We start from the raw sequence: 288,087 nt of genomic DNA on the forward strand, positions 1-288,087 counted from the left end.
TAACTACATTAAACACAAAAATAACAAACTCCAGCGGTTGTTTTTACTCTTTGGAACAGTAAATTTTAATTTATTTTGCAAATAGCAAGAAATGGATATTTCTACTGCAGAAATTCCGAAAATAACTATTTTTAACAGTACTTTTAACTACTGCACTATTGTTGAGTTATTCACAATCATAACGTGTAGTAGTAATTTTAACTACATAAAACCTACTATTCAAATTTAGTTCCACTAACTATGGAAGTTTAGTTAAAATGCTGCTGAATATGGTAGTTTTAACTATATTTTTTTAACTGCACATATGTGGATGCTTTTACCACTCACGTTTTTTCTCTGTAGAAAAAAATGATCTTTTCAACTGCATAAATAGTAAAAATAACTATTTTCAACAATTGATTTTACTATATGAAAACAGTAAATTTCTTTCTTTCTCTGCAACTAGTAAGAAATAGTTGTTTTAACTACATAAATCATAAAAGTAACAACTTTCAGAGGTTGTATTTACTGTATAAAAACAGTAAGTCTCATTTTGTTTGCAACTAATACAAAATAGTTATTTTTGCTACCACAATAGTAAAATTAACTATTTTTAACAATAGTTTTTACTACTACACTATAGTTGAGCCATTTACAAGCATCTGTTAGTTATTTCAACTACGTAAAGTAGTTATTTTAACTACATAAAACCAACTACTTCATTTTGGTTCCACTAACTGAGGAAGTGTAGTTAAAATGCTGCTGAATATGGTAGTTTTAACTACTTTTTTTCTAACTACACAAATGTGGTTGTTTTTACCATTCGCATTTTTTTCTGTGTAGCTTCTTTTTTTGTCTTAAAGCTACTTTTTTAAAATTATTTATGACAAGTACGAAGCCTGTTATTGTAATATAAGCTAATAGTGAATTTATCTAATAATTAGTCATTGTTAACTATTTGATATGTAAAAATTTTACTAACTGAATCAGTGGCTGGTGTTTTTTACTACCAACTGAGTCATTTTCAACAAATTCAAATTAAAACAGTAGTTGTATATTTTACATTAAGAAAAAAATTTTTTAATCCAAAAATAAGTAGCCAACCAAAACAATATGTTTGAATTAAACATATTTTATAATTGAATTAAATGTAGATTTTTATTGAATCAAAGTTGAATTGAAATCATTATGTTTAATTCAAAAATAATTTTTGGTTGACTGTAATTTTATGTTTGATTAAAATATATTGTTTTCTCAGTGTAGTATTTTTCTTTATATCTAAAAATTTGTAAACAATTTTAAAAAAAAAATAAAATTAAAAATAAAATTAAAAAATTGTTGTCTTAATGAAAATAATGAAGCTAAAAAGCGTAAAGACACGGATGATACATGCGTTAAACATGACGATGCGATGACGATTCAACCAATGTTCAAACGATTGACCTTGTATCGAGACACAAGAAGTTGGCGAGTAAACGTTAAACGTTATCAATCGTGTATATATATGTGTATAAAAGAATATATATATATGTATATGGCAGGCAAAATGTGTTCTATCTTTGCAGTGAACGCGGTGGGAGCGGGAGGCTTTCCCGATACAGAAGTCAAGTTCAAGGGCAAAATAAACCCACGTGACTCTGACACGTACGTTCATGCAAAATAGAAAATAGTCGTCACCGCACACCACACACTAATACCATATATTCCGCCACACGCTTCTCTATTTAACTATTCTGATGGCAATCTCATGATACGTGTATTTCCGGAAAAATTCGAAAAACACATTTTCCACAAAATATTTCCTTTTATATACATTTATAATATTTATATATACGAAAATATTCAAAATATACGTAATACACCATTTAATCTCTCTCTCACGTCAATTTTAATTATATGTAACTGAAAAGCGTAATTCCTTCACGGTCAAGTGATTGTACCATTGATCGAAAATACCATTCATTAATAAATAAGAGTATTATGTCAATTAAAATTGTACAATAATATTCACAAATTTATTCTCAATTCATTATATAAATGCGTTGATTAATTTTGTTGTTGTATTAATTAAGATTGATGTTAAATTAATAAAATAATAGTAATATAAGAATATGTATTGTAATTTTAAGTCTTTACTTGCAACGGGATTCGAACTTATGACAAATTTACGCTTTTTAATGCCTCAACGATTACGACCAACATGCGTACCATGCATTTTAATTAATAAACTTAATTATGTAAACAATTATTAATTTTATTTGTTTACTAAACAAATAAATTGATAATTTCAATAGAATTTACTTCATTGAGTAAAAACTAAAAAATTATTAAAGTATTTAATTAATAAACTCAATTTAAAAAATTAACTTGATTTATAAAAAATTTGACTTTATTATTAAATTAATTGACTGAAAAAGAAATATTTTTCTTTTTAAATATTTAAAGAAAAACTATGGGTACTAAAATAAAAAATAAAGTTGATTTACTTTGTTCAGAATTAATGTTTCTAATATCAAAATTTTTGTTAAAATATCATTTAAACGTTCGAAACTTTATAGAAACATAACCGCAGCGTTGCAACACGTCAGAGAAGTTAGGGAAAAGTCCGGGAAAGTAGAATTGGCTAGGGAAATCAGGGAAAAGTCAGGGATTTTCATTAAAAGTACTGGCAAAAATTAAATTTCTAGAATTCATAACAAAATTTTTAAAAAATTCTCGTCATAATTTAAATTATCTTTATAAATAAAAAATTTTCCGAAATTCAATTATTTTTAAAAATAATAAAATTCTTCGCAGAAATTCAATTATGTTAAAAAATTTTTAAAAATTCTCTTCAAAATTTCAATTATCTTTATAAATAATAAAATTTTTAGCAAAATTTCAATTATTTTTCAAAAATGTCCTCAATTCAATTATTTTCAATTTCCCTATACTTTAAAAAAAATGTTGATAAAATTTTTCTCAAATATTTAATTATTTTCATAAATAGTAATATTTTTATAAGAATTCAATTATTTTTAAAAATTTTTAATAAAATTCATGTCAAAATTTCAATTATTTTCAAAAATAATAAAATTCTTCGCAAAAATCCAATGATATTCAACAATTTAAAAAAAAAATTATCTTCAAAATTGCAATTATCTTTATAAATGATAGGCATAAACTTTTCCGAAATTAATTATTTAAACATTTGTTTTAACATTCTTGGCAAAATTTCAATTATTAGGTATTATTCAAAAATTATCCTCAATTCAATTAATTTCACTACCTACTACTTTAATAAACTTTTCCAAAAGAATTAAATTATTTTTAAAAAAATGTTTAAAAAGTGCTTCTCAAATATTTTATTATTTTCATAAATAATATCATAAGAATTCAATTATTTAAAAAAATTTTTAATAACATTCATGGAAAGATTTCAATTATTGTTAAAAATAATAAAAATCTACGCAAAAATTCAATTAGGTTCAAAAATTTTTAAAAATTCTCGTTAAAGTTTCAATTATCTTTTTTAAATAAAATTCTCCAAAAATCAATTATTTTTTAAAATTTTAATAAAATTTTTAACAAAATTTTAATTATTATTAAAAAATTTTCCTCAATTCAATTATTTTCACTATCTACTACTTTAATAAAATTTTCCACAAGAATTCAATTATTTTAAAAAAATGTTGATAAAATTATTTTCATAAATAATAAAATTCTTTTTAGGAATTTCAATTATTTTCATAAATAATAAAATTCTCTTTAGGAATTCAATTATTTTCATTACTTATAAAATTCATCGCAGAATGTCAATTATTTTTAATACAATTTTAATTGACTTCCTCGCAAACTGTAATTATTCTTAAAATTTTTATTAAAATTCATCAAAAGAATTCAATTTTAAAAAACATTGAATATTATTCAATAATTTATTTATTTTTATACTTAAATAACTGAATTATCGTAGAATTTACTAATGAAAATTGATTTAAAAATGAATTTTATAGTTAAAATTTTACATAAAATTTGAATATTACCCAAGTAGAAATGTAATACTGGCATAGTACTGATCTTGTACTGACTGCCAGTATTGCAGTACTGACTCCAGTACTAAGTCAGTACTGGGAAAACCCTGGCTGGTAACGCTGTCCAGTACTGATTTTTACCGGCGGTCAGTATAAGCTCCTTATTTAATTATTAAAGCATGGGGAGTAATTTATTGAATACTAATAATTATTATTAGTATTAATTATTATTAATTAATTATTAGAATTCCTTTTATTAAAATAAGTTTTAAAAAAATATTTTTCTTATTTTTTCATTATTTATTTAATTCTTATTTATTTAAATTAATGACTAAATTATTATCATTACTGGTTATTAATTATTTAAACTTATACTTTATGTAACACTGTTAAGAATTATACACAAAACACTTAAAACTAAGACGGAAAAATATCGCACGCACGGGGGACCGAACCCTAGACCTCGAGGACGCAAGTCGAATACACATACCGCATAGCCACGCAAGCTCGGGAGTTATCTCGCATAAACTTCCTTTTGAATTGTGGGACCGATATATACAGTGCTTTAATAATAAATCCACTGCATATTATATTTATTTCAAGAAAAATTATTATACATATATCTTTATATACATTTTATCAAGTCATTATGTAGTAATTAATAGATACATCATAATAATATGGTAAAAATTATTAATATAATTATTTATTTATTATTTATAATCTAATTATTTATTAAAATAATAATAAAAAAAAATTTATTTAAGAAAAATTTTTGTTAAATAAATAAATAAAAATATATATACAGCTTTAAAAAATAAAAATTTTTTTATTATTAATAATACGTAATAATTCTAAAAATAATTAATTAATAATAATTTATTATTATATTATTAAAATATATCTATTAGTTAATAATAAATTAATAAAATGTTTGATATTATTGTTGATGAATAATGTTTTTACAAATCTTTGCAAATATTTTAATTGTTAATAAATCAAACGATGTTTAATGTTTAATTACATTATAACAAATTTTGATTGTTTTTTTAACTCCTTCGCAGTACTGATTTAGTGTTAAGCCAGTTTTCTGCCAGTACTGATTTTAGAACTTTTCTAACTCCGACATAGTACTGATTCGGTTTTGGAGTCAGTATACTCCCAGTACTGATCGGGTTCCGAAAGTCTGTACCGACGGTCAGTACTGAGTCAGTACCATGTCGGTGTTTAACTCCGTCCTAACTCCGGACATTTCTACTTGGGTAAAAGCATTATAGCATGAATTTTAAGAAGTGATTGAATTTTGAAAAGGTTTTAAATTTAAATCTTTGAAAATCTGAACTTTTCATACTTATTTAACTAACAATTCTGCACTGAAAAAAAAATTTAATTGATTCAATTAACCGATTAATTGACTATTATCCATTAAATATTTAATTGAATCGAACAATATTTATTGGAGTCAATTAAATGGTATTTGAACCAATAATTTCAGTATTTGAATCAAATACCATTTAATTGACACCAATACATATTGTTTGATTCAATTAAATATTTAATGGATAATAGTCAATTAATCGGTTAATTGAATCAATTAAATTTTTTTTTCAGTGTGTAGAATTAATTTTGTTGGAAAAGTTTAATTGCATTTTTTTTATATTATTTGAATTTTTTATTTTCTAATATGCATTTAATAATGATTTTATCACTCCGTCATCTTTAATCATTATAAAACATGAAGAAATCGATCATTTCGAGTGAATCAGAATATTCTTTAGGATCAGGGAAAAAAGTAAAAATTTTGTCTGGAAATCAGGGAAAAGACAGTGAAAAACAAAACTAAATTTTTGTAGCAACTGTATAACTTCTTTTAGAAATGAATTTTCAAGTGTAATTAAAATTATTGTTACACGCGTTCCCTTTTTTATTATTGATTTTTTAAAGTGATGTGATTGTAAAATGTTACACAATATTTGGTAATTATTTGATTAATATACGTGTATATTATTATCATGAGATACACGGAGTATTATTTACAATAATTATATTTACACTGAAAGAGATTGCGAGACGGAAAATATTTTTTGCGTCTTGTTTCTGCGAAAGAGACTCTCTTCCAGTACTGATTTGTCAGCATACACGTGTAACTCGATAAAGCCGTTTATCGACCTTGAATTTTTCTTGCATATGAACATATTAGGTAAATAAGAATAATATCATTTCCCTAAAGAAAAATCATGACTTCTTCTTTTATTTTGAGCGAGTTATCAGTTTTTCTTCTTCTTCGTCTTCTTTTTTTCGTCGTATACTGAGATCTTGGAAAACTCGTATACTTTGCGCATATGTAGCATAGCGTTACGTATACATTAATTCTTGGTACACGTGAACGATTATCAATGTCACATTATTCTATTACTGTGAATCCCTATTTGTTAATTATTCTCTGAAAGATTAGTTTATTCACAAAACATCATTATAGAATCGTTAATCATTTTTTTTCTAGTTTAATGAGTTTTTTCTTCTTTTTAATTCGTATATATATTATTCCCTTTTATTAAATAAATTATTTTTAAAAATATTATATTGATTATTATTTATTAACATATATTTAGACCGAAAAAACGAATAAAGTAAATTTTACTATTTGCGAAATAAAACTTATATATACAATGACTGAAACTTCTGCGCTTTTTTCTCAATTTTTATTATTTTTGGAGTGAAAGTTGCTACGATCGAAGTAAATTTTTGTAAAATTTACTTCGAACGTAACAAGATTCACATTAAAGATAATAAAAGTTGATAGAAATGCGCAGAAATTAGAAAACAAATAGAAAAAAATTAAAATGATATGAAATTTGCAAAAATTTATTTTTTAATTCTGCGTAGAATAAGACTATTTTTTATATTTTATAATATTAAATTAAATTATGATTTTTAATTGAAAATAATTCGTTTTATTTAATTTTCGTTATTTAGGTAGTAATTGCGACTAATTTAAAATCAGTCAAAAAAATGACCTTTCGCTGAAATAATAATTATTATTCACTAAAAATTTATTTATAATTTACTAAATTTTAATAAATATTTAAAATAATTTGATAATAATGAATAAAAAGTATTTCCTTCTATTCACTCGTCGTAAGTTAAAATTATTATTGGAGAATCTATAATTGATTTTAATTTTATACAAGAGCAGTGACAATAATTTTGAATCACCTTGAGACTGAAATGAAAGAATAGTGAGTATGAAAGCAAAAAATTGAAAGAAGAAGAAAATATTTGAGGTTTAGGAAGATTTTTGTTTTTTTGACATTAACTACGATTTATAATGGCGCAAGTTTTTTTTCTTTTTTTTGAGATGGTGTCCCTGAAAATTATCAAGGGTAATGGCACTACAGCGTGTCGATCGTGCTCGAGATAATAAATGACGCCATTGTCTCGTGTCCATGCACTTGACACTAAGGAAGCGACTTAATTCAAATATGCTATTGAATTTATTAATCATTAACGACGGAAACTTACCTTTTAATAATCATCATTCAATGATACATGACAACTACAATTATTATTTATACAATTGTACAAATGTTTCAATTTAACTTTAAAAGTTTTTTTCTTTTTACTTTCATTTTCACTTTCACTGTCATCACTTTTTTCAGTCTTTTTTCACTTTCACTTTCACTTTAACAAATTTTTATTTTCACTTTCATTTTTACTTTGATAGATTTTTATTTTTTCACTCATTTTCACTTTCATAGATTTTCGTTTGCACTTTGGTAAATTTGATAAAGAAATTTGTCACTTTTTTTGTCAATTTGTCACTATTTTCATAAATGAGAAAATGAAAATCTAACAGAGTAAAAATGAAAGTGGAAATAAAAGATTTATTGAAGTGAATGTAAAAATAAGAGGTGAAAATAAATATCGGTCACAGTTCAAGTGAAAATGAAAGTGAAAATGAAAGTCAAAGCAGAAGTGAAATTACAGAATAACTTCTATTCTGTAATAGGTATCCGGACAAGTATAATCCGAAACAAAAAGTCCAAACCAAAAAATCCAAAGTAAATGAAATACAAAAAAGTAAAAAAAAAAATAGTTTCACTTTGGACTTATTTTTTTTGGATTTTTTGTCCTGGTCAAAAAGTCCAAAGAAATTAAAAATCCAATAAAAAAATTGAGATATAAAATTTTATTAAAAAATTCTTTCAAATAATTAAATTTCGGCGAAGATTTTTGTTATTTAGGCAAATGATTTATTTTCCATGGAGAATTTTATTAAAACTTTTTTAAACAATTCTGAATATTAAAAATCATTGAATTAAGAAAAAATTTTGAATTTAATTGAAATTTTGCCATGAATTTTATTAAAATTTTTGAAAATATGTATAATTGAATTTTGCCGAAGAATTTTGTTATTCATTTATAAAGATAATAATTGAAATGTTGACTGCAAATGTTTTTAGATTTTTTTTGAAAATAATTGAATTTTTTCAAAGAATTTTATGAATTTTGAAAATAATTGAATTCTTGTGATGAATATTGTTATTTATGAAAATAATTAAATTTTGCAATGAATTTTATCAAAATTTGTTGAAAATAATTGTATTTCTTGGAATAATTGTTTTAAAAATTTTATAGGACAATTGGAATTTTTCTTAAACTTTTTTTATTTATGAAAATAATTGAATTTTTGTGTAAAAACGTGGCTTTTTCACATGTTTAATTATTTATTTTGGACGCTTTTATTTATTTTGGATTTTTTGACTTTAGACATTTTTATTTTGGATTTTTTGTACTTTGAACTTTTTTTCTTGGATTTTTCGGTCTGGTTAGTTTTTGTATAATAATTTTTAAAATTCTCTTCAAATGTAGTGCAATTTATTATTGAAAATTATTATTTCCAGAGTTCCACTTTGAAAGAAAATTTTTCGTTTTTTTCTATTTTCTACTGATATTCTTTTCTACGAAAAGAGTAGAAGTTATTCTGTAATTTCACTTCTGCTTTGACTTTCATTTTCACCTTCATTTTTACTTTAACTGTAAAGTAAATTTCAGTAAAATTTACTCTCGAAACAACGATTTTTAATAACAAATTTTATTATTAAACAAATCTTTATTTTCAGTTTCATTTTCAATAATATAAATTTTTAATTTCACTTTCATTTTTACTTTAATATTTTTTTATTTTCCTATTAATTTTCACTTTGATAAATTTTCACTTCCACTTTGATATATTATATTATAACTTATAAAAGTGAAAATTAAAATCTATCAAAGTGAAAATGAATGGGATGATAATAATCTTTCAAAAAGTAAAAATGAAATTGAAAATTAAAATTTTTTAAAGTGGAAATGGAAGTGAAAGTAAAAATCTAGTAAAATGAAAGTCAAAGTAGAATTTATTGAAATTGTATAATGGATCACCTGAAAATAAAAATTTTCCTTTTTTTGGACAAATTTTACCAACTCCGAAGGAAATTTGATTAATATTTACTGAAATTTACTTCATGTATAGTAAAATTCTTGGGAATTTTGAACGAAATCCCCTTTTTTTACCTATAATAATATTGCATGAAAACGTCGCTGTGATTCCTTAGTTTTTCATACAGTGAAACTTGTCAAATTGCAACTCGATTTTTTAATTTTTATTAAAGTAAACAAAATCCTTAAAAAATTGTTTTATAATTTAATTTGGTAATAATTTTATTATATTCTGGAACTAAATGAAAATAATTCTTATTGGACATTTTTGGATACAAAAAAAAAAAAATTAAAAATAGAGTTGCATTCCGACAGGTTCGACTGTAATACAAAAATTTCTTAGAAATATAACAATATAACTGAATAACTCGTTTCTGAAATTGATTACAAAAATCCATTAGTATTTAATAGTTAGGTTTGAAATAATTCAATGAATTGCATTCCCGGAATGGAATAAGCAATTGTTTAACCCTGAGACAGTCTCGCGTCGAAACATAAGCGAACAAATTAATATTCGTATTGTTCCGTCTGGTATATGGATTCAAACTCTTCATGATGCATCGCGTATTTTTTATCATCAATTTAACCTTGACTTGAACTTGCTGCCGCATTGTCTGCTTTGAATTAAAATTCATTTTTTCAAAAAGTTATTAATATCAGGCAAGAAAGACGAAAACAAGAAATAAATAACAACCAAAACAGAAAAGAAACGAAAAATATTTTTCCTCTTCTATAATTGCGCCTTTTTTGGTCAGTTTCTGGCGAATTGTTATACACGCACTTGCATTGTGAGAAATAGTCGAGAGTTTGTTTTTATAATCATCGAAAGTAAAATTTTAGAATGAAAAGGAATTTTTTTTTTCAGTACAGTGAACTTTTTACTCGAACGAGTGTATCAATTTAATACAGCTCGATGGGCAGTCAAGGACGAAAACCTCGTTTGAATATGAATTGCGCCAATTAGGCCCACCTTTATTCGAGGCGCGTCTGTTTGTTCGCTGATTGACCAGGATTATAGCAAGCCTGTGAGTTTAAGTCTAGCACGAGGTCAACGCAAATCTCAAAAGCTTCCACTTGGAAGCTTCTTCTACTCTACTTACTTTATTCAAATGCCAAATTAAATTCCCGCACACTGCCGTTCATCAAACTATCAATATAATAATTATCATCATCCTTCATCGATTTACTCAATTTCTCTTTCGTCTTTTTCCACTTTCACTAATTGAGTCGCAGAGGAAAATTATTCGGCCCTTGGAGACATTTAGTCTAATTAGTTAGAAATATATTTAATGAAAAAAAACTAAAGAGAATTTTAATTTCCATATCTTGTAGTTTAATTACTTTACCAATTAGTTACTAGTTATATACAATAACAAATTAAAATTTAACAAATATAGAAGAAAATTCAAAAATATATTATAAGGAAAATAATTATATTATAAAAACTAGTAATAAAACTAACTATTAATAACTAAAAGTAACTATAGTGATGACAAAAATTAACAAGAAATAACTAAAACAAAAGTAGTAAGGAATAAAACCTAATAAATATTAAAAGTAATATTTGGTATAACTAGTATTTTAATGTCTAGTTGTTAATGACTATTATTAATGATTTTTAAATTATTTTTTTAGAATTATTGTTAACATTTTTTGCTTTAAAGACAAAACTAATTTCAAAATGGTAATAATTTCTTTAAAATAAAAATTTATTTTAATAAAATTTAACAAAACATTCAAGTGTTTGGAAATTTTAATTAATTATTTTATTATTAATTTAAAATATTTTTCGTAATTAAATTATCTTGGAAAAATGTTAATCAAAATTTTTAAAAAACCTGATTTTTCGAGAATTTTTGAATTAAATTATTCAATGCTTCAGTAATTTTTAAAAATTATTTAAAATACTTATTATTTATTTTTTTACAAGAACTAAATTTTTAAAAAATTACAATTTCAAATTTTCTGAAATTTAATTATTTCTAAAAATTACTACAGTAATTCTTCCAAAATTCAATTATTTTTTTAGAATTTTTAGCTAAAATTCTTCTTTACAAAGCATTGCTATTTTCGGTAATTTTGAGAAAATTTTTAGAGAATTCGAATATTAGAAAATGGAATTTTCATTTAAAATACGTCTAAAATTAAATTGTTTTCAATTGAATTCTACGATATTTAAATAATTCGAAAATTTTTTAATTAAACATTTTCATTTAAAAATTGAATTAATTTTTAAAATATTCGAATCAAAATTTTTGAAAAAACTAGGTTCTTCAGAATTTTTAATTTAAATTATTAAAAATTAAAATTTTCAAAAATATCAATTTGAAACTTTTGAAATTTAAGTAAAAAAAAAAATTATCTCGGAAATAAATCAAACAAGTTTGACGCACAAATCAGGGAAATTTGAGAAAATTCAGGAAATTTTACCAAAGTACCGGAAAATATTAAAATTTATAAAATTCATAAAAATTCTAAATTTTAGTTTACAACAACGTTTATTTTATATTTTAATTTTAATATAAAACCTTAAAAGTTAAAAGCTTCTTTTATTTCTTAAAAAAAATTGAACGTTACAAAATATAAAATTGAATTTATTTTAAATGATTTAATTCAATTTGAAAATTCAGAAAATAAATATTTTGAATAATTTCAATTAAAAATTCTGAAGAAGTTAGGTTTTTGAAAAAAATTTTATTCAATTTGTTTGAGTTTCTGAATTTAATTAAAAAATGTTCTCGCATAATTAAAATTTAGTAAAATTGAATTTTAGTTAAAAACACTTAGAAAAATTGAATTTTGGAAAAGTTACAAATTGAATAATAGCAGAAATTCAATTATTTCCAAAAATAAAGTTCTCCTCTAAAATTCAAATATTTTCAAAAAATTTTTAAAAATTCTCGTCAAAATTTTAATTATTTTTAAAAATAATAAAATTATTCTCCGAGATTCAATTATTTTCAAAAATTTTAATAAAATTCTTGTCAATTTCAATTATTTTCAAAAAATTTTCCTCAATTCAATTATTTACAAATTTTTTTTAGAAATTTCTTCGCAATAATTCAATTATATTTTCATAAATAGTAAAATTTTCTACAGGGTATCAATTATTTTCATAAATAATAAAATTCCTTTTTGGATTATTATTATAAACAAATGGATTTAAAAATACTCAAATAACTTTTTCAAAAATTATTTAAAATAATTGATTTTAAGAAGAATTGTAGTTAAAAATTGTACAAAATAGTAATTAAAATGATGAAAAGAATTTTGAAGAAGTTACAGTAACAATATCATCTTTAATTTATTATAAGTTGTTGAATTTCAAAAAGATTTGAATTTGAAATTTTTGAAAATCTTAATTTCTAAGGAAAAATAATAATGATTAAATATTTATTTTAAATAAAACTATTGATGATTTCGAATAGTTTTTCATTTATAGAAATTCGTAACTAATGTAATAGAATTATTTTTTGAGTATCTAATCATTTTTTATCTAATCGTTTTTAAAGTGAATCAGATAGAATATTCTTTAGGGTCAGCGAAAAAGATAAAATTTTTGACTGAAAATCAGGGAAAAGTTAGGGAAAAACAAAATTAAACTTTTGGGTTAACAAAAATTTTTGTTTTGTGTATTTGTATCCAAATATTTTTGTTTTAGTGACAAAATATTAAATGTACTTTCCGAAAATTATAGGTGTCTAAAAAATTGTGTTTCATTCTTTTATTTTCTTTTTGAGGTCAAATTAAATGGACTTTTATTGGTCTGGTTAAGCAGAGAAAAAGGCAAAAGCAGAACATTGTAAATGAAACGAAGGATGTTGCGGTTATTTGAGAGCATCAGATCCGTGCGACAGAAACAATTCTCAAGTCATGTGCAGGACGTTGTGGCTGAAAATTGTAATTCTCCTTGGCGATACTTCCTTTTTAAAATAGAATGATGAAAAGAAAAAACAAAAGAGCAGCGAAAGAGAAATGATAACTGACCGATATTCTTTTTTTCTCTTTTATTTCATGAAATATACTAATTTCTGAATGAAAAAAACAATTATATACATATAATATTACTTTTTTTGCAGACAAAAGTTTTTATGTCTTTATATTTTCTTTCTTGCGACGTGTAAGTTTCTTATAATTTGTAATTATGTAAACAGATGTCAGACTAAAAATACTTGCAACAATGTTGAGAACATATGGTGTTATTTTATTGTTAAGTGAGTCTTTCTTCTTTAATTACATATCTCGGTTGTCATTATTTTTTTTAATGATAATTATTTCGTCGAGTAAGAAATTCTTATGGATCTTGACTTTTATTGTTTGTTAGAATTTTTAAATTGGTTGAAATATTTGACTTCCTATATTTCTGCTCTTAGTGCTCTTTAAAACTGAATCAGTGAAATTCGACTCGGAATTAGTTAAGAAATGCAATTATTTGGTTAAAATTTTTTATCTTTTTTAATTTTATTTAGTAAAAATGTTCACTATTAGTAGAATATTACTATTTCTAATATCACTATTTACTCAGTGAAAATTATTTTTCTTGAATTAAGGAGGAAAATTACTACAAATTAGTAAAGATTCTTACTATTCTGAATTATAGTTAAAACGTTAGAAGTTATTAGTGAAATCTTTTTTGATTTTTGCTTCTGCAATTTAGTGAAAAATAACTAAATTTTAACCAGAAAACGAATTAAGATTTTTAATTTTCTGAATTCGAATTAGCAGCTCAAGAAAATTAAACTACATAATATACAAATTAAAATTATAAATTTTCACTAAAACAGTAAAATATTCTAGTACAACATTTTATTTAGTACCAATTTTTTTGGATACTGAATTTTTAGTGAAAAATTCCTACAGATTAGATTGATTAGAAATAAAATCCTTACTAATGTGAATTAGTGGTTCAATTCGATAATCTTGTTTATGCTTGTAAATCAAAATTGTTGATGATTTAGTGTCGGATACTCAGCATTAAAATAAGGATATAAAACAATTTGTCCAAATAAATCTATCTTCCTTTTATAGTCCCTGTAATATAAACAATTTAATGATCAGATTTGAAGGCCAGAGGAGGACATTCAGTGAAAGGATATAGCGGTATTAACAATACGTCATATAAGCGTCACATCGTTTCCTATTTTTCAGTTGAATACAAATTTATTTTCTTGCTTCTTCTTCTTCGCTCAAGTTCTCAATGTCATTCTCGGGTATTTGTTTCCATTCTATTCTCATTAATTAACGCAAAAATAACAAAAACAATACTACTACTTTTTTCTCTATAAATAAAACATCTTTTAATTCAAATATCATGAATTACAACTGTTTACTTAATCTTCTCAGGGTTGCCACAAAAATTTAATTTTGTTTTTCCCTGACTTTTCCCTGATTTCCAGACTTTTTCCCTGACCCTAAAGAATATTCTGATTCACTCTAAAAATTATTAGATACTCAAAAAAAAACTGTTCTATTACATTTATTTACGAATTTCCTTAATTGTAAAATTATTATTATTTAATCATTATTATTTTTCCATTTTCAAAAATTTCAAATTCAAAAATCTCTTTGAAATTCAACAAACTTAAAATAATATAATTATAAAACATAAAGAAAGGGATCACTCCGAGTCTTCGACTCGGAGTGATCGCTTTCTTCATGTTTTATGATAATTAAAGACAACCGAGAGATAAAATCATTATTTTATATGATAATATAAGAATATTGTTACTGTAACTTCTTAAAAAATATTTTCATCATTTCAATTCAATTATTATTTTTTTAGAATTTTTAAATAATTTCAATTTCAATTATTCGAAAATTCTTAAAATAAATATACATTAGAAAATGTATAAAAAAATTTTCGAGGAATTTAATTAAATTAAAAATAATTGAAATTCGGCGATAAGTTTTATTATTTATGAAAATAATTGAATTAATGTGAAGGATTTTATAAAATGTTTCAAAAAATTGATTTTTTCAAAAAAAAAGTATTCAAATTCAGTTTTTAATAATTGAATTCCTGTGAAATTTTCATTATTTTAGAAAATAATTGAATATTCGTGTAGAACTTTGTCAAAATTGTTTTTCAATAATTGAATTCTTTTGGGAAATTTTATTAAAATAATAGATACGAATTATTGAATTCAGAAAAAGTTTTGAAAATAATTGAATTCTTGTGATGAATATTGTTATTTATGTAAATAATTGAATTTTGCAATGAATTTTATTAAAATTCATCAAAATAATTGAATTTTGTCGAAGAATTTTGTTATTCATTTATAAAGATAATTGAAATGTTGACAATATTTTTTACAGATTTTTTAAAAATAATTGACTTCCTCGGAATGGTTTTATTATTTATAAAAATAATGAAATCCCTGAAAAGAATTTTAAAATTTATGAATTTAATTGAATTAGATACTGCTAAGAATTTAATGCCAAATTTTAAAACATTTGATTTTTTAGAAAAAATTTATATTTTCTCCAGCACTTTTAATAAAAATCCCTGACTTTTCCCTGACTACAATTTTTACTTTGATAGACTTACTTACACTTTGATGGTTTTGTAATAACTTATAAAAGTAAAAATACAAATCTGTCAAAGTGAAAATGAATGAGAAAATAAAAATCTAACAGAGTAAAAATGAAAGTGAAAATATCTATTAATTTTTTTTTGTAAATAGTTTTCGTTTTGCTGGCGGTTTCTATAAATACACGTGGAATTGATAAACAAACGTAAAAGTGCATTTAAAAAGGTGCAAGTTTACACATGTAATATTGAATTATAGCGGAACCCGGGAATATTTATGTAAATGAATAATCACAATTACGTAACAAATAAAACTGGAATAGCGGGAACTGGTCTTCGGACAAATAATTACTACTGTAACTTTAATCGGTCGTCGTCTTTCGACCTTGAGGCAAAAGTGACAGTCGATGTTTATCATTACAACTTTGACAAATGAGGAAAGAGAAAAAACGTGCATTACTTTCAATTCTCAAATGATTTATTTGCTTGTCAATAAAGAATTAAAAAAAACATGTTTATTGGCTTAAAAACTATAGGTCAGAAATTACAATTTTCTACTATTTTTTTGAATTTTTTTTTTTTATCCCAAAAAAATACAAAATACAGAAGAAAATCTAAAAGTCAAAAAGAATAAGATGTATGTCTTTTTAAAGAGTGAAGAACAAACGTGTGAAGGATAAGATTCTCATAAAATATTCTGAAGGTCATCCACGAGTTTGATAGGCAAAATAAGCAGATTTCTTTACAGCTACTGTGAACCGGACGTGACCGAGTCCAAAAGGCAAATATCGGCAGAAATATGAGTAACAGAAATATATATATATATAAATATAGTCTCGAGCGATCTTCTTCAAGGTAATTCACAAAGGAGTACGCGTCCTTTGGCCTTGAATATCTTGGAGACAACTCTTCGTCTTTTCTCTAATGAATACAAGATTGCATAATTTTAATGTAATACGAGACAAGATTTGAAAATCGCTACTTTTGATTTTGCGCAGTGTCTATATATGTTATTATAGTGCGCAACAATGTGAGAAAACGATGACAAGTTGATTTTTTCAATTCCCACGAGAAGTGTGAGGGGAAAAAATAAATATAAATAAAAACAAACCTCGGGGGAAAAACTGCGAGAAAAAATTACTATTTCTAATTTTATTTTCGAACATATCAGATGAATACCAATGTGGTTGGAAATGGAATTCTTTTCTTTATCAAAATTTAACTGCGTATTTCAACACTTTTGTTATGGTTAAAATTAAAAATCAGCGAAATTCGACTATATTTTTTAGTAATTCACTCATCACTAAATTTTTAACTATTAGACTAGAGATTGTGATTTTTGATACTATATTTTTATTACAAGAAAAATTTAGAAATTATTTTATTTTACATAATTTTGCGAAAAAAAGTGCAATTTTTCGTAATTTTGAAAAATAAAATTTTTGTTTTAAAAATATTATAATTTTTTAACACTTATAATTTTAAATCTAAAATAATTTAATTCTTGCATAGAAATTATTAAAATTTTATAGAAAATAATTAAATATTGTATCGAAGAATTTCTATTAAAATTTTTCATAATAATTAAATTATTAATAAACAAATTTTATCAAAATCATTCAAAATTGAATACAAATTCTTGAATTTTTTTTGAAAAATGCTATTAAAATTTTTAAAAATAATTGGATTTTTGCGAAGAATTTTAGTAAAATTATTAAGAATAATTCAATTATTACTTAAAAAGTTATGAAAATTTTAGAGTTGAGTGGAGTAAAAAAGATACTTTTTTTTATTTTTACGCTATATAATCGGAATTAACTTTTTTTTAAATTTATCTATTTACAAATTTTTTATAAATTTCTTCGCAAAACTTCAATTATTTTTATAAATAAATAAAATTCATTTAAGGAATTCAATTATTTTTGTAAATACTAAAGCAAATTGGAGACTTTCAATTATTTTTAATGCAATTTTAATCAAATTTCTCGAAAAATGTTATTATTGTAAACAATTTTATTCAATTTTCGTCAAAAGAATTCAATTATTTAAAAATTGTTCATAAAATTCTTTATGAGAATTCAATCTTAAGAAACATTAATAAATTATTTAATAAAATATTTATTTTTGCATTTAATAATAAAATCCTTAGCAGGAATTTTATTCTTATCAAAAAATTTAATCAGATTCTTGACAAGAATTCAATTATCATCATAAATAACAAAATTCTTTGCAAAAAGTTAATTACTTAAAATAGTTTTAATAAAATTCTTCATAACAATTCAATTATTTTCATAAATTGTAAAAATTTTTCCTAAAAAATCAATTATTTTCATAAGAAAAAAAACACAAATTTTATCAAAATTTTTCAAAATAATTGAATTTTTTCTAAAAATGCTATTAAAACTTATAAAAATAATTGAATTTTTCTGAAGAATTTCATTAAAATTGTTAACAATAATGCAATTCTTTCGTAAAATTTTATTAAAATTGTAGAATAGAGTGGGGTAAAAAAGTCACCTTTTTACTTTTTACTCTATAAAATCGGAATTAATTTTTTTTTTCAAATTTCCAATTGCTACTGAAAGTTTAGTTATTATTAAGCTTCAAAATTCTTGGCGGAAATTTTGCGTAATCTATGAAAAGACCACGTTGTAAAAGTTTGACGAAAGCACAAGTGGCTTTTTTGCCCCGCACCTGATGGGGAAAAAAGCCACTTTGCGATTTTGGCAAAATATTATGTTATAAATTTTTGTTTTTTATATTTTACTTTTATTTAAATAAATAAGTAATTTTTAGCATTTGAAATTTTATTTTATGTCAAGTGTACCTGCTTTCGATTCACAGTCATCGAAATGTTTTAACTCTTTACGAAAAAAATATTTTATCTGAAACAGCTACAAATTTTACTATATATATTAGCGAAATTTTTGTTATTTCAGTTAAAACTTTCGCTATTTTAAAGAAAGTTATCGCTGGTCCAGATGAACCTTTATAATTAAATTAACAATTTTTTCTAAGGATATCAAATTGAGACAAAAAACGAATCAAAAATGTTGCGAAGTAATGTTTTGATTCGTTTTTTGTCTCAATTTGATATCCTTAGAAAAAATTGTTACCTTAAGGATTTCAAATTTAATTTAAAAATATCAAATTGAGACAAAAAACGATTCAAAAATGTTGCAATGTTTTTTGTCTCAATTTGACATCCTTAGAAAAAATTGTGCGTATATTCCAAATGGCTTGTAAAACAGTTCGATAGTTTTAATATAGAACTCAAATTGCTTTTTCCCCCTGGTTTTTTCACCCCACTCCACTCTATTGAAAATAATTTATAATAATCAAATCAAATAAATAAATTTTAGCAATTTCCAATAAAATTTGACGTGAGAAGAGCAGGTATAATTTTAAAAAAAATATTTGTATATATTTTGGTATTTATATTTTTAACAAAAAAAAAAAAAAGAAAAAATGTCAGATTGCGAGTGGATGATGATTCAGTTTAACGGATTTTGTTTTGTGCGCGTGTCTCAATCGTGAGCGCAGGAAGTTTTCATGGTGGAAGTTCGACACTGTTAAAACGACGTAGAAGAGCAAGGTCACGTGGTCACGGGCGTCAGACACAGACATTAAATTTCCCCCGCTATCATTTCACGTTCTTCTCGTATATATTGGGTAAAAAAAAGAAATTCGAAAATAGCCTATAAATTGTTGTATTTATAGAATTAAACGATACAAATTTTCCAATCACGATCATATATTTAGTTATTGTTTCTGATTCTTCACTTTGGATTTTTGAATAGAAATTTTTTAAATATTTTTATAAATATGTATTAATTTTTCTAATTATTTATTTTGTAATTTGTTTTAATTTACACGGTTTTACAAAAAAAGGAAAAGATTTTAAATCACTTTTATTTTGTTGTATTTTAATAGTAATATTAATTATAAGTAATTATAATAATAAAAAATAATAATAAGCACCTAGTATTCCCTAAAATAAAAATCTAAAAAAGTAAATATCTGAAAATTTACCTGCCGACTAAAACAGTATCAATATTCGTCTATTTTCGAATAATTACTGACAATCCAGGAGAAAGCGAATTTTAAAGAAATATATAAATATATAATTGTAATTTCTTTCTGAGAAATTAGAAGGTGAAATTTTTACCCGCAGTTACATTATTATAAGTCACTGAACCAATTGTGATTTGAAATTATTGGAAATAGAGAAATATTATGTGATTCATGAAAAATTGAAAGGTCCTCGAACATTTCCTTGAAATACTGTTGGAACTAAAAGCGTATGAACATAATCATTATTTCAGGGACAAGTTTTCTATGCATGTATGGCATATGGGTTTCTATTCTGAGTATCGAACAATGGAATTATGCTTCTGACTCGTATATAGGTGTGACAAGTGTGTATACCAATAATATCATTTCAACGCACAGTTAGTTGCTAAAATATCTGCGTAAACTTTCAACAAGATTTTCCACCTTTTTTCTTTTGTTTTTTCAAGGAAAATAATAATCATTTCCGCTAATAAACCTTGATGCATACATTTGGAAAATATTTTTGAGAAATTAAAAATTATTTCCGAATTTGAAAACATAATATAAAGAAGATGGTTTTTTTTCTGTGAAAATTCTAAATCTTTCTGCAAAGACAAACATTTTTCTTATTATTGTAATTTCAATTATTCAAAGTTCAACACTATATAAATCTTTCATCTGTAAAGGAGGTTAAAGTTTTGAACGTTCAAATGAACGAAATTTATTTATTTCTTCTTCAAATTAAATTTTTATTACTATAATTTTGCGTCACTATTAAGCAAATTAATTATAATGTTTCTAAATGTAAAATTTGAGTTTTTAATTTGAATTGTAATCAATAATCTATGAAAATATTTTTAACAAAAAATATTTCGTTCATTTGAACGTTTAAAACTTTTTGTTCATATCTGTAAGAAAAAATTTTGTCTCGAACTAGGTTCTTAAATTCTGTAAAGATACGTAAATTTGCTTGATGTCTGTAAAAATCAGTTTTAAAAAAATACTATAAAGTCCGTAATTTGTTTGAATTTTCAATAAAACAATAAAAAAATTGAACTTTGGAGAATTTACAAATGGGTCCAGAAATTCAATTATTTTCAAACATAATAAAATTCTCGTCAATTTTTTTAAATTCTCGTCAAAATTTCAATTATTTTTATGAATAATAAAATTCTTCTATAAAATTCAATTATTTTCAAAAAATTTAATAAAATTCTTGGAAAATTTCAATTATTTTTAAAAATTCTCCTCAATTCACTGATTTTCAATATCTACTATTTAAATAAAATTTTCCAAAAGAATTCAATTATATATAAAAAAAATTTTATACGCAAACATCTCATTATTTTCATAAATAATAAAAATTTCACAGGTATTCAATTATTATTATTTACAAGTTTTTTTTATAAATTTCTTTGCAATAATTCAATTATTTTCATAAGTAATAAAATTCTTTTTAGGAATTCAATTATTTCCATATATACTAAAATACATTGCAGAATTTAAATTATTTTTAATACAATTTTAATCGAATACCTCAAAAAATGTAAGTATTCTTAAAAATTTTATTTAAATTCTTTGAAAGAATTCAATTATTGGATTACAATTTAATCAGATTCTTGACAAGAATTCAATTATCCTTATAAATAACAAAATGCCTAAAAAAATCAATTATTTAAAAAAATTTTAATAAAAGTTTTTCATAAAAATTCAATTTTTTCCATAAATAATAAAATTCTTCCCAAGAATTCAATTATTTTCATAAAAAATAAATTTCTTCGCAAAAAGTCAATTATTAATTATTGAAAAAGTTTAATAAATTTCTTTACAAAAAATAATTTCTTTGCATAAATAACAAAAATCTTCGTAAAATAAATAATAAAATTATTTTTTTAGGCATTTAATTAGTTTCATAAATAATAAAACTCATCGCACAATTTCAATTATTTTTAGAAAAATTTGAATCGAATTCCTCGAAAAATGTAATTATTATAAAAATTTTTATTAAAATTCGTCGAAAGAATTCAATTATTTAAAAATTTGTTGATAAAATTCTTTATGAGAATTAAATTTTAAGAAACATTCAATTCTTTAATAAAATATTTTTTTTTTTATTTAATAACAAAATTCTTATCAGGAATTTAATTTTTTTTTAAAAATTCAGTCAGATTTTTTATCAAAATTGAATTATCATCCTCATAAATAATAAAATGCTTCAAAAAAGTAAATTATTTAAAAAAATTTTAATAAATTTCTTTGTAAAAATTCAATTATTTCCATAAATAATGAAATTCTTCACAAGAATTCAAGTATTTTCATAAAAAATAAAATTCTTCGCAAAAAGTCAATTATCATTGAAAAAGTTTAATTTTCTTCACAAAAAATAAATTATTTGCATAAATAACAAAAATTTAATTTTTTTTAATTATTGATAAAATTCTTTATGAGAATTAAATTTTAAGAAACATTCAATTCTTTAATAAAATATTTTTTTTTTTATTTAATAACAAAATTCTTATCAGGAATTTAATTTTTTTTTAAAAATTCAGTCAGATTTTTTATCAAAATTGAATTATCATCCTCATAAATAATAAAATGCTTCAAAAAAGTAAATTATTTAAAAAAATTTTAATAAATTTCTTTGTAAAAATTCAATTATTTCCATAAATAATGAAATTCTTCACAAGAATTCAAGTATTTTCATAAAAAATAAAATTCTTCGCAAAAAGTCAATTATCATTGAAAAAGTTTAATTTTCTTCACAAAAAATAAATTATTTGCATAAATAACAAAAATTTAATTTTTTTTAATTATTGTTAAAATTCTTTATGAGAATTCAATTTTAAGAAACATTCAAGTATTCAATAAATTATTTATTTTGGTATTTAAATAATTGAATCCTCGTAGAATTTTCAAATGAAAATTGATTTAAAAATGAATTTTAGTTAAAATTTTAGATAATTAGATAAATAATAAAAAAAAGTCAATTATTTAAAAAAATATTAATAACATATTTTATAAAAATTCAATTCTATTCAAAAAATCTAATTAGATTCTTGACAAGAATTCAATTATCCTCGTAAATAACAAAATTCTTTACAAGAAGTTAATTGCTTAAAATAGTTTTAATAAAATTCTTCATAACAATTCAATTATTGTCATAAATAATAAAATTCTTCCTAAGAATTTAATTAATTTCAAAAACAAAAGTTCTTCACAAAAATTTAATTCTTTTTATAAATAATAAAATTTTTTACAAAAATTAAATTATTTTCATAAATATAATAAAATTTTTCACAAAAATCCAATGATTTTCATAAATAATAAAATCATTTTTAGGAATTCATTTAATTTTGTAAACAATAAAACTCATTGCACAATTTCAATTATTTCTAATTCAATTATTTAAAAATTTGTTGATAAATTCTTTATAGGAATAATTGAATTTTAATTCAATAAATTATTAATTTTTGTATTTAAATAATTGAATTCTCGTAGTTTTTTCTAATAAAAATTTATTTAAAAATGAATTTTAGTTAATAATTGAATTTTAATAGCATTATAAGCGTGAATTTTTAGAAACAATCGAATTTTGAAAAGGTTTTAAATTAAAACCTTTGAAAATTTGAATTTTTCATACTTTTAACTTTAATTACTTCTGTAGAATTAATTATTTTTAAAAAGTTTAATTGAATTTTTTATTTTCTATTATATATTTAATTGAAGAATTTCCGATTAATCGAAATTCCGTAAAATTGAATTGTAAACTAATGGATTTAAAAATTCTCAAATAATTTTTTAAAAAATTATTAAAAATAATTAGTTTAAAAGGAATAATTTTAGTTAAAAATTCTAGAAAATAGTAATTGAATTGAAATGATGAAAATAATTTTTAAGAAGTTACAGTAACAATATTCTTATAATTTAAAAATAATAATGATTTTAACACTCGGTTTTTAAGTTTTTATCAAACAGAAGACTTGAATGAATTAACTCAAAATTTGAAATTTACTCAAAATTTGAAGAATATTTTTTATCAAAATCGATTTTTTCCAAGTACAAAAGTGAGAAAAATACCACAAAGAAACAAGAAGTTTTGATTCTATGTTTACATACAATTGTGCTTTTCTTTACATGAAAAAATTAAATCTAGTTTTAAGTAAAATGTTCTCTCATTTGAATTAGAGTTTTGAAAAAGAAAAAAAAACACTGATTATGTAATTATTTCATTGAACGAAAACGAGATAATTTAATCTTTATAAGGATTAGGGAGAAAGTGTTATGATAAGGAATAAATGAAAAGAAATTTCAAGTTCATAATTTATTAAAGACGTACAATCTGTTAAAAATAACTAATTGTTATATAGTAAAATCCTGGCTGTTTTTTTGCTTCAGTAATTACATGGTCATGATTAACTATTTGATTATAGTAAAAATATTACTAGATATTTAAATCATTGGCTGACTTTTTTCCTTTTGAATTAGTTTAAATTTACTGATTCATCCATTAAAAATCTTTTCTGCTGCTAAACCAGTAAACGAATTGAAAGAAAAATGTCAATTACATATTTCAATTTTACACTTTCATATTTTATTTTACTTCTTAATATTCTTGCATCTTCTTTCAAATAATCTCTGATTTTTTCGACTTTGCAATTCTTTTTTTTTCATGTAATCTATACAAATAAACCGAAAATTCCCGCTAGCAACCAAGAGGGTCGGGATTGTATCAATTTGCAAGTTTCAAAAATAGCAAAAAAATCAAGGATACCCGAAGTATTAACGACTTGAGAATTTACGAATTAACTGTTACATCTTCCGTTTCGTTTATTTACATTATCATGTTTATGTGAATAGATTGTCAGAAGGAGAGGGACGATTTCAAAAAAAAAAAAAAAAAAAATTTCGAAGTTTTGAACTTTAGTCTTCTCTTTTTTTCTTTGATTCTTTATACAGTTTCTTTAAAGTACCGTCTAGAATCCTCATTTTTTTTCTTCCTCTATGATATTATTACATCAGTTGTAAACATTTTCAACGAGTGACGTATTTCATCTAATATAGTCACAAGGAAGAAACGATATTCAACGCGAACGTGACCCTCGTTTCATATCGATACAGTTTCTCAATTTCGACACGCAGGGTAATAATGTTGGAAAATTTATTGACGGTTACAACGAGGCAACAAAAGTTTATTGTCAACGATACCTTGAATTCATATCTTCTTGAATAATAAAATTTTCAATGCCTTGAAATTTATGCGTAATTTTAGAATTTGTTTCTCATTAGAAAAATAAAAGAAAGAACGTAGTTTGAAATTATTTCAAATAGTATTCGTTAGACTACAAATAAATCTTACTTTCAGTCCACTTGCGACTGAAGTTTAGCAATGAGAAAATGATTTTGATTGGTTTCAACCCTAAGTCATAAAGTTACCCATAGTTTAAAAAAATAACCCATTAGTTTTAAACCTAAAAATAGGCTACTTTTCAAAAATTTTGGTTTTAAGATGTAAAAGGTAAACCGTTTACATCTTAGAACCAAAATTTTTTAAAACACTTTGTTCCTTCTTTCTGCGTAGAATACAGTAATTCACTATATTAGTAAAAAGCGCTTCTCGATATAAAATTTATAATCTCTTTGACGAAAAATGATCTTCTTGGAATAAATGTTTTTGAAACTTAATGAAAAATGCGAATTTAGAAAGAAAGAGAACTATGTAGTGGAATTTGCTGAGAATAGTAAAGAGCGAGTTGTCTAAGAAATCCTAAAGATATTTAAGCTGCTGATTAGGCGAGAATGAAGATGACACCTGACACTCTGTGCATTTCTGCAAATAAAGATGAAAGAGTATCTATTCGCCAAATACTTGTAGTATTATGTTTCAAGTAAAAATTATCGAGACATAACAATTGTAATTTCTATTCTAAATTACAGGCTTCGCACTCAATAAATAATTTTAAAAAGTTAGCAAAAAGTAGCTTTGAGACTGAAAAAGGTAGTAAAAAAGTGGCTGTCGAAAAAATCACAAAAAATTGATTCTGTATTTCCGTGACATTTTCCTGATTTCGAAAAAAATATTCACTTTTTTTCTTACCCTGATAATAACTTCAATTCTAAATTTTTACCAAATTCAATAATTTTCCAAATTTTTAGTTAGAATTCTTCAAAAATTCGATTATTTTTAAAAATAATTTTTGAAAGTAAAAAAATAAATTTCTTTAAAATAAAAAATGTATTTCAATAAAATTTGTCAAAATTTCCAATTAATTCGAAATTTAAATAAACATTTTTAATTTTTAAGAGAATTTCCTGATATTTAAATTTAATTGAATACCTTATTTAAGTACTTTTGTACGAAAGGGCACTGCCCGTAAATTTGTAAAATAAATAAATAAATATTCAATACAATTTAATTAACATTTTTCAAAAGATTAATTTTTTTATAATTTCTAATTAATTAAATTATTTTTACTGAAATATTTTTTGGTCAATAAATATACAAATACTTATTTATTTTCCTCTGGAATTAAGATTTTAAATAATTTTAATTTAAAAACTTTTTAAAAATATAATCTATTTCTAAAAATTCATATTATAACGCATTTATAATATTCAATTTCAATCTAAAATTGTAACTGAAATTAATTTTCAAATCAATTTTTATTAGAAAGTTCCACAAGAATTCACTTATTTAAATACGAAAATAAATAATTAATAGAATAATTGATTATTTCTTAAAATTGATTAAGACTTTTATCAACATTTTTAAAAATAATTAAATTTTCAAACATTTCCTTAAAACTTTTCAAAATATTTGAATTGATTTGAAGAATTTTTTCATTTTTTTTAAATAATCGATTTGTTAAAAATTTTAAATTAATAATTTTATTATTAAAGTTTATTAAAATATTGTTAAAAAGTTGAATTCTTTTGAAGAGTTTTATCAGATTTTTCGAAAATAATTAAATTTGTTTAACTAAATTTTTAATATATTCAAAACGAACTAATTTTTTAAAAATTTTAATTGAAAATTTAATTTTTATTTAAATTTTGAAAATTAATTAAATATTTTCAAAAAATTTCTCTCAAGTTTTTTTTAAATAATAATCGTTTTTGTTAATAATTGTAAATAAATTATATTAAAATTTTTAAAAAATAATTAAATTCTTGATAAGAATTTTTTATTAATAAAAATAATAAAATTCTTGTGAAAAATTGTATTCAAATTTTTTAAAATAATTACATTAGAAAGAAATAAATATTTGTTTTCATTATTTTTTTTTATTTTTTTTTGTGTCTAAACTATACTTTCTCCAAATTGACTAAATTTTTTAAATCTTTTAAAAATAATGTAGTTTTTTAAATAATTTTAAATAAAAATTTTAAACGTACTTACATTTTACGAAGAATTTCTTTCAATTTTTTAAAATAATAGTGTTTGTTAGTTATTGTAACTAAAAATTTTATTATTGAATTTTATTAAATTTTTTATATAATTGATTTCATGTGAAAAATTTTATTAGTTTTAAAAATAATTGAAATCTTGCGAAAGATTTTCAAAATTTTTTTGAAATTTTTAATTGTTTCAAAGAATTTTATTAGAATTTTTGAGAATAATTATTTTATTTCATCTATTAGCAGATTTAAATTGTGCAAATTTTCAAACAAAAAAAAAGAATAAAGTAGCTTTCAGTGTCACAAATTTAAAAAAAGTATCCAAATTTAGTAGCTAATCGTAAAAAAGTAGTAAATAGTAGGTTTTAGTAGATGAGTGCGAAGCCTGCAAATTATGTCATTGTTTGAGATTATTTTCAAAAAATTTATGACAATTTCATTCTTCTTGCTCAAAAAAAAATGATAAATATCACTTGACATTTAACTCATTTCATAAAATAATTTCCATTTGACGTAAAAATCTCTGGACATAAATTTTAATTGACATAAGTTGCATTTGACATGTGTAAATATATGTTAAATAAAATAAAACAAAACATAAAAATTACTTGACATAAATTTTATTTGACATAAGTTTCATTTTAGAAAATTGATTTGACATAAATTGCACTTAATATAAAATTCATTTGACATAAAAATATCGGCGCAAATTTTAAATGTAACTATTCAGATATTATGAAGATAATTTAAACTAGATAATTTTAAAATTCATATATTTATAATATTTTATGTATTTTAATATTTTACATTTTATGTTTTCAATATTTTATGTCAAGTGAAATATATGTCAAGTGGATGTTTTTGTCATACGAATTTCCGTCCTGTTAATGAAATTTGTGTCAACTAAAATTTGCGCCAAGTATTTATTATGTCTGGTAAAATTTATGTCAAGTGATTTTTATATCAAATCAAAATCATGTTAAATGAATTTTATATATCGTGAAATTTATGTTTAATTTTAATGAATTTTATGTCGATTGATATTTATGTCAAATGAATTTTATATGTAATGCAGAAGCATTGTACATAAAATTAATTTCATAAAAAAAATAAAATGAAAAATGAAAAAAAAACATGAAATAGTTTTTTTTTCATTTCACAGTAATACTCGAATGTTAATTAATTCTGAAATAGGCAAAGGCGCGAGCAAAAAGTTTCCTCATTTCTTGAATGTCACGATAAAGTACAAGTGTATCTGGATTAATTATAATACTCATTTATTCGCGGGGTTAGTTATTTTCATAACAAATACAATGTTTACTTGAGCATAGATATTGACATTCAGAATATTTCCCCATATTTATTTGTCAGACGGTAATTTATTATTGTAAGGCGAGAAATGACACTTTACTTGAAAACAACCGCAACCCACCAGATATTCGCCGTAATTTTTTAACTTCTTTAGTTAAGTGAGAAGAAAAGGAGAGGAGAGGGGGTGAGAGAGTCAAGTTTAACCTTGTCCTTGAATGTAATCTTTCCTTGTTATCGGACGCCGACGAGGCTGCTGGAGAGTCAGTGTTCAATTTTTACCGATTAGTACATAACTACTTCAATATGCGTCATCTTTTCTTTTACTTTAGAGCAGAAAAAAATTTTGAAAGCAAAATTAGAAAGAGCAGTTTTTAATATAGAAGATCTAATTTTAGATTCAATTCACCCCTTTCTTTCATAATATATTTCACTTTCAGTAATTTTAATTTATTATTTTAATTTATTATTTCAATTTATAATTTTTATTTATTAATTTAATAATGGAAAGTTTCATTTTTTACGAAAAGCATAATTTTTCAAGATTTAGAAATTTTTAAAAATCCAAAATCTTTTCGGCATATATTCTTAAAATAGTGTGGGGTGAAAGAGACATGGGGGAAAAAGACATTTTGGTTTTATATATTTTTATATATTTTTTATTCTAATTAAAAAAAACTATTGAACTGTTTCACCAGCCAATTAGAATTTAAGTTTAATTAGGCAACACCTAATTTTTGATTCTAGTTTGCATTCTGTAACTATAATATCATAGCTTTTATTGCAATTTTTATTAAAGAGTTAAAACATTTCGATAACTGTGAATCGAAAACCGGAAAAGTCAACATAAAATACAATTTAAAATGCTAAAAACTCTTTCAAATTATTTATTTGTCATATAAATAAAAGAAAAATATAAAAACACAAAAATTTATAACATATTTTGCTGAAATCGCAAAGTGTCTTTTTTCCCCCACCAGGTGGGGCAAAAGCGCCACTTACAGTACTTTCGTAAAACTCTTACAACTTATTCCATTCAAGAGAAACAAAAAAATGTCCGACAAAGATTTTGAAGCTTAATAACTAAAGCTTCAGTACCAATTGGAAATTTGAAAAAGAATTATATTTCGATTTTACAATTTACAACTTAAAAAGAAAAAAAGTGTCTATTTTACCCCACTCTACTTTATACAGGGTCGACACAGGTCAAGCAAATAAGGGAAAAGTCAGGGATTTTTTATTAAAGTACTGAAAAAAATTAAATTTGCAGGAATCATAATTAGCTTTATTTAATTTTTTAAGATATATTTAATTAATTATTAAACATTATGGATTTAAAGAAAAATTTCTTATTAAAAACACTAAAAAATTTAATTTTAGAGAAGTTACAAATGTTTGCAGAAATTTAATTATGTTCAAAATTTTTTTTAAATTCTCGTCAAAATTTAAATTATCTTTAAAAATAATAAAATTCTTCTCAAAAATTCAGATATTTGCATTAAAATTATAAAAATTTCACAGGAATTCGACTAATTACAAATTTTTTATAAATTTCTTCGCAATAATTCAATTATTTTCTAAAATAATAAATTTTTTTACAGATTCAATTAAACGAATTTCAGTAAAAAATTTAAATAATAATTGAATCATAAAAGTATTATAGCATGAATTTTTAAAAATAATTGTATGTACCTATTTTGAAAATGTTCATTTGCATTTTTTTTTATTTTATTAAAATTTTTATTTTCTAAATATTTAATTGAAGAATTTTCGAATAATAAAAATGTCGTAAAATTGCATTGCAAACAAATGGATTTTAAAAATTCTCTAGGAATTTTTGCAAAAATTATTTAAAATAATTGTTAATTGTTCATTTCTTTCTTTCGAAAAATTTTAATAAAATTTTTGAAATTAATTACATTTTTTGTAAAATTATAGAAATTTTCTAGGAATTTTTGCAAAAATTATTAAAAATTAATTGATAATTGTTCATTTATTTCTTTCGATGAATTTTAATAAAATTGTATTAAAAATAATTGAAATCCTGTAAAGAATTTTATTCTTTATGAAAATAATTGAATTCTTGCAACGAGTTTTTGTTACATTTCTTTTAAATAATTGAAATCCTGCGAAGAATATTAATATTTATGAAAATAATTGAATTCTTGCAATGAATTTTATTAAATTTTTTTTTGAAAAATTAAATTCTATTGAGAAATTTTAATTTTTTAAATTAAATTCTTTCAAACAAATTTTGAAAATAATAACATTTTTCGAGAAATTCATTCAAAATTGTATTAAATCCTAGGAAAAATTTTATTATTTATGATAATAATTGAATTCTTGCAAAGAGTTTTTGTTACATTTCTTTTAAATAGTAATTGAAATCCTGTGAAGAATATTATTATTTATGAAAATAATTGAATTCTTGCAATGAATTTTATTTATTTTTATTAGGTACATTTTTTTGTAAAATAGAATTCTTTTGAAAAATTTAAATTTTTTTAATTGAATTCTTGCAAAAAATTTTTGAAAATAATTACATTTTTTGAGGAATTTATTTAATAAATATTAAAAATAATTAAAATCCTAAGAAAAATTTTATTATTTATGATAATAATTGAATTTTTACAACGAATTTTATAACATTTTTTTAAATAATTGAATTCTTGCGAAAAATTGCATTTATTAAAATTTTTGTAAATAATTTAATTTAAACAAAAAATGTTATGGAAATTTAAATTGTTATAAAACATGAAGATATTAATCACTTAGAATCGAAGACTCGGAGTTATCGCTTTCTTCATGTTTTTTAATAATATTGTTAAAAGTTATTGAATTTTAAAAGGTGAAACTATAATTTTTTGAAAATCTTAGTTCCTATGGAAAAATAATAATGGTTAAATATTTATTCAAAAATGAAGTTATTGATGTTTTTGAATAATTTTACAATTAAAGAAATTCGTAAATAAATGTAATAAAACATTTTTTTTCAGTATATCTAATAATTTTGAGAGTGAATCAGAATATTTTTTAGGGTCAGGGAAAAAGTCAAAATTTTGTCTGGAAATCGGGGAAAAACAAAATTAATTTTTTGTGACAACCCTATTATAGAAATGATTTGGTTTTTATTTAGATTTAGACACATTTTTGTCATAGAAAAAAATTACCATTGAGGATTGGCATTTTAAGACCACTGGATAAAAATGTTTTTATACATTTATTATATTTTATATTCAGTATTGCCACGGGGAATAATTTAAAGTAGTAATATTAATTTCGTCATTCAATTGAAAAAAAGTTATTTTTAAATTTCCAAAAAGAAGATTAATCTTTACAGATGTTGAATAGTGGATTTTTCTTTAAAAATATTTTTTAGTTGCTATTTGAAAAAAAATCTAATTCGAAACTGGCATTGTTCAGTTGGGAGGTATTTGAATTATCAGGGTCATTCGAATTAATAATAGGCGCTTGAGTGTCCTTCAAAGATAAGTTATTCCTGAGTCATCGTTCGATACACATTATATTATATATTGGAAATATTCACAAAAATATATCTTTTATCAAAAAATTTATATAGTTTCTTCTTTCTAAACAATTTCAATTATTTATCGTCCTTCATACAGATGAAGGGAGAAATTTACTTTCCATCATCCATCTTTAAGTTTTGTTACGATATTTGTTAAAATAAAAAAAAAGGAAATTGTAATTTTAGGTTTTTACCACAATTTTTCCGTATTTATATAGCATTGAATTATATGATTCTGTAAATATTGTCTCGTGTAATATTGATTATAATACATAATAGTTAATTCCTGTTATCAAAAGTTGTATTTATTTTAATATTTAAATTGAAATTAAGTGTTTAAAAAATAATTGTTTAAAGAATTAGCACCAAAGTGTTAATTTAATTTTTTCACTTGGCAGTGAAAGATGTTTGTCTTAGGAATAATATTTTTTTTCGTTATTAATAGTTATTTCACATTTTTTTATTGTAAAAAGTAATCAAAAGTGTAATTCACTTTTAGGGGATAAATTTAGCTAATATGAACTAATATTTTTGTGACTAATTCCCGCGTGAGAAAAAACATCCCAAGACAACTAAAAATACTTTAAATATCGTTTCGAGAAATATTCCATCGCTGGAAATAAAATAAAATAAAATAAGAATCTAGGGAACGAGATTCAGGTGTGTTGACTCAGATTTTTGCGAACAAGGTCCTTAAGGTCAGTCAACGTTTGCCCACTAAAACGCGATTAGATGACCCGACAAAATATGTGGTTCTCCTGAATAAGAAATGAGCGACGGAAGTTGCCGCATAAATATATGTACCCAAAGTTGGGTACGTCAAGGTCCCAAAAAAAAAGAAGAAACAAAAAAATATTCCTTCTATTCAGCCCTAACTGGCGCCAATTATGATCCCGGTGTTTTCTATTCGCCGACAATATTACTGACAGCCAATTAGGCAACCATGCGTTTGACCGTGAGACTTAATTCTGGAAATTACAATATATTTGGTGTATTTATGATATATGTTATACATATTATACATTTATAATACGAAAATTTCTCTTTAAATTAAAAAATAAACCAAATTTGAACTTTACTTAATAATTTAAAAAATTAAAAAGTTTAATTAAATTAATTAAAAGTTTCTCAATTGTATAAATCTTGAAAGTACAAGTGAAATCGGGCTAAAATGAATTATTACATAAATAATAATTATTGTTAATTGCACAGTATATGTTATTAATAATTAATATTAAATGATAACAAATATGATTGAAGTAGTTAATTTTTATTAAATACAATCCTACTAAATTATTTAACTTTATTAATTAAATGTTATTTAATGATATTATTTACACATAAATCACATTTCTGCCATTGGGGAAAATTGGTTTAAAAAAATTTTGTCATGTAATTCCGCTTTATTTGGAATTTAGACGAATTATAAAATTTCAAGTGGATCAGCTGTTTTATTTGACAACCGCCATTTTGTTTTTCGTGATTCTAAAGGAGCATTCAGACCTCTGCAGGCTGTCTGCCTGCGCAGGCAGAAGATCGTTCACACCTCACTTTTCTCGTTGGAAAATGAGGGAAGATTTAAATATCTGTTAAAATTCAAATCTTCCCTCATTTTTCAACGAGAAAAGTGAGGTGTGAACGATGTTCTGCCTGCGCAGGCAGGCAGTCTGCAGAGGTCTGAATGCTCCTTTAGAAGTGACGGAATTTAGCACGAAAACTTTTTTAAATTTGAAGTTTAAATTTGAAAAAAATGTTGGATCTTCTGGTATTTGCGGAAATAAGAATTATTGAACCTTTTAGTTTTTAGAACAAAGAATTATTATTGAAACTTTTGGCTTTTGGAACAAAGAATTATTGAAACTTTTTTTTTAAACTTTCGTCCTTGCAACCCTTTTTAAGCTTTTTTTGCTCTTTCAAATACAGAAAATAATATTTGAAAAAAATTGAAAGACGCTTTTTTGGAAAATATTTTTGACTTTTTCAAGAATATTTTTGCCTTTTTTCCTGCGAAAAAGGACCAAGTTTCTTTAATTTCTTAATTTCGAAATAATATATAGACTGAGAATTTATTTATTCTCACTTGTCAAATATGGCTGACGGAAGAGGGCATTCGATCAAAGGAAACTGTATTTATAGTTTTCATAGTCAATGGTTTATGCTTTGAAATCACAGTATCGTTCAGGAAATGCACTTAATTTTGACAGTAGTGGCCTTTAATGTCAAAATTGCGTTCATTTCAAAGATTTTGCTTCTTTGAATTAGCGCGAAATTTGCTTTGTGATTGCTTACCTTCCTTTTTGTATTTTTCGATGATTCTAATTTTATGCGCGGAAATATCGAAATTTCATGGTTGAATTTTAATATACTTTTAGGGAGAAAAATTTTTTTTTCATTTTTGGAAATTATAAATTAAATTAATTAATTTTAATGGTATTTCAGAGTTGCCACAAGAAATAAATTTTGTTTTCCCTGACTTTTTCCTGATTTCCAGAAAATTTTTTGAATTTTTCCCTGACCCTAAAGAATATTTTAATTCACTCTAAAAATACTTAGATACTCAAAAAAATGTTCTATTACATTTATTTACGAATTTCTATAATTGTATAATTATTCGAAAACATCAATAAAAAAATTTTTTTTAATAAATATTAGGTAAATCATTATTATTATTATTTTATAGGAATTAAAATTTTTCTCAAAAAAATGTCAAATTCAAACCTTTCCGAAATATGAATTTGCAAAAAATTTTTTGAAAAAATATTAAATTATTTACAAAAATTTTAATAAAATCCTTCACAAGAATTCAATTATTTTACAAGTAATAAAATTTTTCACATGAATTCAATTATTTTAAAAAGTTTAATAAAATTCGTTATAAGAATTCAATTATTTTCATAAATAATAAAATTTTTCATAGGATTTCAATTATTTTTAATAAAATTTTATTAATTAATTTATTTATTTACATACGGGTCAAACCCTATAGTTAAAATCTAAATTACAATCCAGAACTAAATTATACAAATTTGGCATTGTTTTAAATAAATTCCTCGAAAAATTTAATTATTTTACAAAAATTTTTTGCAAGAATTCAATTACATTGCACAAATAACGAAATTCTTCTCTGAAATTCAAATATTTTCAAAATCTACTATTTTAATAAAATTTCTCAAAAGAATTCAATTTAAAAAAAATGTAATAAAATTCGTCGCACGAATTCAATTATTTTCATAATTCATAAATAATAATATTCTTCACAGGATTTTAATTATTTGAACAAAATGTAAGAAAAATTTGTTATGCAAGAATTCAATTATTCTCCTAAATAATAAAATTCTTCACACGAATTCAATAATTTACGAATTTTTTTATAAATTTCAAAGATTTTAATTTAAAACTTTTTCAAAATTTAATTATTTTTGAAAATTCATGCTATAATGCTTTTAATATTCAATTATTATCTAAAATTTTAACTGAAATTCATTTTTAAATCAATTTTTACTAGAAAATTCTACAAGAATTCAATTATTTAAATACAAAAATAAATAATTTATAGAATAATTGAATGCTTTTCAAAATTGAATTCTCATATAAAGAATTTTATCAACAAGTTTTTAGATAATTTAATTTTTTCGACGAATTTTAATAAAATTTTCAGGAATAATTAAATTTTTCGAGTAATTCGATTACAATTGTTTAAAAAATAATTGAAATTCTATGATGAGTTTTATTATTCATGCGAAAATAATTGAATCTGTGTAAAAAATTTTATTATTTATGCAAATAATTGAATTATTGAGAAGAAATTTATAAACAATTTGTAGATAGTTGAATTCCTGTCAAATTTTTATTATTTATAAAAATAATTTAATGTTTGCTTAGAATTTTATCAACGCTTTTTTTAAATAATTGAATTGTTCTGAAAATGTTATTTTAAAATTCATTAAATTGAGGAAAATTTTGAAAAATAATTGAAATTTTTGCCGAGAATTTTATTAATAATTTTAAAAATAATTGAATTTTGGAGAAGAATTTTATTATTCTTAAAGATAATTAAAATTTTGACGTGGCATTTTTTAATATTTTTTAATTTAATTGAATTTCTTCGAAGAATTTTATTACTTTTGAAAATAATTGAATGTCTGCAATCAGTTGTAATTTTTCCAAAATTCAATTTTGTCCAGTAGTTTAATAAAAATCCCTGACTTTTCCCTGGCATGTGGCAACCCTTTATTTGCATTAAATACTAAAAATTAGTCTTTCAACAGCGAAAAAGGTACTGAAAAAATATTACATTTTTACGATTACTACAAAAATTCTAGTTTTTAGTACTTAATAAAATTTAAAAATCATGAAAACCACAAATTCTTCTTGATTTTTTTTTCACCTTAAGAACTTTTAAATCAAAATAAATTTTCATAACAATAATTGGATTTTTCCATTTTTTGGTCAATAATTAAATTTGTTTTTAATAATTATATTTCCTATTAAAGTTTGAAAAAAGCTAGCTTTTGAATTAGTTAAAATTTTTTACAAAATGTCAGCCACTGATTGTCAGTTAAAACTATGATTTTTAACGGATTCAAATTTAGAGCTATAGTAAATCAGTTAAAAATCATAGTTTTAACTGACAATCAATGACTGACTTTTTGCTTCTGAATCAGTTAAAAATAACTGATTGTCAGTGAAAAAATGACTGATTTTCAGTAAATTTTATATCAGTAAATATCAGTGAGAAATCAGTTAAACTTGACTAATTGAAGCAGTTAATAAAATCCACTGAAACATCAGTTATTTTTAACTGACAATCAGTTATTTTGAATTAAACAATCAGTAGAAATATCACTACTTGAATTAAAGACTTGAATTTCAATTTGAAATTATAGTTGAATTTTTGCTTCTAAATCAGTTATTTTTAACTGATTAAAATTTAGAGAGTATCCAAATAGTAGGGAATGGTAAAAAAAATTAGTAAATAGTAGGTTTTAGTAGATTAGTAATAGTACTGAGTATACGAAGACCCAAAAATAATGAAATTCGAATTTTTGTTTCTGTAATAAATTCGACAGTGATTTTTCATTATCGGTTAATGTTCACTATATATATGTTCTAGGAAGCGTTGAAATCATTTGTCCTTGAACATTTAACACTATGCCACGTGCTTAACAACAGCCAATATATACGATCGTGTTATCCCAGCGATAGACGATGTAGGTGTGTAAGTAAACGACCGCACATATTATTATTAGCACGATCGTCAGAATCGCGCACAATTCACAAGGTCATCATCGGGGTCTGCGTCCTGCTACTTATTCGTATTTTTATTATATCTTATACTTCTTTTTTTTCCTTCTCTTATTCTTTTTCTGCTTCTTCGCCTCTTCTTTTTTTATCTCATCTCTCGCAAAAATTCTCCATATTTGCGTTACATTGTCGACATTTTAAGCACTCTCTGCTTTCTAACGCCCTTGAATTTTATTGGTCAACACGTGAAAGGGTAATAAAACTCGCTAACATTTCATTTATCATCATGTATAATCAGTCGCACAAGGAAATTAAATATTAAAATAATTATCTCCTCGAAAAAAGAAGAGAGAGGTCAGACAAAAAAAACTGAAAATTTGTAACACGACACGACAATAAATTGCTATGTGCGAAAATTTTTCCGATTTTGACGAAAAGAAATATTTCTTTGAGTTTATACGATATCGACGAGAATTTTTGTACGAACATTTTCTTTTTATTTTGACAAATAATAGTGAGAAAAAATTTCTTTGATTCATATGATCGAGATTGTATAATTATTATACCAAATAAATATTTACTTGTGTTAAATGATTTCAAGCTTTGATATACATGGTTGCCACAGGTCAGGGATTTTTATTAAAAATACTGGAAAAATTAAATTTTTAGAATTTATAAGAAAATATTGAATTTTGGTGTCTTTTTCGTTTGTCTCATAAACAACGATTTTAAATACAAAACCTTCCATTTTTTTCTGATTTAATTTCTGACATTAATTTCTTTTTAAATAACTTAATTCTTGAAGAATTATCATAAAATTATTACTTACAAATTATTTAACGAATAATTTTACTTAAATATTTCAAATGCAATTGAGTTTTAAAAGAAGTGAGTTTACAATTTTCATATGGAGAAGAACTTCAAACGGTTTTATTTTGTAATTTTATAAAATTTCATTTTTAAATGAATTTAATTAGAAATATTAGAAAACTTAGATTTTTGAAAAATTTTAATAAATTTTCAAATTCTTCTGAAATTATTTAGATTTTTTAATATATATTTAAATATTAAATTAATAAATTCAATTAATAAATAAATCAAATTCATCGCAAAAATTCAATTATGTTCTAAAATTAAAAAAAAAAATTTTTCGTCAAAATGTCAATTATCTTTATAAATAATAAAATTCTTCTGAGAAATTCAATATTATTTTTAAAAATTTTGATGAAATTCTTGGCAAAAGTTCAATTATTTTCAAAAATTTTCCTCAATTCAATGATTTTTAAAAATCTATACTAACTTAATCAAATTTTCCAAAAGAATTCAATTATTTAAAAAAAATTTTGATAAAATTCCACACAAACATTTAATTATTTTCATAAATAATAAAAATTTCACACGAATTCAATTATTTACAAATTATTTATAAATTTCTTCGTAATATCTCAATTAATTTTATAAATAATACAATTTTTTACAGGGATTATAAAATTATAAAAATTATAAATTTTTTTTTTAAAATTCAATTATTTTCATAAATAATGAAACTCATCTCAGAATTTCAATTATTTTTAATGTAATTTTCATCAAATTTCTCGAAACAAAACTCGAAACAAAACTCTTCGCAGGAATTCAATTCTTTAAAAAAAATTTAATCAGATTCTTGACAAAAATTCAACTATTCTCATAAACAAAATTAATCAAAAAAAGTTAATTATTTAAAAAAATATTAATAACATATTTTATAAAAATTCAATTCTTTTAAAAAAATTTAATCAGATTCTTGCCAAGAATTCAATTATTCTCATAAATAACTAAATTAATCAAAAAAGTAAAATGTCAATTATCATTTAAAAATTTTAATAAAAATCAATTCTTTAAACAAAAATTCAATTCTTTTTATGCGTAATAAAATCTTTCACAAAATTCCAATTATTTTCATAATGAATAAAATTCATTTTAGGAATTCATTTTGTTATAAATAATAAAACTCACCGCACAATTTCAATTATTTAAAAATTTGTTGATAAAATTCTTTATGAGAATTGAATTTTAATTCAATAAATTATTAATTTTTGTATTTAAATAATTGAATTCTCGTAGAATCTTCTGATAAAAATTTATTTAAAAATGAATTTCAGTTAAAATTTTAGATAATAATTGAATATTAAAATGATTATAGCATAAATTTTCAAAAATAATTGAATTTTGAAAAAATTTTAAATTAAAATCTTTGTAAACATGCATTTTTAATACTTTTGACTAACAGTTATGTGTAAACTTTTTCAAAAATTATTAAAAATAATTTATTTAAAGAAGAATTTTGGTTAAAAAATCTAAATAATAATAATAATAATTTGAATTGAAATGATGAAAATAATTTTGAAGAAATTACAGTAACAATAGTTTTATAATATAAAATAATGATTTTATCACTCGATCATATTTATTTATCATAAAACATGAAGATATCTTAAAGGGTCTTCGATACAGAATGATCGATATCTTTATGATTTATAAAAATAATAGTCTTATAATTTGTTAAATTTGAAAAAGGTATGAATTTGAAATTTTTAAAAATCTTAATTCCTATGGAAAAATAATAATGATGAAATATTTATTTAAAAGTGAAATTATTTGTTTTTGAATAATTTTACAATTGAAGAAAATCGTTAATAAATGTAATAGAACATTTTTTGAGTATTTAATCATTTTTAGCGTGAATCGGAATTTTCTTTAGAGTCAGGGAAAAAGTCAAAATTTTGTCTGAAAATTGGGGAAAAGTCAGGGAAAAACAAAATTAAATTTTTATGGCAACCCTGCAATAATAAATTTAGAAAAGAATTTAAAAAGAATCTTTAAGACTAAAAAAAGTATTTAAAAGTACGTAGATGACAATAATTAATTTTTAAATTAAAATTCTATATTTTTTTCTACTTTTTGCATTAGAAATTCGAATGTACAATTTCCACATATATATACACACATAATATACGAAGCACGAGTCTCAAAATAGTAATAGAATTAGGGCATAACTATAAAGAAGAAAAATAAAATTTATTACAGAATATGTTACTGTATATACTGTTCCCCCCCAATATATTATTCGAGGGAAAGAATTAATAAAGAAAAAAAATCGAGTATAAATTAAAATTTATTATAATAGTGTCACGATATGTTTATTAAAAGTCTACAGTGAAATGTTACAAAATTCAAACCCACCCACATGTGTCTATATAATGCGAAATATAAACCAAGTTAAAAAAAATTGTAAGGTCAAACACATAATGCTAATCTTTTTCTTTTCAAAGAAAAAAAAGAACAAGGCGACTCCGACATCAAAAAGTTCGAACGATAACTTCCGTCATATTCTTCAAGTAAAATTAATAAATTATTAATATTCCCCTTACTTGGTCAAACTACTTTAATACAAAAAAATATCCTTTGAAAAAATTATCAATGAAAAAAAATTGCAATCTGTCATATTAATTTTTATAAAACTATAGTTTTATCAAAATTAATATGAAAGATTGCAATTTTTTTAATTATGACATTAATTATATTTTCGAAAATAAAAAACATTCCAAAACATTGCAATTTATCTTTGATTTTAAATAAATATTGGTATATTGATAAAATATCAAAATGGTTAAAATCACATTAAATAAAGAACAAAATGTATAAAAATAAACAAACTTTGATTACAATTGAAAAATTTAATAAAAATTAAAGGACTACAAAGCAAAAGGAAAATTTTATTATTAAGGAGATGATTATAAATTATGAAGATAATCTTAAGTTCAATATGAATTAATTTAAGGGTTTATAGACCACATAAAATGAAAGTATGATATTACGAGTATTAAAAATTTTATTAGGCTGACCTTCATTAAAATGAATTTTTAACTTAAAAAACATCTGCTTAAAAAGATTTTTTATTATGCAATAAAAATAGATTATTGCCTACATGTATGACAAGAAAAATTGAGGAAATTGGTTATAATTTAATTGAATATGAAAATTAAATATTACGATACGACATATATATAAATATGAAATATTATTTCCTATTATATCCCACCGCAACTGTTGTATTAAAATTCTCAAAAATTTTTAACTAATATATTTTTTTGATCCATGAATATTTTTCTTGATACGTAAATATTTTTTTTTCATATTTTTAATTACTGGCTATTAAAAAACCGAAAACGTAAATTACAATTTTTTTTAAAAATTATTGTATTTTTATTTATTAAAATTCATTTTTGTACGGGACGCAATTATTATTTTTTTTAAGTATATTTTAAGTTAAAGAAATAATTTTTTAACAACAGACGCAATGATTTATTTATTTTTCAGACTTATTTTTATTTATTACTATTATTTCACAATACTAGACACAAATTTTTATTCATTTTTTTGTTCATATTTTTATTTGAATTAAAATTAACTTTTAATTCGAGAATTAATTTTATATTTATTTAATTATTTTTATTTTAATTACACACTTCCCACTCGATAATTAATTTTAAAATGTAGCAAAAACCAACTTTTAAACTTAAAAAAGTAGTAAAAAAAGTAGCAATCGAAAAATTAAACTTATAACGACCAAAAAAACTCGTTTTAGACCCTTCAAAAAATTAACAAAAATTCCATTCTATATTTTATTTTCCTGACTTTTTCCTAATTTTTATCTAAATTTTTACTTCTTATTTTTATCCTGCTAATAAATTGAATTATTGCAACGAATTTTATTATTCATAAAAGAATTTAAATATTTATAAAAATAATTTAAATCTTGCGAAGAATTTTGTAAAATTTATAATATTTTTAAATAGTTGATTTCTTTCGACTTTTTTATGCAAATTTTAATTTAATTAATTGAATTCCAGAGACATTTTAAATATTCATAAAAATAATTGAATTCTTACGAAGATATTTTACAAAATTTTTTTTAAATAATTGAATTCTGTTTGGAAATTTTATAATAATAGTAGATATTGAAAATCATTGAATTGCGAAAAGTTTTTAAAAATAATTAAATTTTACAAAGAATTCTATTCAAAATTTTTGACAATAATTGAATGTCTGTGTGGTATTTTATTAAATTTGTTTGAATAATTGAATATTCTTAAAAAGCATTTTATTATTTACAAAAATAATTGGATCCTTGCAGACTGATTTTATTAGAGTTTTTTAAAATAATTAAATTTCCAAAAAAAAATTTATCACTTTTAAAAATAATTGAATTCGTTTGATGAATATTGTTATTTATGAAAATAATTGAATTTTGCAAAACATTTTTATTAAAATGCTTCAAAATTTTGAATTTTTGGGAATAATTTTGTTATTTATCGACATAATTGAATTCTTTCGAAGAATTATTTACGTAGGTAAATAATTAAATTCTTGGGAAGAATTTTATTACAATCTAAAAGAATAATTGAGTTATTTCAAAAAAATTTATTTAAAATTGTATTTAAAATAGTTTATTTCTTTCGAACAATTTTATTGAAATATTTGAAAATAATTGAATTCCTGTAAAAAATTCTAATATTTTTGTAAATAACTGAATTCTTCCAAAGAATTTTAAAACACATTTTATTAAATAATTAATGTTCTCGAGGAATTGAAATTAAATTTTTAAGAATAATTTTATTTTTCGAACAATTCTTTTAAAATTGTATTAAAAATAATTGAAATTCTGCGATAAATTTTATTATTTATGAAAATAATTGAATTTTTGCGAAAAATTTTGTTATTTTTGAAAATAATTGAATTCTTTATAAGAATTTTATAAACATTGTTTTAAATAATAATTGAATTCTAGTGGAAAATTTTATTTGTGAAAATAATTGAATTTTTTGATTATCTAATTATAAATTTGAAACCCGTTTATGTTCAAATAAATAAATAAATTTAAAATAGTAATAAAATTAATTGAAATTCTTCGATGAGTTTTATTATTTATGAAACTAATTGAATTCTTGCTTAGAATTTTATCCAAAATTTTTTTTAAACAATTGAATTATTGTGACGAAGTGTATAAAAAGTTTGTTGAATAATTGATTTTTTCGAAATTTCTTTGAAAATGCTATTCTAAATTAATTGAATTCAGGAGGAAATTTTATTATTGATGAAAATAATTGAATTTTGGATGAATTTTATAAATTTTTTTTTTTTGAATAATTGAATTCTTTTGCGATATTTTATGAAAATACTAGACATTGAAAATAATTTAATTTGGAATATTTTTTGAAAATAATTGCACTGTTTTAAAGAATTTGATTATAATTTTTGAGAATAGTTTTTTGATTTCTAGTATTAGCGAATTTAAAATAGTGTAATTTCTAAAAAAAAAAAAACAGAAATAGTATCTTTTAGTGGCTGAAATCTAAGAAAAAGTAGTAAATAGTAGATTTTAGTAGAGGAGTGCGAAGCCTGTAAATTATTTATTTCGTTTTATTTTAAGTGATAATATTTTTTTGTCAAATTTTGATTGTAAATTTCAATCGACAAGATTAAATGAGTAAAAAATTGTATCACAATCGAATGAATTGGAGAAAATTGAATTCAAGAGTGATAAATTAGATTTTCAAAGAATTTTGAAGTAAAGGGACTTGTGCGGTGCTCGCGACAAGTCAGTGAGGTGGATGATGACCTTGAACTTGGCCGAGCGACAAGCCGCCAAGTAAACGGGTAAAGAACTTGCGCCGAAGTTGTACCTTTATATTGCATTTTATATATGTGCACGAACAAGATAAATGTCTTTGTAAGTTTATATACATAGTTGAACTGTTATTTTAATAAAAGCAAAACAAGAAATAAATAAAGTAAAAATAAAAAGTGAAACTATATGTACAAAATATTATTCCACATTGTGTGACACGTGCGTTAATTGCTTGATAATTTGTTTTCGTTCTCTTTTTTTTCTTTAAAGCAAATTAAAGTTGGCATTAAGCGTGTGCCTGATGGTAGTATAGTGATAATGCTCGAAGGAATACCGCATGCGCGTCTGACAAGCGGGAGAATAATTAATGGAATCACGGATGACCGAGCCACCCCGTAAGGCCATGACCGGTCGAATTGCTCTTGAACCGAACCGAACACTGCCTATAAAGTATTTTATTTATTAGAAAAGTTTACTTCATTTTTCCACTTGACTATTTTTCGCAATTAAATATTTAGTTTTGATAAATATTTACTATTCACTGCAATATTGTTAACTGCTTATAAATTATCTTTTATTATTAGAGTAGAGTGGGGTAATAAAGACACTATTTTAGTTTTTACCCTATAAAATCAAAATTAAAATTTTTTTCCAACTGTTACTGAAAGTTTAGTATTTAACAGCATGTCAGTGTTAGAAATTCAATGGTAAATTTTTCGACCAATTTTCTCTTTATAAATATTTAATAAATTGAGCTGAAATTTTGTACGAAAGTCTAAAATACAATAAAGAAGGGCAGTGATGTGCAAAAGTTTTAATAATTCAAAAATTAATTATTACAAATTACTTTAAAATTATCAGTTGTCACGATCACTTCTAACCAATTTCTCTTCTTTACCGATGTCAAATTGTTTCATTATAATTTATTTTTTAATTATGAGAACATAAAAAGAAATGTTTCCACCAAATATTACGCGTCAAAATACTCAGTAGGTTTTGAGATGTCAAAATTTTGGAAAAATTAAAATTTTGAAATCGCTATCTCCTTTCGATCTTAACCAAAACACTTAATTATTTTTCTAAAAAAATCCAGCTTAAAAAAACGAAAAAATTGTTTTTATTATGTTTATACCAAATTTTTATAAACAAAAAAGATATTCATTGCAATTGATTTACTTACTCCGAAAAAACTAAATTCCCCCTTGGAGTCGCACATTTAAATATTCTTTTTGAGTGAAAAATAAATAAATAATTCTGATTTTTCATAGATTTGAAAAAAAAAAAATTTCAGGTTTAAAGACCTTCGGGAAAATTGTATATTCGGGAATTTGGCTTTCGGGTTTTTGGAATCGGGAATTCAAATGATTTCATAAATAATAGTAATAATCACAAGAATTCAATGATTTCCAAAATTTTTTCTTAATTCAATGATTTTCAATATTCTACTATTTTAATAAAATTTCCCCAAAAGAATTCAATTAGTAAACAAAAATTTTGATAAAATTATACACGAACATTCAATTAATTTTCAAACAAAATTATAAAAATTTCACAGAAATTCAATTATTTAAAATAGAGTTTCTGTAAATTTTTTTGAGAAAATCAAATGTTTTAAAATAAGGCATTAAATTCTTTGCAGTAATTTAATTATTTTCATAAATTTTTAAATTCTTTTCAGGAATTTAATTATTTTCATAAATAATAAAATCATTCGAAGGAAGTCAATTACAAAATTTCAATTAATTTCAAAAAATTTGCTTCATTCAATAATTTGTAATATATTATTTTAATAAAATTTCACAAAAGAATTAAATTATTTAAAAACAATTTTTAAAAATTTTATTATAATAAAATTCTTAGTAACTATTCAATTATTTTCATAAATAATAAAATTCGTCGCATGATTTCAATTATTTTTAATACAATTTTACAGGAATTGTTCGAAAAATGTTCAATTTTTAAGAATAATTATTCTCAGCATTTAATTTCAATTCCTCTAAAAAATCAATTATTTAAAAAAAAGTGTTTCTAAAATTCTTTAGAAGAATTCAATTATTTACAAAAATATTAGAATTTTTTTATAGGATTTCAATTTCTTTCAAATGTTTTAATAAAATTGTTCGAAAGAAATAAACTATTTTAAATACAATTTTAAATAAATTTTTTTGAAATAATTCAATTATTATTCTTTTAGATTTTTATAAAATTCTTCCCAAAAATCCAATAATTTACATAAATAATTCTTTGAAAGAATTCCATTAAATAACAAAATTATTCCCGAAAATTCAATTATTTTCATAAATAACAATATTCATCATACGAATTCAATTATTTTTAAAAGTTGTAAATTTTTTCTTGGAAATTCAATTATTTTAAAAAATTCTAATAAAATAGTTCGCAAGAATTCAATTATTTTCATAAATAATAAAATGCTATTTAGGAATTCAAATATTTTCATAAATAATAAAATACTTTTTAAAAATTCAATTATTTAAAAAAAATTAATAAAATACCACACAGACATTCAATTATTGTCAAAAATTTTAATAGAATTCTTTGTAAAATTTAATTATTTTTGAAAAACAAATTTAAAGCTATGAAAAAATGAGGATGAAAAATGATTTTTAAAAACTTTTCGCAAATCAATGATTTCCAATATCTACTATTTTCATAAAATTTCCAAACAGAATTCAATTATCTGAAGCATTTATTGTAAAAATCTTCGTAAGAATTCGAATATTTTCATGAATAATAAAAGTTTCTCAGGAATTCAATTATTTAAATTCAAATTTGCATAAAATAAATCGAAAGATATCAATTATTCTTTCATGAATAATAAAATTTTTTTCAGGAATTCAATTATTTAATAATTTGTTGATAACATTATTATGCATAAGAATTCAATTTTAAGAAACATTCAATTATTCAATAAATTATCTTTGTTTGTATTTAAATAATTGAATTCTCGTAGAATTTTCTAATAAAAATTGGTTTAAAAATTAAATTCATTCTCAATAATTTTTGTAGTGAATCATAATATATTCTTTAGGGTTAGGGAAAAAGTAAAACTTTTGTCTGGAAATTAGGGAAAAACAAAATTGAATGTTTGTGGCAACCCTGTAAATGACTAAACTTTCGGCACCAGTTGCAAATTTGAAAAAAGTTTAATTTTGATTTTATAACATAAAAAGTAAGAAAGAAGCTGTTACAAAAAAAATTTTAGAACAGAGATTATTGCATAAAAATTGTGTTGATCTTCTTTTCAAATAACTTAAATTCTCAAGTTAAAAAACAGCCATTCAAATATCATTTGTTTCGTTTTTATACAATTATACATCCTTTGTTTAAAGAATGAGAAATACAAAACATGGATGGTAAATATCGTACACAGAGTTAAAGAATCTCCTACATTTTCCTTTATTTATTATTTTTTTTCTATAGAAAACACTTTTTTTGACTTATTTAATATTAGTGGTCGTAAGACGATGACTTATCCTTCTTATTGCGTAATCATGACTGTCCGTAAAATAGTTGCCAATAAATTATGGAACTTTGCATTTCAAGCATTTGCCTTACATCATTCGTTTGGTCTTTAAAACGTAATATATTTTTCACGCTCGTGACAAATAATTATAAATGATATTTGTTTCATTCTACATATCATGTTAAAAAGATGAATTTTTTATATACTCTTCTTCACTTTTAATACCGTATTTATATAGTTCTTGTCTCCATTCAATTTTTATTCTTAATGAGAATAAAATAAAAATCAAATGAAAATAAAAATGATGAAAACTTTGAGAAGAACGATAAAATTGATCCTGTAATTTGGTTTATGTAGGAGCAGTGACCTTTCGTACTTTTTTGGTTTTCTTTTCTTCCCTATAGAAAATTGTCTAAAGAAAAAAAAATTGTCACTTTTTTAATTCTAACAGTATCCTTGAAATTTCAATTATCATGTTAATTCCGCTTGTGGCTTTACTAGGGAGCAAATTGAACGTATACACGGTTTACGTAAACATGTCAAAAGCTCTTTTAAACCACAGAAGATAATTTCATTACAAAGGGAATCGTATAAAACAACGTAATATATTTTTAGATTTTAATAATAAATTATTTTCGAGGACAAATATTCCTTTCTTCGATGAAAAATTCTAGTGTCTCGCTCTCTGAATTTAAATTAGTAAAAAGTCGTTCACTATTTCAAATTTGTTGAAAATTTCACTTATTCTTGGTATAATTAGGAATAAATCACTAATTTTAGTAATACAATTAGTAATAAGTTCAGTGTAAAAAATAGTTCCAAATTAAAGCTGATTTCGGTGTTAAAATAAAACCAAATTATGATTAAGTACCAAAATTGGTACCTAATCGTAAGGTACTAGTAACTGAAAATTTTTTTTACTAATATAATTTAGTAAATTCGTTAATTCAAATTTACAGGGTTGTCACAAAAATTAAATTTTGTTGTTCCCTGACTTTTTCTCATTTCCAGACAAAATTTTGACTTTTTTCCTGACTCTATTCTGATTCCCTCTAAAAATAATTAGATACCTACTCAAAAAAATATTCTATTACATTTATCTATGAATTTCTTTAATTGTAAAATTGATTCGAAAACATCAATAACTTCTTTTTCAATTAAACATTTAATTTTTATTATTTTTCTATAGGTCATTAAAAATGAACAATAAGTAATAAAATCATTATTTTATATTATAAGAATATTGTTACTGTAGCTTTTTCAAAATTATTTTCCTCATTTCAATGCAATTATTATTCTCTAGAATTTTTAACTTCGGAAATTCTTTAATTAAATATATATGAAAAAAAACTTAAAATAATTTTTAAAAAAATTAATTCTACAGAATTGTTCGTTTAAAGTATAAAAAATTCAAATTTTCAAAAATTTTAGTATAAAACTTTTTCAAAATTAAATTATTTCTAAAAATTAGTGCTATAATCCTTATAATATTCAACTATTATCTAAAATTCTAACTAAAATTCATTTTTAATTTAATTTTTTTTAGAAAATTCTACGAGAATTCAATTATTTAAATACAAAAATAAATCATTTTTGAACAATTAAATGTTTCTCAAAATTGAATTCTCAATAAAGAATTTTATCAATAAATTTTTTAATAATTGAATTCATTCGACGAATTTGAATAAAATTTTAAAAAATAATTATAATTTTCGAGGAATTCGAATAAAATTGTATAAAAAATAATTGAAATTCTGACATGAGTTTTATTATTTATGAAAATAATTGAATTCCTATAAAGAATTTTATTATTTATGAAAAGAATTGAATTTTTGCGAAAAATTTTGTTAAATTTTTTTATAATGATTGAATTTTTGCTAAGAGTTTTGAAATTTATAAAAATAATTGAATTTTTGTGAAAAATTTTATTAAAATTTTTCAATGATAATTGATTTTTTGCGAATAATTTTTGTGTTTGAAAATAATTGAATTTTCGTGAAAAATTTTATTAAAATTTTTCAATGATAATTGACTTTTTACGAATAATTTTTATTTATGAAAATAATTGAATTCTTGGGAAGAATTTTATTATTTATGCAAATAATTGAATTTTTATAAAGAATTTTATTACATTTTTTAAAAATAATTTACTTTTTGTGAAGAATTTTGTTACGTATGAGGATAATTGAATTTTTGTCAAGAATTTTATTAAATTTGTTGAAAAGAATTGAATTTCTGAGAAGAGTTTTGTTAGTAATTACAAAAATAAATATTTTATTGAATAGTTGAATGTTTCTTAAAATTGAATTCTCATAAAAAATGTTATCAACAGTTTTTAAATAATTGAATTCTTTTGGAAAATTTTATTAAAATAGTAGATATTAAAAATCATTAAATAAAGGAAAATTTTGGAAAATAATTGAAATTTTGTTTAAAATTTAAATTTTGGAAAATAATTGAATTTTGGAGAAGAATTTCATTATTTTTAAAAAAATTGAAATTTTGACGATAATTTAAAAAAAAATTGTAAATAATTGAATTTTTGCGAAGAAGTTTATTACTTTTGAAAATAAATGAATTCCTGCAATCATTTACAACTTTTCCAAAATACAATTTTTTTAGTATTTTTAACTAAAATTATATTAAAAAATTTAACTAATTTCAGAAGAATTTGAATTATTAAAATTTTTTTAAAAATCTAAGTTCTTTAAAATTTGTTATTTAATTAATTCAAGTTTAAAATTTTATAAAATTTTGAATTGAAATTTTTTAATGTTCATCTATTTACATATGAAAATTGTAAACGCAACTTTTTTAAAATTCAATTAATTTTGAAATAATTAAGTTAAATTTTTTCATTTAATAATTTTTATTAAAATACCTAAAAATAATTAAATTTCTGTGAAGAATTTTGTTATTTATCAAGATTATTGCATTATAAAACTTTTGCAATAACTAAATAATATTAAAAAATTCTTTCTTGTCAAAAATAGAAAAATTTTGTATTAAAATTCGTGGTAAATTCATAGTTTTTGAGGAAAATGATGATTTCCTTGACCTGTGGCAACCCTGAATTTAGAAATTATGATAAAATTTCCACAGTTGTTGGAGCAAATGAAACAATTTTTCAAAAATAATTATTCATCACTTTTTAATTTCACATACACACACATTATATCTAGAACAGAAAATTGTGAATTATGATTTAAAAATAAAAGAAGAAAGGAAACGAATGAATAATAAAAAAAAAAGCAAGGCGCATCACTGAAATTAAACAGAGCGCATCGATTTAATGTAAAATTTTAGAAACGATAAAATTATAAATTATAAATGAAAGACAGGCAAATATTATAATACAATGTTGAAGAAAAATAATTTGCCGAATGCTATTTCCGTCGTTCGGGAAGTGTTGAGTGTAATTTAGAATTAGAGTGAGCCATAACGAGGTGAGTTTAAGCGAGGAGCAAATGTGACCTAATACGGGGGCAGTCACCTCTCCCGTCAGAGAGCACTAGCTGAGTTCACGATATATATTGCAGTCGCAGAGTTCTATTTGTATCTCGTTACTTCCGAACAACCATTTAGACGATGCGAATTTAGAACTGCCAACTTAACCCCTTCTCATTTCCCACCCCCTTTCCTCCCCTTTTCTCGCATCCATTTCTCAAAAGTTATTCCTGAGTCTCGCCAGTGTTCATTGATCCCAAACTGCTTTGACCTCATCTCCATAGCGCTGTACATATAGAGTAGAGGTGCGGGGTGAAAAAAGCCTCTTTTTTTACTCTCCACGCTATAAAATTCGAATTTTACATTTTTTTTCAAATTTTACTAAAAATTTTCAGTGTTTTTCTGCAGATATCAAATTGAGACAATTCGCAACAATTTTGATACGTTTTTTGTCTCAATTTGATATCTGCAGAAAAACTGTTGTTATTAAGCTTCAAAATCCCTGTCGGATATTTTTTGTATTCCATAAAAAGAATAATGTTATAAGAGTTTTACGAAAGCAGTGCAAGTGGCTCTTTTGCCCCACCTGATGGGGGGAAAAAGCCTCTTTGCGATTTTGGCAAAATATTATGTTACAAATAACTGATTTAGAAGCAAAAAGTCAGTCACTAATTAAAATAGTATATTTCTCCTGATCATTTAGTTAAAAATAACTGATTGTCAGTTAGAAAAAACTGATGCTTTAGTAAATTTTTAAACTGATTTAATTAGTCAATTAGACAATCAGTTATTTTTAACTGATTCAGAAGCAAAATGTCAGTCACTAATAATTGTTGCAGTTAAGACTATGATTTTTAACTGATTCGAATTTAGAGACTACTAATTCAGATTTAGAAAGATCAGTAACTCGATTGTGGCTAGAATTCTACTGGTAATTAGCAAAATTTGACTAATTTCGATTTTAGAGAGTAAAAAATAAAAGATAACCTTTTCAAATATGCACAAAAAAAAAACAAGTCCTGAATCCGTTAACATCTTAAGACCACAGAATGATTAAAAATCTATTTTTAAATTGAAAACTATGGGTTAAGATATAACTTTAAGATTTAAAATCATACTCTCAATGCTAATTCAGTCAAAAATGATTCGAGTCAAAAGTTTTTGAGCAGAAAATTTTCCGATTTAGTCAAAAATGGACGAAAAGTTTAAGATTTATTTTTTACCATGTGACGAAGAGAAGAGTTGATATAAACAAACAAAAAGTTCTCAGGGGCGAAAGAGAGCGAGAGAAGCAGAGAGAAAGAATGAAAGAGAGTAGAAGCGTAACAAAGTGAGAGAAAAAGAGAGGAGAGAGTGAGAATTGCACTCGCAGGGCAATGACCGACAGATTCCGAGCAGGGAACTTTGCGTTCCACACTTGCGGTTATGGTACATTACTGCCACTTCAATTTACCACGTGCACCAGTGATTCTTGTGTTTGAAAAAAATTTCCATTTGACAGAAATATTTCTAAGCAATCATCATTCTCAATACCAATTCTTCTGGAATTTCTTCTTTTTCATCGAAAATATTTCACAACGAAAAATTTTTCTTGAAAAATATGAAGAAAATATCTTTTACAGCATCTAAACTTGCAACAACGTTGACAATATTGCTGCAAGTTTTGACAATTTTTAGGTAATGTTGTCAATGTTGCTACTGGTTTAAATTTTGTGGGGGATTATAAGATATAAGCATGGGAAAATTTCTATCCTCGTGAAGATTTAAACTCATTATCGATGCGCATCATAATGAGCAAGATTTTGTGCCAAGAAATCTTTGCAGCTTCAAAAATAAGCTCTAGAAAATCCAAGTAATTTAAAATTATATTAGTGAAACTCTTCTATTAATGCTTTGTCGCAAAAAAGAAAATTCGAAAATGAAACTAAATTTCAAAGTATAAATAAATAACTCATTTGTGAAAGTTAAATAAAAGAATGTTCTATTAAATAATTGTTCTACTATTACAGAACAATTAATAAAATATTAATAAAATTAGAAGAAAAAAATGAAAAGCGATATAAAAGTAAATATAAAAATATGAGAAAATTATAAATACACGATGTTGCATTAGATATGTAAACGGTAGTAATTTGTTAATCAAGAATCCTTTTCCTTGATGCAATATAACGACTCTGTTCTTCACAATGTTATACCTCTACAAAACCAGACATTAAAAACCTCTTCCGTATTTGCCTTTCGCAACATTCTAGTTTTTCTTGATACTAGTAAGATATAAGTTTGTAATAGAACTACGCTAATGATGGTAAAAGTTAGGAATCGACATCAATTCAGTAGCAAAGTACAAATAATTAAATTTCCTCGTTTGTTTGTTGCTGTAACAATCTTAAGCAAAAGTAGGAAGTTACTTTAGACATATATACTTTTTCTTTTCAACATTATTTTCCGTATGTATTCCTTTTCCTTCAATTTATCTCCAATATTTTTTCTTACCCAGCTATTTTCTCCTTAATACCAAATAAATAAAATAATTTTAACAATGGTTTATACTCCCATATTTTAGATTTGAAATATTTTTTAAAAATTTAATGTTTAAGGAAGAATCCGACAAACAATACAATTCGTATTTTTAAAGCAAATAGCAAATTAAATATTAAATTCCTTTTGGTAGAGGGCGTAAGGAATTTAATTTTCTAAATTTTTAACTTAAAGTTATGTTTCAAATTTTTATTCAACTTTCAATAGTTATGTTCAAAAATAAATTTTTCACCTTTCCAGCAAAACTATAATTTAAAATTTAATTTGCCTTTTCTTTCAAATTACGAAATTATGACATTGGACTAACTTTTGTTTCGACTTTCCGTCAGATTTTTCCTTAAATTGTTAAATATATTTATTAATAATTTAATATTTTTAGTATCTCTGGAACATGTATTAAAAGTTATATCCTAGAAAACTTATTGGTACCTGGAGGTGAAAAGTCAATATGAAAGGTGATATACTTGATCGGAAATAAAATGCGAGCAACTCTTTCGTCCCTGGTTAGTCAATTTGTTCCTTTGATACCGAGGTCATGAGTCCTTGCTGACCTTTTTGCTTCCACGAAAATCAGTTACATTTATCCGTATGACGTCTCGATGTAAATTTTTAACTTATGAATTTAAGAATGTTTTTCTCCAAAATATTAATATTATTAAATATTAATAAATATAATAAATATTATTAAATATAATATATAAATATTAATAATACTTATTTCGTTAAAAAAAACTTACTAATGATTCTATTATGACCGAGATTTTAAATATTAATTTATTTAGTAAAAATTTAATTCTAAGACTAAAAAAATTGAGGACTATAAAAATATCGAAATGGAAAGTAAATTAAAAATTGAAATCCGTTTATATTAATTGTCAAACTCTCTAATTATAAATAGTTGTAGAATTACGAATATTGACGAACATCTTGAGATTGAATATGGAGACGCTATTCTCCACCTGAGAACGCCAAGGTCGCTGGTAGATGGCAGTTCAGTTCCTTCTTGGAATTTTTACTGACATCTGGTGGTGACCTTGGCGTTCTCAAGTGGAGAAATTAATCCACCATTTTTCCACTCAAAAACTTTTTTATAAAAGGTGTTTTTGTAAGAATTAATTGTGTTCTTATTTCTAAATTCAAATCGAGGCAGGAAAGTATTTTACTGTAATACGTCGAAGTAATAAAAATTAATAATAATTACCTCTTCTTGTAATAATTGTGTAATAAGACGTAAAGCCTTATTACAAAATTATTACAAGAAGAGGGTAATATTTTTCTCTGTATTTCAAATTTAGAGAGAATAATTTGAAAAATATTTCATGCCGACAAATATTAGTAGAAAATAAAGAAAAAAATGAAAATGAGTAAAAAATAATAAAAGTAACATAAAAAAATGAAATGAATAAAAAGTAATAAAAACATTATTAAAAAAGTAAAGTAAGTAAAAACTAATAAAAGTAATATTAAAAAATAAAGAAAATAAAAGATAATTAAAGTAGTATTAAAAAATAAAGTAAATAAAAAATAAAATAAATATAAAATAATATAAAAAATTGTGTAATATAAAAACCACTTGTCCGAATGCACCTATTCGTTTTCTTATTTTTTTACAAGAAATATAAAAAGAATAAAATAAAGAAATAATAATAAAAATGATTAAAAGAAAATAATAATATGTAAAAATAGTACAAATATTTATATTTTTTATTTATTATTTATTTTCTTTCTTTTTTTCTTTTTTTGTTTTTTTATTCCCTTTATATTTTGTTTATTTTTTTCCTATTTTCTTATTTTCCTTTTAGTTTCTTTTTATTGCTTCCTCATAGAGGAAGTATTATATTTTTTTATTCTTTAAGAACTGAATAAAAATAATTTTCTCAAAATATAAAAATTAGATTCATTTCTTTCTTTTTCGAAAAAATAAAAATTGTAAAAATTGTCAGAAATGAGGTTTATGTCCTTGTATCATCGAAGATAGTAAAGTAATATTTCATTCATTCAAATATAAATTAAACTACTCTCATTAATTTATTACATCAAAGCTTTTTTAAAAATAGACCCGACACAAAAATTTGATAAAGTGAGAGGAAAAAAAAAATTAATCAAACATTAAACTTGGCATATTCTGTACGCAGTAACTGTATACATATATATATACGTCAAATATAGTTTGTCAAACTTTTTAGGAAATTTAATGTCACTGATAAAATTACAGATATCAAAAAGATTAACTATATATCAATGGATAAAGAAATACACGTGTCATTTGCGAAGAAGAAAAACATATTTATTTCCGTAAAAATAATTTCCATTATAATGGAAGTAAGTTAATTTTTCAAATTATTTAGGAAAATCAACGTCTACATTTTGAAAAAAAATGATGAAAATGATGGATTTATCTATTTTTTATTTTAGTTTCAAAAACATGGGAATATAAGGAAAATTATAATTTTCGTCCTTTGTGGTATATTATTTATTATCCTATTGTAATATTATTAATCTTGTTAATACCCAATGGGAAATTTACAACTGGCGTAGTACTGCGCCAGCACTGGCAGCACTGGCGGCAAGGCTGAGAGCCAGCACTGGCATGGCACTGGGATGATAACGCCGTCTAGCGCTGCCGAAGTACTGTCTGTCAGTGCTGCCAGACAGCGCTGGCGCAGCACTGGACCAGTGCTGGCTGAGAATATTGCCGCAATAAATGCCGTATTGTTATTAATTAGTCGTAAATTCATAATTATGAATAATTCAACAACAAAATGATAAATAATAGTAATAAATAGTTATTATTCATAAAATATTTCTCTTCTTGAAGAAATTGTAAGAAAGATGGAGACTAACAATTGATATAGTAAATGAAGTAAAAAAAATTGTTTATAACATTTAAAAATTAAATAATAAACAATTACAGTAAGTGTGCATTAGATTTTCATATTTTAGTACCTAACGATTGGAATCTAGAAATATCGCAAACCTATGAAAATAAACAAAATTGCTGACGAGGGGAATCGAACCTACGACCTACGGACTAACAGACTAACGCTCTAACCACTATGCTAACGACACATGTGTACTGTAAAGTATTAACATCTCAGTATCATTCAGACATACAATTATTGAGTCAAAGATGAGAAAAAAATAGGGATATACGTTAGAAATAATAAATTGAAGTAAAATAAATTAAAATAAATTTTTAAAAATTAAATTACTTTACTTGTTGCATTTAACATTTTACGTAATTCTTAAATTACGTGGTAATTTTTTAATAATTTTTTATTCATAGTAAAAGAAGTATAATAGTATTTTAATAGGAACCAAATTATTATTAAGATTAAAGTTTAAATTTTGTTTATAATTTTAATTTGTTTAAATAATTTATTATTTACAAAATTAGACAATTGTGTTAAATTATTATTATTAAATTTAATGAAAATAAACAATAAACAACTGAAAAGTAAAATATTAATTTTTTTCAATAAATTTATATTTATAAACATTGATAAACTTTTTTTATAATTTTTTCAAGTTTATGTCAAAAAAGCAATGTTGGCAAAGAGCGTTGTGAACAATTTTTCTATACTCAGCCAGCACTTGCCGCCGTGGCTTGTCCAAGCTTTGGCGAAACAAAAATTCTGTACTGCGCCAGCACTAGTTGTCGAGGCTCGGCTAGACTACGCCGAACAATCGTCTGAGTACTAAGCCAGTGGTGAACATCGGCACTACACTGGCATTTCCCATTGGGTAGAAGAAAGAAGTCTAAGAATAATTGATTTAAGCATTTTTCTTTTGGTTAACTTTTTATAAAGGGGAAAAATTTCTGATTTTATTTTTCTTATTTGATAATTTAATCTTAATACGTGTGCTTATTTTGTAATCTTCTTTATTCATTTTATTATTTAAAGAAGAAAGAAAAATTAGAATATAATTTTGATTGAATTGTTATATTTTCTGTTTCACAGTGTGAAGCTATTTTAATTCATTGTACAATCGAGGTCGTTGTCATGGAATTCTCATATATTTTTTCTAGACAAAAGGGCAACGAACTCTTAACATTGACGCTTTAAACTTGTCAAATCCAGATCAATATTTACATTTGTTTTTTTCAATATTAAATATAAAAATTGTAGAAACTTTTTTTTTCATTTCAAAAATAGTTTCTTTTTATACTTAAAATTATTTCGTTATAAATTTAATTTTTTAACTCGACATTTTTTTTAATAACATTTTCTGTCGGAAAAATGATTTCTGTGAATAAATGTATTATTTAATTTAGTACTTTACCTACTATTATTTAATTTATTCCTTTGTTATCATTTAATTTTCATTAATTATTATTTAGTTCATAATTTTACTTTTATTTAATTTACTATTTCGTCATTATTTAATTTATTATTTTACTATTTTATTATTTGTTTAGTTTAATTTAAATTATATTAATTTGATTTAATTTAATTTGAAAAAATTGATAAAATTAAAGTTAAAAATAGGCGCACTGTTTATAATAATAGGCTTTTGTTTATAAATATCCTGAAATAATATCTTTTACTATTATTGAAAAATTCGCGTTTTAAATAGTTAACGGCAAATACACTTTTAGAATACATAATAATTAAGGAAATGTTTTCGAAAAAAAAAATGGTTTCCGAGAAATGTGAATTTAATCGAGACCTTGCCTTGAAAATGATTATTGATACGATACACACTCAAATGACGTAGATATAACAGTTTGCCCTGAACCTTGAACTGTCCTACAAAAATCATTTATCAGATATGCCATTAACAGTTGCCGAATTTTCGAAAATTTTATTACATTATTTTATTTTATAATACACAAATTTACAATTTTACTATAGAGTACGTATTATTCAAATTATTATTGTCAATATTTGACAAATTTTCAAATATTATAAGCATAAAGCAGAAGAAATAATTTTTAATCAATTCTATATACCTACAAAGTTTTGAAAATTGATTTAAAATGGGTACAAAAAAATGGAATTTTGAATTTTAAGCGCAAATAAAAAAATTTTGAGTAGAGTGAATTTCCTTGCGTTTATTTATTATTTATTTTTTTTTTTTGCAAAATTGAAAAGTAATTTTAATCTTTTCGAAAAACGATTTAAAAATTAGGAACCGAATGATTGCGGAAAAAATGGAACTGAATACGATTGAGTGAAATATTTTTTTATAAATAACTTTCGAAAATTATCAACAGCAATAAAAATTAAAAATGTCAAAACAAATTTTAAACTTTGTAAATAATTTTTTTTAAATGTGACGCAATATATGTATAATGATGGAAAGATTTTGAATTTGAAAATGAAATAATTATTCTTCAAAACTTTGGGAATATTCGAAAAATTATTCAATTTTAGAGACCTATTCGAATTATAATGAAGTGATTATGTCAATTTATTATGTTAAAAAATTTCTCCATTGAGCTATTAATTTGAAGATATTGTAGAATTATATTTTTCTTTAAAAACAGTTGACAAGGCTCGGATCAAAATCTATACTTGATGAGTCACTAGAGTATTATATGTATTCATTCTCTCATATTCAGCATATCAATTGTAGTGGTGTACGTTCGTTTTGCAAAACAATTCATTGGTCAATGAACTTAATACGCCGGCTGTGGTTTACTTCTTTAAAAAAAAAAAAAAAAATACATATATAATTTATCGTAAATAAATATTCAATATGTAATAAATATATTAATTATACTCTCTAAATTTGAATCAGCTAAAAATCATAGTTTTAACTGAAAAGCAGTGACTGACTGACTGAATCAGTTAAAAATAACTGATTGTCAATGAAGAAATGATTGATTTTTAGAAAAAAAAAATAACTAAAAAATACTGAAACATTAGTTATTTTTAAGCTGACAACCAGTTAATTTTAACTAAAAGATATTACTATTTGAATTAGTGACTGATTTTTTGCTTGTAAATCAGTTATTTTTAAGAGATTTAAATTTAGAGTGTAAATAGAGTAGAGTGGGGTGAAAAAGCCATTTTGGTTTTATATTAAAACTATTGAACTGTTTTACCAAACATTTAGAATCTTGTATCTATAATATTATAGTTTTTATTGCAAAAAATATCCGACAGGGATTTTGAAGCTAAACAACTAAACTTTTGGTGTTGGAAATTTAAAAAAGAAATCGAAAATCCTGATTTTATAGTTTAAAATATAAAAAAGTGTCTTTTTTACCCGATTCTAGTCTATATTTGAAAAAATTAATAACAAAATTGGTAAGTCGTTGAAAATTGTTTTTTTTTAATTGACTACTCCAGTCATAAGTGCGGACATTACCAATCTGTCGCGGGTAAAGTGAACATTTTTGACTTTTTAAAATACGACCACATACTTTTTATAACGAAGTTCTTTGTCATGAACAGCTGAACAGGTGTGCTTCCACGTCACGGTCAAAGTTGATGTCAACCCTTTCAAGGTTAAATTACATTGTTCTCAATTTTCTAGTTCATATCATATTTCATCTATTGTTACCGAACCTCTGAGAGTGTCAACGAATTTTTTTTTTATTTGTGTATTTTAAGGTACTTTAAAATTATTATTATCACGAAAGAAAAAATTTCACTTCGAATAACGATAATTTTTCTCTATAATAGCAAAAGATTAAAAAATTCGCTAATATTGTTTAATTTATTGTTGTTTGAAATGGAAATATTTTTGTCTAAATAAAATTAAATGAAAACTTACTTAACTTATAAGTTCACCCAGAGAAATTGTATATTTGTCTCAGAACCAACTAGACTTTTTATTTTTTTCAAATAAATTTTATTTGGTCTAAATAAAATTTTATTTGGCTCAAATATATGTTTTATTTATGCCGAATAAAATTTTTATTTAAAACAAATAAAAAGTCTAGTTGGTTCTGAGACAAATATACATTTATTTAACTCAAATAAAATATATTTGGTTTAAATAATATTTTTCTCTGGGTGTAGTAATATTAAAAAACTTACTAGTTTTTTAATATAATACAGAGTTGATATGTAGATTAAAAAAATCCGGGAAAAGTTGGGAGATTTTATCCAAAGTTCTGAAGAATAGCAAATTTTAACAATTGCTATGAACATTTTGGTTTTTGCTATTCAGTAAGATTTAAAAATTTTGCAACTAAATTTTGTTTTTTTCATCTTAATAAATTTTATAAATTACTAGGATTTTTAAAACGAAATTTTAATTTTCTTTCTTACTTCTCTAACTGATTCAATTTTATACAATACACGGAGAAAAAATTTCGTAAAATAATATTGAGAATTGTGAGTAATTCAGTTTTTAAAGATTTTCATTAAAATTTTTCAAATATAAGCCAGTTTTTGAAGAATTTTGATTGAAGATTTGAAAAATTATAAAGTTTAATTAAAAGTTCAATAAATTTTCCTATCTTTACAATAATTGTAGTTATTCAGAAATAAATATGTCTCAAGTATGTTTTTCTAATTATTAGAGATTTTCTAAGGCTACAGAAGTAATATTTTTGAAAAATCATTTTTCAATATTTTATAGATAATAACTTACAAATAAAGTTATAAATTAATAACTTATAATTATAACTTAATTAATATCTGGTTAATAATAGTTGGTACCAATAATTAGCATCAAATTATGATTTGATCCAAACTTTCATTTATTAAAAAATAATTATAATTTTCGAATTTTTTCTACTAATAAAATAATAAAGATTTTACTACTTTTTAGTAAAAAAAACTACTAATTTTTTTACTAAAATATCTATTAATTGAATTAGTCTATTTATCAATAGTATATTTCCCTATATTTAAATAAAAATTATTTGATGCAAGTAAATATTTATTTGATAATACTGATCGGTTATTTGAAAGAAATAATTTGTTTTTCAGTGTAAGAGTTGATAAAAGTGAGTATTAAGAGTGAAAGGAAGTTAATATTAAATTTCGAGGAAATGAAATTTGAACTTTTATATAGCGATTTCGAATGGAGAGACAGAAAAGCAATGAATGCAATTTTAATATGTAGAGTAAATTCGGCTTTCAACGAAGCCATATTCATTGAATGATTTCTTAGCTTTGATGCACTGATCGTAATTCGAAAACGAAATTAAACGCGCTTAAGGATTGCATTTAAGTAAGGGGATTCACTTAAGTAGCGGGCATTCACCCGATGCTCTTGAACCTTCAGGGTCAGCTGCACGCTCGCGGAGCACCCCGCATTAGACGCGCGCGAGCTTATCGTTCAAATGAAACGCTCGATGGAATTACGTGTTACGTATATAGAGACAATCCTTATCCACATTGATGGAATGTTACTTTTTCATTAACAAAAACCTTATAAACTCCACAATTTTATTTTTCTTTAAATTTTCGACAAAAAAATTTTTCCGTGTAAAAACTTGCAATTTATAATAGTTTTCTAATGTTGCATCAATTTTATTGTTAATTTATGTTTTTTGTAATTTGTTAATTTGTTATTCTATATGTTAATTTTGTCATTTGTTATTTTTTGTTTATTGTAATTTGTTTTGTTCTCTTCTTGTTAATTTTTTTATTTGTTATTTGTTAATCTATTTTAACTTCTTTTGTTATATTTTTTCTTCGTTCATTATTTTGAAATTTTTGTTAAGTTATATTTTGATTATTTTTGATTGGTTATTTCTGTTTTTATTATTTTTTGATATTTTGTTTCTTTCAGTTATTTTACCTACTTATTTTTTTTGTTTAACTTTTTTGATATTTTTGTTTACTTTTTTTTGTTATTTTCTTTTCATTTTTGTACAGTTCATTTTGGTTACTTTTTATTTTATTTTCGGTTATTATATTTATTTTTCATTAGTATTTATTTAGCTATTTTTTTGGCTATTTATGTTTCTGTTCTTTTGTATATTTTTATTACTTTTTTCTGTTATTTTATTTATTCTCTTCTGTCTGTATTTTGTTATTTTTTTACTTTTTTTATTTTTTTCGATTATTATATTTATTTTTTTGGGTATTATTAGTTCGCTATCTTTGTTCGGCTATTTTTAAGTAGTTATTTCTGTCTTTGTTTTTTTTGTATTTTTTACGGTTATTTTATTTATTTTCCCTTCGTTGTATTTTTGTTATTTTTATCTGGTTCCTTTCGATACTTTTTTTATTTTTCTTCGGTTATTATATTTATTTTTTTAATGGTACCTATTTTTTTTTCTAGGCTACTTTTTATTGCTTATTTTTATTTAGTTCTTTTTCGGTTATTTTATATATTTTTTTTACTTTTTGGCTATATTTATTTTTTTTTATTTTTGCTTCCTTAGTTTGTATTTTTTTATTCTGTTTGTTTAATTCTTTTTAGTCCTTTTTATTTTTTTAGCGTTTGCTTATTTTTGTTTTTAAAAATTCGTTTGATTTTTTTTATTATTTTTTTGTATTTTTTGTTGTTGTTATTTCTAGCTTGCTATTTTTTTCTTCACCTTTGATTGGTTTTTATTTACTTTTTTTAGTTTCTTCTGTTATTTTATCGATTTTTTCGAATATTTATTTTGTTATTTTCGTTTGGTTAGTTTTGTTTCATTTGTTATTTTTGTTTTTGATTTATTTTGTTACTTTTGTTTGGTTTTTATTGGCTTTTTTAAGTTTTTTCTAATATTTTTGTTTATTTCTTTGGTTATTTTTGTTTGGTTTGTTTTGTTTGATTGTTTTTTTTTTGTTTTTTTCATTTTTATTTGGTTGTTTGATTATTTTTTTATAGTTCTTTTCTGATATTCTATTTATTTTTTTGTAATTTTTTTGTTTATTTATTTTTACCTAGTTAGTTTTGTTTCATTGGTTATTTATTTTTTTTTTGTTATTTTCTTACTTTTTTCTGCTGTTCTATTTTTTTTCCTGTTTATTTTTTTAATACTTTTCGGTTATTTTATTTACTTTTTTGGTATTTTTTTCCTTGGTTTTTTTACTAGTTATTTTTGTTTTGTTATTTTTTATTTTATTCTGATTTGTTAGTTTTAATTGTTTACAGTTAATTGAATATTTTTGTTTAGTTTCTTCTGTTTTTTTGTTTATTTTTTTCGGTTATCTTATGTATTTTTTGGTTACTTTATTAATATTTTTTTTGGTTAATTTTGACTAGTTATTTTTGTTTTGTTATTTTTCTGCTTAATTCTAATTTGTTATTTTTGTTCGTTTACAGTTGATTGGTTATTTTTGTTTGGTTTTTATTGACTTTTTGAGTGTCTTCTAATATTTTTATTTATTTCTTTAGTTATTTATTTTGTTATTTTTGTTTGGTTTTTTTTGTTTTTGTCATTTTTATTTGGTGTTTTGGTTACTTTTTTTCTATTTATTTTTTCTTATATTTGTTTGTTACTTTTTTGTTAATTTTTTATTAGTTATTTTTGTTTTGTTATCTTTTTTCTTAAATTCTACGACTATTTCTCATTATTTCTATTTGTTTACTTTTGACTGGATATTAATTATATTTGTTTAGTTTTCTAACTTATTTTTTCGATTATGTTCATTTTTATTTTTCCTTTCTGCGCTTATTTTTATTCAATCTGGAGTAACGACCTTCAATTTTAGTTCAACTGACGTTACAATGGGGTTCATGAACTCAGAAAAAGGTGCACGTCAGGGAACGTATAGAAGTGTATAGATATAGAATGGATAGATGGTACAGTTATGTCCTGCTCCTTTTCCTCCTTCACCACTTCATCCTCGCTCTTTTCTTCCAACAACATAGTTGTAGGTAATAACTCACAAGCCTTGAGAGTTGCTGAGTTCATCCTCTAACTCAAATTAACAAATGTAACAACCGAATGAAATATGCAAGTAACCTTAAAGTGGGCCAATGCACAAAAAAGCGTCAGCTTCAAATTAGTTTGCAAAAAGAAAGAAGAGACACTTCCTTATGTATTTTCTTCTATTTTAAAGTCTTCGCTCTTCAATATCATTGCCATTAGTGCATACAATTAACCTTCATTTTACATAATTAGTTCGAGGGCGAATTTTCTGGTTAAAAGAGTGTACAACTATTTAGCTACTATTTTTATCAATAAGTTACTATAATCACACTTATTTCGTTAAAAAACCCACTAATTGTACGATTAACCGAGATTTTAAACATCAATTTTTTCAGTGGAAAAATTAATTCTAAGACTAAAAAAATTGAGGACTATAAAAATATCGAAATGGAAAGTAAATTAAAAATTGAAATCCGTTTATATTAATATTGTCAAACTCTCTAATTATAAATATTTGTAGAATTACGAATATTGACGAACTTCTTGAGATTCAATATGGAGGTGCTACTCTCCACCTGCGAACGCCAAGGTCGCCGCTAGATGCCAGTTCAATTCCTTCTTGGAATTTTTACTGACATCTGGTGGCGACCTTGGCCTTCTCAAGTGGAGAAATTAATCCACCATTATTCCCCTCAAAAACTTTTTTATAAAATATGTTTTTGTGAGAATTAATTGTGTTTTTATTTCTAAATTCAGTTCGAGGCCGAAAAGTATTTTACTGTAATATGTCGAAGTAATAACAATTAATAATAATTACCTCTTCTTGTAATAATTGTGTAATAAGTTAAATGCACCAAGTTAAATCCCCCTCGAATTAATTCTTTTGAAAACAAATTAAAAAATTAATTTAAAAATCGAGGCTTAATCCTACTGTGATACTGAAAAAATTCGTTCTTTGCATGAGAGGGAATATTTGAAAAAAAACAATTGGCAGTTGATTTCTGGAAGAGTAAGAGGGGTGACAAGAAAAAAGAGAATATTTTGGCAAAGTTCGGGAGCAGAGAGACGAAAATTTAATACAATGTATAACTACATTTCCTGGCGATAATTCTGGAAGAGAAGTTTGCAATTGAGACGTGTATATACGGAAGGGAGTTCGTTGAACTTTTGCAAGATTACAGTTTGTTTCTAAATGGTAGAAGAATTGACGTCACAGTGCAAATCGCAGGAGACGAACCTGAAAACGATCTTCGATTACTCACGATCCCGTTAAGTGACTGGCGTGGAAACGCCTGAACTCGTGCACCGAGACTGAATATCAGCGACCCAGATTCATCAATTATTCCTTTATGGGACCTTTGGACACACTGAGGTGTCCCGAGAGTCAGTAAATTCCAATTTTTCACTGTGACACGTTTAGCAATTTTGTCGCCGCCAATTAGAATCGAATCGAAAAAGAAAAAAATCACTTCGTATCGTATTCTCAAAATAGGAGAAAAAAATTATTTGTCGTTTACATTTTTTACTTATTATTAACTCTCGGAAAACAATTTTTTACAAGTAGTTAATAAAATAGGAGATATTAAAATCACTTTTTTGGGGGGTTTTTCTTTTTTTTTTCTTGTGTGAAACATTTTTTATGTGAATTTTAAGTTAATTTCCGCATATACTTATTCATAAATTTAGAGAGTTCTTTTTGTAATTTTCTTCAAATTTCGCAGAATTTATCTAATTTCCGTTTGATAAAATTTATGTAATTTTTATTTTTAAATTTCATTTCTGTGAATTCTATTAATTATTATCTTTGAACAGAACAGTAATTTCACAAAATAATGCCTAAAGAAAAATAAACAAAAATAATGGAAATAAAATAATTATTCGTTGTAATGTTATTATTTTCTACTTTTCAATAATTATTAAATTAATCATCATTTATTATTAATGAAATAAAATTAGAAAAATAAATAATGAAATTAATAAAATTATAGATAGAAATTTGTATATAAAATTGTTTAGTTTAGTTCTAGTTTGTTTAAGAATTTCAATTCTTCACTTTCTTTACCATAATTAAATGTTTTAAAATAACTTATTTAAAAAGTATTTCAATAATAGAAATTTCGTGAAATAATATTGAGACATTATGTGAGTAATTGTGCTTTTAAAAAATTTTATTAAAATTTTTCAAAAATAATCGAGTTTGTAAAGAATTTTAATTGAAAATTGAAAAAATTGAAAAGTTTAATTAACTGTTCAATAAATTTTGCTATCTACTTTTTACAATTATAGTTATTCGGAAATAAAATGTCACGGGTATGTTTTACATTCCAGAAAGAATTAATATTTCATTGAAATCTATTATTTTTTTTTTATTCCTCATTTTATTTGTTTTTCTTTCTTTTTATTTTATCAATAGCATAAATAATTAACTCTTATAATAATTATCATTATAATATTAGTATTATTATCATAATTATACAATAATCTTAATGAAAGTTGACAGTTATTTTAGTTCGTTTTCTTGTTTCAATGAATTTGAATTTCGCGCCATTATAACTCTATAAATTCCCGTCCAGATGGCATGAAAACTCTCTCGCAAACGAGATGAAGTAAACTAGATTTAAATAACAGTCACCCTTTGTAATTTTTATATTTATCAGTTTTAGTCTCGTGATAAATAATAACTATAGATACAAGTAAAAATCACCCTTCGAGTTTTTATCTTAATTATTTTTAGTAGGGTGATAAATAATTGTATTATTATTAATAATAGGTAAGTGTAGGGGAGTATCGTCGAGGTTGGACCACTGTCTAGGTAGGCCACTCGCGTTTTTTTGTTAAGTTCACTAGCGCCACCTACGCGCATACTTGTCGAAGCTTGTCTTAGTGAAACCTAACTTTTTGTTTAATTACATTTTCGGAGAATCGAAAATTGTGTTTTCTGTGACGTCGGTACAAAAAAAGCTCAAAAAAAGTTTTGTGCATCATGTGAAAAACCATTAATAAAAGATAAAAAACAAATTGAATCGTCAAGGCAAGTATGCAGAAAATTTGTGGGACTCATGGTTGAAAGAAAATCAAAGTGAAAAATCGAATCCCGAAACGTATTTCCTTATGGTTACAACAATTCGGTAATGTTACTTTCTGCCAAGGTTGGCCACTTTGTGTTTAAAATGCGCAAAGATGAGGACGAGCTACTTCATTTGCAAAAACTGCAATTCTGTATAACTCATAATATAATTGATCATCTTATTAATATTTTTATTTAATTTTATTAATATTTCAGTGCAAAATTTTTTTTTTATTTATATTTATTTTTTATATTGTTTATTTTTATTATTTTGTTATTTCATTTAATTACAAGCTGTAAACAATAAAGAATCAATTTTCCGTAACTCCAAACATGTTATTTTATTTTTTAACGATTAATGCCCTTTGAATTTTAAACATAGCCGACCTTGACTGTAAGGACCAACCTGGACTACAAATTTCTTTTTTAAATCTTTATAACTTTTTCATTTTAAAACCAATCAATTTACTTTGTACAGAAAAGATGTTCCTATTAAACAGGACTTTCCAACCATATACTTCAATTGTCCAAATTCATTTTTTAAAAAAAGTTATAAACAAAAGTCAAAAAGTGGGCCGACCTCGACTATGTTCCCCTAATAATAATAATAATAATAACAAAAATTAAAATATTCGATCAATATTAGTCCCAAAGTTGTTATTATTAAATATTATTATTAGTTATTATTAATTATTATTATTATTAATTATTATTGTTAATAATAATTCGAGTAATATTAATAACAAAAACTTTACATGTTGGATCAATATTAGTCCCGAAGTTGTTTAAGTTCGTTTTCTTCTTTTATTAAATTTGAATTTCGCGCCTAATAACTCGCAAAGTTTCCGTCCAGATGGCATGAAAACTCTCTCGCAAACGAGATGGTGACAACTATATTTAAATATCAGTCACCCTTCGGAATTCTATTTTAAATTTTAATAATTTTTAGTCGGGTGATAAATAATTGTATTGTTAATAATAAATATTAGTTCTAATAATACTAAAAATAATAAATAATTTTTTAAATTTATTTAGGTATCTATCTATATATATATATATTTTTAAATTTTTTTCATGTATTTAAATTCATTATAAATCTTATTTAATATAAACAAGATGTAAAAGAGAAGGGAAAAAAAATGTTTTTGCCACTGCAATGATGTTTCAAGATAATTTTCCCTGCATTTATAATTGGGAAAAATATTAATTAATCATTTTGATCGGAAAAAAATGCTTGACATTCGTGGAATGATTATTATTTTCTTTTTTCTTGTAATCGTGATTTTTCATTTGAAAAGTGAAACGATCGTTTGCAATGCCTGATTGCACCTACTTATCAGTGTATGTTTATATATATATATATGCACGCGACGACTGATGCTGTTAGCTACCCACATAAAAGCCCACGATCGTTTTAAAGCATCGACGACGAGAGTGGGCGAGTAGCCAATGCAAAATTCCCATAAGACGAATTTTTTTCCATCAAATCTGTACGAAGGCCGCCGACAGTGCATATGTAAATATATGAGATCGTAAAACGGAAGTGGCTTTTGTTCTTCCGAGAAACTATCTCCATTCTCAACTCCCACTTTATCTATTCCTTTATTTTTGGATTACTCGCTATGAAGGACTAAGTCCAGTCATAGAAATTGCGCGAGTGTATCTATAACAATTATTGTGAAAAAATGTAAAAAAATTTGCGTATTTTTGCAATTTTTTTTCCATTTGAATTTTGTTTCGAATAATAATAATAATAATTTTGTTTGGAATAAAAAAAATTATTGTAAATTACAAAATGATAAAATTAAATTTAAATTAATTTAGAAAACAATTAAACTTTCATTTTTTTGATGAATTAAAAATGAAAATTGTGTAATTTTTATTTTGATAATTAGAAAAGAGAAATTTTATACTAGAGACATAAAATGTGTATGTGTATTTATATTGGACATGAAAATTGTCAAAGAAATGGAGAGAAAAATTAGTGTATGCGCGTATAAAAGAAAAAGCGTGAGAGTACTTGCACTTTCAAAGAAAGCAAGTTGTATTAACAACAACTATAATCAGAAAGCAGGTACGCGCAGAGCATATAAGAGTGCGATGAACTCTCGAGACCAAGTTTTAAAACTTTCGTCTTAAATTCTCAGTTTTGCATACAAATGCAATTCTCTCTCGAATAAATTTCATTCACTATTATGTTCAACAACAAAAAATAGAGGGAAATTTTTCCAAATTTTTTTGAAAATAAATTTCAATTCTAATTGAGAATTTGGCTATATGAAAAATTTGTTAGAGAAAAAAGCTTATCGAAATTATGTAATTGTAATAATATAAAATTTAGTAATAAGAAAGAAAAACGAAGAAATTAAATTAAATTAAAATTTAGTTTAATTTAAATGTCTTTTACAATATTTAGGGTTATATACTCTAAAATCTAAATTTTTGACTAATGAAACATGACTGATTCGCTCATTAAATAAATTATTAGACGTTTTTATTCAATGGTCATAAAATAAAAATAATCAAAGAATTTTGTGACTGTAAAAAAATTGTTTTTCTTAAAAAATATTTTAAAGCCTAATTCGTATAAGTTTTTGCAAAATGTGTTTTTATGTTTATAAGAATTGGCGACTCAAAATTTTTATTTTTACTATTTTTGAAGCATTTTTCTAAGAATAGAAATTGTTTTTCGCTTAAAAATATCGTTATAATTAACTATATTTATATTAATCTTCATATTCATTCATTCATTCTGTCCGCAGTTTGAAGTTAGTTTTTGTGTAGGCTTTTGTTTTTTATTCTTTAAAAAATATTGTTAGACAAATCGAAAATATGCAGATATTTTTTTATGATTCATAATAAAATAATATTAGAAATTAGAAAATTTAAAAAAAAATTATGATTAACAAATAAAAAATTTACCCATTTTGTTTATTATACCCTTTTTTTTAATAACAAATTTCGTTTGACTGATCTAAATTATGCAAATTTTTTTGTTGTTAATTTATAAAAAATTGAAAATTTCTTAAAAAATTATGATCAAGAAATAGTAAATAAATACCCATTTTATGCATAATGTTTATTTCTCAATAATAATATTGTTCACAAACTCATTCTTTTATTTTGGTAAAAAAAACATTACATATTCCCGTTTCTTAATATTTTTGTAGAAAATTTTCAATTTTTCTAAAGAAATAATTCTATTTTTTAATTACAACTGTTTTAATGAAATTCAAAGTTAAAAAGTTAAAAATAAACGAAACAAATGTTTATAAGTTACAAATTTTCATTGAAAATGAAAATAAAGAAAAAAATTTTGCTCAGAAAAAATGTTTCGTTACATTTTTACGAATTTCTTTAATTTTAAAATTATTCAAAAACATCAATAATTTCTTTTTTATATAAATATTTAATTATTATTATTTTTCCACAGGAATTAAGACATTCAAAAATTCCAAATTCAAACCTTTTTGAAATTAAACAACTTATAAAGGTATTTTGTTATAAATCATGAAGACATCGATTGCTCCGAGTCGAAGACTCGGAGTGATTGATTTCTTCATGTTTTATAATAATTTATAATAATTAGAAATTTATGAAAATAATTGAATTATTGCAAAGAAATTTATAAAAAATTCTAAATAATTGAATTTCTGTGGAATTTTTATTATTTTTGACAATAATTAAATGTTTGTGTACAATTTTATAAAATTTTTTTTAAATAGTTGAATTTTTTTCGAAAAATTTAGTTAAAATAGTAGATATTGAAAATAATTGAAATTAGGACAAGAATTTTATTGTCATTTTTGAAAATAATTGAACTTTGGGAAAAAATTTTGTTATTTACAAAGATAATAGGGATTTTGACGAATTTTTTTTTTAAATTTTAAACATAATTAAATTTTATGAGAAGAATTTTATTACTTTTGAAAATAATTGAATTTCTGCAATTATTTGTAATTTCTCAAAAATTCAATTTTTTTAGTGTTTTCAACAAAAATTGGACATAAAAATATTTAAATTCTATTATTTTTAATATTGCTAAATTTATTTAAAAAATGAAGTAAAAAGTTAGCTGCGCGCGAATTGTTGCTAGTTACTATTAATATTAGAAATTTTACATAAAATATTTTCGCTCAGTTTTTTGTAAACATTTATTCTAAAGGAAATTATTAAAAATTTGTTAATTTCAGAAATTTTTGGTTCAAATACAGTATTTACGGTCTTTAAATAAAATTCCTTTAAAAAATACTTTTTCAGAAGAAATGTTTTTTTTCCAAAATTAAAAAGTTTTCAATAATTTTCTATAGAACAAATTTTTCAAAACTCGGCATAAATATTTTATGTCTAATTTTCAACAGTAAAGTTGTTTTTGTAAATAATTAAGTAATAAATTACATATTACGATGAAATACAATTAATTAGTGTAAATAATTGAAAATAACTAAATTTTTAAGCGACAAAATGATTTTTTTCTATACAAAAAATTCTTTAAAAGTAGTAAAAAATAAACATTTTAAGTCGACAAATTTTTTAAGATGAAAATAAATTTTTTTTTTAAAATTTCGGACGGGTTTAAAAAAATACCATTTTTTTTTTAAAAAGAAGAATATTTTCGTTGTCAAAAAATTTTTTTTGACCAAATTTATTTTATGACTATTGAATTAGGGAGCACTATAAATTTGATTTAGTTAAAAATAACTAATTTGGTACAGAGAAAAGTCGAATACTAAGATTTTTACTTATTAAATAGATGAATTTTTGTGGCAACTCTGGTTATGCTTAACTAAACGATCAATGTTGGTATATTATTAAACTCCCTTTTCTTCCTTTCAAATCTGTTATTTTTAACTGATTTGGAGAGAAAATAATAGTGATCTAACTGTAACAGTGAAATTAGTATTTGAAAAAAGAATTTAAAAAAAAATCCTTCATTTCTCCGTAAAATTAGCATTCTATTTTTCGCTCAACCTCGATTTCATTGCCATTTTCAAAAAAATAGAATTTTTTCTTTTACTGAAACTATTTTGTATTCAGAATATTTCTGTATAGCAATAGTTTGAAAATAGTTCAAAATAAAAATAGTAGGTATTATAACAATTATTTCAATTAATAAAAATTATTTTTTGTCTATTCTCAAAATTTTGCAAGTTTTGGAGGATGGCGAAAAAATTCTATTACAGTGTTTTCTTATTTATTTTTTTTTCTATTCTCCAAATAAATTATATTTGGTTTATATAAAATTTTTCTCAGAGTATCAAGATTTTGTGAGTACAGAAATCTAAAATTCAATATGTACCAATTATAATTAGTAAATTTCGTGACGAAATGCATATATCATTTTTCTGAATGATTATGGAAATCGATATAATCCAAACTGTAAATTTATCCGATCAAATGTGCGGCCTTGTTGGTATTGAACCGTAAAAAATAATCTTTAGATTTTCTCTAGACTTACATTGTGATTAAATATTGAATCTCTTTACTTGTCAGATAAAACTGTTATAAATAAGATGAGATTTTGAAAATAAATATATAATAATAATAATAATAATAATAATATACAAGAGAAAAAGTCGGATTTTAAATTACTCATGAAAAATACAATTTTGTAATAAAGATGCAATTTAAAAATTTAAATACATTTGGGAAAATAATCTTCATCCGCAAACCATTTCGTATTGTCCATTTATATTTCATTTGTCAAGTGCTTCAAGCATTTAACATTTCACATTTACAAAATTGATTTTTTTTAATCATTTTAAAAGCAAATTAAGAAAATTTATTATTTATTTATTTAATTACAAATTAATTAATTTAGTAGTAGAATTTATCACTCGGTAAAAATAATATTGCAAGAAAACAGCAGGGCTGTCGAAACGTTAAATTTTGCGTTTTATTTTTACAATTTGACTTTTAGAGGATTGATAATTTTCTTGATATTTTATAATTTATCTACTATTATTTATTTAACTTAATTAATTAATTTATTTTTAATATTTTTAAATGTAGTTGAAACAGAGACGTGACAAGTTCTGAAAGTAAAAATAAATGTCACTGAAAAATTTTCGTTAAAAAATATCATTTATATTTATCGGATTATAAAGGAGATTGAGGAACAATATTTGTTTAGAGAGTGACCGCAGTTCGACTTGGAAAATGTACCTTGAGCTGGCAATGAGAAAACGACTATTATCGGTGACGACCAATGTCGAGCGATTTTCTCTTGTTCATCACCTTGTCACTAATAATTGATATCTATGAAGAAAATGTCACTTTTTTCTTTCTAAGAAAAACTTGAACTTGGTGCGGTAGAAATCAGTTTACTAAAAACCTTCAATATGAGATTATTTTTAATTAACTAATAAAGTGTTTAATAAACTGTATTAATAATTATTATTATTATATAATTTAATTTCTTATGAACCTTTCTTCAGAGCGTGCCACATATTGATAACAATAAAATAATTTAATTATAGTAATTTATTTAAATAATTTAATTTAAACAAGTCCAAAAAGTTTCAAAGTAAAGTACGACTGGAAAAAATTGAATTTTGGAGAAGTTACAAATGATTGTAGAAATTCAATTATTTTCAAAAGTAATAAAATTCTTCTCAGTAATTCAATGTTCAAAAAAATTTTTTAAAATGCCACTTATCTTTAAAAATAATGAAATTCTTCTCCAAAATTCAATTATTTTCAAAAATTTTAATAAAATTCTTGGCAAAATTTCAATTATTTTCAAAAGTTTTCCTCAATTCAATGATTTTTAAAAATCTATACTAACTTAATAAAATTTTTCAAAAGAATTCAATTATTAAAAAAAGGGTTAATAAAATTCTAAGCAAACATTAAATTATTTTCATAAATAATAAAAACTTCACAGGAATTCAACTATTTACAAAATTTTTCGCAATATTTAAATTGTTTGCATAAATAATAAAATTTTTTACAGAGATTCAATTATTTTCAGAAATAATAAAACTTATCATATAGAATTTCAATTATTTTTAATACATATGAAGTAGAATTTATCACTCGGTTGAAAATTTTCATACTTTTAACTGACAATTCTGTAGAATTAATTTTTTTGAAAAAGTAAAGTTGAATTTTTTTAAAAAATTATTTCAAGTTTTTACTTTCTAAATATTTAATTAATGAATTCCTGATTATTCGAAATTTCGTAAAATTGAATTATAAACAAATGGATTTGAAAATTCTTAAGGAACTTTTGCAAAAAGTATTAAAAATAATTGATAATTGAAGTCTTTCCAAGAATTTTAATAATATTTTTGAAAATAATTACATTTTTTGAAGAATTTACTTAAAATTGTATTAAAAATAATTGAAATCCTGTAAAGAATTGTATTATTTATGAAAATAATTCAATTCCTGCAACGAATTTTATTCCATTTTTTTTAAATAATTGAATTCGCTTTTTAAAAATTATATTAATGTAGTAGATATTGAAAATAATAAATTGAATTGTGAAAAGTTTTTAAAAATAATTAAATTTTACAAAGAATTCTATTAAAATTTTTGACAATAATTGAATTTCTGTGTAAAATTTTATTAACTTTTTTTTAAATAATTGAATTCTTAAAAAGCATTTTATTATTTATGAAAATAATTGAATTCTTGCGAACGATTTTATTATAATTTTTTAAAATAATTGAATTTCCAAGAAAAAATTTATTACTTTTAAAAATAGTTGAATTCGTGTGATGAATATTGTTATTTATGAAAATAATTGAATTTTGCAAACAATTTTATTGAAATGCCTCAAAATAATAGAATTTTCGGGAATATTTTTGTTATTTATCAAAATAATAAATTGAATTCCTTCGAAGAATTAATTATGTAAATAATTTAATTCTTGGGAAGAATTTTATTAAAATCTAAAAGAATAATTGAATTATTTAAAAAACATTTATTTAAAATTGTATTTAAAATAATTGATTTCTTTTGAACAATTTTATTAAAATATTTGAATATAATTGAATTTCTGTAAAAAATTCTAATATTTTTGTAAATAATTGAATTCTTCCGAAGAATTAAAAAAAGAACATATTTTTTAATAATAATTGATTTTTACGAGGAATTGAAATTAAATTTTTAAGAATAATTACATTTTTTGAGCAATTCCTGTAAAATTGTATTAAAAATAATTAAAATCCTGTGAAGAATGTTATTATTATGAGAGAATAATTGAATTCTTGCAACGAATTTTTATTACATTTTTTTAAATAATTGAAATCTTGTGAAAAATGTTATTATTTATGAAGATAAAAGAATTCTTTCAACTAAATTTTACTAAATTCTTTAAAATAATTTAAATCCTGTAAAGAATTGTATTATTTATAAAAATAATTGAATTCCTGCAACGAATTTTATTACATTTTTTAAATAATTGAATTCTTTTTAGAAATCTTATTAAAATAGTAGATTTTGAAAATATTTGAATTTCAGGGAAGAATTTCATTATTTGTGAAATGTACCTAATTGAATTCTTGCAAAAAATTTATGAAAATAATTACATTTTTCGAGGAATTTATTTTAAATTGTATTAAAAATAATTGAAATCTTATGAAAAATTTTATGATTTATGATAATAATTGAATTATTCTTACAAAGAATTTTATTATATTTTTTTAAATAATTCAATTCTTGTGAAAAATTTTATTACTTGTAAAAATAATCGAATTCTTGCGAAGGATTTTATTAAAATTTTTGTAAATAATTTAATTTTTTTTTGAAAATTTTTATGGAAATTTAATTTATTATAAAACATGGAAGACATCAATCACTCCGAGTCTTCGTCTCGGAGTGATCGATATCCACATGTTTTATAATAACATTCTTATAAGTTGTTAAATTTCATAAAGGTTTGAATTAAAAAAAAAATTTTTTAAATCTTAAATTCCTATGGAATAATAATAATGATTTAACATTTATTTACAAAAGAATTTCTTGATGTTTTCGAATTAAAATAATTTTACAATTAAAGAAATTTGTAAATAAATTTAATAGAACATTTGGATAAACCGAACATTTTTTTGGGTATCTAATCATTTTTAGAAACTAATTTTTTGTGGCAACCCTGTTTCTAAAAATAAAGAACACACAAATAAGGAAAATTATGAATAACTTTAAGTGTACATTTAGAGCATAATATACTAAGGCCGTTTTCGGCACTCGCCCCGGGTTAACTCCCGGTTAACGGTGATTGGTTAGATCCAACAGAATGTTGTTGATGATTGGATAATTGTTAACTCGGGGTTAACCCTGGGTGAATGCCGAAAACAGCCAAAGAAAAGGAATATGTAATACATTGACATTGAGATCAGAAAATAAATTTAATTTTTCTACGAATTTATGTTTCTTTTTTTGTTTTTTTTTCTCCGTGTGTGTGTTTTTTTCTTGCTCGCACAAAAGAATAAAGAGCAAAGTTTATTCATCGAAGAAAAGAAGCAGGTGCAATGCACGTAAGGTGCACTCTCGCACTCAACAAGGTCAATATATAAATATAAATCAACACATAAATCGATTCACCTTATCGTGAAACACTATCGGTCTATTGATTTCATGAGAGGTCGAGTGCCATACATTATGCTGATCATTTTATCGTTTGCTTTGCGTTCGCCATCGTAACAAAACACCCAAGAAATTCAACTCTTGGAATGTAAAACGTGATACGAATTCTAAAATGATGCCTCCAACAATATTCTAGAACCTTATTACACTTCTATTGTTTCTTTATGGCGTTTTGCTATCAAGATATGTATATAACATCTTGTTTCTTCATTTTTTTGATGTATAATAATAATTTATAAAGATATACATTTGCCACATTGTCTGCATTTTATTGCTCTTGCTTTATTATTATTATCATCATCGTACTGCTTTTTTTTTATTATTATTACTGTTACAATTATTATTGTTATTGTTACTGTTACTTTTACCTTTTACCGCGCGCGCACAATGTCAAGTTTTATTTCATTCACATTCTTGGAATATAAAATCGAGATTATTTTCAAAACTGGAATTATTCTTTTGTGGAATATTCGCAGATACTGAAGACAAGTGGAATAGTTGTTGTGGAACGAAATGTGCGTGTTATTCATTTTCTTCTTCATTGAAACTGCAAATTTGATAAAAGTTTTTTTTTAATTGTTCGGAAATGTTGTGAACAACTTTATAAAGGACACCTCCGAGGAAGTATGAAAAAAAATAGAATTGGATCAATATTAACCCAAGAGTTATTTTAATTGTTTTAATGAATTTGAATTTCGCGCCATTGTAACTCTGTAGGTTCCCGTCCAGATGGCATGAAAACTCTCTCGCAAACGAGATGGTGTAAACAAGGTATAAGTAACAGTCACACTTTGGAATTTTATTTTAATCATTTTTAGTCGGGTGATAAATAATTGTATTGTTAAAAAAATGTAAAAAGAGTATCCTTATTAATAAAATCAGACTTTTGTCTGTACATTGCATAGAATTCAAAATTTCTATTATATTCCTTCTTTTTACACTCTAAGGAATGCGAAAATACTATTAAGAAAATTATGTGTGTATGTGTATATGTGTGTATGTGTGTATGTGTGTATGTGTGTATGTATGTCCGCAAATTTTCGACCGCGTATCACGGAAAAACGGTTCGATCGTTTGAAGTGAAACTTGGCAGTCTTTTAGGCATTAGCCTAACTTAAAATCCTAGCGATAGTAGATTAAAAAATATTAATATGGACGAAAGTTATGCCATTTTTTCAAAAATTCGAAATTTTTAGTTTTTTCATATACTTTAGTGAATTGTACTTAAACTTAGTACAGGGTTAATTTGAGTGTTTCTTATGAAGATTTAATCGTCAGAATAATAAAATTTTGAATAACAAATAAAAAGTGTTAGATTTAAATATTGAAAAATTAAAAAGTTTAAAAATTGAAATTTTTTTGTAATTAATTTTTATACGGTTGTATTTCTTAGGTCAACAATAAAAATTTGTTGTTGAAATCATAAGTTTACTTTCTTAAAAGAATTCTATTAGGTCAGAATATTAACAATATCCATATAATTAATATGAGACTTTTGTCAGTATGTTGCACAGAATTCAAAATTGCTATTATATTTTATTAATTAATGATCAAAAAATGAAAAACTCAAATTTCATTCTGATGACTAAATTGTAATAAAAAATACTAAAATTAACCCTGTATAAAATTTAAGTAAAATTAATGACAATAATTATTTCAAAAGATAAATTTTGAATTTTAAAAATTTTGAAAATATATAGCACTAGCTGTCATGTCGTACCCGTCTTCGACGGGTTTTAGTTTCTACCAATACATTTAACAATGTTTCTACCAATCTGGAAAATCAAAAATACCCGGGATAAATTAATTAATAATTAATAATTAATAATTAGTTAATTAATAATAATTAATAATTAGTTAATTAATAATAATTAATAATTAGTTAATAATTAATTAATTAATAATTTGTTACCATTAGCTATTTCGGTAGTATAATTATACTATTTGAATAGTCTCCACCCTTTAGCAAAAAATTAAAAATTATCAAAAATTCGAGAAACCGAATTTCTTAAAATTTAACATTTTTTTCTTCTCTTTTATATCATTTAGCTTTATTATTTTTGGGCTCTTTGAAAAGATTTTACTTATTAAATAGTCTCCACCCTTTGGTAAAAAATCTAAAATTATGGAAAATTAGCAAAAATTCATAAAACCGAATTTATTAAAATTCAACATTTTTTCTTCTCTTTTATGGCTTTTGGCTTCATTATTTTTGGGCTCTTCAAAAATACTTTACCTAATTTGTTATCTCCACCCTTTGGTAAAAAATCTAAAATTATGGAAAAATAGCAAAAATGCAAAAAAATGAATTTCTTAAAATTAAACATTTTTCCTTCTTTTTATGGCATTTAGCTTTATTATTTTTGTGCTCTTAAAAAATACTTTACTTATTCAATAGTCTCCACCCTTCGGTAAAAAAGCTAAAATTATGGAAAATTATTAAAAATTCAAAAAACCGAATTTCTTAAAATTCAACATTTTTCCTTCTTTTTTATAGCATTTAGCTTTATTATTTTTGTGCTCTTAAAAAATACTTTACCTAATTTGTTATCTCCACCCTTCGGTAAAAAATCTAAAATTATGGTAAATTAGCAAAAATTCAAAAAACCGAATTTCTTAAAATTCAACATTTTTCTTTCTTTTTTATGGCATTTAGCTAATTATTTTTGTTTAATGTAGCAAATTTTTTATTTTTCATACTGATCTTTAAATAAAAAACTTTAATAACTTTTCCTGAAAAGCTTGCTTAAAGATTAAAAATCACTATTTTCTTAGAAAAAAGTTGATCTAAAAAAACGAAAAAAAATTTCAAAATACATCTTTTTTAAAAATTTTATCGTAGAAATGGGTTGTATTTATCTGAAAAAGTTAGCTAAGGATAGTTTTTTCATTCATTTTACAAAAGATAAAAAATTTGCATTTTTTTGTTTTTTTGAATTTTTTGGAAAAATGTCATAACTTTTGTTCAAGTTAATATTTTTTAATCGGATAAGGCTATGATTGTAAGTTACTTTAATACCTAATAGACTGCCAAATTTCACTTTAATTGGTTGAACCGTTTTCAATTGATGCGCGAACAAAGTTTTGCATACAGACAGAGACAGACAGACAGAAATTTTTTTTACATTTTTAGAATTCTAATGTCTCAAAACGAAAAAATATATAAAAATTTTCAAGTTTGGAGCAATGTACAGATAGTAATCTGATTTTATTAATATAGATAATGTTCGTTCACATTAATAACTTTTAGTTTACTATAGCTACACTAAAAAAAGTTATATGATTCAAGTAATTATAATTATTTGAAAAATAATATCTTATTTAAAAAGTTTTTATTTCGATATAATAAGAATTTATTTCGTTTAAATAATTTTATTTAGTTGAATCAAATAAATCTTAATTGGATTAATTAAATAAATACTTGACTCTAATAAATAAATTTATTTAACACAAATCATTTCTAAATTTTATATTTTTTCATGGATTGCTTCTAAACTTTCTATAGTTGAGTATTACATGTTATTTAGTCACATTTTAGCATAATTTTTCAAAAATACTTTCTTATAACGAAGATGTAAGTATAAAAATGTTTTGAATATCAAAAAATTGAAAAAATTATAATTGATACCAATTGCTATGAAGCTTAATTCAGTAGTATTTGTGGGCTCTCTGATTTAACTTTTAGAGATATCTTGATCAATGTAAAGACAAAAGTTAAACACGGTGTTTATTTTGGTTTAAAACAATTTCCGGCTTTGTCCAAATTTTTCCTGGTTTACTGGACGGGTTTTTTTTAATAATACATTTAACAGGGTGTTTACCAACCAGAAAAGACGTAAAATATCAGGGAATTTAATGTAACCGAGAAAAACTGGATCTACTTGCTATACAATTAGTTCGAATTAGACTGTACTATAACTCAAAAAACTGGAGGAAATTTTAGATTTATTTTAATACATTATATTGATTGAAGTACTACAAATTGAGAAATATTGTTTTCTGCATTTGAATTAGTTAAAAATAACTAATTTGATAATAAAAAGTCGGTCACTGTTTCAAATGGTATTATTTTCCTAATGAAATAGACAATAGTAACTAATTATTATTTTTTCCCTGTCAAATCAAATTCCCGGCTATTTTCCGGTTTTCTAGGTTGGTAGATACACTGTTAAGTGCATTATCAGAAACTACAACCCGTCGAAGACGGGTACGACAGCTAGTTAAAAATATTAATAAAAGTAAAAATATAAAAATAATAATAAAACAAAAAATTAAAAATAATTTTAATAATAATAATAATAGTGAAGAAGTAGTTTCCAAGTCAGCAAAATGTTCAATGTAAAATATTTTGAAAAATTGGTCATTTTAAATTGGGCCATTAGGGAAATGGAATTTTTTTGTTCGAATAAATCAATGGGAAGGAAATCTGCTTTTTTTCGTTGAACATCCAAATTTAAGTCGCGAGTCGGCGGGTGCTAGAACTTGTAAATATTGAAATAAACTCGATAGGCAGAAAGAACTAATTTTTCTGAAGGATTTGTCCCAAGGATATTGTCGAATTTCGCAGACTGTCCTTGGCGCTTTTGTGTGCTAGAGATGAGATTATACATATAAAATTGTTTGCTCCTCTCAAACAAATTTCATAAATATAGCGTGGGCTATAGGAAAAAAAGAATTCTTCTCATTAAAAAAAAATATTTCCAATCTTTCCTTATTTTATTCCAATTTCTCGCAATATATCTAAAGTAATATTATTATCTAAAAAAATAAAAAAAATACGTTTCGAAATATGCAACAAAAACTTTAATATAAAAATTATAAGCATTAATAATCATTTTATTCATATTCACAGTAATTTATTAATTACTATTTAAAATAATTTATTAATTACTGTTTACTATTTGATTATTACTTTTATTTACTATTTAATTACCATTTAATTATTAATTAATTTCCAATTAATTTCTATGACTAATTATAGAAAAAATACTGAAAAGTACTAATTACTACTATTGTTTATTATTGTCTACTATTGTTTACTATTGTTAATATTTTCCATTAAGAATAATTTATTAATTATTATTCTTAACAAGTGCGATAAACGTTCCGATTTAAATTGTGGCTGATTTTTCTGTTGGTCTTTATTTTGTAATTTTTATTATTCATTGATGATGTTATTGGTAAACAGGAAATAATGATATACACGTCATAGAGTGAAATATTGCAAAAAGGATGTTGTAGCGGTTTATACTAAAAGAATATACACAGAGCTATAAATATCTTCTGATAATTTAAGAAAGGTAGTATCGTATGTGTAATTATCAAGTAGCTGTTATGAGACGATTGCAAGCAATGAGTTATTGCGGTATCTTATTGTCTATATACATATATATATATATATGTATATCTACTAGTGTATATTATTACACGACTTTGCTCTGTATTTAAAAAGGTTTCAACTAACTTAAAAATTTGACACTAATTGTTATTAAACTTCTTTTATTAATGTTATCATAATTTCTCTCTACGATCGCAATTTTAATCATACCATTTTATTGTACATAGAAATTTTTTCTATTCACTATAACATTACTTATTTTTTTTCTACTTAATATTTTTTCTATGCTTACCCAAGTGAGAAAAATACAATATTTTCTACTATTTTGACCAAGTTAGTGTAGAAAATTACCTAAGTTTTTAATTCTAATATTTAATCGAGAGTATATATTTAAATATTTTTATTTTGATCCGAGATTTGTTTTAGTTCGTTTTCTCATTTCAATTAATTTGAATTTCGCGCCTAATAACTCTAAAAGTTCCCGTCCAGATGGCGTGAAAACTCTCTCGCAATCGGAATAAAGTGAACTAGGTATAAGTAATAGTGAACCTTTCGGGATTTCATTTTCATTATTTTCAGTCGAGTAATAAATAATTACATTTTTAGTAATAAAAGTAATAATAAAAATAACAATAAAATAATAATAAAAGAGGAAATTAAAGCATTAAAAAATAATAATAAGAGGAGAAATAATAATAGTTTGTTGGATGCATTTTTTTCTATTTTATTCAAGATCTTGATTTGCACTTTGCGGGGGCATATTTGGAAAGTAGTGGGTATTAAGTAGTTATATTGAGTTTATAACTTTTGTTTTGTAAATTATCGTTGATGTTAACTTCCGGAATATTGGCGAAGGATAATTTCAAAGATTTCACTGAGATTGACCTCAGTTGCCACCATCTCGGTCGGCGATCACGCTTTCCTTGTATAACCCTGAACGCGATATTTCATTCCGGCTCACCTCAACATTCTATCTCGATGTCGTTACAGATAAAATATAATTTCAAAATGGACGCAAATATAGGGTCATCCTTATTCATATCGCTTCGAATGTGAGAAAAAAGAGGAGAGAACTATTAAAAAAAAAACCTCAAGGACATTGTCTATTTGACCTTAGATAATCCTCAAAGTTGCGAGATCCATTTGAAAGATCCTCATAATAATTTGCTTCAAATTGTTCTTTGTCTAAAATACACAATTGTAAAGAGAAAAAATAATTTATTTGATGTCCATTTTTTCTTTTTCCTTTAGTTATTTATTTATACAAACGGCGTATTTTTTTATTTTTTTAATCATGATTTTGTATTCGAAAGTTTATTTATTTATTAACGATGAGACATTTTTGTTTTTTTGTTTTTATTATTTTTCCTTTTTAATTGCGATTTTGAATTTAAAGTCAAAGGTTTATGAACCTAAAGTTATCTAATCGTTCAATTTTATTTCCTCTTGAAATTAAATATTTATTGCAATAATTAAGCGCCACTATTAAAAAAAAGTTAATTACAAAAATTTCTAAATGTAAAATTCAATTTTTACATTTTATTCCAATTAATAATTTATGAAAATAAAAGAATATTTTAATAAAAAATATTTCTTTCATTTAAACGTTCGAAATCTTGTGCGGATTATCGAAAGTTTACCATAAAGAACATTTTAGTAATTTATAAACTCTTTTTTATTATTATCCTTTTTTTAACTTTTAGATGTGTGTTTAGTCTGTTTGTTCGTTTCTGTTGTTTTGCCTTAAAATTTCAAAAAAAATTTCTTGGAAAAATGAATTTGAAATCTTTTTCTTCTTCTTCTTCAAAAAAAAAAAAAAATTGCATCGACGCAAAATGGAAAACGATAAACTATCATCGAACATAAAATTCAATATATATCCCAAACATTGTTTTAATTTTCGGTGGATATTTCGAACTTTTATGACAAGGGGTGGAGGAAGGGAGAGGAGAGGGGGTTTATAGTATTGATGCGAGGAGAAGAAAAAAAAGATCTCTAGAGATGATTCAAAGCAATGATGCTTATTTTTACGTCGCATTTGTTCCAGAAAGAAATCAACGTGTTTGCCAATTCACAAGTGTCAGGGTCGTATTATAATCAGAATTTCTTTAATAGAATTTCGGTTTATAAAAAAAATGAGAGTCGAGAAACATAATCAATTAATTGTATTCTGTATGAGGGGGATTTTTCTGTAAGTGGCAGTTTTTTATTTCAATTTTTTAAGTTTATTTGGATTTGTATTTAATTTTTTTTATTCATTTTTCATTTATTTTTTTATTCACTTTTTATTTATTTATTTTTAATTTTACCTTTTTTGTACTGAAACTATTTTTTTATGTTAAAAATTTTAACTACCTTTTGAATATGAAGATGGTCCCAGTCTGTATTCTATTTTTTCTCTCCACTTAATTTTCTTTAATTTTATTCATTAAGAAGAATTATTTACGATTTTTTGTATATTGTAATTTACAGAATTATTCATTTTATAACTGAAAGAAAACAATTTTATATCGCCACCATGATTCTTGTACTTTATTCATTTTATTTCGTTTGTGAGCGAATTTTCATGCCATTTAGACGGCAGTTTAACGCACTGTGTTGGGCGCGAAATTCAAAAGACAAAAAGATTAATTAATAATAAATAGCTAATTCATATATAAGAAAGTAATTATTGTTCACAAACTGATTCTTTTCTTTGGGGAAAAAAACATTACATATTCCCGTTTCTTAATATTTTTGTAAAAAATTTTTAATTTTTATAAGGAAATAATTTGCATAATTTCTATTTCTTAATTACAATTGATTTAATAAAATTCAAAGTTTCTGAAAAATAAAAGAAAAAAATGTTTTTAAATTCTATGTCAATAACAAATTAAAAATGAAAATGAAATTAAAACTTTTTAAATTTTTAGAAAATAAAAAAAAAATTTACTCATAAAATGTTCAGTTGCATTTATCTACGAATTTCTTTAATTGTAAAACTATTCGAAAACATCAATAACTTCTTTTTTTTAAATAAATATTTCATTACTATTATTTTGTCACAAGGAATTAAGAAATTTAAAAATTTGTAATTCAAACCTTTTGAATTAAATTAAATCAAAGTTTTTTAAAAATAAAGGAAAAAAAATGTTTATAAATATTCTATATGTCAATTACAGATTGAAAATGAAATTGAAACTTTTAAAATTTTTAGAATATGAAGGAAAAAAATTTACTCAAAAAAATATTCTTTTACATTTATTTATGAATTTCTTTAATTGTAAAATTATTCGAAAGCATCAATAACTTCTTTTTTAATTATTATTATTTTTCCTCGGAAATTAAGACTTTAAAAAATTTTTAATTCAAACTTTTTTGAAATTAAACAACTTGTAAAAGTATTGTTATAAAACATGAAGAAATCGATTGCTCCGAGTCGAAGACTCGGAGTGAGCGATTTCTTCATGTTTTATAATAATTAAAAATGACTGAATGATAAAATCATTATTTTATATTATAAGAATATTGTTACTGTAACTTTTTCAAAATTATTTGCATCATTTCAATTCAATTATTATTTTCTTGAATTTTTAATTATTTTTTAATGAAAATAATTGAATTTCTTTAAAAAATTTTATTATTTATGAAAATAATTGAATTTCTTAAAAAAATTGTATTATTTATGAAAATAATTGAATTATTGCGAAGAAATTTATAAAAAAAATTTGTAAATAATTGAATTCCTGTGAAAGTTTTATTATTTATGAAAATAATTAAATATTAGCGTACAATTTCATTAAAAAATTTTTTAAATAATTGAATTCTTTTTGGAAAATTTTATTAAAATAATAGTAGTTATTGATAATCATTAAAATGAGAAAAAATTTTGAAAATAATTGAAATTAGAACAGGAATTTTATTGACATTTTTAAAAATAATTGAACTTTGGGGAAGAATTTTGTTATTTATAAAGATAATTGAGATTTTGACGAGAATTTTTTTTTAAATTTTGAACATAATTGAACTTTATAAGAAGAATTTTATTATTTTTGAAAATAATTGAATTTCTGCATTTGTAATTTCTCCAAAATTAAATGTTTTTAGTGTTTTCAACAAAAATTGGACATAAAAATATTTAAATTCTATTATTTTTAAAATTGCTTATTTTATTTAAAAAGGTAAATAAGAAATTAGCCTCGCGCTTTATTTAATTTAATTAAAGTATTACGTAAACATTTAAGGGGAAGGGGGGCTCTAGCTATTGCTTACTTTCATTAGAAAAAAATGGCGCTAATGCATATAAAAAGTTTTACGATGGTGGAGGGGGGGTCTAAAAATAATAAAAATAGAAATATTAAGGATCAATTTTAGTCCGAAAGTTGTTTTTAGTTCGTCTTCTTGTTTCAGTGAATTTGAATTTCGCGCCATTATAACTCTCGAAGTTCCCGCCTAGACGGCATGAAAACTCTCTCGCAAACAAGATGAAATAAATAAGTATCAGTCACCCTTCTGGATTTTATTTTATCATTTTAAAAGAACTGCGAGAAAATTGTTATTCACTTCCCAAAAGAAGATAAAAACAACTTTTTTTTCGTGATAACAAGAGAAGTGATCTATTTTTGGCAAGAGTTTGCGTTTGGAGGATGGTACAGAGATAATCTGGAAGCCAGAGAGTGAGACTCTCGGGATTGGACTTTATGTATCAATATAACGACAACAGCAGCCGGTCACCTTTGTGGGGTGTTTGTACCGTAATTTAGTTTACATATATATCTGTGTATATGTGTTTTTTTTCTGACATCGAAGGTCGATGAGACCTTGAATGAGTAGTGTCGGGTGGTGTAAATATATTGAAATATGTCTCGTCCGGTCAGCAGCAATCGGTCTGCGGAAATATATGCCCAGGGCCGTGTTACTATTGGGCCGGATGACCATTTGGGCACGTGCCACTGGAATCCATCGTTCATGGTCAAACACAAACACACATGTATATGTAGAAAAAAGAACGACGACCATGGAAAAAAAAACCACCTTTGTTCAACAACTCTTTCAAAGTCTGGTAATTCTTGTTTTTTCTCTCTTTTTTCGGCCACAAAAGAAATTTTCAGGTTCATTCACATATCTTTCTCAGTCGTCTTTACTGCTTTCGTTTGTAATAAAACACGAGAGAAGAGAATAAGAGTTGACCTTGCGTTAACTCTCCGCGATAGTTCTTTTTTCTCCTCTTTTTTTTAAATACATCTTTAACAGATGTTTCGCCTCTTCAAAAGAAAATGATCATTTCGTTGGAAAACAGTGAAGACTTGTTGTGTATACAATAGAAATTTCATATTTTTTTGTGGGTGTTCATATACATATAGAAGCGCGGTACTTTGAGGTTAAGTTAGATTTTTGTTTTCTTTTTTGGGGAATAAATAACTTTTTTTCAATTTAGTTTGTTTTCTCCACGCGGTTTCAATTTTTCTTTTTCCCTCCAGTCTAAAAAATTTTTCTGGTTCATACCTTACTCCCTAACTGGGGTAATAAGGTACCCCAAATTGCTTAGTTTGTATTGATTCAAAAGTAAGTTTAATACAATGCATTTTCTTCGATTTTTAACAAGAAAAAGAGTTGCGCTTTTTATTTTTCTCTAAATCTTAAAAATATGGTCAAAAAATTGATGCAACAAAAAAACGTAGTTTCAATTTTAAGAAATCTATGGTTATAGTCTATGGTATAATGGTATTTTTCGTTTTTTTTCCGTATGTAAGAGAAAAGGAAAAATACGAGAGGTAATACGTGCAAATAAATAAAGTTTAAAACATATTTTTGAAAAACTACATCGTTACGAAAGTTTAATATTCGCAGGTTGACACATGTTTCGAAAGAAACAAATTTAACTGCATGTTGCTGCTTGTACGTAATGTCAATTTTATAATCTTTATGGGCCACTCAAAGAGACACTTGTGCCAGTATTGTCAGTGTTACTGTATGTTATTTATTTTACGATAGATTCAGTATAGATCCGCCTTCAGTCGGTGCGATTTAATTTTAATCATTGCGTATACAGAATGCATGGAGCAAGTTCTCCGACCTACGTCAATTCGTTGCACAGTGAACCCTATTAGCGAACGGCTTTATTCTCGAGACCAGCAATATATACATATAACTATAGGACAAACATTTCAAGAAGCAAATTACATTCGAAATTTCAAATATTTCTAATATATTTTCTAAATAAAATTATTTTATTACATTCTCATTTTTATCTAAAATCGTAAGAAAATTTATAATATTTTTTGCTTCTAAAAAAATGTATTTTTAATTTTTAAAATTTTAATAATTAGTATTAAAGGTGGAAGAAGTTAATAATTAGTATTATTGAAATTTTTCAAATTACGGGAAAAATTAATAAGAAAATTCTAGGAAAATTCACACATTTTTTCTTCGCAGAATTTTGCGGTTAAATTGAAAATTTTCTCTGGCACGAATATAAATATTTCGGATTTATGAGACCCTGAACGAGAAAAGTAGTTGTACTCTCTTAGAAACGCTAAAACGTAATGCAAGGTCAATTTCTACATAACAAAGTTAGAATCCACAAAGTTTCTGTGTCAACTCGCATTTTGCTTTTCAAAATCCAAATTATTTCACATATTTTCTGGAATTGATATTTTTAAATATAGACAGCAAATAATTTGATTGTTGTCAAACAATTTTTATATTTGTCTTTTTTCATGATTCTATAGAGTGAAGAAAAAAATAGAAATGGAAATAAGGAAATGTATTGTACGAAAAAGGACGATGGTAATGACAAAAGTTGACCTTTATATATGTATATGTAGTAAAAACGAAACTCACGATAAAAACAAAATTTTCTTACAATGTTATTTCCTCTATTGCGAATCTTGTTTGCTTTTTCAATAAATAAATAAAAAGAAATACATTTTTCTTATCTAGTCTTCTAATTGCACACGGAGAGAGAATATATATTAAATTTTGTAAAAATATTTTCAAATTGGGGAAAAAGTGCGACAAAGCGAAATTTTGATATCAAAAAATACTAAACTTTAAAAAAACTTATATGAAATTTAGTAAAGTTATATTAGAATTTAATTAATATTCTTGATATTTGATATAATTATACTAAATTTCACATAAGTTTTTTTAAAGTTTAGTATTTTTTGATATCAAAATTTCGCTTTGTCGCACTTTTTTCCCAATTTGAAAATATTTTTACAAAATTTAATATATATTCTCTCTCACCGACAGATTGGCTCAGTCGGATAGATGCCTGGCGTTGGTGGTCGTTTAAGGACCAAGGGTATAAGTACCCTTGGTTCGCGCCCACTTGGCTTGGTATTTTTCCGGCACGTGAGACAATCTGAGCGGGAGGTTTGACGTCGAGGTATAATGATGTGCACCGTCGATTATTGTCCGGTACACACCATTAGAACTCGACTGTCGATAAACCGGTTGTACTCAGAGAGGTTTTCTACAGTTTCCCTCTTCTCTGGCGAGAAAACCCATTGACGGGTGGTCCAGGCGTAATGCGAGTACTCCTAATAAAGTCGGCTGTAGACGCAAAATTAGGTTAATATATATATAGAAAAATTTCTAAAGTAGAATGGTTATGCTTAATCCAAAAAAGTATTTCTCGGGGACTCTTGTCGAAGTGCGTAAGGCCAATAGGGCAGGAGTATAAACAATAAAAAAAATATATTCTCTCTCCGTGCATTATGTCAGTAATTCATTGTCAATATTTTTGTAACACGATGACATAAATTTTTATTCAATCGCTAAGAACAATAACAACAAACAGAAACAACAATAATATTATTAATAATAATAAAAATAATTGTTATCTATTTTATAAATAAGATCGTGATTTTAATGAACAGTTTATTGTAAATGCAATCTTTTTATTTACAAACTTATTTTTCTTTACTATTTTTATCCAAAAATCAAAAGTTTCAATATTAGTGGTAAAGAAAATGTAAAAAATTACCCGAGAGTAATTTTATTTCGTTTTTCGTTTTAATGAATTTGAATTTCGCGCCTAACAACTCGAAAAGTTCCCGTCCAGATGGCATGAAAACTCTCTCGCAAACGGTATGGAGTGAACTAGATATAAACTGATCCTTCGGGACTTTATTTTAATCTCTTTTATTCGGGTGATAAATAATTTAACTGTTAACAATAAAAATAGTAATAAAAATAATAAATAATAATAATAAATAATAATAATAAATAACAATAGTAATAACAATAATTATAATAACGGTTTTTGTGAGTAGATAAGCACATGAAAAGCGTATAGAACAAGGTCTTGTGTGACGAATATAATATGCAATGCCGGTGTGAGGGTTAATATGCCTAATTTGACTTGAGCTTTAAATCAAGTTCTCCTCGTAAAATTCTGACGCCATGGCCAACTATAAAATTTTAAAAGACCACTTAAAGCTCATATCATCGTTTCAGGGTCTTAAAGCCACCGAAAGTCATCGACAATTATTATTGTGCGCGATGCCGGCAATTAATCGAAATTCCTATTGAGTTTATTTTCCCGGAATTGACGTATTCCATTTTTTTTCTTTTTTCTCACAGAGTAAATCGACAAAATTAAGAAAAACTTCCATTTTTGTGTATATTAAACAAAAAAGTTATTCTTGACTCAGAAAGTTATACTAATTTGTTTACCTACACTCTCAACTTAAAAGTATCAAATTATCGAATTGTAACAAATTGATATCAAAATTGTGAATCAAATTAAATAATCAAAATTTTTTGTATCAATTTGATTCACTTTAAGTATCAACTTGTCACTTTCAAGAAAACTCTGTATTAGTTCAAAAAGAAATTTTACTTTAAATCAGAATTTTTATTTCAACCAAAAAATTAATTTAGCCAAAAAAACATTTTAATTGAGCCAAACAATATTTTCTTTGGATCAAATAATTTTTTTGATTTGAAATAAATATTTAATCAGTTTCTATTGTTATATAAGAATTTCTGTAATTCTATAAATATTTCCCTATACTTAATTCTTTGATATTGATTTGTATTATTTATATAGAGGTCATTTCTAATGACGTAGAACTTGAAATAATAAGGGTGAGAGTTATGGCGTGTCAAAATTTTTGCGTCACATATTCAATAATTATTAATAAACTAATGTCTCTGTTGATCCGCTTTTTTTGTTATTCGTTCTTGAATTAAAGTCAAGTGGAAATAAACATTATGTAATTGTAATTATGTAATGTTATATACATTACGAAAGTACATAATAATGAATTTACCATAAATATTGGAGATGAAGAGTACTTTTTTTTAATTTCAATATAACGTGTTTGACCTTAAACTCGCTGGAAAATAATTATATGTCTGAATGAAATACTCTATTTTGTTAAATTAACCTAAGTTATCAAAATGGCTTTTGTTTACATGGCATTTTCTTTTCACTTTACTCTATAATTATTTGATGTAAAGTTAATTATTTATAATTTAGAGTTTAAATCGAATTAAAATATTTGGCTCGCGCCATTTACACTCTAAAAGTTCCCGTCCAGATGCGGCATGAAAACTCTCTCACAAACGGAATGAAGTGAACAAGGTATAAATAATAGTCACCCTTCGGGATTTTATTTTAATCATTTTTAGTCAAATGATAAATAATTGCATTGTTAATAATGAAACTCATAATAATAAAAAATACAAAAACATCAACCTAATAAAAATATTAATAAAAATAAAATAATAAAATATAATAATATATCCTTCTGTATTCTATTTTTATCATTTTTAGTCGATTATAAATGGTTTTAGTCGATTATAAATTATTGTATTGTTAATAATAAGAGCAATTAACTATAATAATCTTCGTATTTCATTTTTTCATTAATTCTGCCTGTCCACACTTTGATGTTCGTTTTTGTGTATTTTTTTTCATTAAAAAATATTGTTTAACAGTTCTCCTTTTTCTCCTTTTTATCTATAAAAATATTAAAAAATTGTTAATTGTTAGGGGAGAGTGGGGCAAACCGGACCGGTGGGTAAACCGGACCCCCCTCAATATTTCCGAAATGGCAAAATTGGAAAAAGTGTTGTTTACAAATTTAAAACAACCATGTTTAGCATACCTTATTTTTTCAATCTGACAGTTTTAGCTTGCGTTTGTGCGACGAAGGGAGCAAAAGTTTTTTTTTAGTTTTTTTCTACACTTTTACGAATTTTTTCTTAAGGAAATTCTTAGGAAATCGTGTAATGTTTCCAAATATTAGGTCTTAGGTTTTGAAGGTACACACCTCAGGAATATTTACCACCAAAAACTTTGATGAATTTGCAAAGCGTTTCTTTTTGACAAACATTTATTCTCAAAATGAGCCTGTGGGGCAAACCGGCCATAGGATATTTCCATTGAATTAAAGTTTCATAAAAATTATTTTTAAATAAAATGCTTCTTTCATTAAAATATTTACTTACAATGAAAAATAATTGTCTTCCAATGAGAATTGGACCCTTTAATACTGTTTCTCTGATAATGACAAACATTTTTACTTTTTTTATTAAAAAAAATATTTATTTAATTAAAATTCAATCCCGTATTATTATTTTCATTACTACAACCATTGTTTACATGATTCTTTATGTTTTTTATTATTGTGGATTATGTAAATGCAATATTATAAATAAAAAACCAAACGGTCCGGTTTACCCCAGGGGGTGGGGCAAACCGGACCGTTTGCAAAATTTTTCAAAAGTTAACACAGCAACTAAACAATAAAAGATAAAGTATAGGTGTCTCTAGGAAAAAGTTGCGCAATTAAATGATCTTTCAAACAAGCCATCGAAAAATGAAATCGGTTGATTCGTTTAGTTACAAGAGTCAAAAAACCGTTAGGAGGTCCGTTTTGCCCCACTCTCCCCTAAAACATTATGATTTTTCTTTTTATTTTTACTTTTTATTTAAAATTTTTTAAAATTTTTATTTTCCAATAACAATATTGTTCACAAACTTATTTTTTTTTAAAAAGAAAACCATTACATTACAATTGCTTTAATAAAATTTAAAGTTTTTTAAAAATAAAGGAAAAAAATTTTTATAAATCCTATTTGTCAATTACAAATTTTAATTGAAAGTGAAATTGAAAATTTTTAAATTTTTAGAAAATAAATAAAAAAAATTTACTGAAAAAAATGTTGTTACATTTATTTACAAATCTCTTTATTTGTAAAATTATTCGAAAGCATCAATAACTTCTTTTTTAATTATTACTATTTTTCAACAGAAATAAAGTCATTCATTGTTTTATATTATAAGAATATTGTTATTGTAACTTCTTCAAAATTATTTTCAAAATTTCGATATTCAATTATTATTTTCTTGTATTTTTAATTATTTTTTATGAAAATAATTGAATTCCTTAAAAAAATTTTATTATTTATGAAAATAATTTAATTCCTTTAAAAAATTTTATTATTTATGAAAATAATTTAAGTATTGCGAAGAAATTTATAAAAAATTTGGAAATAATTGAATTTCTGTGACATTTTTATTATTTATGAAAATAATTAAATGTTTGCGTCCAATTTTATTAAAATTTGTCTGAAATAATTGAATTCTTTTCGGAAAATTTTATTAAAATGTTAATAGATATTGAAAATCATTGAAATGAGAAAAATTTTTGTAAATATAATTGAAATTAGGACAAGAATTTTATTGCCATTTTTGAAAATAATTCAACTTTGGGGAAGAATTTTGTTATTTATAAAGATAATTGGGATTTTCACGGGAAGTTTTTTTTTATTTTGAACATAAAATTCAATTTTATAAGAAGAATTTTATTTCTTTTGAAAATAATTGAATTTGTACAATTATTTGTAATTTCTCCAAAATTGAATTTTTTTTAGTGTTTACAAAAAAAATTTGAATTAAAAATTTTTTAAATTCTATTATTTTTAAAATTGCTAATTTTTTTTTAAACGTTTTTTTAAAAGAATTGTTGCTAATAATAATAATAATAATAATAATAAAATGCTAAAAAGGTGTGTCTGTCGTCCTAATTAGTTTCTTATAATTGATCACTCCTTGGAGTTTTTTTTTATCATGATTAAGGAAAAATTCAAAATTCTATCTGGAAAAATCTGTAAAAAGTGAGGGAAAAAGAAAATGAGATTTTTGTGTCAAGTCTGTTAATATACTTCCCCATTATGTTTTACCATATTATTGCGTTTACTTGAAATTTAACTTCGAAATTGGATCAATACAAAAACCTTGAGTCTCCCTTGGTTCTTTTTTCTTTCCGAGATCATCTTCAGGAGCCTAGGGGTTCTTTGTGTTTTGCATTCGCCTTCCTTTGAAATCCGTTAATGTGCGCCCGCGCTCTTAGTATGAAATGTGTACGCATATTATCACGGAAATGGAAAATGCCCTTCGGAAAATCGATTTCTGGTCGTGAGTTTTTTGGAAATAAAAAGTTGAATAATTCTTTTTCGAAAAGAAAGGAAAGAATTTAAGAAAAAAGAGGAGAAAAATTTTTCAAAAAAAAAGAAGATAATTTCTAGTCAAAGGGAGATAAGAATTTTTCGAAAGAAGAAAAGGAAAATTATTCGAAAGAAGAAGAGGAATATTTTTCGAAAAAAAAGAAGAAAAAAGTATATTAACGATTTTGCGATAACCATATAGAGAGAGAGAGAGAGAGAAAGAGAAACTTGTCGTAAAATAATGAAGAGGACGAGAGGATATAAAAAAAAAATTAAGGAGGGCTGAATCGTGAGGGCTAAGGGATGAGTGTGCGTATATGTAGGTAAGGGTGGATGAAGAACGTGATGGAAGGGAAGATGGAGGGCACACCCTCGCATTTGGCAAAAAAACCTGCCGAAGGCCATAGTGCTCGTAAATTCACGCGCATTGGGGTAGGGAACCCTCTCGATTCTCCCTTATATTCGGACAGCGGGAGTCGAGTTTGGAGTTTGGGGAGGTCGCGACCTTGCCACGTGGATAACGGCTCGTCAAAAAAAGGGTGAGGGAATTCAAGGACATAATCGAGAAGGGCAAAGATAGTTAAACCCGGAAAAGAGATATACTCCGTTGCTAGGAACAACCGAAAGACGTCAATCTGTTTTTCATTTAATAATGTTATGTCTATATGTCGGTCATTCATTTTTTTAGTCATTCACTCATTTCTCACAACATTGAATTTTCTTTTTTTCTTATTTTATTCTTCCCTTTATTTTTTTTTATTTTTATCTTATTATTTATTTTATTTATTATCTCATTATTTTTTATTTTAATGTTTATTTTATTTTTTATTTTATTATTTATTTTATTTTACTCTTTACCATATTACTTATTTTCCCTCTTATTTTATTTTTTATTTTATTATTTATTTTATTTTTTATTTTATTATTTATTTATTAAAATATACTATTAATTGAATTTTCCTTTTTTGAATTTCGCGCCAATAGTTCATTAAATTGCCGCCTAGATGGAATGAAAACTCTCTCATAAACGAAACAAAGTGAATAGAGTACATTATTGTAAATTACAATAAACAAATTGTAAATTATTATTAATTGATAAAATTAGTAAAAAGAGATGAAGCATGGATTTTTTTGTCTTTTTTGAAAATTAATAAATCAATTAATTGATAATATTGTTATTTCTTTCGAAATTTATCATAATCTTAAAAATTTCACAACTTTTTTCTTGAATTGAAATTCAAAAATTAAATTCAAAACCTGTTGATAGTAATTTTGAAGATTAGGTCAATTGTGCGGAAATTTATGTCACTCATAAAATTGTTTGGCACTTTAGAAATCAGTGGATGGAAATATACGAACCGTTAATTTCAGTTTTACAATAAATTTGAATAAATTTATCGTTTTTCGATATTTTTTTCACATTTTGAAATTGAAAGAAGTAGAATAAAGAAATATAGAAAATAAAAAATAAAAGAATAAAGAAGAAAAAGTAGAGAAGGATAAAGAATAAATAAAAAATGGTTTTTTTGAGAAAACTTTTTCCGATTTAGATTTTAAATCCTTAAGAAAAGAATGACAGCACGTTTTCGTTTTTCGTGCTTTTAAAGGGAAATTCTTTGGAAATTTCGTAAACATCAATTTTAACGTCAAAATGTGTGTCACGCATGTTTCGCAGAAGCTTATAAGTGGGGGACAAAGCTTCTATAATCGTCAAGGACAAAAGATTCTAGTTTGGAAGAAATAATGAGGGGTTGTTTTCTGCCCTTATTTTCACGATATATCGAACTATAATTTAGGGTAAAAAAGTCTCTGAAAAAAATTGAAACCTTTGAAAAGAGATGTTTTAGTAAAATAGGTAAAACAAATAAAATAAATGAATTAATTGAGTAAATAAGTAAAATTCGTCTATAAATAATTAAATAAATAAATATTAAAATAAATAAATGAAGTAAATAAAACAATTAGCAATCAAAATAAATTAAATAAGAAATATTCATAAATTAAATAAAACAAATAAAATTCCTGTAGCTCTGTGGCTCAGTGGAAAAGCAATCAACTGTCAACGGGTGGGTCCTGAGGTTCGATCCCCAGCAGAGTTAGTTCCCAGTTTTTTCATAGTTATTATTTTCTGAATAAAATAATTAGTAAAATAAAAATAAAAAATAAATAAAATAAACTTAATAAATAAATAGTAAAATAAATAAAATAAGTAAATGACAAAATTAAAAAAAAGAAATACAGTAAGTAAATATAATAAAGAAAATGAATGAATAATAAAATAGGTAAATAGGTCAATTTAAAAATAATAAAAAAGATAAATAAATAGTAAAATAAGAAAATAAAACAATGGAAAAAATAAGTGAATAAAGATAATGAATGGAGAATAAAAAATCTTGGTAGTATTTATATAGTGATTAAAAGAAAAGCACCTGGAGGAAAGGAATAAATAAATTATAAATCTTTGAGTGGTATTAACAAAAGACTTTGAGAATATGTGAATATTGATATGTATGCATGTATGTATAAACACATGTGAACTATAAAGAGAGAAGGATGTCTTCGATCAGAAGAGAGAAGAATACCACACACTCGTCTGTGCCCTGTTAATCCTCGCTAATTCCCAGACAGCCGCAGTGATGGCCTTGTCTCTTTCTGCCATTGGTCTGATGAAACTAAAACGGTTAGTAAAGGCTCTGTGTTGAGAGGTATCGGCGGCTATGGAGGCCTAAAAAAAAGGAGGAAGGGAATAAGAGAAGAAAGAGACCAGGGGCGAGAGAAAGGAATATTCAAAGAAAGAGACTCGTGCGATCGCGACAAAAGCCATCGCGACGACAACAATGGCCCATAAATGGAACCCGTTTTGTGAAAATATGATCTTGTAGAAGGTCAAACATTTAGTATAAATAATACAACACATACATTGACTCTCTCGTGTCACACATTCAACAGATTACTCCAATTTCTAATTCTGTTTTAATGTCTCATTATGAAAATTGAGACCGAAGTTTTTTCTACCGAAAAAAGTTCTCTAGAAAAAAAGACTTTTAGTAGATATATCATCATTAATATAGAAATAGATATTTCTTTATTATCATATTTAATTTATTTTTGCCCTTTTTTGCTCTTTTCCTTTGTCATTCTACTCTGCTGTGTATTTTTCTCAATGAGAAAAATTTTGGCACAAAAAATACGACTTATTCATTTTCTTCTTCATAAAAATTCTAAGTTTTAAAAAACTATTACATTGTAAACATCTTTCTAAAAGGGTCCTCCAAGTGTTGCAGTCACTTTACCTACCTATACAGGCGTATACCAAACTTTCCCTTATAGACCAGTGGTAAAAAAGTGACCATTATTGCCCTAGGGCAATAAAATACCCTTTATTACCCTAGGACAATAAAGTACCCATTAATCGCCTAGGACTATAAAGTACACATTATTCCCCTAGGGCAATAAAGTACTCATTATTCCCCTAGGACTGTAAAGTACCCATTATTCACTTAGGGCAATAAAGTATCCATTATTTCCCTAGTGCTATAACGTATACTTTAGAGAGTGCTCGCAGGTCAATGAAGTACCCCTTATTTCCCTAGGAAAATAAAGCATCCATTATTACCCTAGGGCAATAATTTATATTTTTTTTTGCCACTGGCAGGAAATAAAGCAGTCATTTTTACCCTAGGGCAAACATAATAATTATATATATATAGACTTAATCAAAGTATTTCTTTCGGATATCAAATTGAGTCAAAAAACGAATCAAAAGTGTTGTGAAGCAATATTTTGATTCATTTTTTGTCTCAATTTGACATCCTTAAAAAAAACTGTGAATTAATACAATTTAATACAAAAATATCATAGAAAGTAACTTTTTCAAAATATCTCAAAAAAATTAATTGTTTTGTCATTTGTCATCGAGAAAAGTATCTAAAAATGTAAATATCAAAAATATCGAGAAATATCTAAAACAATTCCTATAAAGAATTATAAAAAATATAATTTCTGACCACGATTTTTTTTATAGAAACGGAATTTTAAATAAATTAACCAAATTAAAGAAAGTGAATCACACTGAAATAATAAAAATCTAATGATATATAAAATTAAAAATAATACATATCTTTTTCTTTGTATATAATATAGAGAAACAAATATTTTTTTGGAGAATAGAAATTTTTTTCACATGAGAAAAAAATGACTTTTGAAATAAAATGAAGGAATATATATGAATTAAAATGTTTTTCGTGGAAATATGTCTCCCACGCGATATATAATATGGAAAGGTGCTGACAGTTCGAAATTTGATACATGTCCTTGAAATTTACAAGTTTGTTAAGAGAAAAAAAAAATTAAAAGAAACTTCGCAATTCAATTAAGGATGGAATGATTACGAGAAATTTCTTTTTCGAAGAAAATTTATTGAAACAAATTAAATTAATTGTTCATTTTGGTTCAGAAATTGGCTCATTTTGTGGTATTTTAATAATAGGACTCGATAACTTCTTTCTGATTGGAAAATAGAAAAACTGACTATAAGACAACAAACAGCAAAATTTAGGCAAAACTTTTCTGCCTTTCGTAGAGTTTTGTATTTAAAGTGGGTCAAAGTAGGAAAATAGTTATTTTTAAATAGTTATTTTTTCGTAAAATAAAGAACAAAAGTAAAATCTATTTTAAAAATGTAAATAATAATTAATTAATAGTTAATAATTCAATAATTAGCGATTTAATTTAATAAATATAATTTTAATTTATTAATAACTAGTAATTTAATTTAATAATCAGTAATTTAAATTAAAAATTAATAAACTGATCGTGTGGCCTAATGGATAAGGCGTCGGACTTCGAATCCGAAAATTGCAGGTTCGAGTCCTGTCACGGTCGAATTAATAATTAATATTTTAATTTAATACTAAGTTGTTGAATTTAAAAATTAGTTATTTAATTTAATAATAGTTAATAATTTTTTAATAAATAAAAATTGTTTAATAAATAATAATTTTAAATTAAAAAGAATCTACTTGAAATAGGGGATGAGCCACTTTTCCCACATATTTTCTGTCGAGGGCATTGTTAATAATGCCCTATTTTACATTGGACAAAGTGGGTCAATTTCTACAACGGGATATATTTAATGCACTTTGAAGGAAATACGATTATCTTGTACGATTCTAAGGGATCTCTTTATTGATGGAGCAGAAAATACAAATGCCAACATAAATCCGCAACGGTGTGCAAATCTTGGTTTATTCACTTCAGTGAACTCTAATTTGCCAAACAAATTCTACGCAAGAAAGAAAAGGACTATTGCCACTCAGCCATGAGCCAATATAATATTGAGAACTAAAATGAAATATACTGAAAACAAGAAATATTATTGCGAAAAATATTCCTTCAATAATACGATTCAAATATTCCCAATATAGTATCAGCGTGAAAAAGGGAATACCCTTAATATCAACCCAGGAATATTTTCATCATATTAAGGGTCGTCCATAAACTGCGTAGCTTTTTGGAAATTTTGAACCCCCCCCCCCCCTTAATATAGGTACTATTACTCAAATTTTTTTTAAATTTTGTGCCAATACAGTTTTATAAATAATTGCCGCCTATAGATGGCATGAAAACTCGCTCACAAACGAAATTATTAATATAATAAATTAAAATAACAAATAAATTGTAAATAATTCTTATCATTGAATAAAATAAGAGAAAATAAAGTGCGTTAAAAAGTAGATATTATAATATATTGTTTCAACTCTTATTTATTTATAGTCATAATTTTAAAGTTATTGTATTACGAATATTACGATTCAAACATTAAAATACCTACTAAATTAATGCTGATATTAACCTCCCTACGGTTTGTTCCGAGTTAACTCGGGGTAACTAAATATTTTATAACTCGTCAACAATGCTTTGGAATTACATGATCTTAAGTGGAAATTGAAGCTAATGCTCTAAGCTTTTCAAAAATATTTGTTAGCAATGATAAAAAAAAAAATTTTATCAAAGATACATTACTTTAAATGTTAGTTAAACAAGCAAGTTTTTTAATAAGTGGATAATGTGCATTTCATCAAAAAGTTTATGAAATCAGCTTATGAAAATCATTACTCGGGGGCTTTTTGGGGTCGCTGATTACGAATCTAGCATAATCAGATTTTCAAAATTCAAAATGTCGGATCCAATATGGCGGACATTGTTCAAAAAAAATTTATTTTTAATCAAAAATTTTTTTTTTAATATCTGCCATATTGGATACGTTATTTTGAATTTTGAAAATCTGATATGCCCGATTCGTAATCAGCGACCCCGAAAACTATTAAAGCATGTTAAGATATAAAATTTTCTATGCGGGGTAGATTGAATTATTTTGATACACGGAGAAAAATATAAAGTAACTTTTACTACTTTTATAGTTAAAAATTTCTGATAAAGCATTTCTGTCAATTTTTACTACTTTTGGAGTAAATTTTGCTACGTTCGAAGTACATATGTGTAAAAATTAGTAAAATTTACTTCGAACGTAGCAAAATTTACTCCAAAAGTATTAAAAATTACCAGAAATGCTTTACCGGAAATTTTTTACTATAAAAGTAGTAAAAGTTACTTTATATTTTTCTCCATGTACAGATTTCTGCAATTTAATCAAACCCTAGGATGGTTAATATTATTTTTTAGTTTCTTTATTTATTAATTCATTCTTGAAGTAATATTATTAATTAAGAAATAAGTTTTATTTACTATAAAAATATGCTAATATAATAATTTACGTATTTCAGAATAAAATGACACCCTGTTTGAAAAAATAATTGTTCGAGAGTTATTTTAGTTCGTTTTTTTGTTTCAATGAATTTGAATTTCGCGCTGTTGTAACTCTGTAAGTTTCCGTCCAGAGGGCATATGAAAAATCTCTCGCAAACGAGATGGAGTGAACCTAGGCGGCATTATATACATTAATATTAGTTGTTATTTTGCCTGTACATTGTTTAAGATATTTACTATTTTCCCGATATTTACTGAAATATCACAATCGTATATTACGATGGTATTCAGGTAACACTACTTCAGAGAGTCTAAAAGAAAAATATTTCTTTTAAAAGTCAATTGTAGGAAAAATAAATTCTTTTTCAAAAAAAGCAGAAAAAAAATGAAGAGTACAAAAAGAAATTTTTCTAAGTGGATGAAAATTGATGGTCTTTTATTGTTTGGTTAGAGGAGATAAAGAACTTTGAGGACATTGAGATGTTTCTGAAGGTCGATCTAGATTCCAGAAAGAAGAGTCTGTGACCCTGCGAACTGCAAGAATATATATATATATGTATGAAAGAAAGGGAAAAAAGGAATCGAGAAAAGGGGGAAAGAAGAAAGAAGACGAAGACGAAGAAGAAGAAGAAGAAGAAGTGACCTGCGGTTAAACAACGATCTTATTCTTGTGGGTATATCGTGCGCGAGGCCACGTCAAGTAGGAGGAGTATCATATAAAGTCTCATTGAAGAGACTACGTTCAAACACCGAACGAACTTAACATTGCCATTACCATTACCATTATCCTCCATTCGTCCCTCTCTGAATCCACCTTCTTTATCTTCTTTTTCCCCCTTTCCCCTCACTCTCTCCTTCACTGGCACCCTCTCCCCCTGTCTGCATTGACAGGGGGGAGTTTCTGGTTGGGGAGGGTAGTCGGCTGTGTCTGCGACCTCGGTTGGACCTTGAACGCGCTCTTTAGCCTGGCCCCGCACAGCATTATGCTTGTGATGGAGAGAGAGAGAGAGAGAGAGAGAGAGAAAAAGAAAAAAAAAGATAAAAGACAAGAGGGAGCGAGGGCGTCCTGGAGGCTAAAACTCAGTCCAGTCTGGGAATTTATTCCGCTACCAGGGACATCCTTACAAGTGCCGAATTTAGGGTTGACTCGTCTCAAAAATCATTCAATCACCCTTTGTTCTTTCATTCCTTAATCGACCATTATTTGCCACTCAATAACTTTCATAAAAATTAATCTACTTCTTCTATATATTGTGGAAAAAAACGACCTATACGAAATTATTTTCAACCCTATACATCGGGATCATTTTCCGCCTAGGGGAGAAAATAGTCACTTTTTCCTCTAGGGATGTTGGAATCTCTTGTGGGGGCGTGGTTTCATTGTTCTACCTACTTTCAGTAGTACCATTTTTCGTCACTATACCTAAAAACAACGCTGATTTCCCGCGTGGAACAAAATCATGGTTAAAATTATAAGAAAGATGTCCAAAAAATAATTAACAATGGATCAAATCACAAGAACATTTTTCAACATCATGTTCAAAAATTCTGTTTCAACATTTCGGAAAACTTACACTATGGGTAATGAGCGAATCACATACAGAATCACGGGAATAATATTTAACTGAAACTGAATTGTGGACAAAATTTAAAAACAATGGGAAAATGGAAAATTCCGCCCTTTAGTGAAATTTACATTTAAAAAAAAAATTTCTTTTTTTATCTGTGGGCAGACAATTGAAAACAATGGGGAAAAAGAAGAATTCTTTCTTTATTTTAGTAAATTTTTTTGCTCTCAAAAAAAAAATTTTTTCTTATTTTAACTTTGTCAAAAAACTTGAAAACCATGGGGAAGAAGGAAATTCTTCTTTTTCCATAAAATTTATAAAATTTTAAAAACAAATTTTCTTGTATGGGCAAAAATTTGAAAATAATGGAAAAAAGCAAAATTCTCCCCTTTCAGGAAATTTTTCGCTTTTATAAAACCATTTTGTTTTATTAATTGCGGGCAAAAAATTGAAAATAATGGAAAAAATCAAAATTCTCCGTTTGAGGAAATTTTTCGCTTTTATAAAAACATTTTGTTTTATTAATTGTGGACAAAAACAATAATGGGAAGAAGGAAAATTCTTCCCTTTAATGAAAGTTATCGTTTTTTCAAAAAATCTTGAAAACCATGGGTAAAAGAGAAATTCCTTTTCTTCAATAAAATTTATAGATTTTTAAAAACAAATTTTCTTGTTGGTTTCAATTGTGGGCAGAAACTTGAAAACAATGGGAAAAAGCAAAGTTCTTCTCTTTGATGAAAATTTTCGCTTTTATAAAAAAATGTTCTTCTATTAATTGTGGGCTAAAACTTGAAAACAATGAGAAAAGAGGAAAATTCCTTTCTTTTATGAAATTTATCGTTACTGCCCGTGTAGAAATCACCATGCTATGCCTAAAATGATTATTGGCCCTAGCTTGGACCTAACTTGGCAACCCCTTTTTATATATCCTAGGCTGGTCCTAACTTGGTACTAGCTAGGAGATCCAGTTATGACTTAGAAAAATTTTTAGGAAAATAAAGTGTCAAAATTGATACATGAAAAACATGTAAAAATTGATAAATATTCTCAATTAATATTTATAAAATTAATTGATAATCATATTTGTTTAAACAATTTATTGTTTGACATAAATCAGAAAATTATACAAATACTATGAAATAAAGTTAATTTATTAATTTATTAATTCAGCAATTGTTTAAACAAATAATTGTTATTTACTAACTTTTTACACAATCAACCTAGAAACTAGCAGTTTTTTCTAATTTTGCAATAAGTAAATACTCAGATTAGTTAATTGCAAAACTTTAAAAGACTACAAGTGTCTAGATGCTTTATTGTCTTAAGAATTAATAAATAACAACAATTTTTTGTTTAAACAAATGCTGAATTGTTAAAATTATAAATTATCTTCATATTTCACTACTCAAGTGTAATAATCGCGAAGTTAGATAAAAAACTGCAAATTTTTAAGTAATTTGTTACAAAAGTTAATAAAACAGCAAAATTTATTTATTTATTTAAACAGATACAGACTGCAATATAATTATCATTAGTAAAATATATTTCTAATTTCGTTCGCTGATTTTAAGTTTCGTTTAAGTTGGTGCTAAACACTAAGAGATATTGCAATTCGAATGTGGGCTGACCCACCCAGGTCCAACCCAGGACCTACCTGGGCTTCCTAGTTTCATTAGCAAAAATTTCTAAGTCCAAGTCTAAAAAAATTTTTGCAACAAAAAATTAATGCTTAAAATGATTTAGAATAATGAAAAACGTGTTTTTAACATAAATTTTTTTGACATTTTTTTAAAAAGTGGATCACCCGCTTAATTAATTAGGAAAAATTTCCAAGTCCAAAAGACGAATATTTTTTTTAGACCAAGAAATTAATATGTTAAAAATGATTGAGAACAATGAAAAACCTGTTTTTAACGAAAATGTATAGATATTTTTTTTCTTGATATAATATAAAAATATTAATTTTTGAATTTTTATATTTGGATATTATTTTATTATTATTGTCGTTGTTAAACTATTTTTTTTATTTATTATCGTGTATTAGTGTCAATAATTACTATATTGAATCATCAAAAGCAAGTCCACAAGTCACTGACAATAAAAATTTTCATCTCAACTAGTTTCATTAGCATAGTGGTTAGGGCGTTAGTCTCGTAGTCCGTAGGTCGTAGGTTCGATTCCCGCGTGCGTTAGATTTTATTTACTTCTTAGGTTTGCGTTTATTCCGATTTTTCTGCATTGTATTCGTATAAGTATGCAATTTAATGATTATATATACTGTAAAATAATTTAATTAACAAATTTCTAATTTTTTTATAATTTTTAATGTATATATTAGAGGAATATATATTAATCTCTACATATACTAACATTATTTATGAATTCGCTTTTGGTCATCACTTAATTGAAAAAAATAATAATTAATTAAAACTAATACTTATTATTAATAATTTAGGTTATTTCTTTAACAAATATTATTAACTAATTAAAATTATAATGAAATAGAAAATACTGTCTGAGATGGTCCTTTCTAGGTCCTAAAATGGACCCATAAACTGGTCCTAACTAGGCTCCCAAGTTAGGACCAGACTAGAATCGCATCACCACCCATTGTTGGTCCAACCTACACTGCCAACCTAGGACCAAGCTATTAACAGGGCAAAATAGGTAGGACCTGGCTAGGACCAATTTTCATTTTCCACACGGGTGAAAAAAAATTTTCTTCTTTCAACTGTGGACAAAAACTTGTAAACAATGAGAAAAATAAAAATTCTCCCCTGTGATGTAATTGTTCGTTTTTATATTATTAAAAATATAAAAAAAAGTCAAAAAAGTAGTTTACTTAGTTCAGTATTGTCACAAAAAATTTATTTCGTATTTCTTTCACCCTTCACTGATTTCTAAATTAAATTATTCAAAACTAGAATAATTTTGTTAAATAAATATTTAAATACTACTTATTTGTTTTTCCACGGGAAATAAAATTTTAACAAATTCAATTTAAAACCTTCTGAAAAAGTTAATAATTTCTAACAATTGTAACTATAATTACAAAAATTTTTGTATAAAAAAAAAATTTTACCTATAACTCATTCAAAATTCAATTATTTTCTACAATTTTTAACTGAACATCAATTATTTTTAATACTTTTTGGAAAGTTAATCGAGAATTCAATTACTTAAATATAAAAATTTAATTTTTCATAATAATTGTAATTGTAACTTTTCCTGTTTATTTTAAAAGTTATTAATGAATATTTTCAACAAAAAAATATAATTAAAAAAATTCTTAAAATTAATAATTAAAATACATCCAAGAATTTTATTATTTATGAAAATAATTGAATTTTTATTTTAGTAAATTTTTATTAAATAATTCAATTTCTGCGAAAAGTTTCAGTATATGTGTAAAAATAATTGAATTTTTGTGAAAAATTTTATTTAAAATAATTGATTTCTTTTGGAAAATTTGGTTCAATAGTTTTCTAAAAACTGAATTATTTCAAGAAATTACCTATATTAAAATAGTAGATATGGAAAAAATGAATTGTAACTGTGACTGACGGTGTTTTTTCTTATAAAAGTTATTAGGGTATAATATTTTTAAAAAAATGTAATACAAAAATTCTTAAAATTAATTTTTTGAAAATATTTTTTAATAATTTTTGAAAAATAATAGTTTTACAATTATGTAGCATTGGAAATTTTCCAAACAATTAAAATTTGATAAAATTTTTTATAAATAATTTAATTTTTGAAAAATATAAAAAAATAGTCGAATTTTTGAAGAATTTTAATTATAGATATGATTTCTCTGAAATTTTAATAAATCTAAAAAAGTAAATTTTAAAAAATTTTAAATTACTTTGTTCGAAAATAATTGAATTTTAAAAATTATGGTAAATTAATTCTAAGAATTAGTTTTTTAGATTATTAAAAATAAGACGACCACAAGAGGACAATAATAATTATCAAAAGGTGTGTTCATTTAAGCACCGTGTTTGACGTTTTTTAAAAATATTATAATATAATTTTTCGAGAATAATTTAATTTCTTGAAAGGATTTTTCTATAATTTCAAGAAAATTAATTCATTTTTTTGAAGAATTTTAATGATAAACTTTGAACATGATTGTTTTTTCCAAAATGTTAAAAATAATTCTAAAAAATGTGAATGTTATTGCTTTTTGTATGTATTTAAATTTTCAGAAATATGTCATTGAAAATATTGAAAATAAAAGAATTTTAAAAAATTAGAACACAAAACTTCTATAAGCATTACTTTTTTCAAAAATATTTTAATATAATTTTTAGAAGCTATTTTTCATTTTTAAGTTTATAATAATTGAAGATTTTTCATTAAAATTTTTGAGAATTCTATTATTTTCAAAATTTGCAATTAAAATTATCCAACAGTTGATTTTCCAAAATTGTAATAAAATACTTAAAAAGAACCGATGATTTTCAATTAAATTTTACAAAATTTAAATTATTTAAAATCTTTATTTGTATATTTCGAAAATTTGATTAAAAAATGATTCAAAAATAATTTTTGAAAGGTTTGTTTATAGTTATTTTTCACAATCGTAAATTTTTCATTAAAATTTTTGAGAATTCAATTATTTTCAAGCAATTAAAATTCTTCAAAAATTTATTTTCAAAAATTATAATAAAATACTTTAAAAAATCAATTATTTTCAATTCAATTTTTTCAAAACTTCAATTATTCAAAATCGTTTTAATTGTATATTTCGAAAATTTAATTAGAAAAATTAGTCAAAAATAATTTTTGGAAGATTTGTCTATTATTATTTTTCACACTATATAAAAATTGAAATAAGTTGTCATTTTATACTGAAAATGTGGTATTTTTTTTGCAATATTTGAAAGAAAAGTCGAAAAAGTCGTAATATTGGTAGGTATTTAAAATTAATAATATTGAATTTTAATATTTTAATTAATACTAAATATTAATAAATAAAATAAATGAAATAAATAAATATAATTTTTAGATGCTAATTTTCATTAATTTTTATTTTTAAATTTATATTTGAAGATTTTAAAAATTTATAATTACTGGTGAATATTAATATTTATAATCAACATGTAAAATTTATATTTAAAATTAATAGGTGCTGAATATTAATATCCATAATTAATATTGAATATTAATGTACTTTTTAATTAATCTATAACACTGTTTAATAATGATTGTGCAAAATGTGCAAATAAAGACAATCGTGCCTGTAGAATAAAGAAGAAAAATATTGACGCCAGAATAAAGAACATTAATTTCAAAAAAAAAAAGAAAAACGGCGACAGAAGGTGAAAAAACTTTGAAAGTAAAATGAAAGTTGAGATATATAAAATAGTTGATATTCTGAGAAGTGCGATGATTATGGCACTCGTTAAAAGTGCAAACTGCAGGCGTACAATCAGTGATGCATCGCTCGACGCGAGCATTGAAGTTGAATGTCAAGATCTCTCCTTTGCACTGTGTACTTAAAAGCGCACGTGGAGATTCGCGTGTGATGAAATGAAATGCGTAGGTTGTTTTTATGAATGAAAAAGTTCACTTTCTTTTTTTTTCTTATTTGTAATTTTTTTTTCTTTCATTCCGTGCATTATTATTTCCCTCTTTCCTCTCACTCTCTTCATTTATTTAGTGAAATTGGAAAAAAAGAATTTTTTCCTGGAAAATATTTTTGTACCTCAAATATAAATGAAATAAATGAAAAATAATTTTAATAAAAAATACACAATGGCAAAAAATATTTATAAAGAGTTAACAATATTAATGGGAATTTTATAAAAAAAGGAAACCTTTCTCGAAACGTATTAATTTTATTGTAAAAAGGAATTAAATTTTTTTCTTGAATTTTTAAAAACTGAAATTCAAAGTAAATGTATTTCTATTGTTTTTTTTTATTTTATTATTATTTTTTAAATGTTTCTTTTTATATTTTTACTATATTTTTTAATATATTTAAACCTTCCCTTTCTCGAGACATATTAATTTTATTGTAAAGGAATACAATTTTTTTCTTGAATTTAAAAACTAATTTTTTGTAGTAAATGTATTTTTATTGCTTTTCATTATTTTGATATTAAATATTTATGATAATTTTTCAACTATATTTTTATTATATTTATATTATTTTGTTAATATACTTTTTTGTCGTATTTTTTTGTTACATTTTTATATACTTTTTTGTTACATTTTTTGTACACTTTTTTGTTATATTTTTTGTGTGATATTTTTTATTACATCTTTCTATAAAAAGATTCGTTATCAAAATCAGTTCATACATAAATATGTATCGATGTCACATTTTTACCTCCCATTGAATCGTCTCAGCACGCACCGAATGACAAAAAAAAAAGAGAAATAAACCAGGGCGTTATATAGAAGAGGGAAAAAAACCGTCTCAAGGGTAGAAAGTAAAACAAAAAATTAATTGGACATATACGTATTAAGAAATTTCATTGCCATAAAATTGGTAATTTATTGTCGAAAAGAAGTTGCGAATTTTTGCTAATATTTCATTTTTCATTGAATTCAAAAAGAAAAGAACAACTTTTGTCCGTTTTATAGATTGTAGAACTTACCTGTTGCTTCGATCCATCGCTTTAAGACGTATTGCTTTTATATACTTTTGAAAAAAGTTTGAGATTTTTTTTTATATAGTTTAATTAATAAAATTAAAATAATTTAATTTGTTTAATAATAAATTAGAAAATTAATTCTATTTTTACTTATTAATAAATTAATTTATTCGAGACCAAATTAAAAAATTAATTTATTCGCTATTAAATCTAATAAATTAATAAATTCATTTATTTAATAAGACGTATTACCTCTTATGTGATTCTGTTGATCGTAATATATTTTTTTGTTACATCACAATCTGTTGGTTATTTAAAAAAAAAAGTTCATCGTATGGACGTTTGGAAAAATTACGTACAAGACGTACACGTAATTTTTCAAAACAACACTATACGAGAGGGAAAAACATAGCGAAACGAATTTGATTCGTTACAAATATAACAATTTTTAGTCAAAGTAAATTTATTATAATTCTTATATTATTATCTAATTAATAAACGAATAATAAATTAGTAATAAATAAATAATAAGTAAATGATAAATAAATGAAATAATTTTTATTATTATAAAACTAATTTTATTTTGCTTCATTCAAAACATTTTTATTATTTAAATTGTTAATATACTAATAAATAATTTTGTTATAATAATAATTAAAGTAGATGAATTCGGCTTAATTTTTAATTTTAACTATATCAACAAAATGATTTAAATCTTCCATAAAATTATTTTTGTTGTAATTTTTTGAGAGGAAATCAATGGTCAGAAAATATTTGGATCCTTTTTGAATTTTTATTTTTCTTAAAAATTGATAGATTTAAAAATCTATCAGTAATTTTGTAGAAAATATGTTTTTGTATTCGCAAAAATATTATGAAATAAAAAAATTGATTTTTGATATTTTTAAAACATTTTTTTTTTGAAAAAAAAATTATATTGTTTTTAAGTTGAAAATACTAAAATATACCATTGTTATTCAATTTTTTTATATCGAAATTCATTTGTTTATTTTTCTAACTAATTTCAAATCATAATTTTATCATAATTTTTGTCTATCTTATACTTTTTACTTTAAAAAATTATGATACGATATTAGAAAAATAAACAAATGAATTTTCATATAAAAAATTGAATAGCAATGGTATTTTTTAGCATTTTCAATCTAAAAACAATGTATTTAAAGAAAAATGCATCAAAAATAGAAAAAATCAATTTTTTCATTCGGCAATATTTTTATGGATACAAAAACATATTTTCTACGAAATTACGGATGGATTTTTTAATCTATCACTTTTTAAGGAAAATAAAAATCCAAAAAGTGTCAGAATATTTTTTGACCATTGATTTTCTCTCAAAAAATTACAATATAAATAATTTTACCGGAGATTTAAATCATTTTCTTGATATAGTGAAAAATGTAAGCGAACCCTCCTCTTAATATTGTTATGTTAAAAATCACTTGGGGCAAAATAAATATTTTTAAATGCTATTTGTTAAACATTTTCTGTTTACAACATTGGAATTAAATATATATATTTTTTTTTGTAAAAAGCTTTTTTCCATTACGAATAAAAAAGCTGTTTTCTTGACTCTTTTTCATAAATTCTATAGAAAGAAAATTTTACTAATATAAAAATAGTTTTATTTTATTTTAATAGGAAATTAAAAATTTGATCAAAGTTTTGCTGAAAGAAAAATTATATTCTTCTCCTAATAGCATTTTCTAACTGAAGAAAATTCTTTGATAAAATGGTGAATTAATTTCTTCACTTGAGAACGCCAAGGTCACCACCAGATGGCAATAAAAATTCCAAGAAGGAACTGAACTGCCATCTAGCGGCGACCTTGGCGTTCTCAGGTGGAGAATAGCGTCTCCATATTCAATCTCAAGATGTTCGTCAATATTCGTAATTCTATAATTATTTATAATCAAATTTAAAGGGTTTGTCAATTAATATAAATAAATAAATGGATATTATTATTATTGTCATTATTATTTTTGTTATTATTGTTATTATTATAATTATTATTTTTGTTATTATTATTATTTTTGTTATTATTATTATTATTATTATTATTATTATTATTATTATTATTATTATTATTATTTTTGCTATTATTATTCATGTTATTGTTATTGTTGTTATATTAATTTATGTCTAAGCGGTAATTTATGCATACATGTATTTGTAATATATGACGATGCAATGTAACACGATTAAGAGATCAAATGAAAAGCAAAGTTCGCCCATAGTCATTATAACTATAAATCCTGTGAAAGCAGAGTTGCTAGGCAACTGACGCCCACCTGATGCCACGAGCTTTCTTAGTTGTTTACGATTTTACGTAAAAGACCTGTGACTACTGTTCTCCGATTCTGTATATGTAGGTGTCTACTTTTTTTCCACAGGGACAAATAAATAGGAAATGACTTTTAGTTTTCATAAGGGGAAAAATAAAATAAATGAAGACGAATTATATAATATTGTGCAGAAATTAAATAAATTCAAAATGGCAAAAAATTACTTATTTAGTGACTTTTTATTTAAACCGTAAAATTCTCCGTATCATTGTAATCTTTAATTTCAATTTTAATCTTTGCAAATAAATTAAATTAATAAAAATAAACAAATACTTATTAAGGAATTTTTTATTTTAAAGTAAATTAAAAAATTACTTATTATTTAGTAATTTTTTCTTCTACAAAACGATTAATATTTTTAAATAATCCTTAAATTGTGAACGTTCAAATGTAAAAGAAATTTATTTATTTCTTCTTTAAATTAATTTTTTTACCAAAATTTTGCTTTACTTTAAAAAAAAAATAATTATAAAGTTTCTAAATGTAAAATTTCAGTTTTTAATTTTAATTGAAATTAGTAATTTTTGAAAATATTTCGTTCATTTGATATTTCAAAAATTGTAGATCATTAAACATTGTTTCTATTTTACCTTGGTATATATTCTCTATTTGAAAATTCATATACTATCCATTATTAAAAGAAAAATGACAGTTTATATTTTTTATATTAATAACCTTATAGGCACAATGATGAAGTCAATGCTTTTTATTGATCCATTTCATTGAATGCAAAATTTATACAATATCCTAATATATTTATTCCTTTTCATCGATCGAAGAAGCTGTGAATTCAATAGAAATCCAATATAAGAATTGAATCAAACGTATGCGTGCATAAACGATCGGAGGGGAATTAGACTATTTGCAATTAAAAATGGTTTATTTCTTTATTCACTTATTCTGATTTCTTTGTCTGCAATCCAGACTTTGTCCACCTTGACCTCAACTGTTAGGAGTGAAGGTGATAATGTCAAAGATATTGATGACTCAAAAATAAATAAAATTCATTTTTTTTTTAATAATATCCATTGGGAGTAACTTTTAATTACATTATGTTTCTAAGTAATGTGTATACACTCACTACTGGATCTAATCCCCAAACTGAATAACTAATCAGCTTTAGTCCACAAACGAACTGCGCAATTACAGCAAATGTAAATATTTGAAATTTCCACTATAAATTATGTGAGTTTATTTTACTTCTATTTTAGTGTAGTTCAAAACTAATTTTCATTAATGTCAGGTAACTTTCGAATATGAGCAAGTTAATCGTAAGGTATATTTAAACTGAATATTTTTTTAAAAAATGTATCAAAATACGTTTTTCGTCTCAATCTGATTCCCTTGCACTGAAAAAAAATTCCTTTGAGTCAAATAACCAATTACTTGTTTATTACCAAATAAATATTTACTTGAATCAAATAATTTTTATTTAAATCAATTAAATTATTTGATTTCAGTAAATATTTAATTGAAAATAGTCAAGTGATCGGTTATTTGAATCAAATAAATTTTTTTCAGTGTAAAAAATCTGTGAAAGTAACCAATTAGTCAATTAATTAATTAATTAATTTGTTTATTAAATTATTAACTATTCATTATTATTAATTGTTCTAGAAATTGTAGAAATTTATTAATCAATTAATTAAATCATTAAATTATTATTAATTGCTATAGAACATTTAATAAATAAATTAATTGATGAATAAATTTGTTTATTAAATTATTAATTATTAATTGTTTTAGAAATTATAGAAATTTATTAATCAATTAATTTATTCATTAAATTATTATTAATTGTTAAAGAACATTCAATAAACAAATTAATTGATTATTAAATTGACTGATTGGTTATTTTTACAGTTTTATACATTGAAAAAAATTTATTTGATTCAAATAACCGATTACTTGACTATTTTCAATTAAATATTTACTAAAATCAAATAATTTTTATTTGAGTTAATTAAATAGTATTTGCTTCTAGTAATGTATAATTAATTAATAATTAATTATTCTATTAATTACTACACTGATAGAAGAATATATATTTGAATCTAACATAATTATCTTTGTTATGCAGTCAACCAAAAATTATTTTTGAATTAGACATAATGGTTTTGATTCAACACATAATAAAATTTTATTCAACAAAAATTACGTTTAATTCAATTATAAAATGTGTTTAAATCAAACATATTTTTTTTCTGTCTACTTATTTTTGGTTTAAAAAAAATTTTTTCTCTGTGTATTATTATTATTATTATTATTATTATTATTATTATTATTATTTTTATTATAATTATTACTTCTATTTTTATTATGATTAATAATTTTGATTATTATATGAAAAGTACAGAAAGAAGTGATTAAAAAACATTATTTTAAATAAGAAATATAATTATTATATTGAATAAAAAATAGTAAAGAAGCTAAACTTTATAAAAAAAATACATTATATAAAAAAATTTAAATTAATATTTAAAGTAATTTCTTTAATTTTTATCGAAAATTTTTTACTTTACTTTTTTTTGTAGTTTAATATAATATATTGGGAAATTCATCTTTGCATATAGGTATAATATATATTATGTGCTTGTGGCATTTAAACTGGTAAATTTAAATAAATCAATACTAATTTCATGTCAATTATGATCACTTCCATGTGTATATTATTGAAAAATAGCTACACGTGTTGATAATAATTTTGAACTAGACAAAATTCATCAAGGTCCCTTTTAAAGTATAGTTTTATTCTGATGATAATGATAATCTTATCATGCATTAGAATTGTGCGTAGCTTCTTTGTATGTTGACTTTTGATGGTCGACAAGAGTTTCAGGTTCAACAAGATCAAGGTTTTTAGACTTTAATATAAGAACGTGTGATTGAGAATTAGTTTTTCAAAAATTTACCATCTTTTTTCCTATTTTTTTTTATTCAAAAATATGTTTTTTAATTCCTTCTTATTTTTTTTATTTATCAATTATAAATATTTCATTTAAAAAAGAAAAATGTACAAATTTAATTTTGTTTTTATGTTTGTATTTGTTTTTGTTTATTTCTTTCATTTGTTTGTACTTTTGTATAAAAGTTAGATGCTCTTGTTATTGTTTCTTCAGTATAAAATTTTTTTTTTAATAAAAATTATATCTTTTTATTCAATTCCTATTTTTGTTTTTTTATTTATTAATTTTGATTTATTTGCATTTTTGAAATAAATTGTAGATTCTATTTCTATTTTCTATATAAGTACTATTTGTAAGGCTTTTTGTCCCATCTATAAATTAAATAAATTAATAAATATATTTTTATTCAAAATAATATTTTTTTTACTCCTTTTTTTATTGTTTTTTTCTATTTATTTTGTTTCTGTGTTGTTTGTATTTTCTTATCAAAATAATTTTATTTTATTATTCAAAATAATTTGTTTTTTTATTAATTTTTTTTAATATTTTTTATTTTATTCAATTTGGTTTTTGTGTTGTTTGAATTTTTTATTTATTAATTTTACTTTTTTTTTTTTGTATTTTTGAAATTAATTTGAGCTTCTTTGTTATTTTTTATACAGTATAACATTTTTTAATTTACTTTTTCTTTTAGTACTTTTTTATTTATTAATTTTGTTTTTGTTTTAAACGTAATTTTTTAAAAATTATTTTTTTTTTCGAACGTATTTTTTTAAAAATTAATTTTTTTTGTTTCGTTTGTATTATTTTTAATTTTTAAAATTTTTGTACCTATTTTTTTTTTTTTTAAATTCTCAAAATTTAAAAATTTTCTTATCTTCAATTATGATAAATAAATAAATAAATAATTTTTTTTTTTAAATTTAAGAAAAAGGGTATTTTTACTTACTGTTTTTATTTACAGCTTATTGCTCCGTTGAGTACAATTTAATACACGTTGAAGAAATTGTCAAATTCTTTAAAATGAAACTGGATGTATTTTTCTTCATTGTCTTCCCTTCTTTAAATTGTCTTCGTTTGCGTAGTTCAAAATTATGTTAATTTTTTGTTTACTTATAGATTAAAATGTTCAAATGAATGACTTTTTTCTATTTAAATATTTCCAAAAATTAATATTCCGAATTAAAAAAATATTGTACTTTAAATATTCTACTTTCAATTAAAAACTAATTTTCTTAGAAAACAAAATTTTTGAATATATTTCGAATTCAGGGAAGTAACGAAAAATAACGTCACTCATTCCAATGTTCGAAAGTTTAGACTCATTCAAATTGAAGAAATTTTAAAACTAAATTTTTTTAATAAGAAAAAATGTACGAAGTAAATAAAATTGAATTTGTAAATTCAAAATTAAATAAATAAATAAGTAAATATTTGTTAGTACCTAAATAAATACTATAACTAAAGCATTCGCAAATAAATATTTGTAAATATGTAAATATTTGTTAAATAAATAAATTTCAAATTAGAAAAAGGTAAAAATTGTAAAATTTTGAATTTAAATTAAAAAATTATGCGAAGGAAAAAGAGGGAAAGGATCAAAAATTAGAATTTTTGTAAAAATAAAAAGAGATTGATATATAATTCACCAGACAATGTTTATTCAGACGACCTCACAACTCCCAAGCGTACAAAAATGACGTGCTCACTGGGCAATATGCGGGGCTACTTTGTATTTTTTTTCTTGTACAGTATTATTTTTTCCATCATTTTCTTTTTCTTTGTTTGCCTATTTCATTCAAAAATGTTTTGATGTGAGTGATTGTGTACGAATATATGTCAATTTGAGTGTGAGTGTTTTACAATCTTTTCATTTCTAACTTCACCGGAAACAACTGTTTGTATTTTTTTTATTTCATTTCTTAATGGATAGAGAAATATATCATACTTTATGTATCGTTTACTATAATAATTCATTATGTGTAGTTTATGCAATAACAGTATACGAATATCAACGCTAGTTTTTTTCTTATTTTGCGGGCTGGGTTATTTTTTTTTGGAGGTCTGGGGATAAATTTGAAAAATTGGTCATAAATATAGAATTTATATTGTATTATCGTTTTTTTTTTTGGATTTTTCATTGAGAATTTTTGTATTAAATGGACAAATGACTACGAAAGGAGTGCACGATCACGAGAGGAAACAATCTGCCAAGGGACGAAAGGACGAGAGGACCAAGGGAGACCAGGGGGGGGGGAAGAGAGGAAGGAAAAGGGGTTTTTTTTTACATGCAACGATAACGAATCAGGAATGATTCCGAATACAATAAATACGTAGAAGAGCAAAGCAGCGCATTAGCGAAGAAACGAATGCTGCTACGTAGAGACAGAGGTGCGCAACTAGATGTGTTTTTTTCGGATCGTTTTTTTCACTTTTCTTTTTTTTATTTTTGCAACATGCCTTTTTTTAATATGGGGTGCTTTTGGATTAATGGGAAACGGGGGCGGGGCGGGCGTCTCAACAACACATTGGCGGCGGCCCGCCGCGATTTCTCGCTTTTCTACGAAACTCACGCCACTCGCGCCTAAAATTCTAAATCCTTAGTTTTTAACTATTTACACCACTTTTTTTTTCGTCGATTCTTTTTTCGTCTATTCCACTCATTCAGTCCATAATTATTTTTTTTTCTTTAATTTTTTGACTCTCATTCATTCATGCGACGACAAATATTTGCATTTACTCTTTTTTTTTTTTTGCTTTAGAAACTACAATTTCTATTCTGCTAAAACACGATTTTTTTAAATTCTGGTTCCTCGGTATTTTAGACAGACACAAACATGTGGTATAAAGGTACGGTAATTGCAAACTGGAGGCCGCGGCGGACCGATCAGTCTCATAACAAAACGCTTAAAACTTTAATAGCTTCTGGCTTTTTTTTTTAATTCTATTTCTCGAGTGGATTGATTTTTATTTTCTTCTTGTCGATTGCCCAGGTTCATTTTCACACAATATACATTAAACATTTTTTTGACTCATACACACAAGACAAAAATTTTTTTTTACGATTACTATGTCTTAGGATAGTACAATAACATTAATGATTTTTTTATAATATTTAATAATTATAGTAGAGTAGATGATTGATGAATGATGTGGAGGCTGTACAGAATGCGCGATTTTCATGATTATCACATGTAGTAGATTATTCCATTTTTTTTGTAACGTTGACAATTTTTTTTTTAGCGTTACGAGAATTTTTATTGCTGATTGCTATCCTGACTTTTTGATGGGAAAGTTTGGGATAGATTAGCAATGGGGATACAGGTGGGGGGGAAGAAACGCGCAGCACTGATATTTATTTTTTTTGGCACTTTTTGAAAGCGTCTATCAGCGACACTGGCACTTTTGAAAAAATCTCATTTTTTCTCACAGACACAAAAAGAGAAACTTAGAATCCCGTGTTCCCACCTGTTTTTCACAATTTTCTTTTAATAAATTATTTGGTTTGTCACGCGCTTGGAGCGTCCTGGCACTTTTTTGGAGTTGGGGGCGATGAACTCGCCACTCGTAAAAAGCACTACGCCTCAAGGGAGAGAGCCTTGCAGGGTCCAACTAAAGGCCTTGGTGATGGAGATGGTGATTTTTTGGAGAGGTTCAGTGGTTGCTGACTGTCGGCGATGTCGACTTGGAGTTCCATCATGTTGCTGGGACAGCCGGAGAGGACGAGGGTCGCTGCTGTGCTTGAGGTAGGCCTTGGACTCGTACTCGTGCTACTCGTCGCCGCCGCCGAGAGATACCTGGGCGACGATGCGGGCGAGTTGCCGACGACTAAGTAGTCCGACGAAGACTGATGATGGTGATGATTATGATTGTTCTGATGCTGTTGGCGAGCGCCGGTGGTCGTCGTGATGACGGAAGTTGCGGGCCATCTTGAGGTGGAGTAGGCGGAAGTGGCGCACTGGAGAAGACCCTGCGAGCCCTGGGGACTGCGGGTGATGGTTGTCGTTGAGGCGCACTGCTCGGCGGGCGACGGCGAGGTTGTGGGTGATCGCGGACTGGCCTCGCCACGCATGATGTAGTTGTGAATGATGTCTGTGCGCTTCATTTGCTCGGCGGTCATTCTGGGACCCTCCATTAGACTCTTGGCCAAGGTGGAATGAGTGCTGCTGAGGAGGCTCGCTGTTTGCGGACAATGAGATTGCGTTTGAGTTGATGGACTTCGCACCGGGGGCGACGTCAAGTGAAGATGAAGTTGCGACTGAGTGTGTTGCACCACGGCTGGCTCGGCTTCTGCACTGTCCTTCTGCCGGAGGGCGCGGAACTTCTTGTGAGGTTTGTAGGCCTCGTCCATCAGTGAGTTGGTATCGTAGAGGGGAGGAGCTTGAAGGACTCGTTTCAACACTGGCATGTCTTCGACTTCCTTGTCCTCGGAGCGTGGACTGGAGCAAACCGAAGTGGGTGCACTACTCGCGCTACTGCTGGCCGGCTTGTCGGCCTTCTCGGTACCCGATTCGATTCCACTGTCACTTGGCGAGTCCAATTTACGGAAACGCGGACACTGGGGTGGTTGAGGTGTTTTCGAGAGGGACGCGCGATGCATGTCGTCGTCGCCGGAACTCGTACTGCCGGAGTTCGCTCTCCGACGATGGGGACACAGACCGCCGGCGAGGGTGGCCGCGAGGAGTGGCGCGTTGGAAGCATGATGACCACTGGACGCCGCCACGTGATGGTATTCCGTCAAGGCTGCGACTTCCCCACTGCACGTGCTCTCCGTACTCGAGACACTACCGAGGGGACTCTTGACAGCCTCGTCGAGGGCAATGTCCGAGACGGATCCCCAGGACACTACCGGATCCTCCTCCATAGGCCAGTGTTGTTGCATGGAAGCGGCGTGTTGAGCCTGTTGCTGTTGGGCCTGCAACTGCTGCTGCTGCTCAGTCATCTTGAAAGCCAGCAATTTTTCCGAATGGAGAGTGTTGAGTGTTCTGAGATCCGGAATTTTCTTGAGAAGCTCCCTCAGGATGTCTGGATGTTGAGGATGATTTTGAGCCAAGACTGTTTGAAGGGCATTGCGCAGTTTGTTGTGCATGCGTTCAACCAGTTCGGTGTTCCTTAGTCCAGGTCGATCAGCGGCAATCACTACCACGGAACAGAAGAGACCCAATTCGGCGTCCGACAATCTCAGCGAGTTCACTCTCTCTGCAAAGTCGAACATGGAATCCATGAGGAATCTGGCATTACTGCTGTTGTGGATGGACTCTCGCTTGAGCACTTGACCGTTTAGACAGATCATGCTGTTGGTTTGCGCGTCGAACATACAAGCCAATCGAACCAACAGAACTTCAAATACTCCGGCTTTTAGTAAAGTAACTTGATCATCCTGGGCGAGTAAACTGAAGCCCGGGATCCGTTTTGCAAATTCCACTACACCACGAATTGCTGGTGAGAACCTCTTGGAAAAGTCTTGCAACAATTCCTGTTGACCGGTCAACGGCTGTGGGTTTGGATTCAATGGGCAAGCCTGTAACAAAAAAAAAAAAACTCACATAAGTACTAATTCAACACAACAAGCGAAAACTCGCCGAATATCGGAACAATAATTCCAGACGTCCTTCATTGAGAATACTTTCTTCGATCGAATCGAGGACGTCTGGTTCTCAATTTCCGCGTTCGACAAGTACAAAGTCTTTGAGCGTGACTCGTTTAACAAAGTAACAAACACATAAAAATCCAATGACACTAACCAAGGTTGGTGGACATGCGGTGTAGTTTGGAGTTTCCCTTGCTCTGGCGAGAACCGGAGCAACCTTGTCTCTCGTAAAATCGCACGTGTCCAAATGAGCACGAACAACAGTGGACAAAAGACGTTGTTCATCCTCCAATTCGGCAGCTACTGCCTTCTCCTGAGAGCGACTGTGAGAACTCTGCTGCATTGCAGCCAAAATTCTTGCCTTCTCTCTTTTAGGCACACGCCCGAATCGAACAGCTGTAACAAAAACAAAAACATTCCATTTAGTCTCGCAACAGGAAAGAATCTATCAAGGAAATGGATCTCGATTTGATAAACGATCAGTGAATCACTTTTAATGAACATGCAACAAAGTGGCCTTCCTCGATGGCCGTCGATCGCGTGACGCGGAAAGGATCTCGCGAGGCTGCATCATTGTCAACCATTTAACAATGTCAGACAACGTGCGACTCCTCAATAGAATCACTAAAGAAGCCCGTGAGACTCAATAGGAGAAAGTGAGCGCGCGACTTTCACGCGACGAAAGTGTTCTGGCTCCAGGCAACACAAGTAGAAAGTTTCAAACAGATGGTTCACTGATCAGAATATCTTCCCCATTGAATAACAATAATATTCCCAATAATCCAAATAATTCCCAAATTTCCAATAATTAAACTTCACCAACTTTAAACAATAGAACACGTGGTCATCCAATCAATAACAAAAAAAAATAATCCATAACACAAAGAACACCTACGTGCATTATGATAATTGACGACACCATTCAGGATCCCTTTAAGGATCGGTAGCTCGTCTCCCATGTCGATGGGCAGGAGCAAAAAATTTGACAAAAAAAAATTTCTCTTATTCACTCAATCTCGATTGCACTTTGAATTACTATTCCATCAAATAACTGGGAAAAGAAAACAATTCCCAAGTGTAGAATGAAGAACAAAAAAAAACTGTTTTGATGACAAGTTCCAGTGCAATCACAGAATGGCACTTGGTTAAATGTAAACTTCTTTTTTAAGACTTGAGCGCGTTTCGATAACGCGTGTAAACGCGAGACAGCATCACCGCCGACTGAGTGACGTTCAGCGAGTCGCGTTCAACAGCCCCCCACTTATTCAGTCATCAAACGGCCCCCACCAGCCGGCGCGATTGTGGCCTTTGCCGAGCCTTTGGCCTTGAACTTGGTTTCAACGATAGCCGCGCGAGGCGTACCACCGACCTATATACTATATACATATAGGCACCTATACGTGGGGCGAACTAAACGAACAACGCAACTTGAGGGTGAACTGCGCAGGTGTGGTATTAAACTCCAAGGGTAGCTTACCCTTCGTGACCTTGAACAACCCCTCGCGACGAGTTTCCTCAACTGCCGATGACCTTTCAGTTTAAAAAACTATTATTTACTCTTAATTAGAATTGGTGCTGGTAATATTAAAACTGCTAACAATATTAGTCCTGGTAATACTAGTATTGCTGTCAAAACTGGTAAATACTAATATTACTAGTACAATTACTAGTAATATTAATATGCAATTAATTGCAAGTAATATTTAAACTAGTTTTAGTATTTTTACCCTACAGGGAGGGCTATTGTCGATTAGGTAGTTTTTCTTATCTATTAGCCATAGGAATTACGACCTAAGGGACAATGGCACTGACGTTGGTTTTTGCCCACCAAGGGCAGACTAATACTAGTTTTTTTACGGCTACCAGTACTAGTGGAACTAGTAATACTAATAAACACCAGCACTAGTAATACCAATAACCGAATAGTACCAATTTTCCACTAAACGATGAGGGGGGAAAACATTCTTTCACAGCGAATTTGTACATTAACACTGAGAAATTTGTTTGATATAAAAATTCTTACTTGAAATATAGAATTCTGATGAAATAGTTAATAATAGAACGGCATGTTTTCGCGCTGTGATGGATAACGTTTGAGCGCCGAGCGCCTATTGATAGGGGGATTCACGGTAGCTCGTTTAGTTTGGCGGGAGACTGGAGAAGCATGCGCGCTCTGCCAGGTGAATTTCAAGTAAGGGGGAAAACTGGAAAAGAAGATCAAAGAAGAGGGGAGAGAGTGTGTGAGTGTAGTTATGAAGAGTGAAGTTCGCGAGGTCTCCGCGAGGAGTGTAGCGCCACGCGACGGCGCGTTGTCACTTGAAGGGAGGGGGGAGGAGGAGGCATTATCGTGCCGCTGAACCGAAGAAATCGAGCACCAGGCAAAATTCATCGGGAGAAGGAGGGAAAAGGAGAGTGGGTGCTATCGGTGGGAGGTGGGAGAAGGAGAGGGTACACTCTGAGGACGTAGCGGCGCGTAGCGGTACTCCTTCTACTGACGGAACCACTTGCAAGGCGAGCAACGACCGACTATTGACCCCAAGCACCTTCCCTATCAGAAGGTTTTTCCAAAATGCAAAATTATTTTTAGCAAATGAGCCAACAGTTCATTTTCAGATTACTAAAAATAATTTTGTATAACTGAAAGATAATTTTGGAGGACTGAAAGTAATCGTCATGTGCATGGCTAATTGATTAGCTATCAACTAATTTTGAATTGAAGATTAAAAATTAAAATAGGGGGATTTTGTTTTGATTCGTTAAAATGGCGATTACCGATGGAAATGGAGAACACGAAATAATTTTACTTTCTCGACTGTCTACTTTCGCTGGTTGCGACACAACTCGGCTTCGAAATCTCATGTTGCACGACCGTCACTCGAAAACATTCGAAAGTACTTTTTTTAATTACGAAAAAACTTTCCTTCCAGGTCCGAGGGGGGAAATGTAAAAATCGCTGATTCAATCGCTACTGCTTTGATTGCTACCGTTTTAATCGCTCCTGTTTCAAGTACTGCCGATTTTGTTTCTACTGTTTCAAATACGAAAGTTTCAATCGCTACTGTTTCGATCAATCCCTACTGTTTCAATCATTAACGTTTTAATCCGTACTGCTTCAATCATTAGGGTTTTTACCGATTCTGTTTAAATCACTAATGTCCTAATCCCTACTGTTTCAATCACTAGTGTTTTAATTTAGAATGTTTCAATCACTAGAGTTTCAATCACTAGAGTTTCAATCACTAAGTTTCAATCGCTACTCTTTTGATCACAACCGATTTAATTGATACAGTTTTAATTACTACCGTTTTAATCCTTTTGTTTTAACTACTACTGATTCCCGAAAGTATAGAAATAAAGAAAAATGTTTGCAACTATAAAAAAAACTACAACCTTTCGATAATTCGATCTGATAATGTGGTCGAAAGTAGAAAAACAAAAATCGCAAAACTAGAGTAAAAATTTAAAAATACATACCATCTCGACTCATGCCAACAGCGATGCACTTCTTGAGACGACAGTACTGACAACGATTTCTGTTGATCCGAAGAATGCTGCACTGTTGATTCTTGGTGCAAGGCCTGTACTGAATTTTCTGCTGGATACTCCTTCGGAAAAAACCCTGTGAATCACCAACAAAACCCTCGTCAGTTTGACCGTCACTGTCAGATGATGACTCCGAGGAACAATCGTCCCTCGTACGCGAGGTGGCTAGATCGTTCTCACACAAGCACCCCATGAATTCTTTCCACACAAGAAAAAAAAGAAATTAAATTCCAAATAAATAAAACAATTTCACAAGGATAAATCTTCGCAACAACTTCTTCGCTATTCTTCTTCAAAACAACTTCTCCAAGATTAAAACACTGCTCCTTACAGAGATCTTTTGCACAAAAAAAGAAAAATTTCTCAAGAAACTCCCAAAAAAACTAATCACTTGTTAATAAATTCCAAAATTGTAAATAGTATCATTTGGTGGGTTATTGAAACACACAACTCTTTTTTTTTTAACAATTCTTTTTCGTTCAAGAGACAGAAACGCGTCCGTTGATATCGGAGTTTGGCTATGGACTGGCTCTCTCTAGTACTGAGAGCATAGGAGCCTCGGCACATTGCTTCTGACTCGCGGGAGAGAGAGAGAGGTGGGGGCCCTCTGACCCAATTCCCGGACATTCACCCGCAGTTCACCGCGTGAAAGTGAGAGTTTCTGTATGCTCGACGCTCCCTCATTTTCTCTCTCGCACACTGGCAACCCCTTATGAGTTTCTCTCTATCGCGCCGCCGTGCTACCATTAGCGCGCGCCAATCGCTCTAGTAACGGGTTCCTTTCCCCCGTTGTGACCCCTCCCTCCAAACGTCCCACCCTCTAAGTTCTTCGACCCCTCTATCAACGAATAACTATATCACAACATATTACAGAGGGCAACTTACTGATCCCCTTCTCTCTCTCTCTCTCTCTCTCTTTATAACCTTCGTATATATATCTCTCCCGAGTGTGTTATTTTTACAAAAAAAAACTTCTGCCCCAATCACCTCTCACCTCAAAAATTAATCGCATCTCAAAACTAATCTCAATTCGAGAAAATTTCAACCAATTCTAATCTACATTAATCTTAGGATAGTAGTGTCTTAAAATTAATCAAAATTGATACTGTAGGTTTGGGGTACTGTACTATTTGATACTATAAATTTGGGGTACTGTACTATCACAGCTTTTCTAAAGATATCAAATTGAGACAAAACACGAATCAAAAGTGTTGCGAGGCAGGCAACACTTTTGATTCGTGTTTTGTCTTAATTTGATATCCTTAGAAAAGCTGTGATTTGGGTAATGGTATTTGATACTAGTACTAAGAATACAGTAAATTTTTGTGCCACTAGGAAAAATACAGTAGTACCTAGCAGCAGCATTTAGCATCAGTATTGAAAAATACAGTGCACCAGTACAGCAAAAATCCTCAATATTGACTGAAGAACAAAAAAAATAAACCAAAAGTACAACATTATTTTCCATTTTCACTACAACATTGAGTAGTAGATACCATGAGAAAAGAACATGAAATTGGAAAATTTGAAACAAAGGGGCGAGAAAATGGGGTTGATTGACAGTGGGGTCACACGGGGAAACTATCTCCGGTCATTGTCCTCATTTCAGGGGGTTCGAGTAAGTTCGGGAAAAGCCCAGGTCCAAAGAAGGACAGCCAGCGATGGGTCAGCGGGAGTCGGCTATCGGTCAACGACCTCGCTGCTGCTCATGGATTATGTAACCACTGGTGGAACGTCGTCGTTGACGCTTGCGCACAAGAATTATGCATATATATACGCGAGCAAGAGGACGATTCAAGTGACTCTTCGGTGACGTCAGACTCGCGACCTCGCCTACCTCAACTTATAGTGCAGCGAGAAACGAGGTACCGTTGCACCTTGCAATGACGACGCGATTCCCAACACGTATACACTCGAATGTAGTTTACCGAATGGACTCCTCCCTTTAGAAACAAAGGATAAAACTAAATACAATCAAAAATTGAAAAGCCAAAAGTAAATCAATTTTTTGTCATTAAAATAATAATTTAAAAAATCAAATACAAAGGGAAACAAAATGTTTAAAATAGAAATAATGAAGAGTATGATCCGAAGATAAGCCAAGCGGATAAATATAAGGAAATATGGTCCAAGTGGATAGAAAACTAATCCAAACGGATAAATAAGAAAATAAAATGAAAAATAGAGAAATATTCTCCAAACAAATTGGCAACGTTTGCTTAATTATTTAGAAAATTGTTCAGAAATTAGAATAATTAAAGTATGGCGAATTAGCATGAGCCTCCTGGGGAATTATACTCACTGCCGGAGGAAAAGACTTGAGAGACCGAAACGAGTTTGAGGGTTGGGATGTGAAAACGTATTCATAACGTCTCGATATCAAACAACTTGATACGTCACGTATCAACGTTTTCACTCGATAAAGCTAATCGACAACTAATCATTCTGCAACTCTTTGCAAGTGCGAGTAAGAGAAAGTTTATTCATAACGCGTTTGCAATAGTCATTTTATAAGGCAAATGGTTATATTACCATATAAATACAAACATATACCCTGCTTGGGGAATTAAACTCGTGCAAAACTGATTTTGTTTTCTGTTCCTTCCTTTGGGTACTGTTCCTAAATTTAAAACTTGATGAATGCAAATTGAATCAAATTGATACGAAATTGGGTTGAATTGAACACAGATTCAACAGATTGAATCAAATCGGAACCAAATTTGGAACAAATTGATGCCACATTGTATAAAATATTAAACTGTTACCAAATTGAGTCGAAGTGGTACCAAATTTTTAAAATCCGAATTCTTTTTCCGCTAACTCTATAACGAAATCCTACAACTCCAAAATGAAAAATAACTCTCAAGGGAATTATTCCAAGAAAGAACAGAAGTAAAGAAACCAAAAATAACATTTACCCAAAAGTTTCCTCTTAGATTTTCGATTTTTCCTTTAAACAGAATCAAAGAAACAAACTCCGGATACGATTAACTTCCTGAAAAATTGTGTTCACCTTCCACCCACACACACACATGTGTATAAATACACATATGTAGATCTGTTGCTGACAAAGATTGTTGGAGCAAACCTGCAGTTTTCGCCCGGACGAGGGCACTAACCCTGGTTGAACCCCTCGACAGTAAAAGAGGGGCAGTGGGTGATGAGGGAGAATCTGGAGGTGGCACATCGATCTTTTCAACGGTTGCATTCCCCAAACGGGTCAGAGGGTTGAAAACCTTCGCGCTACTATTCTGCCTCCAGTTTCTCAAAGCGCAGGCGTCCCTTAACACCCCCCTTTGTGGCCCTTTCGGTACAGGAGACCCGTCACGGGGGTTGCCATGACGCTATTCCTGTATTCGACTATTCCAATTTTAACCCCACCCACCCTCTCAAAGCCCTCTTTTTTAGAATCGGTCATTGTGTTCATTTTAATAGTTCTACGACCTCGTTTAAACTCTTCCATGACATAAGTCCATCATTCTTATACAATCGCTTACGGAATTTCAAACACCATCAACATTTTCTAGATTTATTCTTACGAGTGTGTTTCTAGATTTATTCTTTTAAGTGTGTGTGTTAGCGAGTATTTTTTTGTTGGTAATTTTTAAAAAATTCAGTTTTTCTAAAGATATCAAATTGTGTTACTAGTTATTTTTACTATTAAAAAGTACTGTTTACTTTCACTATTAAAAAGCACTATTTTTACTATTAATAACTATTTATTTTCATTGTTGAAAATAGTCTATTATTGAAAATTATTCACTATATTGTTAAGTAATGATGATAAATTTTACTATACTGCGTTCTAGTAATAGTGAATTACTATTTACTATTATTTTCATTTATTTTTCAAAATGTATTTTTCAAAATTGGTAGAAAATTTTTTAATTAATAGTGAGTAGTAGTGTGATAATTGGAAGGCAAAATCAAAAAAATAGTGAAACTAATAGAAAATAAGAAAATATTGTAGTAAATATAGGTAATAGGGAAAACAGTAGGGAAATATAATAGTGAAAATAGTAGAAAAAACTAGTGAAAGTAATAGGGAAAATACTAGTGGATATATTGGTCAAACAATAGGAAAATACTAGTAAATATAATAGTGAAATAATAGGAAAAATAACTAGTAAATATAGTAGGAAAAATATTAGTAAATTCAATAGTGAATATAATAGTGAAATTAGTCAAAATAATAGAGAATATACTAGTGAAAATGATAGCTAAGTACTAGTAAATATAATAGGGAAGTAATAGCAAAATAATAGGGAAAATACTAGTAAATAAAATAGTTAAAAAATAGGGTAAATACTAAAAAATTTAATAGTGAAAATAAGGGGAAAATACTAGTAAATTTAATAGTGAAAAACAATATGGAAAGTACTAGTAGATTTGATAGTGAAAATAATAGGGTTATAGTAAAAATAAGGGGTGAAATACTGGTAAATTCAATAGTGAAAATAATTTGGAAAATACTAGTGAATAAAGTAGGGAAAAAATAGGGAAAATACCAGCAAATATAATAGGAAAATAAGGGGGAATACTAGTAAAAATAGTGGGAATAATAGGGAAACTACTAGTAGATAAAATAATGAAATAATAGGGAAAGTACTAGTAAAAAAAATAGTGAAAAATAGGGACCGTACTGGCAAATATAATAGTGGAAATAAGGGGAAACTACTAGTAAAAATAGTGGAAATTATAGGGAAAGTACTAGTAAATAAAATAGTGAAAAAATAGGAAAAGTACTGGCAAATATAATAGTGAAAATAAGGGGAGAAATACTAGTAGATTTAATAGTAAAAATAATAGGAAAAGTACTATTGAACATAATAGTAAAAATAATAGGGAATATAATAGTAAAAATAATAGTGAATTCTGAAAATAATAAGTGAAAAAATAGTAAGAACCCAGAAGAAAAATTGAATTCGGGAGCAAGAGTAGAAATTGATCTGTCTAAAGAAAAAGTAAGCATCAATTTAAACAGAAGTGAACACGATGCGAGATGAAAAGTTGAGAAAGGAAACTTTCTACTGATTTCCTCTTACCTCGCAAAAGTTAATCACTGAAGAAACCCTTTCGGGTAATTTGCAAACAAAACTTTAAACTCATGTGGACGATTACGATCATAACACATTATCGTTCCGAGGCATTTTTCGCAAATATGTTTTTTTTTTGCAATTTCAGCTTTTTGACTATTTCGAAGGTACAAATAGGTATTGAAGGTAAAAACGTTGATTACTAATGAGAAAAAGAGAGAAAAAAAGGTGGGGAATTATTGGAAAAGGGAGTGATGGTTTTATTTTGCACGAGACGCGTTATACGTAGGACATTGGTAACTGTTGCAACTATCAGAATCGGTCATGACGGCACAAGATTGCACAGAGTGTATATAGCATACGACGTGGCCGCGAGGCCAACGACCGGAGCGCCGCGTGCTATTGCAAGTGGAGTGCTCTCGGGGTAGGGGAAGGTGAACGTTTTTAGGGGTGGCGAGAGGGAGGAGGCTAAGGAGGAGGAGGAGGAAGGTACGAAACGGAGTAACGGTGACGTACGTAACTTTTGCGCGTGCGCAATTCCAAACCGCGACAATACTGCGCCGCTCGGGGGCATTAACCGCGCGCTCCGACCCCAAGAATTTTCTAGTCGTCCGGGGTTCGATAACTATGTCCACGATTATGCACTTTATCTATCTCGATCTCTCTCTCTTTCTCTCTCTCACTCTCTTTCTTCATCTCTCTCTTTCCTTTTTTTAGTTTTAGCTCCCCTTTCTTTCTATTTTAGTTTTTAGTTTAGTTTTTGGTTTCAGTCACTAAAAACTAGATTTAATAACTGAAAACGGAAACTAGAACGTTAGTTCTAGATTCAGTTTTCAGTTGTTAAATCTAGTTTTTAGTTTTTTGATCTAATTTTCGTTTTCAGATCTAGTTTTAGTTTTTAGTTCGAGTTTCAATTATTAGCGTTGGTTTTTAAGTTCTAGTTTCAGTTTTTACTTTTAGTATTTAGTTCTAATTTCAGTTTCCAGTTGTAGTCCTTGATGCTTGGTTTAGTTTGTAGTTTTAATTTTTAGCTTTAGTCTTACTTTTTACTTTCAATTTTTAGTTACAGTATTTAGTTTCAGTCTAGTTTCAGAGTAGTTTCAGTCTAGTTTCAGAACAGTTTCAGTTTAGTTTCAATTTACTTTCAGTTTAGTTTCAGTTTTCGTTACAATTTTAGTTCAGTTTCATGTTTTCGTTGCAGTTTTATTTTCAGTTTCCATCCCCAGTTTTAACTAGCTCCAAATCACAACACCCCAGAAAAAAAAACAATTTCCAACAAAACAATCAACTCACAAAGACAATGAATTTTGAGCAGCATTCGAGAGATAAACTGTAGAGCGAGCGATAAGGTGACACAGATTTTATTGGACTTTTATAATCTTTGCTTTTGATTTGAGAGAGAGAGAAAGAGAGAAAGAGAGAAATCTATAAATTGACTCTCTCGAGCGAGGGAGTGTGTGTTTTTTCTTCTTCAATATAATTTTTTTTGTATTTTTTTGTTGTGTGTGTGATGTGTTATCGTTTTTGCCTGGCGTTATCTATATAGTTACGTAGATATTGCTTGGTGGTACACCTACCACAATAATAAGCTGCTGACCTGATTCTAAAGTAGATGCAAGCGGGGTCAGTAACCCCGGTGTGTGAGTACCGAAATATACTCGCGCAATCAAATGAAAATGAGATCACGACTCGTTACATCAAAAGTGATGGTTCGGAGAGGGAAGCACACGTGACGTAACTAGCTCGCTGAGGTCGACGACCGGAGGGTTAATGCACCCCACGCATCTATTCCACAACCCTTCGCGTTTATACCAGTGCGTTCACTATTATGTAGCTATACTATTATATATATATTTGCTCTCTAAATCTGAATTAGTAAAAAAAAACTCCTAATTAACAGTTTGCTGGCTCTGTTCCAATTAGTCAAAAATTACTGATTTAGTTTAGAATTTGATTAATTATTAGTAAAAAATTACTATTTAGTAGTCGAATTTGACTTATTCTTAGTAGAAACCTACTAATTTAGTAGACAATTTTCACTAATTATTAGTAGAAAACCAATAATTTAGCTTTCAAATGTGACAAATTATTAGTAGAAAAACTACTAATTTAGTAGTCAAATTTGACTACATATTAGTAAAAAAACAAGTAACTCAGTACTCAAAATTGACTAAATATTCGTAATGTAATGACTAAAAAATGTAGTAGATATAAATCTACTAATTTTTTAGTTATTTGATCTAATCCAAAAAAATTGCATCAACTAATTAGTCATTTTCGACTGAAAATTTAATAGCTACTGTTACTGAAGTAGAAAGAATTTGTTAATTAAATAAATTAGATTTAATTAACGAATATTTCATATTTTCATTAATCAAATTCAAATTAGTAAATATTTTGACTAATTCAAATTTAGAAAATGCAAAAAAGAAAATAAAAATTTATTTTACATCAATTTTTCAATTTTATCTTCTCTCTATATTTAATGTGGAGTACTTCCTTTTTTATGTGGAGTGCACATCTTTATTTAAAACGAAATCAATATATTCGATTCTCTCTCTCTTGCTCTTCCTTTTTTGAGAAAAATTTCATATCGCATGGAAACTCGAGTAAAAATAAAATCGTGAATACAATTTCGACTTAATATGTTTTTTGTGGATGATTTTTAATCTCTTTATAGCCATATATATACATAGTATGTTAGTCAAAAATTTCTTTCAAAGAATCCAACAGTTTTTTGTGTCAAGTATTGTACAATTTGACCTATTTTTTCTTTTTTTCTTTCTTTCTTTCTTTCTTTTTTATTATAGAAAAAATGCGCACTACAGCATGTATAAGACTTTCGTAACATATCTGAAAATGTTTCTCTTTCAACTGCGTTAATATAATGCTGTTTCTTTCTTCTCGACTATTCGGGAAAAAAAAGAAACCCCCACCATTCATTTTTTTCGACAATAATAATAATAATCTATTCACAAAAAATCATGTTTCATTGAATTTATATTTTTTCGTTTATATTGGAAAAATATATCGGTTTTTTTCTTTGGAAATTTTGTTCTGTTGAGTATAGATAAATTTTATCATAGTCTCTTAATTTGATTCAGTGACATTTCTATTAAGCCTTCTGACTTTTTGCTTTTAGGTCGGTTAAAATTTAGTTTCTTTTTGTCACTAGATTTACACTGATAAATCTAAATTCTAGTGACAAAAAAAGTGTTTTTCCAAGAGGAAAAAGGTAAATTTTAACGCATTTAAGAGCAAACATTAAATCGTTGATGGTGATCAGTTAAAATTTCGACTGATTCAGTTTAAAAAATTACTGACCAAAGGGATTGGTAATTTTCTACCAATCGACTAACTTTCGGACAATTTCGAGGCAGTTCCGACCGAAAATTAGTCAAACTGACTACTACCACGCGAAAAGGAGTAAAAAATTTCGACTGCGATTAAAATAAAAAATAAAAAAAGTATATTCTGACAATTTTACATGAAAAGAATTAAGAAAACAAGAAGGGAAGGAAAATGCAGACTCCTGGATGAGTGAGTAAAAGCAATTGGATGGACAAGAGGTAGCGGTCCAAATATGGATTGGTGACGACCATGAGAAGTTCGCGATGCGTCCGAGAAAAGTAGCGCCATGTTCTTAACTATATATATATATATATATATATATATATATATCTATATAAAATAGTACAACCGTAGTGCGACCGAGCGACCTAGTCTTAAAGATACTCTTCCGCGTTCCCTTCCCTTTCCACGGGGGCCCCTCTTCCAGCGGCCAAGACGCTTCACTGCTTGCGGCTAGGTCACTCCAGACGGGCTATTGCTTTAACGTCCATTAAGGCGCCGCGACCATAAGTTACTGACCCAGTCAACTGACCCTGAGGGGACCAGGTGCCCATTAGTTTTTCCACGAATTTCATTTCTCTTACGTGACGGAAAACCGTCACACACACGTCCAGGTGTGCTAGCCAAAAAAAAATATAGGGCGATCTATTTTTTTTCCCCTTATTTTTTCTCCGCTTTCATTCTTTCCAGTTTTTGAAAAAACATTCCAAGATCTATCATTGTGTACCTGCGCCAAAAAGGGACTCTCTCTGCCAAAATGCTTTCCCTTCTTGCGGACTGGGTGAATGATTTCGTGGGTTCTCTTCCCTTTCAACCTGTCGCACAATTTCTCTTTACTCTATAACACACCGCGGGACTTCGGAAAATTGATGCTTATTTCGAAAGTGTCATTTCCAACTGTGTGTCCCAACGACGAAACCAGTAAAGTCAAAACTTGTTCAGTTTATAAATGTATAATGGAAAAAACCCCGCAAACGCCGAGGGGAATAAAAGGCGTGAAAAAGGTGAGACCCCGACGATAATCGAACGTGGTTAGGTGGAAAAAATATTTCTGCCCTTCTAATTTTCGAAAAAAGTCCCTTCATTTTTGGGGGAAACGAAAAAATTTTTGTCGAGAGAAAAAAAACGATTTTTGTGTTAAAAATTTAATTTTGCAAAAGAAAAAGTGTTCCTTCGTAAAATTGTTTGCAAAACAGAAAAAAATTCTTGTCGAAAAAAAAAATCCTTAGGGTCAAAAAAATATTCCTGTGTCAAAACAAAAAAATTCAACAGTTTTTCTACGGATATCAAATTGAGACAAAAGTGAAAATTGTTGCGAGGCAACAATTTTGATTTTTTGTCTCAATTTGATATCCGTAAAAAAAAACTTTGAAAATATTTTTGTAATCAAAATCCTCCTTTTGTACAAAACAAATATTTTTTCCACAAAAAAATTATAAAAATTACATAATAAATAATTAAACAAATTTAATTAATTATTTTGTAACAAATAATTGAATAACCATTAAATAATTAAAATTTAAAAATGCAACAGAAAAAACAGTGAAATATATTTTTAAGAAACGAAGAAAATAAATTTTCGATTGCAGGAAAGTGAAAAAGAATGTTTTTTGCAAAAATATGCGTGGGCAATATAATGTTCGCAGCAAGAAAGTCGAGGTGAATCTGCGAGAGAAACGAGATCGACGATTCGCGACACCAGGTGGTGTGAACGTTGGCGTATTTTATATAGAGAGAAGGGGTAATTGAACAAAAGTGGGGAAAATATAATCCCCACCCTTTTTCCACTCTTTGAAACCTTCCTTCGCAGTTCGAAGACCACGAGGACGTTGACTCGTCGGCCTTCGACTCTCTCGTTATTTGCAAATTCTTTCTTTTTTCATTAAAAAAAAAAAAAGTAAATAAAATAAAAAGTAAAATAATACCAGCGCACTGTTATATGTATATTTTTTTGTTTACCCACATGCGAATAAAATATTTAAATTTAGTTTCTGATTTCCGGTTTATTGTCTACAAATTCCGGTCAATTGTCTAAAATATTGAACTTCAGACCTCGTCCTGTCGTGTGAACATGTTTCGGATCAGTGACCACTTTCGCTACATGTTGGGAGCGCTTTTTTCCCCGCTTGAAATTTTTTCGTTTAGAGAAACTAAAATATTCGCAATTCGGAGTTTTTTTCAATTCAATTTTTAATTTTTCCAATTTCCATTTTTTTATTCGTCCGTCATTCGCCATCCAATAACAAAAATTGTAATTTTCTCGATTCAAACATTTGTTCAATTAAATTTTTTCAAAACTTGAATATTTTTTCGAATCCAATTTGCAGAAACGGACAAAGATGATCGACGGTCTGTAATTCCCACGCGTTTGTAATACAAGAAAAGAAGGAAAAATAGACATTTTCCCGCCCGTCTTGATCCCATTGATATTCCTGAATTACTCGGAAATTGAAAAGGAAAGGTCCATCAGATCTCACGTTTCAAATATTGTTAAGGTCCGAGAGAAATACAATAAAAAAAAAGGAAAAAAAATTTTTTTTTCGGTTTCAAAATACTTTAGAGAACACGAGGCTAATGGAATAATGAATTCTAATCCTTGAACTACACTGTCATCTTTGGGCAAAGAGACGATTGCCACGATGAGAAATTAAAAAATTTCGAGGCCTTTGACTTCCTCAAGGTCAATATACTAAGCGGTTGATAACTTTTACATAATAACCTTGACTGTCTCACAAACACATACACACACCATTCACTTCCTGGCCACCTCTGAAAACACCTCATTTTATACCGAACACACCTCTTCTATAAAAGAATTTCGTTTCCCCCCGCAAAAAAAACATACAGTATATATTTATCAATTCCCAACTGCTTTAATTCTAGGTCAATTTCAGTTAAATTCTGTTTTTAATTTCCACTTTCATTATAATTTCAAATTAATAACGAAAAAAAATTACCATATTATCTACTTGAAATTTCAATTTATTTACGATTTCAATTTAAATATTTTGATTTAAATATACAATTTCGATTTAAATGTGATTTTTAATTAAATATCCTTTTGATTTAATTTAACTTCTCGATTAAATTTAATATAATTTTCAGTTTAAAATTAATTTTTCGAACTTTAAAGTAAATAGAATTTCAATTAATTACAATTTATGATTAATTATATTTTTCAATGAAATGTAACTTTTAATTGAATATAATTTTAAACTACACTTCCTATTGCTTACTGCTTTCAATTTTCAGTTCAATTTTCAATTCAATTTTCAACTTTCAATTAAATATAACTTTAAATTAATATATTTTTTATACCAATTAGTATAATTTTTTTATAATTCTATTTTATTTAAATTATAATTCTAAATTAAATGCAATTTTGCTTTCAATCTAATTTTCGTAAACATACAAAAATTTTTATTTAAATACAATTTTTTATATATAATTCGATTGAAATATAGTTTTGGTTTAATTTTATTGGAATATAATCTCACTGCAAATATAATTTAATTAAATTATCATTTTATTGAAATATATTCTAAATTCAAATATAATTTCGATATAAAAATGCTTTCGATTTAAATATATCGAGTTGAATATATTTTCGATATAAAAATACTTTCGATTTGAATATATACTATCGAGTTAAATATACTTTCAATCAAAATATAATTCTAATACAGGTATAATTTAGATTTATTTTAAACATGAATTATTTTAACATTTAATATTAATTAATTTAATCATTTAATTATTTACTGATTTAATCATTTAATTCCTATAATTCTTCAATAATTGAAATTTCTTATTTAAATTTATTTAATTATTTAAATTATTATTATCTTATTATTAGAAGATATAATTATTATTATCTTATTTAATTTCTTATTTAAATTTCCCACTTGACTTTTAAATATCAAAAAATGAAATTGCCAAAGAGAAATTTCATGGATAATTTTTCTTTTTTGATTTAATATTACAAAGAAAAGAAAAAGTAGAAGAGTGTTCGAGTGTAAAATGAGATGATTATAAATTTTAATATTGTAAAATCGTAAGAAACTATCGTGTGGATTTATTTCCTTGACGAGATAAAATGAAATTAATTGCATTTGAATTCGATGCTTTCACCGTCAAAGAGTGTAAGTATCTATATATATATAAAGAACTTTCGCAAAAAGGAAACACGATAGTCAATTACAAAGTAGTCAACATTTATGATATACATTAAATTTTTCTCTTACCTTGCATCCTTCACAGGAATGAACTCCATAATGAAAACCAGAGGCTTTGTCGCCACAAACTCTGCATAGAACTGTGGTTCCATCAAATTCTGCAAAAGAAAAGGAGAAAACCAAATTTAAAAATTTGCAATTTGAATTTAATTAAATTTTAAATTAAAATTTTTTTAAAACATTAAATCAATTTTGTTGTATTGTTTGTTTTTTTCTATTTTTTATTTATTTATCTATTCATTTATTTATCTATTTATTTATTAACAATAAAGAACGTTCAAGAAAAAAATCCGTTTTTCCGTTTGGAAATATTTTTTTTGTAAAAAATGGAAATAGTTTAAATAAATCTACAATAAGGAATGATATAAAACGTCGGTGAGAGAGAAAGAAATTGCAGTGAGTGGGAGAGAAAGAAGAACACTTTCTCCAGCGCCGTGTTACAGCATCGCTGTTACAACTTTCTGCTTTCACTCCACGCTCACTGCTCGAGTGCACTGATTAACTTCTCATTTTTGACCGAAAAAAATGTCAATTCTGTTCGACATCATCGATTTTTCAACTTTCCAGCATCACTCACAAGCAAAAAAAAAAAAATAAAAGAAAAAGAAAAGAAAATCTCGTCATAAAAAAAATAATAATAGAGAAAGGATATAGTTTCCTGGTGATCGGTTTATTGACCTTTCAGAATAAGATTTCTAGTTTTGTCGATTATTATCATTATTTTCCTTTTAGAAAAAAAACGTTTCAATCATTGCTTTTCTAATTTATACTGTTCGTGAGTAAAATCGTTCATTACTGTAATACAAGAATTTTCTCCCTTAAAATTTATCTTCTATGCAAGATTTTGCAAATGCAATTTGTTTCTTATATTAGAAATTTTTAAATGTTTTTTTCTCTGGTAGTAGCGATTTTTATTATTTTTAAAATCATTTTACCACTTTTTTAAAATTTTTTTTCATCATTTTTGTTACTATTTTTGATTAAATTTTCATTATTTTTAATTCTTGTTGCAATAATCAGAATTTTAAGAACATTAAACAGTGTTGTTGTTATTTTAATGTTTAAACTGGTAATAATAGTATTTTCGTTAATGATTCAACTTCAGAATTTAAAAAAATTTATTATTTTTTACCTTTGTTTGGAAGTTGGAGCAATAAATATATTTTTGTTAATTGGATAAAAATGTTAATGAAAAGGAGAAAAAAATTTGCAAGCATATATCTCTTTAAAGGAGCTTTAAATGAAGTGCAATCTACTTTCATAATAGTCTAAGATAGTAACTTTCAGAATTGATTTAAGCATTTAAGAATGAATTCAACAAAGAATTAAATCAAATTCATCAAATAGTTTGATTGAATTTAACAAATAACTTAATCGAATTCAACAAACCATTAAACAAATTTTAATTCAACAAAGAGTTTAGATTTATTTACTGAATAGTTGAGTATTTAAAGAATTTTTTGTAGTGAATTCAACAAAGATTTTAAATGATGTAAACAATTTGACTGAATTCGGTAAAGAATTCACTTGAATTCAACAAACAATTGAACTGAATTCATGAAGCTAATACTGTCATTCACTTAATTTTGGAAATTTAAATTTAAATATTTTTTATGAAGCTACAACTTGCACCTAGTTAACAGAACCTACTGAATTTTTCCAAACTTTTATGTTGGTTTTTAACAAAAAGCTATTTAACTTTGAAATTTAATTTCTAAAATTAAGTAGATGCTGATAACTAGGTGTAAATTTCAGTTTCATTTGAATTCAACAAAGAATTTGACTAGACACAACGAAGAGTAATTTAAAAGTCTTACTCTTGAAATTGAAGAATTACCCAAAAAGGGATTCAATTTCGGATTTTTTAATTATTCCTTAATAATTCAGTTGAAACTATTCCTATCCTTAGAAAGCTGTGAGTATTCAGCTTAATGCAAAAAATTATTTTTTAGAATTGTCGGTGAATCATCAAATGACACTAACCACGAACCTTAGGGATCAGTTGGTAAATCTAAATGTTGACGAAAAAGCAAAAAACTTGAGTTAAAATATTGAAAAAAAAATGTTGAAGTAAAGAAAAGGTTCTTTTAGAAAGAAAAAATGGGGTGAAAAAATACCTATGTTAAGTTCAGGCTCAGGCCTGGCCGAGGAGACAGTCGAGTCCATCGTGGGCATATTAGGGTTGAGATGAGGGACTTGAGCAACTCTGTAAGAAGGGGACATGCTCGACATGCAGGATACCATTGAAACATTGGATCCTCGCGAGCAATGTGAGGATATGGATGAAATTGGCGATTCTGGAGCAGGTGGCACTGCCAAAACCTGCATACTACTGTCCGGAGCAAGAATCATCTTGAAAACTTGTTTCTTCTCATGAACCGCAAATTAATCCAAATTACAAGAATGCCGACAACTGTTTTAAAAAATAATCCCAAAGATTATCGTATGCACAAAGCACGACAACACTGCACGTAGTCCACATGCATAACGACATTTAAACACACTTGCCACACTCCACTTCACTTTTCATTCGAGTATTTCAATTCAAGTATTTCGATTATTCTCGATTATTTGAAAAATTAGCAAAAAAATATCCTTCTAATTCTAATCGTTTTGCTATTGAGCACACACGCGTTCGTTCGTTTGATAGAGAGTGAAAGTGAGTCTTCGCTCGAGGGAGGTTCGCGTTGGTCTGACTTGAGTTTGGCGCTGTCGAGTGTTGGTTACCTGGAGCCGTGGTGCAGCCCTTACTCACAACCAAAGTGCAAGTGGAGGGGAGTTTAGTCGAGTGCTTTGAGCCTCTGCCCGTCTACAATATCTCTACGCCCTGGCTACCTAGTATGTAGTAGACTGAGAGAGAAAAGAAACGTGCCTGAGAGAGAGAGGGACGCAGACGAGGCGAGTTCATCGTATTTTCAATGTTGGAGGTCACTGACAAGCGAGTAGGGCCCAGTACAATGCCGATCGTCCTCGGGGCCAATCGGAATCGAGCTCGTTGGACCGAGGGCCGTCACCATTGGACCCCAGTCTCTCCCACCAGTTGGCTAAGTCTCCTTCCTCCCAACGAAGGAAGTTCATCGGCCGAAACCTTGACTGAATTACCCCGCAGCGGCGGCCAAGGCCATGTGCCCTCTCGCTCGCGCCAACCTCGGCTCTCCCTCCTCACTCCTTCCCTTCTCTCTCTTTCTCTCTCTCTCTCTCATTCTTTCTCTCTTCTTTCGCAAAACTCAAGACGCGCTGTTTCTCTCCATTCTTCTTCTTTTTTTACTTACTCATCCTTCCTCTTTCTTTCGCTTCGAAACTTCTTTTCTTCTTCCTCTTTATTTCGCTCACTTTTCTCTTCTTTTCCTTCTTTCGCTCTCTATTCCCTCCTTTTCTCTTCCTTCGCTCTCTTTTCTCTCCTTTTCCTCTTTTTTTATACTGTCGTTCCCTTTTCTCTTCTTTTCCTCTTTTTTTCTTCTGTCGCTCCCTTTTCTCTCCTTTTCCTCTTTCCTTTCTCTCTTCTTTCGCTCTCTTTTCTCCTCTGTTCTTCTTTTGCTCTATTTTCCCTCCTTTTCTTCTTTCACTCTCTTTTCTTCCCCCCTTTTTTTCTCCATTTCTTCTTTCGCTCTCTTTTCTCCCTTTTTCTTCTTTTGCTCTCTTTTCCCTCCTTTTCTTCTTCATTCCTTCTTTCACTCTCTTTTCTTCACCCTTTTTTTCTCCTTTTCTTCTTTCGCTCTCTTTTCTCCCCTTTTTTTCTTTAGCATCAGGCTTCGCACTTATCAACTAAAACCTACTATTTACTACTTTTTTTTGTACTTTTTTTAAATTTTAGCCACTAACAGCTACTATTTCTGTTCTTTTTTTGAGAATTTCCACTGCTTTAAATTCGCTAATACTAGAAATCAAAACACTATTCTCAAAAATTATAATCAAATTCTTTAGAAGATTCAATTATTTTCAAAAAAATGTTCGAAGTTCAATTCTTTTTAATATCTAGTATTTAAATAAATTTTCGCAAAAGAATTCAATTATTTAAAAAAATAATAAAATTTCCACAGGAATTCAATTAATTTTTGCATTTTTAAAAAAAATTTCGAAAAAATCAATTATTTAACAAATTTTTGATGCACTTCTTCACAATAATTCAATTACTTTCACTAATAATAACAATTTTCATGAAAATTCAATTTTTTAAAAATTTTTTTGAAATTTGAGTCCTTGAAAATACCAAAATTAAAAATTTTTTTGATAAAATTGTAAGCAAGAATTAAATTATTCTCATAAATAATAAAACTCGCCAAAGAATTTCAATTATTTTTAATACTATTTTTCTAGTTGAATCGAAAAATTCAATTATTTTCACAAATAAAGTTTTCCACAAGAATTTAATTATTTAAAATATAAAGTTTTCATAATATTTATTATATTTCAAAAAAATTAATTATTTAAAACAATGTTTATAAAATTCTTGTGAAGAATTCAATTATTTCCAAAAATAACAAAATTTTTCAAAGAAATTCAATTCTTTTTAATTATTTTAATAAAATTTTTCGCAATAATTCAATTATTTTCATAAATAATAAAATTCTTCTGAGGAATTTAATTATTTTTGAAAATTTTTGATAAAATTCTTAGCAACTATTCAATTATTTTCATAAATAATAAAATTTATCGCAGGATTTTAATTATTTTTAATACAATTTTACAGGAATTTCTCAAAAAATGTAATTATTCTTAAAAACTTGATTTCAATTCCTCGAATAAATCGATTATTTAAAAAAATGTATTTTTTTTAATTCCTTGGAAGAATTCAATTATTTACAAAAATAATACAATTTTTCACAGGAATTCAATTACTTTCAAATATTTTAATAAAATTATTCGAAAGATTTCAATTATTTTAAAAATACAATTTTCATTAATTTTTTTTGAAATAATACAATTATTCTTTTACATTTTAATAAAATTCTTCCCAAGAATTCAATTATTTACAAAAATAATTCTTCAAACGAAATCTGTTATGTCGATAAATAACAAAATTATTCCCGAAAATTCAATTATTTTGAGGCATTTTAATAAAATTCTTTGCAAAATTCAATTATTTTCACAAATAACAATATTCATCAGAAGAATTCAATTATTTTTAAAAGTAATAAATTTCTTCTTGAAAATTCAATTATTTTAAAAAATTTTTAATAAAATCGTTGCTAAAAAATTCAATTATTTTACATAAATAATAAAATGCTTTTTAGGAATTCAATTATTATTTTCAAAAAAATTTAATAAAATACCACACAGATATTCAATTATTGTCAAAAATTTTAATAAAATTCTTTGTAAAATTTAATTATTTTTAAAAACTTTGCGCAATTCAATGATTTTCAATATCTACTATTTTCATAAAGTTTCCAAACAGAATTCAATTATTTAAAAAACTTTTCTTAAAATCTTCGTAAGAATTCAATTCTTATTTTCATGAATAATAAAAATTTCACAGGAATTCAATTATTGGAATTAGAATTTGCATAAAATTAGTCAAAATAAATCAATTATTCAAAAATTTTTATAAAATTCTTCGCAAACATTTATTTTTATAAATATTTAAATTCGTTTCTTTCCCTTCTTTCGCTCTATTTCTCCTCTTTTCTTCTTTCACTCTCTTTTCTCTCCCTTTTTTCTTTTTTTCTTCTTTCCTCTCCTTTTTTTCTTTCACTCCCTTTACGAGGGAAAAAAAGGAGAAAAGAGAGTAAAAAACGAAAGAAGAAGAAAAAGAAAAGAGCGAAAGGAAAAAAAAATTCTAGATTTTCAATAAAAAAAAATAATTCAATGATGCGCCTAATCAGAAACTAGGAAAACTGGTTAGGCCCTCACCTACCTCGACAAGTAGAAAACTATTTTTCCTTCGCACTCATTCCGCAAAACAAACATGCGCACTATTAGCGCGTGCCATATGACGCACACATGAATAAATTTCCCCCCTTTAGAGTTTGCAAAATAAATTTAACAAACGTCAATGTCTCATAATACACGATGGAAGTTCGTCGAACCTCTCTCGCACAATTATTGTCTACAGCGAAATACAATATAATGTACAATATGCCAAAAGAAAAAAGAAAAGAAAAAAAAAATATTGTCGATTCGTGATGCCCCCGTTTGCCCGCAGTGTGATACATAATATTTTTCTTCCTTCCGTAGGTAATTCGAGTGTGGTTTGAGAAAATTGTGGGAGGGATTTCTCATTGCAAAGTTGAACACAGAGAGGAGTGTGTTTCTGTCTGTGTGTATGTGTGTGGAGGAAGCCTTCGAAGCGAAGTCCTTGGACAGGACACTGAACCGCGGAGAAGGATCCGCGACCGAAGAACGTCCACGTCGTTGCTGACTCGTCGAAGGACGCGAGAATCATTCTACTTGGCGTGGCAAAAATTCTTTTTTTTTTTCTATACACTTTTCACAGGGAAGGGGGAGGGAGAGGGAATTCAAGATTGTTGAATTGCGCCTTTTTGTCTCGTATTTGTATATCTAGGAGAAAATTGATATTCTCAGGAGAATTATACGTTTTATGTGTTGTAGGTTTAGAATTTTGCATATAAATTTTCGAAATTTATTATTTCAATTGTGATTTAAGATTTTTTTGTACATTTTCTTTTATTTTTATTTACTTTTTGTTTATTTTTACTTACGTTTTATTTATTCTCTGTTTATTTTTATTTACTTTTTATTTACTTCTTGTATATTTTTATTTCCTTTTTTTTAATTCTTTTGTTATTTTTTACTTACGTTTTATTAACATTCAGTTTACTTTAATTTATTTTTATTTACTTCTTGTATATTTTTATTTCCGTTTTGTTTACTTCTTGTTTATTTTTATTAACTTTTTGTTAATTTTTACTTATAGGTTTTATTTACTTTTTGTTTTATTTACTCCCGTTTTATTTTATTTAGTTTCTGTTTACTTCTTAATTTTTATTTACTTTTTGTTAATTTTGACTTATACGTTTTATTTACTGTTTGTTAATTTTTACATGCAATTTATTTACTTTTCGTTTATCCTTGCTTACGTTTTATTTACTCTCTACTTTTATTTACTTTTTTTATTTTTACTTACGTTTTATTTACTCTCTATTTATTTTTACTTCCTTTTCGTATTTTTTTCTCACGGTTTACTTACTTTCTGTTTATTCTTATTTACTTTTTCTATATTTTTCTTTACTTTTTACTTACATTCTATTTATTTTTATTTACTTTCATTTTAATTCTTGTTTATTTTAATATTTTTTTTTCAATTTTTGTTTTACTTCATATTTACTCGTTAATTAAATTATTTTTTATTGTTTAATGAAATATATAGTTTTTAAATTTCATATTGAAACATATACAGTTCAGAAAAATTGAAATAAACGCAAATCTGCGAAATAAATAAAATCTAACTCACGCGGGGATTCGAACCTACGCCCTCGGACTACCAGACTAACGCTCTAACCACTACGCCACGAAAGCCCACTCTTCATCTTTACTCTTTTTGTAACTTTCTATTTAGTTTGCATTTACTTTCTTTGAGTAATTTTTTATTTACTTTATATTTACTTTCTTTCAGTTACTTTTTAGTTACTTTTAAATTAATTTTTAGTTACTTTAACTTACTTTTCAGTTACTTTTTAGTTACTTTTTATTTACTTTTTATTTACTAATTTTTATTTCCCCATTTGATTTGGATTTTTTATTTTTTCCTTCGTAACATATTGTAAAGAAAATTTCCGAGATTCAGTGACTCAACGCACGGAAACTAATTTAAATAATGTGACATCAAATCGAAGAATTAGCATCAAAAGGAAATATAGATCTTAACTTGATTCGAAGGAACCTTTGTGAATACGTGAAAAATTGAGAAATTACCAACTCCAAAATATGGATACAATAGATTCGAAAGGATAATTTATTTACATTTTATTTCTCGATTCTAATTAAGTGACTATTTCAGACACCTTTTTTACTAACTGAAAATCTATGAGCGAAGAATATTAATCTGTAAATTGTTTCTCTAACTAATCTGTAAAAATTTTAGTTCGAATCGGTGATACTTTTAATTTTCGAATTTTTTCAATTAATAAAAATATTTCCAAAAATTAAAAAGAATAAATTCTCTCAAGGAAAATGAATCAAAAACAATTTTTTATTACAAATTTATTGTTTTCAAATGTCTAGAATGAAAATTTAGAGATGGTAACTATTAATTGGAAAATTTTTTCCAAAATACAATGAAAAAGAGGAGAAAAAAATTCTTGAAAAGAAAGTGAATCGAAAAAAATATTTTATTGATTAATACTGGCTTTTTTAAACCCTTGAAAAGGAAATTTAGAGAAAAAGAAGAGGTTTACGATAAAAACCCAACTTTATGTTGGATGAAAAGAATTCGGTTATCTTTATAATACACTAAAAACGAAGCGGAAGTGGAAACCCCTTTTTTCGAGATAAAATAGAAAACGACCCCCTTGTAAAAATTCAGAAAAAGATGAAATCTGATATTTTTTTGGGAAAGTAGACATTTTTCCCTTTTTGTCAAATATTATGATTACCTGAAGTCTATGAGACGAAGGAGAGAAAGAGTGAAAGAGAAAAAAGAAAGCGAGAAAGAGAAAGAGAGAGAGAGAGAGAGAGAAAGAGAGAAAAGGATCCTTTCCCGCAAAGAGTGGGAGAGTCCTTCATCAACCCTTCACGCACGAGGCAACCCTTCGTTGGCCTTGCGCCCAGGTCTATTGCACCGGAACCTGGCCAGGCAAGTTTTTATTTTCTACCATTTAAAATGGTTCTCTCTCTCTCTCTCTCTCTTTTAAAATCTACCGAAATTTTTTCAATGAAAATTTTACTGCTCCATAAACGCATAAACTTTGACAACTTTCACTATGGCAAGGAAAGAGAGAGGGGTGGGGAGGGGGGACACAAACACTCTCTCAAAATACTTTTGCATCAAGATTTTGTCACTAAGAAACGGATGACACGAGACCAAGTTTACTTTTTCTATTAACGTAACAATAATTCATTTTTATGATTTTACGACCCAACAACTTGACCTTCCCTCGTCCCTAATTTCGATTCATTTGAATTTACAACGAATCATCTTTTTTTTGTCGACAAAACATTAAAATTTTATTGCGCGGAACGTCTTCTATTGTTGTGCTATATATATGTGTGTATACATTACGTAAATATTTTCATCATTTTAAAAAAGGAGGAAATTTACCATCTTTTTTTCACCTTTATTCTTCCTTCTTCTTCTTCTTTTTAGTACTGACACGTACCAGAATCATCACTAGATTATTTGTTACATATAATTGATTTATGCTTCTTTGGGACATTTTTTTTAAAGAAACGAGACAAACATAATTTTGGGATTTAATTTTCTTATGGGAAGAGAAAAGATTTATGTATTTTTTTAAAAGAAGTGTTTATTAAAAATTAATTAATGAAATTTAAAAAAGTCCTAATAAAATTAACTAATAAATATTCATTTAATTTTGCTTTTTTTCATTTTTGAGTCGGAATGTCATTAAAATAATATTGAACTAGCAAAAAATGTGGAGATTATTTGCAAGTGTAAATGAAGATGCTTTAAGGACATGAGATTTTTTTTCAAAGCAATGTCCTTGAATAACGTTTATCGTATAGTTTCGCATATATATTTTTGAACCTGGGTCGAAACATCGATCACTCGAGAATTACAAGATCTCCTTGAAATCGGGTAGCGACCTGCAAACAATTTATATGCAATGGATACGACCACAAATTTTCGAGGTACATTTTTGAGAGTTGTATTTTTTTTTAATTTTGCATTCCTTCAATATTATTTTTTCATATAAATTGTATCTTTTTAATTACTAATAAACGCATTGAATGCATATTTTCATATTCACCGAAAAAAACTTATTTAATATTATATCGATTACGAAACAAAATTTATTTAAATAATTACAAATTTATTTTGTAGTATAAAATAATTAATATAATAATTGAATTACTAGCAGTTATTAATATAATAATTAAAATATATATAATAAATATGAATTACAATATTTAATTATCAATTATTAATTTAAATATTAAAAAATTATTATTATTATTATTATATTATTATCATGATATTATAAATTTAAATACTTGATTTTACTTGAAATTACCGAGTGATAATTTACATTCGAAAGATAATAAAAACCATACAATCAAGTCCACTTTCGATTTATCTAGAAAGAAAGTAATTCCATCGTATTACTGAAATTACATACAATATTCTAGGAAATTGATCGTTTAAAAAAAATGATATATTCTTATAAATAAATTAAAATGTGAAAATTGATTTCTAAAAGGAAAAGTCCGTGGAATTTTTAACAATAAGCGAATTTAAATGTTTTATAATTACTTTCATAATAGCAGATATGTAAAAAAAAAACGAGAAAATATTTCTAAATATAAAGAGTCACGTAAAGGAAAATAAAATTTATAATATGAAATACAATCGTTAAAGTATATGTTTAGTATTAAACGAAATGTTGAACTCCAATGACTTTTAATGAGGTGAATAAAACTCACGGGGACAAAAGAATATTATATTTTTCAAGTTCAAAGCTCAGTAAGCATTTTATAATTCCTATGAATCGTTGCACTTTTATATATTTATATGAACGACACACTGGCGATTCTTGAAATTCCCAAGACAAGAAAAATAATGAAAGATATAATTTGCAAAAATTGCTTTTTTTCTTGCAGGAAGTGTATTGTATTTATTTTTTTTTCCTTTTCTTCTCTCTTAAATTCTCGATTAACTTTTTCTAGTCATATGTATATTTATTTTTATTTGGATTTGTTTTTTATTTTTGGATAAAATTATGTTTGTTTTATTTTTGCAAAACAGTTTTATTAATTTTTGTAAAAAGACTAAATTTTTAAAGAAACTTTTATAAAGAAATTATTTTTGTAGATGTAACTTTTTGTATAAAAACTGTTTTTCTAAAAAAAAATTGTTTCTGTAAAAAAAAAATTTTTTGTAAAAAACCTTTTTGTAAAAAAAAATCTGTTAAAAAAATGTATAAACAAACTATTTTAAAACTATTTTAAACAAAACCTCTGTCTGTAAAAAATGCTGTAGCCAAAAAAACTATATTTTCAAAAAAAATTTCCTAACACAAGTTTTTTTTATTCCAAACCAACTTTTGCAGAAAAAGGAATTTTTCTTATAACATAATTTTCTCTCTTATCTTCTTTTTGTTTCTTAAAAATAAAATCGAGGATATTTAATGGTCAACGAACTTGAAAAATTTCGACTTTGTTCGATTAATAATAATTCTTTCTCTTCTTCATTTTTTTTCTTTCAAAACAAAAAAAAACAATCAGTTAACTAATTATAACTCAATGGACAAACATTTCTGCAGATTTCTTATTTTCTCAGTGTGATCGTGACCTCCGATAATAAGTCTCCAAGGCGGAGTGGTCCACCTTGTTCTCAGGGTCGAACAAAGCCCATCTGGAGTTTAAAGTTATATTCATGAATTAAACACTCGGATTTTGCCTGTTTTTTAATTTCGCACAAAAATTCCAGGGTCAAATATATAGAAATAGTGTCTATTTCAATTCCTTTTTTTCTCTCTCTTTAGAAATCGCTGTGATGGAGAAATTTTTTTTTTTTTGCTAAAAAACTAATTAGGAAATTTGGTATTTATTTTATTATTTATTTATTCGATATATAAAATTTTAAATGCTAAAATTTAATTCAGTGTTGTTACAAAAATTTCATTTTGTATTTCCCTGATCTTTCAATGATTTTTTAATTCAATTATTTAGAACTTGAATAATTTTGTTAAATACTGTAAATAATTCTTATTTGTTTTCCCTGAAAAGAATTTCAATTTCAAACCTTCTAAAAAAATTAATAATTTTTAAAAATTAAAAATTGCAACATAAGCATTCTAAAATTTAATTATTTTCTACAATTTTTAATTAAACTTCATCTCTAAATCTGTCTTTTTAAAAATAATTTTCCGAAAGTTCTTCAAGAATTTAATTATTCAAATACAAAAATTCAATTTTTTATAATAATTTCAACTGAAACTGTCCTTTTTTTAAATTATTAAGGTGTAATATTTTCAAAAAATTATAATAAAGAAATTCTTAAAATTAATTTTTTTTAAAATTATTTTAAAATTATTTTTGAAAGATAATAGTTTTTCATTTATATTACAATTAAAAAATTTCCAAACAATTAAAATTTGGTAAAATCTATTACAAATTAAATTTTTGAAAAATTTAAAAGAAAATAATAAATTTTTTGAAAAATTTCAATTAAAATTTTTGAACATGATTGTTTTCTCCAAAATGTTAAAAATGATTCTTAAAACTTTTAATATTATTATTTATTGTACGTAGGTCAAAATGTTTTTTGAATTTTTAGCTAAATCCAAAATATAGCGAACAATGCGGACAAAGGCAAAAATAGTTTAAAAGTACATACACTGGAACGCCGGTTTAGCGGAATTTTTGGGTTGTGATTTACGATTTTCTTTGTCTTGACTCGTTAAAGGTAATATTCGCTTTAACGGACGACTCCCCCCGACAGTCCGCTAAACCGGCGTTGGAGTGTACTTTGAAAATAGTAAAAATGTACTAAAATAGTTTAATAGTAGTTTAAAAATAGCAAAAATTTACTAATAGTGATAGTATAGTAATGAAAACATAAAATAGTAAAAATGACCATACAGTGGTATGATGATGGAAAAGGAGAAAAAAAAATGATTTTCGTGCAAAGGATAATAGAAATGTAGTGTTGTCAGTACTCATTGCAGGTTCAGTGACATTGCATACGCATGTGCGTGACGTGCAGAGCGGTCCGTTATGCCCATAGCTAGTCATAGGCGCCCACTGCGGAAGTACATTGTACGCAAGCCATAAGGATCCATCAATAGTCGCATAGTAAGACATTTTCTATACGATAATATATGTACGGATGTGTGTAAGTGTATAAAAGTTCTACGATCGGTAGCCAAGCGAGCTATTGGTTTCAATTGACGTCGCGCGCATTCGCAGCCAATTGGTAATTGGCATCAGGAAGCTGCCAACGAGGATCGAGCTTGCCGTGATTTTCTAGGGTCGCCGACCGGTCGCTCAGTGCCAAGGACTCCGCATTCAAGCACGAACAATAATTGCTTTGTTTCAACACACAAAATACTTATGGTTGCAGCAGACTAATCTTCTTCTTCTTCTTATGCACTCAAAATAAAATCCAATTCACCCAATTACTTATCCCACAACTTCTTCTTTTCACCAAAAATTTAGATTCAACAATTTTTTTCAGACTAGGAAATTTTTCTTGTATTTTCCCTTCGATTTTTCTTTGAATTTTCCTTTACATTAAAGCAGAAACAAATTTTCGTACAGTGATAAAAATTAATAAAAAAGTTCCACTGTCCGAGTTTTAGATATTTTTTTTTTTCGAGGTGTGAGTGTTTTTTTCGGGTAGAGGAGACAGGTAGAGTTTTCGAAAGCGGGGGACCGCTGACACAGATCCGGTCTTGTATACGGTCTACTATTAATGCAACTCAATGTAACAAGATATGATCAGGGGCACGCGTTACATAAAAGAATTACGAGGCTTATGGTCCATGCGCGCCAGCATCATAATTCCGATTATATGACAGACGCATAATGTAAAAGCCCAGCTGTGTACCACTTCCGCCGCCTCTTCTATCCGCCCAAAAAAAAATAAGAAAGAAAAAAAAGTCGTCCACTTTCACCAGATTCAAAATTTATTCCATTTGGTTACGAAAACATTTTCCAAACACTCTTTGTTATCATTCATCTCTTTATCTTCTCTTTTCCTCGATTTTTCCCCCTTGAAAATTTTTCCTATTTCTCCATCTCGATCAATTTTTTTTCCATATTCGATTTTATTTATCTATTTAATTTCATTCAATTGATTTATTTTTAATAATTTTGTATTATTTATTGTAGTTATAGAAGTAATCAATTGTGCTAATATAAATTTATAGACTATATAAATTTTGATGTAACGTAGCGGCTCTTATGGGGGACGTAATGTAACGGCCCCTTAAGGGGGGGGGCCGTTAAAGAATCCTGACTCAACGACGGTGGAAATTTTTAATTCGATTTTCATATAATTACTAATTTAAATTTAGAGAGGAAATTTATATTAAAGAAATTATATTAATAAAAAAAGGAGAAAACAAGAAGGATAAAAGTAAGAGAATAAAAAAGAAGAAGAAGAAGAAGAAGAATCAGTGCAAGTGGACAGGTGTTACAGTATCAGGAATCAACGAGAGAAAGATTTCGGAGAAAGGTGAAAAGCAAGATTGAAGGTGGGACAAGTAACGAGGGGGAGAAAGCGGCTTTTATAGAAAAAAGGAGCAAGCAGAAGAAAAATATGAGAATCAAGAGAAAAAAGGATTAAAAGGAAATTAATGAGTGAAATAAAAGACAAAAGAATAGAAAAGAAGAAAAGGAAAATGAAGAGAAAAATGAAAATTAAAAAGAAGAAGAAATAAGAGAAAAAGTAGAAAGAGACAAAATAAGAGAAAAAGGAAAGAGAAGAGAGAAAAAAGAAACAAGAAGAGAAAAATAAAAGAAAGAAAAAAAAGAAAAATAGTAGAAAAGAAAAATAGGAAAATGAAGAGAAAAACGAAACTAAAAAGAAGAAAAAATAAGAAAGAAAAGAGAAAATAAGAAAAACAAGAAAACAAGAAGGGAAAAAATAGAAAAAATAATAGAAGAAGAAAAGGAAAGAGAAGAGAAAAAAGAGAAGAAACAAAAGGAAAAAAGTAGAGTAAAAAGAAAGGAAAAAAGAGAAAAACAGTAGAAAAGAAAGAAGAGAAAAATGAGAGAGAAGAAAGGGGAGAAAATAAGAGAAAAGAAAAAATATTGTGCCACTATAGTTGATGGCCTCAAGTGCTCCGCATTTCCACTTTGAGAATTGCAAGTCCATTATAGCAAGTTCTGCACTCGTTCCTTCCTTCGACCTTCTTCTTTTCTTTCTTTCTTTCTTCTTCTTCGTCTTCTTCTTCTTCTTCTACAACTTCTCTACTAACTCCTCTACAATCTCATCACAACCTCAGCAAGTACATTTTAAAGTACATAGGATTGCCCGTGATATTCTTGGACGTTCGCACGACCGGCCACGGTCAACCGCTTTTTTTCTCTATCGATTAATTGCAGAACGAGATATCGAACCACTTCTCACAGACTTGAACTATTTTTCAAAGCGCAATAATAAAATCATAATTCTACAAATAATAATAATAGAAAAGAAAATTGCAAATTTACATATTACTTAAATTATCTGTAATTTTACCTATACTAAAAATACTTGGACTTTTAAAAAACGCACTTTATTCCATTTTTTTTATTATATTTTACATTTTATTAATTTATTCTGTTTTATTTATATTTTTCTTCTTCACATTTTCCTTACACTTTTTAATGAATCTCTTTCTATTTATTTTTATTTCTATTTTCTCCCTCTGTTCTTTCTTTCTTCTTTTTATTACATTAATAAATTTATTTATTTATTTTATTATTTTAATAAACAAATAAAAATAACAAAAATAAATAAAGTTGATTTAAAATTGAAATAATAACAAATAATTATAAATGATAAAATAATAATAGTAAAATTGATTATATTGATCTATATTGAACAGTAATAAAAATAGTAAAGATATGGTAAGTGTGTGATAGCCGCAAGAGTTAAAGCACTTCTGTTAAAATCAGGTACGTGTGGGGTTCGATTCCTCTTGGTTTTCATATTTTTTTACGCAAGAATCAATTTCCTTACAAAATAATAAAAACATAAGTTTAATATATTATATAAATACTATTATAGTAGAAAGTTAACTGAAATTAGTAAAATACTAATAATTGGAAATAAATAAAAATTAATAAAATACTATTCATTGGAAATTAATAAAAAATTATTTTAAAAAAATTATTAAAACACAAATAAATAAAAAATTTACAAAAATTAAAAAAATACCAATAATAGAAAATACATTAAAATTATTTAAATATTATTAATTGTAAATTCATTACAATTAGGCATACTAATAATTAGAAAATTAATAAAATACTATTAATTGTAAACTAATAAAATAATTGAAAATTAATAAGAATGATTAAAATACAAATAAATAGAAATAAATAAAACAAACAATAAATTACAATAGAAATAAAAACAATTATTATTATTAATAAGTAATAATAAATTAATGAACAGTAATAATTAATTAAAATGACCAGAACACTAATAGTTGAAAAGGAAAGAAAAATTGTGCCATTTAGGTACCTGCTCGAAAATATATGACTTTAATGCGATTTAAAAGTGTTTGTAGTACGCAAAAGAGATTATTCCCGGTTTGTTTGAATTCTGGGTAAGGAATAATCGACAACAAACGAGGGATCAAGAGGGGAAGAGAAAAGAGGGGGGTGGGGAGCCCTTTTCTTATAATCCGTCAGATTTCATTGGTCCCACGGGAGAAGTATACAATTTTTTTTTTCATTGATGCGGTCGTTACGCCTGTAATCGACAAACAATAAGAAGATCGTTACGTTGTGGCGTTTGGTATTATTTTCATGAGGGCGTGGTTTTTACCAAAAATTTCCCTTAAAGTAAGAGGGATAAGCACGAAAGGGTTAAGAAGTCAAGTTATAAATTAAAAATTTTTGCTCGAAAATCGAAAGTTTTACGCTTCCAAACACGAGGCAAGCAAAAATTTTACTTTTTCGATATATATATATATATACACAGTAGAGGAAATATTTGACTTTTCAATGAGAGAAAAACATTTCTCCTTCTCTGAAAACATTTGTTTTTCCTTTTCTCTGTTTCTACCTATGAAAAACTTGAGACCATAAAAGTATTAGTTAAAATTTATTCAATCCTTTTTGCATCTCATTTTCGAACAAAATATTGAATGAGAGACGAGATATATGACTCGGTTTTGACAGAGATTAGGAGATCTCCATTGGTTTCTGTAGTTTGACAATTATAAGCCTTTCAATTATATACCTGTGAAAATAATAATTTTCTTAAATGAATGTTTCTTTTGTTTTCGGGAATTTACCTGTTGAATGAGGAGTTTAATGTTCGTTATTATTTTATTAGTTTCGTTTCTTTTTTGTCTATTTCTATTTCACGCTTTGCCTTTTTTCATTAAGTGCTTTGTATATATTTTCTGTTTATTTCTCACTTTATTTTTATTTATAGTAATTTTTAGTTTAGATTTATTTATTTTAGTTTTTAATTATTATTATTAGATACTTTTCCTCCTTTAATTTTATTAATTAATCTGCTTTCTTTTGTAAATATTCTATTTTTATTAGACATTTTTTATATTCTTATTTTTAAATAAAAAAAATCATTTTTACTATAAATTACACAAATACTCATATAGTAATTTTTAATTTTTGACAGAAATTCTGATAGTAATTTTATTTTGACAGAATTTTCCAATTTTTGGTAAGAATAAATAAATCGTACACTTAAATAATAAATTAAATGAATTGTACATGAAAATTTTCAGAATCAATTTTTTTTTGCAATATGCACTAGATAAATAGGAAATTATATTACACACATTGTCTCGTCAAAAATCGGCTCACGTGGTGTTTAGACAATGATTGAAAAGGGTGGTAAAGGGGGTAAAAAGACTTGATTCTACGAATGTTACGGGACCAACATAGCGACGTGGGAGTGCAACAGGGACAGCATTAGCGTCCACCCGTCGAGTGGACATGAACATGCACATGCACGTGATCTGTAAGCACATGCAGGCGCGATATCCGCGAGTACACCGACCCCTTCCGTTCGCAAACGGTCACCGAACTCTATTCTCTGCTTTACTATACTCTACACTATATACACCTTCGTATAATCAAACTCGCCGGCACGGTGCGGTGTGATCCACTCTATTCTCTATGGCATATCTTTATGGTGAATTTAATGCGGAGCGCGTACCATTCGCTAATCCCTCGATATATACCAGCGACCAAGTCACTCGATTCATTGTTTCTTGCAATTGAGTCTTTATTTCTGTCTCGTCCTTTAGTTGTCGCCTTAATTTTATCAGTTTCGTCTTTTATTTCTCTCCTTAATTTTAGTTTCGTCTTTTATTTCTCTTCTTAATTTTAGTTTCGTCTTTTATGTTCTCGACTTAATTTTAGTTTCGCCTTTTAAATCTCGCCTTAATTTTAGTTTTGTCTTTCAGATCTCGTCTTAATTTTAGTTTCGTCTTTTAGATCTCGCCTTAATTTTAATTTCGTCTTTTACTTCTCGTCTTAATTTTAGTTTTCTCTAAATTTAGTTTCGTTTCGATTTTAATTAATTGTTAAACTCTCTAGATTCAATATCTGATTGCAAATAATTATAAAGAATTATAGAATTATTACGAATATTGACCAACATCTTGAGATTGAATATGGAGACGCTATTCTCCACCTGCGAACGCTAAGGTCACCGCTAGATGGCAGTTCAGTTCCTTCTTGGAATTTTTACTGACATCTGGTGGTGACCTTGGCGTTCTCAAGTGGAGAAATTACAATCACCATTTTATAACCTCAAAAAGGTTTTTTATCATTAAATAAATAATTAAAATTTATTTTTAAATTCAGTCCGAGGCTAGAAAATTAAAAATATTCCGCATTTAAATTTTAATCGGACTCTAATCAAGTTTTGTGTTTTTTTCCCCCACCGAACTATATAAACTAGAAAAATATTTTATAATGATAATATTTTTTCAAAACAATATTTTTCCAAAGAGAATATTCATCAACAGGATTGCCACAATAGGTTAGGAAAGATACAATAAAGTCAGTGAAAGTATAATTGGTCAAAAAAATCAAGGAAAAGTAAAAGACTTTTAACAAAAGTACAGGAAAAAATTAAGTTTAGAGAATTCATAAGAAAATTGTGATTTTTAGTGTCATTTTTGTTTGTCTCGTAATTCAATTCAATTATGTTCGAAAATTTTCAAAAATTCTTGTCAAAATTGAAATTATTTTTGTAAATAATAAAATTCCTCTTTGAAATTCAATTACTTTCAAAAATTTTAATAAAATTCTTCGTAAAATTTCAATTATTTTCAAAAATTTTCCTCAATTCAATGATTTTCAATATTTACTATTTTAACAACATTTTTTAAATGAATTCAATTATTTATAAAAAATTTTGATAAAATTCTACACAAACATTTAATTATTTTTATAAATAATAAAAATTTTCCAGGAATTCAATTACTTACAAATTTTTTATAAATTTCTTCGCAATAATTTAATTATTTCCATTAATAATAAAATTGTTTTTAAAAATTCAATTATTTTTTTAAATATGTAATAAAAATCAACTCAGAATGGCAATTATTTTTAATACAATTTTAATCAAATTTCTCGAAAAATGCAATTATTCTTAAAAATTGTAATAAAATTCGTCAAAAGAATTCAATTATTTATAAATTTGTTGATAAAATTCTTTGTAAGAATTCAAATTTTAAGAAGCTTCAATTATTCAATAAATTATTTATTTTTGAATTTCAATAATTGAATTCTCGTTGAATCCGAAATTCAAATTATTGTCAAAAAATTTTAATAAAATACTTTGTAAAATTTCAATTATTTTCAAAGATTATCCTCAATTTAATGTTTTTCAATACATACTATTTTAATAAAATTTTCCAAAACAATTCAATTATTTAAAAAAAAGTTTTAATAAAATTCTACGCAAACATTTAATTATTTTCATAAATAATTACACTTTCACTGGAATTCAAATTATTTACAAAAATTTTTATAAATTTCTTCGCAATAATTTAATTACTTCCATAAATAATAAAACTCATCGGAGAATTTCAATTATTTTTAATAAAATAATAAAGATAATAAAAATTTAATAAAATAATCAAATTTCTTGAAAACATGTAATTATTCCTAAAAATTTTCTTAAAATTCGTCAAAAAAGTATTTTTTCAAAAAGAATATTTGCCAAAAAATATTTTTCCAAAATGAATATTCGTCAAAAAAATATTTTTCCAAAAAGAATATTTGCTAAAAAAATTTTTCCGAAAAGAATATAGATAAAAAAATATTTGCCAAATATAAAAATAGAAAATTCAAGTAAAAATCAAATAAAGTTTCAAAAACCCAATTTTTCGCAACGGGGAAAAGAATCCACAAGTTGATAAAAAAATAAAATTCAATGAAGAGAACTAGAGGATCCGAATGGGAGTCAATAATCTGAAAACTGTTCTAGATGTTTCAACGGTAAAATAGGTAAATCGGTTATAGGCCTTGTAAATGTGAAGAAGAGAGCTTCTCATCCAGTTAAGTGGAGTTTTCGTTTCCCGGTTGCATAGGATGATTCGCCTTTGAGGAGTGTTGGTGAATATATATTGGAGGGGGAGGCGGGGGGTTTGGGACCATTACAGAAGAGAGGGAGTGATAAGTAGGGGGCCCAAGACGAAAGAAGAAGGCGAAGGAAGAAGAAGAAGAAGAAGAAGTGGGGGAAACTTTATCCTCGGGGCCGTCCTAACGGTAGGGCGGGTCACTGCACGCGGTTATGCACGATGCAAGTCTTGTTGCAACTCTTTTGCTGCGTTCGCAAAGTAAAATTGCAAGCGCGCGCGGCCAAAGACTTCTACATTGCCGCAGCCACAGAGCAATGCCCTAACTCTAGGTGTAACGATCCTGAATGCCCTTATACTAAAAGGGGTTCTCTTGTCCCCTCGAGTCCTCTGATTTTGCTTATGCTGTCTTTAAAGTTTAAACTCTCCTTCACCGAGTCGAGTTTTATTAAAATTATAATGCTAATTAGAAAAAAGCAAAAAAATAATAAAATTCTAATTCAAAAAAGTAAAAATGATAAAGGAAAATAAAAAAAACGAAAAAATAATGGTATTTAGAAAAAAATAAAAAACTACACAGAGAAAAAAAAATTGTTAATATAGAACACACAAATTTTGTTTGTTGTTGTTACAAAATTTTTTTTGTTACTTGAACAGATTTATTATTGTTAGAAAAAAATTGGAATTGTTAGGGCAACAAAATTAGTTTGTTAGTTCTATATTAACAATCTTTTTGTCAACGTAACAATCCTTTTTCTCAATGGTAATTAAAAGAAATCATATTGATTAATAAAAAAATAATATAGTAATGAAAATCAGACTTCTCACTGAATAATTAATTTTAAAAAAGTTGCAAATAGTGGCTTTCAAACTAAAAAAAGTAGCTATCGAAAAATTAAACTTGACGATAAAAAAACTCGTTTTAGAAACTTCACAAAATTACCAAAAATTCCATTCAAAATTTTATTTTCCTGACTTTTTCCTAATTTTCATCAAAAATATTTACTTCTTTCTTATCCTGCTAATAAATTAAATTCCTGCAACTAATTTTATTATTTATGAAAGAATTTAAATTTCTGTGTATCATTTTATTAAAGATTTTTTTGAAAATAATTAAATTATTGCCAACGATTTTAATCGATTTTTTATAAATAATTGAATTTACAAAAAAAATGTAATACTTTTAAAGATAATTGAATTCAATTAAATATTGTTATTTATGTAAATAATGGAATTCTTGGGATGAATTTTATTAAAATCTAAAAGAATAATTGAATTATTTAAAAAAAAAATTAATTAAAATTGTATTTATAATAATTGATTTCCTTTAAAACAATTTCATTTAAATATTTGAAAATAATTGAATTTCTGTAAAAAATTCTAAATTTTTTGTAAATAATAATTGAATTAGTCGAAAGAATTTAAAAAGAACATTTTTTTAAATAATTGATTTTTTCGATTATTTAAATTATAATTATAATTAAATTTTTCGAGCAATTCCTGTAAAATTGTTTTAAAAAATAATTTAAATCCTGCGATGAATTTTATTATTTATGAAAATAATTGAATATTTGCAAAGAATTTTATTAAAATTTTCAAAAAAAAAATTGAATTACTGAGAAGAATTTTATTATTTATAAATAATAATTTAATTATTGCGAAAAATTTTATTATGTAAAATGTTTAAAAAGAATTTAATTTCTGTAAAAATTTTAGTATTTATGAAAATAATTGAACTTTATAAATTTTTTTTTTAAATAATGAATTTTTTGCGAAATTTTATGAAAAATACTAGTTATTGGAAATAATTGAAATTCGAATATTTTTTGAAAATAATTGAATCGTTTCAAAGAATTTGATCATAATTTTTTATAATAGTTTTTTGATTTCTAGTATTTGCGAATTTAAAGTAGTGGAAATTCTCGAAAAAAGAACAGAGAACGTAATTAAACGAATAAAAAAACATAATAGTATAATAAGTAATAAAATTAAAAAATAAAATTAAAAAAAAGTTGTTAACAAGAAGAAGAATAAAGCAAAGAAAGAGCAAAATTATTCTAAACGTTTGAAAACGATGAGTACTTTTCTCTCGTCTTAGTTTTGATTTATATGTATACCTACACAAGGAAGTAAACTGATCCGACTGCAATTTTTTTCCTTTTTGTTTCTTCAATTATTGACAAATAATTTCGATTCGAGAATGTTGAAAATTGCCATAAGAATCTATACTTTGCCATGAAAGGTTTGAGTCAAGGAAATAAAATATTGAAAGGAGAGTAAATCACGAGAACGTTTTAAAACGATTCGCAAAACGCGAGTTCTGAAATGTAATTACCAATATTTTTCTCTTTCAAAAAAAATATTCTATATAATAATTTTTTCAAAGTTATTTTCCAACAATAAAATCTCAAGTGAGAGAAAAAGAAATGTAATTTTTATTGTAAACTTTTATTACCACAAATTACGTTTATTTGCATGATCCTAAAGTTCTGAACGTTCAAATGAACGAAATTTATTTATTTCTTCTTTAATTTAAATATTTATTACAATAATTTTTTGTTGATATGAAGAAAATTGAATTATAAAGTTTCTAAGTGTAAAATTTAAGTTTTTAATTTTTATTGCGAACAGTAATTTATAAAAATATTTCTAATAAAAAGTGTTTCGTTCATTTGAACGTTCAAAACTTGTGGATCATTTATTTGCGTCAAATATATTTACTGTATAGATTATGATTATGAAATTATTATTTTTTCTAACTTCTTCTTCTTCTTCTTTCTGACTTCTTTTTTTGTCTCAATTTGATATCCGCAGAAAAATTGTAACGACGCACAAATAAAATGCAAGAAATAAATAAAAAAAAAATTTTTATTAAAAAATAAATAAATAAGTAATTAAATAAATAATTTGATAAAAATAATAATAGCTAAAATAATTACATTATGATTTTTTTATAGTACCATTTCCCCTAAATATTATCAAATGGTATCAAAAAAAAAATATTCGAGTCAATTAAAAAAAAAGAAAAAAGAAACAACTTTTTCTTTCGAAATCAATCTTATGTCCCGATCTACGACAACATTTTCCATTGGGTGAACGTCGTTCACCGAATCGATCGTCGTTCCAATTTCACTGCCGTTCATCGAATGATATAACTGGTAGGTAGGCAAGCAACACTTGTGAAAATAGCGTATACCTCGCCCCAAGTTCAACCTAAAGACCTCTCCAGTGAACTTCATTTATACGCCGCGCGTCTGAAAATGAATTCCCTCCCGAGTTCGATGATCTCGCTCATCGTTTTAACGTAGCAGTCTTTGCGTTTTCTGCGAACGATGACCCTGATGTACATCCAAAGGATAAAACGACTTCATACGTACCGAAACTTTCTTTTATAATACACGACGACGACGCCCCACAAAGAGTTTATTATATTTCAAAACAAAAAGAAGTTCACGAAAAAAAATTTACAAAAAAAAAAATTCGCAAAAAGAAAACAAAAAAAAAATGATTTCATAACTAAATATCAAGACTCATTCCGACAATCGTAACGGAAATTGCCTCACCAAACGTCTAGTCCCAATAGACCAAAGATTACCTAAGAGTAGACAATGACTAAGCGAAAAATTTTTGCCGAAAAAAAAAATGTTGATAAAAAAGTTTTGGCAAATAAATATTTGCAAAAAAAAAAAAAATGTTGACAAATAAATTTTTATCAAAAAAAAAAATCCTTTGACAAATAAATATTTGCTAAAAAAAATGTTGACAAATAAATTTTTACCAAAAAGAAAAAAGGTTGACAAAAAAATTTGCACAAAAATTCCACTCTGAATATTATGCTACAAATATAAAAAATATACAAAATACTCTACAAAACTGTGACCAATTAACAACAAGTTGATAATTTTCGTTAAATATTTATTCCTCTCTGAAACTTAAGTCTCAAAAGAGATGAGACTTAAGTCTCAGAAAAGAGGAGACTTAAGTCTGAGAGAGGAATAAATATTCTATTAAGCAGGTAGTTTGCAAAATTAAAAAAAAAATAGGTTACAAAATTGTATTTTCTCTTTGGGTTAATTGTAATTTTTTCCATAAACTGGTCTTCAAACAACGATGACTGGTTTTTTAGTAAAAAAAAAAAAGAAATTTACGAGGTCAGTGAACTAGAGTTGTCCAGTGGCGAATATTGTATACATAAAACAAAAAATTAGTATACTGTAAAGAAGAAACACTGCGTTTGTGTGTAGTTTGAAAATGACGCATCGATGTCAAGAAAATTTTCTGAGAATAACTGTATAACGTGACACCTACGGTGCAACAACCCTGCTCATTTTGAGATTCACCTGAAACGCCCACAAGAGGTGAACTTTTTATGCACTTGCACTTAATAAGCGACTTCCCACTCTGCAGTTCATTTTTCACATGGAATTTATATTTTTAGTCGATATTTTGCATTAATTTCTACTTTTAGTAGAATTTTAGTTTTTTTTCATTTATATTATTATCATAATTATATAATATATTATATTAATAATATATTCATTGTTTTTCATTAATTTCTACGAATTTTTTTTTATATTTCTTCCTCTTAGAGGAAGGATTGTATTTTAATTTTTATTCATTATTTTATATGTATTTTCTTGCAATTTTATTCTAATTCTGTCACTTTTGATTGAAATTGAAAATGCAGTCAAAAAATTAAAAGTATATTAAAATGACCAGAAAGCGGATCAAATTGATTCTGAAAAGTTGGATCAATTTATGATCTATGGCTTTTGAAGACAAAGAAAGTAAAATTAATAAATAATGGAAAAATTTGAAGAAATAATTAAACAAAAATTTTTAAACAATTAATAAATCAATTTTGTGGATTTTACTCAGGCAAAATTAAAACGTAGAAAAATTATTCATTCAAACAAAATAATATTTCGTAATACAAAATTTTGAATTTACGATTGAATGAAATTTGTTACCTGACTTAAATATTTTCAAAAAGAAAATTATTTAATTGCAATAAAGAATTACAAAATAATATAAATTTTAACATTTAAACGTCAATTTTTCTAATTATATTGAAATTAGTATTTTTATAATAAAAATTTAAAATACGAATTAAAAGTACTATCGAAAATATATAGACTTTCATTCATAAAGATTTAAAATAGGAATATGAAAAATAGATTGAAAAAATTCAAGTTCAAAAGCATCACAAATTAATTTATAAAAAGTATATCATAGAATAAAATTCTGTTTCAAAAATAATAATTTTAAAGAATTAAATTGTTATTGACTATTTGTTCTACTCACAGACTCTTGGACCTTTAAAAGTAACAATTCGAAAACTCACCTGAAACAGAAAGAGAAGAGTGAAATTAATATCAATTTGCAAATTACAAAATAATTTTATAGTTAATATAAAGTAAAACAGCTTTATAATAATTAGAAAGGGTAATATTGTATTCTTATTATACTATTAGAGTTTCGATGGTTCGAGTTCAATTTCAGAAAAAATAATTTAATTAATTTTTTTAATTTTTATTAAAATTTACACAGTTTTTTTCTTTGCAGAACTACTTTGTTACAAATAATTAATATTCTTTTTAATTTCTACCATTTTATTTTCCGTTTTTCTCTTTACTTACATAATTTTTATAGTTAATATTTAAATTTGCTTTCACGATCGAAAAGATTGGAATTTTTTTTTTTTTTTTTGGTCTCATTAATATTTTGTAATTATCGATTGGATCTAGTGCAGAAAATTTCTTCCGCGTTTCTCATTGGTTGTATGTCGTTTGTAGAAACAATTCGTCGTAAACTGCTCGCTGACCTGGATGAATCCAAATCAACTGTTTTCTAACTGTTCTTTTACGTTTCCATACGTCTTGCACATGCTACAAGAAAGGGGGGCTTCTTTTTTGTCAGTGCGAGCGTAAATACGTATGCGCGTTTAGATCGCTGCGTAACAATATATGAATGACATAACCATTTGTATACATATATCCACATTATGTTGCAGACAATGAATCTCGCAAGACAATGCGTCGATTCCTAATTTTTATTCATACTACTACTTTCTCTCTTATTTTCCCCCAAAACATTTTTTTTTTTAATTTTAAATTCAGAAAATTCTTTTTCGATTTCAATCTAGACTAGATTTTTTTTTTTCATTTCGAATCTAGACTACAAATTTTTTCAATTAAGTCTAGACTAAAATTTCTATTTGAATCTAGACTGCAATTTTTTTAGCTTAAATCTAGACTAAAATTTCCTTCAATTTGAATCTAGACTCTAATTTTTTTCAATTTAAATCTAGACTAAAATTTCTTACCATTTGATTCTAGATTACAAATTTTTTCAATATCGATTAATTATTTTTCTATTTAAATTTAGAATACAATTTTTTTTCATTTAAATCTAGACTAAAATTTTTTTTAGTTTGAATCCAGACAACTTTTTTTTATTTAAATCTGGATTACAATTATTTTTTCCACTTAAATTTAGGCTACTATTTTTTCAATTTAAATATAGATTAAAATTTCTTTCTATTTGAATCTAGACTAAAATTTTTTCAATCTAGACTAAAATTTTCTTTTATTTGAGTCTAGATTAAAATTTCTTTCCATTTAAATGGTTTAAACTATACATTTATAAAAAATTGTAGTCTAGATTCAAATAAAAGGAAATTTTAGTCTAGATTGAAAAAATTTTAGTCTAGATTCAATTAAAAAGAAATTTTAGTTTAGTTTCAAATATGAAAAAGTTGTAGTCGCTAGATTCAAATTCAAAAAAATTGTCTAGATTCAAATTGTAAAAAAATTCCAGTCTAGACTGAAACTAGAAAGAAATTTTAGTTTTAGAAAGAAAAAATCGAAAAATTTTGAAGAAATTGAAAAAAATTAATTTCTCCATTTAAAAGACTATACTATTTTTGTCAATTTAAATTTCGATTATAATTCTAAACAGATTTATACACATTTATTCTAAAAAAAAATAGTAAAATAATCCAAAATTTTCCCCTTCGTTTCCGTTTTCAACAATTTTTTTCCTCCATTTTATTTATCTTATTCTCTATTTTTAAAGAAACAAAAAAAAAAATAAAATGTGCGACCTCAATTTTTTTTTTTTTTGAAAATGTAAATGATGTTTTCGTTTTAGAGAAAAAAATGTGTCTCTTGGTGCGTGTATATATATTAACGACGTTGTTTTTCGCGCACAAATTATTGTATATGATGAGTCGAATCTATTATGTATTATATTATTGTGACTGGTTCTTGGGACCGACTATTTTTCTGACCTACATTGCCAAAAGTTCGTTGCCTCGTGCACGAGTAACCTACGCAGTATATATACGTCTCGATACGTTCGACCGATAAGACCACTGACCTCGAGGGTCGACAGCCAGGACGATTCCATTCGTATTATCTCATCCCATTATTTTCCACTTTTTCTCTCCCTCTCCCTCTCTCTTTCTTACTCTCTCATCCAAATGAATATATAAATATCTATAATATAAATTTAATCATTTTACATCATTTTTTTTCTTCACGAAAAAAAATCGCTGTTCAGTCAGTGAACTTTCATGATTATTTTTTATGACAAATTTTTAATTAAATTTACATTTGAAGAATAATTAATTTATTATTAATAATAATAATAACAATAAATTAATTTTTTTGTATATTTCTATCTGTGTAGCTGTTTTATTCATTTTATTGTTATTTATTATTTTATTATTAAGGACTCACAAGTATTGAACGTTCAAATAAATGAAAGAATTTTTAATAAAAATATTTTCATAAACTACTGATTGCAATAAAAGTTGAAACATAAATTTTTCATTTACAAACTTTATAATTAATTTTTTTTATTGTTAAATAAAATTATTGTAATTAAAATTTATTTTCAAGAAGGAAGAAATTAATTTCGTTTATTTGAACGTTCAGAACTTTAGTAGAATCATTGTTATTATTAGTATTATTATTGTTATTATTATACGCTTTTTATTTCTTTTCATGTAAAAATAAAATTGTATTTAGACCTTTAATTATTAGATAAATATTATTATTATTTTTATTATTATTTTCATTATTATTACTATCATTGTAATACTGAAAGTAAAAATTAATAAATTAACAATAAAATAAAATAGGAAATTGAAAAATAGCTTAAATAATAATTTAAATATTATTTGAATAATAAATTAATTATTATTTACATAATTATGACAATTACAATATTTTTCATATTTTTATACTTGATAAAGTTATAGGTATAAATAATAAATATAAAGTAAATATAAATATAAGTAATATTCACATGTCAATAATAAATTTATTGGTACATAAAACAGAAAAGTCAACTTTTGAAAGTTTCCACGACATAAAAATTGAATGATCTCGATGACATTAGTATGATAATTGAATAGAAGAGTTGAGATATAAATCTTAAATTTCTGTCAATCCGTCCTTTAAAATCTTTTCATTTGAACAAAGATTCTAATCTACTCAGCGGGCTGTCCATTTAAAATTTCCAGTAGATTATTTGAGTTTACAGTCAGGAAGTGATGACGATTATTATTTAAGGTCGCCGAGTGCGAGAGCATTTAACCAAGAAATCAGTAAATCAAATTGAAGAGACGTTTAAACGACCGGATATTTTTGAATAGAATTTTTAATAAATATGAATAAAAATTACAAAAAAGGAATTGCATAGAAAAAAATGAATGAATGATGATTTTAAGAAATTGAACGGTAAGAAGAAAAAATAAATTTTTCAAAAATACTCCATCAGACACTATTTCTATATTTAAACAATAGAGATTCTTCTTTTTTCTTTTTTTTTAAATTTGTTATATCATCTTGTGCCGTGTCATTGTGATTAGTCATCCTTTGATCTCGTTCTTGATTAATCATCATTGACTCCATAAAATATCGTGAGTAATCACTTGACACGGCCGGGGCCTCTCATCTTTACATGTATATACACACTCGCAGGAATGTTTTATCTCGATCAAAAAAAATATTAACTTCGGTAACATTTCGAATTCGTTTGGAATTATGTTCAGAAAAGGATACTCTCAAAAAATAGAAGGGTAAAAATTTTTTTTTATTTTAAATTTCTCATGTGTGTGATGAGTGTGTAAAAAATTAGAAATTTAGGCTTTGAATTTTCAGGTGATGTAGCTAAAAATTTTCTACGTTCAAATTAAAAGAAAGAACGAAATTAATTTATGTTTTGTACTCAATTCTTTTTTAATTATTAATTAATTTTCTAAGTCTTTACTTATTATTTCCTTAATTATTTTTTCATTACTAATTTTTGTTTTATTTTCATTCATGTTTTTTATTTACTTCTTGATTAGTTTTTTGCTTAATTATTAACTTTTTCTATTATTTATTTATATACTCATTTACTATTTCTTTCATTAATTATTAATTTTTTTTTATTATTTATTTCCTTATCTATTATTTCTTTTCTTCATTCTCAATTTTTTCTATTATTTATTTACTCATTTACTATTTCTTTTAATAATTATTAATTCTTTGTTTGCTTATTTATTTTTTATTTATTTATTATTGTTTTTATTATTCAGTTTTTTTATTTATTAATTTTTTAAGGAGCAGGACCGGTAAAATAATCTACAAAAATTTTCCTTATTCTTCAGGATTGTAAATTTAATTTCTGAATAATATTTAGAATACAAAATTTTTTCCATTTCATGGAAATTTAGAAAAAAATCGATTTTATAATAAATTTTTCCGTAGAACAGCGTAAATTCGTAACAAATTCAAATTTAAAATTTATATTTTTCTTTGGATTTTTTTATGCGCTTCTGAAACAGGAATTTTGAGAGATTTCAATTTTTAAAAAAATATGAGGGAGGGGGGAGAGAAAGAAAATTGTCTAGAAATCGAAAATTTCTACAGAAAATAAAAAAATCAAGTTTCCAAATTCAAATTTGAACTTCATTTACAATTTTTATTATTTCTCATCTTTGGATTTTTTTATATTCCTGAAAACATGAATTTCGAAAGATTTCAATATAAAAAAAAAATCTGAACTGGGGGAGAAAGAAAATTGGCTCGAAATAAAAAATTTCTGTAGAAAATGAAAAAAATCGACGTCCCTGAAAAATTTGGATCAGTTTTTACTTTTTTTCTATTTTTAATTATGTAACCCAAGTGAAAAATTATGTTTCGCGAGGAGAAGAGAAAATTTTCTCTTACGTAACACGCTTTTTCGCATTGGATTGATGACACTGTCTCTTGAAGCGCAACAAGTAGGAAAAGAGCACGGAGGGAAATGTTGGAGAAAGCACTTTCTTCGAGTGTGGCAGAAAACGCGTCTGAGCGCAACGATGATAATTATAGCTCACGACACGATAATCGAGTTTTCACGGATCGCGTAGGTAGAATCTCGATTCGTCACGATGATGATGATGATGACGACAACGATGATTTGAATTATAAATATATATGGAAGCTATGTAGATTAAAAACGATATTTCCGTATTTATTATTCTAATAACTAAATCTTCTTTTTTCGCACTAAGTAAAGAATAAATTGCTAGAGAAAAAAATTTCCAGAGTAAAAAATTGCTAGAGAAAGGAATTGCTGCAGCAATTCCTTCCTCTAGAAATTTTTTACTCTGGAATTTTTTTTTCTATAGACAAAAATATTTCTAAGGGCAAGAATTAATAAGGGAAAAAATGGCTAGAGGAAGAAATTACTAGAGCAATTCAATTGTCTAACAATTTTTTTCCCTGGGAATTTTTTTCTCCAGACGAAAAAATTTCTAGAAGAAGGAATTAATAGAGGAAAAAATTACAGGAGAAAATATTGCTAGAGGAAAAAATTACTGGGGAAAATATTTGCTAGAGGAAGAAATTGCTAGAAAAATAAATCGCTAGGGGAAAAATTGCTAGAGGTGAATATTACTAAAGCAAAAAATTTATAAAGGAAAAAAATTGCTAGAAGAAAAATTGCAAGAGAAAAAAATTTCTAGAGAAAGAAATTGCTAGAAAAAAAATTGCTAGAGGTAGAAATTGACAAAGGAATAAAATTGCTAGGAGGAAAAATTGCTAGAAGAAAAATTCCCTAGGAAGAAAAATTGCTAGAGAAAAAAATTTCTAGAAGAAGGAATTGCTAGAGAAATAAATCGCTAGAGGAACAAATTGATAGAGGAAAAAATTAATAAAACGAAAAATTGCCAAAGGAATAAAATTGCTAGGAGGAAAAATTATTAGAGGAAAAAGTTGTTACAAAAAATTCCCTAGGAAGAAAAATTGTTAGAGGGAAAAATTTCTAGATAAACGAATTATTAGTGGAAATAATTATTGAATAAAGAATTGACAAAGGGAAAAAATTGCTAGGAGAAGAAATTGCTAGAGGAAAAATTCCCTAGGGAGAAAAATTGTTAGAGGGAAAAAAAGCTAGAAGAAAGAATCGCAAAAGATTAAAAATTGCTAGAGAAAAAAATTACCAGATGTAAAAATTGCTAGAGGAAGAAACTGTAAGTGAATTGCTATAGTGAATTGAGTGAATTGTTTGTGAAAAAATTCCCAGAGGAAAAAAATTGCTAGAGGAAAAATTGCCAGGAGAAAAATTGTTAAAATTTTTTATTGTTAAAATTGTTTTTTCTATAGTTGCTGAAGGAAAAAATTCCTAGAAGAAAAATTACCAAGGGGAAGAAATGGCTGGAGAAAAAATTCCTAGAGGACAAAATTGCTAGAGGAAACATTTTCATGAGAAAAATATAGTTAGAGGAAAACTTTCCAAGAGAAAAAAGTTGGTAGAGGAAAAATTGCTAGAGGAAATCTTTCCAAGAGAAAAAATTTGCTAGAGAAAAAATTGCCAAGAGAAAAAAATTACTAGAGGAAAAATTGCCTAGGGATAAAAGTTCCTAAAGGGAAAAAAATTTCCAGTGACGGGAGTTGGCAAAGCAGGAGATTGCAAGATAGGAAGCAGGAATTGCTAGAAATTATTATGAGGAATGGTGTTAGAGCCCTTATAGAGGAGAAAATATCTCGGCTGCGAGGGAAGAAAATGGCAAAGAAACGATTTCGAGTTTGTAACTTGTGCGAGATTAGCCAACGTGGAACCGATGCCAGTGAACTCGGTTGGCCGGTCACTAACCAGGTAACCCACACTAGTGTCGACGTCAACGCGCGCTATGCAACGGTTAAGCTTAAGGCTGCTTTTTCACCGTTTGTCAGTGAAGCTTCGCGTGTACATTGCTGTGTATAAAGAGAGAGAAAGAGAGAGAGAGAGAGAGAGATGCAGGGTAATTGCACTCAAGGAATTTCACCTCTTCTTTGTTCCTGAAACTCTATTTTCCTAGGCGTTATGGAAAAAAAGACACGCTATATTTTTACTATTTCAAGACTGAATGTATATTTCTGTGTATGCTATGTATACTGTATTTCGCTGTCAATTTGGTTATGTTGTAAATTTTCAACCTACCCGGATTCGTTTAGTAAAAATCCTATAGGATTTGGTTCGGCAGAAATAGGAAATAATTTGAGACACCCCTGAAGTTAGCAAAGACACTTAGCGTCGAAAATATTTGTTTTGTAATTTTTTACTTATTTACTCGATTCATTTGTATACGGGCATTGAAATCGATTCTTCTAATTTTTTCAATCAATTTTAATTAATATTAAGGAAGAAAATACTTTCTTTGTCATAAAATAGTAGGTATTATTCGATGACAAAGGAAATTAAATTCTCTCGACGAATTTGAAACACTTTTAAAATGAAAAATATATGTATGGAGGAAAGAGCATCTTTGTTTGATATTTAAAAAACTCGGAACGACAGTGTCTTGCTCATAAAAGTGTTTTTTCAATAAACGTGACTCACGGCTGATATTGTACACAGGAAGAGATGTTAAATGCTTATTATTACGTCAAAACACGACCTGATTTTGGAGCCAAGCCGAAACGTGAGGCCAATGGCCTATGAGTGTATTAAATATTGTTGACACCCGGGGAACGTTCTAGATTTTTATCGAAAACGTCGAGAAACTCTCGTGGATGTAAATATCAAAAGTTTCCCAATGATGCACAACAAATGCTACGATGCAACAGATAAAAAAAAAAGAAAGATGAAAGTTAAAAATAAAAAGAGGGTTCTAGAAGTTATGTAATAATAAGAAGGGTTTATGGTTCTATAAGTCAACACCCTCGGGGCTATCTAGATTGCAGTCTATAGTGTCTAGACTTTGTGGTTCTATTATGTGATTGTTGAATTTGCTCGCTTTGAGATCGATATCTTTGCTATGCTACATCATCATCATGATTTTTTCTATTTTCTTTACTCGATTTTGCAAGAAAGAATTTAAATCATTTCTTTTTCGAATTTTTCAAAATGATTGGAAATAATTTTCATTGGCAAAAAGAAGATAAAGGATTCTTTCTCGGATTTTGCAAAATGAAAAAGAAATAATTTATTTGCATGTAAAAAAAAATTAAGTGATTTTTTTTCTTCTAATATTCTTTTTCGATTATTGCAAAATAATAGAAAGTAATTTTTCTTTGCGAAAAAGAAGATAAATGATTTTTTCTTCTAACCTTCTTTATTGGATTTTGCAAAATAATGAAAAATAACCTTTCTTTGCAAAAAAGAAGATAATAAGAATCTTTTCTTATTTTAATCCTCTTTCTCCGATTTTGTGAAAAAGAATATAAAAAAAAATAATTTCACTTTGCCAAAAGAAGCTAAAAATTAATTTCCCTTTACAAAAAATCTATTCGTTTTCTAATCTTCTTTCTAATTTTGCAAAAAAAGAGGAAAAAAATTTTTTCTTTGGCAAAAAAAGGAAAACACTTTGTTTTTGTTTTTAATGTAAAACTATAAGAAAAAGGAAGAAACAGAATTTTATTGTCTTAAATGAAGAAGAGGAAAAAGAAAAAATACAATTTTTTCCCGAAGGAATAAGAGAAAAATTTCCATCTTTGGAAAAAAGAAGAAAAAAAATTTCTTTCTCTGAAAAAAAGAAAAAAATTTGTTTTTAATGAAAAACGAAGAAAAAAGAAGAAACACAATTTTTGTTTTCCAAATAAAGAAAAAAAAATTAATTTCACCTGAAGAAAGGTGGTCTTCTTTGTTTGGAAAAAAGAAGAAAAACAAATTATTTCTTCTAAATAAAGAAGAAAATATTTTTTTCATAAAGGAAGAAAAATAATTCACTTTTGACAAAAAAAGAAGATAAAAAATTTTTTTTTGCAAGAAGAGAATAAAAATAATTTTCCTTCGCTAAAAAAGAGAATAAAGAATAATTTTCCTATACGAAAAAAATAATCTTCTTCAGATTTTCCACAAAAAGAGAATAGAAATTTTTTCTTTTCTGCAAAAAAAGAAAATAAATAATAATTTTTCTTTGCAACAAGAATATATATAAAATAATTTTCTTTTGCTAATAATGAAGCTAAAATCATTTTCTTTGCAAAAAAAAGAATAATTGAAGAAAATAATAAAATAAATAAAATAGAAGAGACAAGGGAACATTGTCTTTTTAATTTTCCTTCTGAGATTTTTGCAGAACGGAAGATAAAGAATATCGTGAAGTTCATGGTTAAGAAGCTAATAAAACACCTAAGAGAGTTACGTTATATATATAAACGAACGAAGGAGGAAGGCAGAAGCAAAGAGCTGCGATATTATATATACGTACGTGTGTGACTCTTGGGGAAATTTGTATTGTGCACGGAGTGTGAGAGTGTAAGTAAGACCTGCAGTTTGTTGCCCGGTGACCGAGTTCATCGCTCTTCGTATTCTTCGATGCCTCACGCACGAAATCGAGAATATTCTTTTCTATACAAGGAACCAATTTCGAGGAGACTCGCTTTTTCATCGAAAGCTGCCTGACTGGGCCGTATAACAACCACCAAATAAAAAAAAAAAATTACACTTCACCACACTCTCTGATCTTTCACTTATCCCATTTAAATTTTAGATTATTTTTCGCTACTTTTTCTTGAAAAAAGAAAAAATATTTTCAAAAAGAATTTTCCGAAGGAAAAATTTAATTTCTGACGATTTTTTAATTTATTTTCTTTTAGTTCCTCTTTTATTTATTATTTTATTTATTTACTTTACTATATTATTTATTTCTTTCAGTTCTTTTATTATTTGAACTAAAAATTTATTTTATTTTCAATTTTTAATTGCATGTAATTTCGATTTTTTTCTCTACTAATAAAATTTTAATGAAAATTAAAAAAAAGGAAATTTAATATTTAATTTTAAATTAAAGAGGTAGGATGAATGTTTTTTTTACTTATTCAAAAATGAATTTATTAAGAAGAGAAATGTATAATTTACTTCTGAAGGGCATCGACAAGGGGGTAAAGGAACTTGCGAACGTCACCAGGAAGTAATTTCTGCGCGTTCCTCGTTCAAGGACAGAGAAGGTAGACGTCCGAGGAGAATCGCAAAAGCAAAATTGGCAAAAGTTCGACGACACATTTTATTCACGACGACCATGAATTCAACTTTTTTTATTTGCGAATATATTTTTTTTTTTTCGCAAGGTCCTTGAATCGTCTGGTTCCTATTAGATTTAGCGTGATGAAATATTAATTTTGCTATTTCCTGAAGCCACCAAAAAAGGATAATGATGATATAATAATAATAATAATAGTGGTAAGAAATAATAATTCTTAATTATTTCTAATTCTTATTATTTTTCTACTAAGGAAATTAATAAAAAGAATGAATAAATAAATTAAAATAAAAAACAAAAATAGAAAAATAAAAAAAGAACATAAATAAAAATAAGTTATTATAATTACTTTACTAATAATAATCATTATTATTACTATTATTATTATTTTTTTAATAAATTATTAGTAAATAATATTTACTAATAACAGGAGTGCTAATAATAATTCGAAAATTATTATTTCTGAAAGCAAAATTTAGTGCCAAATTTTATCGTCTTGAATTTTGAACATTTTTCGAGAAATCGAGTTTATTTTTAGAGAAGTTACAATAAATTTAGTTTGCATAAGTAAAGTTTTGTAGCAACGGACCGCCCGGTCATTTACGGGGCATGAGTACATAAAGGTAAGTACACTCCCGTACCGCTAGAGCAATTTGCATCTAATCGTTAAGTCACTCTCGGTCGAGCAAAGATCGACGAACTACCCACTAAAGAAACGACCTCCCTTCGATGGGAAAAACGGTCTCCGAGAGTCTTGAAAGCCATTCTCTTCCTTGTTCCTTATGGCAAACGACTATTTTTTCTTTTCTTTTTGAAAAAAAAAATCAAATGAAAATTAGAAAAATAGAAAAATTATAATAATTAAAACAAAATTGTGACAAATTTTTAAAAATGAAAATTACGATAATAGGCAAACGACTATTTTTTCTTTTTTCGAAAAAAAAGTCTAACGAAAATTACAGAAATGGAAAATTTATAATAATTAACACAATTGTGACAAATTTTTAACAAACGAAAGAAAATTAGGATAATAGGCAAACGACTATTTTTTTCTTTTTTTTAAATCAAAAGGAAAACGAAAATTAATAATTAATAAAATTATGACAAATTTTTAACAAAGGAAAAAGGAAAATTATGATAATGGAAAAATTAAAAATTGAAAGAAATTGTGACAAATTTTTAATAAACGAAAATTACGATTATAGAACAAGTAATAATTAACCAAATAGTGACACATTTTTTTCATTTAGAACATTTAATTATTTAGGACCAAAGGAATAAGGAATTAATTCAATTAATTCGGACAAGTTATGGATTAATTAAATTAATTCGAACAAATTATGAATTAATAAATTACTTTAATTCATTCCAACGATATAATAAGAAGAAAGAAAAAAAAGAAGAGAAAATAAAAAAAAACAAAAGAAGAAAGTAAAGAAGAAGAGAAAAAAGAAGGAAAATCATCAAATTGTCGAAAAAAAGAGAAAAAAATCCGCAATATTATAATAATTGCGTCACACTAAATTATACAGAGATGAAAGAGAAATTTCGGTCACTGCATTTATTATCATTATTTCTTCAAATCGAAAATGCACCCAACAGTTTTTTTTCTAATAAAGACAGAAAAATTCGAATTTTCCTCTATATATACGAAAAAAAAGAAAGAAAAAGAAAAGAAAAACAGAAGAATTTTCGTTAAAAACACTAAACACAATTGAATTTTTGAGAAGTTACAAATTATTGTAAAAATTCAATTATTTTAAAAAATTTTAATAAAATTCTCAGCAAACTTTCAATTATTTTCCAAAAATTTTCTCTATTCAATGATCTTCAATAACTATACTATTTTAATAAAATTTTCCAAAATAATTCAATTATTTAAAAAAAATTTTAATAAAATTCTACTTAAATATTTAATTATTTTTATAAATAATAAAAATTTCACAGGAGTTCAATTATTTACAAATTTTTTATCTGCATGTCTTCGCAATAATTCAATTATTTTCATAAATTATAAAATTTTTTTACAGGAATTCAATTATTTTCATAAATAATAAAATATTTACAGGAATTCAATTATTTTCATAAATAATAAATTTTTTTTGAGGAATTCAATTATTTCCATAAATAAGAAAATTTTTTAGAGGAATTCAATTATTTTCATAAATAATAAAATTCATTTTAGGAATTCAATTATTTTGATAAATAATAAAACTCATTGTTGAATTTCAATTATTTTTAATACAATTTTAATCTTATTTCTCAAAAATTGTAATTATTTCTAAAAATTTGATTAGAATTCGTCAAAAGAATTCAATTATTTAAAAATTTGTTTTGATAAAATTCTTCATAAGAATTCAATTTCAAGAAACATTCAATTCTTGAATAAATTATTTATTTCCGTACATTTAAATAATGGAATTCTAGTAGAATTTTCTAATAAAAATTGATTTATAAATGAATTTCAGTTTAACCTTTAGAGGGCCGGAAAATTTTTAAAAATTTTACTAGTTTTTTAATAAGTAAAATTAAATAAAAAGTCAATTCGATGAAAATAGTAGTGAAAATTAATGGTGGCCACTATAGTGGCCACCCCGGCCGTCTCAAGGTTAAATTTTAGGTCATAATTGAATATTAAAAGTATTGTAGCATGAATTTTTAGAAATAATTGAATTTTGAAAAGGTTTCATATTAAAATCTTTGAAAATTTTGAATTTTTCATACTTTTAACTAACAATTCTGTAGACTTAATTTTTTTGCAAAAGTTAAATTCAATTTTTTTAAATTATGTGAGGTTTTTATTTTCTAATATATATTAATAAAAAAAAATTTTTTTTAATTTAAAAAAATTTAAAAAAAATTTAAAAAAAAAAATTTTTTTTAAATTAAAAAAATTAAAAAAATTTCGTAAAATTGAACAAATGAATTTGAAAATTCGCAAAGAAAGTTTTTCAAAAACTATTAAAAATAATTGATTTAAAGAAAAATTTGAGTTAAAAATTCTAGAAAATATAATAAATTGAAAAAATTTTGAAGAAGTTACAGTAACAATATTCATATTATAATCTAAAATAACGATTTTATCACTGGGTCATTTTTAATTATTATAAAACATGAAGAAATCGATCACTCGGAGTAATCGATTTTTTCATGTTTTATAATAATATTCTTGTAAGTTATTGAATTTCAAATGGTGTGAATTTAAAATTTTTGAAAATCTTAATTCCTATATGAAAAAATAATAAGAATTTGAATAATTTTACAATCGGAGAAATTCGTAATTAAATATAGGTAATAGAACATTTTTTTGAGTATCTAATTTTTAGAGTGAATCAGAATATATTCTTTAGGGTCACGGAAAGAATAAAATTTTGTCTGAAAATCAGGGAAAAGACCGGTAACATACAAAATTAGATTTTTGTGACAATCCTGAAAAAGAAAAGCAAAAAATGAAAGAAAATGAAAAGAAAAGAAGAAGAAGAAAAAATAAAAATAGAAATGGAAGCAGGAAAGATTGGAATAAAGTTTAATTTCCAAAATGAAGAATTTTGTTTGATCCAATTGATGAGTGTTTGAGTATAGAAGTACGGCGTGAATAAACAGTAGTGCGAGAGTACTTTGCAATTGAATGCAAATTTTCCATCGTAATGTTGGACTTGAGAGGACAATGCTCGGGTTCGGTTCTCTTCGGTCAGTGGCCGTGTGCCTTGGACGGTTACGTATCGCGTATTCACGGCGCGAACTTCTCTTTGATCGGTCATCGGCACGACCCTCGACCATTACCGACACATTCAATCAAGTTTATTCACACACAAAGGAAAGAGAAACAAAAAAAAAAAAGAAATATAAATAAAACTCACATGGTGAGTGGCGGAGAGGGGGAAATTAGTCTTGGGTGTGAACGCACTTGATGAGTTCACATTAATTTATATTTGAGCACGCGAGCGCACGTTTCGAATTAAAATAAAAGCACACATTGTCGCTCTGAAAAGAAAACACGATAGAAGCGTGTATAGAAATACTTCCTGTTAGCGACAGAGCCAAAAAAATTCATTTTCAAAATTATTTCTTAATTCTTATATTCAAAAAATTTATAAAAAATGAGTTTTCGTAACTTTTTTAGTCGCGAGAGGAATTTTATATTAAGAAGATTAATTTCTCGAGGATTTATTTTTGAATTTTGTTTCCAAAAAAAGAAAGTTTCTTTGGAAAAAAAGAAGAAAAATAATTGTTTCTTGGAACAAGAAGAAGGAAAATTTATTTCTTTATATAAATAATTTATAGTTAATTGTAAATTAATTTTAAAAAAAGGTAAAAAATGAAATATAAATTCATTTAAAAAATAAAACTAAATACTTAGAGACAATTTTCTTTTACGATAATATTTTCGAAATTTCCCGATAAAGGAGAGACGAGGAGTGAAAGGGGGGCAAATTACAATGTTGCCTAGTGAAAATTTCCCCTGAATTACGTAAGTTGAATACATCGTTCGTCATGTAACTCTCTCGTTGTGACATTTCCTTTCGTCACCACACCCCCTTGTCCACGATATAGAGGTTTATCTTCCGTGGATGTGGAGCAGTATGGTTCGAGGTGAATGACCAGCGTCCAGTTGCGTTCACCGGCCGTCCACCTCCACCTATTCCCACCCACCCCCGCTTCAGCCATTTCTCTCACTCTCCATCCCCACTCCAAAAAATAAAAGCAAAAAAAAAAGAAAAAAACGAAAAAAAAACACACGGCACGCGAATAAGCGCACTCGATCCCTGGATTGGACCTGATTACTCGGCACTTATATGAATTTGGAGCGTCCCAGATCTGGAACACATTGCACTCGGGTTATGACTCACAATTTCAGTATTTCTTTAAACATTTTATCTCTCGTAAGAGTCTGCGATTTTTTTTCAACTGATTATCCCCTGATAATCATCGACCTAAATAAATTTTTCATACATAAGGAAACGAAAAAAATCTATTCTTATCGCAATTTTTCCCTTTCTTTTTTTTTTCTTTTTTTTGAGAATAGGGAGAATTTTTTTATTCTCTTAACTTTTGATGGGAAATAAATCAGGAAGTAAATATTAATATCGGGAATTTTTTTCTCCTTTTTTTGGTAGAAGAAAATAGTTTTTTACTTTTTTGGAAAAAAAGAAATTATTTTTTTTCGGAAATAGGACATTTTTTCTATCTTCAGAAAAAATAAATAAAAAAATAAAATTCTGATTACAAACAAGAAAAAATAAATTTTTTTTTAATGAATAAAATTATTTTTTTAAAAAAATAAATTTTTTTCAGAATAATAAAATTGTGTTTCTTTTTTTTTACAAAAAAAAAAATTATAATTTTTATAAATAATAATTATAATTTTCAATTATAATTTTTATAAATAATAATTTGTATATTATGTGTATCAAATAGAGGTTAACGAAAATATTTTTCGATAATTAGAAATTAATTCAAGAGAAAGAAAAATTTTTGTTGGTCACGATTTTTTTTCGAAGATATTTTGAATTCCTTGAGACAATGACATGAAAAAGGGACATCGGAGAGAATGATGGTAATTATTAGCGATGGAATAAAGAAAAACAGGCGCAATGACATGCGAGAATAACACAAAACAATGTTGAATGCTATTTGGAGAAAGTATTTAACACGAGGGAATTAGAAAATTTTTCCTAATCATGAATTAAAAAAAAACGGATCCACTTTTGAAAATTAGTGGAAAATAAAAATAAAATTCTGAAAAGTTAAATAAAATAATAAAAATAAAGGAAAATATAAAATTAAAATAATAAAAATGAATTCATTTTTTTTAATTTGTAGAAAATAAAAATAAAATTTTGAAAAGTTAAATATAATTTTATAAATAAAGTAAAATTATAAAAAACGAATCCACTTTTTTTCCTTTATTTTTATATTTTATTTAACTTTTCAAATTTTATTTTCATTTTATTTCTAAAGAAAATAATAAAAATATAGTAAAATATAAAATTAAAATAATAAAAAGTTCCCAAAGTTCTGAAAGTTCAAGTTAACAACGAAATATTTTATTATTTTATTAAATTTGTATTTTGATTAAAAAATATTCTGTAAATTAAAAAAATTAATTCTTAACGAGAATGTTTAATTTACTTTATTTTCCCTTCCATTTAGTAAATTTCAAAAAATTTAATTTAATTTTAAAAAATAGGAAAATAATTCGTTTGTTCAAGATTCAAAACTTTAGGAAAATGGAAAAAAATATAAAAATAATGCAAAACACAAAAATAAACTATGAAAGTAAAAATAAATATAAATGCAGTAAAAATTAAATGAATCAATATAAATCGAGATATAAATGTGAATGAAAATAAAATTAATTAATTAATTATAGAAACAAAAAAAAAATAAAAGGAAAAAGAAATAAATAATAGTAGAAATAAAATGAGATATAAATATAAAGTTAAAAATAAATGTGAATATAAAAAAACTGTATAAATATAGAGAAAAGTATAAATATATAAACAGAGGAAAATAAGTGACAAATAAATGAATGAAAAGTGTAAAAAATATAAAAATAAACATAAGATAAAAAATTAATATGTAGGTAATAATAAATGCAACTATAAAAATATACAGAAAAATAAGTTTAAAATAAAAAATGTATGTAAAAATAAAAGTCAGTTTAAAAATATTTATTTTTTATATTTACATTTGTAATGAACTATGTATTATAAATATATTTACATTTATAAATATAAAAAAATCTGTAAATATAGAAAAAATATAAATTTAGAAATAGAGAAAAATAAATGAAAAATTAATAAATGGAAAGTGGAAAAATATAAAGCAAAATAAAAAAAATATGTAAAAATAAATGTAAGTATAAAAAATATAGAAAAAATATAGAAAAATACAAATACAGGAATAGTAACAAATTAATGGAAAAATAAATAGAAAGTGGAATAAATTATAAAAAGTTGCAAATAAAAAAAAATGTAAAAATAAAAGTAAGTATAAAAATAAGTGTAAATACAGAAATGTGTATAAATATATAAATAAAATAAAATACAGAAATATCAAAAAATGAATAGAAAAATAAATAAAAAGTGGAGAAAATAAAAATAAGCTTTAAAATAAAACAATATAAATAATTAATTAGAAATATAAAAATAAAAATAAAAAAATAGATATAAAAATTTACATGTAAAATAAATAAATATTTAATGAATACAAGAAAGTAAATATAAAAATAAAGAAATAGAAAATTAAATTTTTGATTTGAGGAGAAAAATAAGAAAAATGAAAATAAAAATACAGGAAAAAATTTGCCGGGTGACATAACAAAAAAATAATATTATAAAACATAAATTACAGCAATCAGAGAATATTGCTTATCGGTTTTATGAACACACGTATACACATACTACATATATGTATATAATTATGCGCGTTTATCGCGTTTCCCGCACTTTCCATGCTCGTTAAGAGTCAGTTACATAAGGAGGAAAGTAGGCAAGCACGAATTTGGTTATTCGGTCAGCGGTGTGAGCGCCGCGGGCCAATGAAGTAACGACGCGCGACTCCAATTTTGAATAGTCCATCTCAATATAGACTTCCACTTACGCAAAACATCTCTCTCATATCTTTCTCTCTTTCCCTTCAATTTTCACTTCCTACATTTGATTTCATCTCTACTAGGAAATATAGTCCCGCGAGTTAATTATTACAAAACAGGTAATTATATATATACATATTATCAAATCCCATTTACACACAAAGAATAATTTTTTCCATATAATCGAAGAAATGAGAAGAAATGAGACTAAATGAGAAGAAAAAAAACAAAAAACAGGAAAAAATATTCTTTACAGCAAAGAAATTTACATTTACACGTGGGAAATGTGATATATTTGCGAAAAAGAAATTTCAATTTGCTTGTATTTTTTTTTTTTTTTTGCAACATTGTAGAAAAAAAATTGCTACCTACTTAATTGTGTATAAAATATAATAAAATAATAATAATTTATAATAATTAATTAATTAATAATTTTTTCCTGATAAAGAGAAAAAGAGAAAGAGAGAAAAGAGGAAATTTTTGTCTTCTAGGCAAAAACTAACGGACGATTTGAAAACACTCCTGCGAGTGCAAAGCTCAGTTTCTTCCCCCTTCAACTGTGTTTCCTCGGTTATTCTTCGCTTAACCGTGTACTCCTGCAGTTCATTGAACTTCCTAACGCCCGTTATCAATGCTAATAGTTACAGAGTGCAATAAGCAACGTCGACGTAAAGGGACCGATATTCACCATGTGTCCCCATGTCTATTACACACCCGGACACAGTTTCCGGGTTGGAATTTCTTTCTTTTTTTTTTATATTTTCAGTGCGCCCATTCCTTCATTTCCGCTCTATGGGGACACTGGTATTTATTAAAGCGAAGTCTCAGTGTTTCCTTTTCAATTATTCATTGTTGGGTTCTGCATAAAAATTGTCGACGAAAAAGGAAGAAGAAATTTTTTTGGAGTTTTTTTTCAATCAATAGAGTAAATTTGAATATATTTATTTATTATATTTACTATTATTATTTATTTATTTATTAAAAATTATTGATAGGCCAGATAGTACGTAACCTAGCAGTAATCTTGCGGCAAGCTTGCCGCAAGATTACTACAAGGTTACGTACTATTTGGACTGTCGAAATAAAATACTGAAGTCCGTAACGTTTTTTGAAAAAGAAAAATCAAAAAAGAATTCTTTTCAAGTTCAATTCTTCTATGTGTATAAATTTTTGAAAAATCAATTGTTACATAAAAGACAATATTGTTAGTCATCTAAAAATTAAATTTGACGACTGAATTTTTCCATAATTTCTAAATTAAATTACATTAAAAAATAGTGTTAGTATTATTCAAAACTAGAAAAATTTTAAATATTTTTGAGTAAAATAAATCTCAAAAATATTTAAATAATAAACGGTCACTAACTTCAAAAATATATATATATTATTTGGATAATTTTATTTTAAAATAAAAATTAAAATATTATTACAGTTTTACGACAATTAAAATTTTCAAAGATTTCAATTTAAAAATAATTTGAAATTTAATAAATTATTAATAATTTTTCAGAAATTTAAAATCTAAAAATCCCCACTAAAACGCTTCTAATATTCAATTATTATCTAAAATTATTTTAACTGAAATTCAATTTTAAATCAATTCTCGTTACAAAACTGTACGAGAATTCAATTATTATTTAAATAAAAAAACAAATAATTTACTTTGAATAAAATAATATTTTTTAAAATTGAATTGTTTTAAAATAACAATAATAAAATTTTTTAAAAATTGGATTTTTTCGAACAATTTTCATCAAATTTTCAGGAATAATTGAAGTTTACGAAAGAATTTTATAACTTATGAGAATAATTATTGTGACGAATTTTATTAAAAAATTTTTTTCGTTGAATAGTTGAATTTTTTTGTGAAATTTTATTGAAATAGGTAGATATTGAAAATAGTTGTAATTTGAAAAATTTTTGAAATTAAAAAAATTTCTATGATGAATTTTCTTTAAATTTTTTGAAAATAATTGAATTATTACGATGATTTACATTAAAATTTTCGAAAATAATTAAATTCTTTCAAGGACTTTAATTAAAAATATATTGAAATTGAAAATAATATAATTAAATTCTAATAAACAATTTATTATTAACATTTTTTTAAATAATTGAATTCTTTTGACAAATTTTAATAAAATTTTTAAGAATAATTGCATTTCTCGAAAAATTCACTTAAAATTGTATTAAAAATAATTGAAATCCTGCGAATTAAAAAAATTTTTTTTTAATATTTGAGTTCTTTAGAAGAATTTTATTATATTTATAAAAAATAAAAATAATTGAATTTCTGAGAAGAAGTTTATAATAATTTATGAAAATAATTGAATTCCTGCGAAGAATTTTATTTATAATTTTTGTAAATAATTGCTTTTTTGGGAAAAATTTTATAAAATTATGTTTCAAATAATTGAATTCCTGTAAAAATTTTATTATCCAGGAAAGTAATTGAATGTTTGCAAAAAAATTTTTTAAATTTTTTCAAAATAATTGAATTTTTTGGTAAATTCTTTATTAAAATATTTGTTATTGGAAATAATTGAATTCCTGCGAAAAATTTTATTATTTATAAAAATAAATTGAGTTCTTGGATTGGGTAATTGGGTAATTGAGTTAAGAAAATAATTGAATTTTTAGAACAAATTAAAAAATTTTTTTTTTTAATATTTCAATTCTTTACAAGAATTTATTATTTATAAAAATACTTGAATTCTTGGGAAGAATTTTATAAAAAAATCTTCACAAATAATTGATTATTTTCGAAAAATTGCATGAAATTTTTTTAATTTAAATAATTGAATTCCTGTTTGATAATTTTAATATTTATAAAAATAATTTAATGTTTGCAACGAATTTTGTAAAATTTTGTTTAAATAATTCGTGATTAAAATTACAATTCGTAATCAAAATTATAATTCGCAGTCAAAATTACAATTCGTAATCAAAATTACAATGTGTAATCAAAATTCTGATTCTCTAACTAAAATTACACTTCGTTCGCAGTTTTTTTAAGGATATTAAATTGAGACAAAAAACGTATGAAAACGTATCAATTTGATATCCTTAGAAAAACTGTGATAATTAAAATTGTAAATTATAATCCAATAGAAAATATTATTTAAATCGAATTGACATTAATTAGTACAGAGTTTAGTACAGAGTGTGACATATTGTATATAATTATAATAATATAATTAAAGCAAAGGCAATCGAGATTGGAGGAATTGAAATATAAATTTGTTTGCCGAGGCGAAATGCGGTAATTGCCCCGCCTCAGGAAGCAAGTGAGCGTTGAACTATGTCTATGCACAGGCGATTGCATCGATAGACAAATGCATCGTCGACTACTAGAGCTAAAGCCGCGAATATATACAGTTAGACGAACCAAATTCGCGACAATGAACGATGAAGTCAAGCGATGTAACGACGACGCGATGCGAGGAGGACAACGACGATGAAGACGAAGACACGACCTATTTTTAGATATATGCGAATATGTCCCGGGCAAATTTATTCCTCGCTACAATATATTCTCTCACCTCTTTTGGTTCATTACCCCTTTTTTCTCTCCCCCTCCTCTCTAACGTTTCGCTTTTTGTCCCAAGTGAAAAAATTGTATAAATTTTTGTGGGAAAAAAACTTAACTCTAAACTGCGAACTGCCGGGATTCGAACCCTGAACTTCGCACGGCGAGTCTAGCACTATAACCACAAGACCACGAAATCCTATATTACTTTCATGTAACTTAAATAAATTATATTTAGTTCAAATAAAAAGGTCCTCTGGGTGTAGGAAATTAATAAAAAAGTACAATTTAGGAAAGAATTAAAATAGAATATGGGAAATAAAAAGAAAACAGAAATTGGGAAAAAGAAGAAATAGAATATGGGCAATAGAAGAAATAGAATATAGGAAATAAAATAGAGTATAGAAAATCAATTAGAATAAAAAAAAAATAGTGTAGAAAATAAATTAGAATATAGAAAAAAATAGCGTAGAAAATAAATTAGAATACCGAAAGTAAAATAGAATATAGAAAATAAAATAGATCATAGAAATTAAAAAAGAACATGTAGAAAATAAAATACAATGTAGAAAATAAACAAAATAGGACATAAGGGCTCAAATATAGAAATTTATCGCGAAAGTAATCGTATACAAGAAAAATGAGTGAAATCTCCATTTGGCGATTCAAATTTAGAGAATATATAGATGATGACGGATTTGGTCACTTGGCATGGATTGGTTAAGAGATTTCCACTTAAGTGACTAAGACTTGGGGCTGATGACCCCCCCCCCCCCTCTCTCTCTCTTTCTCTCTCTTGATTTTCTTCCTACAAGCGTGCTATTTTCGTGTCTACATTAAGCGCAGATTCTCGGCGATAAGTGCAACGGGGTATGCGGAAGAGTTCATGAAGATGCCCCCGAAGATCTCTCTGTCCATCGACCCGTAAAAGACCCCTTTGCGTCGTGCAAAAAAAAATTCACAAAACGCACATATAAAGTCAATTTTTTTCACGAATAGATAAAATATAATATCGATTCAATGATTATTTTCTTTATGAAGAGGAAACGTTTTTCCCTGAAATCGCTATTCTAGGCAAAAACGTTTTAAGTTTGTCTTGGAATAGCGAAAGTTTTAATTGAAGTAACTAAAAATATTGCTAATATAGTGAAATTTTTAGCTTGTAAAAGTAAAGCCTTTTCTCCTTTCCAAATATGTTTTTGATAAATTTTTTTTTTATTTTATTGTTATATTTTTCGGTACTTTTATTTCTTCTTATTTTTTTATTCTCATTCCTACTTTTATTTCCTGAAGGAGAAAAATTGCAAAATTTTACTTTTGTAACGAACATTCAGGGGAGGGTTCGCTTTCATTTTTAACTATATCAAGAAAATAATTTAAATATTTCATAGAAATTTTTAAGAAAATTTTTTGAGAGAAATGCAATTGTCAGCAAATATTTTGACACTTTTTGAATTTTTATTTTTCTTAAAAATTATTAGATTTTAAAATCCATCCGTAATTTTGTAAAAAATATGTTTTTGTACCCATAAAAAAAATTGTCGAATGAAAAAATTGATTTTTACTATTTTTGAAGCATTATTTTTGAAAAAATGTTTTTAGGTTGAAAATATTAAAAAAAAAAAAAGATTGCTAGGTATTTAATTTTTTTATATGTAAATTCACTTGTTTTTTTTCCTAACTAATTTGAAATCATATTTTTTAAATCATAAAATATATAAAAATTATGATAAAATTATGATTTGAAATTAGTGAGTTTCGGCGCCAACTTCAGAGACATAATTTTTTATAAACTGGAACTATAGCCACAACTTCACTTGGACTTTTACAAGTTGATTACCTCACCCCGAGATCCTTGAAAATAAAAATAATCTTCATTTCCCCAAATCGGAAGATGGAGATATTTTAAAAATCGTCACAGATTTTCAAAAAAAACAAATATTAGGGGAGAAAATGACATTTTAATTTTGAGGTTAGGAGTGTCTAGTATATTACATGAAACTTCGAGAGGGAGGGGGATGGTATCAAGAAAAAATGGCGCTAATATCCGTAACACTGTCGAACATCATAGTTAAGTGGAACAAGGGGGAAAAGGAACAAGAGGGGCTAAGAGGCGCAAAGAGGGGGATGTCCAAAAATCGTAATAAAATAGTCTGACGCAATATTAAGGATGGCCTCCCAAATAGAAGTAGAGATTCGTAACATTTTTTTCTAAATTGCGTAATACGTTTTATTTCTCTCCTCTTTCTTTTTGGGAATAAATTGAACAAAAAAAAAAAAAATTTGTAAAAGTCAAGTTTAAAATTTGAATACTTGTTTACGAGAAAAGAGTTCTTTTTTGGAGCAGGGAATTTATTTTATATAATATATGTTGAGAATTCCTTTCGCGAAGACACGAGCAGCATTTGGCCTTGTTCGGTCACTGGCTTCGTGTACACAAAAAACAATTTTTTGGGGAGAAAATGCCATGTGTGCGTATTATACGCATATATAATAAGATATATCAGTCTCGTCTCTTATTTTTTTTCTCTTTCTTTTTTCGTCAATTGTTATTTAGTCGTCTTCTCTATATATTGAGTCTCGTGGTCAAGGTCCTTTCAAAGATTCTCATTTTTTTTGTGAATGCAAAATACAAGAATAAGAAGAAGAGAGAAAGAAAGAATGGAATTTTCACAAAGGCGAAATAGATTAAAAATACAGAAAGGTCAAGAATGATGTAATATTATATCGAGAATGGAGAGGATTTTTTTGGAATTTAGAAAAATAACCTTTGCTTCAGAATTATAGCAATATAGCAATTATCTAATTGGGTCCTTTTTTCTTTAATTTTTATTTTACTTTTTATTCTATTGTTTAATTTAATTTAATTTTTATTTTTTATTTGAAGGGCATTTGAACCATTATGACGTCACAGTTTTTTTGCACAAACTGTGACGTCATAATGGTTCAAATGCCCTTCAAATAAAAAATAAAAGTAAAAATAAAAATTAAGAGCCCTTAAGTTTACATTTAATTTAAATTTAACTTTTAACTATATTTTTGACTCTATATTTGTTTTTAATTTTACTTTTAATTTTATACCCGATTTTAATTTTAATTTTTATATATTTTTTTATTCTAAGTTTACATTTGATATAAATTTTACTTTTAATTTCATTTTTGACTCTATTTTTAATTTTGGGTTTAATTTTACTTTCAACTTTTCGTTTTGATTTGAGATAAAATTTAATCTCTAAATTTTACTCCTTGTTTATTTTAATTTTACTTTCATATTCGATTTCATTGTTGATTTTATTGTAATTTTGATTTTAATTTCATATTCTATTGTTGAGTTTATTTTCATTTTTGATCTCAATTTTACTTTAATTTATTTTTCATTTTTAAGTTTTTGTTTTGATTTCAAAGAGAAGTTTAGTCTCTAAATTTTCTTTTTGATTTTAATTTTACTTTTGTTTTTACAATTTCATTTAAAAATTAAAATTCTTCGTTTCGTCTTGAGAGAGAAGTCACTCTTTAAATTTTCCTTTTCGACTATAATTTTACTTTTTCTTTTGATTTCAATTTTAATTTGTTATTAATTTAATTTTTCGTTTTGACTCGAGAAAAAAACAGAGAAAGAGAAAGGGGGGAGAATTTAATTTCCAATTTTAATTTTTCGTTTTGACTCCAGAAAAAAACAGAGAGAAGAAGAGGGGGGAGAATTTAATTTCCAATTTTTGTTTTTGAATTTGACTCGAAAAAAAACAGAGAGGGGGAGGATTTAATTTACAATTTTAATTTTTCGTTTTGACTCGAGAAAAAAACAGAGAGAGAGAAAGGGGGGGGAGAATTTAATTTCCAATTTTAATTTTTGGTTTCGACTTGAGCAGAAACAAAGTAAAAGAAAGAGGGGGAGAATTTAATTTCCAATTCTAATTTTTCGTTCTGACTAGAGACAAAGAGCGAGAGGGAGAGAGAGAGAGAGAAAGAGAGAAAAGTGAGTCCCTAAAATCGAATCGAATTGGAATGTGCGAATTCATGAGGATTCGCAAATTGAGATTGAAACGCTAGTCACGAGTCACGGTGAGTCCATCGTCCGGCCACGTGGAGGGTAGACATTATCGTCAATAGTGAATTTGGCGAAGTAACCATTGAAAGAGAAGAAATAAAAAATAAAAGAAGAAGAAGAAGAAGAAGAAGAAAAGACATGTCTTCGCTTCCAAGTGTCACTGACTCCTGTTCGTAGGTGATCGACCTCCATAGTCTTGCCCCTACCTCCTTCATTCGAACCTCCTTCCACATCATTCCATCAACTCTTTTCTTCCATCTTGAACTCATCGTTTTACTCTCTCTCTTTCTCTCTCTTTCTCACTCCTGCCCTTCATCGACACTCTACCTCGTAAGCATGTACCACTGACGTAATATCGGTTATTCAACTTGCTTGACCAGTGACGAAATGCCAAGGTCCTTATGCTTCGCTCTGCGAAAATTCTCTTTGTACTTTATTTCCCTCTCTTATTATTATTATTAATTGCACACGATTTATCCTCGGTTAGTTTCATTTCTGACATTTTTTCTTAGTAATTAATCGTCAATATTATAATTAATTGGCTATATTTTAAATAATCGTGTGTATTTAAATCGTACTTATCCTATTTATTAAGCGTATTTATAAATAGTTTAATTATTCATTAATATTTCCTAATTTCGTTTCGGCGCGTCGAACCCCGGGTTCAATTCCCAGTCCCCCCAAATTTGTTTTCAAAATTTTCATCGATCTAGATATCAACAATTAATTAAGGCAACGATTACATAAATAATAATTGAAAGTATTAAGTAATTTTTAATTGTATAATAAATATTTCCAATATTAATTAATTGATATTAATTAAATAAATAATTAATAATAATTGGATATTCATTAAAATATTAATCAGATTTAATTAATTTAAAATAATCGTTTAAATAAAATCAATATTTTAAATATTCAAACAAATTTTGTAATTCGATTATTGCATTGATTTTTCGAAATAATTTTGTTTCAAAATGTTTATCTCCTTTTGTCTAAGAATTAAACCTGATTAAAATCGATCACTGATTAGGACCGTTTTTCAAATCGTAACCAAGTCTAAATTATAAATTTTTTTCGATTTAGTTATTTTCTGTTATCTATTTCTGATTTTTCGACTTGATTTAAAAGAAAATCTAAAAAATAAATTTTTCATCAATGACAAAAATGACAATTTATAATAATAAAAAAATAAATAAAAAAATAATAATCAATAATAAAAGGAAAATAATAATTAATAATAAAGTAATAGTTAAAAGTGATTAGAAAAAAAATCTGTAAATAATAATAATAAAAAATAATTTTAAAATATTTAAATATAAATAAAAGTAAAGAAAATAAAAATATTTTGAAAAAAAAATTTAAAAATTTAGAGTGAATAGAAGAAGAAAAAATTCGAAGAGGAACTTGAATCGAGTGAAGTTTAGAGTCTCTAATACAAATCAAATGATTTGTAAACAGTGACTTTTAAGTGAGAGTAGGGGGAATGAGGCCCGAATTAGTGGTCCCCTTCCGGAATAACCGAAAGTGTTTTCTGTTGAGGAATGATTTCATGATTATAGGGGTTCCATGAGCTCCTTTTTTCCCCTACATTATATGGGTATTAATTTTTCTTTATTCACAGGAAGTTATACGCTATATACCAAAATTATCATAATTAAAGGTGTTCTCAATTATCGTACCCTTGGAATTTTTCTCCTTTTTTTCTAAGGACGTGGGGGAGGAGTGGGGGGGGGGCTATTTGACTCCTAATCGTCAAAAGTGATTTAGAAAATTTTCAAAACTAGGTTGAATATTAAACTATAGAACATTGTAAACGTCAGCTGAAAATAATTTTCAATTCACGTTTAAAAATAAAATATTTTTGTAAATTTTCTCTTATTTTGTAGAATTTAGGAATTAATTATTAATTTAATTAATTATCTTATTAATCTATCAAATTAATTTAACTTAAATTCAACTGACTTAATTTAACATAACATCAACTATATTTAATTTGAATTAAAGTTGATTAAAATTTAATAACATATTAACAATTAATGAAAAATTGATTAAAATGAAATTAAAATTGATGAAAATTGTATGACTAAATAATATAAAGTTCAAATTATATTAATTGAAATGTGATTAAAATTGAATTGAAACTGATTGAAATCAATTAAAATTAAATTAAAAATGAAAATTAATTAAAGTGATATTAAAATTACTAAAAATTGAATTTAATTGAAATTAAATTATTAAAATTGCAGTCAATTAAAATTTTAGTGAAATTTAAGAAATTCAATTAAAATTCATGTAAATTTAATTAAGATATCTAAATTTAATTAAAATTAAAATAAACTTAATTGAAACTAAAATGAATTTAATTACAGTGAAATTGAATGCAATTAAAATGAAAATAAATTTAACTGAAACAAAAATAGAATTAAAAAAAAAAATTGTTAATTTGATCAAATTAAAAAATTACACCTCTTCAGGTGTAACAGTTACATTGACACTTTTTTTCCCACTAAATGGATTCCTTCCTTTTTATACATGTAAAATAATTTAAATTTTTTGCGCGTTATTTCTTTCTTCTTTTCTACTTCTTTTTATTTTTTTTTCATTTTTTGCAAAAAAAGGACATTTGACAAATAGTATGTGTATACATATATGGAGGAAATCGGTCATTCGTGAATTAAATATTCTATGATTTTGAAAGAAGTCTCTCTCTCTCTCTCTCTCTCTCTCTCTCTCTGCGAAATCCTGGCACGTGTCTGTTTCTATGCCGATATATAGGATTCCGTTATCCTGAGATCCTGGGACATTCAACTTGCACTCGTGTAAAGGATACTGAACCAAGCTATATATGCCAGATGCGTACATATCCATGAACGCCTTTAAACACACCTACAAGTATTTTTGCGCAGTGTGAGTGAAAAAGCGGTGAGCGACCTATGGGCTCTCAACATATTGCGAATATTCGCATCGTGTCAACGTACTCTCCTCTCCTTCTCATCAGTGAGAAGTACGAATTTTTTTTTCTTTTTTTCTTTTTATTTTTTTGCACGTGTGTGATCAAGCCCACACCACTCCCCTCCCACCCATCCGAAAAAAAGGAATTTATTCGCGAAATTTATCTTCCCTTTCTAAATTTCATTCCTAAAAAAGAATATTCTTTAACCAAGTATAATGAGAAATTTAATAAAATTAATTTAAAACAGGACCTTCTCATTTTTTCTGAGAATTAGTAAAAATTATTTAATTAAAAAATAGAATTAAATGTACCCAATGGGAAATTTACAACTGGCGTAGTACTGCGCCAGCACTGGCAGCACTGGCGGCAAGGCTGAGAGCCAGCACTGGCATGGCACTGGGATGATAACGCCGTCTGGCGCTGCCGAAGTACTGTCTGTCAGTGCTGCCAGACAGCGCTGGCGCAACACTGGACCAGTGCTGGCTAAGAATATTGCCGCAATAAATGCCTTATTGTTATTAATTAGTCGTAAATTCATAATTATAAATAATTTAACAACAAAATGGTAAATAATATTAATAAATAGTTATTATTCATAAAATATTTCTCTTCTTAAAGAAATTGTATTAAAGAAGGAGACTAACAATGGATATAGTAACTGAAGTAGAAAAAAATTGTTTATACCCAATGGGAAATGCCAGTGTAGTGCTGATGTTCACCACTGGCTTAGTACTCAGACGATTGTTCGGCGTAGTCTAGCCGAGCCTCGACAATTAGTGCTGGCGCAGTACAGAATTTTTGTTTCGCCAAAGCTTGGACAAGCCACGGCGGCAAGTGCTGGCTGAGTATAGAAAAATTGTTCACGGCGCTCTTTGCCAACATTGCTTTTTTGACATAAACTTGAAAAAAATTATAAAAAAAGTTTATGAATGTTTATAAATATAAATTTATTGAAAAAAATTAATATTTTAATTTTCAGTTGTTCATTTTTTATTCTTATTAAATTTAATAATAACAATTTAACACAATTGTCTAACTTTGTAAATAATAAATTATTTAAACAAATTAAAATTATAAACAAAATTTAAACTTTAATCTCAATAATAATTTGGTTCCTATCAAAATACTATTATACTTCTTACTATGAATAAAAAATTATTTAAAAATTACCACGTAATTTAAGAATTACGTAAAATGTTAAATGCAATAAGTAAAGTAATTTAATTTAATTATTAAAACGTTAGTTTAATTTATTTTATTTCGATTTATTATTTCTAACGTATCCCTATTTTTTTCTCATCTTTTACTCAATAGTTGTATGTCTGAATGATACTGAGATATTAATACTTTTCTGTACACATGTGTCGTTAGCATAGTGGTTAGAGTGTTAGTCTGTTAGTCCGTAGGTCGTAGGTTCGATTCCCCTCGTCAGCAATTTTGTTTATTTTCATAGGTTTGCGATATTTCTAGATTCCAATCGTTAGGTACTAAAATATGAAAATCTAATCCACACTTACTGTAATTGTTTATTATTTAATTTTTAAATGTTACCCAATGGGAAATTTACAACTGGCGTAGTACTGCGCCAGCACTGGCAGCACTGGCGGCAAGGCTGAGAGCCAGCACTGGCATGGCACTGGGATGATAACGCCGTCTGGCGCTGCCGAAGTACTGTCTGTCAGTGCTGCCAGACAGCGCTGGCGCAACACTGGACCAGTGCTGGCTAAGAATATTGCCGCAATAAATGCCTTATTGTTATTAATTAGTCGTAAATTCGTAATTATAAATAATTTAACAAAAAAATGATAAATAATACTAATAAATAGTTATTATTTATAAAATATTTATCTTCTTAAAGAAATTGTATTAAAGAAGGAGACTAACAATGGATATAGTAACTGAAGTAGAAAAAAATTGTTTATAACATTTAAAAATTAAATAATAAACAATTACAGTAAGTGTGGATTAGATTTTCATATTTTAGTACCTAACGATTGGAATCTAGAAATATCGCAAACCTATGAAAATAAACAAAATTGCTGACGAGGGGAATCGAACCTACGACCTACGGACTAACAGACTAACACTCTAACCACTATGCTAACGACACATGTGTACAGAAAAGTATTAATATCTCAGTATCATTCAGACATACAACTATTGAGTAAAAGATGAGAAAAAAATAGGGATACGTTAGAAATAATAAATCGAAATAAAATAAATTAAAGTAACGTTTTAATAATTAAATTAAATTACTTTACTTATTGCATTTAACATTTTACGTAATTCTTAAATTACGTGGTAATTTTTAAATAATTTTTTATTCATAGTAAGAAGTATAATAGTATTTTGATAGGAACCAAATTCCCGTGTAGAAATTGCCCTACTAGGGCCATAGTAAGGAATGAAACGCCGCGCCCGATCAGGGCCAGATCGGGGCGACAAGAAAATGTGGATTTCCTGATCAGGGCCACATCGGGCGCGGCGTTTCATTCCCTAATAGGTCGGCCCTATCCGGCCCTGATCAGGGCCCCAGCGAAATTTCTACACGGGTTATTATTGAGATTAAAGTTTAAATTTTGTTTATAATTTTAATTTGTTTAAATAATTTATTATTTACAAAGTTAGACAATTGTGTTAAATTGTTATTATTAAATTTAATAAGAATAAAAAATGAACAACTGAAAATTAAAATATTAATTTTTTTCAATAAATTTATATTTATAAACATTCATAAACTTTTTTTATAATTTTTTTCAAGTTTATGTCAAAAAAGCAATGTTGGCAAAGAGCGCCGTGAACAATTTTTCTATACTCAGCCAGCACTTGCCGCCGTGGCTTGTCCAAGCTTTGGCGAAACAAAAATTCTGTACTGCGCCAGCACTAATTGTCGAGGCTCGGCTAGACTACGCCGAACAATCGTCTGAGTACTAAGCCAGTGGTGAACATCAGCACTACACTGGCATTTCCCATTGGGTAATAAACTAAAATTAGAAGGCAAAAAAATTTTTACCTGCAACAACTGCAAATTTTACTGTATTATCGAAATTTTTAGTTGTTTTAAAACTTTCGCTATTCTAGAGAAATTTATCCATGTTCCACTTTAAATTTTTTTTCTCCGTGTAATTGTAAAAAAATTAAATCAAAGAAATTAAATAAATTGCAAAAAAATTAAGAAATTAACAAAAAAAAAAAAAAAAAAAATGAATTACAAAAAAAGGAAATTAAGGGCATTTGAACCATTACGACGTCATAGTTTGCGCAAAGCATTTGTTCTAAAGCTCTGACGTCATAATGGTTCAAATGTCCTCAATTCAAAATCATAAAATTAAATCAAAAAAATAATGAAAAAAGAAGAAAATTAATTAAAAAAAGAAATTAATTCGAAAAAGTAAAATTAATTTAAAAAATAATTTAATTTGAAAAAGATGGAATTGATTTTATTTATCGTTTTGTAAATGCGAAATTTAAATCAAGTACAAAGGAACAAGAATTTAATTAAACACTGCCAATTAATTAGTGCACCCCGTTTATATGCGGAGAACAAAAAATTCGACTATAATTATAAACCATTGACATTTAGAGGGAATTTATATGTTAAAAATAAATTCAAAAAAAATAGAAAAATTATTAAATTGAAAAAATTATAAATAAAAGAATTAATTTCAACTGACAAATAAGTACGAAAAAAACAATTAACAATTAAAAAATTAAACCTCACTGTAAACTTAAAAGTATACCAAATTGCAACGAATTGATACCAAAAATGTGGTTCAAATAAAAAAACTGTGTATATTGAAACAAAAAACAACAATAATTTTTAAACATTGAAGTTCATTTTAAACTTTTAAAAAAGGACAAAACTAAATAAAATAATAAAGCTTTAAAAATAGAAAAAACTGAATAAAAATACAAAAAAGTAAAAAAATATTAAAAAATTTAAAAATTAATAAAAAAATCAAGAAAATTAATTAAGATCAAAAATTATCAAAAATCAACTCTAGTGCTCTCTAAGTTTGAATTAGTAAAAAATGTTTACTAATTAGAATTAGTGACTGACTTTTTGCTTTTGAATTCAAAAGCAAGTTAAGTTTTTTTTATTAGTAAATTTTAATAATTAATTATTAAAATTTACTAATAAATTAATAGAAGTTGATATTTATTAGTAAAATTTACTAATTTAAAAGCAAAAAGTCAATCACTAATTTCAATTAGTAAACATTTTTACAAATCGGAATTTAGAGAGTAGAGCGTGTAAAAAAGAACAAAAAATTACATCAGAGCAAAAGAATTATAAAACCCGAAAATTGCTGAATCATACAAGAAATATTTTCGACTCTCAACTTCTTGTATACCATCAATAAAAAAAAACAAACGATCGATTATTTAATGAACCTAGGAATATTTGTTTTCGTACGAAATTTTTCAAAATCTAAAGACTCGTACACGTTTATTTATTTACAAATCTTGAAATTCGAGCGAATGAAAATAAGAGGATAATTTTTTCTTTTTGAAGAAATTATCGAGGGATAAAAATCAATGCGCGTGTGAGATTTTTGTGTTTTTAATAATAAGGAAGGTGATGGAAAAATAAAGAAAGAGACAAAGAAGGGGTGGCGATTCGGAAGGTTTTTTTTTTTTTTTTTGAAGAGAATTTATAAAGTGAGATGGAAAATGATGATGCGAGAGCTGGCGCAAATAGGTCGGGGGCAATGACCAACCAGCTCCGAACTCAAATTTTATTAAGGACACTAGCGTCGGATATTGCGCAAGTTTCACAGCAACGAATTAAGGCCGGGACGCTTTCGTCATCTCGACCCCCTATTATAATCATGACTTCATATATATATGTATATATATGTATATATATATTTCTATATATATTTTTCTATATGTATATATATATATATATATATATACATGTATATATAAATCGAGTTCGTTCTAAAAATCAATAGATTAAACGACCAAGTAGTATCTTTAGAAATGGTCTTTTTAAACTTTGAGAATCATACTCGAGAGCGATAAAGAAAGATAAATTGTTTGCTTTAAATGATATTATAGATTCTACTAATGGGAGTATTCAAATCGAAATTATTTTCAAATTATGGTTGTTAATGTAGCTTTGTACTATTTACCTTAATAGTTCAATGTCAGAAAATACCAGTTGAAAAATAATGACTAGTTTTATCATTTTTGGTACAAATGAAGACAAGCTGTACTGTTACGAATTCGAACAGTTTCTTTTTTATGACAGTTGCGGTCATTACTGCTTGCAGCAATTGTAGTTTCAACCATTTTTAGTTGCAATCGTTTGTGCAGTTTCAACCATAATGATTGTTATAAACGATAGTAATTACAATTAATGGTTGTTTTAACCCATAATAGTTACAATTAATGATTGTTTTAACCAATAGTAGTTACAATTAATGATTGTTTCAGCCAATAGTAGTTACAATTAATGATTGCTTTAGTCAATAGTAGTTACAATTAATGATTGTTTTAGTCAATAGTTGTTACAAATTAATGATTGTTTCAGCCGATAGTACTTACAATTAATGGTTGTTTCAACCGCAATTGCAGGCACCATTAATGATTGTTTCAACCGATAGTAGTTACAACGAATGGTTGTTTTAACCGACAGTACTTATACAATTAATGTTGGGTTATAACTTATAACCGATACCTAAACACAGTTTTTCTAAGGATATCAAATTGAGACTAAAAGCGAATCAAAATTGTTGCATCACAAGAATTTTGATTCGCTTTTAGTCTCAATTTGATATCCTTAGGAAAACTATGAAACAGTTGTTTTAAAAACAAAAAATACTAAAAAAAGGTTACAAAAACCATGAGTTGTTGGAGTAAACTTTAAATCAATGGTTGTGATGATGAACCTACAATCGACGATTGTTATAGTCAGACATTGTTTCAACCCAAAAATTACAAGCTGTTCTAATCTGTTTTGTCTAGTTTATAATGTATGAAATCCTAGGGAGATAGAGCAAAAAAAAAAAGAAATGAAAAATAATCCAGCAGCAGGTTTCGCAAGGCGTCTCGGACCAGCGCGGAAAGCAAGGCCACCGGGTCGTAGGCTCGACATGGTTGAGTTTATCGGCGATGGTTAGGTTTTATGTTAGAGTTGTCGGTTAAATACCTCGACTAGTCTCTATACATAGACGCATAAGAACTCTGATTGCGCCGACAACCCGCAGTCGTTTCGTTGACCTCACTTATTTTCTCTCTCTCTCTCTCTCTTTCTTTCATTCTCTCTCTCTTTTTCTCTCTTATTCTCTCTCTTTAAAAAAATACACATGTAGATTTTAAAATCTATGAAATTATTTAATCGCGTGCTACATTCTCTACTGGTGTATTCGGTTATAATTTATCCATCACGCGACAATGCCGTCTGTGATTTATTTCACTAAATGAGCACAATATTGCCATCTAACATGTTTCGTACTTTGTATTTTTCCATTAATGATAGAGATGGTGAATATACCATACATTGTACCATTTTCGAAAAAAGGACGAATTTCCACTGTTAATAAAAGAAAAGGGCAATTTTTAGTTAATGTATATATGATGAATTTTTTGCTACTCTAGATAAAAGTAGAATTTCTCGTTTATTGTAAGTAAAACTAAATTTTTTTACTGTAAATAAAGAGTAATTTTTTGTTTTGCAAGTAAAGCGGAATTTGTTATACCAAAAACAAAACGAAATTTTTGTTTCTGTAAATAAAGAGAATTTTTTGTTTCTGCAAGTAAAGCGGAATTTGTTATAATGAAAATCAAAACGAAATTTTTTTTCTTGATGTAAATAAGGAAAATTTTTTGTTACTATAAATAAAAGTGAATATTTTGTCAAAGTGAATATTTTTTTTGTTAATGAAAGGGGAATTTTTCGTTCATATAAATTAAAGATGAATTTATTTTGTTACTGTAAATAAAACCTAATTTCTTGCTACTGTAAATAAAGCGAAATTTATTGTTTCTGTAAATAAAGCGAAGTTTTTTTTTAATGTGGATTTTTGTTACTGTAAATTGAAATCGCGTATATAGATATACTTTGTAAATAAATATAAATAAAATGATCGAAATACTACCGATTAATGCGTTACCTTTGTGTATAAATATAGACCTGTTATACCTTAATCTGTACATTGCAGTACTTAACAAACTTGTTTACAAGGAATAAATTACTCGGAATTTTCATAGATCGTTCCTGAACTTGATTTTCCCACGTTCGAATACTGAACATTTCCTGTATATTCAATTTTATTTATAAATAATTCAATATAAAGATTTTCGTCTTCATATTTTTAATAAAAAGGCGAAAAATAGTCTTGCAGATTATTAATAGAAGCAAAAAAAAAAAAACACATGGAATTAAATAAAAGAATTAAATATAAAAATTAAATATCGAACATTTAAACAAATAATAATAAAAAATTAAAAATACAATAAAATAATAATTAAGAATATTAATTGATATTAACTGAAATATTGTTCAATGAAAATATTTTTTTTGTTTCAAATAAGATTCATTTTTATGATCCAAAATTATCTATTGGAGAAAAATACAAAATTTTTTAAAGAAAATAAAGAAAATTTTTATTTTTTTTCTTATATTTTATAAGAAAAAAAAAATTTCGCTCATACCGTCAAAAATTAAGAAATATTCATTTTCATCATTTTTTTTCTTTTTTTCTGTCAAATTCAAGAGACAAACGCGAGATTTCTCTCCCCCCCAATTGGAGTCAAGATTCTTTTTTTAGAATCATTTTCAAGATCTTTTTTTAAAATTCACCAAAAAAATTCCAAAAAAAATTCTGATATTACGAGTAACATCAAACGCCGCGAAAGTAAGAGCCAAACGCGGCCTTGATTTCGTTGGGGTTAGTGTCCGACATTCAGAACGACCGAACATTGCTTACAATTATTGCTCAATCATTTCTACATGTAGACCCGCGCTCAATAGCGACTGCAAAATCTCGTGTCGAAATTTCGCTTTCCACATGCATTTTTTTTTCTTCATTTGTGTAAAAAAAATAAAAAAATTTTTTTTTGTAGGAATTTTTCAATTCTTTAACATTTGGTCTTTTAATCGAATCGTGCGGACCAAGAATTATTATATACTTCTTAGACCCCCTTCCCCCAAAAATTGATAACGTATTTTATGGATGGCCCCTGAATACTAAATATTAATTATTATGAGTAATTATTAATCATTGTTATTATTTCTTAATTATTATCTATATTTCATATTAATTTAATAATAATTTATTATTAAGGGCATTTTAAATTTGCAAGTCCGCATAGTGTTTAAATAAACAAATTTAATTATTATTTATTATTCATATAGTAAACAAAGAATTAATTAATAAAAATGATTATTAAAAACCATTTTTATTTATACACTAAACAAAAAAATTAACAAAACAATGTTATTATTAAAAACGGTTTTTTTTATTTATTTATTTTTTTTATTTTTCAAATAATATATATATATATATTTTATATTATTAGAATAATATAATTAATATAATAAATAATAAAACTGAAATTTACGTTACAAATAAAAAAGAATGTACTGTGTTAAATACCCGAAGAAGTGAGAACTTTCTTTTGGTTCTTTTTTAATTAATGACTAGATTACATTACTCATTACGTGAGTTGTGGAGTCTCGAGGAAAAAAAAGTGATGTAACTCTAAAAAGTGAATTCTCAGCTTTGAAGGGCGTGGATGCTTCTCGTAATTCGAAAGAAGTGTCGTGAAGAAGTGTGAGGTCAGAGTTGCTTTCTCCAATCGAGAGTAAAAGCTGCTTGGGAGAAAGAATGAAGGAGAGAGATAGAGAGATAGGCTAAGGCAAAAGAGAGAGAAAGAAAAGAGAGAGACCTCTGAGTCAGGAGAAAGGTGAAAGCACTCTCACCTGCATAGCAAGACTCTCGACAGTGAGATCTTTCGTTTTTTATAATGATTCCAGTCAACGTTTCTTTATATTCAATACATATACACATACTTAATATTTCTGTTTTTTACTATTTATTGTATTTTCTGTATTTTATTAATTTTTGTTTTTTATTATTTACTTCTTTCTGTATTTTACTAATTTTTATTATTTACTGCTTTCTGTATTTTATTCATTTTTATTATTTACTTCTTTCTGTATTTTAATAATTTTTATTATTTACTGCTTTCTGTATTTTATTCATTTTTATTATTTACTTCTTTCTGTATTTTACTAATTTTTATTATTTACTGCTTTCTGTATTTTATTCATTTTTATTATTTACTAATTTTCGCATTTAATTCGTTTTTATTCTTTATTTTTTTCTGTATTTTACTAATTTTTATTATTTACTTCTTTCTGTATTTTATTCGAATTTTCCCCTTACACAGAAGTTTGAATTTTCAAAACTGAATATTATTTAGTTTTTGGTATTTATTCTATTAATTATTATTTACATTATTTTACTTTGTTATTTACTTTTATTTGGTTATTTATTATTTTATTTACATTATTCTGTATTTTATATTCATTTATTTACTTATATTTAGGTTCTTACTTGTATTAATTATTTACTGCATTTAATTTTTTTATTTACTGTCGTGTTTTATTCGTTTTTCATTAATTAATAGAAGTTATCGATTTATTTATTTTTATTTATTTACATGTATTTATTTATTTATTTATTTACATGTATTCTGCACTTTATTTCTTTATTTATTTATATGTAATTATTTACATTCTGCATATTTTAAAACTCCCATTAGAATTCATTCCTTTTTAATAAAAAAAAGAACAACGATCCCTTTTTGCCTAACACTAAAAAGTGTGTCAAATCAGTAAATAAAGAATCTCGACTTAAAGAAAAAAAATTGAACTTTATTTACAGTGGAAATTTGCAATTGACTGAATGTAACTGAGTGATGCACAAACACTGCTAAATGATCTCGAGACCCCGATAGCGGACATAGACCTCGCGACTGATTTCAAATCATAGAATAGCGACGCGTCCCTGAGAGAAAGAGAGAGAAAGAGATTCTTTGTGAGAAAACTGAAACAATTTCAACAAAAAAAAAAAAATCTCACAAATTTCTCATATTTTACAGAAAAATTTTTATACAGATTCATGGTCACCAAATCCCAACAATTTATTGGATTCAAATATTAACCGATTACTTGTCTCGTGTCAAATAAATATTTACTTGAATCAAACAATTTTGATTTAAATCAAATGAATTTTACTTGAACCAATATTTTTAGTATTTTGACCAATAATTTTAGTATTTACAACAATAATTTCAGAATTTGAAGCAAATACCATTTAATTGACTAAAATAAAAATTATTTGATGCAAATAAATATTTATTTAAAAATTACAATTTAGAACTTTATGATTCATTTCTAAATACGTGAATAGAATAAATTTAGAATAGAATAAAATAGAATAGGGAGGGACAAAGAGGGACAATTATTTTAACTATAGAGTAGAATTTAAATTTACAATAAAAAATATAAATTTCCATAATTTGAACATTCAGAACTTGTATGGATTGTTTCGATTAGTAAATTAAAACAATAAATAATAACAATGATAATAAAATGAAATAAATTGAGAATAACAAAATATTCAGTAATATACTATAATCTTCCACTAGAGATAATGTTTATGTAAGTGTTTCAATCTTGGATAAAATCGAGTTGTTCATTTCTTTTTACGTAACTCTCTTCGATACGCAATATATAGCAGACAAAATGTGGGCCATCGAATGAGAGACACACTTTAAAATATATGTGAAAATAATTGTTAAGAAATTATGTACTCACACACAGTGACCGAATTTTATTTCTCGAAAAACTTTTTATTTTATTTTCTTTTTTTTTCATAAAATCGTGTGTCCCTCCTCTCGACCCCCTTCTTCTTTTTAATCTCTTATAACTTTAACCTCGACACTTTTTTTTTCTTCTGTTTATTATTATGAACTAGCAGCTGTTTCTACAAAAATTTTATATACACAATATATATGACTACATATGACAATATTTATGACTTTGAAAAAAAAGAAGAAAGTTCAGAATTTAGATTTTGAAAAAATGTATATATATAGGTAACTAACATTTTTTTAAAATCCAAATTCTGAACGAGAAAAAATTTGCGTACAAAAAATGCTTTATTTCTTCTTATTAACCCTTGTTTCTTTAAAACAAAGAAAAAATTTTCTATGTGATAACTAGTGTTTTCATTTTTTCTTTTCATGGAATTTACTATATTGATTACTTAGTAGAATTTACTATATTAGTGAAATTTACAATAACTTACTTACTAAAATTTATTAAGCAGAATTTAGTAAAATTTGCATTTTGCATAGTAAAATCTTGCAATATTTACCTAGTAAAATTTACAAATATTTTTGAAATTTATAAATATTTTTAAAATTTACAAATAATTATTATTAATATTTTCTAATATTTACTTAGTAACTTTAAGTAATATTTACACTGTAAAAACTGGTAATATTTACATAGTAAAGTTTACAAACAGTAGTGAAATTTACTAATTTTTACTTTACTAAATTTTAGTAATATTGATTATTATATATGAGTAAAATTAGTAAAATATTTCAAATATTTACATATAATAAAATTTACTAATATTTACCTAATAAAATATACAGTAAAATCTGATAATATTTACCTTGTAAATTTGAGAAACATTTTGTGAAATTTACCAATATTTACTTTTTAAAATCATTTAAATTAAATTATTCAATAAAATTTAAGAAAATTTACTTACTAATATTTACAAATATTAGTTAAACTTACTAACATTTATTCACTAAAATCTAGAAAAATTTAATAACTAGTACTCTTTAAATCTAAATTAGTATAGAATTCTACTATCAAACAGCGAAATTTTCCTAAGTGCGAGTAAAATTTTTACTATCTCATTTGGTGTATGACAATTTTATCAATAACTTTTTACGAATTTAGATTTAGAGAGTAAAATTAGTGAAATATTACAAATATTGACTTAGTAAAATCCAGTAATATTTATTGAGTAAAATTATTTAATATTTACTTAGTAAAAATTGCTATTAATTGGTAAAATTTACAAATATTAGTGAAATTTATTAATATTTACTTACTAAAATTTACTGATCAAAATGTAGTAATATTTACTCAATAAAATCTTGCATTATTTACCTAGCAAAATTTGCAAATATTTACCTAGTAAAATTTACAAATATTTACTAGGTAAATTGAAGTAATATTTACCTAATAAAATCTAGCAATATTTATCAAGAGAAATGTACAAATATTTACTTAGTAAATTGAAGTAATATTTACAAAGCAAATTTTACAAAAACTGATTAAAATTCACAAATGTTTACTTACTAAAATCTAGTGTTTACACAGTAAAATTTACAAAAATTAATGAAATTTTCTAATATTTACTTACTAAAATAAACTAATCAAAATCTAATAATGTTTACTCAGTAAAATCTAGTAATATTTTCCTAGTAAAATTTACAAATATTTACTTAATAAATTGAAGTAATATTTACTTAGTAAAATATTTAAATGCGTAAATTTACACAGTAAAATTGACAAATATTAGAGAAATTTATTAATATTTACTTACAACAATTTACTATTCAAAATGTAGTAATATTTACTTAGTAAAATTTATAAATATTTATGAAATTTACAAGTATTTACTTTGTAAATTGAAGTAATATTTACTTTGTAAAATATGATAATATTTACATAGTAACAATTACAAATATTAGTTAAAATTTACTAATATTTACTTACTAAATTCTAGTATTATTTACATAGTAAAATGTACTAATATTTACTTAGCAAAACTTTCTAATAGTAAAAAATTTTTTTCACTTAGTAAAGTTTATTTATTTGTAAAAATCTTCTATTTTTATTCAGAGATTTCAAAAAATACTTTTGGAAACAAAATATTTTTTTTGAAATTAAAATTTTTCGGGAGGGGAATTTTTTTTTAAAATCAGGGGTAGTTTAAGCTCCCTTGGATCACAACGGATCAGGATTTGTAAAATGATTTACTTAACGTTTTCGAAGAAGAAGTAGAAGAAGAGAAAAAGGAAGAAAAGGGTAAAAAACAATAGACTCGATTGTTGCTGGCATCTGGTGGTATCAATTTGAAACTCTTATCCAAGTGAATAAGTTCGCGAGCGGGAGATGTCGCTGGCTTTATAAAGAGTGTACAATGTCAATGCCAAACGAGCACGTGAGCTCGCCGAGCTGAATCGATATGTTCCAGTATAATAAACCTTCGAAGGGGGGGACAACAAAAAAAGCAGAAGAAAAGAAGAGGGGCTTTCCTACGTAATCCCTAGATACCAAAAGTGATTCTTTACACCTCTCTCTCTCTAATGCGCAACATTAAATGCCAGTGCAACCTCGACCTTGAAACTTTATCCTAATTCTAAAAGCAACATCCATTATCTTAATTCGTTTTTCTCGAGCATTAAAGAATTCAGTAGTTCTTTCATGTCATCCTCAAGGACCAACGACGATAGTTAATTTATCTCAGCGCCACAGTTAAAATTGCAAAGTCATTTGAAAACATTACATTTATCGATAATAGAGTCGTTCCTTTTTTTTTCTTCTTCTTCTTCATCGTTTTCCTGGTAGACCCACCACCCGGAAGACATTTTCAACAATGGACAAAACCCATAGACCTGGTAAATTATGACTTTGACCAAAACCTTTTGGTCCATTTCCCGCTGCGCTAGAGAGAAAAATGCGGAACTCTCGGTTGAAATTTTTTTCATTTTTGAGGAAAAATGTTTGCAATTTTACTTAGCGAGAAGAGCAAACTATCGAAAATTGTCAATGTGTCACGCTATTTAAAATAAATGTTTTTTTTTTCTTCTTTTTTTTGTGTGAAACGGTTTTTTTTTCCTCAAAAGCGGTACTTCCTTTTGTTTGACAAAATTCACAAGAAGACGACATCGTAAATGGATCATGTCACTTCCGTGTTCCTCGAGGTGAGATGGTGGGGGGACAAGGTCTTTTTTCGAATTATGGACCTTAATTTGTTCCGAAAGAAAAAAAATGAGTCAACGATGATTTTTCCTGTTTCACCAATTCTTACAAGGACAAAGAAAAATTCCAATATTGTTGTCAAGTGGAAAATTTTTTATTCGAAAATAGAAACTTATTTGTAAAATGAAAACTCAAATTTAAAAATTGAAATCTAGAAATTTATAAATGAAATTTAAATTAAAAATTACAATTCAAAGAAAAAAGAAATGATTGTTATCATTGATTTTGATCAGTTCAACGAACCTTTGTTATTGGAGTTTAATGAATCCTCATCGCAGGACGGTTGATTTGACACTGGTAAATTATGAATTTTTAATTTTGCCTCGGAATTATTGTTAGCTGTGAAATTTGCCCGATAACACTTGGCAATTTTCGACATTTCGCGTGACCGTTTTTAATCAACAACATGCAAGATACTGTTGAGAGTTGGCGGCTTTCACGGGAGGGTTGCTTGGACCATGAATGGAGGGGGTTGGTGACATTTGAACCCTTTGCGCAAGCGTCAATTTACCCACGCTTTTCGGGGCAAACTCTCTGATTACGTTTATATGATCACGTATTCACTCTAATTTTCCCCTTTTACATCCTACTTTTTTTCAATTAACTCAATTTTTTCCCACAAAAAAACATTCATTTTTATTATTTTATATTATAAAGAAAAGCTTTATTTTTAAGGAAAAATTTTTCAAAAATTAAGAAAAATTACTAAACGAAATAAAAATATTATACACGTACACAAAATGTACATTTTTATAGAATATATATTTATACATATTTTAAATACAAATAAATATAAAAATAATATTTAATAATAATATAAATAATTAATAACAGTTTTAACTAATTTTTAGTTTTCTACTACAGCCAATAGTAGAATACTACTAAACATTAGTCAAAACTGTTATTAATTTAATTGGTAAACAAATCCTCACTATTTTATTAGTAGGAAACTACTAATTCAGATTTAGAAAATATATTATTATTGATTTTTTGTTAAAATCGTTTTTTAAAAATTATTTCGCTTAGAAAATATAAAACCAAATTTAATGAAAAAAGGTATTTGACCTTTTATTGCAAAGTAATTATAACATTCTATTAATATTATGTAAATATTATATTATATCATATATTATGAGAGCTTGGATAGATAAAGATAGAGAAAAAATGTCCTCTCATAGAAAACAAAATATTCCAATTCTTTTTATACACTCCGACCCGAAAAATTGAAGAAATGTAAATGTGTGAGTTTATTAATATATATATATATATATATATATATATATATATATATATATATATATATATATATATAATATATATACATAATCGGGGTAATTGAACTTTGAGCTCATTTTAAATGTTCCTATTTTAAGACCGAGACCGAGTTTTTGATATCGAGAATCATTAGACGAAGAACTGTGAGCTCTTGAGGTCGAAGGGTGAAGTCACTACTTGATATTATTTACAAGCCGAGAGAGAGAGAAAGAGAGAGAGAGTTCAATGAACTCAAACGAGGTAATCGATATAGGTACCACACCGCAAATGCGCAGAGTCAATGTTCTGCAAAATTTTCTCGTTTATATATATGTGTATTATATATATATTTACCATTCTTTGAAAATAGGCGGGCACAATATTTTTCTTGACTTACCTGAAACAGAAAAAGTAAACACAATTAAAAAATGATGGAAAATTTTCATTCAAAGAATTTCAAAATGAAAAAAAGAATATTGAAATTACTTATTTTTTTGAAAGTAAACATTATAAAAATAAAGTGAAATTTTTCGGAAAACTTGCAGTGTAAACTTGCTGGGATTGTTAAAGGGTCTTCTTAAATTTACAATTTGCTGCAAGGTTCCGCAAAGTTACGTTGTCACGATATTATTTTTCTATTTATCACTAACTTGCATTGCAAGTTTGGTAAGTTTCCTGTGAGTTTTTTGTAAGCTTAGAGAATATTCAGGTTGATATTATGAAGCAATATTTAAAATTTAGTAGTTAGTAGTCAATAGTTAATATAGTTAATAATTAGTAGTTAATAGTTACTAGTTTATTATTTAACTACTAGTATTTAATAGCAAATAGTTTATTAGTTAATAACTATTATTTAATAGTAAATAGTTTAATAGTTGATAGTTAGAATTTTTTAATAATAAATAATCAATAGCCAATAGATAATATTTAGTAGTTACTAGTTTATTAGTTGGAATTTAATAATAAATAGTCAATAGCTAATATTTAGTAGTTATTAATTACAATGCAAACAAATTTATTTGACTTAAATAAAATTTCTTTGATTCAAGTAAATATTTATTTGATAATCGACAAGTAATCGCTTATTTGAAACAAAAGAGTTTTTTTTTAGTATAAGTAAGTAGTTAATAAACAAAACACAATTAAAAAATGTCAGAAAAATTTCATTTAAAGATTGATAATTAATTTATTATTATAAATAGTTAATAATAAATAATCAATAATTAATAGCAAATAGTAGTTGCTAGTTAACAATCGATATTCATTAATCTATAGCAAATAGTTAATAGTTGCTAGTTAACAATCGATAGTCAATAATAAATAGCAAATAGTCAATAGTGATTAGTTTATCAGTTAATACTTAATAATTAGTAGTTAATAATAAATAATCAATAGTTAATACTTAATAGTTAATAATTACTATTTTATTACTTAATTATTAGTAGTTAATAATAAACAGTCAATAGTTAATAACAAATAATTAATAGTTAGATAATAGTGACAAACATAAATCATAATTGTTAGTAGTTAATAATAATAATTTACTTGTCCATAGTTGAAAATCAGAAGTTAATAATTAATAGTTAATTGTTGAAAGTTAAGATTTAATTATTAATACTCAATAGTTAATAGTTGAAAATTAGTAGTCAGTAATAACTACTTGATAAATGATAATTAATAATTAATACTTAAAATTTAGCCGTTAGTATTTAATAGTTAAAACTTAAAAAAACATGCTTCAGTAGTTCAAAATTAGTTCAAAATTAGTCAATAATAGTTACTTTATATCCAGTAGTTAATAGTTAAAATTTAGTGGCTAATAATAGTTAACAGTCAGTAGTAAGTAGTCAAAATTTAGAAATGAGTAGAAAAATAGTTCAAAGTGGCTTGTAAATAGTTGAAATTTGATAGTAAATAGTCTGTCTTAAATAGTAAATAGTCTGTAAATAGTCTTTTTTACTGTCTAAAATTGACAGTAAATTGAAAGTTGCCAGGAAACAGTCTGAAGTCAAAACAGTCAATAGTCAAAATTCAGCAGTTAATAGTAAATAGTCTGAAGTCAATACAGGCAATAGTCAAAATTCATCAGTTAATAGTAAATAGTCTAAAGTCAATACAGTCAATAGTCAACATTCAGCACTTAATAGTAAATAGTCCAAAGTGAACACAATAAATAGTTCAAAGTCAACATACTAAATAGTCAAAATTCAGCAGTTAATAGAAAATAGTCCAAAGTCAACATACTAAATAGTCAAAATTCAGCAGTTAATATTAAGTAGTCTAAAGTCAACATTCTAAATAGTCAAAATAGTAAAAAATTATATACAAATTCGTACTCGTCTACCGCGTAAAATTCGTTTTGTACCACAAGCAGTGATTCTGTTTATTTAGAGAGTTTGATATTGATATCGACATGGGAGATGTGAATTTTCTGCCGTATCGACATTGCGAATTTCGCCGAAGGGACGGTGGCGCCGTGACGCGGTTTTCCAGTAAACTCCCTCGTGGAAGGCGCGCAATCTTATCGGCGCGATTCGCGAGAGTTCTCTGTGAGTGGTGGGGGGAGGGAGGCAGGGACATGTGTGCTATGGATTTGTATTGGTGTACCTTGGAAACTCACCTACGGGAGAGTTTAATACGACGGCCCCGCGCGGGTTCGTTGACCGAACGCGAAGAAAAGTGGGACACAACGCGCGAAGCAAACGACTTCAAGAGCTAATGCACGAGGCCTTGAGAATACTGACGCATGCGTCCCCCGTCTAATACGTTCAGTAACTATAATAAACACTCTCAGATAGGCATCCATTCTTCTCGTTCACGCACTTTTCTTCTCATTTGCCTCCTCCTACATAACCTCAAAATTAATATATATGTGATTTTCTCCCTCCGGATTTGTTTTTTTGGAAATTTGTGATGATTTTGGAATTTTCTCCTTTCTCCGATTTGGGGAAATGGGTATTATTTTTGTTTTCGAGGGATTTTTGATGAGATGATTCGACTGTGAAAATTTCAAGTGGAGTTGAACCGAGAGTTGAACGTAGGGTTTGATTTTGAAAAGTTGGCCCTGAAGTTAGCGTCGAATATTATTATTTCGGGTTTTTAGAGGTTAAAATGGCACATTTCACTTCTTTCGAATAGGAAGGAAAACAAAATTTTTTTAAGGAACTTTTTGGTCTTGAAACCACTGAAAAAAATAGTTTGGCCAAAAAAAATACTTTCGACGTTTCAGGGACATGGAAATTTAACGAATACTCATTTTCCATTTTTGGTTATTTTATCCTTTATACAAAGAATTACAAAATATTTATTTTTATCAATATAATACAATTTTTTTGAAATAGTGTTTTAATTTTAAGAAAAGCCTGCGTATAGTGAAGTTTCAAAACTAGCATTCTTATTTTATTATCGAGAATAGTAGTAGCAGTAACAGCTTATCGTTGAATTAAAATTGAAAAACACAATTTAATCCAAAAATTGAAGACAGATGATTTCTCATTGGTCGTTTAAGTGTGTCAAATCTATTAAGTCAACCCGGCTGTTGATTAAATACCAAGATACCATAGTGGACAATTTCATTTCACACCTCAAATATTTATGTAATATAAAAAGAAGGGGGTCTTTTACATAAGGAATCGTGTCAATTTCCGCAATCCAGTTTAGTAGTCACCCACTTAGAATTTCTTTTTGAGAAATACAAATTTTCCAGCAGTATTAGAAAAATACTCTCTTAGAAAATAAAAATAAACACTTCTATTATGAACTGCTACAGCTAAAATCATCCGAAAATTGATGACTCATGTGATCCTGATTGAAACTCTTGGATTAAATTACAAACGAAAAATCAATAATACGTAATTAATTAGATAATTAATAATAATAATGAATAAATTAATTAATAGACTTTGAAAGCATTTCGATTCAATTCAATTGAAATGAAATATTTATTGATGGTGTTTTTTATACTATTTTGATTCTGTTTTTCTTTTTTTTTGGGGGGGGGGGATAATTACTTCGTAATATATTTAATTAATTATTTAGTTTTTTATTCATATATTCATTTCCTTATTTGTTTAGTTAATTGTTTACTTATTCTTTTGTTTATGCATTTATTTAGATATTTGTTTACTCACTCATTTATTGATTGATTTTACTTTACTTTACTTATTTATTGCTTCCTCATAGAGGAAGTATTTAATAACTTAACTAAATTTATTTACCTACTTATTTAATTATTTAGTTTTTTATTTATTTAGTTACTTGTTTATTTGCTTATTTGCTTATTAATTTATTTACTTTTTTATTTATTTGGTTACTTATTTACTTACTACTTTATTTATTTAGATTTTTATTTATTTACTTTTATGTTTACTAATTTTTTAATTTATTTACTTTTTCATTTATTTAGTTACTTATTTATTTACTTTTTTATTTATCTATTTACTTATTTATTCACTGCATTATTTATTTAATTTATTATTTACCAATTTACTTATTTTTTATTGCTTCCTCATAGAGTAAGTATTTACTTAATTAACTATTTGATTACTTAACTATTTATTTACATACTTATTTAATTATTTAGATTTTTATTTATTTAGTTACTTGTTTATTTGCTTATTTGCTTATTAATTTATTTACTTTTTTATTTATTTGGTTACTTATTTACTTACTACTTTATTTATTTAGATTTTTATTTATTTACTTTTATGTTTACTAATTTTTTAATTTATTTACTTTTTCATTTATTTAGTTACTTATTTATTTACTTTTTTATTTATCTATTTACTTATTTATTCACTGCATTATTTATTTAATTTATTATTTACCAATTTACTTATTTTTTATTGCTTCCTCATAGAGTAAGTATTTACTTCATTAACTATTTGATTACTTAACTATTTATTTACTTACTTATTTACTTATTTAATTATTTAGTTTTTTATTTATTTAGTTACTTAATTATTTACTTACTTGTTTATTAGCTTATTATTCTATTTACTTATTTATTTAGTTATTTACTTATTTGGTTACTTATTTACTTACTTATTTATTCAATTACTTGTTTATTTATTTATTTATGAGAACGAGAGAATTGTCGATGAACGGATTGAAAATGACTTTTCGACAAATGGAAATAATTGTGGGTGCGTATGGGATGAAAGTTGATTGGCGCATACTTGGAAAATACGTAACAGTAAAGTTGGAGAGTTTTGTGAAAGTTTTGCAAAAGTGCAATCCTGGTGCACTGTCTAACGAATCTATGAGTTGGTACACCCAACGCAAGAAATTGTGCAATCGACAACGAGTTACATAGTCTATTTACTACCAGTATTGCATTTCAGGCGTCTATGTTACGTGGGTTTTCTTTCTCACTCTCTTTTTCTATTGAAGGAAAAAAGGGGAGAGCATTTTCATTTCGACCGAATGGAATTACGTTTCTAATTTTGTAAAACGTTCACGCCCCGTTGAGCCTCATGTTCGCAAATTCATGCAGTTGTAAACGATATAATATGTAGGCTATATGCGATATGTAATCGGGTTACGCAAACAAACCTGGAAGCAAATCCTCATGGATTTTTCCAATGTTCTCCAAATGGATTATTATGGAACATTAGCACCACACTAATGCTCCTTTAATGAAGATGTCCAGAAAATCATCTCTTATTTACATCTCTACATATCTTATTTTCGAAATTTTTATTTTCATTATTTTTTGTTTCAGATTTAACTAATTGAGTAAAATTTATACCTTTTCCCTTCATTATTTCGAGAGACGAGAATTTTTCGCGGTTAAAATTATCTCTTCAAGTCGATATTTATTAGTGACGATATTTTAAACTTCTCTCAAGAATAAATTCGAGAATAAATTTCACTGTTTGAAATCCATAACTGGGAAATATTTTAAGAATCACTGAAAAATTTATTGCTGTATTGATTTAACATTTTTTTTCTGCTTTGCTTATTTCAAATTTCTGCTTTTGAATTCAAAGTACTTTATCGAGAAAAAAAAATCTCTTCAGAAAAGAAATTCTTTTAACGAAAAAAAATTTATTGAAAACAATTTTTCATTACTGATGAAAAAATATCTGAAGTCATATACAAAATTCAAAATGGCTAGAAATGTAGAAAAAAATCTGCAGTCACGAAGACTCGAACACCGAACATTTCTGCTAGAAATCCAGTGCCAAAGCCTCTCAGCCATCTGACAACTCGGAATTTCTTTCCTTAAAAATCCGCTTTCAATCTTCTTTCATTTCTTTTACAATCTTTCTTTACTTGCTATAAAATTTATTATTATATTTATTAATAAAATATCTTATATACAAATTCCTTAACAAATTTCTTTTTCTTCTCTAATTTCCAAACAGCCATTTTCTAAAAAAAAAGATTTAGGTTACTATCATGAGAGCACCATTTGTATATATAGCTATGATAATAGTGATGCGATGAGGTTCAGGGAAATGGAGAAAAGTCGGATTTAACATCTTATATGTGTCCAGCTGGAAAGCAGGGAAGCTGGGGAAACGAAAATACACCCGGGAATCATGAACAGTGGCAAGATGGCGGATTCTCTGTCGATGTTGACCGAGTTAGAGGTCGTCAAGAGTTCATTGGCCTCCCCCGCACACATATACAGGTCGAAGGGGTGCGAGATGTGAAAGGAGTGGGTTTCTCTGACGTCAGAGACACGTGGCCTGGGGAAAATGGGGTCGGAGGGATGATGGGGGCAAAAACCCCATTGAGGGGGGTGATTTCATCCCCCTCAATGTGGAGGAGGAGGAGGAGGAGGGAATCATGACGATCGGCAATAATGACACAAATACAATTTACTTCCATGACACGTTTGCAAAAGCAACTTTCAAAATTCCCATGGACATCAAATTTATATTCAATAATAATTGTCAAACAAATTTTCTACGGATATACAAAATTTGTTTAATAATATTTTGTGGACTGTTCCATTGACTATTTCCAAAAATTTATAACCATTTATAATTAAATGGTTATAAATTTTTGGAAATAGTCAATGGAATAGTCCACAAAATATTATTAAACAAATTTTGTCAAAAAATCAAAGTGATGCAATTTGGAAAATATGCAACTCCGGGGGGATTCGAACGCATGACGCAAATTCGTGCCACCGAGCGCCTTAACGATCGCGGCCAACACGAGGTCTGAATCGTGTAATTATGAAAATGTAAGAAGGAAGACATTTGTGAAAGGCAAATGGACCGTATGTTCGATATAATTATGTTTTTTTTCCTCATTTTTATATTTTTGCGAGATTTACCGGAGGTGATAAAGGCATTTGGCATTGCAGGCGTCAAAAATGTGGGCAGTGATTGTGATCGCGCAACAATTTCCTAACCAAAGTGAACGAAGGATCGTCGCGGATCGGCGACCGCGTCCTTCGGAGCCGGAATCGGTCGCAACTGGTTCATCGACATCGAATGAGGATAATCGTTTTGTACGTTCGAGGCGCGTGCGCCTTACGACATAACACACGGCATGTTCGAAACATATTTTTTTTCCCCATTTTTTTTTCTTTTTCAAAATCCCGACTACAACTAATACCACAAGTATTATACCGATCTCTTGTTACTTGCACAATAATATTCTGATATCATATTATAAAGCCAGGGTATTTTCTTATATTACACGATAATCTGCATAATCGAATAATTGATTAGGGAAATTAATATCGTACTTTTCGAATTTCGCGGTGTTTATTATTTTTATTTATCTAAACCGAACAGGTCCTTTTTATTCTTACTATATATTATTTTAATTATTTTTTATTTTAATTTTAAAGATTATTATTATTTTATTATTATAATTTATTTATAATTTATTTATTTATTTATTATTATAATTATTTTCCAATTTTTCCTCTTTATTCCATCTTTTGTGTACTGTTAACAGGGATTTTTCTTTGTAACAAATAAAAATGAAAGAAATGACAAAAAATTGTTAAAAATAAAAATAATTTGCAATTATTAATAATGGTAAATAAATTTATAATTTGCATTGTAGAAAGTTTTGGCGGGAAATAATTGTTGCAATTTCCCTGTAGAAAGTAAATTAGGATCGTGACTGCGCAACAAGCGCGGGTGAACGTGAAAGTCGTGTAATTTCACACGATACTTTCCAAGTATCGGTAGGATTTAGAAGTACGCGACGAGAATAATACATAAAACTGACAATTGTCTCAAAATATTGAGGAAATAGTCGCAAGTGACGTGGGAAAATTTTTTTTATACTATATCAATCTTTTGTCAAAAATGAGAAGAAAATTGAATTCAAACGAAATTTTCAATATTAGTAGTGAGAAAAAATTTTATTATTATATGCTAAAAAGAAATATGTTATTGGTAAGAAAAAAATCTTTTACTAAATGTAAAAAAGTATATTTTACTTGGAAAATCAATATTTTATTATCAACATAAATATTTTACTATGAGCAATAAAAATTTTTCTATTAGCAAAAACAATATTTTTGCTCTTAGAAAAAAATATTTTACCAGCAAAAACAAAAATTTAATTGGAAAAGAAATATTTTTCTATTATCAAAAACAATATTTTACTAGAAAAAGAAATATTTTACTATTAACAAAAACAATATTTTACTATTAGGAAAGAAATATTCTACTCTTAGAAAAAAAATATTTTACTTGTAAAATAAATATTTTACAAGTAAAATATTTTTTTTCTAAGAGTAGAATATTTCTTTTCTAATAGTAAAATATTGTTTTTGGTAATAGTAAAATACTTTTTTATTAGCAAAAAAATATTTTACTTGCAAAAAATATTTTTCTATTAGTAAAATCAATATTTTACTGTTAGAAAAAAAATATTTTACTAACAAAAGAAATATTTTACTATTAGCAAAAACAAAATTTTACTAGTGTAAGAAATATTTTTCTATTAGTACAAAATATTTCACTAGCAAAAAATATTTTTTTATCAGGAAAACCAATATTCTATGGTTAGAAAAAATATTATTCTATTAGCAAAAACAATATCTTACTAACAAAAGAAATATATTTTACTAACAAAAGAAATATTTTACTATTAGCAAAAACAAAATTCTACTATAGTGTAAGAAATATTTTTCTGTTAGTACAAAATACTTTACTATCAAAAAATATTTTTCTAGCAAAAGAAATCTTTTAATATTTTAAAAAACAATATTATAATAGTAAAAGAACATTTTTACTATTATGAAGAACAATATTTTATTAGTAAAAGAAATATTTTACTTTGTAAAAAAAAATATTTTACTATTTTAGTACACTGTAAAAAAAGGGAGTTAAATTTTAACTCCCCCGGGGGGTCTATAAAAGTCGCACCCTTTGGGGAGTTAATGCCAGGGGAGTTAAATAAAGAGAGTTAAAATTTCACACCCAAATGCTAACTCCCTATGGAAAAAATAACTCGCGCGGGTGTTGAATGAAGGGAGTTAGAAATTAACTCTCTTTTGGAGTTGATTTTTAACTCGAAAAATTTCACTCCCAACTCCCGAGTCCGTTAACTCCCTAAATTTTTTACAGTGTAGTAAAAGAGATATTTTACTATTAGAAAAAAATACGTTATTATCAAAAAATATTTTTCTATTAGCAAAAACAATATTTTACTAGTAAATGAAATATTTTACTTACAAAGAATATTTTACTATTAAAAAAAAATTTTTACTATTTGTAAAAAAATATGTAACTTTAATGCTGATGATTGTTAAAAAAAAAAGTAATAAAAATAATAAAGACTAAACCTTAATAATGAAAATAAATAATAAAAATTGAAAATTGTAATAAATAATTATTTGGATGATTTATTTTTATTTTCTGCGCAATGTTAAATGTGAGAATAGTGTGGAGAATTGTGGTTATAGTCGAGCATGTGATATTAGTAATGGTGACAATGTTATCGCTGCCATTTGCGAACCAAACGAATCAACTCCATAACGTCCTTCGACCCTTCAAAATGAGGTCGCTCCAGATATACAGTTGACCCATTCATTGCAGTCAAGTTATACTGAACCAGGTAAAGCAAGAAATCTTTCCAAGCTACATTTAAAGTCTTATTTTATACCTGCCACGTCCCCATTGTTATCTTCACCCATTATTTTAATTAAAAACAAAACACTTTTTCAAACACACCCATAAAAATCAATGAACCACACGAGTTATCTGAATTTTCAAACTGACCGATTTTTGCCAAAATGGAACTTTTTTTATTGTTTATAACTATAACAATTAATTAATAAAATATTTATTTATGCAATTATTATTATTATTATTATGTTAGAAGAAAATTTTTTTATTTTTTTATTATTATTATTATTATTATTATTATTATTATTATTATTATTATTATTATTATTATTATATTAATATAAGTATAATTATTAATAATATTCTCAATTTATTAATACTACTTTAATTCTTTTTGTTACTCGATGCGAATTTGAATTTCAAAGAGTAAACTTCATCCCAAAAGTGACGGCCATAAAAATCGACTTATTTTTTCCTCTTTGAAAGCTAGCAAAAAAAAAATTGCATTTCTAATTGAAAAATCTGGTTGACACATTGGGAAAGGATGATGGGGTAAAGGATCAAAAAATTTTTAAGAACCAATAAAAATTTCTCGTGAAGAAAAAAATATTGTGAGAAGAAAAAGAGATTGCTATTTTTACGGCCCTCTGTGATAAAAAGGAGTTTATGTTCCTCTACGAATTTACGGGAAAATAATAATTTGCAGTGGCACTCGAGTGTCCTAACAGTAAAACATCCGATTTTTTTTCCCTCTTTGCTTTCTATATATAAAAGGGTAGTAAAAATGAGACCTGCTGCTGCGTGGTGCAATTTGCTTATCCCTAACGGCCATTAACAGTACCTGAAAAAAAAGAATGGCAAAGGGGTTTTTTTTCTCTCTCTCACTCATAAACTAAAAAATCCGGAAAAAGGTTAACTCGAAAAATTAACTCTACACCTTTTTCTAACTGGATTTAAAAATTTACCAAACTATGGAATACTCTAAAGTCACTTTTCCCTTTTTTTTGTTATGGGGGAGGAAAAATATTTTTCGAAAATTTATTCCAGAGGCTCGCCTGCGTGTTTAAACCCTATCATAAAATACTCGCAAGTCAAAGGATTAGGGGGACCCGTTTTTTTTTTTGGGTCACTCGGTTTTTTCTTCCCGCACCCGAGTCCTTCGAACAAAAATTGACAAACTTTAATCTCGGCGAAAAAAAAACGGTAAAATTTTTCCTCTTTTTTTACTGTCGCACGTTATAATTTTTCTTTTCAAAGTCAGTGGGACGTTAACGGAGAAAAAATCTTTCTCATCTTCAACTGTAATTTTCGAAAATTATGACTTATTTTTATTGTGACTAATAAAAATAATTTTTCAAGAAAAGAAAAAAAAACCCTTTTTTTTCTGCAAACATATTTGAGAAAAATAATGGATTGTAAATAAGTAACAGTATATGGGCAATTCTACGTGAGATTTCAGTCGACCTCTTAAAATCGGCCAAAAATATTTTTTTTCTATTCTGTATTGAAAAAAAACAGATACGTATTTTTTTTTTATTTTTTTGGAGGCCAAATTTTTGAGTTATGAATTTTCAAAATTTTCGCTTTTTAAATGTAGGTATATTTTTAATGTCAGATAACTAAAAAAATATTGCTTCTTTTCATTTTTTGACAAGAGAAAAAAAGTTTTGTTTTTCTCTCTACTTTTGAATAATCATAACAAAAAAATTTTTTTTTCATTTTTTATTAAAAAAATAAAAAAATTTTATAAACAAATTAATTTTTTTTAACTTTGGGTATGATAAATTTTTAATTTTCTTTTTTTAAAACATACCTGGAAATGATAAGAAGGTTTTGCAAAAAGTTTCAGAGTGGGCCTGACAAGTTTGATGGGTCCAAAAAAATAATTAAGCTCTCCGTGCAGGTCTCACGCACGTGGCACAATGGGATTTTTTTACAATTTATTATTAAAAATTGTTTAGAGCCTAAAAATTCAATAATAATCAAAATCCGATAAAATTTGTAGGCTCTAGACAATTTTTAATAATAAATTGTAAAAAAATCCCATTGTGCCACGTGCGTGCGACCTGCACGGACAGCTTAATTATTTTTTTGGACCCATCAAACTTGTCAGGCCCACTCTGAAACTTTTTGCAAAACCTTCTTATCATTTCCAGGTATGTTTTAAAAAAAGAAAATTAAAAATTTATCATACCCAAAGTTAAAAAAAATTAATTTGTTTATAAAATTTTTTTATTTTTTTAATAAAAAATGAAAAAAAAATTTTTTTGTTATGATTATTCAAAAGTAGAGAGAAAAACAAAACTTTTTTTCTCTTGTCAAAAAATGAAAAGAAGCAATATTTTTTTAGTTATCTGACATTAAAAATATACCTACATTTAAAAAGCGAAAATTTTGAAAATTCATAACTCAAAAATTTGGCCTCCAAAAAAATAAAAAAAAAATACGTATCTGTTTTTTTTCAATACAGAATAGAAAAAAAATATTTTTGGCCGATTTTAAGAGGTCGACTGAAATCTCACGTAGAATTGCCCATATATAGAAAAAGGTTTTAGAAAAAACCGTTTTTTTTTTCTTTCTTATACTTTATTTTGAAAGGGAAAATTTTTCAGTTTTATCATGTTCTCGCATATGGTTGGAGAAATAAATCTATATACGCCAAAACAGATTGAAATCGGCTTTCACAATAAATTGGTCAAGTTATTTTTATAACACGTGATGATGATTTCTTTTTTGTATTGAACACATATATATATGTGAACGAAAGATAAATCAATTTTCATTTCGATTGCATTATTCAAGTGACAAATTATTTTTTCGATAAGAAATTACAGAGGTTTCTTGACACGGTTTCTTTTCATGGACAAGGGTGACGCTTTACTGATAACAATATATAAACGAGTTTGGAAAAAAAAAGAATTTTAAAAATATAATTTATTGAGACAAAAATTTTTCCGATTTATTTATAACATTTAAATAAATACAGAGATGAAAAAAAATTATTTGATACAAATAAAAATAACTGATTATTGTTTTTTTTGTTTTTATTATTTATTTTCCTTATTTAATTGTTTTTAAAATTTTTATTTATTTTTTTATTGTTTACTTTTTTATATTTTTTAAATATATAGTAAATTTTTTAAATTTTAAATTATAAATAATTGTATTGTTTATTATGTTTTATTGTTTATTATATTTTATTGTTTACTTGAGCCAAATAATTTTTATTTAAATCAACTATATTTGTTTTTGAACCAATAATTTATTCAGCATTTGAAGTAGATATATCATTTAATCGACTTACTCTCTAAATTTGAATTAGATAAAAATAATTAATTATAATAACAAAATAACTGTAATAACGAATAATTCTAAGCAGAATCTTGACGTTTGTTTTTCATTACCAATTAGTGAAAAAAAATTACTAATAGAAAATAACTAATTTTTTCAAATAAGTAACGAAGAATATTGTCAAATTCAATCAATTAAAGTCAAATTTTTAATCAAATTCGACAAATTAAATTAGTTACAAAAAATTTTAAGTAAATAGTAAATAATGAATACTAATTCAACTAATTACAAATTGATTACTAATTAATAACTATAATTAATTACTTATTATTAAATAAGTATTTATTAATTACTAATTTAACTACAAATTAATTACGAATTATTTAGTACTTACTAATTAATTACTAATCATTAAGTAATTATTAATTACTAATTAATAACTAAATTACTCTCTAAATTTCATTTAGTAAAAGTATTTACTAATTAGAATTAGTGACTGACTTTTTGCTCTTGAATTAGTATATTTTACTAATAAAAATAGTAATTTCTATTAATTTATTAGTAAACTATACTAATTCAAAAGCAAAAAGTTATAAATTAAAAACTATTATTAAAGTAAAAAAAGTTATTATTAAAAATTATTATTAAAATAAATTAATAGAAATTACTATTTATTAATTAAATTTACTAATTAAAAGCAAAGAGTAAGTTATTAATTTAAATTAGTAAACATTTTTACTAATTAGGCTGTTATTGGATATTTGTTCTAATACTCACAGACTATTGAACCGTTAAAAGTAACAATTTGAAAACTCACCTGAAACAGAAAGAGAAAAATGAAATTAATATCAATTTGCTAATTACGAAATAATTCTATACTATAAAATGGAACAGCTTTAATTTAAATATTAATAATTACTAAATTAAATTATTTAAATTATTTACTATAAAATTAGTTTTTTTCAACAGAGAAAAATTAATTCATCTTCTCATTCAGAGAGCAGATAAAAATTATTTTTTAAAAGACAATTATTTGTTTATTTGAATAAAAGAAATTTCTTTCTCCGCGTAAGTTTAGAAAAGTATATTTTATACTAATAGTGATTGAATTAAAAATTTAATTTTATAAAATAATAAAAAATATAATTTAGAATATGTTAATTAAGTTTAAAACGTTAATGATCCACGATTAAAAGGAATTTTTTATTTTTAGTCGAAAAACAATAAATTGTTTTGATAGAATTTTTTTTAAGTACCTACATTAAGAAACTTTAGAAAAATGTTTTTAAACGAAAGTCTATAAAAAGTTTCTTTTGAAATATATATTTTTTCTTCTAAATCGTATATTATATTTAATTTGATATTTATATTTTATTTTAATATTTTTAATGTAATATTTATAATTTTTTTAAATTAAAAATATTTATAAATAAATCAATAAAATTTAATTTTTTGTATATTGTAGTATATTATAAAAAAATACTATAGTATACTATATTAAAAAAATACTAAAACAGGTATTAGAAAAATTTAAAATTTAAAAAAAAAATAGTATAGTACAAAACGAATATGTTCACCATTCACGTAATTATTTTTAGAATTTAATGACAATAAAAATAGAATAAAAAAATTTATTTATACACGTATATACATATACAGATCAGAAGCGTGAAGCCTAATAAGAGTGCGAGAAATACTTGGTTTTGATGGTTAGGTTATATTTGTAGTGCGCGAGCACCGAGGTCAAAAGTTCGTTGACCGACTAGGGTGCCACTCACCCTAACTGGGTCAACTTTGCCTCCCCCTCCTCACTTTCCCCCTGCTCGGTGGGGGGAAGGGGGATTTTCCACCTCCTCAGAGGACCGCCCCTTTTCCTCCCCCCCAAAAAAGCAGTGCTTACGTTCTGCTATTTTCGCGGGCCATTCGGCACTGATATACATACATACACCCCGCCTACGTTTAGTTGGGATAATTTACGTTATTGAGGCCATCCACCCTGTTAGTTGCACTCTCTCATCGTTTCACTTCTGCGTAAGGTTCAAACAAATGCATCTACTGATCTCTCTTTTATATATGCTCTCTTTCTCCTCATCGCTGGAGAGAAAAAAATTAAAAAAAAAAAGAATTCTTACAATTCAATGAGGTACTTCCAACGATGACGCACATCCTACTTTTCCACAAATCAACCCCTGAGCGTCTCTCTCTTTTTTTCCCTACCCCGGCCCTTCGGTCAAATGTATCGTATTTACTCGAAAAGTACCATTTTTTCTCCTTTAATTAGAATGATCCTAAAATTTTCAATGTTCTATTGCAGGAGATTATTTTTATTTTGTTCAGTTTAGTCCTGAAAAGTCTGGGGAAATTCATTCTGTATCGGAATTATAGGGGAAAATTTTTAAAAAACTGGTTTCTTGTTTTTGGGATCAAATTGATACAAAATTGGATCAAATTAATACTAAAAAATTTCGTTCAAACTGCGGATCCAAATTCGATCAAATTTATACCGAATTGAATCAAATTTAAACCAAATTGGATCAAATTGATACAAAAAAATTTGTTTCAAACTGATAACAAATTGGATCAAATTGATACTAAAAAATTTAGTTCAAACAGTTACCAAAATTGGACCAAATTGTTACAAATTGAATCAAATTGAATCAAATTGAATCAAATTGGTATCAAATTGATAGAAAAAATTTTTATCAAACTGATATCAATGCAGATCGAACTGATAAAAATTTGAATAAAATTGCCAGGAAATAAGATCAAATTGACAATAAAAAGTTGGATCATATTATGATTCAATTTTCGGTACCATCTTATTGCAATTTAATAAATTTAAAGTTAATAGTGGAACTTGAATTAATGTCTGAAATTTTGATATTAAAATAGTATAGTACTTTTTTTTACTAAAGTTTCAGTGAAAATGATTGAAATTTAAAAAAAAATTTACTAATTTTATTATTAGTGAACAATTTTAGTGGAATTTATTTAATTTTACATGAGAGAATTAAAATTTCAATTCTAAAGGAAATTATAAATTTCGTAGAAAATCGTACAAGGAATATTATTATTATTGCTATTATAAAACAAAGAAACAAAAAAATAAATAAATAAACAAAAACTAAAAGCTAATAAAAATTCAAAAATTGAACTCATTCTTTAAGATTGTAAATTTTGATTTTCAAAAAGAAATAGAAACAAGTTTTAAAAATACAAAATTTCACACTGTGTTCCACAAAAAAATAAAATAATTCTATAAATATTTTTTTACCAATCTTTTTCTATTTTTGCCTCGATCCTATTCAGTTATAGAGAAAATAATTTTAAAAATAGAAAAATTTCATGAGCAAACGAAACGACAAAGCTGCAATACTTTTTTTTCAATCCCACATTTTTCTCATAATATATATTTTACGATCAATTTTGTTCACTTATTTTAATTTCCTTTTTTCTCTCGCAGGTTTTCAAACAAAATTCTAAACAAAAAACTTGACACACTGGTGGAAAACGATTATTCTTAATCCAAAACAAATTTTCTCTTCATCAAACTTCAAAAATCTTTGTTTATATTTATTTTACAACCGTTACATAGTATGTCCAAGGAAACGTTTTTGATTCGTTTTTTGTCTCAATTTGATATCTGCAGAAAAACTGAGGTACAACTTTAAAAAATACTAATTTTTTCGTTATCCGGACAAGAAAGTCCAAAAAAAAATTCAAAGAAATAAAAAAAATAGTTACACTTTGGAATTATCTTTTGTCCTGGTCAAAAAGTTCAAAGAAATTAAAAATCCAATGGAAAAAATTGGATATAAAAATTTAAATGGTTGCAATTTTAATGGTTGAATCGAAAGTAGGTAAACTTAACATTTTAAATTTCTCAAAATAATTAAATTAATCGAGTAATAAATAAATAAATAAATAAATAATAAATAATTGAATTTTTGTAAAGAATTTTATCGAAATTGTTATTGAAAATAATTGTATTTCTTGGAATATAATTGTTTTCAAAATAATATAGAATAATTGAAATTTTTCTAGAAATTTTTTTATCTATGAAAATAATTGAATTTTTGCGAAGAATACTATTATTTATGTAAATAATTAAAATCTTGCGATTTTAACATTAACATTATTTTGAATTTCGATTTTATAGCGTAAAAAGTAAAAACGTGTCTTCTTCACATGATTTTTTTTTAATTTTGGATTATTTAACCTTAGACATTTTTATTTTGGATTTTTTGAACTTTTGACTTTTTTTCTTGGATTTTTCGGTCTGGATTTTTTGTCCTGTAATCTTTTTTAATTAAATTTAAAATTTTGTCATTTTTTTTAAGTTAAATATATGAAAAAATTGATTACTTTTACTTAAAAAAAAAAAAATGACAAAACTTTAAATTCAATTAAAAAATTCTATAAATCTGCATTTAAAAATGGAGAAGACAAAAGAAGAAATCAACAGGGTTCAACAGGGTTAAAAAAAGAAGTAGAAGAAAATATTAAGGATTAGAGGGCGAGTAAAATTTTTCCAAGTTCTCATTTTCCGGTTTATGTGTTTTTGTAGAGAATTTTGTCGAATACGTGACGCGTAAAGAGAGAAGAGAGAAGAGAGAGAGAGAATAGAGAGGGGGTGGTAGAGTCAAATGGCACTCATGAGGTGAGCTTGTCGTTTCCCGGGCAACTGGGAATGAAGACCGGGAATATTCGAAGGACTATAAACACGAGGAGAGCCGAATTTCAGGGTATTCGAGAAGAAGGGACAAGGATAGTTGACTAAGGGCTACAACGAATCGACCCAAATGGGACATGGCGCATATATATACGCATTTAAGGGATATATAGATATATATACGTATATTTAGTGTATACGTATAAACTATACATGCACATAAATGTAGATGTATATTTGTATATCTGTATATATAGATACAGAAGCTAGAATATCTGGAGCACGGGAGACAGGTTGGTGGAAATCCTATACTTAGAGCAGAGAGTTTAGAGTGGGGGATGATAGGCGATACTGGGTTCCCGGTGGGTCATAGGTCATTGACCCAACAGCCTCCATCCCTTGCACCCTCACATTTTGTTGGGTGGCTGCCGAGTTAGAATAATTGTCGACGCTCAATTTACGCTCCCGGAAAATAACAATTCCTGTCACTCATTAGAAAAAAAAATCCATTAGTGTTTGTCTATTTTTATTCCAATTTTCCTCACCCTCCCCCCCTCAAATCGAACTTTCATCATAAAACACAAAAACTCCGAAAAACAACAAGAGTGAAACACAATTTTAAACAACAAAAAAAACCCCTTTATCAGTAAATAAATTAAATTTCCTTACTCATAAACGGTCCTTTTTTTTAATTCAAATTAAATTAAAAACTTTAATAATGAAACAATAGACAAGACTTAATAGTATTAAATTGCAACGAATATCAAAAATGTGGAGCAAATAAAAAATTGATCTAAATTTTCAGCATCAATTTGATTCAATTTAGTATCAGATTGATACTTTGAAGAAAATTGTTAAGCTCACTTCCCTCAGCTGTCTTTTTGAATATTTATATTAAAAAAAATATAAGTAAATAAATAGATATAAATAATAAATAAAAGTAAAAAACAAATTTCCTTTATTCCTCTAACAAAGAGATTTTGACTATCTTGAATTTATATGTCTTTCCTTTATTTCGGCTATTAGAAAGATGAGGGGAATAAGACAAAGTGTAGAGGGGACAGAAAAAGTAGAACACCGAAATCGTTGTCGAGAGGGAAAGTCATCGAAATATCGAGAAAGAAAGTGAGAGGAAGAAATGAAACTTGTATCATCAACGCAGGAGAGTAAATCGTTTCCTGAGAAAGGTAGGAGAGATCATTCTCTGACCCAGTGTTTCCCTTTCGACGGCATCCGGACGAACCGCCTTCACTTCAGCTTCCTGGTTAAACCACTCTTGCTTTCTTATTGACCAACCGTGACTACCAATTTCACATAATACACGTATCGAATAAAGTGAAATTATAATTTTCAATTATAAACGATTCATTCCATTTTAGTCTGTACCCCCCCACCCCCCTCTTTTCGAAAAATTAATAAATAGAATAAATAATTAAAGTAATTAAAATATAATTTGATATTAGAAAAAGGTAAAGAGAACTACTCTGTACTATTTCCTTACCACTTTTTTTCATTAAAAAAATATTTATTTAAAAAAAAATTCGGACTTATAATGAAAAAATAATAATAAAAACAGACTTCGCACTTATGTACTAAAACCTACTATTTACTACTACTTGCTACTATTTAGATACTTTTCTCAGATTTGTGACAATAAAAACTACTTTTTTCCTTTTTGTTCAAACTCTAAACTTTAAAGTCGCTAATAATTCAAAATAAAAAAAATTATTTTCAAAAATTGTAAGAAAATATTAAGCAAGAATTCAATTATTATTTTCCTAAGTAATGAAATTCTTTGCTGAAATTCAATTATTTTCAATATCTACTATTATATAATAGAATTTTACAAAAGAAATTCAATTATTATTTTAAAAAAATTTTTAATAAAATTTAAGTTTTGAACGTTTAAATAAACAAATATAATTTATTTCTTCTTGAAATATTTAATAATACCTATAATTTAATAATATAATATAATTTATTTAACAATAAAAAAAAATTATTTATAAAATTTCAAAGTGAAAATTAAAATTTCAAATTTATTGCAATATTAGTCATTTATGAAAATATTTTTAATAAAAAATATTTCGTTCATTTGAACGTTCAAAACTTGTGCATCACAAATTCTTTGTAAAAATTCAATTATTTTGATAAATAATACAAATTCTTTGTAAAAATTCAATTATTTGAAATACAATTTTCATAAAATTGTTCAAAAGAAGAAATTCAATTATTTAAAAAATGTTTATAAAATTCGTTGCAAGAATTCAATTATTTTCATAAATAACAAAATTCTTCTTAGAATTTCAATTATTTCTTATATAGTAAATCGCAAGAAAAATTCAATTATTCTTAAAAATTTTATTAAAATTCTTCGAAAGAATTGAATTATATTTTTAATAATTTTAATGAAATACTTTACAGAAATTCAAACATTCAGAAATAATCAAAATTCTATGAATAATTTATTTTTGTATTGAAATAATTGAATTCTCGTAAAACTTTATAACAAAAATTGAGTTTAAAATGAATTTCAGTTAAAATTTAAAATAATAATTCAACAATTGAATAATTAAAGATTTCTAGTAAGAAGTTTTAGAAATAATTACATTTTTAAAGATTTTAAAATTTTCTGTCTTTAAAAATGTTTATTGTTTTAAAACTGTATTAATATTTAAGTATTTGTTATAAAAAATGAATTATTTATAATATTAATTGCTGTCGAAAAATAAATAACTTGGTATTTAAATATTAATTTAACAAAAATTTATTCAATTATTTTCAAAAAATTTAATAAATAAAGGTATATATACAAATTATTGAAGTTTTGAATAATTTAATTTGAAATAATAATAATTTTAATAATTAATAATTTTAAATAATTATTTAAAAATATTAAATTAAATTTCCAATTTTCAATTGGAAATGTTGTCAAATTTAATTGAAATAATTTTTATACTTTAGGATGAATTTTATTTTTTCACTTTTAAACATTATTTTTAAATTTAATCGTATTTTTGAATAATTTAAACAAACAAGTTTTAAAAAATAAAGCTACTTTTTTAAATTAATTATCAAGTGTAAAAACTGTAATAACAATCATTTAAATAATACGAGATAATAATTAAATTACAATAGTTTATAACTAAAAGTAGAATAAATAATTAAAATAATCAAATAAAAAAAATAATAATAATAAGAAAATCTATTTTGAAATAATAATAATAATTATTGTTATAATAATTACTCTTCTCTATTTTCTATCTCCTAATGCTAAAAAAATGTTAATTTAAATAGAATAAATAAGTAAAATAATCAAGTCACAAGTAAAAAGTAAATAAAATAATAAAATAATAATAAACAAATGAAATACTAATATGATAAATATAAATAATAAATCTAATATAAATTACTATAATAATAATAGCAGTAATAATAATTACAATAGAAATGCAATCAACTTAGTAAAAAAAAGAATCCCAATTTATAATTATCGCTTATTTACTCACACTAAACATAAATCTATTTATAATTCTTTTATTTAATAATTAATTCTTTAGAAGGATTAAATTTGTTTATGAATTATATTATTCGATCTATTCGAATGAGAATATGGAGAATGATTTATATATGTTCACATATTTGAAGATGAATCTGATGAATAAAAAGAGTCGCGACCCTAATGAATGAGGGGAAATTAATTCAGTTGCGTAAGGCATAATATATATAGATATACATATGCTATATAGTAAATCGGTAACTGTACATTTGTTTGTGAGCATTTATTTTTCTTTTTTTTTTGCAATGTGTACAACGGATGGAAGCGCACGAGCGCTTCTGATAAGAGTCCAAATGCGAGTGATAAGAGCCGCGACCTACTTGGAGGTTATTCACCTTGGAGAGTCGAGGGCGATGCTCATACAACTCGTGCAGAGAGCAGGAGAGTTGGTGGGGATGAAGAAAGGGAAAGAGCACAGCGAATCGAAATCGATTCCTTATCGCACTTTTTTTTTATAAACACGAAAAAAAAATTTAACCCCACTGTAATAATAATATATATATGTGTACTTCTCCATATCACTGCAATGGGGAGAAAAAATATTTCGAATTTCTTTTTTAGAATTTTTGATATCTCTATATGTACCTCGATGATTTAGAAATAGAATTTCTCTCTCTCTCTCTCTCTCTCTCTCTCTCTTTTTCAATTCCTAAGAGAGGTTAAGAATATGAAAAACAATTTTCGAACTTTTATTAAAGAAGCTTTAGTAACATTGCGTTTTTATAATACATGACCTTCATTGTAAATTAAAATTTTATTTAAAAATATTCCATTGTGTGTGAATTTAATAATTATGTTGATACAAGGAGTCATTTAGCATTTTATCTTTCGTTAGAAAAGTGATTTTTATTTTTGTCAAATATTTCAATCGAAAGAAAAATTTCCATCGATATAGTCAAAATTAAACTTGTAAATAAATTTTGATTTCTGCAAAAAATTAATTCTGTAGTTCAACTTTTTCATTTTCTTCTTTTACACTTTTATTTCTTCTTTACTCTTATTTTAATAAATAGAAATTTTTTCTGTTCGAATAACTTTGCCTCTGAAAGTAATTTAACTCTATTCTAATTAATAATTTATTACAAAATACAAAATAAATTAATTAATAAATTATAATTATTAAATTATCAATTTATATTAATAATTATACCTATTTATTTACTAATTTATTACTAAAAAATTTATTTATTTACAAATTAATATTGTATTATTATTTATTTACTAATTTAGTCCACATCCTTTGCTCACGAACAAATTACCGACTATTATGTATAAAAACTTTTAAATTTGACTCAAATATTAATTAAAATTTGCAACTAAAATTGATCAAAGCAGTTTAATTAAACAATTTGCTGCGTAGTTAACATCAAACTTTTAGATCGATATCAATAATTATATTAATTTTTCAGTCAATATTAAAAAATGTATAGCGTTGGAATAAATAAATAAACTAAATGAACAAAATTTAAAAAAAAAAAAAAAAAAAATTGTTATAAAATCTATAATATTTTTTTATACATTTATTACATAGAAAAGATCATTTTTTCCAACAGCTCGGCACACATAGAATGACCTCTCCTCACACCTGGGAGTGTGACGTAGTTTGTGAACAACCCCAAGCATAATTTAATGATTTATTAATTATAATAAACTTTCTTCTACTTCAGGTTCAATGTTATTATTATTTTTTGCTGCTACTTATTTTGTATAAAAAAAAATAATAAAAAATAATAGCTACGACAATAACGATATTAATATAATAATAATAATAATAATAATAATAATAATAATAATAATAATAATAATAAAAAATAATAATAAAAATCAAAGAACTTCTCATTCGTTATAAAAATGTGAGAATAAAATAACAACAATAAAAATATAATAAAAAAAAATAATAATAATATTATAAACTATCATTGTTAGAAATAACCATCATATTAAGGTTATGTTATTCAGGGGTCACGTGACTCATAGTAAAGTATATGGGGCACGTGACCACTGAATAACATGCCCTTAAAACGGCAATCAACAGATCCAATTAAGAGTCGTTAAAAAATGTGAAACAAATGAGGTGATAATATTTTTCAGAACACAATTCAAATCAGTTATTTGGAAAAATTGCTAATTGGAGAATGGTGTCCACGTAATTAGTCATTTTCTTTTTATAAAAAACGTGAAGTGAATAAAACCGCGGAATGTTAATTAATGTAATTAATTATGTTAAAATTAATATTAATTATATTAAAATTAATATAATCTGTTATATTTATATATAAAATTAGTTATAATTTGTTTACATTATTAGGTATTAAATTGTTGAAATTATTATTATTATTGTTTATGTAATTAATTGCACTTAAATTAATATATAATTTGTTTATACAGCAAATATATGATGAGATTATGTAATAAAAGATTGAAAAGTGTCAATGAACTGAATCTAAATTTTTTTTTCTTTTGAAAAGATTGCTCTTTCGAAAAATGTGTATTAAAGTTATAATCTCGGTGAATCGTTTTATTATTGTGGTGGGGGATAAAAGTGGTGATCGAGGTCATCAAAGACCGGGAGGAGGCCAGGCCAATGCCCGAGCCAACTTTTGAGGTTAGCTGAAATCGTCAACGTCATCGTCATAGTGACATGCAATAAGAAAACATTCGTCACTTTGAAAGTGATTTCGACAGTTGCTTTTTAGTGATATTTCGTATTGAGTAAAATATTGAATAAAAAAATAATAATAAATTTAGAAAAATAATAGTAAGAATAATAATAAATGTAGAAAAATAATAGTAATAATAATGAATATAGTAAAATAATAGTAATATACACATGTATATAAATATATACATCGTGTACTATATATAGTCCGTTCATACACACGAGGAAAGTCAAACGAAAGAAAAGGTCAATCAATTTTTATTGACTCCACTCTCGCCCCTTTTGAAGGCTCTGGAAATTTTCTCTCGTGCAAAAAAAATGAAGGGTTTCACTGCTCATAAATCTCTGGAAAGGAAGAGACTGAAAATTAAGGATTTCTATACAGACTTCAAATACATATGGGGGGTGGCAAAAAAAATAGTTGACTTTCATGATGAGGAGAAAAAACTTTTTTTCTTATTTTCTATGAAAAAACCGGAAAATCCTCAAATGTAACATTGTGTTAGTTCAATGTCTTCGGATGAAGGAGACAAATAACCAGGAAGTAGTGCGAAATAAGAGAGAGAGAGAGAGAGAAAGAGAAAAGTAATTTTTTTTGTCAGGGAATTTCTCAATCTCCTTGTGTGTGGTGAGACCCTTCTCAAAATGACTCAATTTTTTTTTCGTGGTGTGCTATAATTTAGGGCGCCAATAAACGAAAGAGAAAGGTTTTTTTAGAAGAGAATATTGTAAAACATCTGGTTTAAATTGAACGTGTAGTTTATAAATAGAAATTAGAGAAAAAAAATATACAAAAAGAAATAGTTGAAAAATATTTTTCTCTGTACATATGTTGAAAATACGTTGATAGAAAAAAATTTTAAGTATTTTTTCAGTTGAAAAATTATACGGAAAGTGAAACTTTAAGAAAAAAAAGGTATTTTATAAAAGGGAATTTTTTGAGTTTATAATAAACATTTTTTGTAATAGAAATTTTAACTATAATAGAAATTGAATTGAATTAAGAGAAATTCAAAGTGAATTAACAGAAAGTGAATCGAATTAACAGAAATCGAGTTGAATTATTAGAAGTCGAATTCAATTAATAGAAATTGAATTGAATTAATAAAAATTAAATTGAATTAACAGAAATTGAATTAATTTTTAAAAATCGAATCGAATTAACAGGAATTGAATTGAATTAAAAGAAATTGAATTGAATTAATAGAAATTGAATTGAATTAATAAAAATTAAATTGAATTAACAGAAATTGATTTGAATTTATAGAAATTGAATTGAATTTATAGACATTGAATTGAATTAAAAGAAAATGAATTGAACTTATAGAAATTGAATTGAATTAACAGAAATTCAAAGTGAATTAACAGAAATTGAATTAATTTTTAAAATACGAATCGAATAAAATTAATCGAGTTGAATTTATAGAAATCGAATTGAATTAATAGAAATTAAATTGAATTAAAAGAAATTCGAATGAATTAACAGAAATTGAATTGAATTAATAGAAATTGAATTGAATTACCAGAAATCAAATTGAATTTATAAAAATTGAATTGAATTAAAAGAAATTAAATTAATTTTTAAAAATCCAATCGAATTAACAGAAATCGAGATGAATTTATAAAAATCGAATTGAATCAATAGACCCGCGTCGAAATGAAAGTACGGGCAAAGTCCATCAAAGTACAGAATAGTATGGGCAAAGTACAGTAAAGTGCGGCTAATGAGCGTTTCCCATACTTTGGAATGTGCATGGTTAACAACGATATTTAAAGTACGGGGACAGCTCGGCAAAGTACGGGATCAAGAAAATAGGTTTTTCAGGAATATTTTCGAATAGAGAACTACACCAAAGTATTTGAGGCCAGTTTTTTGGGAAATATTAAATCAGAAAATTCAAAATCTGAATCTTTAGAGTTCGGCAAAGTACGGGAAAGTACAGCAAAGTATGGGAGAGTAAAATAAAGTTTTTTTTGAAATATTAAATACAAAAATTAAAATTCTGAATTTTTGGAGTTCGGCAAAGTACAGAAAAGTACAGCAAAGTATGGGAAATTTAAAAATTAGTTTTTTTTTTAAATATTACATTAGAAAATAAAATTCTGAATTTTTGGAGTTCGGCAAAGTACGGGAAAGTACAGCAAAGTATGGGAGAGTAAAAAAATAGATTTTTTTATATATTAAATTAGAAAGTTTTAAATCTGAATTTTTGGAGTTCGGCAAAGTACAGAAAAGTACAGCAAAGTATGGGATATTTAAAAAATAGATTCTTTTTGATATATTAAATTAGAAAATTTTAAAACTGAATTATTAGAGTTCGGCAAAGTACAGAAAAGTACAGCAAAGTATGGGAAATTTAAAAATTAGTTTTTTTTGAAATATTAAATTAGAAAATAAAATTCTGAATTTTTGGAGTTCGGCAAAGTACGGGAAAGCACAGCAAAGTATGGGATATTTAAAAAATAGATTCTTTTTGATATATTAAATTAGAAAATTTTAAAACTGAATTATTAGAGTTCGGCAAAGTACAGAAAAGTACAGCAAAGTATGGGAAATTTAAAAATTAGTTTTTTTTTTAAATATTACATTAGAAAATAAAATTCTGAATTTTTGGAGTTCGGCAAAGTACGGGAAAGTACAGCAAAGTATGGGAGAGTAAAAAAATAGATTTTTTTATATATTAAATTAGAAAGTTTTAAATCTGAATTTTTGGAGTTCGGCAAAGTACAGAAAAGTACAGCAAAGTATGGGATATTTAAAAAATAGATTCTTTTTGATATATTAAATTAGAAAATTTTAAAACTGAATTATTAGAGTTCGGCAAAGTACAGAAAAGTACAGCAAAGTATGGGAAATTTAAAAATTAGTTTTTTTTGAAATATTAAATTAGAAAATAAAATTCTGAATTTTTGGAGTTCGGCAAAGTACGGGAAAGCACAGCAAAGTATGGGAGAGTAAAAAAGAAGTTTTTTTTGAAATATTAAATTAGAAAATTTTAAATCTGAATTTTTGGAGTTCGGCAAAGTACAGAAAAGTACAGCAAAGTATGGGAGAGTAAAAAAATATTTTTTTTTTGAAATATTAAATTAGAAAATAAAATTCTGAATTTTTGGAGTTCGGCAAAGTACAGAAAAGTACAGCAAAGTATGGGAGAGTAAAAAAATATTTTTTTTTTGAAATATTAAATTAGAAAATAAAATTCTGAATTTTTGGAGTTCGGCAAAGTACAGAAAAGTACAGCAAAGTATGGGAAATTTAAAAATTAGTTTTTTTCGAAATATTAAGTTAGAAAATTTTAAATCTGAATTTTTGGAGTTCGGCAAAGTACAGAAAAGTACAGCAAAGTATGGGAAATTTAAAAATTAGTTTTTTTTGAAATATTAAATATGAAAATTGAATTTCTGAATTTTTAGAGTTCGGCAAATTGCGGGAAAATACAGCAAACTATAGGAGATTTAAAAATAGATTTTTTTTTAAATTATTAAATTAGAAAATAAAATTCTGAATTTTTGGAGTTCGGCAAATTACGGTAATATACAAAAAAATTTCATTTCACACCCTTACCTCGCTGTACTTTGTAAAACATTGACCATACTGCACACACGGAAACTTAAATTTGATTTTAATTCTTTAACACACCATTTTATCAAGCAATAAGATTCTTCTACATTTTGACATATTCTTTACGAAAATCCAAAATTCCAAAATTTAATTTTATGAGGTTATATTTTACGAAAAACCATTTATTTACTAGCCCATAGTTTGCTGTACTTTTCTGTACTTTGCCGAACTCCAAAAATCCAGATTTAAAATTTTCTAATTTAATATTTCAAAAAAAACTAATTTTTAAATTTCCCATACTTTGCTATACTTTTCTGTACTTTGCCGAACTCCAAAAATTTAGAATTTTAATTTTTATACTTAATATTTCAAAAAAAACTAATTTTTAAATTTCCCATACTTTGCTGTACTTTTCTGTACTTTGCCGAACTCCAAAAATTCAGATTTAAAATTTTCTAATTTAATATATAAAAAAAATCTATTTTTTAAATATCCCATACTTTGCTGTACTTTTCTGTACTTTGTCGAACTCCAAACATTCAGATTTAAAATTTTCTAATTTAATATTTCAAAAAAAACTAATTTTTAAATTTCCCATACTTTGCTGTACTTTTCTGTACTTTGCCGAACTCCAAAAATTCAGATTTAAAATTTTCTAATTTAATATATAAAAAAAATCTATTTTTTAAATATCCCATACTTTGCTGTACTTTTCTGTACTTTGCCGAACTCCAAAAATCCAGATTTAAAATTTTCTAATTTAATATTTCAAAAAAAACTAATTTTTAAATTTCCCATACTTTGCTATACTTTTCTGTACTTTGCCGAACTCCAAAAATTCAGAATTTTAATTTTTATACTTAATATTTCAAAAAAAACTAATTTTTAAATTTCCCATACTTTGCTATACTTTCCCGTACTTTGCCGAACTCCTAAAATTCAGAATTTTATTTTCTAATTTAATATTTCGAAAAAAACTAATTTTTAAATTTCCCATACTTTGCTGTACTTTTCTGTACTTTGCCGAACTGCAAAAATTCAGAATTTTATTTTCTAATTTAATATTTCAAAAAAAAAATATTTTTTTACTCTCCCATACTTTGCTGTACTTTTCTGTACTTTGCCGAACTCCAAAAATTCATATTTAAAATTTTCTAATTTAATATTTCAAAAAAAACTAATTTTCAAATTTTCCATACTTTGCTGTACTTTTCTGTACTTTGCCGAACTCCAAAAATTCAGATTTAAAATTTTCTAATTTAATATTTCAAAAAAAACTAATTTTTAAATTTCCCATACTTTGCTGTACTTTTCTGTACTTTGCCGAACTCCAAAAATTCAGATTTAAAATTTTCTAACTTAATATTTCAAAAAAAACTAATTTTTAAATTTCCCATACTTTGCTATACTTTCCCGTACTTTGCCGAACTCCTAAAATTCAGAATTTTATTTTCTAATTTAATATTTCGAAAAAAACTAATTTTTAAATTTCCCATACTTTGCTGTACTTTTCTGTACTTTGCCGAACTCCAAAAATTCAGAATTTTATTTTCTAATTTAATATTTCAAAAAAAAAATATTTTTTTACTCTCCCATACTTTGCTGTACTTTTCTGTACTTTGCCGAACTCTAAAGATTCAGATTTTGAATTTTCTGATTTAATATTTCCCAAAAAACTGGCCTCAAATACTTTGGTGTAGTTCTCTATTCGAAAATATTCCCGAAAAACCTATTTTCTTGATCCCGTACTTTGCCGAGCTGTCCCCGTACTTTAAATATCGTTGTTAACCATGCACATTCCAAAGTATGGGAAACGCTCATTAGCCGCACTTTACTGTACTTTGCCCATACTATTCTGTACTTTGATGGACTTTGCTGGACTTTGCCCGTACTTTCATTTCCACGCGGGGAAATTGAATTGAATTAACAGAAATTGAATTGAATTTATAGAAATTGAATTGAATTAAAAGAAATTGAATTGAATTTATAGAAATTGAATTGAATTAACAGAAATTCGAGTGAATTAACAGAAATTGAAGTGAATTAATAGAAATTGAATTGAATTACCAGAAATCAAATTGAATTTATAAAAATTAAATTGAATTAAAAGAAATTAAATTAATTGTTAAAAATACGAATCGAATAAAATTAATCGAGTTGAATTTATAGAAATCGAATTGAATTAATAGAAATTAAATTGAATTAAAAGAAATTCGAGTGAATTAACAGAAATTGAATTGAATTAATAGAAATTGAATTGAATTAAAAGAAATTGAATTGAATTTATAGAAATTGAATTAAATTAACAGAAATAGAATTAATTTTTAAAAATCGAATCGAATAAAATGAATCGAGATGAATTTATAGAAATCGAATTGAATCAATAGAAATTGAATTGAATTAACAGAAATTCAAAGTGAATTAACAGAAATAGAATTAATTTTTAAAAATCGAATCGAATAAAATGAATCGAGTTGAATTTATAGAAATCGAATTGAATTAATAGAAATTAAATTGAATTAACAAAAATTCGAGTGAATTAGCAGAAATCGAATTGAATCAATAGAAATAGAATTGAATTAATACAAATTAAATTGAATTAACAAAAATTCGAGTGAATTACCAGAAATCGAATTGAATTAATAGAAATTGAATTGAATTAGCAGAAATCAAATTGAATTTATAAAAGTCGAATTGAATTAACAGAAATTGAATTGTATTTACAGAAATCGAATTGAATTAACAGAAGTTAGAGTGAATTAATAGAAATCGAATTGAATCAATAGAAATTGAATTAAATGAATGTTCAAAAATTGGAACTGAATCGACAGAACTTGAATTGAAAGAAAAGAAAACGAGTTCAAAAAGAAGAATTAAAAATAGAAATTTAAAAGAAATAATTAACGAGAATTTATAATTGGTTCCACATATATATGTGTGTGTAGTTTAATTCTACATTTTGTAAAGAATAACATAGTTAGCGAAGTTATGAATAATTTTCAAGTTTTGTGGTTCTTAAAAAATGAAATCAGGAGGTCAGAAGTTACGTAAAAGAGTAATCCGGGTTGCCTACGTGCTCCAGAACAGGAACTCGGGCACAGGGTGCATGAACTCACAGATTTCATGTTGCATTATACTGCATAGGCAACCTGATTTACTCTCACCTAACGTGCTCCAAATTATTTTCTCCTGAAAATTTCAAAACTTAGCATTGAGAACGTTGCAAAACACTCGCTATTGAAAATCAATTCAAACATTCTTTTTTTTAATTTTTCATTCTCAACTTTATATTGTATAAATTGTCAGTGTTTCTTTGTTTTCAATTATGAAAAGTAAGTTTAATTATTTCGAGCAAAACTTTCTTCTATTTTTTTTCTATTTAAAATAGAACTTTGTGAAGTTTTTTTTTGTCAAAGATCTAAAAAAAGTATATTTATAAAAATTAATTTCTGCTTTAATTTAAATGCAAAAAATGATGAACGTTTAGATGATGGAAAGAAAATCTTATTCTGAAATATAATACAAAAATCAAAAATTAACAGAATATTATGAAAATAAATTTAGTCTTCACTTGAAAAGCTATTATTGTATAATGCAAATTAGTTTCAGATCTAAATTATTACGAAGAGCGTATAAAATTTGGACCAATTTTCGTCTTAATATGCAAATTAACTAGATGTCCTTAATTCAGGATATTAATTTTAAGGCAGTTTGTTAAAAATTAGCTGAGAATTTTCTCAGCTAATTTTTAACAAATAATATTGTCGCATTTAAAATTTTCACTAAGACTCGAAAAAAAAATTTCCTGACCCCTCTTTTCGTTTTTGAATAATTCCTAATTCCTAAATCATAAATCAAAAGAATTGAAAATTCTTCATCTTTTTTATCTATATGACTTTGACAATTCTATGAAAATGTAGTAAGTTTAAAGTCCGTGCGGTAGGTCAGTGTATTATTGTATCGAGAAACAATGAGCAAAGTTAGTAGGTAATAATGGTGAAAGCCTACTACTCTCGTCCGGGAAATGTAAGACCGAGAGAGAGATAGAGAAAGAGAGAGAGAGAGAGAGAGAGAGAGTAATCGTGAGCCAGTGGCTCGGTTAGAATACTTTCTCCGTCCGAGGTAACGTAAGAATGGCGCGCGTAACGTAACTCACTTACGTAATGCCAAAGAACGCTCGAGAATAATTTCTGAATGTGTGGGTCAACATATATACATTCTCACTGTGCCAGGATTTGTAATGATTCGTATAATCCCCCCTCTCCCTTCACCTACTTCCACTTTCCAACTCTCTTGAGCGTGTAAACGCACTCTCCCCTTGTTATCCAACTAAAAAATTATATTACCCCCTCCTTAAAATTTTAACCCCCCATTTCGCTCCACGAAAATTTAAACTTGAAGTCCCTTCAATCCCTTCAACATCCACATAAATTATTTTAACCCCCCTTTTGCTCCTTCATAATTCAAAATTTAATCTCTTCAAGTCCCACTAAAAATTAAATTATTTTAACCCCCTTTTTGCCCCTTCATAATTTGAAATTCAATCTTTTCAACTTCCACTCAAAAAATAAATTATTTTTGCCTTTTCATTATACAAAATTCTTGCTCGTTTAATCCCTTCAATCTCCACTAAAAGAAGTAAATATTTTAACCCCCCTTTTGCTGCTTTATAATTTAAACTTCAAGTCTCTGCAATTCCTTCTGCACTCTCGCACAAAAAATAAATTATTTTAACCTTTTTTTGCCCTTTTATAATTTAAAATTCTTGTCCCTTCAATCTCTATTAAAAATTAAATTTTTTTAACCCCCCTTTTGCTGCTTTATAATTTAAACTTCAAGTCTCTGCAATTCCTTCTGCACTCTCGCACAAAAAATAAATTATTTTAACCTTTTTTTGCCCTTTTATAATTTAAAATTCTTGTCCCTTCAATCTCTATTAAAAATTAAATTTTTTTTAACCCCCCTTTTGCCCCTTTATAATTAAAACTTCAAGTTTCTTTAATTCCTTCATTCCCCACAATAAATTATTTTAACCCCCCTTTTTGCCTCATTATTATTCAAAAATTAAGTACCGTCAAACCCTTCAAACCCTACTCAAAATATTTAAATTATAATAATTTAAATTTAGCATCTTCCCATCCCAAAAAAATGGGAACTTCGTTAAACTAAATAGTCCCTATTTTGAAAATTTTACCCCACCTCTCTCGTCTTTTCTTTAAAGAGCTATACGTAGTTTAAGGGCAACTCTTAAAATGGTAAATTTCCGTTTCTTTTCCTGATCAGTGTCAAACATTTTTTTAAAAAAATAGGGGTTTTTCTATGAAATACGTAACCCCGATTTTTGGAAATTTAGCCCTCCCCTCTAGTTTGTTGTTTAATGACAACCCCAAAATAAAAAAATCCCATTTTCATAAATTTTGTCACTCGTATCTTAATTCACAAAAAATAGGGGGGGGGGGGGTGTTTCTTCCATATTCAGTACATAGCCCCTATTTTTGGGGATTTTTAACTCCTTCCCGTCTTTCGTTTCAAGTGCTATTTTGTTTATAATAATAAATTTTATATTTTTTCTCTTTAAGCATTAATTTGCCCCCTAAAAAAAATTTCTTTTATTAACTACTCTCTAAATCTGAATTAGTAGAATTCTACTAACAAATAGTAAAATTTTACTAATTTTTGATAGTTTTCATGGACAACTTTTCCCCTTTTTAATTAGTAGAATATTACTAATTTTAGTACACTGTAAAAAAAGGGAGTTAAATTTTAACTCCCCAGGGGATTCTATAAAAGTCGCACCCATTGGGGAGTTAATGCCAGGGGAGTTAAATAAAGAGAGTTAAAATTTAACACCCAAATGCTAACTCCCCATGGAAAAAATAACTCGCGCGGGTGTTGAATGAAGGGAGTTAGAAATTAACTCTCTTTTGGAGTTGATTTTTAACTCGAAAAATTTCACTCCCAACTCCCGAGTCCGTTAACTCCCTAAATTTTTTACAGTGTGGTAAAATAAATGATAAGGATTTAACTCTTATCACTCAATTACTAATTTTAAGTAAAATTTACTAATTTTTTAGTAGAATTTCACTAATTCAAAGTTACCTATTTTACTAAATGAATCAGTGAAACTGTTTTATCGACTATTAATAAAACAGTTCTACTAATTGTTCGTAAAATTCTACTAAGCAATTAGTAAAGCTCTACTAACAATTAGTAAAATTCCACTATTTGTTAGTAAAATTATTACTACATCATTTGGTGAACGACTTTTCGTCATTTCATTAGGGGCCATACTTAAATTACGTAGCGCTTTTTTGAAATTTTAACCCCCCCCCCTCCACCATGTAACACACTTTTACATACATTGGTTCCATTTTTATTCTGAGCGTAACAAAGATCTTGAACCCCCCAACCCCTTGAAGTTTTACGTACAATTTAAATATGGCCCCTTAGTAACTTTCTACTAATTCGGATTTAGAGAGTAAAAAATCCCTTTTTTTCGAAATATTAACTTGAAATATTAATTGAAATTAATTAAAATATTAATTTGAAGTGCTAGATAATTTAATTTAGGGTCACTCATAGGGGCCAACAACCATAAACTACGTTACCAATTTATGGGAGGCAGGGGGTCCAAAAAACTATAAAAATGGTAACAAGGAAAGGAGGGGATTTAATATTAATGAAAAATTGGTAACGTAGTTTATGGACGATATTTCGTAACGCTTAACGTTGTAGGGAGGAGGGAGGAGAAATCAAGCTATTTGTTACGATAAGCAAAAAAATGGCACTAATTACGTTTTAAACGTAACGCTATTAAAAATAGTTTTACGAGGGGGCGAGTCAAAATTTTCAGAAATTATCGGAAAATATGGACGGCTTTTAAGGGCGTCTTCTAAATTAGGGTTCGTTCATAGCCTTTCAAGAGCGTGGGGGGAGGTCCTTCCTATTGACCACTATAATAGAAAAAAAGCGCCATTTTTAAAAAAAAATAACTGTGGCGATATTTTTTTTCTCTTAAAGTGGGAGAGTGAGGGGGTTAAAATTTCCAACCAAAGTGCTAAGTTTACAAACGAACCCCTAAAACAGTAAATGTTTTACTCATTCCCTCATTTAGTGTCAACACACAAAAAAGTCCACAAGATAGTTTTTTTTTCAGGGGTGACGAGTGGGTGGGGTTATAATTGGAGATAATTGAAAGGGACCATTAAATGTGGTAGCTCATCAATTTGGACCAAAGTCTTATAATCTTATTTACTATAAAAACCGAGTGCGTATAATGTATACACACTCCACTGACAGCAGTCAGTGTGTGTATATAAAGAGTATAAAATACACAAGCGTAATGCATGACACAAGTAGTGGTGACCTTCGATGAGTGGCCAATGGTGGTGGGGGATTATCCGTGCGGATAGTTGCAAGTGAGTGAGGCGGTGTGGTGGGAGGGAGGGAAACCCAGTTGGAGTTCGTTGACCCGAGTCTCGCGGAGTTCAGCCGCTCTTGCGACTCGACGATCGGGAGAGGGGTCGCTCGGTTAATTTCATCTTGCCCCAGTTACGGGTCGAACAGGGTGAACGAACTAGCCTCGCGCCAAGGCCCCGTCGACCCACTTTCTTGCTCGAGAGAGGACCTCCGAGTGGGGGGACAGGGAGAGAGAGAGAGAGAGAGATCCCAATCCATATGAAGGAGAGGGGATCCCAAAGATAGAAAGGGGAGGTCGGTTGGGGATTATTGAAACAAAGCTCTCTCTCTCTCTTACTCCTTGTGTTTCTCTCTCTCTCTCTGTTTTCCTCTCCTTTTGGTTTTCTCTCTCTCTCCCACTGTTTTTCTCTAGCGAACGAGAGCAAGATAGAAACAAAGAGAGTAAGAGAGAAAAACACAAGGAGTAAGAGAGAGAGAGAGAGAGAGAGAGAGAGAGAGAGAGAATTCTCTCTGAAAGTGAGAGATAGTGTCTCCTAGAGAGAGGGGGGCAAGGAATAAAATTGAAAAAGGGGGGAAAGTGTGGTGAGGCTCGACGCGCACTATCTAGGCTAGGACCGATCGCCGCGAGCAAAATGCGCCGAGCGCGTGAAAGAATTGTGAGCGCCGAGTGGAAGGCCGTTCGCGAGGGCAACGAACTGGCCTCCTACCCGGGTGCCGCGACCCACATTCCACCGCTGGAAAGTGAAACTGCCGCCTCCGCTAAGTCAGTGCGACGGTAAATGATAACTATACGTCATTCATACACACATTAAAATAGTTTTACTTTTTTCCAATTCGCTAAATCGCCGCACACACAATTACTTCTTCTATTCACTAAATCCCCACACAATTACCATTTCCAATTTGTTGCATTTTTCTTTACTAAATCATTACTTCTTTTTTTACTAAATCATTACCTCTTTCTACTAAATCATTAATTCTTTTTTAATGTTTACCTATTTCTACTAATTGTTAGCCTCTTTCTACTGGAGGTTTACTTCTTTCTATTAATTGTTTACTTCTTTCTACTAAATGTTTCTTTCCTTCTACGAAATGTTTACTTCTTTCTATTCAAGGTTCACTTTCCACTAAATGTTTACTTCCTTATACTAAACCTTTAATTCTTTCTCATAAATCGTTACCTCTTTCTTTGTTTTTCGGAGGACAAACAAAAAATCGAATCAAGTGTTGCGAACTGTTTTTCTAAGGACATAATTAAGACAAAATTTTACAAACTGTCTCAATTTGATTATCCTTAGAAAAACTGTAGCTACTAAGTTTAAACACTAATTCTTCTACAAGTAGTGAATCGCTAAAAATATTTTTTTTTCAAAGTAGAAAAAAACTCACCGGCTAGAACTCTACCCAAAAGATTCTCGCTGTCCTGCTGCTGATGAGCGATCCGATAAGTTTGCGACGATTCCTTTTCATTTTCCACAATTTCAGGACTAAGAATATCAACGGAAGATTGTTGTTGTTGTTGTTGCTGTTGAATGTCAGCGCTGCCGCGCGGTTTTAACTCCTGTACGGTCATAGCCTGAACACACCAATCTTCCACTCGTTTGTCTATCATCCCAAAAAAAATAAATAAAACAATCACTCAACTACAATCGCTTTTTTCACTTTGTTCTTAGTCCCCGAAAATACATAACACGATTTTCCTGGAAGACTATTTTCCACTTTTGACTTTCGCTTTTGTTTGTGTATACTTTCTCGAGTCACTTAGTGTCTTTTCTTCAGGGGGGTGATGAGAGGGAGGGGGTCGAGCGCGCACTCACTGAATTTTTTTTGTTTTTAGAAAAGAAGGATAATTAAAAAAAAGTGGGATGGGGGGTTTGTCGCTCGTTTTTTTTTTTTGAAAAGTTTTGATTTTTGCAAAAACCGCGTGGTAGCACGGAGTAGCGAAAGAGCGTGTAGTTTAGTGGTTGTGTATGGCATGCGGTGCGCTGCGCGAGTGAGTTTACCGCGACAGGGTAATATCGCAAGTCCATGCGCTTGCGCGATTAATCTCTTTTCAACGGGAGTTGTGTGTCGCGTGCTCTCCAATATGCACCCCGCTCCTTTTTAAACAATTTCACTGATTGTACTTTACGAGATGCAATGTATTTTTCTCTTTCACTTCTTCTTTTTTCTTTTTTTTTTATTTCATGCGGAAAGGCCAGGTGATTGTCGTCTTTTTATTATCAACATCATTATTATCATCATCATCATCAATGCTTCGTCACTTGACAGAACAAAATAAGAGAGAAGAAAAATAATAATAAAACTTGATATAATTACAAATTATGTGAAAATTGTTTTTTATTTTAGATAAAATGTTTTTCCTTTGTACAAATTTGTCTTTTTGACAAATTTTCGGTTTTTCCACATATTTTCGGTATTTTTTTTACTTTTCATTTTTAGTAGCCTAAAAAATACCAATTTTCCAATATTGATGGTCAAGTGAAGACTATGTTTTAATCTTTTTTATTCGGGTAATAAATAATTGCGTTGTAATTAATAACAAAAAAATAATAATTTAATAATTAAACACTGATAGAATATTAAATTAAATTAAACTTTAAATGGTTGAATGAAAATTAAATATTGTTAAAATATTAAATTTCATTTTTTAATAAAATTTCATATTTTAACAATCTTTAATTATTAAACTATTATTTTTATTATTATATATTAGAAATGAAAATTTTTATTTCCTGAATAAAAACGATTGAAGTAGAGTCCTGAAGGGTCAGTGTTGCTTATACCTCGTTCACTTTTTCTCGTTTACGAGAGAGTTTTCATGCCATCTGGGCGGGAACTTTTCGAGTTATTAGGCGCGAAATTCAAATCTATTGAAACTTGAAAACGAACTAAAATAACTGTCGGACTGAAATTGATCTAATATTGAACATTTATGTTAATAATATTTGAAATTTAATAAATTTTAATATTAATTAAATATTTTAAAAATTTTTTAATCAAATTGAACAGTTGAATATATTGTAAAAATATAAATATTGTAGAAACAAACGCAAATGATAAATAATAAATAAATTACATAAAAAAATGATAAAAAATTAAATAACAGAACAATTATGAGAGAGGAGAAGTCATTCGATTTTCTAAAACTACTGTTTATCAGTCACTGTATTTCTTTTCAAACACGTGTTGGAATTGGAAAAAATAAAAAAGTTTCTAAATTAATCGTTCGTTAACTTGCCATTTTTATATTCGTAATCACAAATTGACCTCCAGCTTTTATCAAAGGAAGATTGAGTTCTTTTTTTGCACATATATAATATATATTTTTTAATTCAGCCATGCTTACTGGAAATATATATGTGATATGAGAACGATGTCTCCACGTCTTATCGTAATGAGATAACAAGACTATCATATTCGCCAGGCATATATGTGTATGTATATATGCTCTTGATGGAACGTCCTATGCCATCGGCCAATTGGCACGGTTGACCCGTCATTAGGATCAAGGATTTTTGTCGACGGGTTTTACTTGCATGCATGGGTCACTATTACATTAATACAGTCAACCGTCGAGGCGATAAGGCGAGAAACAAGCAAATACTTCGAAAGAGTCTTTTTACGCGCTTCTTGCAGTTATAGTTTTGTATGTATATAAATAAATGACAAGGTGGTTGGCAGTCAATGAAAGACTGTGGAAATTCAGGGATTTTCTCGAGAAAACCTCTTTTCTTGTTCTCCTTTAAATCAGATTTTTTTTGCACTCCTACAGTGTTATCGAAATAAATTTCTGAAATTTTTGGAGTAAGAAAAGAATCATTTTTTTTTCGCACTCCTAATAGTGTGAACAAAATTTTTGGAACTAAGAAAAGAAGTATTTTGTTAAAGTATTATCACAATGGAACAATTAAAGTCCTTAATAATTTTCAATAAAAAAATGTTTCTGGATATTTGGTTATAAATTTTCATTTATAACGAGATCTCGAGAAACAAAAAGGAAAAAAACCCAAAAAGGAAACGATGAAGTAAAATAGAGAAAAAATAAATGGAACAAAAATATATTAACCAAAAAAATGAAGAAACAATTTTATTATTAACTATAATAATCGTCGTATTCATTCATTCATTCTGTCCAGTCTGTCCACACCTGAAGTTAGTCATGGTTATTCTTTTGTTTTTTATTCGTTTTGATAGAAACTAGAAATAAAATATAAAATAACGATTTTTAACAAAATTCATAATTACATTATTGTTATATATATGTTAAAAGTGAAACAAGAAAATTCACGTTATTTGTGCTAGTAGAACAATAAAAAATATAAACAAAAATAAATCAGAACAAACGAATAAATTAAAATAAACGAATAAATGAAGACAAACGAATAAACAAAAAAGAACTAAAAAAATAAATGTTACAAAAAAAGAAAAAATAATCGACAAAAGAAATGATAAGAAACGAACCAAAAATTTTATAATCAAAAACACAAATAGAACAAAAAAAATAAAAGCGAGTATCGAACCGAGAAAGTGAAATGGAATAAAAAAATAAATGAAACGAAAAATAATAAAGAAACAAAAAAAGTAAAAAACCAGAAAATTAACAAACAAAAAAAAATGAAAAGTAAAAAAAGGAAAAAAAAAAGAACCAACAAAATAATTGTAACGATAAAAACCAAAAAATTTAGGAATCAAAACTATAAATAGACCAGAAAAATAAAGAATTAGCCAAAGAATTAACCAAATTAACCGATGAAAAAAATAAAAATGAAATAAAAAAATAAAGAAGTAAAAAATAAAAGAAAATAAAAAAATAAAGAACCAAAAAAACAAAATAAAATAAAAAAAATGAAACAAAAAGTAAAAAAGAAACAAAAAATTTAAAAATCAAAACCATAAATAGAAAAAAAAAGAATTAACAAAATAAATGATACGAAAAGAACCAAAAAATTTGAAAATCATAAACATAATTAGAACAAAAAGATACAAAAGTAACAAACCAAAAAAATTAAATGGAAAAAAATGAATGAAACGAAAAATAAAAACAAATTACAGTAAAAAGCCAAAAAAATGAAACAAAAAAATAAAAAGCCAGAAATAATAGAACAAGAAAAATGAAACGAAAAGTTGAAAGGAAACAAAAAATAATAATAAAGAAGCAACAAAATAATTGTAATGAAAAAAATGAAAAAATTTGAAAATCAAAAACACAAATATAACAAAATAAAAAAGTGAAAAATCGTAAAAAGTGAAAGTAATGAAAAATAAAAAAGAAATAAAAAAATGAACAGAACAAAAAAAAAATAAAAAAAATAAGGAATCAAAAAATTAAAAAACCAGAAAAATAAAACCAAGAAAATACAACGAAAAATAAAAAAGGAACACAAAATAAAGAACCAACAAAATAATTGAATAAACACAATAAAAAAAGAACTAACAAAATAAATGAAACAAAAAATTTAAAAAATTACCAAAAAAAAATAATAAAAGGAATAAAAAATGAAAGTGAAACAAAAAATAAAAAACAAACAAGACAAATGGAAGAAAAGAATAAAGAACCAAAAAAAATTGGATCAGAAAACCAAAAAATTTAATAAGAATCAAAAATTTCAATTGAACAAGAAACTGAAAAGAAAGAAAGAATTCGAAAAAATAAAATACCAAAATAAACAAAAAATCCAAAAAGAACAAAAAATAACAAAAATATAGAAAAAGTATAAAAACCGCATAATAATAATAATATAAATTAAAAAAATATAAGCAAATTAAAAAAAAATCCGATCACCTCAAGTGATGCAAGAGATTTTTTGAAATTTAAAAAAAGACACATTCTTTCTCTCTGCTAATTGAGAATAAGAAATAAATATCAATTGTTGACATACTAAGTTCCCCTGACACACTGACTCACAATGAACGAACACAAGGAAAGTGAAAGCCCATTTGTGAAACAGGTTTTTGAATGACCGAATGTATGCGGCTGTCTAGTGATGTTGAACCGCAGAGAGAACAAAATAGAGGTACCCCAAGAAATCCTATCTCTGTGTAAGTGTGTGTGTGTGTGTGAGTGAATGATAAAAGGTTCTAACTTAACATAACCTTACCTAATTTTAACATCACCTCAGGAGTCGAGAACGATTTATCTTGGGCACTCTTGTGAATGCGCTTCTTTGATTTCTTCTTGCTTTCCCTTTTTGCACTTTCCTTTTACCCACTTCCTGTCATGTTAAATTCACTTCACGGGGGCGGGCGTTCATTTTACCTACTTTATATTGAAGAAAAATTCCAATTCACGAATTTCTATCATTTTCAACGAAGAATGGAATTTACACAATTGAATTGGCAAAATTATTCTCCACAAAAAGGAAAATTAATCATTAAAATTAATCACTAATCTCTGTACATTCTCAGTTTTCTGAAATTTTAAGCTTTCAAATAAGTGAAATAAACGGGGACTTCCGGTAAAAAAATTTATTTTTTTACCGGAAGTTCCCGTTTATTTCACTTATTTTCTGTATTTCCATATTTTTAATTTTATTTTTATTTTTTCTTTATTTTCTGTACTTTCTGTGTTTTCTGTATTTTCTGTACTTTCTGTACTTTCTGTACTTTTTGTACTTTTTGTACTTTCTGTATTTTCTATATTTTCTTTATTTTCTTCATTTCCTGTATTTTCTTTACTTTCTTTATTTTCCTTATTTTCTACATTTTCTTCATTTTCATTTTATTTTCCAGATTTTCTTTATTTTATGTATTTTCTATATTTTCTTCATTTTCAATTTTTTTTTATATTTTCTTTATTTTCTGTATTTTAATATTGCTTATTTTTGTATAGAAAATGTGGAAAATAAAGAAATTAAAAGTACAGAAAATACCGAAAATGTAGAAAATATAGAAACCATAGAAAATGCAGAAATTAGAAAATAAAGAAAACAGGAAATACAGAAATATTCCTTTTATATTATTTATTTAATTATTTATTCACAAAAATAATGTCTCAAATTAAATCCCTTTAAATAATTTTGTCTCAAGAAATGAATTCCTCAAATTGAATCTTTTTCCTAAAGCGAATTACAATGGAAATAATACTTGAAAATTAACATTAATAGAATTATTTGCAAAAATAAAAGTTTTAAATCTCATTTGCATTTCTTTTCAAGACAATAGAAAACCTGCAGATTTGTTTTAAAAGGCAAGTCAGAAGATTTTTCGAAAGAATTTGTTTTTTTCTGTTTTGAAAAAGTGACTTTTTGACAGGTAGTCAATTTGAGAAAGATGACGGTAGTTAAATGTTGCGGCCAAATTTTATGACTGCGGTTTCTCTACTCTTTTCAATGTTTGGTTGCGACCATAAATTTTACTTGATGCTGGTCCCATAGTTCTGCGGAGGTTTACCTTTCATAAATTATTTCAAGCAGGGCCCTTTCACTCATTTCAATGGGCCAAAAAAATTTTCTTTCTCCCCCCGAAAACTTCCCAATTTTTATAAAATAAATAAATTTCTCTGCTATTAATTTACAAAGTATTATTTATTTATAAATCCTATTTACAAATAAATATTTTTGTTATTTTTATTTTGACTTTTACTTTTATTATCATTACTTTTGTTATTATTATTTATTTTCATACATGCATTGAAATATTATTCTAACGAGACTAATTGGCTAATTAAAGTTTGTCGTTTTTTTTCTTCGGCCGGCATAAAAATAATCTGGAAGTTATGAAATAAAAAGCAGTATTTTTATGCAAATAATTAATAATCAAGGTTTGTAACTGTAATTTATTTTATGACCGTGACGATAGTTTTTATTATTGCCAAGTTATTTAATCTAATCTGTACTAAACGTGCCTCTCACTATTTATACAAGAAAAGACTAAACTGAATGAAAAATATGCCGGTAATATCTGTGATTGAAAATGAACTAATAAATATACAGACAGTATAATTGTAAATTATTTAAGTGTTTCAACTTCGGTAGCAATTACATTAACTGCGTTTGTAATTACAGTTTTATACTTCAGATTCATTATTATAGTTTTAAGTTGTAAAGTTGTTCACCTTACACGCTTTTATTTTCCTATATATATAAATATATTCGTTGTAAACACATGCACTTTCTTTAAAAAACGAATTTCTCAATTTGCGACAAAAAAAAATTTATTCTTTTTAGAACAATATAGAGAATTTTTTTTCTCATTAGTTTTTAACAAATAATTACACAAATTTTAAATAAATTTTGAAATTTAATTGAATTTAGGAGTACACTAATTTTACGAAAAGAATTATCCCGTTAATTTTTGTAAATAAATTAATAACTAAACAAAAAAAAATTTTTATTGAGTTTAAATGTTAAAGGCTACGATTTAAATAAATAAAAAAGTAAATTAAATACATTTTCACACAAATTAGAAAATAAATTGCAAAAAAATTTTTTTTTGATTTAAACGATTTAAAATCCGTTTGACAATTCGACGTAAAGTTTATAACACGACTAAAGAGTGAATTAACTGTGTAAATTTATGAATACGACGACAATTTCGTATATATGTTTACAATTTTTGTAAAAATTAATTATTACAAAATTATTACGCAGAATCGGAATAAAATTGCTTCACTTTTTTTTTGGTCTCGCTGAATCAGCTGTTAGTATACGTTCATTATTATTAAACTTTTAATTCAATTGTAAATCAAGGTCGAAAATTTCGTTTCCCAAAACGTGAGGAGAAATTCTCTTAAATTAATTATTTAATCAATACAATGAAAAAAGGAAACATACATTTTTGATACAAATTTTATAAATATTAAATGTACAATTTTTTTTGACGAGAATTGTTATTAAACTTTTCAAAAATGTGCGTCAATCGAGTAATTTTGTATTTTAAACAAAATTTTCCAAGTAATAAAGTGGAACGCACACAACAGATAATTTCTTCGGCAAACAAAATTTTAATGAAAAAAAAAATGGAATATTTTCCGATTCGTTGTAAAAATATTTTTTCGAAAAAATTTCCACTTTCATTTCAAAAAAAAAAAAAAACAAATCTAATGTCCGAAAAAAATTATAATAAAAATAGATTATGAAATTTATTTTCCTTCGCGAACAGGAAAAAAAATCAGTGACGAAAACAAAGTTATTCCCTAATAGCATCTGATGAAAAAACATGAGAGTGAAATCGACATTATTTAATGTTAAATATAAAAGGCAACCTCTTGTAGATCATTTCGAATTTTGCAATATATAAACTTTCAGAGGAGAAAAAAAAGAAATATAATGGCAGGTAAAGTTTTCCATAGTCCTTAAATTGAAAACACATGCGATAAAAATAATAATAATAACGAAAGAGTACAACGAACCTTTTGCGAAAGTTTAAAATTGGTATAGGCTCCTCGCATGAGAGACGTGACCGGCTAAGATTTGCGATAATATTATCAGAAATCTGGTAATTGTCACGACAACAGCTAACGTATTGCTGTGTGTTACTTTGACTATTAAACTTTACAACATTTACTTTGTCCTGGATTTCAATTTTCACACGTGAAATATTTTCTCTATTATATAGAATATATATAAATGACATATAAGTTCAGAAAATTTTATATGTTCCTCCGATACTAATTTCTTGTTTATAAGAGGTTCTTTGAATCAAATAAATCATTTTCTCAGTGTATAATTTCTATTATTTATTTTATAGTAAAAAAATACAATAAATTTCTGTTATTTTTGTTTATATTTCTGAAATTCAATTTTTCATATTTTTTGATGCACAAATATATCCATTAGCAATCTTTTGAATACAATTATCTGAAAAGAGATTAAAATACAAAAAATAATTAATTAACAGTAAAGAGGTTATTATTAATTAAATACTGATTAACATTTATTTATAATATATTGTTTTTTATAAATAATTACGTATATTAATTAATACTAACGTATAGCCTCAATTTCATGGAAATAAGCACTTATTTCCAATGTACACTTGTATACAGTATACTGTTTGCCATCTTCCAAAAAGACTTTTTCTTTAAAATAACAGTCAACTATAAAATGACAAAAAAGTTCATTTTCATCAAAAAACATGAATCATTTTCATATTTTATTTAAATTATTCAAAAAGAGAATTAACTTACTTGTTGCATCAATTAATTTGGAATATACATGCGTTTCTGCTGGATAATGATGAGCATCGGCCAAGTGATAATTTAACATAATGCTCACAATGCTCAATATTAAAAATTTGAATAACTCCATGATATTTAAGCAAACAATACTTTTTTCTCATATAAGAAAAAGTGTAAATAATATTCTTTCTTTTCTTTAAACTTTTGAAACAACTATATTTATAACTTTGACATTGGTTATAAAGAAGATAGTAATACAGTAAATTGCATATCGGGTACTTTTTATTAAAAAGTTTTATTATAAAATCACGTTTATTGAAAACAATATTTAAATAATTGCAAATAAACATTTTTTAAAATAGAGATTAGAGAAATCTCTAACTGTTTAAAAATATAATTTCTTAAAGTTTCGAATGTTAAAATAATAATTATTTAAACATTGTTTTCAATAAACGTGATTTTATAATAAAATTTTTTAATAAAAAGTACCCGATATGAAATTTACTGTACTATTATCTTCTTTAACGTATAATCTAAATCATTTCTATGCTTTTTTATTAATTTTCATAGTTGTCAATTTATCCTTTTCTTTGTACATCTCAACTTAAAAATTCAAATTCTAAAGAAAACTCAAGAAGTTTTTGATAATAATTCTCAAAAAGAATTCTATAAATATTAAACATTATTTTTACAAATCTCTGAAAATAGTAAAATCTACCAAAACAGAAATAGTGTATTTACTCCTAGAACAATAACCTTTACTTTGGAAATAGAAAAAGTTACCAAAACAAATAGTAATAATTTACTTCGAAAATAGTAAAAGTTACCATACAGAGCTGCAGAAATGCACAAAAATTCCCGACACTTTAGATAATAAATAAAATTTGTCATTTGCTACCATTTTTTTTTCGAAAGTATTTATACTAAATTTTTCACTTTATACAAATCTTTGATCAACTAGACTGGTCTGGTGTCGAGATTTTGCGTGGGATTTGAACGGATTTTTGTCTGTAACGCGCGGCGCGGCGGTCGACCCACCGCAAAATGTGAATTTTTCAGGGGCAACTTGTCCTGCTGCCTGCATTGAGCAGTATTTCACAAGCAAAGAGAATTTCTTTTGTCTGTCGCAGCATACATTCGTACATACTAATAGTAATCATTGCTTTCAATAATCTATTACCTTCCTTGCCATAATAAATGTATACCTACGAATCTGCATATAGAAAGCGCAACTTATATTTATCTAAGCAGAGGAAATGTTTTAATATCAACCAGGCAGCGAAAAGAAAATCCATTTCGAATATTAAATATATAAATATATGCTGCGTTCACAAACTGAAAAGCTGTTCGACAATAAATTCAATGTTGGAAGAATTTGCAATAAATAATGGCGAAAATATTTTTTTTGAACTATGGAAAATATTGTGTAATTTTCTGGGACCAGTTTCTATCGGAGTTTACCTACGAGACCTGTTTAAAATTGATTTTCATTTTCACTTTGCTTTCGCTTCCACTTTCATAAATTTTTATTTTCACTTTCATTTTTACTTTGATAGATTTATAGTTTCAATTTCATTTTCACTTCCACTTTGATAAATTTTTATTTGCTCTATCATTGTCACTACTGTTACAGAATTAGATAAATAAAATAAAATTTACTGTCACTTTTATTTTCACTCTCATTTTGACTTTGAAAAAATTTAATTTTCACTATCATTTTCATTTTCATTTAGACAGAATTTTATTTTGACTTTCATTTTCATTTTCAAAGTGAAAATAAAATTCTTTCAAAATGAAAAATGCAAATGAAAGTGAAAATAAAATTTTTTCAAAGTGAAAGTGAAAATGAAAGCGAAAATAAAAATTTAACAAAGTTATAGCAAAAGGTAAGGTGAAAATGAAAGTAAAAATTAAAGTGAAAGTCAAAAAGAAGTAGACCACCTGGTATTAAGATATGAAATAATTAAAATTCAATTTAAAGTTTAAACATAAATTATAAAATAACTAAAATATGAAACAATTAAAATAGAAAATAACTAAAATAGGAAATACTTAAAATGTAAAGTAATTAAAATATATAATTATTAAAATATAAAATAATTAAAATACAAAACTATAAAAACATGAAATAATTAAAACGTAAAGTAGGTAATTAAAATATAAAATTATTAAAATACTAAATTGTCAAACTGTATTAAAAGTATAAAGTATAAAAACAAAGTTTATAAAGTTTAAAACTGAAAAGTATAAAAAAGTAATAAAAAAAAGTATCAAAGTATAAAATTTATTAAAATATGTACCAAATAATTAAAGTATAAAATACAAAACAGTTAAAATTGAAAATAATTAAAATAGCAAAAAAAATGAGAAATTTAGAGAAGATTGTAAATATAAAAATTTCTAATTACTATGAACTGAACTATTAACTCTATATTTATTGTTTCTATCATAACTGAAATGTCATTCGAGGGGAAAATATTCGTGTTAAGCCGACGTTATGTCAATAATGGAATTAACCTGACTCCCACTATATGCCTCTTGTACCTAGTGTTTATTAGCTTATCGACTGTTAAATGTATATCCTGTTTCGCTTTTTCCATGTCCGACAAAACAATAACAGTTTACTGCATTCTCATTACATCTGTCATATTGCAATTTAATTCCTCTCCATTTATATTCATTTCTCGAATGAATCATATATATTTTTGAAAAATCCAAACTAAAAAAAATGTCCGAAATAAAAAAAGGAGGAAATAACAAATATTTTAGTTATATAGATGTATAAATAATGATTTTATCACTTTGAAATCAAAATAATAAAATATTGAAGTAAATAACGATTATTAAAAAAATATAAATTTATTTTATCACTTCTCGCAAAAAAAGCGAGATAAGAATATTTATCGGATGACCGAAACTGAAATGCCTTTTTACCCCATGGCTTTTTCACCCGACTCTACTCTATTTCGAATAAATTCTATTTTTTATTTTGTTTATTTTACTTTTTTTTTATTTTCAGATTTATTTTTATTTTTAGGTTTCATTTTAGATTTTATTCCTATTAGGTTATTTTAAATAAACTTAGTTAAACCTAAATAAATATTTCTTTGTTTCAATTAAACATTTGGTTCATTTTAATAAATTTCGCATTCGAACAAAGAATTAAAAATTAAAAAAATAAAAATCAAATCAAGGGAATTTTTAATTGAACCAAACAAAAGTTTGCTTAACTGTTTAGCAATACATTTATTTGATTGGTTCAACCAAAACTAAGTTCTTTTGAAAAAATGTCTTTCCGAGTGTAAATTTATCGTCTCATGGAAGAATAGGACAAAAAAAGATTCACCCAACTATTGGAAAATAAATTATATTATATATGACCAATTGAGCGTAGAAATTGGACTATTGCATTTCTAAAAGTATCAAGTTAGAATTGGGTTGTCAAGTGTGTGTGTTTGTGTGTGTGTGTGTGTTTCAACTAAAAACGATGAGAAAATAGGTCACTTTATGATCGTTCTATTTTCTCCTTATATATGTATGTATAAAAGGGTCGAGCCACACGAAAGAAGGAAAAGCGCACTTTTTGCAAAAGAGGTGCTAGAAAATAATTAAAGAGAAAAGCACTGGGTTATATATGTTACAAGAACAGAAAATGTATAGAAGTAAATAGTGGAGGAGATAAATATTTGTTGGGCCAAAAAATTTCAGTCGTTACTCACTCAACAGCCCTTGCAATCGAAGCGATGACGAATAAATAGACTTACCTGGAACAAAAAATTATTATCATTACTTTCATTGTCATTATTAATATTCTTATTATTATTATTATCATTTTTATAATAATTTTAAAAATAATAATAAAAATAATTATTAATTATTATTATTATTATTATTATTATTATTATTATTATTATTATTATTATTATTATTATTATTATTATTATTATTATTATTATTATTATTATTATGAATCGAGTCATTAAGTTTTAATAATGAATATTTTGCATTAATATTATATATTTAATACTTCAAATATTTTGTCTGATTAAAATTGACTATTACTACTAATAGTAAAAAAGTGGAATAATTGTTTAAATTTTTCATTAAAGTCGACTTTTTACTACTACGATGATAAATTGAAATGTCTGACTAAAGGGTCCTTTTACTACTGACATTGAAATTAGGCTAAATTTTTTTGTTGTCTGAGACTAAAATGTATTTTACTATTACTTATAAAAAAAATACAAAGTTCATTGAGAGTGTTTCTATTGTCTGATCGAAACTGTGTTCTACTACTTAAAAAAACTCCACACTTGAAAGGTGTGTGCCTGACTAAAAGAATGTTCTACTACTGAGAAAAAATACAAAAACAATTTAAAAGTTGTGTTTGTCTGACGAAAAATATTTATACTACTAAGAAAAATACATCAACATAAAAATTATTTTTTCACCTGAAAATGTCTATCACTACTTGACAAAAAATTGTGTTTATTGGCTGACTAAAATCATTTTTACTACTCAAACAAATAAAAATCAAACTTGAAAGGTGTTTGTCTGACTAAAAAGGAATGTTACTGAAATTACTTTTTACTACTTAAAAAAAAGTAAAAGTAAATTTTTTTTTGTCTGACTGAAAATGTTTTATACCACTTGACAAAAAAAAGGCCAGCTAAAAATATTTATTGGCTGATGAAAATTTTCTTACTACCACAGTTTTTCTATGGATATCAAATGGAGACGAAAAACGAATCAAAATGTAAGCAACGTTTTGATTCGTTTTTCGTCTCAATTTGATATCCTTAGAAAAAGTGTGACGACAAAAAAATGCTTAAAATTACATTGTTTTTTGTTTGGTTAAAATTAAGAGTTTGTCTGACTGAAAACGTGTTTTACTATACTTAAAAAATAAAATCGACACTTAAAAGCATGCTTGTCTGACCAAAAATGATTTTTATTACTTAACAAAAAAAATTCGTCCACTTAAAATGCATTTGTGAGACTGGAACTAAGTTTTACTACTGAAATCAGTAAATTAAATTTATTTATTATTTATTAAATTTAGATTTATTATTTTTTAATTAAATTTATAATTAAATTTATTTATTGTTAATAAAATTAAATTTTTCTAAATCAGAAATTTAGATTGTTATTTGTCTGACCGAAACTAACATTTACTACCTAATAAAAACGTAAAATCAAAAATTTACACGTCTGACCTAAACTGTCTTACTATAGGGGAGACCGGGGCGTAATGGCTAACTTTTCACTCTTTGTTGTTTTACTCGGACATTTTTGTTCTAATTGAATGTTTATCTTCCAGAAAATTTACTCTGGTATCTCAGCTTTCTTTTAAGACTACAAACGTCCCGATATGACTCTTACTTTTTATTCTACAACAGTTTTTCTGGAGCAATGCAGAGCTCCAAAATACGGCCCGAGTCGGGGCGTAATGGATAACTCCCGGGGCGTAATGAATAATGATTGCTAATTATTATCTACAGTTTCCAATCTTATTGCATATTGTAAATTAAGGTTCCTGGGTATTCCGTGAATGCTATTTTTATTCAGCAATACTTCAACTATCGCTTTTTCAATAATATTCTGTGATATTGGCACTCTCTCAATTTTTTTTGTAATTTCTCATTAAAATCGTAGCTTGAAATCTACTATTTGTAAATTTTAGACCAAAGCTTTAAAATTTTGTTAAAAATACCTAAACATACTTAAACTAAGTGACAAGCAATCGCGAAAACAAACCTACACTTCGCCGATATGGTACGTTGCTTTTTATACATAGCGTATTGCATTAGCCAACACGCCCCGGGAAAAACTAGCCATTACGCCCCGGGGGTACTCGGCAAATATTTGGCTTTTTTTTAACAATACCGGAAGTGTGAATCAAAAATCTCGAATTGTCCCTTAAAAACAAACGTGTCAAGATCGAAACCTCATTTCAGTTTTTTTTTAAAAGCTATTTTTGAAAAAAATAGAACGAAAAAACGAAAATTTTGAAAAGTTACTTTCGTATATCAAAAATAGTTTTTCTACTATATTTCTTACAATAATGAATAAATATTAATGAAACTTCCGACAAACTTGCAGTATACCAAGTACAATAACTTGTCTATTGTGCGAAATTATTACAATTTACGGTTTTTAAACAAATTACAATTATTCATTACGCCCCTTAGCCATTACGCCCCGGTCTCCCCTACTGAACTTTTTTATTTTTTACTTTTTTCACTTTTATACTATTTTTTTACTTTTTTTACTTATGTATTTTACTTTTTCTTATTTTTTTTACATTTTTAGTTTTTTTCTACTTATTCTACTTTTTTTTACTATTTTTATTTATTTTACTTTTTACATTTTTATTTATTTTACTTATTTTATTTTTAACTCTTTTTACATTTTTAGTTTTTTTACATATTTTACTCTTTTTCTTTCTTTACTTATTTTACTTTTTTTACATTTTTAGTTTTTCTCTACTTATTCTACTTTTCATACTATTTTTACTTATTATACTTTTATTCTACTTTTTACTTTTTTATTTTCTTACATATTTTACTTTTTTTACTCTTTTTACATTTTTAGTTGTTTTTCTACTTATTTTACTTTTTTTTTTTACTATTTCTACTTATTTTACTCTTTATATTTCTTTACTTATTTTACTTATTTACTTTTTTTACATTTTTAGTTTTTTCTACTTATTTTACTTTTTTTACTATTTTTACTTATTTTACTTTTATTTTACTTTTAATTTTTTTTATTTTTTTACTTATTTTACTCTTTTTTTCTTTACTTATTTACTTTTTTTACATTTTTAGTTTTTTCTACTTATTTTACTTTTTCTTTTTTACTATTTTTACTTATTTTATTTTTATTATACTTTTTATTTTTTTTAATTTTTTCACTTATTTTACTCTTTTTCTACTTTACTTATTTTACTTTTTTTTAAACATTTTTAGTTTTTTTCTACTTATTTTACTTTTTTTTTTACTATTTTTACTTATTTTACTCTTCTTTTTTCTTCACTTATTTTACTTTTTTTACATTTTTAGTTTTTTTCTACTTATTTTACTGTTTTTACTTATTTTACTTTTATTCTACTTTTTATTTTTTTACTTATTTTACTTTTTTACTCTTTTTACATTTTTAGTTGTTTTTCTACTTATTTTACTTTTTTTACTCTTTTTTTCCTTTATCTTTTTTTTGTATTCTTTTATCTTTTTTAAGTCTTTTTACGTTTTTATTTTTTTACTTATTTTACATTTTGTACTTTTCTTACTTTCCTTTTACTTTTTATATTTTCTTACTTATTCTTAACCTGAAATATGTTTGTCTGACCAAATATCTATTTAACTACTTTCAAAATCCAACGAGCAAGCCTAACACAATTTTTGCCCATACTCGAAATTACCTCTAATAAGGAGAAAGCAGAAGAATTAATAAAAATTCTCACTGGAATCCAGTGAAAAAAAAATATTTCTTTTCTCTCCTCCATTTAAAGAAAAATACTTCTAGATATAAAGAAATTTCTCTAATGATCCTGAACGTTTAGTACATATATATAAGAAATTTATTCAGTTTACTGAATTATAGGTATTGGAGTATGAGTACCTATATAGAAGCAATAGAAGCTAATTAAAAGAAAAAAGAAATAAGTTAAACAGGCCGTTGCTCTCGTGCCTTAAAAAAAAATTGTAACAGAAGACCGTTACTCAACGCGAATCTAGTTAAACTAGCGAAGCGAATACAGGGAGTTGCTGACCAGAGCACATTCCGCTCCATCATTGGTTGGGCAATTCGACTGCATGTGCAATGCTCCTCTGTGCACATATTTTACACTCGGTATACACAATATAGACATACAGACATGTATCAATATATATAATTATATATACATAATTTTATATCCATAATTTTCATGTACATACACACATCTAGATGTAATGGCGCCTTTGGATATTTCGGTATTTCGTTATGAAATTTGAGTTTATCGGTGTTTCTATATTCCAGACAATAGTTACAATCAACGACATTTTTAGTCAATGATACAAGTATTTTCATTTAATTTTATACTTCAGAACAACGGACATTTCGACAAAAAAAAAAACGCACATGATTAATTATTCTTATTGTAAACATATTGCAATGGATAATGCGTGATAATTACGAAACCACAAACACACACAAATATATGTAAATTTATTTATTTATTTAGATACCATAATTATTATTTCATTTTTTTATTATTTTTATTTTCATTATTATTACTATTATTTAGTTTTGTAAAATTTTTTTATTAACTTTATTTTCATTATTATTATTATTAATTATTATTAATTAGTTTTTTATTTTTATCATTTATTTATTTGTCAAATATCAGACTTCCCTCTCCACAGTCAAGTTTATAAAAAGTAGCAAAAAGTAGTTAAAGACTGAAAAAAGTAGTAAAAAAGAAGCTATCGAAAAATTAAATTTGACGCCTAAAAAAATTCATTTTAGTCGATTCACAAAAATTTGATTTTTCATTTCCCGCAAATTCTTTATTCAAATTCTTTAAAAATACTATTATGTTAAAAATAATTTTTAAAAGTAAAAAAAAAAATAATGACCACTTTTGGTCCTTTTAAGAATGCGGGGATGTACTTCAATAAATAAATAAATTAATAATAAATAGTAAATAAATAAATACTAAATAATAAAGAGTAAATAGTGAATAAATTAATAAATGAAAAATACAATAACAATAAAAATAGTAAATAGTAAAATAAATAAAACAAGTTGTTCATTTCATGATCATTAAGCTTCCTCAATATAATATATACCAATTGTTTAATTTTTTATTTTAGAATAATTATTTTAAAGTGTTAAGATAAATTGTCAAAAAATACAAAATTTCAATTTTTTGTGAAAATTTAAAATATTTATTAATTCTATAAATTTTGATAAAATATATACTTTATATACATGAATCGATTCGTTTTTATGTCAGGAATGCAATTTTGACAAGAATTAATAAAAATTTTAATATAGAAAAAAGTTATTTCAAAAAATCCAAAAATTAATTTTTTCAAAAATTAAAAAATTTTTGAAAAATTTTTTTTTTTTAGATATTTTTGAAAATCCTTTTGTCTGATTTTTGGTATTCGTGACCGTAATACACCTACAAAATTTTATCAAAATCCGTCAAGACGTGTAAGAGAAAATTTGTCCACAAGAATCGGTGACATACACACACACACACACACACACACACACATACACACATACATCCGGACATTTGTTCCTCTCGACGAATTATGTATACTACACTTGAAAATTTGTAAAAATAATTGGTTCTAAAAAATTCGGAAATCGACATCACTATAAGGCTTCCTTTATGAGGAAGCAAAAATAGTAAAATTGTAAAGAAATAAATACTGAGTAATAAATAGTAAATAGTGAACAGATAAATAATGGATGAATAAGTACAAATAATGAATAAATGAAATAAGAGGATAGAAAATAGAGAAATGGAATCAATGCCTATCGCTTTGTACGCTCGAGTTTGTTGTACGTCTGAGGCAAGGCCCGTTAGACAATGTATGTGGCATTCTGGCACGATTGTCGAAACCACCTTCGCACTACAGGTTATTCGCTTACTGAGAGAGCCTTGCCCCATAACTGCATCAAAGGCACGCGAGTCCTCGAGACTAGCGTTCAGATTCAGAATGTTCCAAGCAAATTGGCGAAGGCGATGTGTCAAATAAGCACAAACGCCGTCACGCTTTTAGAAGTGAATATTGTTTATCGATATACATAGAATACAACTGAAAATTATTACTTCTCCTCGATTTTGTGCACCAAATAGCTTCTTTTGACTCAAAGATTTATTAAAATTCAGAATTAAAAGAATAAAGAAAATCAACTTTTGATATATGTTGTGGACATCCTTCTGAAGGTTTTCTATAAATTTGGCAAAGAAAAAAAATTTTTTGTCTTAGTTATAGTCATTGAAAGTCGTGCACACAATAGCTCCCGGGATGGGGCTATTTTGTGCATCGAACTTTGTTTTCCTATAATGTTGCGTAAACATTTTTTTTAATTGTTTCTGCTTCATTAAATCTTTTGTGTATATATTTGAGAGTAAATTAAAAAAAGAATGACTAAGTAAAATTTTGTTTCTAGATATTATACAAAAAATGTAAAATAAAACACTAAAATTTTGCTAAAATCTGGATTTACTAAAAATTAACAATCTTTCTTTAAATTGTATATTACGCAGATAGTAAATTAAATTTTTTTTTTTTTTTAATATATATTTTATAATAATAAACTAATATAATTATAAAATGATCGTTTAGACACTTATAAATAACTTTAAAACATCATTTCAATAGGAGCTTTTTTTAATGGTTTTGAATGATAGTTTTAAAAAACTTGAAATAAATATTTTTTAGGTAAATAGATAACAATTTAATATCTAATATACTTTTCAAGTTATTTTAAGAGAAACGAGAAAATAGTTTTAAAACTAATTTGAAAAACTTATAAATATTAATTAATGTTCATTTTTTGAGGTTACGTTGCGCATCGGTTGAGATTTTAATCGTTTTAATGATTTTAATTAACGTATTTACAGTTTTTTGACAGAAAAGTAAGACAAAAATGTATAAAAATGATACACAGCATCTTCTTTACTTACTAAATAACACATTTCTGAAAAATATTTGATTTTTTTAAGTGCACAAAATAGCCCCATGGAATCCTGGTTTTTCAGTTTTTTCCACTTTTCTCTTAAAATAATGAATAAAAAGTTAGCGCATTACGTATGTATCATCACAACATAATTGACAACAAATATCCAACTCAGTTTATGAGACACATTAAAACTCTAGAAAATCTGGTATAATTTTTCCGAACTTTCAAAATTTTTTAAACAAATTTTCCGTTTTTAGGAATTTTTTTCTCTTAATTGACAAAGAATTAAATAATAACATTTAGTGCTCTCTATTGTCATGTAATCAAACTTCCATTTAACAAAATAGCAGATTAAAATAATTCATTTTAATAATTGTTTTCATTAAAAAACTCGCGTGCACAAAATAGCTCCCGGATGCACAAAATAGCCCCAGTTGACGATACTCATTTTTTTATTTATTTTTAACAATTAATTTTGCGCAACTACAATTCTGACTTTTGAATACAACAAGAAGTAATATCTAATAAAAAAAACCGTATAATTTCAAAAAAAAGTTGAATAGAAAAGAAAAGCGAAATAGAAAAGCGTGGAGTGAAAAAGACACGTTTTTTACTTTTTAAGCTATAAATTCAGAATTTAAAATTTTTTCCAATTTCCAACTAATGCTGAAAGTTTAGTTATCAAGCTTAAAAATCCTTGTTGAAAATTTTGTACAATCCATGAAAGGACCAAGTTATAAGAGTTTTACGAAAGCACTTTTTGAGATTTTAGCAAAACATGTTATAAATTTTTGTATTTTTATATTTTTCTCTTATTTATATGAAAAAGAAATAATTTGGAAGAGTTTTTAGCATTTGAAATTGTAATTTAAGTTAACTTTACCTGTTTTTGATTCACAATCAACTCTTAAATAAAAATTTCAATAATAATAATATTATATCCAAAGGGGGATTTTTAATGTCCCTAAAATTTTGAACATTCAAACGAACGACGATATTTTTATTATCTTTTTTAATTTGAATTTTATTAGAAAATATTGTTTTTCATAATTAAAAAAATTATTTTTAACTAAATAAATATTCAATGATAATATTTCCCACTTCAGTTCAGTAATTTTTAAAAATATTGGAATAGAAAAAAATATTTCGTTCATTTGAACGTTCAGAAATTTAATTTCACAATTTTTAAATTTTTTTAAGTTTAATTTTTATATTCTAAATGGCTGGTAAGAAAGTTCAAAATAATACGATAATAATTAAGCATAAATTGGAAACTTTCCTCAACAAATACTATATTTTATGGTAAAATATTTTTCGGAACGTAATTAAAAGAATAAAAAGGAAAACAAAAGGGGTTTCGCAGTGAAGAGAGAGAGAGAGAGAGGGGAAGCAATTTGGTGTATTTGAAGTACGTTCACCATATTTTCCACATAAACGCGTGTGGCATAAACTTTTTCCGCGACTTTTGTGGTTTCGCATCGAGAGAGGGTGATTATATCGACAGTTGAATCGAGAAATAGCGAAACTCGACCAGCCACATACTAATATTTACTATATATAGTATATATAATATATACTATAAAACTATATATAAAATAAAAAATCAGGGAAAAAAATTATAAAATCATAAAATATAAATTATACACTAAAAAGTTTACATTATACTTTTTAGAGAGAGAGAGAGAGAGAGAGAGAGAGATTTCTTAAAAGAGAAAATATTGTTAAAACCGGTCATAATATTTTCAGCACGTCGATTCATTTCACAACAGTTATATATATATAAATATATTTTATTTTTCATATTCTATAAATAATAAACAATATAATTTTTCATTTTGCTTCATTTTTATAATCGAAATACAATTTACAGTCATTTTGAACTATTCTCATATAGAGATATTACATATAAATAGCATTTATATAGCCACGTGCGCTCAATTCGCGAGTCGCGTGCATATAACATTTTGTATTTTTAAGTACATCGATCAAAATGAATTTTTACCAAGACACTTATTCGATCAAGATAGGAAACAAGCTCCTGGTGTGATTTATGCTTTTATGGAGTTCATATCTGTCATGGCGATCGATTAATCTAAATTATGCAAAAGGAGAAATCGTTTTTGTTGCAGTTTCAGACTTATTGGGAGAAAATGAGTTGAATCCGAAAAAACAGTAGAAGAAAAGAAAGAAGGAAAGAAAGACTTCTTTTGTATTTTTTTTCAAACGAAAAGAAGAGAAAGGAGAGAAAAATTACATATTATTAAAAATGTTTTCCTCAATAAGTCTTATATGAATGGCTAATGGGGACATTTTTATTTTTTTGTTTATCAAAAGGACTGTGACTTGTGTGTGTGTGTGTGTAAGACACTGGTTTGGATACGTTGTGATTTATAAAATTGGCTCCTGTCCAATTAAACGATTTGTCGAAAGGTGAAATTTTTTTGCAATGATAAATTGTGATTCAATATTGTCGAAAGATGATTATAAAGATAGAATGGGGAATATTTTCATTTTAAGAACATACACGATATTGATCGACTTTTACTAATAACTATAATAATATATTTATACTGCACGTTGTCTGTGCTTAATTTATTATTTTATTCATGACATGTCAGTGGTATAGAAATATCTTTATTTCTCTATACTATTCTCTTTGTTTCTCTCTATATGTTCTTTTTGTCTTTTCTTTATTTTTGCATTTGATTTCTTTGTATTTTTTCCATTAATGTATTTTTTTTTGTTTTAGAATTTTTATTTTATTTTTGATTTTTAATTCACTTTTTCTTTCTGATTTTTTCTGTATAATTTTTCTGTAATTTTTTTGTAACTTTTTTGTGCTTTTTTGTGCTTTTTGCATGTTTTTCGATTATGTTTCTTTATATTTTTTGGTATCTTTTATTTTTTTCGATTTTGAATTTCTTTTGAATTCAGTCTATTTCTGTTTTTTATTTTACTTTTTGTTTTTGATTTCTTTCTGTATTCTTTCTGGTTTTGCCTTTCTGTATTTTTAAAAATTTTGTCTGTTTATATGCTTTCTATTATTATTTTTTTTGTCGTTTATAATTTTCTTTTTTTTCTGTTTTTGATTTTTTCTGTACTCTTCGTGTTTTTATTATTTTGGGGATTCCTTTTCGTTTTTGTTTTTGAATTCTTTATGTATTCTTTCTGGTTTTGTTTTTTTATATTTTCTTGTTTATAATTTTCTTGTTTTTTTGTTTTTAATTTTAATTTTTGCTTTCGATTTTTTCTATATTCTTCGTGTTTCTGTTATTTTGGGTATTTTTTTCGTTTTTGATTATAAATTATTGTTATTTTTTGACTTATGAAAAACTTATGGAAAAAATAGTTCTTATATATGCAGAAAAGAATATTCTTTGTTTCAAAACTTTTTATTTTTTGACTTCTGAAAAAAAAAATGGAGGAAAAAAATAGTTTTTATGCAGAAAACAATATTTTTTGTTTATAAATTTTTATTTTTTGACTTCTAAAAAAATTACAGAAGAAAAAAATAGTTTTTATGCAGAAGTCAATATATTTTGTTTACAAAATTTTTATTTTCTAATTTGTGGGAGAATTGAAAAAAAATAGTTTTTAAATCCTTTAAACAATATATTTGGTTCACAAATTTTTATCTTTTGAATATTTGATGCAGAAACATTATTGATAAAAATTTTTTTTAATCAAAAATTTTGTCAATATTCGTTCTGTTTTTGTTTATTCTTTCCCTATTTGTTTTTTTAATATTTTTTTCGTTTTTGTTTTTTGCTTCTTCTAGATTTTGCATTTTTTAATTTTTTTTTATTTCTTCCCTTTCTCTCTTTATTTTTTTACTCGTTAATATATTCCAATCATTATCTACCAAACAAAAATTAATGTTAAAGAAAAAAATACCTAATTTCATAAAAAATACATTTTATCTCCATCAGCTAGACTATGTAAAAAAATCCAAATAAAATTTAAAAGCATAACGTGAAAAGTAATTCTATCAGAATTTTGAAACATTAGTATAATTAGTTTTAATTTTGGAATAAACTTATTGTCGACCTCTGTCATCCTGTACAGTGTTGCAAAATAGGGACGAGGCCCAGTTACCCACATTTTGCACCAGATATCGACGCGTAATTTAATAGAAAACAATTGAACGTGAAAACTCCCACTGCTATAATCAAAGAAGCGCTTTTGCCGAGAGAGAAAGAGAGAGAGTGAGTGAGAGAAAAAACCATTTCACTGACATACCTCGATGACATCGGCAAAATTTATGATGAAACTAAATTTTGCAATTTAAATCATTATACAACCTATTTTCCTACAAATAGAAATTTCCGCCCATTTTAAAGACAATAACAAAAAAAATCATATTTTCAGAAAACATTCAATAATATTCCATTAACCGATAATAAATTTTAATTATTAACAGAGTAAAGAATTTCTTGTTCTTATTATTAACTTTTAAATTATTCTTTTTTTTAAATACTATAAACAATTTAAGTTTAATCTTTAACTGTAAATTAGTTATAAGTTGGCAAATAATTCAAATTAGTACAAACTTTTACTAATTTTTAGTAATTTCCACTAAAACTTAGTAATATTTAATTATTTTATTATTATTATTATTATTATTATTATTATTATTATATTATTATTATTATTATTATTATTATTATTATTATTATTATTATTATTATTATTATTATTATTATTATTATTATTATTATTATTATTATTATTATTATTATTATTATTATTATTATTATTATTATTATTATTATTATTATTATTATTATTATTATTATTATTATTATTATTATTATTATTATTATTATTATTATTATTATTATTATTATTATTATTATTATTATTATTATTATTATTATTATTATTATTATTATTATTATTATTATTACTATTATTATTATTATTATTAAAAATAATTCAAATTAGTAAACAATTCTCTTAAAAAAAATTTATAAATAAAAAAAATGCAAAGCAATAAAAAGAAACAAAAGAAAGAAAAAGCGGATTTGAATTGTAATACAGTATGAATGAACCAAATAAATTGAGTCATTGACACGTCGAATAAAATCTGTGCACAGAATCACGTCCGCCAAATTGTTTACTCCGCGTGACGCTCATTGGCGAAGTCTTAAATATCCGTCTTGTCAAAATAGCATTAGAGAACTCTCATGTATATCAACGAATATAGATATAGTTAGCAGGTATCTTTGTTAGACATTTGTTGCTGTAATAATTTTTGAACGTCACGCATGTATCTCAAAATAAATCATTGTCACTATGATTACGTACAACTGACATTTTCTCTTTTTAACTACTCTTTCAATGCCGAAATTGCATTTTCAATTTTAATAATCTTCTATTTTTATAATCACCGTCCCATTATTCTTCTCTAAAATAGTAAGCGTGGATAATTGACTGTAAAAAAACTATTTTTCTTCTCAAAACAATTTTTTTGAAGACCTGAAGAAAAAAAATAACTTGTCTATTATCAAATAAATATTTAATTGAATTAAATAATTTTTATTTGATTCAATCAAATGGTATGTGTTTCAAATAATAAAATTTTTGACTCAAATACCTACAATTTATTTGACATAATTAAAATTTATTTAATTCAAGAAAATATTTATTTGATAATAGAAAAGTAATCGGTTATTACAATAACAAATTTATTGACAATTTATGACAATTTATTTGACATAATTAAAATTTATTTGATTCAAGTAAATATTTATTTGATAATAGAAAAGTAATCGGTTATTTGAGTCAAATAAATTTTTTTTTCAATGTTACACTAAAAGCTACTTTTTTCTTATTTTTCACAATTCGCAATATCTTAAATTCTCTAATAGTTGAAATAAAAAATTATTCTTAAAAAATTTTAATAAAATTGTTTGAAACAATTCAATTATTTTTTAAAATTTGAAGATAATTTTTCGTAAGAATTCAATTATTTTTAATATCTACTATTTTAATAAGATTTAACAAAATGAATTATTTATAAAAAACATTTAATAAAATTCGTTGCAAGAATTTAATTATTTTGACAAATATAATAAAGTTTTTTTTACAGAAATTCATATATTTTTAGTATAATTGTAATTAAATTTCTTGAAAAATTTTAATAAAATTCTCTGCAAGAATTCAATTATTTGCAACACAAATAATGAAATTCGTCACAGAAATTCAATTATTATTTTAAAAAAAGTTTAATTAAATTTGTTCCAAGAATTCAATTATTTGCAAAATAATATAATTCTTCACAGAAATTCAATTATTATTTTAAAAAAAAGTTTAATAAAATTCGTTCCAAGAATTCTATTATTTGCTAGATAATAAAATTCATCACATAAATTCAATTATTTTTAAAAAAAGTTTAATAAAATTCGTTGCAAGAATTCAATTATTTGCAAAATAATAAAATTCTTCACAGAAATTCAATTATTTTAAAAAAAAAGTTTAATAAAATTCGTTGCAAGAATTCAATTATTTTCACAATTATAATAAAATTCTTCCCAAAACTGCAAATATTTTTAATGCAATTTCAAATAAATTCCTTGAAGAGTTCAATTATTCTTAAAAAATTTATTAAAATTCTTGGAAAAAATTCAATTATTTCTAAAATTGAAATTGAATTTTAAGGAATAATCAATTGCGCCTTTTAATTTCCTATCAGAAACTGTTTTTAAAAAATCAAAATTTCCAATTTTTCCACAATTTCTACCGTTTGACTGTTATAAAACTAACAATATTTAAAGATTTATTTTAAAAAATTAATATATAGGGTAACTGTACCAATTGTCGAGGGTTTTAGGCAACATGTGACTTTGACATTTTTTTTCTCGGAAGTAAATGCACTTTAAAATTTGATTTTTGTATATTTGGACGAAGGATCTAATAATGTTTAATATTCATATTTATTTTTTTAATATAAACTAAATTGTTAAGCAAAAAATATATTTAAAAGTCAATCGAGCAAAAGCACCATTTGTCGATGGTCTTGTGCTAATTTCTCGAGGGTCTGTTCCAATTGTCGAGGGTATGACATTTTTAAACATATAACCCAATATAACCTAACAATTAACCTGTACAGATATTAGAAAATCGAGTAGATATTTATTTTTTCGATAAAAATATTATAGAACATTACCAGAAAACAAATATATTTATTTAACTATAATTGAATAATTTATAATATCGATATAAAACATTTTTATAGTAGATGATACAGGACAGAAAATTACTTAACTGTTTTTTAAACTTTTATAAATATAAGTTAATTAAATTTAATCAATTTTGTTAATCAGACATTAATTGAAAAAATAAATTAATTTAAGTCACATTAAATTTGTAAACGAATAAAATAAACTTTTATTACGAACTGTAAATATAATGGTTAATTATAATTAAACTATAGTACAAAATTTTTTAGTTTTAAATAATGCATTTTTTTATTAATTTTTTTCCGTCTTCCTCGTTTTTTTGGTTGATTATTTTCTGTTGGTTGTAAATTTTTGGAGCATTTTTTTTCTTTTTCTGTGTACCTATAAATGTTTGGCATTTATGTTTGACGTTTAGTAAATAAACACTTAACCATCGATAAATGGTGCATCAGCGAAAAAAGTGACTACACCAATTTTCGAGTCATTACCTCGAAAAATGGAACTGTCAAAAAAAAGGAACCAAATACCGATGATTTGCTTTTAAAAAATATTAAATATTTTTTTTTAACAAAAAAACATGCATACAAAATTAATTTAGTTCGTGTACAAAATTATAATAATAATTTTGTACACAAAAAGTCATTATAAATACGTTTAATTTGCATTTCTAAAAATCTGTTTTAATCAACCTGAAGTATTAAGAAAATGGAGATTCGTGTAAATTTCACAGCAGTGAATTATAATATTAATTAAATAATTATTTTAGTAGAATCGCTACGAAATTTGTATATATAAATATACAGTTGAAAATACAAAGATTATTTAGAAATTTTTTTTGTTCTTAAATATTATATATTATACTATTTATCTAAAAAAGAAAATTATTATCCTCGACAATTGGAGCACCCTCGGCAATTGGTGCAGTTACCCTATATATATATATATATATATATATACTAGGGGGGCTTCGCCCCCCTGCGCGCTTCGCGCGCCAACCCCCTATCTCTATTTTTATATTTATTTTAATTTTTATAAATTTAAAGTAATTTTTTCTTAATATCAATGCATCTTAATAAATTGCATACAATACATGACAAAATACACATAGATTTTGACGTAATGTAACAATCGTTATGGACCTTTTTTATCTATATGTCAAAGATTAGATTAAACTTTGACATATATTTTGACCCATTTTAACCTATAGGTTAAAAAGACGTTAAATTTTAAATAGATTTTGACGTATCATAGATACGTTTATTGTCCTTTATTGTCCCTTTTTAAGTTGTAGTTAAATAAAAGTCAAATTACACATAGATTATGACGTAACTAAATGAGGGAGTAAAAATAAAACGTCAAAATTAGGTCAAAATTATAGGTGTAAGAGCAAACACAATTTTAAAATTACCTTACATTGTTAGGTCAGATGCCAAACTTCATCTCATCATTAAGTCTGCGCGCAGAAATTGTTTGACAAATTTTGACGTCTATGTCAAAGCTGCCCTCAAACTTGACCTAAATTTTGAGGGTAGCGGGAATTCTTTGTCAAATTTTGATGTGTAGGTCAAAACTGCCCTCAAAATTGACCTAAATTTTGAGGGTAGCGGAAATTGTTTGTCAAACTTTCACGTCTAGCTCAAAACTGCCCTCTCAAAATTGACCTAAATTTTGAGGGTAGCGGGAATTCTTTGTCAATTTTTGATGCGTAGGTCAAAACTGCCCTTAAAATTCACCTAAATTTTGAGGGTAGCGGAAATTGTTTGTCAAATTTTGACGTCTAGGTCAAAACTGCCCTCAAAATTGAATTCTTTGTCAAATTTTGACGCCTAGGTCAAAACTGCCCTCAAAATTGACCTATATTAACGTAATGTGAGGCTGTTATTTATCCTCTTTTTGACCTACAGGTCAAAAAATAGGTCAAATTAGACATAGATTTTGACGTAATGTGAGGCCGTTATCCTCTTTTTGACCTATAGGTAAAAAAATTGGTCAATTTTGACATAAGTTTTGACGGCCCCTTTGGGATAGGGCGCCCTTACAGGATCTTGAAACAGCGGCGGCGGCGATATCTTTTTGTAATATAGGTAGATATATATATATATATATATATATATATATATATATATACAGGGTGATCGGTAAATCGCAGGTAATATTTTGTCCCCGGGTTCAGAATGTTGTGTAGAAGCGGACTATTTTTTTTGTTTTGTAAAATTTTGAGAAATTTTTGAATAAATTGAAAATTAAAATTGCGTGAACTGACAATGAGTGACAATTGTTGGGTCGCCATTTTAGTCGTGCGACCAACTTGTCTGATTGTAAAAAAAGTGGAGTTGAAAAAACAAAAGCCTATATTCAAACTGAATTGTGCTATCGGTTGGTTCCAACGGAAAATGATTTATTCGAAAAAATAAAAAACTTTTTCAGGATAATAAAATAATAATAGTTTTAAAATAATATTTGTTTTATAAAAATAAGTCAAATAATTATTTTTGAAACAATAAATAATTAAAATTTAGTTAAATTAAATACAAGAAATTGATAAATTATTTTTTAAAAATAGTCATTTATCTATTCTGTCTTTTTTATTTTTTTTCTACTTTATGATTGAAATACAGAAAAAATTATTGTTTATTAAATAATTTTAATAAAAAAAAGAAATAATTTAATTTAATTAAGATTTCAATTAAATTATACATACTAATTTATATTAATTGCACAATTCTTTTTGTTGGGAAATAAATGTTCGCACAGCTGACTTTTATGTAAACATGTTTTTAATTGCCCGTCAGCAGCTGCCATCTCGTGGCGCTCTTTATTACTACCATATTAATTTTTTCTTTCATTCTCTAGTACAAGTGTTTGACAAAATAAGGTTAGGTTCTTTGTTTATTTGTGTCCGCGGTGCCGGCTTTTAAATTTACGACTAAGTAATTGTCAGTGAATAAGTTTAAAAAATAATAATAATTAGTTTTTTAAAAAAAAGTGTTAGTGTTTAAAGTGCGGTGATAATTGCTTCAATATCGGTAAGTTGATATAATTCTTAATAATGAAAAAAATACAAGGTTAAAAAATTAGTTTAGGGATAAGAAATTGCGAATGAAAATTTTTTTTCTTTCAATTTATTTATTCAATAATTAATTTAAATAATAATTTAATCATTTATTTTGTAAATTAGTATTAATTAATTTTAATGTAAATTTATTTAATTAAATAATAATCGTAATTTTTATGAAATATTGATAATTTATTATTAAAAAATTATCAATTAAAAATTAATTACTTTCTTAAAATAATTTTACGAATTACTATAAATAAAAATTTGATATTAAAAAAAATGAGTTATTTCTATTTTTTTTATTGAGAAATAAATTTCCAAAGCCTTATTTAGTTTGAAAATTTTTTTAATGGTCCGTCAGCAGCTGCCATCTTGTGGCGATTTTTATCATTGCAAATTTATTTTGTTTTCTTTACGAACAATTATTTCTGTTTTGGAATTGATGAAAACAAGAATTTTAAATTCCTTTTAATTTCAGTCTATTAATAAAATAATTTTAAAAAATTGATCCTGAAATCAATCAAAAGATTGATTTCAGGATCAATTTTTTTTTCGACCGTCGAAACGAATTTCACATAAATATTTCATCACTGCAAAGGTTGACATCACTTGAGACGGCTCAGTGGCAACCATTACAGACATGTAAATTTAATGTTTGCGTTCGACTCCCGGGTCGGTTGAAATTTTTTTTTCTGTTTCTTTTTATTAAATTTTGCATTTAATTTTCCAGTGATAAAAATAATCAATTTTTAACAAATAATTTAAAGTTATTTTTGTTAATTAATTTTAAATATTCATTAATGAACAATTAATTAATAATAAATAATATTAGTTATTTCTATTATTTTCTCATTTTATTTTGTTGAAAAATGAATTTTAATAGTTTGATTTACTTTTGAATAAGTATTTTTTTAATTGCCCATCAGCAGTTGCCATCTCGTGGCGCTTTTTATCATTCCAAATTTTTCTTTTCTTTAATAATTATTAATTTAATTAATTATTTAAAATAAATAATTGATTTAATTAATCAATTTGTATAAATAATTAAACAATTAATTATTTAAACAAAAAATTCATTAATTAATTTAATTATTTAATTAGAATAAATAATTAAACAATTAATTATTTAAACAAATAAATAAATTATTTTAATTAATGAATTAGAATAAATAAATAAATATAAAAATGAATTAATTAAACAAAAAAAAATTCATTAATTCATTTCATATTTAATAATTATTGTTAATTGATTTAATTATTCATTAATTTTTCAAATTCTCTATTATCAATTAATTTTCTATAATTAACTATGTTGAACAATTAATCACAATATCATACTCAAAAACAAATATTTTTCTAATGGTCCATCAACAGCTGCCATCTCGCGGCGCTTCTTATAATTACAAATTTATTTCTTCTTTCTTTAGGAACAATTATTTCTGTTTATTTAAAAATGATGAAAACAAGAATTTTAAATTCCTTCTAATTTCTGTCTATACACAAATTAAAAAAAATTGATCCTGGAATTAATCCGTTGATTAATTTCAGGATCAATTTTTTTTTGGTCTGTCAAAATGAATTTCGCATAAATATTTCATCACTGTAAAGATTAACATCACTTGTGATGGCTCAGTGGCGACCATGACGGACTTGAAAATTTAAAGTCTGCGTTCGACTCCAGGATCGGTTGAATTTTTTTTTCCTTCGTTTCTTTTTATTAAATTTTGCAAATAATTTTTCAGTGACAAAAATAATCATTTTTTAATAAATAATTGAAAGTTATTTTTGTTAATTAATTTTAAATTATTTATTAATAGACAATTAATTAATAATTAATAATATTAGTTATTGCTATTATTTTCCCATCCTATTATGTTGAAAAATGAATGTCAATAGTTTACTTTTGAAGAAACATTTTTCTAATTGCCCATCAACAGCTGCCATCTCGTGGCGCTTTTTATCATTACAAATTCATTTCTTCTTTCTTTAGGAACAATTATTTCTGTTTATTTACAAATGATGAAAACAAGAATTTTAAATTCCTTTTAATTTCAGTCTATTCATAAATTAAAAAAAAATTGATCCTGAAATTAATCCGTTGATTAATTTCTGGATCAATTTTTTTTTTGGTCTGTCAAAATGAATTTCGCATAAATATTTCATCACTGTAAAGATTAACATCACTTGTGATGGCTCAGTGGCGACCATGACGGACTTGAAAATTTAAAGTCTGCGTTCGACTCCAGGATCGGTTGAATTTTTTTTCCTTCGTTTCTTTTTATTAAATTTTGCAAATAATTTTTCAGTGACAAAAATAATCATTTTTTAATAAATAATTGAAAGTTATTTTTGTTAATTAATTTTAAATTATTTATTAATAGACAATTAATTAATAATTAATAATATTAGTTATTGCTATTATTTTCCCATCCTATTATGTTGAAAAATGAATGTCAATAGTTTACTTTTGAAGAAACATTTTTCTAATTGCCCATCAACAGCTGCCATCTCGTGGCGCTTTTTATAATTGCAAATTTATTTCTTCTTTCTTTAGAAACAATTATTTCTGTTTTCAATTGATGAAAACAAGAATCTTAAATTCCTTTTAATTTCAGTCTATTCATAAATTTAAAAAAATTCATCCTGAACTTAATCCGTTGATTAATTTCAGGATCAATTTTTTTTTTTTTGATCTGTCAAAATGAAGTTCACATATAAATTAATATTTCATCACTGCATAGGTTAACATCACGTGAGATGGTTCAGTGGCGCCCAGAACGGACTTGAAAATTTAAATTCTGCGTTTACTCCAGGATCGGTTGAAATTTTTTTTGTTTCTTTTTATTATATTTTGCATTTAATTTCTCAGTGATAAAAATAATCATTTATTAACAAATAATTTAAAGTTATTATTATTAATTAATTGTAAATGATTCATTAATGAACAATTAATTTATAATTAATAATATTAGATATTTCTATTTCTTTTTCATTTTATTATGTTGAAAAATTGATTTTCAATGGTATACTCTTGAATAAATATTTTTTTTATTCTCCATCAACAGCTGTCATCTCGTCTCACTTTTTATCATTACAAAACTTATTTTTTCTTTCTTTTTTAATAATTATTAATTAATTTAATTATTTAATTAATTTATTAAAAAATTAATTCATTCGACAATAAAATTGAATAATTAATTAATTATTCGTAATTACTTTAGTTATTTATTAATTCTATAGTCCACGCTATTGACACGGTGGACCCACGCTATTACGTTATTATCACATTCTATAAATTATTTATTATTAATTTATTATTGTTAATAAATTAAATTAATTTTTACTAGTTAATTATTTCTATTATTTTCTTAATTTAATATGTATCCCATTGGTTGAGTTCAAACAAAACCAACCAATCATGTCAATTTATCGAATTACGTCACCAAAATAGGTTATGTCGACCAAAATACAAATAAACGCGACACTTCGTGTCGAATTGCGTGGACCATGTTCAAATAAGTGGGGTTTCAGTGTATTAATTTTGGAAATAATAATTTTACTTTTAATGAAAACTGTAAATCTTAATGGTTTCTATTATGGCACAGAAAAAAAACCGATGAAAAATAGTACATTGTACAACTAGTGGCGAAAGTGTGATTTTTCGAGAGTGAAGTTTGCGGCTCGAGCGTAGCGAGAGCAGCAATCACTCGAGAAAAATCATTCTTTCACCACGAGTTGTGCACTACGTTTTCTCCAACGCTTTGCGAGGAAAGGTTTCTTCGTGAGTTTCGTATAATTTTAATTTAACGTGTGCTTGTGTTTAATATAATAAAAGACGAATGTTTTGAGTGGGGAATAAGTTAGATACAAAATAAATCTCGGTCAAAGAACAAGAAAAAAGAATAAATTCATGATTTACTTTCGCCACGCCAAATTTACTTTCGCCACGCTAAAAATTACTTTCGCCACGCTGAATTTACTTTCGCCACGCCAAATTTTACTTTCGCCACGCTCTTCAAAGCAGTTGAGAAAAGTTCTACTTTCGCCACACTTTTCTACCGAGAAAAGTACTCCTTTCAGAGCAAGTGTTGGAGAAAAATATTTGTTTGCAAAAAATACACATTATAGTGCTAAATTCTCATTCGTCTGGCATGTCCCTTTGGGAGAATTTTTTTTCGGGTTAAAGGTGTCACTCCCCCTTAACGTTTTAAAAAATCCATTTCCGGCGAAGTTTCACTTTCCGAATTGATTTCCGGAGAAAAAATCGACTTCCAGGAAAAAATTATATTAAAAAAAATCAATTTCCGGAAGTGATTTCTGAAAGACAAATCAACTTCCAGAAAAAAAATTTGCGTCAAAAAAATAATTTTCCGTAAAGTTTCCGAATTGATATCTGGAAAATTTCTGGAAGAAAAATCGACTTCTAGAAAAAAATTAACGTAAAAAAAAGCAATGTCCGAAGTGACTTGTGGAAGAAAAATCTACTTACTTCCAGAAAGAAATTAACGTTTAAAAAAATCCACTTCCGGAAGTTTTACTTTCCGAATTGTTTTGCTGAAGAAAAGTCGACTTCCAGGAAAAATTTAACGTCAAAAAAAAAATTGTCTATTTATATTTAAGCACTTTCAATAATTTTTTTTGTATAAATTTCATTTTTTGATAGTTTTTCTTTAAACGCGTTTTTCTCAAAACAGGATTTTTGAAATTGCCGTACAATGTAGTTCAAAAAGTTATTGACCGATTTCAAGACGAAAAATGTTGGAAATTGTTCGTTATTAAATTTATTATTAAGTGAACTAAACTCTAAAAGAAAAAAGCAATTTTTAGTACTTTTTTTTTAAATAAAAAAGATGCAAAAAAATCGAAAATTTTTTTAAATTTAATGTCAATTTTTCAATTTTCAATATTTTCACTTAATAATGAAATATTTATAAAATGTGCATAAACTTGATTTTTTGTTTAATGATAAAATTTGTGGGCTCAGGGCTGCACGGCAATTATGAACTCTATCGGAGCAGCTCTATAAATAATAGCTCCCAACTTGGAAGATTTTTTATATAAATGCTTGAAAATAATATGAATTACAGTTAAATATAAGAACAAAATGATGGCAATGTTTTATTTCATTTAAAAAAATTCTTTCGGTATAAAAAAAATTCACGAAAAATTCCTAAAAAAAACAGCGTTCTAATGTGGTTTCCCCCCTTAATTCAATGAGTTTAAATATTTATTTTAATAACATTTTCCATAAGAATTCAATTATTAAAAAAATTTAGTAAAATTCTACGCAAAAAATTAATTATTTTCATAAAATATTAAAGTGGAATATTGCAGGGATCTTAAAGTAATATTTAAATGTTCAGATCACAGATATATTCCAAAATAACATTGAGAGAATGTTAAGGGGGGGTAGGGTCAAACAACTTTCAAAAAATCGTTTTTTTTTATTTTTATTTTCTTATAGTAGAACTTCTCAGAAATGTCCCTTGAAATTTTTAAGTCATTTGGAACAAAATTGCCAAAGTTATGGAGCTTTTACCCCTTGATTGTCTCCGTACCTGAATTGACAAAAGTTATAAATAAACAATAAAAAGTGATAAAAAAAATTTTGTTTTTACATTTTTCGGAAGCTACTAAGATTTTGTTCAGGGACATAAAATAAAAATTAAATTGATGCAAAACTCTAGTAGATATTACAATATTAACATGGTTTGAGCAGGTGAATATTTTGTCCAGCGAATACTTTTAAACGCGTTTTTTTCAAAACGACCATTTTCAAAGTCGGTGAACATCATAACACAAAAACTACTGCACCAATCTTTACAAAACTTGGCATACTTTTTTAACACATAAAATACCCGACCCCAACGTTTTTCTTTTGTTTATTTATTTATTTTTTTCCAAGATATAGCAACAAAATGGCGGATTTTTTGAGTGAAAATAGCGTTTTTTGCTTCATTTAGTCGCAAAAAATTCAAAAATTTTCAAAAAGGAAAACGTTGGGGTCGGGCAAAATTATTCTTCTTAGCAAATTCACTTCAGTTTTTGAATTTCGTTAATGTGTTAATTAATTATAATGTTCACCGCAAATCATGTTTTTTAGAAAGCGTTTTGGAAAATGCTCCATCAGCGGCATAATTCTTAATATTTTTAAACAAAAATTTTACAAAATCTTCTTTAAATACTAACTAATAACATGCGAAAAAATTTAACATATAAACTTTTACCATTTCTTCAATAAAAATTCACAAAAAAGATGCTTTTTTTCAGCCGTTAGACCCTACCCCCCCTTAAACAGTTATATCGAAGTAATATTACAGGATGATGTTTAGTTAATGTTCAACCGTAATATTAATGAAATATTCCAGAGTGATGTTAAAGGAATATTGCAAACTTTCATACTTTTTCCAGTAAATTCTTCGCAGAATGTAATTGTTTTAAAAATCTTATTAAAATTCTTAGAAAAAATTAAATTATTAATTATTTTTATTAATGTTTGAAAAATTCCTTCAAAATTTCCAAATCTGTCTGTTTACGATTCAATTTTATGAATTTTTCAATTATTCAGAAATTGTTTAATTAAATATTTAAAAAATAAAAACTTGAAATAATTTTAAAAAAGAAAATTCAATTACATTTTTTTAAAGAAATTAATTGTTACTAAAAGTATAAATAATTCTAAATTTTAAAATAAGTAGATAAATATTTTTGGAGAAAAGTGGACGAAAGATTACAAAATCAAATTTAAAATTAAACCAAAATTACTAAAAACTAAAGACAAAATTATGATATTCTAAATTAAATATGCACTGAATTTAAAAAACATAATTTTTTGCTTTTGTTTAATCACTAAAAAAAGAATAAAAGATTATATTTTCGATTTTTCTGTTTTACCAACTATTATTAAAAATATTTCAAAACTTCTATAAATGCAGATGGCAGTATTATTAAATAAATCTTCTTTTGTTTTATTCATTTTTATTTGAGGTTAATTTTTAATCAAGGTGAATTTAACAATTTTTCAGAAGTAAGTTTTTAATTTTATCTTTTTTATTTTTAAAATGAATAATATTTGTGTAAATTTAAATTAATTTTTTATTCCTTTTTTAGTGGTAAATAAAGAAGAAAGAATCAGAATTAGCAAAATAAATAATTTTCAAAAATTGAAAATTCTCGAGTACGCTAGGAGATTTCCATTTTTATTAATGTCAAAGCGATGGAAAGCTTCCAGAAATATTGACGATTCTCCCTTATGGGGAGATATTAAATTTGAATTAAATGGAATGAATCCGACAAGCTCTAGGGAAGCAGAAGAATGGAGACAGGTTAGTTTAATAATAATTATTATTTAAATTCAATAATCTTTATTAATAATAATTAATTTAATTAATTTTTATTTACGATTTTATTAAAAATATTAAAAATAATTGAATTTTCTTTTATATTTAAAAAAAAATTATATTCCTTTGAGAAATTTTATTAAGATTGTATTGAAAATAATTTAATTTTATCGAAAAACTACTATTTATAAAAGAATTTTATTTTATTATTTACGAAATAATTGAATCCAAGTAAAAATATTATCATTTATGAAAATAATTGAATAATTGCAAAAGAAATTTATAAAAAAAATTTGTAGATAATAAAATTCCTGTGAAATTTTTATTATTTTTTGAAAACAATTAAATTTCTGCAATCATTTGTAATTTCATTTCTCTAAAATTATCCAAATTATATAGTACAATTTACGAACTTTTATCCTTTTTGAATTAAATTATGAACTTTACGGACCTTTTTTAAAAAAACGGATATTTACGCGATTTACGGATCTAGTTCAAAACCTGCCACCCTGAAATTAATATTTGTTAGGTCCAAAAAAAAATTATTTGAATTAAATGTTTTTCAAATAACTTGAATTAATTGAATTTAATAATTTTTTTTTCGATGTAAATTTGAATTAGTGAAAATCAGTAGATTTGTTCATTCACAAAAAAATGACTGATATTTCAATCATTCCGTTGTTGATTTAAAACATTTTTCTGAAATTTAATGAAATTTCTTAATTTTTTTAAAAATATGATTTTTAGGGCATCGTTTTTTAAATTTGGTAAAAATTAAGAATTATTAAAAATTATTATATAGTTAATAGTATTTTCTAAAATTGTAACTGTATAATAATATTTTTAACCCAGGGAGTATGTGGCGGGAAACTGTTACACCGACTATGTGGTGGGCATGACATGCCCAAAATGTAAAATTGCTCGTTCGCGTCATGAAATTTTTTTCCGTGTATAGTTAATTATAAAAATAAGTTAATTAAACTTTTAGATGGCCTCCGAGGTCTCCTGACTTTAACGTCCTGGATTATTTTGTGTGGGGACACGTCAAGGAGTTCGTTCACGCTGTCTTGATCGACAACGAAGATCAATTGAAAAATACATAATATGTTTAAAATACCGAAATATTTGACTATTCTCAAATAAATATTTATTTATTTCAAATAATTATTATTTTAGTTAATTAAATGGTATTTGATTCAATTACATAAATTATTAATTTATTGCAAGAACCTTCCCGTAAGATTCCAGTGGAATGTTAGGAACCATCCACGAAAGGCTAACCTCTTGATAGTCCATGGCCCATATGTAGCCACAAAAAGTCGTGCCACCTTTGCGTCTGTGGCCATATATGGCCATCTCAAAAATAAAATACTAAACATAATTCGATTTGAATAACGAAGAGTATACTAAGGTTTTTGGGATCGCTGAATCCGAATATCAAGTCAGATTTTCAAAATTCAAAATGGCGGACCTAAAATGGCGACTATGAAGATTTAAGAATTTATCAAATTCGCTTGAAACTCGTTACCCTGGGGTTATCGGGATCGCTGATTACAAATATGATGTCAGATTAACAAAATTAAAAATAGACAATCCAATATGGCGGATTTTTAAAAATAATTATTAACTTGTTGTACAATTGTTCTTAGACTTTTTTATTGTCCTCACTGAGAACAATTCAGCACAAATTTTATTTTTTCAAAATTTTGATTTTTGAAAAATGTTCAAAAAAATTGAAGTATAATAAGAAATTTTTTTTAATTTTTAAAAAATATTTTAATTTTTTTCCAGCACAATATTTGTTATCGTTTTCTAAGTGTAGCACAATTTTCGTTTTTTAGTTTTATCAAAATTTTGTTGAGAAAAAATGAAATGGCGTTGCCAATTTCTTGGACATACGTACGTGAGCGCGTCAGTCTCAACGGGGCACCATAGACTTTTTCGTTGATTTCTCGAAAAGTTATCGCGATCCCATTATAAAACTTTTACGAAAATTTTGTTATTACTTTTGGCTATCACTATAAAAAAAATAAAAAAAATCGGAGGGGGAGGGGTGTTTTTCAAAAAATTAAAAAGAAAAATTTTTTTTGAAAATTTTTTAATAATTTCTAAAAATTTTTTTTTTCTAAAAATTTATTTAAAAAGTACTAGTTATACTGAAAAATTGAAAAAAAAATTTTGAAAAAATATTGAAAACAACCGGAGTTATCCTAATTTTAAAAAATTAGTACATAAATTTTCAAATTTGAATATTTTCAAAATTTTTTCGAAATTTTCAAAATCGCCTTCACTTTATCATATCTTATCCTTATAGCTACAAGGAAAAGAAGTTTCAAGAAAATTGTTAACAATGTCCAAAAATCGTCGATCATTTCACATGGAATTGCTCCCTTGCTGATTATTTGCCTGCTCGATTTCATCTCTCGAGACAAATCACTTTTGATATTTGCAAGAGTTTTTAATAAAGAATAAATTTTTGGGACCAAAAAAATGATTTTTGTTTCTCTTTTTCCAATTTCTCAATAAAAATGTAAGTTTCCCAGGAGACGTAATTTGAAATAAGTTCTTTGGCTTGCTGATTATTTGCCTTCTCGATTTCATCTCTCAAGACGAATCACTTTTGAGATTTTAAAGATTTTTTAATAAATAATGAATTTTTGGGACCAAAAAAATGATTTTTTATATTTTTTTTCAATATTTCGCTATAAATGTAAGTGTTCCAGGAGTCGTAAGTTGAAATGAGTTCTTTGGCTTGCTGATTAGTTGCCTGATCGATTTCATGTCTCAAGGCGAATCACTTTTGACAATTGTAAGATTTTTTAATAAAAAATAAATTTTTGAGACCAAAAAAATGATTTTTATTTGTCATTTTTATCAATTTTTCGCTATAAATCTAAGTGTCCCAGGAGTCGTAAGTTGAAATGAGTTCTTTGGCTTGCTGATTATTTGCCTGCTAGATTTCATCTCTGAAGACGAATCACTTTTGACATTTGCAAGATTTTTTAAAAAATAATAAATTTTTGGGACCAAAAAATGATTTTTATTTGTCATTTTTATCAATTTTTCGCTATAAATCTAAGTGTCCCAGGAGTCGTAAGTTGAAATGAGTTCTTTGGCTTGCTGATTATTTGCCTGCTAGATTTCATCTCTGAAGACGAATCACTTTTGACATTTGCAAGATTTTTTAAAAAATAATAAATTTTTGGGACCAAAAAATGATTTTTATTTGTCATTTTTATCAATTTTTCGCTATAAATCTAAGTGTCCCAGGAGTCGTAAGTTGAAATGAGTTCTTTGGCTTGCTGATTATTTGCCTGCTCGATTTCATCTCTCAAGACGAATCACTTTTGAGATTTTAAAGATTTTTTAATGAAAAATAAATTTTTGGGATAAAAAAAAATGATTTTTGTCTTTTTTTTCAATATTTCGCTATAAATGTAAGTGTTTCATGAGACGTAAGTTGAAGTGAGTTCTTTAGCTTGCTGATTATTTGTCTGCTCGATTTTATCTCTCAAGACGAATAACTTTTGACATTTGCAAGATTTTTTAAAAAAAATAAATTTTTGGGACCAAAAAATGATTTTTATATTTTTTTTTCAATATTTCGCTATAAATGTAAGTGTCCCAGGAGTCATAAGTTGAAATGAGTTCTTTGGCTAGCTGATTATTTGCCTGCTCCATTTCATCTCTCAAGACGAATCACTTTTGAGATTTTAAAGATTTTTTAATAAATAATGAATTTTTGGGACCAAAAAAATGATTTTTATATTTTTTTTTCAATATTTCGCTATAAATGTAAGTGTCCCAGGAGTCATAAGTTGAAATGAGTTCTTTGGCTAGCTGATTATTTGCCTGCTCGATTTCATCTCTCAAGACGAATCACTTTTGAGATTTGCAAGAGTTTATAATAATTCTTGGGACCAAGAAAAAGATTTTTAAATTTAATTTTTATCAATTTTTCGCTATAAATCTAAGTGTCCCTGGAGAAGAATGTTCAATTGAGTTCTTTGCTTGCTGATTAGTTGCCTGCTCGATTTCATGTCTCAAGGCGAATCACTTTTGACAATTGTAAGATTTTTAATAAAAAATAAATTTTTGAGACCAAAAAAATGATTTTTATTTGTCATTTTTATCAATTTTTCGCTATAAATCTAAGTGTCCCAGGAGTCGTAAGTTGAAGTGAGTTCTTGGCTAGCTGATTATTTGCCTGCTCGATTTCATTTCTCAAGACGAATGACTTTTGAGATTTGCAAGAGTTTTTAATAAATAATTAATTTTGGGACCAAAAAAATGATTTATATTTGTCATTTTTATCAATTTTTCGCTATAAATCTAAGTGTCCCAGGAGTCGTAAGTTGAAATGAGTTCTTTGGCTAGCTGATTATTTGCCTGCTCGATTTCATTTCTCAAGACGAATCACTTTTGAGATTTGCAAGAGTTTTTAATAAATAATTAATTTTTGGGACCAAAAAAATGATTTTTATTTGTCATTTTTATCAATTTTTCGCTATAAATCTAAGTGTCCTAGGAGTCGTAAGTTCAATTGAGTTCTTTGGTTTGCTGATCATTTGTCTGCTCGATTTCATCTCTCAAGACGAATCACTTTTGAGATTTGCAAGAGTTTTTAATAAATAATTAATTTTTGGGACCAAAAAAATGATTTTTATTTGTCATTTTTATCAATTTTCGCTATAAATCTAAGTGTCCTAGGAGTCGTAAGTTGAATTGAGTTCTTTGGTTTGCTGATCATTTGCCTGCTCGATTTCATCTCTCAAGACGAATCACTTTTGACATTTGCAAGATTTTTTTAAAAAAAAATAAATTTTTGGGACCAAAAAAATGATTTTTATTTGTCATTTTTATCAATTTTTCGCTATAAATCTAAGTGTCCAGGAGTCGTAAGTTGAAATGAGTTCTTTGGCTAGCTGATTATTTGCCTGCTCGATTTCATTTCTCAAGACGAATCACTTTTGAGATTTGCAAGAGTTTTTAATAAATAATTATTTTTTGGGACCAAAAATTTGTTCAGTTTTATAAAGTACGTGAAAGATTAGTTGACTGCGCTTGAAAATTCTGTAGAGCATGCGCAGTGTGCGTTGCGCGTTTCTACCCAAGGTAAATGCCAGCTGATCGTCTGTTTCCATTTCCCTGTCGGAAGAATAGACTGAAATAGACTGAAATTGTACTGGGCTCAGTACAATTTCAGTCTGATTTTTTTTTAATGTTTCGGTAGACATTTTTAAAGTCTTTTAACAATAGTTTAAATGTAGGTTTTGTCAACAAACCATTGTTAACAGTCCTGGAAGTGAAAATAAAAAAGGTAACAAAATTTTCAATGAAATTCCCGTTAAGTTTTAAACTTATATTGCAACCCCCTGCTTTAACAATAGACCCGAAAGCCTATTGTTGTATGGGATTATAATTTTATGACTTAAAAAGTTTACAATTTAAATAACACAATTTTTAAAACCAAAAAATTTAAATCTGTGGTGCTTTATGATTACAAATATCTAAAATTCATTATAAAAAATTATTATTTAAAAAAGTTATGAACTATCTCGCGAACTCTAATTGTTACGTAAAAACAGATATTATTTTGGAATTTAGATTCACATGAACATTTAGCATATATTATAATTACTTGCGAAGAATCTGAGTTCATGAAAAACAAATATAATGTTGGAGTATAAATAAAAATTATTTTTAACATTGACAAAGAAATATTCGTCCTTCAACTTAATGACGGTTAGGCCATAAACACCACCTATAGCGACCCTTTTGCAGGTAATTTTTCCCAGTACAATTTCAGTGCTAAAACGCAGCAAATTTTGACTGAAATAGACTGGAGCTCTCAGTACTAATTATATATCTATACTCAGTATAGATGCTTGTATACGAGGTGACTTTTAAAGCATTTTTCTTAATATAACACTATTTTAAAGTAAATGTAGATAATAGAAATGAATTTTCAAAGTAAAACAACGCTAAATTTATAAGGGAAATGTAAGTTTTAAGAAAAAAAAGGATAATTTTAATCAAAAAATTTATCCACATTGACAAAAAGTTAGAATTTGATAATTCCTTGTTACTCTAACTAACCGACATTAGATATTTCTCGTATACGGTAAGCAGATTTTGTATTAAATTTAATTATTTACATAACAACATTTATATAATAAATAAATAATAATATATTATTAATTAGTAATGAAAAAAACTTATTTATTCTACCGCCAATACAAAATCGTGCTTACCGCATCCGAGAAATATCTAATGTCGGTAAGTTAGAGTAACAAGGAATTATCAAATTCTAACCTTTTTTAGTGTGAATAAATTCTTTGAAAAAATTATCCTTTTTTTCTAAAACTTCATTTCCCTTATGAATTTAGCTTTGTTTTACTTTGAAAATTCATTTCTATTATCTACATTTACTTTAAAATAGTGTTTATTAAGAAAAATGTTTTAAATGTCACTTCGTATACAAGCATCTATACACTTCTCATTACGGAAAAGGCTCGTATGAGAGTTTTCTCATATTTCTCATACGAGCTACCGAGCTCGTATACGAACTCCGCGGTCCGTGTATCGATTTTTTTTACTGGGAAGGTATATAACTTAATTATTATTTAATAAAATTTTAATCGCGTAGAATATAGTAAATTATAAGATAATGAGTGAGCAAGAGAAGGACAGATCAATGAACATAACCTAAAAATTAAAAACTATCCTTCTTAGGGTGGAGTCCCATGACAGCGTATTGCGTTGCGTCGTAATGGGAGAGAAAAAGACGCAAGTATACGTTTGCTGCATTCTCTCTCATTACAACGCAACGCAAAACGCTACCATGGAACTGCGGCTTTAAATTAATAGCACAGCCACACAAAAAAATAAAAAAGTTTTGATCTGGAGATCTGACATAACCCCAGAAAACCAATATGACGGGCACGTTTTTGAAAAATTTATCAGATTCGATTGAAACTCATTACTAGGGAGTTTTTGGGGTCTCTGATTACGAATCTGCCCCAGTAGCACGTAATATGGGAACATACCTGTAACATTGCGGCAACATTGGTTATGTTTAGGCAGTGTTCTCACTATTGCTGTAATATTACGTGCTACTGGGGTGAAGTTATATTTTAAAAATTCGAAATGGCGGATCCAATATGGCGGACACGTTTTTAAAAAATTCATTGGATTTGCTTGAAACTCGTTTCTCGGGGGGTTTCAGGTTTTTAGGAATTTAAAAAAAAATTTTGTATAAAACTTTAATTATTTATAACTTTTTATTAAATTTTTTAAAATTCTTTTTGGGATATCATCACTTACAATAATAGATACAAGAAAATATAATTGGTTTTATTTTCATGAATGTTGGTGAAACAAGGGACACATCATTGAGCCTTATTGTCAATTGTTATTTCGTCTTCTCTTATACAAAAAGTACCACGATACTATAAAATTCAATTGTTTCAGTTGTTTGTTAAAAAGTAGTTATTCAATTAGCAAAATATAATTTTTCCGAAAAACAATTTCTGTATAATATGTAAATTACACTAGTTTACAAAATTAAAAAAATTTTTTAATCCGCGGTATTTCACTGTCATTTCTTATGTAGAATTTGCTCTCGAATCCGAATAAAAACAATTGAATGTTATTTGACATTCAATTGTTTTCATTTTGTTTTTATTGACTTTTTCGTGAGATTCTCGTTCTATTAAGCGATACAATAAGTGACTGTCAATATAATGACTGAAAGTTAAATTAAATTATCACGGTGGGATTAAATTAATTTAATCCAAAATGCTTGCGTATCCAAATTTCTTTCTGATTTCTTTTCTAGGATGTCTCATGATAATTTTGAGCCAAAAAAGAAAAAATCGCCAGGGCGTATTAAAAAAACTCATTTTTCGATATTTTTGAAAATATCAATTATCTTTTTTTCTAAGAAAGTAAATAATCTCCGCCACTGGTTGTCCACTGCCGAACATCATCGATGTCTTCGATATGCTGGGAGAAGTGGATTTATCCACTGCCAGACATGATTGACATCATGGATATGTTCGGTAGACCTTGTCGTGGCGTCGAGCCTTCTGAGTTTGTTAAGTTGCAGTTGCAGAAGGTCCTTTGATATTTTGAAAATATCAATTATCTTTTTTCTAAGAAAGTAAATAATAGTAAGGTATTATAGGTTTAAATCATTTATATTAAAATAAAAAATAAACGTCCAAGTACTGAATTCTTTGCATCATCCAACCCATTAAAAAATTTTAAAAATGCTGAAGAATCCGTTAAAAAGTTGGTTTCTAAAACATACTATTAAATATACATTGCATTTTAACCCAATAAAGATAAAATAAAATTAAAATAACGTTCATGAAAACCAAATTCAACATTCATGAAAAATTAAAA

General features: G+C 25.9%; 1 protein-coding gene and 1 non-coding gene across 6 annotated transcripts; one reads left to right on the forward strand and one right to left on the reverse strand.

Moving 5' to 3' along the window:
• The first annotated feature begins 99,641 nt into the window (after positions 1–99,641).
• On the forward strand, positions 99,642–99,714 carry Trnar-ucg. The gene has a single exon. It is a non-coding gene; the product is annotated as a tRNA-Arg (tRNA).
• A 16,965-nt stretch (positions 99,715–116,679) lies between these two features.
• On the reverse strand, positions 116,680–243,239 carry LOC122513083 (nuclear hormone receptor E75). 5 transcript variants are annotated; one of them, XM_043629319.1, is made up of 5 exons: positions 242,683–243,239; positions 136,805–136,893; positions 124,105–124,249; positions 120,785–121,026; positions 116,680–120,561 (listed from the first exon to the last, which is right to left on the reverse strand). In XM_043629319.1, exons 1-5 carry the CDS (start codon positions 242,903–242,905, stop codon positions 118,618–118,620), a joined length of 2,643 nt encoding a protein of 880 aa, XP_043485254.1. In that variant the 5' UTR covers positions 242,906–243,239; the 3' UTR covers positions 116,680–118,617. The 5 variants fall into 5 exon arrangements, with proteins under 5 accessions (XP_043485254.1, XP_043485255.1, XP_043485253.1 ...); XM_043629320.1 differs by lacking the exon at positions 242,683–243,239 and adding an exon at positions 205,069–205,219; XM_043629318.1 differs by lacking the exon at positions 242,683–243,239 and adding an exon at positions 138,913–139,492.
• Positions 243,240–288,087: the final 44,848 nt, after the last annotated feature.

Source organism: Leptopilina heterotoma, unplaced genomic scaffold, assembly GCF_015476425.1.
Source record: "Leptopilina heterotoma isolate Lh14 unplaced genomic scaffold, ASM1547642v1 Lhet_134, whole genome shotgun sequence".
NCBI classification, from domain to species: domain Eukaryota; kingdom Metazoa; phylum Arthropoda; class Insecta; order Hymenoptera; family Figitidae; genus Leptopilina; species Leptopilina heterotoma.

Bases quoted from the DNA above. Each gene is read 5' to 3' on its own strand.
- LOC122513083 (XM_043629318.1), bottom strand. From the start codon at position 139,147: ATGATTCTTGCTCCGGACAGTAGTATGCAGGTTTTGGCAGTGCCACCT. The intron at 124,250-136,804 runs GTAAGAGAAAAA...GGTGATTCACAG, and splicing joins ATTCCTGTGAAGGATGCAAG to GGTTTTTTCCGAAGGAGTAT. The intron at 121,027-124,104 runs GTATGTATTTTT...TTTTTGTTACAG, and splicing joins TGTTGGCATGAGTCGAGATG to CTGTTCGATTCGGGCGTGTG.